The sequence below is a fragment of the Aptenodytes patagonicus genome, chromosome 8 (genome assembly GCF_965638725.1).
Source record: "Aptenodytes patagonicus chromosome 8, bAptPat1.pri.cur, whole genome shotgun sequence".
Classification (NCBI taxonomy): Eukaryota; Metazoa; Chordata; class Aves; order Sphenisciformes; family Spheniscidae; genus Aptenodytes; species Aptenodytes patagonicus.
Genome location: NC_134956.1, coordinates 19,382,509 through 19,670,866, shown reverse-complemented (window position 1 = coordinate 19,670,866; position 288,358 = coordinate 19,382,509). Strand labels below are relative to the sequence as shown.

General features: G+C 43.1%; 4 protein-coding genes across 9 annotated transcripts; 2 read left to right on the top strand and 2 right to left on the bottom strand.

Moving 5' to 3' along the window:
* Positions 1–16,269: 16,269 nt before the first annotated feature.
* MDFIC2 (MyoD family inhibitor domain containing 2) lies at positions 16,270–68,438 on the top strand. The gene is made up of 6 exons (XM_076345877.1): positions 16,270–16,351; positions 17,041–17,128; positions 46,471–46,500; positions 55,252–55,320; positions 63,403–63,624; positions 68,179–68,438. The coding sequence occupies exons 2-6, from the start codon at positions 17,041–17,043 to the stop codon at positions 68,436–68,438; spliced, it is 669 nt and encodes a 222-aa protein (XP_076201992.1). The 5' UTR covers positions 16,270–16,351.
* A 50,602-nt stretch (positions 68,439–119,040) lies between these two features.
* On the bottom strand, positions 119,041–152,384 carry LOC143164334 (uncharacterized). The gene is made up of 11 exons (XM_076346798.1): positions 152,240–152,384; positions 148,965–149,124; positions 147,195–147,328; positions 145,994–146,226; positions 138,601–138,837; positions 137,109–137,186; positions 135,638–135,854; positions 130,806–131,014; positions 130,212–130,284; positions 125,510–125,627; positions 119,041–119,308 (listed from the first exon to the last, which is right to left on the bottom strand). The coding sequence occupies exons 1-11, from the start codon at positions 152,382–152,384 to the stop codon at positions 119,113–119,115; spliced, it is 1,800 nt and encodes a 599-aa protein (XP_076202913.1). The 3' UTR covers positions 119,041–119,112.
* Positions 152,385–158,248: 5,864 nt separating this feature from the next.
* On the top strand, positions 158,249–164,815 carry LOC143164333 (2-epi-5-epi-valiolone synthase-like). The gene is made up of 5 exons (XM_076346797.1): positions 158,249–158,433; positions 160,702–161,335; positions 162,812–163,045; positions 163,750–164,002; positions 164,715–164,815. The coding sequence occupies exons 1-5, from the start codon at positions 158,264–158,266 to the stop codon at positions 164,813–164,815; spliced, it is 1,392 nt and encodes a 463-aa protein (XP_076202912.1). The 5' UTR covers positions 158,249–158,263.
* A 6,599-nt stretch (positions 164,816–171,414) lies between these two features.
* MITF (melanocyte inducing transcription factor) lies at positions 171,415–283,235 on the bottom strand. 6 transcript variants are annotated; one of them, XM_076346634.1, is made up of 10 exons: positions 283,077–283,235; positions 222,342–222,588; positions 193,069–193,296; positions 191,854–191,937; positions 190,393–190,488; positions 184,493–184,610; positions 181,215–181,289; positions 180,102–180,177; positions 178,223–178,370; positions 171,415–175,490 (listed from the first exon to the last, which is right to left on the bottom strand). In XM_076346634.1, the coding sequence occupies exons 1-10, from the start codon at positions 283,178–283,180 to the stop codon at positions 175,089–175,091; spliced, it is 1,578 nt and encodes a 525-aa protein (XP_076202749.1). In that variant the 5' UTR covers positions 283,181–283,235; the 3' UTR covers positions 171,415–175,088. The 6 variants fall into 6 exon arrangements, with proteins under 6 accessions (XP_076202749.1, XP_076202750.1, XP_076202754.1 ...); XM_076346635.1 differs by having other exon boundaries at positions 181,215–181,271; XM_076346639.1 differs by lacking the exon at positions 283,077–283,235 and adding an exon at positions 229,192–229,248.
* Positions 283,236–288,358: the final 5,123 nt, after the last annotated feature.

The following is a 288,358-nucleotide window of genomic DNA, read 5'->3' as shown; positions in this document are numbered from 1 at the left end:
CTTCCCTGACATAGTTATGTAAATAACAGAAGTGTCTGCAAAACCTCTCAGGCTCCGAGTCACCTGCCATTATTCTTGCTGACTTGGAAGAGATTTTGAATCCTTCCTGAACGATATTTTCAGAAAGATGTTGGCCCTTCTATAGACACCTGTGATCACCACGTGTTCAGGAGGGCTCAGCATCTGGAAAGGTAGGCTTTTTGGGAGCCTGGCTATAACTGCCACCCCTGGAGGTGCTGGCCTTGACTCTCATGCTAATCCCTATCCCAGCTTTAGACATGGAAAAGAAAATGGATAAATCTGCAGCAGGTTCAGATTGAAAAGGCAGCTCACAGCTCATGTAGGACTCTTCTCAGGTGCCTCTAAGCTCCCTGGTACATAGATCTTACACAAGGTACTTCTGAGTTTAAAGATACTCCTTTTAGCATGGCAAACGGCATGCACACTCCATTTTCATAGCACCTCTCTGTGGTGGTATTAGTCGCATTCTCACACTGGGCAGAAACATTGCTTCAGATTTCAGCAGGATTTTGGGGAAACACACTGCAACAAGGGGCTGGATTCCTTATCGTTTCCCGTATCCTTTCTGATACAATTCTTGCAAGCAGATGAAGGTGGGAAATCCTTGCACCTACAACCAGTCCAGTAACGAGAGCTGAGATCTATGCAGATGTGGTTGAAATTGTTGGGTAAAGCTTTGGTAAAGCATCTAGAGAGCAGCCAGAACTGCCTTCTGTCCACTCATATTGTGTGTCCTTAATGACTGCCTTGAGTAGAAGATTTTCCTAAAGGGATGGACTGAAAATGCATACGAGTGGCTGTGCAGCAAATAGCTTTATCAGTGATTTCATTTGCAGTCCAGAAACACCAAAGGGCTTCGCAATTCAGAATGTCAACACACCATCTTAGGCCCAGGGAACTTACCACTTAGAACTGCAAGTATATGGAAAACAAAAGGAATGAATAAGATGCTTAGGGTGAAGATATATAGAAGAAATTAAAATTAATCTATCATATTGTAGGACACCGAGCTCTAGCTATGGTTCATCTCTTTCCCAGTTATTGATCAAGTTGTAACTTACCAGTTCTTTATGAAGGAGACAAGACCATTATATTACTACGTATGTTTGAGAAATCAAAATATCACCAGCATAGGCAGTAGTTGGATTTCCAGTTATGAAACATGCATTTGACTCTTAAGAATGCTGGAGGCTGAATAAAGGTTAAAAACTCAGAAATAATATTGTTCCTGCAACTTTTGCAAAAATCTTTGAGAGATGAATTTAGCAATATGTGGCTTTTAATGGTGTTACATTAAACAGCAGGATTTCCATATGGCGTGAATCTGCTGAATTGTATCAAAGATGGGGATTTTGTTCCAAATTTCTATGGCATTCTGTGATTGTGTCATTAGATACCCGCAAGCCTTTGCTACAATGAAGAGTACAGAATGTGCCAAGTAAAACAATCTTGAGTGTGCCTTCCAAGGGAAAATACTGAGACTAACGTTTAAAATTTCCTAGCCCCATTTTCTTTGAAATGCAGTGAGTTCTTTTTGTTAGAAAAGGGTTAAATGGAAATGTGTCATTTTCATAATAATAATGTGTTTTATATTGAAATTTGTTCTTCGTGTCTTTTCTTTTCAGTATAAGTGTTGGTGTGTATGAGTGATACGAGGATAAGTTTGTGAGGGCAATTACCCATTATTGTTGAGTAGCTGAGTAGTCCCCTGAGCAAACTCATGCATAATTTGTTTGTTCATAAGATACTGTAGAGCTGAGGCTGCAGTATCTTCTATGCCCCAGCTTATGGGAAAATGGAAGCTTCTTCCCACTACTCTGCAATTCTTACCCTATTGTTTGAACTCTGATCATCCTTCTTGCCCCTCTATTATGGGCACCTTCGCTGAATAGGAATCGCATATCAAGTGGGTTAAGGTCAGAAATACATCCTATAAAAGGGGAAACAGTGAATTCCTTTTACAAGATTCATTATGATAATCATGTCCAAATACGTTATTAGAAGCATTAAAGAAATCCTTTTCCAATTTATTTTTGTGCCTCTTACTATCTGCATATCCCTGTTATCTAAGAAAAACAGTGTGGTCTGCAAAGTTGAGGTTACAAACGTGCAGTGGTCTTGGGATAGACCGGACTGGCTTGAGATACAACTTCAGTGTTAAATAATTTTCCACTTTTTAAAAAACTCTAATCTTTCCTTACATGGTTTTCTCCCCTTACAGCTCTCTCTTCCCTTATCTGTAAGAGGACTTGCCCTTTTCCTCAGGTAGCAGCATCCCTATTACCTCTTTCCCTTACACACACTAGAGCAGTGATTTCTTGCTTTACTGATCAGCTCTTCTGTAGCTTCACCCTGGAGAAGCCCCACAATTTAAATGTTGCTGTCTGCAGCCCTTCTCCTCTACAGAGCTGCACACATTTAACATCATGCTGTATGGGCAATGTATTTTGTTATTAAAATTACTGTAATAGGAACGTGAGCATTTCAGAATGATTCATGTGCACTAAGACAACTGTATGCCTTGATTTGTAAGGGTTTTACTCCCACCTTTTTTTGTTTCTAAGCCAAGGCAGTTCTACGCTATACCACAAGGAGGGAGGCAGGCCGATAAACAAGATATCTGTACCAGGAGATACAGGTATCTGTACCAAGAAATCACCTTCTTACGTGAGTTAATATTTACTGTTACCCAGAAAACACTTATGTTTGTACAGGGGTTCACACATTTTTTCATCAGTAGTAGCTCAGAAGTTGGAGGCAGCACCAGGAGCAGTAACAGGGACATATCAAACCGTGTGCCTATTTGGTATGGCTGGCATGCCATATTTTGGAAACTTTTATTTTACGATACAGACATTTAAAGAGTTTCTACCAATACTGCTAAGAGATTACATATAAGAAACATACCTATAATTCTTTGAGTACATGGCAATATTTCTTTAACTGATTTTGGGTAAGATTTTCACAAGCTTCACATTAGCTTTACAAAACCTGCAGAAAAGCTAACCCTAGTTTTATCCTTCCACAGGAGCAGTACTAGGCCAACACAGAACATTAGGCAATCCCAGAGTTACGTTTTCATATTTGGACAAAGGATTATTGTCTAGAATGAATTATATTTGTGTTCCACCTGTACCGGCACATTTTTTGTCATGGCAAAATGCTTTTCTGAAAGTCATGGTACAAATAGGAGAATGGAGCATTAATTGATACCCAGATGTCAAAATTATATATTTTTATTTTTTTTAATAAGACAACTGTTTGAGGAAGATCCTTATTTCTTCTTTAGATACTTTCCATGTATTCTCTCCTGTTGGTAAAGTAGGTGAGAATTTAGTTGAAGCATGATCGTAGGATAGCTTTAACGTAATTTACATCAAGTCCTAATGCTTCAGTTTGGAAGAAATGCTAGACCAACACGTGCATCCGTCCCTATGCAGCTCTCCTTGGGAAACTCCAGCACAAGACATTTGTCAAAGCAGCCCCCAAACTCACTCGTACCTGAACAGAGTGAGCTGAACATTCAACAACATAACTCCATACAAGAAAGAAAGAAAGAAAAAAACGTTTTTTTCAGGCTGTGCTTGAAAAAAGTTATCAGCCTCTGCTTGTAACTTGCAGAGATACACTAAATATCTTCATTCTAGCTCCACAGAAATTAAATACTCTAAGAAGTTCCAACGTAGGACTCTCAAACTAGCTTTTTCCTGATGAAGTTTCAGAATAAATACATTAGGGTTCCAGGCTGATTTAAATGACAAAGCCAGTTATTAATTTTGGTACAAACTTTGGATGAGCCCTCCAAGACTTTATGACACCTTCCTTCACACGTGGAACTCTGCCACCACTGCTTTTATCTCCTCTTCTGCTCTGCCTGATGTTATTAGTATCAGAAATGTTGTTTGGATGGAAAGAGGAAATGGAGATATAGCTAATTTCTTAAAAGGTGGAGCCATTAATCTTGTCAGAGGAATATTTGGATCCCAAGGAAGTAGATACTCTCAAGCTGGTAGCTGTCAGTTATAGATGAGCCTGAACACAGGGTCTCCCAAAGCCAGTGCTGTCACTGCAAAGCCCTCAGGTGGAAGGTGAAGGCACAGTCTTTGTGGAAAGGATGAAAAAAATATCCTGGGAATACATGGCACACCCAGTACTGGTGTAAGAGCAGCCTATGCTAGAGCAGACTCTTTCACCACCATAAATGGGGAGGGAACTGGTTAAGAAAATAGCAGTTTTTAGAACCTGATATATTTGAAGAAAGGTGTCAGTGGAAGTATGGTTTCCTGGGGTCAGGATAGCCTGTCTGCGGCCCGAGAGGAGCTGGGCTGCTTGTGAAGAACTGCCTCTCTTCGAGGTCTGCTTCACCAGCTGACGATGAGCTGCCAGTATCAAATGTTAACATAGCTATGGGTGGGCAAATATTTATAAAAATGCATTGGTTACTTATAACAAGGCAACTTGTGCCAAAACCAAAGAGATTTATTGAGATCATGAGCAAGGAAGAGGGAAGTGGTAGGACAAACAGGCCTTTAATGGAGAATTAAATACGGAGAAAATAGGCATTTTTGCCCAGCATCCTCTAGTGACCCTAAAAATGATTCTGGGAAGGGACTGACGTGTATTTCAAAAGGGAGTGAGTCTGAAAGAGCTGTGCTGCACTTCATGTTTCCTGTGTCCATGGCTCTCTAGGACTTTGTATTACTTGCAACAGCCAAGATTTAGTGGCAGTAAGAACAAACCCTGAGGTGCATGAGACCTTCCCTGCTCCCGTTCACTGTCCTGTCATCTTTTGTTTTCACTTTCACACAGCTTTAATTTAAACAAATAAAATGCCCAACAGCCTGAAAACAGATATGGTACTAATTATAATAGTCCTAGGGTCTCTATAGATTTTTTTCCTAGCTACACAACATATGATCACTGTCTTTTTTACAGATGGGGAAAATACAATGATTTACCCAGATCACTCACTGTGCAAATGGCAGAACAAGGAAATGACCCTGTATTTTCAAAGTCCTTAGCTGGCAGTTGGTACTTGCAATACCACGTCTTAGCTCTAAATCATTATTAGTTACTTGAATTTTTAGTGTATTTTACTATATTAGTGTATCTTTATCACCGTGAATCCCGAAGAGTGAAAGGAACATGCTCTAAAAGACGTACCAGGAAGACTTGTTACTGGAGAAAAGAAAAATATGTAGATCACATCACATATCTAAAGACTAGAAATTTCTGTGCTATGGCTATGTGGGCTAAACAGCAACGGGAACACTCTGACATCTAAGATACTATATCTGAAAACTTGAAAGTAGTTCTTGATGTCCAAGACAGTACTGTTCCTTAGCAAGAACTCATAAGAGCTGAGAGGACACTGGGGAATCACTTGGAAAATATGACTTGCAGTTAAGCCCTTGATCAATCAGTGTAGTGAAAGGAATGGTATCACTCTCTGGAAGTTAATTAGACACTCACAGTAATACTCTAGAAAGCTTTGAGAGCAGATTGTGTAAAGACAGCTCCCCATATAAATCATTACTATACCTCAACTCTGAATTTCCATTAATTATTAAAGCTTTCTAGGCAAGCTAAGCAGATATTCTAAGATGCATATTTCAGAAATTTCCACATGTTAAAAATTAAGTACTGTTGAACAAGCTGGGCCAGGCAATGAGAGCCTTTGGAGGCCCCCATCACAATGTACTCATGTCACTCATCATCATCTCCAAGGGCTGCATCAGGCTCCCTGCTGATGCACGGCGCAGCCCCAGACCCGGCCAGCTCCCTCCGTACATGCCATTGCTCCATCCAACTGATGAGTTTGGGTTTCTTTTCCATGCATTTTGGGACAGACCTGGTGATACAGGTGTATCTGAGGATGTTCAGAAGTGCTCCTGGGTTCTTCAGTGTAGTTTGTGTCACCAGGGTTTTAGATCATGACACAAACTAAAGAAAATGGGAGCGTGAAATAACGGATTGGGCACAGGGAGGCTATGGAGAGCAGCCTGTGTGAAGAACCAAGGCCTGGCTGGATGGTAGGAATGAGGCTTTTCCCCTCATTCTTCAAGTTTGCCTATGATGTTTTCCTTGGTTTTGTGATCAGACATGGAAAGAAGCAGATCTCGACCAAAGATGTAATTTGAACAAACTCTCCTGGCATTCTCAGATGTCAAGAGAAGTCAGACTTTGCTGACCCTTGGCTCTTTTTGGAGTTTAATCAGAAACAGAAGTCCACTAAAGTGCTCTTGTTTGGGATGACTGCATTAAGCTCCCTCTCTAAGTCCAACTTCCCAATAAAGTACTGGGAGCAGGGGTCTTGTTGCTGTTTTTAATTAGATTAATTATTTTCAGTATTTCCAGCTAAGAGAAGTGAAGCTTAAAATATTCTGAAATAGATCTTCAAAGGTATATATGTCTCATATTCCTGCAGTAAAACAAAAGAAGAAAATCAAGGGATCTTATTTAGTCATTACAAAAATGTGGGAAGGTAACTCCCCATTCTATTCTGTGGGTCATTTTTTTACATTAAATACAAGGGTAGTTAACTTTACTTGTAAATAACATGTAGGCTTGTCTTTTTGTTGGAACAGAAAACAGAAAAAGATCAGCAATGAAAATGTTCAAAGGAATTAGAGGGAATGGCAGACTTTAGATTTGCATGCAAAGCTTTCGATGTGATGAAATGTACCCAAATAAAGTGTCTCAATTTTCGATTATTCAAATCGAGATACTGCAATATTTTTGGACACTCAAGACTTTGAGCTGTTTATTTATTCATTTTCTTTCCTTACTGCCTTTGTCCCCTGAGAAACCTAACAACTGAAATAAGCAACAGTGCAGAATATTTAATCAGAGAAAACAAGCACTTAACAGGATTGCAAAATTCCAGGTTCTCAAGAAGAAAAAGCAATAGACTTTAAAACAAAAGCTGCTGATACTGTACTACTTTCTAGTGTTACAGATAAGAGACATCTTTTGCTTTCAAAAAGAAAATGAAGCATAGTTGAATAAGAATGTTAGACTGCTTTTCATCCAAACTGCACAGCAGGAGACCTTGGCAAAAACACACAAATCCTATGTTCTACCACCTAGGCAATATTTGAAAATACAGAAGCTATTGGATTAGCTAAGAACTAACGACTACTTAGGTAGAAAACCAGTTGAGAAAATAGAACAGCCACGGTGAGTAGTTTGAAACATTTTGGGCAATGACATCAACAGTATTTTCAATTGCAATTTTGGCAAGGATAGATGGTGCTTTACAACTAAACCAAGATAAAGAGCTGACCACTCCCCAGACGTCAGTGGATACCTGTCTGGTCAGAGAGATGCTGCCCAATGTGAGAACCAGAGCTAAAGAAGCAGGTATGTGGGGCCATGGGTTTAGAGGCTGGGCTGCCTGGGTAATCCTTGGGAGGGTGAGACAGCAGAGGGTGAAGTGTTGTCCTAAGAGGGCAGAGGGTGTCCATGCTGGAACCTCACAGATGAACAGTTCTCCTCAAACAAGATTTCACTCACATTTGACAGATTTTTCAGAATGGCCACATACCTCCTACTCTTTGCATTTTCAGCAAAGCATGTGCAGTGTTTGAAAAGCCGTCTGAAACTCTGTCCCCAGGCTTTCCATGGTAGGTCAAGCTGTCTTGCACAAATCCTTGTCTAAACCAAAGATATGGCCTGAACTAAAAATTAGTAGCTTCAATTATATGATCACCTCGTATGTTAATGAATGAGGGAATAGAAATAAGGTTGCCTGAGCAACCTCAGTTCTGGCATTGCTTAATATCAGAGTACTTGGCTAAGCAACCAGAATAATTTTCTTTTACTACCAAGTGGGTTTTTCTTGGACAGATCTAGAGAGCACTTTGCCTTCATACGCTACTAGGAGCAAGGATACTCTCACTTCCACTGCCTCAGCAGACTTGGAAAGGATCATCCCAGCTTAGGGACTGCGGTTGCCCACAGTGCAAAGCAGCACATCCAAAGTGCTGCCCGAGCTTGCACCAGGGCAAGTTGTTCCCCAGAATAGCTCCAAAGAGCATTTCCACTCTGCTCTTGCCCTTCCCTGGTTCGTCTCACCATGAGCCAGCCGAACCTCATAGAGCATCAGAGCAGGCTTGGCCTGCAAGAGATGAGTTGAAACTCCAGGGCAAATTTTAGTCTCCTTTGTATCACTTGCATTCTGTTAGGACTGATGACAATTTGTTATCTATGTTCAGGCCTAGGGTTGATTGCAGATATAATTTTGCTCTATTCTCATCTTCATGCTTTCTATATATAGCATTACTATTTTTTTTCTTCCCTTCCAGCAACTTTGACAAATTCTTTTCAAGCTCAGGATGGAAAGAAATGCTGTCTTCAAAACAAAACAGGAAAAAAGAGCCTGTTTCAAATAAAAATATGAATTTGATACTCTTTCACTGGTGACACACCTTCCCCACCCTCCTCCAGCCTGTTACATATTTGAAAGAATTTGATACTTAAAAATACAATGAATACATACAAATAACTTTAAACCCTATGATTGTTTTTGAAGTATCATGCTACATTGAATCAGACAATTCTCCTCTTTCATCTACACTCCAGAGAACTGCACTTTTTTCCTGAAATTCTATAGCATTTGAAAAGAAATGGTCCCAGTTTACAGTCATAGCGCTCCAAAGAGTTCTTATGTTTTCCATTAATTTTCGGTTGTATTGGTATTCTGTTCCAATTAGTCTCTGTTAGTGCTTCAAAGCTCTATCTTATCTGCAGATAACATCAAAGATGAGAGCTTCCAGTTTTAAATTTGGTTTGTAGTTATTTTAAAGATACAAAGGCATCATTTGTGAATAGCTGATCAAATAGGATAAATACTTTTTTTTTTTTTGGCTCCAAAAACGCAAGAAAACTACTTTTCTTTTTGAAGTTCGATTTCATTTAGACATCAGGCCTTATTTTCAGGGTGCTGAACTCCCAGAGCTCACATTGACTTCAGTTGCAGTTGTACGTGCTCAGGCAGGAAACATATTTCCTCTTCCATAAAACTTTGAGACTTCACAATTTTTCTCATCTCACTAGTCCAAATCACAGAGCTTTACAAAGCATCTCATAGAAGCATTAGCAAGAAAGATCGCAAGTAACTCCCATAACCACCAACCTACTGGTTCCTTTAGGATGAATTCTTAATATCTCCTATTAGACCTGTTTCACTCCAGCTAGCAGCTAATATAATCATTCAGAAGGAGCTTGACCTGAGGTTTCTTGTACCCCAGGGAGACCCTACCTAAGAGTTCACAGAGTTGCTGTTTTCTCTCTACTGCTGCCTTCTCTCTGGCCTGATAAGGATTTAAACAAAGGCAAACAAACATAGCAGAAGAACAAGAAACTCCTTTCAGTAGTGGTTAGCTGAGAAATAGTAATGCTGAGTTCAAGGCAGCTACAAGTTACCTTGACTTCTTCCTGAAGTAAGGTAGAGGTGTCATTTTGTCTTTTTCTCATAAAAGTAATTTAGACAAAACCCCTCCTGAGGCCTCACCTCGAATACTGTGTTCAGTTTTGGGCCCCTCACTACAAGAAGGATGTTGACGTGCTGGAGCGTGTCCAGAGAAGGGCAATGAGGCTGGTGAGGGGTCTGGAGAACAAGTCTTATGAGGAGTGGCTGAGGGAACTGGGGTTGTTTAGCCTGGAGAAGAGGAGGCTGAGGGGAGACCTCATCGCTCTCTACAACTACCTGAAAGGAGGTTGTAGCGAGGTGGGGGTCGGTCTCTTCTCCCAAGTAACAAGCGATAGGACGAGAGGAAATGGCCTCAAGTTGTGCCAGGGGAGGTTTAGATTGGATGTAAGGAAAAATTTCTTTACTGAAAGAGTGGTTAAACATTGGAACAGGCTGCCCAGGGAAGTGGTGGAGTCCCCATCCCTGGAAGTATTTAGAAGACGTGTAGATGAGGCGCTTAGGGACATGGTTTAGTGGGCATGGTGGTGTTGGGTCGACGGTTGGACTCGATGATCTTAGAGGTCTTTTCCAACCTTAATGATTCTATGATTCTATGATTCTCAGCTGTACTCAGCACCTCCGAGAGGCAACCACATTTCAACCACTGTTGAGGAGCAGCTTACTTAAAAGCATGAAGGGAAAACACTTAAGTCAGTTTTCTCTCTGTTTAAAAAGTGCAGTGCTTTCACTGACATCTTATCTGGAATGGTGCTGTTTAGGGAGGTGCTGTCAAGCTTTGCCGGTCAGCAAAGGAGTCCATAAGTGTTCAGATTCCTCTTCATTAAAAAATACTTGCCACTGGCTCTTTACATATGATGGAAGACATAGCAAATCACTGTTGTGCCTACCTGGCTTGCAAATAATGTTAAAGACAATGTGATCTGGCTGTCAGCAATCCCGGTATGCACTCTGCACTTGCTGAAAACATGAGGGATTTTCCTCTATGGCCCCACATATGTACTTATGCACACAGATGTATCGTACCGGCACTCAAACTGCCTCTGTAATTCATCAAACCATGAAAAGTCAGAGATTAAAGGTATTAATGGATTCTTGCAAGGGAACAAACTGGGGGAACACGTGTCATCCATGAACCTGTAGTCTGGGAAATGTAAAGCTTCATTTCTGACCTGCTCCAAATGCCTATATAGCAGAGGCAAGTGATTTCCACAGGAGCTCTGGAAGCATCCACCAGCACAACCACAATAGGTCAGAGCGAATCAGCACTTTAGAGGACAGGATGAGAGTTCAAAACGATCTTCACAAGCCACAGAAATAGCATGGAGAAGATTAGGAGGAAGTTCAGGAAGCACAGCTGCACAGTCCTATGCTTAGGTAGGAATAATCAGTTGCATAAAAAAAAGAAAACAACTGGGTACGCTGCTACGCTGCAGAACAGAATCTGGGGAACAGGGCGGATTATAAACCAAACGTGAGTCAACAATTTCGTGCTGTCATGAAAAAGACAAACATCACTCTGGGATGTATAGACAGGAAGAAAACTTATAAAACATGCCAGTAACCTCACTGCTCTATCCCATGTGGGCAAAGTCTTAGGAAGAACGTGACCACTTTTGGGCACCACATTACCAGAAAGGCGAAGCTCAAAGGTCATAAGATTGATCATAGGCTAATGAATATGATCTACATGTAAGTATTGAAAAAAGCTGAGGGAAGATGTGATAATGTTCCTTTATCTGCTGAAAGGATTGTCGCAAAGGGATAGGAAACTTAGCTTTGCACAAGCAGAATGAGAAGGACAAGAGGTAATGGGTTGAATCTACAGTGAAGGACAAGTTAGGTTAGACATCAAGAAAAGGTTTTGTATTTGTTATCAGGATGGAAAAGCGCTGGAGTAGACTGCCTGGAAAGGGCACGTACCTGAATGTCTTTGTGGGACTTCAAGAACAGGTTGTCTGAGTATTGGCAAGGAGACACAAGTTGATCCTGTATTGAGCTAAACAAGGAGTAAATGGTCTCCTGAGATTCTTTAAAATTCCTGTAAAAATATCTCACTAGGGGTCTTGCAATAATCTAAGATAGCCAGTTTCCAGACAGTAGTAATGAACTGTTGCAACGAAGATACAACCCTCCTTTTTCGCACCTGTTACACAAACTCCTGTACACTCTCATAAAAGTCTTGTACCTACTGTTGGTTACTGTGGGATACATCCCCTCCATGAGATTATCATGTTCCTGTCTCCCTTATACCAGTATACACTGTGATATAGCAGCAATTACACCATTCAGCTTATTTTCCACCTCATCTTATCAAGTCTTTCCCAATTTTTGCTCTAATGACCAAGAGGCTTTCAAATATTTGTCTGGAAAGGTCTCCTGCAGCAAGTGTTCCTTGGCCTGGAAGGGTCCGCCCAAGGGACCCGTTTCACCCACCTTTCCAAATGCACCAAACTGAGCCTTCAAAAGGGCAAATTGTCCCATAACACACTACATACCCATTTTTTGAAAAGCTCTTGGGTTTAAGGTACTTTCCACCCAAATGCACCCACCCAAATGCCAGGGCAATGCAGAAGCATCTGTAAAGACAGCACACACAGAGGTAATGGAGAATTTGGCCCGTGATGGACAAAACATGAAACAGCATGGGAGGATTTTCTGCTTGAAGCCAGGATGTAGAAAGGCACACCTAGCTTGTATGTTACTATAAAACCATTATAAAGCCTGGGCATTAATTTTGACTGGGGCCTCTAAGAGTTTGCTGCTGGTAGGAGGGAAAATGGCCAAAGCATACAGCTGCATTCAGAGGCTGTTCCCCAGCTTGGATGGGGCTTTCGTGGCTCCAGGGTTAGATGCTGGGTCTTTCTGCCTTCCCCAACCCAGCACATTATCATCCTCCCAACTTTATTTCACACTTGCCCGTCATCCTCTTCTCTCCTAACATTGTCCCCATCATCACTTTTTAGCACTGACACCAAGTAACCTCCCTCCTGCCCTCTTGGATGAGGAAAGACATGCAGTCTCTCTCTTTTCTTTATTGTTCAGTGGAAATATGGAGCATTCTTAATCTTACTGGTCTGTGCTTCCTCTACGTTATTAACGACCTCTATGCTAACCTGCCTTTGCAACGCTTTTCAAGCATTTATTCCATCCTCCAGTCTAAACATACTCCCAGACATTCACCGACCTACAGTGGCACTGAGTGGAAAAGTGAAATAAAGCCCCATGTCTCCCCTTGCAGGACACTGAGTTATTGAAAAATTATCTAGAGTGTCTACGAGGCAGAGTGATGGGGAGTAAAATCCTACTGTCTTTGTACTGCTCAGAGCCTCTGCAGCATACAGATCATTTGTCAGTGCCGGTTTGAGGTAGTCTCTATAAACAGGCTGGTTTGCATTTGAAGCACTCGCAGGACATGATGGTTTGGCTAAAAACCCATGCATTTTACATGTAATCACCAGGATAATTTGGCTGTATATCGTGTTCCCACAACTTAATATTCTACCTACAGATGTATGATCAAGAAGAGATTCCTTAACTTTGACAGGGCACATCACATTATACTCACTTTATTATTGGAAATGATCACCCCAGGGTGCAAAAGGGAGCAAAGGCATAGTTTCATCATACATTTTTAAAAAAAAAAAACCACATTTACTGCAGTGTGGGGTATTCCAAGGCTACAGAGCGCCACTTGCCAGTGGACAGGTGGCTACATTTTACCTGGATTGCGCAAGAAAGAAATAACTGCTTAATCTAATGCTGTGCTGCGGAAAATTCATGCTGGAAAATTCAACTTCTACACACACAGTTCATATCCTCAAGTAAAAAGTCACTTTAGGTAGTGAAATATAATGTTGTAAAAGCTGTACCCATGGATGTAACCAAAAAATCTCCCGGCTACACCCTCCCTTAGGACTCAGGACAGGATCTGATTCTGGACTCCTGACCTAACATTAAGCACACAAGGAAACCTTGACAGTCTCAATGCTTGCTAGGACCAACAATGAATTTTTTTCCTCTGCTTTGATGGTTATTACAACCTATTAAAGTTTCCTATTCTCCAATTCTGCAAAGACTTGAATGCACTCCCAGTTGAGCAGACCAGAAAAATATACTCTCAAATCTCAACAAGCACTTGATACAGTACATTTATCTGGCAGCTGACTGATATCACATCTATTTTGGCATTATGATTTTTTTTTTTTTTTTTTTTTAATCCTCCATATAAATGCCCTATATCACAATCTGGAAGGAAAAGGAACAAGTGATGGCCCATAGCTATTTAATAGCTATAAAATAAAACCTATAAAATAAAAGTGAAATGAATTATCAAACCATAAACTAAAGTTCGGTGTTTAAAATGGGCCATGGCTTTAAAAATTCAATTACAGCTTTAATAGAAACAAGTTTACTCAATATTTTAATGACCTTCTCTCATAATGTTTTTTTCCTTCTTTGCAAAGCCTGGCATTACCAAGGATGCATGGAAAGCCTGCCTTTCCTCTAACTACTTTAAGATTGATTAGGAAACAGAAATATTGATGCATTTATCCAAAATAACTTAATTAAATGAGGCAAAAAATAACACACAAACATGTCTCAGTAGAAAACTGGAGTTGATCGAGATTAAGAAAGGTTACATTTAAAGTTCCTGGACTAAAAACATTAGGACCATTAACTGGATGTCAGCAATGGAGAATACTCCGAATAGGAAACTCATTTAATGTTTTCTTAACTCGCTGGTGGGCTATTTCCTGAGGTTCAGGTTAGGTAACTTCTGCAGATTTGCGTGTTACTAACACACAGAGGGGTCCTACAGGGCATCTCAGCTGAGAACAGCAGGTGAAGAGATCCTCTCAGAACAGCAATCTGCATTACCTTTGTTGAAGCACAGATATAAAGTCAGGTTTGTGTTTGCTTGGTTTTGTCAAATTGGTATTGTCATGGTTTGGGGGATACATTTCTTGCACTCCTGGAGGCGGAGTCTAGACTCAGTCCTAGCTCCTGCTGGTTTCAAGGAAAGCTTAAGTGAGAAAAACCCTTAAAGGACAAAAGACTTCAGGGGCTGTTATTTCAAGCAACAGCAGCTCTCAGGGCTGTGGTTTTGGAGGGGTTTTTCTTGCCTGTTTTACTTTCTTTGGAAGACATTAAGATTTTGACAAAATCTCTAGAAGAACAGGGAGGGGGTGCTGAATGAACTAGAGAGAAAATTCTTTCTTTCTAGTTTGTTTTGGAAACAACCTATATCTTCCTTTTAAACAGTGCTTCTGAAATGCACAGTAGCATGAGGTCCAAGATGCAATCAGATAGGTCTAGGCTGATCTGTGTGGAGCCCAGCTGATTTTATTAGGACCCACCAGGAGCTCTATAGCTTGCCCTGACAAACCCAGCTGAAGAATCAGCACTACTGATAAATGTAAAGCATTACAGGTGCAACAACATGGAAAAAAAAAATAGGTAAGTGTTTCTGGGAGAAAGAGGGGAACTGCAATTGAAAATACATGACTCTCAAAGCTGCATCCAAGGGGAATGGAACAAAGATCTTAAAATATTACCCCTAGAAGTTTCCCCCCTGTGGTTGCAATTATTCCCAAAGTACCCTGCTTAAAATAGGTTTTCAAACCATGCAAGACTAATCATTGCAATTTGGAGATGTAAGTAGGCACTTACCATGCAATTCACAATTAGCTAAAGATGGTAGAAGAATCTCAGTCATGTTGGCACAGGAGATTTAAAAAAAGGAAGAAAACATTTTTTTCTTGTAAGAATGACATGTGATGGGAGAGTAGAGGAAGATAATTGTCATAACAAAGGGAATATGTTATTATTTATTGGCCACACTTAAGCACTGGGATCTTGGATTATAGTATCTGGTGACAAACGCTGCTTGAAGTTTTGTAAATATCGCTTAAAAGGTAGTAATTCCGAATGTGCTCTGCAACCACTTTCAAAATTCAGTTCTGGGAAGCAGAGTGACATTTTCTTTTTGTCCTATAGAAAAAGTAAGATGCAACATCTGAGCACCCTAAAATCTTGTTCTCTTTGGGCTTGACCATACTCCTACTAACATTAGAGCAATATTGCTGGTAACTATGGCAACAGAATTTTTAAAGCCAGCTAATAACCTTAAGTTTTCAGTGCCTTCAAGGTACAGGGTAGTCCGGACTGTCCCCCTGTCCTCCGTGCTGCTGACTGTCAAGCCCACCCAGCACAAGGGCTGTCCCCGCTTGAGACCGCTTAGCCTTGTTGCAATGGAGGTAATGACTGTTCACCTCTGCAGACCTGCCCTCCTGGGCGGTGACGGATTTCACCCTCCTGAGCTCGGGAGGGTCACAGCACTCAGGTCCCCACAGGATTAGACCACTTCTTTGCCAAAGTGGCAGCTGTAAATAGACTTGTAGGGTCTAATTTCTACATCCTTTAGTATTTTAACTTACACTTAGCCAAAACATTGACACATTTATCTGATTTGTCGCTATTAATTTCCTGGTTCCCTTTTTATTTTCTTCCTCCTCTTGCAGATTCACTGGGTTGTGAACTGCAGTAATAACCCTTCCAAACCAATTTTTCTTTTTGCAAAGCTTTTGATTTTTTTTATCATTCAACTAGTGCTGGGATGCTGATTACCCCCCTCCTTCCCTACCCTACCCAGCTCTAGAAGTGCATGCAAACAAAAAAGGGGGGAAAAAAAACCCCCTCAGCAATAAGTTGGCTGATTCTGGCAGCAAGACAAATCTAGCACCACACAGCAGGCAGGCAGAGAGTGCACTGCTCATCCTTTCGGTTTTGTCAGTGTATGGGAATGCTGGACATCAACACACAGCGAGGGATTCGGCCGAAAGCACTCCTCCTCGGCGTCTGAACACTGCTGCTTTCACCCCCACTTGGAAGATACAGGTAAAAATAGAGAAATGCTTTAGCTAACTGGATTCAGTGGAAATATAAAGCAGTTAGAAGAAGCCCAGACAGCCTAATCTTATTCCTAGCAGGCAATGGAAGTAAACCACAGTGTACGGGCTGATAGCTACTGTATATATAATACCCTCAGGTACTGTAACTTGCATGTGATTCTTCGCATTACAGCAAATAAATTGTCGCAAGTGGCAGTAAAGATTTTTTTTTTTAAATACACTTTGTTCAAGTTGCTTTTATAAATATTTATCATTATTTACATAATTATACCTCTCTCTGACAGCAGGCTTTACAGCAACTTTGAACCACAATAAACAGGCAGACTGGATGCCTCCTTTTTAGCCCGACCGTATCTATTCTGTGTGTTATATGTACATCTATTACCAGCATACTATGAGCATATCACTCATTCATTTCATAATGTAATTTATAGTTACATTGCAAAAGAATCCATCTACAAACAGCAACTATGTAATATTGATAAAGCATTTAGGAACAGAACATAAATTTAATGACTGAGATATTACATAGTATCAATAATCTGCAGGAAAAAAATGTGTCTGTGTAAGTAAGGACAATTTATTATAGCAGGAACCTAAACAGAGAACATATTTCTTTGTCAGAAACTTTTAAAAAAAGAACTTGACATCCCAAAATTCTTTTCTTCCCCACAGATGTCAGAAGCTGAGTCAGACAAGGTAAAAATCAAACCAGCAGAAAGTTTTGAACATGACAAGCAAAATATTTCTTGGCTGAAAAAAGGTAAGTTACATTGCCGAGTTATTAGTTACCGGTTTGTGTTCAGAGATATTTCTCATTTATTAAAAATTCTTCTTTGAAGAAAAAGGCATGAGAATAACTTACAGGCTTAAATACAGACGGGAATTTCTACCACATGCATTCCATAGCTTGACTTCTACAAAACATGCATGTACATTTGCTTACGGTGCAGAAAGGCCTAAATTGCCAAATTTTAAAGTAACCCGAAAGCTGATTTTTCTAATATCCTTGCATTCCTGGGGAAGTTTTATTAGACCTGAACTATAAGTCACTAAGAAATATGGCTCATCATCTTAATTATGATGAAAAGTTTTTATTAACTCAAACTATTACTGAATTGGATTAATATTTGTTTGGTTTTCTCAAACACTGAATCTTTGGATTTGGCAGTGTGTTATCTTAGAATAAAGTAGCATCAGCTGCCAGCGGTTTATGAAATAGACACTCAGGAATAGAGAAGTTATAAAAAAGTATAGGAGACCTTTCCAGTTTTAAAGGCTGAAAAATGACAGGTATTAAGTAATTTTTGTCAAAGACTGGTATTTCAAATACTACATTCTATTAGTTAAACTATCTAGAAGACAGACGTACAATTGTAAAGGTTTTCTTATCGCATATGCCTGTACGCGTAAAGAAGGAAGGGTTTTAGGATATATTTCTTGCTGGAAAAACTGATTTGCCAAGTTAGTACATAGCTTATTATGTCTTTATGTATGTTTGTTGGTCATAGCAGAGTTACTTTATTGTGTGTCATACACACACAAGAAGAACACGGATTAAATAGAGTCTCAAAGCAGAGACTTTCAAAATGCACATGATACAAACTAAATATTCATGCTTAGGTGCAAATTATGGTTTTTTTAATGAGAACAGTTATATTCTAATCCTAACAAAAGTATTTTGGGAAGACTCAACAAGTGACCTCATATTTTGAAAACATTAACTAGGAGGGTATTGAGGAAAAGGCTCATTTATAGCCACTATTATGTCATCTGTAAAATGTGCATCACTATTTTAAGCTCATGTAGTTAATTGTACGTTAGATCATTTAGCTGCAAGAGGGGCTGCAATAACCTAGGCCTAAATTAACGTCTCTGCCTTGCAGTCTTCATTGTTTATGCAGCACTTCCGCAGAATGAAAATCGCACGCTCGAGCAGAGCTGACTGGCCAACACACAGGCTTTGTTTGGCTGGACACCCAAAATCCTCTGCTTGCAAGGTGTCAGCTAACTTCAGCAAAAACTCTGCAAGCAGACGATTTGCAGTGTGAGCATCGCAGAGAGCGATACTGCTGAGTGAGATCTGGGTCTGATCCTACAAGATAGCATTGCACTTTAGCTTGTAAAGAGCAAACATGTAACCGAATTGAATATTTATTCCATCAGAATAGAGTAGAGCATAAGAGATTCACAGCTTTACAAAAGGGGTATAAAGGTACAGGGGACTTTAACTGGTCCACGCCTCTGAGCAGGATAAGACTGATGGCATGGGCCCTCAGGGTCCCATACGGTTATTTATCCTCTGGTCCAGACCTACTCCAGTAGCCAGGTGGCATCTCTCACACCTGTATGTTCCTGAGTTCATTTCATTTCAGTGATGCTAATCTCCACTTCCTAAGGAGAGACACCATCCAGAGTTTCTCGATCATTAGTAACGTTTTGATCGTTTTGTACTCGGAGAAGCTAATCTCTTTCAGAAAGAGCCAAACGCTGTCTATTGGCACCTCTTCTCTCTAAAGTGCCACAGAGCAAAATTGGGCCTTGAAGGTCTTGTATAGCAGCTGAGTCAATAAATAGCTGAAATGTGTCTCATAAGGAAAGGAAATCTTCCTTGAGATAAGAATGTGGACATTATCTTATATTGAAATTTGCTTTTTAAAAATTTTCTTATTGTTTCTTTGCTTTAAGCACTTCTGTGGTACACGGTGGGTTTTTAGAATATGGTGAACCAAATTGTCTGGAGCAGAAGCTTAACTTCTATGTTTAAATGTTTTAAAAATATCTCACGTATAGATTTCAGGCATTCCAATAAACAATGAATTGTGGAGAACAGACTTGTACTGTTTCCGTCAGGCACAGTAAGAAGACTGTATGTTCTTTTAGCATCCAGTTTTAAAGAAAAGTTATTTTTATTCATGGTTTTGTATTGATTATTTGTTCCTTCTAAAAGAAACAATCATGAACCACATCGTATCAGAAATAAACAAAAAATATAGACTGGGCTGTGGTTTTAGTATCTTTCCTAGACTTCAGTTTTTTCCTAATGCTTTGCAAAGTAATAGCTCATGGACTGGTAGTGCAGTGGGTCAACATCAAAATAAGATACCTATTACTTTTTTGTTGGCTTTCAAGAAGCTGTTTAATCAGGGAAGGGGGATTTTAATCTGGCTGCCAGTTATTTATCTTCTACTTTTTTTGGAAGACGAAATTTTGCTTCTCTCTTTAAGACTCCAAAACCAGAAATCAAACCCTCATTCTGAGGGAAAACTTCTTCCACAAAGCGAAACAAACCAGCCTTGTGAAAAGTATTATAGAAAAACATTAGGCTGTGCATATAGGATCGTATCTCATTGTATCAGGAGGAAGAGCATAAATGGTCCTACTCATGCCTCTACCTCTCAGTAAGCCACTTGCACCCACTGCTGTGCTCCTGTACCCCTGCCACAAGCGCACCAGAAGACAGATGGGAGTCAAAGATGAAATGGGAAAAAAAAATGCTGCACAAGCCATCACGGTCTTGGAGAGAAACATCTACGTCATCGTGGTCCTAGACTGTATTTTTTAAAATGGACATTGGCACATTTGCCCTCTCCTTTTATTTCTCGCTTATCCTACAAACCTTTTTTTGGTGGAGAGCCTGAGGTCCTCCGCAGCACATAGACTGTAGAACTATAATGAAATAATAATAAAAATGTAAACAGGGAAGCAGACTGGTAAATGCGTGCTCTAGGTTTGCTAGACTAAGTCTTAAAACATCTCTGTACCTCCTAAGGCACTTAGCACTTAAGTCTGGATGTGGACAACAAAGACTCCCTGGGTTGAGAGTGCAAATGAAGATGGTAAAATGATCACAGTCCTATCCCCAAGATGTCTCAGGGTGAAGAATTTATACCAGCAATCTTTTCTGACAGTATGGCATGTTCCTCAGGGCTATTATTTCTAAAGATCACACAACAGATGAGAAAACCTGTGTTTGGAGGGAATGCATCAGACCATCACGTGCAAATCAGCAGAATCTGTATGAATGAGCACTGAGAAAAGGCAGGTTTTGGCCTCTTTTTCTGCTTGTCTGACCTTAGCACTGGTGAGAACCAACTCAAGGAAAGCCTGGGACATAGGAGTGAAGCCAGACAATGACTCCTGTTTTGTGTAGGAGCGGAGGCAGTTATCTCTGCTTGCTTCTTCCCATGGAGAAGAGCTCATCGTGGAGATGGGAAGCAGTTTTGAATGGAGATAGAGAATTCTCCATGCCAATACCTACAAAACACCAGGGCAGTGTGAAACATGGGCTCATTTACAAAGAAACATTTGCAGAGTTATCTGCATTTCTGCCCGTAAAACTAAAGCGGGAATCCTCAGCATATGCATTATCCCCACTTATATGCATTTTGTCCTGGCATGCACAAAATGACATAAATGACAGTATATAAAATATGAATATGCATGTATAAGTAAAGAATGACCAATGTAACTTGAAGGTAATATTAAAGAAATGTCCTCTGCATGGGCCTGTGTCCCCACCTGTTTCATGCACCCACAAGATGTGCAACAAGCAGACCAACACACCCCAAGCAAGAAACATCTCTGTGGGCTCCTAATCAAGCACAGTTATTAGAGGGTCCTGTGAAATCTAGAAGCTACACAGGAGATGCCTTTAGAAACGCAGTACCCAAGGATGAGGAACACTCCCAGGGGCTGACTCAAGGGTGCTCCCACCTTGCACAGCACAGCCACGACCACAGAACCGCCTCTTCCACATGGACCGGGGCTCTTTCCGCCATGGTGGTGATTTAGTGCCAGATTAGCAGCCATCTGGTGGGAAGGGAGGTCAAAGCAGAGCTAAATTCACACCAGCCTCAGCATGTGGCTTTTGGAGTTCCTTACAAATATTTAATCTCTTGGTATCACTTGATGATTACAGCCATATGGATACATGGGAGCAGGCAGGAGCTTATCTGACTGACATAAAGCTGTAAAAGGTGACACTGATTTTGCACAGGGACCAGCAGTGGTCTGTTCGCTATTTCTGCATCCGTTGCAAATGCGAGGGAAAATGTGTGAGGGCCTAATACTGCCCTCCGACAGTTTAACCCAAAACCGGCCAGGGCAGACCAGGAACACAGATCCAAGTTGCACAGAAATGAAATTTCATTTCAGGATATTTTCACGCAAAGCCCTCATGTTTTATGCTGCCCAGCTGTATACACAAATGCCCCCCATATATAACTTCCAGTGAAAAGTTAATGAAATGGCTTCCTTGCTCTCCTGCCAAAAATATAACTGAAATGCTAATCTCAAGACTTTCTCCAAAATAGCCCCTTTCTGCACTAAAATTCTCATAAATCAGAAACATTTTTGTCTAGAATAAGCCTGTTTTCATTGTCTTGCAAACAGTAAAAAGTCTAGCCCCAATTTCTTTAATCGGCTGCTCTAGCCAGCAGATTTTCGCTGTAGGGTGAAATTCAGCCCTGTACTGAGGTTCAGTACAAGGTCAGCACTTAAACCATAAAATAGGGCTTAAGTGGTAAATAGAGCCTCTGTTCAGGATTATATTTCACCCCTCCAAGGACTATAGTTCATATGAAAAGGGAGATTTACTCATATCAAAGACCTGGCTGTAGTGACATTCACATTATTCAAATAATACCTTATTCCAGAAGTAATCCCATTGGGTGAGATTATGCCACATTTTTTAGTGGTACATCCCAGAAATCCAATAGAGGAGCAGGCTATTCCTAACTGCACCTCACCGAAACATCCCACAGCCTGGTCCCGGGTTATATTCCTGGGGGTAACAGCAAAACCTTCCTATATTGCAGCACTCAAATGCCTTTTCCCCAGCACACCCCCCCACTGGTTACCCAGGGGCTTTAAGAGACTTTTACAAGAAGTAATAAAGCGGGAAGTAAACCAGCCACGAGACTGGTTTTGCAGAAGGAGAGTTGTCCTGGAGACACTCAGGGAATTTCCCAGTTCTTTCACAACCTTCCAGCTTTTTACCTGGTTTGCAGGTGCTGGAGTAACCGTTACGAGGCTTGTATTTGGGTTTCAGGGAGATTATTCTCAGCAAAGTTTTCTGATCCGACATGCATCCCTGCGTTTAGGGAGCTAAATGACTTTTTTAGAATTTCTTTCTAAAAACTCACAAGTCAGTGAATGCAATTTTACATACACGGTTGGACACTTGTTTCCTGAATTTTGCTGACTTGGGTCCAGAAGCTTTTTTCACTCTCTTCTTCCAGCCTGAATTAAGTCATTGGATTGAAAAGCTTTATAGAAGACTGATAGCAAAGAAATACCTCTCAATTTCATGTAACAGAAAATGCCAAATGCTTATAAGATGAATGCTGTAATCCAAGCAGACTGTTTCCAGATAAGAACGCCACACACAAAAAAAGCACATTTAAAAACTGATGACAAGGATCCCAGGGGGCTCAAATTCCTGGAAGATGCCTTGTCAGCTTCAGGACTATGACCAAATGAATTAATCAAGACAACCCCTCCTTTAAGTTGTAAAACAGCAGATTTAAAGACTCTCTTCCAGTTGAGAGGGAGTATATGAAATCTGCAATAGTCCCAGCTCACCGCTCCTAATTATAGTTTTATAAACTGAGTGGTCCTTGATCTTTGAACTGGAGGGTCCTTGGAGATGTAAGACTTTGAATACTGCCACAGAAGTGGAATGAATATACAGTAAAGACAGTGCTACTTCTCTGAGTGATAGGGTTAAGTTTAAAGTCACACTCCTATGCTGCATATTGACTGTAAAAATATAAGTGAAGGTTTATTTAGGTTTGATTGCCTTAAGTAAATTTGTTCCACAAAGGAAGAGAAAAGTCTGTTTCATTCAAGTGCCAATGCTGGGGAAGACCTGAAGGTGTTGTTTCATTCACCTCTGGAAGTTTTCCAGACCAATTCTGTTCTTTGCTGTACTTGGGCAAAATATTCAGAATTTTGCCCTCAGTTGTGTCAGTAGAGCAAAACATGGAATAACAATATAGGCACTCATTGGTTGTTCATTTTCTCAGCAACATACATGTTAGAGCAGGATCCACATATCCAAGGGACTCCATAGCACTTCCTACTTAAGATGGCAAACTGTGGTGCACGGAAAATCTTAGCCTAAGGGTCAGTGTCAAAGCAATGAGTAATTCCATTAAAGCAACGGAGCTGCATTGGCTTACAAAAGATTTCATTTGTCCCGGTATGTTTAAGACAGATACCTGTAATCATCTTAGGGCATCAATGAGGCAGGAGGAATGAAGCAACATGTCTCATTTTTACCACTTCAATTCATAAATGGAAGGGTCAAATGCCAAACTGGTCTCCTAGATCTAAGGCAATACAAGCCAGAAAGATGCCTGTACTAAACAGAATTAAGTAACCTGGATGATAAAGAAAATTCAGTACTAATAAAAGCGATAAGTATTTCAGAAGCTTCATAATTTTTAGTGTTTGATTGGGTAACTGCTCCCTATTAGGGATGTTGTTGGCCTTAGATTCCAATACACGTATCACTTTCACAGAGTGGTTTGCTTCTCTTCAAGGTGGAAGTGGAGCCCAATGTCGGTTTCTTTAGTCATCTTTACCCTACATTTCTGAAAGCTCAAAAAAATTAATTATTATTTGTATTCCTTCTAATCTGGAGTAGTAATGCAAATGTCCTCAGGGTTATCATCAGTTTCTTCTGGAGGGAGACAGTAAGACCTTTGAATCTAATTGGGTATTAGATATTTAAAAGCTATGAAAAACAGACATTTCAAACCTATTAATGAGCATTTAGTTCATTTATAGAACTTAATCCCTTGATAGAAATCCCATCAAAACAACCACTATGCAGGCCTGATTTACCCTAAGCTTGAAGGCAGGATACTCATGGATGCAAGCAGTTCAGTGCCAGTTTTCAGAAGGTATTTTACAGGCCTGCAAGATTATATGCTGATACGTAGAGCCAGACTGACAGTCACATAGAGGTATAGCAAAATCCTTAGTATTGGAGGGGTTCAATGAAATATTTAGATTAAAGATAATTAGATTATGAAAAAAATGGGCCTCCCCTCATCTCATTAAAGATTTGCAATTGTTCTCCAGAATACAACTGCTTCTAAGTACTCAAAACAAAATGCAGTGGATGGGCTAAATCCTGGGCATGCTGGTTGTCTATTGCTTGTGAAAGATATTACAGGAAAAGTTGAGAGAAAGACCAAAAGTGGAATTAGTTTAAATATTCATTGTTAGCTGAGGTTCAAAGGAATTATTTTTCAAATAAGTATTTAGAACTAAATCCAAATTGAAAGATAGTTAGACATTAAGAGTAATAAATAATAAAATACTGGACATAAACCCCTTATCAGAACAGCTTAGTGATTAGCGAGTAGTTCTGTGACTTCAGATCTGGGCTGAGAGCACATGACTGTATGAGAGGACTCAAATTCACACTTTCCAGAAGAAAACTCTCATCCCCAGTTATTAGATACTCTGTGTAATAGCGTGGTTTGGAGATTCCCAACCGTCTGTGTCTGGATGGACTATTTAAAGCTCATTGCTCCTGAGAGAGAGGAAAGGACGCTACAGCCCAGCAGGTAGGACACCTGCATGAAGGGCAGGAGATTGGCTCCAGTCCCTGCTAGAGAGAGTATTCAGCTATCCCGTAAAAAGTGGAAAACCTGTTGAGACAGGTGGTCTCAACACACTGCTGAGAGCAGGCAGAGAGGGATTTGAGCCTGGTCCATGCCCAATCCACCAGCTGCTCTCACCAACAGGGAACTCACTCACATAGGTGGGAAGGGACTAGAGCATCTCCTCCTGCTCTGCCTCAGAAGCGGTGGCTGGCGGAGGTGCCCAACGCAAGTGGAGCAGCCATAAGTACATTGGGGTGGTCCTTCTCCCCATTCCTTCCAGTAGTTCTCCCACTTTAATTCCTCTTGTTTCCTCACCTCTCCCTCTCTGAGCTTATTGCTCACAGTTACCCGATCCTCTGCATGTGCTGTACAGAAGGTTGAATCTGGGACTCTGGTGCCTGCTGGGCAGAAGGGCATATGCAAAAATTAGGTGCTGAAGCCCTCAGTGTCAGCCAAGTTTCTTAATAGCTTTTACTACAACTGAGATTCATCTCTTTGAAGAGAATTGCACAAGGCCTCTTTACCAGCTAAACGGTATTTAAGTGTTACAGAGATCTTTGCTATCCCCCTAAACTAATTTTATTTTATAGGAGTCACACAGTCTTTTAGGGTCTCCTGATTATATAGTCTCATTCTAATTTCAGTCTTTAATCTGAATAAACACGTTAGAAAAACAGACACAATTAACTTAATCATACATTCAGATGAATTGTTTATTATCTGTCTACTTAATGTGCTTATGATTGCAGCAGTTAAACATGATAATGTTTTCTTCTCTCACACATAAATTAATATACACAGTACAGAAATATGTGCAAGAAGAAAAACTTCTGCCTGAATACGTCAGTAGGCTCCAGAGATAGCGAGGTAGATGCACTGCTCACTGTTGTGCTCTACGGAAAAACACAGACGTTGCCATGATAGTGTTGAGACATCCGAGAACTGATTACTGACAAATTACGTTCTTGCTGAAATATGCCTACATGCAGTTTCAAAAGAAAAATGCTATTGCAGCAAAGATGCAGATAGGAACGCTATTTGGCTATACCACCGCGCCTGTCATTTAAAAGCAGAGGTGTAGATTTTTGGTAAATAAGATCACTTGAGTTCTTCAGAGTAAAATACAGGTCAAATCAATATCTTCCTACTGAAGCAAACTCATCAGACATCAGATTTACAAAGGAGAGTTTTCTGCTGTGTTATCTTCATAAAGATAGTTGTCTCAAAAAGGGGTTAAACCCTTTGAACACCAAGTTATCTGTTTTGTTACACGCCCATGGCAACTATCACATATCCACAAATACTTGGATGCCAAAATTAAAGTTGGAATATGATTCTTCCTGTTCCCACAGCATATTGAAAGTAAATAATTATTTCAAGCATGCGTTCAGTTAGATTAGTGATTATTACTCAGACTTTTCTCTGTCATTAGACTAATTTTTTAATGTCCACATAGTATACCACGATGAAGTTATATTTGGCTTTGGAATATTCAAGTTTTAGCTAAATTTACAAACACACTACACTTTTCCCCCCAAACAAGAATCATTTATCTTTTGTTGCCCCACACCCTGTTCTCGGATAAAGCAGCCCCAACCACTTGTTCTTATTGCACATCACTAAAGCTAAATGCAGACTGGTATTTCTGATCTCCAGCCTTCCTAGGGTTTCTGACTTCTGTGTTGACAGTCAGAAAAAAGGTCTTCGAGGTTAACTAACTTCACTCTGTTAACCCGTGCTTCATGCTGGCTCTCTGCATGACACCCACTCTTACTAAATAGACTTTAGAAAAAAGTTGAGAGGAGTCTTAGAAAAACAGAGCGCATCCTCAGGTAATTACAATTTTGTAGGGTTGCTTCGTGTAATGCTATCAGATGCTGTTCTTTCAGCTTTCCACCTTGCTGCACTCTGCACACTCATCGAATACCAAAATAGTCAATACTAAACTAAATCACAACTTCTCTCTTGTTGGTTAACGGAAGCCTAATACGCTGGGCAATCCACGCTGTTACATGTATAACAATTTTGAATTTAACTCAGACCAAGCTGAAGTTTAACGCCTTTTAAGATTGTCATATAGACATATCACCCATGTTGACCGCTGGTCCTAAATTTACATCATGGCTGATAAATCAGTCTGTATTCGTGACTGAAAAGAGTCCACTATAATAGTACATGGGCAAAGGGGAAGAAAGGGGAAGATAACAGAATGGAAACTCAAAAGTTAATTTAAGTCTCTTCACTTTCACTTTGCTTCTTCTCAACAATTTCCCTCGTATTATAAATACTACAAAACCAAATAAAATTCTATGATAAACTTTTTTTTTCCCCTGATTAAGAGAAAAAGAAGTTGTATGTTACTGGAATTTTAAGTCTCTGAAATCCACACTTATATTCCAGGCGTGGGCAAAACAATAGAAGAGAAGGTAAGAAGCAGGAGAAGAAAGTCAAAAGAATCATAGGAAAAAGCAATTATGGCAATTATGGCACCTGGTAGTCATTCTGGTTAGATGAAGTTATGACAAAATGTATTGTCTTCAGATATTTTAAAATGTTTAGTATTTAAAAAAAAATACTCTTGCTATTATAAAATGACATATAAAAAAATCTAGCTTAAAGTATTTGAAATGTATCCATTTCAGCTTCCAGCTAAGCAATGATTTTTTTCTAGTTTAATGATTTAAGTATATAATGATTTAAGTATATATAATGATTTAATAATAGTTTTATGATTTAAATAAATAAATAGCCTATGAGCTTCAGGTAGATATTCATTTGACTCACATTCTTGGTCCCTAACTTTGTGATCAGCCCTGTTCCATCAGAGATGATAATCACTAAGCAAAGAAAGTCCAAACAGCAGTGGAAGCTTCCCCAGCTCTTGCTTGGAGGGAATCACCAACAGTTGTAGAAGGATAGTACAGTCTCCATGCCTTAAAATTTTTTCATGAAAAATAAAATAAAAAACTAAGCAGCGGTTTTTACAGTATGACACAGCAGTATTACTTGCATTAGGCCAATTTACCACTTATGATAGCAGTAATAGCACTAAAAGCCAATAAAAGCGGTCTGTTCGTTCAGAGATTGGCTTTTATGGCTTATTCTAAATATTATCAAGTGAATCAAAAGCTGTCATTATAGTGTCTAAAAAGCCTTCGTACCTTGTAAGCAAACAGTGTGACTTTGACAAATAATCATTAATATGCCTGTGTGAGACCAGGGCTAAAAGAGAAAGAAAAAGGAAAACCCAATATTTCACTTTACATAAATCATTAAGATCATTTCAGTTAAATTCCACACAAAATAAAACAGTTTTATATGTAAAATGCCATAGTTTTCCCAAGGTTTTTTTTTTTTTAATCTGTGAACATACCTTTTCATAAAACAAAAACTTGCCAGATAACTGAGCAATAAATGCTCAGTTACGAGCAACTGAACTATAATGATATATTCTCATCAGCTTTGGGAAAACAAATGATGCACGTGCCTAGGTAGTGCCTTTTGGGCCAGCATCTGGCTCCCACCCTGCCTGCCAGAAGTCCCGATGAGCACAGCACCGCTCCCCCTCTTCTTGCTTCATAAGAGAAAGTATGTTCCTATAGAGCTAGAAAGGTATTATTTAATTTATCTTCTGTCTCACATCTGGCCAGTTACTCTTGCAAGCAGCTCAGGGGAGAAGAGCCAGGGCTCTGGCAGTTCTCAGCTGTGCTCCACCCACCTCCTGCCCACTGGCATGTGAACAGGAGTGTCCAGAGAGAGAACTGTGCTCTCTATTGTGTGCAGGGCAGACGTTGGATATATAGGGTTTCCTCTTCCCAGCACTCCTTGCCGCTGCCCAGCCATACTAGGGCAAGTCCTTTTCAAGGCTGCACATCCCAAGTCACTACCATTTGCCATTTCTAGTCTTTGAACCTCTTGAATGGCACTGCCAGCGTACAGTCACCAGCAATGGTTCAGGATAAAGATTTGGGCTTACCACTGGCTGCCTAGGACAACTATTACTGGCAACATTGCAGTGATTCACACGTAACTTCCTGAAGTGTTCCAGTTTGAGGAAGGATGGAGGCAAAGAGACAGACAGGAGAAAACACCCTTATTACTGCCCTTGTACTGTCCCATCAGTGTCCAACATTGCTTCTTCATGCTCTTCTGCTGCGTAACCTGATAGACCTTACAGATGAGTTACTCAAGGTCACGCACCCCCAACTGGGTAGCCCTGCTGGCTCTATAGAATTGCCCTCACTTGTTTCAGGTCGCTCTGGGTAGGCATTACCTGGGCTACCTGGAGGCAGGGTAGGATGGACAAGGTGGAAACACAGCAGGAGCTTCAGGACGTCATGTGAGATGGGACATCATGTGGTGCTGGGATGACTCCATGGGTAAGGCAAGCACAACACCACATAAAGAGGGTAGGTACTGGGAAGGTTAGGTGTGGATTGTACAACAGTTCTGACCATATAATCAAGGCTTTTCTCAATTAAAGCATTTGGACTGTTAAAACATTAACTGGACTACCAGTAACATCTTAGCTGCACACACACTGTGTGCGCCTTCTGCCCATAGAAAGATTTTTTCAGTGCAATGTCAGCAAGAGGATTTGGGAGCCACAGTGCTTCCTCAGCCCCCCAAGCAAGCCACAGCAACTTCTTAGCCATGCTGGCAGACATCCAGGCTCTGGACTCAAGACCAGGGTATGCAACCATGGCAAGAGCCTGGGACAAACTAAGTGCCTTGGGCCAGGCACGACCACCTGTCAAGTCTCATGCATTGAATACAAGCCTTGGGCAGTTGGCTCAAGCATTCATGCTCCCACAGCGAGTGCGGTGTCTCAGGGAGTTTTCTCACTTATTGCTATTTACAGTATTTGGGGCCCCACTGGAATGGCAAACTAGCATGCTTGCAGTTGACGGCGTTATGTGATACGTTGTGCAGCTGCACGGAGTGCATGGGCTAGCAGAAACATGTGGTGCTGCACTGCCAGGGGAATTATTCCCCCAGCACAGCCCTTTAAGGGCCACGTGTGTTTTGCGGGCAATTTATGTGAGCAGAAAACCAACAGACCTCTCATTCCAAGCTTCTAATTTCTTTGGCTATTTTTTTTTTCCCCCATAGATTAAAGAACTTTCCAGAAACACTACATTAACAGTGAGGTATAAAGATCCCAGGTAGAAACTGATACACCAGGTTTTGCCTAAGGTACTCCAAAGCATGGTAGGAAGCCTGTTAGGATCCTCTACATGCTTGTATTTATCCAAACAATGATGTATACAATTCTATAAATCTATACCAAATAGAGCTGCTTCCTTAAAAAATCTCCCACTGAATTATGGGTTTAATTATTTCAACCCAAGGAATGAAAGAGTAGGTAAGAGCTGTTTATCTACTCACAAGAATAAAAGGACTTTGGTCCATTTGAATCTCCTCTTTCAGGCAGAGTGTCTAGCAACTACCAAGCTCCCTTCCAGACCCAGTACACAAAATGAACATCTGCTTTTCTGTACCCAGGCAGAAGCTGGTTCAACAGAGGGTCAACAATCGAGACCTAGAGAACATAAGCTGCTCATTGAAATTAACGATGCCAGTGTTCCTCTTCCAATTTCCAGTATTTTGCAGTACTGATTTCTTTCTCAAGCATTCCTATAAAATGGTAAGAAAAGATTTATCGCGCAAAGGTTCGAGTGGTTTGGCCTGTTTGCTTTTCATGTCATGGGTCTGCAATGCATGTATTCATCACATACAGTTTTCCTGTATTAGTTTTCCCAAGGGTTCAATCCCCCCATACTCTAACCCCACCTCCATCTCTTTGTCACACACAAGTTCTTTATTATTGCTGAAGAAAATCAGAGCACAGGACTCTCAAGATTGCTGTGCAGCCTGAAACAACCTATGCAATGCTGACAAAAAGCAAACATCAGATATGATTCTTTTGACCAAGATTAAAAGCAAAGTCACTAGAATTACTCATATGCTTGAAGTTAGGCTCGTGCTTAGGCATGTTGCTGAATCTGCTTCTGATAGAAGAGGAAGATGAAGAATGCCTTGGCCTAGATTAGAGGCTACATCTTGTGTATAGTGTTGCCCTGTTTCTAATTGCTAGTGTGGCCAAGAAACTGTATCCTTCTCTCCACTTGAGACCAGCTGGAGAAATACATTTTTCCCCTCAAACTTCGTACAAGAGCCCAAAACCTGGCTTTAATATGATACATATTTTCCATTTTTTTGCCCTCTAATGAGATGCATTGATATTTTTACCTGCATGTACTGTGTTTTGTTAATGGGAACGTTTCAAACACTGTGCAGTAATGGACTGTGGGATATGGGATTATATATTTATTATACTCAAGAGCACTGTGTAGAGGGTACCAGTAAGTTACAAGCAGACTGGCAGAACAGGGTTTGAATTTTTGGCAGGAGATCTTTTCCAAGCTTGCCCGTTAGGCTGGATTTTGGTTCTGCTTTAAAATTTTATACTGAGCTATATTTGCTTTGGTCAACTGTGCTACAAACAGGCTGCACTGAGCACTCTGCTCTGGGTCAGTCGTGTCAAAACTAGGGTGACCTGGTAGCCAAGGAGATGAACTTTGGGCAGCTGACCACTATGGTTTGTTGCAGGGGAGACAAGGAGGGGGTGTCACCCTCTATGTCAATGACCAGCTGGAGTGCACAGAGCTCTGCCTGGGGATGCATGAGGAGCCGACCAAGAGCTTATGGGTCAGGATTAAAGGGAGGGCAGGGACAGGTGACATTACAGTGGGGGTCTGCTACAGTGGGGGTCAGGTGGCACCTGACCAGGAAGACCGAGGGGATGAGGCCCTCTAGAGACAGATAGGAGCAGCCTCATGTTCACAAGCCCTGGTCCTCATGGGGGACTTCAACCACCCCGACATCTGTTGGAGGGACAACGCAGCAATCCAGGAGGTTCCTGGAATGCACCGAAATAACTTCCTTCTCCAAGTGGTAGAGGTGCTATGCTGGACCTTGTTCTCCCCTGCACAAGGAGGGGCTGGTGGGGAATGTTACTCAAGGGCAATGTTGGCTGCAGCGACCATGAAATGGTGGAGTTCAAGATCCTTAGGGAAGCGAGGAGGGTGCACAGCAAGCTCACTACCCTGGACTTCAGGAGAGCAGACCTTGGCCTCTTCAGGGATCTGCTTGGTCAAGTGCCATGGGACAAAGCCCTGGAGGGAAGAGGAGCCCAAGAAAGATGGTTCCTCCTCCAAGCTCAGGAGCAATGCATCCCAACAAAGAGGAAGTCAGGCAAAACCACCAGGAGGTTGGGCTCCTAGAACCCCCCAGAACCACCCTAGAACCACCTAGAACCCACCCTAGAACCCCAGAACCCTAGAACCCACCCTAGAACCCCCAGAACCCACCCAGAACCGCCCAAGAATAATTAAGGAACAAGGAGCTCCTGGACAAACTCCAACACAGAAGGGAAGCCTACAGAGGGTGGAAGCAAGGACAGGTAGCCTGGGAGGAATACAGAGAATCCGAGAATATAGAGAATATTCAGAGAATACAGGAATCCGAGCAGCCAGGGATCAGGTTAGGAAAGCTAAAGCCCTGATAGCATTGAATCTGGCCAGGCACATCAAGGGCAACACGAAAAGCTTCTATAGGTATGTTGGTGATAAAAGGAAGACTAGGGAAAATGTGGGCCCTCTCTGGAATGAAATGGGAGACCTGGTTACCTGGGATATGGAGAAGGCGGAGGAACTCAACAACTTTTTTGCCTCAGTCTTCAGGGGTAAGTGCTCAAAGCTAGGCCGCCCAAGCCGCAGAAGGCAAACACAGGCGTGGACTGGGAGAATGAAGAGCCGCCCACTGTGGGAGATCATCAGGTTCGAGACCATCTAAGGCACCTGAAGGTGCACAAGTCCGTGGGACCCGATGAGATCCCTCTGCGGGTCCTGAAGGAACAGGCGGATGAAGTTGCTAAGCCACTATCCATCATATTTGAGAAGTCGTGGCAGTCCGGTGAAGTTCCGACTGACTGGAAAAGGGGAAACATAACCCCCATTTTTAAAAAGGGAAAAGAGGAAGACCCGGGGAACTACAGGCCAGTCAGTCTCACCCCTGTGCCTGGCAAGATCATGGAGCAGATCCTCCTGGAAACTATGCTAAGGCACATGGAAAATAAGGAGGTGACTGGTGACAGCCAAAATGGCAAATCATGCCTGACAAATTTGGTGGCCTTCTATGACAGGATTACAGCGTTGGTGGGTAGGAAGCAATTTTTTGGACGGGGCTCTGAGCAACCTGATCTAGTTGAAGATGTCCCTGCCCACAGCAGGGGGGTCGGACTAGGTGGCCTTTAGAGGTCCCTTCCAACCCAAACCAAGGGTTCTAGGGTGTGTTCCAGGGTGGGTTCTAGGTGGTTTCAGGTAAGTTCTGGGGTTCCGGGTGGGTTCTAGGTCGGTCTTGGGGGTTCTAGGGTTCTAGAGCGGTTCCAGAGCGGTTCTAGGGTTCTGGGCGGTTCCAGAGCGGTTCCAGAGCGGTTCTAGGGTTCCGGAGTGGTTCCAGAGCGGTTCTAGGGTTCTGGGCGGTTCCAGAGCGGTTCCAGAGCGGTTCTAGGGTTCTGGGTCGTTCTAGGGTGGTTCTGGATGGTTCTAGGGTTCTGGGTGGGTCTAGGGTGGTTCCAGAGCGGTTCTAGGGTTCTGGGCGGTTCTAGAGTTGTTCCAGAGCGGTTCCAGAGCGGTTCTAGGGTTCTGGGTGGTTCTGGATGGTTCTAGGGTTCTGGGCGGTTCCAGAGTTGTTCCAGAGCGGTTCCAGAGCGGTTCTAGGGTTCTGGGTGGTTCTGGATGGTTCTAGGTTTTGGGTGGTTCTAGAGTGGTTCCAGAGCGGTTCTAGGTTTCTGGGTGGTTCTAGAGTGGTTCCAGAGCGGTTCTAGGTTTCTGGGTGGTTCTAGGGTGGTTCCAGAGTGGTTCTAGGGTTCTGGGTGGTTCTAGGGTGGTTCCAGAGTGGTTCTAGGGTTCTGGGTGGTTCTAGAGTGGTTCCAGAGCGGTTCTAGGGTTCTGGGTGGTTCTAGGGCAGTTCTAGGTTTCTGGGTGGTTCTAGAGTGGTTCCAGAGCGGTTCTAGGTCGTTCTAGAGCGGTTCTGGATGGTTCTAGGGTTCTGTGCGGTTCCAGAGTGGTTCTAGGGTTCTGGGCGGTTCTAGAGGGTTCTAGGGTGGGTTCTAGGGTTCTGGGTGGTTCTAGGGCAGTTCTAGGGTTCTGGGGGGTTCTAGGGGCTTCTGGGGTTCAGAAAACAATGCTATATCCAGAGATAACACCAAGAAACGTTTGTCATGGTGTGCTTCCATTGACAGAAAAAAGCCTTCGCTGCCCATAGAGATTTCATGTACACACTGTGATCTCTAAATCTATCTGTATGTGAGTTTACACAGTCAAATAGACCCTCACCTTCTCTCCTGCCACAATAGGTCAGCCTAGATTTTTCAATGTGGTGGCTTTTACAGAAATGAAAGGCATTTTTTGCACAACTGAAAGACTGCCATTTTAAGATGAAAGCGCCTGCTTTCCCCCTCCCCCGAGGGAAAGTTGAAGAAAGTTTCAGGGATTTGTCCTTTGTAATGTTCTGGCTTGTCTGCAGCAAGAGGAAGAAATAAAAACTAACGGAAAGAGACATTTCTTCTCTGATCAAAACTGAATACTTCCAAGAATGCATTCTCAGACTGTACTCATAAATACTTAGAAGAAACAATTGCTAAGTCAAATAATTCATAATGTCCAGCTCCACTCAGGCACTTTTGTTACCTGATTAGGAAAAATAAATACAAATTATGATAAATTTTTACTTTTCATTTGAGAGGAGTGGAGGTGAAGTGATTACTTAGAAGTGTGAAATTAATTCTTTCCTAGATTTGGACATCAGGACAGGAACATACTCCACAGCGAACCAAGTGAAAGCTCAGCCCAGAGCCTTTTTAAACTTCAGAACAGTTCAGATCCCAACTTGTTTCATCTTCCCCTATACCACAACTTGTCTTGAGGAACTGAGGCATCCTACAGATTGAGACAGTAACAAAGTAAACTTTTATACCGAATGCTAAATTAGATATACATTACATATACATAATACATACATATTCTAAATATCCAGCTTTCTGGGTAGCGAGACCCTTGACTGTGGTTGCCAGTGCCCAGCACTTCTTAATGAAGGTGAGCTCTGCATGTTTTCAAGAAATAAACAGAAATAACTGTAACACGCAAAATTAGTAGCTGTAGATGAGGTAAAGATCACAAAGGACTGCCATTGATTTTATGTCAGAAAGTACTGACATAAAAATGCCAGTACTGAATTATTAGAATCTCGCTTTCCCTGACTCTCAGTCTCATTTTCTAGTATTTGTTTTATTACTCTTCCAACTCTCTTCCAAAAAAAAAAAAAGTGGCAGCACCTTCTTTTTTGGCCTGTGATAACCTAATTTGTGCAATGCCAGCCTGTTCAAAATCTTCCGTTTAATTTTATGAGCTCTGGACTTGTGGCCCTAGAATTGGTTTTAAAACTGAACTTTCCCTCCAGAAAATACAACACTTTTGAGACAGTAGATGCTAACAGCCTTGTACATAAGTTTTTAGATGTCTCTTTCCAGGGCTGACCACACTGACCTCGTTCTCCCACCGGAGAACCCACTGGAATGTGGGTTGTGCGTAAAATTAGAACCAGATCCTGTAAGTACCTCGGAATCCTCAATTCCCTTTGACTGCCAGGAAAGTGACAATAGTCATCATCAGCCAGGTACAACACTGGAGCTGACATGGCACTTGCCTTGGAGTGTATGTAAATTTACCCTAAAGTTATTTAGACAGCTGTTTTTCAACTACTTTCTTCATCTACATTGTCCATAATGTACATCATAAAACTGTTATTTCCCCTATGGTGAAGACTACCTAAACTATGGCTGGATAAGAAGTCTGCTTGCTTTGTCTAAATAGTGCGAGCTCTCCATATCCAATGACTATTGGAATTATTGTGTGATATTTTCAGCTTCTAATACATATTAATATGTAATATACAAAACCATTCAAATAAATAATTGTGCAGACTGAATAAAAAAGCAATTTAAACTTTTTCCCCCCCTAACTGGAGACACTTTTTACAAATAGTTCTTTTAAGTAGTCTTAATAGTATCTCTTTAATATTGCCATTAAAATTCACCAGAGTTCAAGAGCAGAGCAAATTTACATCTGTTAAAATAATGGAATTGACACTGATATTACATCATTGCTATTTTAAATAATCATTCTTCATAATTCTAACCTACTTGCTTTAAGTTGCAAATAAAGGGCTTGTTCCTACTTTCATCAAAGTCAATGGCAAAACTCCCTTTGGCTTTCAGGGAGCAGCACCTAGCTTTAAAGACGGGGGCCTCTGGTGATACGCAGTGGGGTTTGACTGCATTCGCTAATGCAGCGAAGAATAAATCCCTCTGAAGGAAAAACTACTGAGGACAGTTCTATGAGCTCTAGTCAGACGGGATAATCGTACTGGACTAGCCTGTTCCCAAAAATCACAGAAGTCTGTAGACTACCCTGAATTTCAAGGGCGTTACAGTTCTTCTGCTTAGTTTCACAAGAAAGCAGTGTTTTATACAGGTGTGTTTTGCCATTTTAGTGCAGTTTTGTGGTTTTCCTTCCTTAATATTTTGGGAGAGATTGTTTTAAGAGAAGCATAATGGATAACTCTCACAAATTCACCTTCTCTTGGGAGAACATCAGAAGATTCACTGAAATTACATAAGTGTTCTTCTATGAACAGTTCAAACTGAACCTGAAGGAATTAAAAAGATACACTATACACAGCTGGAAAGCCACCTAGAAAGTGAATCAATGCAGTCCTCTCCCTGATTACAGAAGAAAATGAAGCAAGGATTTTTAAGAAATATAGAGGTTGAAAGCTATAACTAAGACTATTTAAAACTGGAGAAAAATATGCTTTTTACTATCCATTTAACACTCAAAAGAACAAAGTTTGGTACCTGGCTATTCCTAGACTGTCTTTGTGTTCTTCCGGGAAAAAAAGAAAAGAAAAAAAAAATCAGTGTCCACACCACAGCTTATCATCTGTAAAATCATCATGATTCAGTTACCTACGCAGATCAAGTTTTTAGGGACAGGAGTGTTTCAACTGTATCTGCACTGAGCATCTAGTTTGACAGATTTTTGGTCATGGCAGAAATCACCAGTCACTACAGTTAACTTTCTACTAAGGCACTACTAAAATATGTTGAACATTTACTGGACAATAACCACCAGCTGCCATAATTTTGCACTGCAGTATAGCGCCTGTTAGATGTTATCTGGGAGCCAGAGAACTTTATTAGCACTATCGTAAAAACTAAAGCAGAATCAATCACTTGTTTTATCATCACTGACACTGCCTGTTAGAAATAAAATGTCTCTCAAACCTTAGCAAATTTAGGTCCTAACTGAAACGGCAATTGCCTTGGCATCTTTAAGAATAATTCAGTTTGAAAAGAAAACCACATGTGAGAGAACAAAACATAACCCCTTACTGTGAAGAAAAGCATAAATAAGCAGCACCACCAAGACCAGGGAGGAAACATCAAATTATTCCAGAAAAATCAAGTTTTGAAGAACCTGCAGTACTGACTGCTTTACTCCACTTGGAATTACTTACCCCATTTACATGTCTTTCCACTTCCACAGCAGGACACCTGCCCTCATGCTTATTTGGCAAGAGAAAAAAAAAATGTAGCTGGGGTGATAGGAAAATACCTTCCAAGCAAGGACAATTAGGCAATGCTCTGCCTCAGGCACTGTCACCTGATGGCGTCTAAGGCGGCATGAGAGGGAAAACACCTAATTGATTAGCCTACAGAGGTTTTCATGTCTTGCAGGCTGGCACTAGCTGAACTAGGAGGTCCTTTCCAGACGTATCATCTCAGATTCTTTTTGGCACCACTCCTTGGCTTTAAAATATACCAACTTCCCCCATGCCAGTGGCACTAACACAATATGATGTCTAGTGCAACTCAGCCTTCGGGATAGTCTTGAATCACACAGCAAAACAGTGCTGTGCAATTAAATATGTTACAAACACAGCTTTTGTAAGCAATTTACTTTTTTGTGGCTTTCCAACCATGCTAATAGGAGGAAGTGGCATACACCTGACACGGAGGACCAGTTGTTGGCAGAACCCTCATCACTGGGGGGAGGAGGAATATTCAAATGTCTGACTATCCCTATCTAATCAAACAAATATATTAGAGACTATTTTTATAATATAAATATATATTAGATTCTTCATTCCAACATTATTCTTTTCTCTTCTAACACTAAAACCTACTTATCTTGTTCACATAGCTGCAGAAATCTTCATGGGAAGAAATGTGTTCTCATGTCATCTATTTTTGGCTTTCCATGCCGTGACAACGGAGGCTGGCCTGGTGTTTCTATATATGAACACTTCTCAGGTAGCACAACAGCTACCGCAGATTGCCTGGCACCTGCCCGAGGATGAGGTGAACAGAAAGTAAAGCGAAAGCATTTTTGTTTCATTGAGAACATCTTGGCCAAACTATTGTAGCAGATAAAAACCGAGGAAAGCGTAAACCAACGGGGAATGGAATCTTTTAATATTTTGGGAGCATGAAATGGTGAAATCGGCGTTCTGAACTTGAATAGGTTTAAGATGGAGTAGAACAAAAGTGGCAGGTGCTGGGGAGAAATATCGTTCTCGGGATAAGAGTTTTCAAAACCTGGTAGTTACATTTTGTTAGTTCTAATCTTCTTTTAATGAAATAACTTCAGCAAAGGGAATATAAAAATATGGAGCCTGAATGCCAATAGAAACATGGTGACGTATCATACTTACAATAACAAGTCTACCGCTGCTGGGTTAGGAAAAAAACCTAATGCACTTAAAAGCGTCTTCTTTTGCTATCTAATATATTTTTTGAAAGATCTGACTTTTTTTTTTAATAGAGCAGCTACTAGAAGAAACTAATTATGATTTGATTTTTTAAGGGCCTGGATTTTCTCTTACATGTATCATTCTAACTCAGGAGTAAGCCCATTCAATCAAGTGAGATGAGGTTGGTGTGAATGAATTTAAACGTGATCAGAAGCAGGCCCCAAGATATTTATGGATGGAATGAGTCATTCTTGTTCTGGTTGGATGATTACATCAGTGGAGAACTAGTCTATCATCATGCCGGGCCTGAGCCTCCTTTCCCTTACATCACCATACATCAGGAAACATTGCGTGGAGTTCACCGGTATTCCACTAGCCTAAAACCAACAAGATGGAAGAACTGAGCCCGCAGCCCCAGTCCCCTGTACTAGTTGTGCATTGTCTACAAAGAAGCTGCCCCCGTTTAAATCAACAGATCATCTGGTCTTTCTTCCTTAGTCTGTTTACCTACTAAAACTTTCATATAAGTTATTTTAAGACCTGTTTCTCGTTTAAAATGTTAAGTAACTGTGGTCATAAAAGAGCACATATTTTTCTGGAATCGCATTCAAGAAGTAACTTTTGTTCCATCAGTCTCCAGTGACACATCTACGGAGAGGGTAAGGAGAAATTGAATAGATAACATAAATTTGACTACTGCTCAAACTCCCTCTACACCAAATGCAGTTTGTGACAAATCTTTAGCAGTCCAAGTCTGAGCATTTTGCAACAATTTCTGTGTCAAAGTAAAACAACTATGCCAGGCCCAACAGTATTATTCCCTTTTTAGGCACACACCAGGTTTGGTGGTGTTAGAACAACATGTGATCCATCCATCTTATCTCTAAGAATAGGTAGTACCAGCTATTCAAGAAGCCAGCTCAGGAAGTGTTGTGGTGGGCTGCTGTGAGTATCTAGAATAGATTATGAGAGGAGAAAAAAAAAATGGCTGGAAAGTCTCCAGCAACCGTTGGAGTCCCTGAGAAGTTTTTTCCCTCATGGCAATGACTTTAAGGCTAATTAGAGGCAGAAAACCAAAATGGCAGCCTACAAATTCCCCAGACACCAGGTGTTTACCAGAAAAAATCTGTTCCCCAGCCACACGCTGTCCCTGTTCTCAATGGTTTCCATGGTCCTCTCCCCCACCAGACACTAGGCGGTCTGCCTTCCCAGTACATCTGCGCACTTCTCATGTCTGAGAAATGGGGAGGATTAAAACCACCTTTGAAGTGGAGAAAACCAAGTGTGGTTGACTTCTTGGATGCAGTTCAGCAACTGCAGAAACTGAGAACCATGATGATGTTTTACACCAGCTTCTTCACGCTATAGGCAGCTACAGAGCATGGTGTTCTGCCGCTATCCTGTCCCTGGCCAGCCAGTGGTCCACCAAGGACACTGAGCTGGAGAACACTGGATTTAAATCATTTCCAGTGCGGTTTTACTTCCTACCATTACACCTTTTTTCTCAAGATATTTAAGCACCAAGCATTGCAGGTATCATGGTTTCATATTCATGTTATACTTTGCTAATACCATGTAGAGTTTCTCTGCATTAAGTGGTATATTTTATCTTTTCCCACAAATAAGAGACATCTGCACCATAACATATCCTATAGGCAGCTCTTTTCATATCTAAAACCCAAGGATTTTTTTTTGGAAAAAAAGAAGATTATATATTTATTCAGAAATTAAATGAGATTAATAATTTTGAAAGTAATTTACAAATAGCAATCAGCCTTTGCAATGAAGGTCAAAAGAAAAAGGACATACTAGCAATGGAATATCTTCCCTCCCTTTAAAGTTTTAATGCCGCATACCTGTTAATAATGGGAAATATCCTTCTTCAAGAGTAGCATTTTCAAGAATTGGTAGGATCCTTTTGCTAATTCTAATCTTCTTTTAATAAAATAATTTGTTAAAAAGGATTATAAAAAAGCATAAAAATGGAATGCCAATAGAAATGTACTGCCTATACAATAAATAGTTAATGTATTTTTTAAATGAATGATTTAAAATAGCTATTAAAGTAAAGAGAATGAGCTTATGTTTCTAGTAATGACTTCTCTGCCTCAGAATGAAATCTGTAAATCCCTGATTGCAATTTCACATCCCAAAAGAATAAGCAGTCCTGGGACCCATGCTTATTGCCTTTATCATTAATACTAGCATACCACATATGTGGTTTTTATACCACTGGTTTGAATATTTAGATTTATACTTGTGTATGCTTTATATTTTAAATCTCATGCAGCTATTCTGTCACAAAAATAAAGCTCTCCTTCAACAAGGCTTTTTTGTATGTACATGCATACATGTATACACAGACTTCCAGTATAACTACAATTTTATTCATAAGAGTGCATAATGATTCAGGCTGTGATTGTTAATAAAAATGCATTTCTAACCATCAAATTTGAGTCTATTATTCTAAGTTAATTGCATTTGCCCTAAAGAGACTTGCGACTGGCTGTCAGCCTATTTGTGTCAGTTCCATTTTATTCATCAGTCAATCTTGTCTCCTCTTTTTTCACATCCCATACATTGATCAAATAGATTTGTTAGCATGCCTCTGCAGCTTTAAAAAAGTTTTTGTTATTTGTCAGGTTTATTTGATTACTATATTAGTTTGCATGTTATCTTAATTGTTATTTCAATAGAAAATAAATGCCCTTTGATAGTCCCACAAGATTCCCATTTAATATAATCCATATAATAAGTTAGTGGATGGAGTGAGTGTGGTAAGAAAATAAACACATTAAACCTATTTTAAAAGGTGGTATTAATCTGCAGCTGTATTGCACTTGATCCAAAAGACAGGAATAGAAATAAGTACAGTGTGAAACAATTTTGATAAACATCAGTGCCGTATCATTGCTTATTATGCTATGTATAAAATACTTTAAGAAAAAGATGTGCAATATAAAATAAACTGAGGTCATATCTGGAAGAGTGGGTTTTGTGGTTAAGTGTGAAATGGAACAATATTATATATGGCTTTAGACACTAAAAATTAGGCTAGAGAGGCTGCAAGCAAAGGCAGGTGGAAATGCTGCGTTACATGGGGCAAATTTTTGATAGGGAGAGAAAAAACTGCTTTTAGGAAGGTATTTATTGGAGCAAAAGATAAGCATCTAAGCAGGTAGCTTCTTCCTCTGTAAAGATATGATGCACTATTCAGTGAAATAAGAGTTTAGCTAGATTAAAAAAATGAAACAGCACCTCGTGCACATTAGTCACTCAGTTTTGGTAATGGCTTCACGAAAACACAATTTTTACCTCAATTGTCTCAAAAGGGGAAGGTGATGCAACCCGTTTTTCCATGTGAATGTCTCAGAAACCTGCCTCTGATACCTTCATTATCAGCAAGACTACATAACCCCGGCTCCTTGATTAACATTGAATCTGGGATCTCCCCAGCTGGTACCTGAGCTTACAGAGTGTCAGAGATAAGCACTAATCAGCAATATTGTGTTTATCTCATTTAAAAAAAAAAAAGATACGAGAAGTCCACATGTCTTAAGACAGCCACTCAAGACATAGAAGCATTGATTTAATAAAAATTTTAGGAAACAAAATCTTGTGTTTTACCTGTACTTAAGTACATTGACCAACCCCATAGCTCTCTGAAATGGAAATGTGAAATTACAAAAGTCTTCCAAATTTCTTGTGATAAGCTAAGTTCTTTCACTTCTTTGGCCAGGATTAGTCTTTGTGTTATCTAACTTTTGTCACCTAGAAGTTTAGTTTCTGGTCTGGGTAATTATCTATATTTTGTCTGTAGCCAGCTGCAGGGGGGGTGAGGTGAGAAAAGGGACAAAACAAGTCTTCCAAAGAGCAATTTTTTCCTGGCTTAAACTCTTCTGTCAAGATGGGATGACTTGCCAGCAGGACAGACTTGTCTCTTCCATTGATTATTGTAGGAGTTTAGGCCAGGCTGAACACCTACCATACCAGCTACAGCTGGTATGATGAACACCACACTAAAGGGGACCTACCTCATTATAGCAGGAGCATTTTCAAATGCCTGTACTGTGGCCACTTGAAACGTCCAACTCCTAGATTATTGTTTTTCATCTGGAACCTCTTTAACAGTATTTCATACCAAACAGCCATGCTAAAGCTTCAGATGTCCTAAAATAAAGCTCAAATTTGCAATTGTCCTAGAGCAGTTAGCAACACTCCTGCGATTCAGAAGCACGCGGTGTGATGATAGTTTCAAGCTAAACTGTTATGGCCAGCTAGTATGGAATATAAACAGGAACAGATGAGAAGAATACAGCCTCAACATTTGAGACAACAAAGAAAGAGTGAAATGATTGCTACATAAAAGACATTTCAAAGACCTCCCAGAAAAGCAAGCATAAAAATCCCCAATAAAAAGGGCTCAGCAAGAAAACTGTCACACCCCCTAATCTTCAGCAGACTTTAACAAGATGTTCACATGAGCCAGAGATTGTCTCCTTCCCCAGAAGACAAAAGGCACAGAAAACAATACTGTCTAGCATAGGATTAGGAGGCAAGAGATGGATAAAAAGGATTCCTTAACCTTACAATTAGAAACCCCAACTCTCCAGCCAAAAGGATAATCAGAAACAGACTGCAAACCTGTGCCACAATAATTGCTGCATCTTTCTTTACTCTTTGAAAACTGATATATTTTCTGAAGATTTTTAATTTATTGCCACCCCAAGAAAGGTTTTGATGGTCACTTAACTACAAGACAACTGCTGCTACCAAACCACACCACAATTCAGCACACATGGCAATAGCCTTTTATTTCCCATTCTTTATATTTCCACCACCAACCAAGCAAAAATTAGATTACCGATGCTCGTACCAACCTCCCCGTAAATTGTACGGCTAAAAGCAAAGTTATATGTTAGAAGGCTAGTTCATTACATAACAAATGTGCCCTACATTACATAACTAACTGTGCCCTAAACCAGACACATACACAGATTCTTCATACCAAGCCTGGCATAAGCATGTGCTCTGATTAAAAAAGAAAAAAAAAAAACTTAGTTGTTATAACAAGCATCTTCAGCTTTATTTGGTATTACTAATGCCTTTAAACAGAAGGCAGGGTACTGGCAAGAGTAGAAAACAGACTTGAAGGAGGAGGAAGCCTACAGGCTGGAAAGAAACTAGTTTCCAAAGTTTGACCCTCCTGCTGTAGCTAACTAGTGACCATAAGCTGTAATAGCTGTAGAAGTTTGTCGCATCAGAGTTTAAGACTCTTTCTGAAGCTGAACAAGGCAACCACAAGACATTGACAACTGCATTTACAAAGCGTATATTAACTTGCAGACATGACTTCAGCACCCAAACAATCATATATGATTAGGAACTATACATGTCCCCACTTCGTAGGGTATTATAACGCACACAAGAATTAAACGGTTAGTGCAAACACTCACTGAGGGACAGCCAGGATTTAAGCAGTCACCACCTCCAATGGGCGGTTGATGTTGCTAGCTTTTCACAGTCTTTCTGGTACCATCAGGAAAGGAAGAGTCAAGCAATTTCTTTTTTGTTCAGGTGCAGCACACTTGCAAACTATCGCTCTATGCTCTTGTGATCCTACTGTCTACTGGACCTTAAATTTCCTGCCTTAAGATAATGTTCAGTGGTCTTGTTCTGTGCAAGCTAGACGCTACCTCGGAGCTGCCCCATATGCTGTGGCAGATGAAATAATCCCTCTTTAAGTAAACTACCTGAAACCACTTAGAAAGAGGTTGGCAGAGATGCAACCTTAACCATTGTCATTTGTTACGGAAAGATGTAAACAAATCACACTTCCCAGAAGAATCATGGCTTGAAATAAATGCACAGAAAAAGGCATGTGTTTCTGTTCTTTTAGTAAAGCTCAAAGAGCACATAAAGCTTGGCTTACAGATACTTATAGAAGAAAAGGGAGAAAAGATATCTACAGATTTCTAAGTAAACTTTCTGGACCTTGGTCCAGATGAGAGCAAGTAATTCATTATGCACATCCCCAAAGCACGTAGCTAGCAGCGTACCAGGCAAAGCAATACAGGATGTGGATCACTGAAGGGTAGGAGGGTAGTGTGGTTTGCATGGTGGCATAAGCAAATTAATCTCTTGTCAGTCACACAATGCCCCAGGGACTCCAGGTCTTGCTTGTGGCGTAGTGTCAGAGACTCACAAGCCTTCGCCTACAAGCACACTTGTCCCCATGCCATGAGGAGCTTCGATGCTGTCCTGCTGAAAGGCCAGCTATGCTTGAATCAAGAGCCTGGAAATAGGACCATGGCACCCTGTCTGTCATCTGAAAACTATTTCCAGGTCTTATTTTCCTCATTTTATAAGCAAGTAAGCTTCTGGTTGCCACTATTACAAGCACAACTTGAGATTTACGAGGTAGGCTAGTGTTTTTCACAATTCGCATTCAGATCCAGATTTACCAAAAAAACCTGCAGAACATTATTTCTTTGAGTGACCCCTGTGTGGCACAAAATCCCATATCCAGTGGGATCACAATGTCACCCAAGTATTCAGTCATTTAGATAAGACCTATGTCTTCCCCTCCAAGGAGGGGAGAAATGCATAGCGCTACAAACACCATGAGGTTTTCTACTTTGCCATCATTATTGATTTTGAGATACTCGGATACCACAGTGGAGAAAGGCAGTGCAAAACCCTAATATACCTAAAAGCGTAGGAAACATTGCCATGCTGAAACAGAAAAATAAAGATGGGTGAGCTAAGCTTGAACCTCCACCATATCCTAAAACCATGGTTCAGGAAACTAGACTGCATGTATTACAGTGGTTTTGTTTAATAACTTATTCTGCTAGCTTCAAAAACTGAAAGTTCAGCATCTTCATGTATACCATTGGTAGGAACAGGGATGTGATGAAGCACACACAGAGTGATGAGGTCTGTATTGAGGTTCGTTACCAGCGTTTTCCTCGGTTGCGATTATTTTAATGAAGATTTTCCCTAATTAAAATTTTCACGATTTGGCGCAGGGAGCAGATACAACACCTGATATAGTATGCCTTGAAGCCAAACGTTTCCATCAGCTTTAATGGGCATTAGAATGGTCCTTTATGGATCAAGGCAGAACCATTTCACTGATCAGGTGCGTGAAAACAACTCAGACATGAGCCACCAAAAAGACATAGTAAAAAAACCTAAACTTTACTCACTTAGGAACTCCAGGATGAGCGCTGCATTAGTGAGTCAGGATCCTTGGGGAGTCTCTGCTCCTCTGGGTAAGACAAGTTGTGTTGACCGTATGAAAACTGGCTCTATCCACTGGGGGAAAAAAAAAATCATCTCAGTGAGAGGCCAGAGGACACTGGATCCTTAAAGGGAAGAAATATCTCCCAGCTTCTATTAAGAGCTGTTTTTTCCATACTTGTGAAGTCAATTAGGGGACTAAGTCTCCAGCCCCAGTAGCTTATCTTTTTCCTCTGATAACAACACAGTTTTGAGGTGTTTACAAAGTGCTGGTGCCTATGTGGGATAACAAAGCCACATCACCAGCTGAGGAGCTTTTCCTGCTTAGTGAAGCCTTCCTCACCCATTCTTTTTTTCCCAGAACTGAACAGCCCCATCCTTGGAGGCCCAGGTAAGTCCCCCCACAGAACATAGGGCATGGCACCACATCTTTGCAACTACTGAAGCGGCCCCTTTCATGCAAGAAAACAGGCTCAGTTATTCTAATCCCACGGGGAACATGAGCAACATTTTTTGCTTTAATACTGACTCATCATCTGTTTCAGATTTCAGCCCATCTTTAAAATGAGACTATTATTTATACTAATGACTTAAACATTTTAAGGTTTACTCAAAACAGCAGAACAAGCATAGAAATGCTGTGCAGTGGGCTAAGCCTACAAGCTTTTGAGTATGAGGATAATGAGCTCTTAACCTCACAACCATTTTCTTATGAAAATTGAGTAAGAACCCCAAAAGGGTCAGCCTATGAGCCACACAAAACCTGCTTATTCCAATTTGCAGGACCTCAGTGGATTACTTTGGGATCAGGCAACCCCCAAACTGACACCTAGTCACCTTACAAGGGCTGCTGATTCTGCACCTTACCTGGAGAACATCCATAACATTGCTCTTTTCCTCTTACCTTTATTTATCTGCTGAAGAAGGCCTATGGCCCCCTCCCTTCCCAGCTTAGGATGTTTTCCTGAGTGAGGATTCTCGAACCAATTGGTACCAGCTGAAAGCCTTTAGAAGGAGGAGATATGCCAATTTATCTGCATCCTACTCAGCCACAGACAAAGTGGGTAATGTTTATCTGCTCCCTTTACTTCTGATGATGATCTTTAATTGGAGAGCCCCAGGTGGAGCCAACCTGAGAGACCTCTCAGATTTTGGCAGTGGCCCTCTCCAATCCTCACCATGACCATTAATTGGGGTGTTGCTGATTAGAGGGTGAGCACACCGGGCTGTGCAGCACCCACAGGCTGGGCTCTTCCAGTAACAATGAGCTGGCGGCGTTAGAGACCACGTCATCTAAAAAAGTTTAGAAAGCACCATGCCCCTTTAGGACCTTTCTTAATGGGGCACCCAAGACCCTGTTGTTGCAGGCAAAAAGCCTGCACCCAACGGCTCTGCATTTATTTGTATTGCAAACACACGTGATGCAAACTTTCTCTGCTAGTTAGAGGACGCTGCTGGGGGTTTGGTAGGCAAGGTCAAGACAACGTTAGTCTGCTCTGATAAAGCATGAGGAGGTAAATCATTCTGTGCAACTCAGAAGTCATTCAGATGGTACTTTTGGCATTCCCCCCCCCCCCCCGCTTTTGTTCTGTCAGTCTGAAGAGAACAGTTCGTGTGATGTAATTTAGAATGGAGCTTTTTTAAAGCTTTCACTCAGGAAAAGCTTCGGGAGCTCTGGGGGTATAGCTTAGCTCCGAGAAATAGAAAGAAAGCAAGTTTGCATTGACAGCTTGATCCCAGAGAGAGGTGGCTGCCTGCTTGTCTAACAGGTCCTCTGGGTCTGGATGAGGCAGAGACAGAGGAGCAGTCATATTAAGTGAACGTGCGCTGCCAATGTTAAAGGAACAATTACCATTATTCTGCATAGTTCACTGTTTGCTACTGCTATTTCCTTCAATAAAACCTCTTTTCACTTGCCAATTGGAGCTTGTCATGTAACAATATTTCTTATGCACAATACACATACTAAAATGCCCCTGTGTTTTTAATACATTTATAGTTGTTAACAGTAGTGGTATAGTGACAGAAAAAATGTACTTGCTTTGAATACAGAATAGATTGAAAAAAGAACAAACCAGAGGCCCTGCTCCGAAGGATTAATGGGGGTTAGATTTTGCCTAATCTCAGCGTTAAAACAGTGACACCTCTTCCATTTTTTTGACACCCACTTTTTCCTCTCAGGGCCTGGGCTGTGACCTCCTTGCTTGGAAGCAGTTGTACACCTGAGCCTTGAGCAAAAGCTTCAGTGAAAGTTTTGATGTGAGGAAGTGTTGAGGAGAGGGTTGAGCTCTCACCCGCCCCCACGCCCAGGCAGCCCCGAGGGGGACGGACGAGGGGTGCCTCTCCTGGGGCTTTGGCGAGCTCAGTGCGCTGAAGGTCGCCCAACCAACCCTTTGATCCTTGTGCGTGGTCCACAGACAGGTGGGAGCGTGCTGACCTACCCTCTAACAACACCTGAAACCTCTGGTGTTCACTGCTCACATCGGACACTAGCAAAACTCCTTGGGAGTGTGGCTCCTTGCAAAGCAGGACAAACAGCCGGCGTTGGGGAGAGGCTGGCATTTCACTGAGACTGCAGGAACTCTGCAGCTCTCCTCTGAAAGCTCGTACAATGAAGATATTGTGCTAGTTCTTGCCAACATTAAAAAGCCAGGCAGAAATGATGACAGTGAAGGTGCCATGACGAGAAGAAATTACGTGTTTGTGCTTATGAGCAGGCTGAACCTAGTATTTCATGCACCCAAATGAACAAGCAGCTGTTTGGAAACCTTTTAAGCACAGTCATGAAGGAAACTTTCTTCTGCCATAAGATTCATGTTTTCTAAGAACACTATTTTGTTCTGAACAAGTTAATATACACGGGAAAAGACATCTTGAGTGTTCCTGGACTCTCCTACACTACCCAGGAATAGTGAGAGACTGTGAGTTTAAACACATCCTTCCACTGCACAGTGAGAGAAGTGTATTTAATACTGTGAGCAGAACAGTTACTATGTTTGCCTTTGCCAGAGCAGGCAAGAGTACACTGTCCTAAAAGTGCTTATTACATAATTAAGAAACAGTGGATGTCATCTGTGTGCCCCAGAATAGATGTTCTGCATCTTCGGTGTCCCCCAGGAAAAAAATGTTTTGTGAAAAGTTGTATAGCATGATACATCTTCTGCTTCAGATATTGCTAACTGCTTTGTCTACCACAACCCTTTCTGAGGAAAAGAGCAAAGAAACCCAGAGAAGGATACCATATTGGAGGTCGTTTTGGAGCCTGATCTGTTGAGCTCCCTGGAATTCTTTCCATTGACATCTGCTGATACTGGATCAGACCTTTGCAGAGCTAAATAAATGGTTTTCCAGCACGGTCCGGCAAAGGCTGCTCGGCAGCACCCAGCGAGGTGCTGAAATGGTAATAAGATTAAAAATGTTTGCTATGGTGTACAAGTCCAGCTCCCAGTTGTGTTCCAGTATGGCACACAGATGAGAGAGAAAAAAATGGAAGTGTTTGCTAGGAAACACTCTAGAAGACATAAGACTCTCACAGATTGCCATTCATCATTGGATTTGAATCAAAGAAAAGATTTTATAACTTATTAGAAGACGTGGGGGTTTTGTAGCTATATATTATCACATGCCAATTTACCATGAGTAGAGCTTTAAGGACCGTCTATGAGAAATGCTGCATCTTCTGTGATTTGCAGCTCTATTTGATGGCGTTTAAACTGTTTGGATATATTTTAAGAATATATGTGGTTTTGACGGTGTTTTGCCCCACCAAATCAAAAGGCTGACAGCCTCAGAGCTCCTCTGGCATTAATGCTGTGCAAGGATATCTTTGTGACCATAACCGTGTGTAATACCTGCTTTGGGAATAAACTCTTGGCACATAACTTCAGTGTCATTCAGAAAGTGGCACAGTTGACAAAGACCTTGGGACATGAAAGGAAGACACTGTGCTGTCTTTTCATTGGAAGGTTCACAAATTCTGCCTAGAGATCCCTCTAATATTTTCACTTTTCAATAGATAGTGCTTACCAAAAATAAAACTGAGAATTTTAAGTGCTTTCCAAATTTAATGATGCAGAGTTTTAGGTCGAAAAAAATTCCTTTGTAATAAACTTGGTATTTTCTGTTTTACATTATCTATAAATTTCCCAAACTAAACAGAGTGAGCAATTGCACAAGTGTGTCCATGGGTGAGACCTACCTTTAGTTACTATGCCAGCATATTAAATAAAGCCCTGTCCGCTTCTGGCTACTCAGTTCTGGTTAGGATTTTGTTCCTGAAACTTGATCATATTGGCAGACAGTCTTAACCTCATTGATGGGGTGAGTAATTAACCGTGAGGGGAAGGAAGGAAGGAAGACTAAATTAATGCAGCAGTGTTGTTGAGGCAAGGACTGTAATAATAATAATAAGGTTTGGTTTTTCTACAGTTTGAAAACACCACAATCAATTCAGATAAGATAATGCATCAAAATCTCCAGCTTCACACTCTGCAGTGAGGAATAAAGAGAATTTGAGAGTTTTGAGTTATCCTTGCAATACAACAAGCAGCTGCCCATGAGCGCTGGGATGGACCTGCCCCAGCACCTGGATGCATGCCCATCAGCCGGGTGGCCTCAGGGGCTCTGCATGGGGCTGTACCTCCCAAGTCCCTGCAGCCCGAGGCGGGGACAGGGACTGGCACGGCACTATGGTGGCTGGGATGACCTGCTGACATTAATAAAAACAAATAGATGCTTAGCCCTCCACTTGAAGGGGGAAGGACGGGGCTGTGTGGTTTCAGTTCAGGTTCAGTTTGAGACTTACTTGCTCTGAGTTGGATTAATTATCCCTTTTAGCAAAACGTCAGGAGAGTGCAGCCTTGAAACAGAAAGAGAGAAACAAAAGAATATGGAAAGAAGACTTTATTTTTCTTTACAAAATCTTTTTAGGGCTGTTTCATGTGATAGAGCCGCCACACCACCTACAAGATCCAAAAATCCAATCTGGGGCTTAAATTCAACTTCAGAAATAGCCACTTGTTCTTGGAGACTCCCAGAGAGGAGGATCTCTCTCAAGAGCTGCTGGAGTAACAACAGGGTGCCAGGATGCTCTGGTCACAAACTGGAGGAAACTAACTCAAAACAGGCAAAAGAAAAAAAAATTACCTATCAGCAAGCAGTACGTGAAATGCCAAGAGGTCCTGCTGCTCTCTGGGCTAACCCCGATTACTACGATGGATTTATTTCATGGAGGCCATTTCATACAGTCACAACAGCCAAGACGTAAATAAAGACCTAAAGAAAAACTTGGTAGGAAAGAAAACAGTGGCTGAAGCAGAATTTGGAAGATCCAATGTAGAAACAAACCTTGGGGGCTCCGGCACAGCTCTCCCGGAGGATGCATGGCCGTATCCCGCACCCTGGCCCATGGGTTTCAGTGATTGCATTGCCTGTTGACCAGCTGAGGTTATGTTTCTGCAGCAGTTAACACTTGATACCAAAGCTGTGAAGTTCCTGTGAAAATACGGTGATTTAACTTGGCGCTTATCAGCCAAGGGCTCCTGAGGACCTGGCGCCAAGCTCTGACACCGAGCGATGGAGAGTGCAGGTCTCTGGGCAGGCACCTGCAAACCATCCAGTGAACATGCTGCAAAAGCAGTTGTGAATTTTGCTATTGTGTTCGTCGAGAGCGTGAATTGTGTCCGGTGTCTAATGCAAATGATGATGTCTGATGCAATAGGGACTTTTGAATTAGCACATAAAAACATTTTCATAAAGTGTTTGGTCCCCCTTCTTGCAAAGTCCGTTACAACTCTAAAGTATAAGCGAACAACATAAAATTCACACTGATCACTTCAATTCTTTTTTCAGCATCCTTAAATCCAGCTTTTTTTTTTCCTGCTGTACATCTTACTTTTTATAGTTAAAAGTAATTTTAAAGCAAAAAAGAACATAAACAATATACACTGACTCTTGACACTCCATTGCTTTTTTAAACTAGAATAATAAAAATTTGCAAATGAACAAAAGAGTGGGAGGAAGATATCTGATTTACAATGTTTTTGAGATAAAGAACACTATAAAAAAAGATCAATGTGAATAATAAAGCATTGTTAACTGAGTCATGACATTTCTATTCTCAGTGAAGATTTGAACAGTAGAGCTCTGCAAATGAGCACCTTGTGCCATTTTCAAAGTGGGAGGAAGACATATAATTATAATTTTTAAAGTGAAGAGAATTTTTTAAAATCTCTGTGAAAAAGTTTATTGAAAAACATATCGACATATCAATATGACATAAATTACTTTAATTTTATTAAACTAGGAGGGGGGAAAACCTCTTTTTGAAGACTGGCTGCAGAAAGCATTCCTTGAAAAGAATTTTCTTTATTAAAAACTCTTTTGCTAAGATGAAACAGCACTGAATGTCAGCACTACCGTGTATTTATTCTGTAACTCTTCCAACAGCTGAGATCTATAAAAGAAACATATTTTCAAAACAGTTTTAACCTCCATTGTCTTGATCATTCCTATTAACTTTTTTCATGTCACCTATTGAAATCCCTTAAAGGAACCTTTTATTCAGTCAAAATTAATGAAGCCATTTTCTTAAACAGCCTCCAAAAAGTGAAAAGGACGTAATGTCGTACATTTTATTTGACATATGTTTTCTGCCATTTCACTTATTTGTGTGATGAGAGCAAAACTTCATATTTATGCTATCAAATCTGCAGAGAAAAGTGATTTTGAGAGAGAAGAAAACTAACTCTGCTCTTGCTGTGTGTGCAGTTTAAATCCACAGTGAAAATACAGCATTGATCAGATTACTCCAATTGAGTCATTTAGTGCTTTGGCATTCCTGAAGTTAGGGCCCAGCTGTGAAATCATAGTTGGGGCCAAACTTTGCTGTTAGGTGAGTGCACATGGCTCCCATTTTCTTCAAAGGGAATGACACACATGGCCAATATTTAACTTTCACCTCTTCCATTCTTCAGCTAGCAAAGCCAGAACCAATGGACTATATGCAGGCAATTTAATAGAATTAAGAATATAATCAAGATTTTCCAGGACTTACTAGTGATTTGGGCTATATAATTCAATACACCTCAAAGCGCAGATGCTCAGCATATTCTGAAAATCAGGCCATCTCGAATATCTTACTTTAAGTAGGTAAAATCATAAATCACTTTGAATATTTTGGCCATTGGATCCTAACAACAAACAGGGCACGGGATACCTCTTCAAAATCATAAGCTCAATTCTCTGGGTTGGCTGGGATGCCTGGGAGACTTACCACATCCCAACCCATTTTGGGTACTGCGTTTGCCCACATTTCTCCCCTGCCATTACCATTACGGGACTTGAACACAGTGCAGACGTCCTTCTGCAGCAGCCGTCCCCTCGAGAAAATCTAGGTTCTGGTTCTGCAGATCTCCTGGGATGGACTGGAACGCTGGGATGGCCCACAAGACTTTGAGGCACAAGTGTCACAGAGAGAAAAAAGGATGCACCCCAAAATCTAGCTGCCCCATGGTGTATGCAGATCTTCATTTCAACTCAAGGTCAAGTGGAAAACTTTCCTACCATCCCTGCTGACTCTCCTCTTTGCTTTCCCCCGACTCCATCTGTTCCTCACCCATCTCCTTCGTTCCGCGCTCGCCTCCCTCTTCTTCCTGTGTCCATCTGTTCCCTCCTTCCTCAACGCAAGTTGGGAAAGGGAAGTAAATTCAGTCATTCACTGAACAGATTTCAAGACGAACCCCCTCCCTCTCCAGTTCTAACTTCATTCATCATGGTAAAAATTATAATGAATAGAAATGTTGAAGGTGAAAATTTATTAGGGATTGTGTTGTTTTCTTATATCAAAAGCAGTTAAAGCTGCATATAAACATTGGCTTCATTCATTTTTTTTAATATATGGTATAATTAGTGAGAAATATTAGTGGAAGTGCTTGCTATGCAGTCCATCAACACATGCCTGTCAGAGTTTAGGATCTGGGCCAAAATTTCTTGCCAGTCTTGTGATAGATTTATAATAAGCCTATAGAAGGCTTTACAGTCAGCTGGGTCACTAATTCATGAAGTTAAAACGTATACAATGAGGTCAAAAATTCACTGTTGATAAAATACCCCCTCCAGGGATTGCACCATTAGCTTTGTTACTGCAACAGCAAAAAAAAGTAAACCCAAAGCTCTTGTGAATTACCAGTCCATCATCATAAATCAGAAGGGAAGCACTTGCACGGGTTCATGATGTCATATGAAACCCGAAATATATTTATAGCCTTGCGTACTATTTCCTGTTTCCCTACGACAAAAATAAACAGTCTCTAAATCCCCTGTATCCTTTTTGCCTGAGCTCAGCAAAATGTAATGGGCACGAAACTATGAAAGCCCCCATGATATATTAGTCTAGAGCAGGTTGCTTTGGGTCGGCTGTGACGCCCGCTCTCTCTCTGGCCTCTCCTACATGGATGAGAGCAGTTCCCATGGAGTTTGCTTCATCTGTTGCACTCACTGTAGGGACAGTCCCACACCCCCACCTCCTACTTTTCCTCCCTGACCCTGGGAGAGAGAAGGAAGGGAGATTTAAGGCCTGTGCAGGGAGTGGATGGCCTGGCAAGCTTAGCAGAGGTGGAGGAGCTCAGCACCCACATTGGGACCTGGGCTTGCCACCACAAGGACCTTGGGCATCTTGTCCAAGGGTTGGAGGTTGGAGCTTGGGGGTGCAATTTCCTCTCCTCCTTTGCTGATGATCTGGGAGTCTCATCTGAGGTTTCTGGGGTGTTTGGGCATGGGTGATGCCCCACATTTCATCGCAGACCTTCCAGCTTTCAAATTTTCTGTACCTACCTGAAACAGGAACCTCTGTGTTTGCCAGTGATCCTCTTCCCCTCTTCTCAGATGAAACTTTTTCTCTTAGCAATTTGTTTTTCTTGTGGCTTCCTTTCCAGAAATGAGACAGGGAGTAACAGAAACAGTGCACCATCCCACGTAACCTCCCCCTGCAAGGAAGCACACCTGCTTCTATTTGCCCCCGAAAGCAACAACTCCTGAAGTCAATGGCTGTCACTAAGTGGCTGTATCACAGGGGGTGATACCTGTGCCAAAACACATTTATTTACAGTGTCCAACTGCAATGTTGTTTTGTTTTTCCACCAAGACAGCTGCACCAGCTCCCTCCCCCTCCCGGTGCTCCCCGGGGTGACGCTGAGCAGCGAGGACCATCCAGGTAAGCTGCTGGATTGTGCATGTGTCACACCGTGCAGAGATACCCCTGGCATCCCCTCCCATTCCTGCTGGCAGACAGATTATGTCCTTTAGACTGACAAGAAAAAGTATTTTGTTTTCCTTTTTACTTTTTCTTTTTTGAAACATGGCCATCAAAACCTGGGGTTTGGGTTTCATTTTACTATGAGTCTTTTCAAACCAAGTGAGTTCAGCTCAAGCCTTTATACTCACAAGTTCTCATCCATCAGGTCTGATATAGCTCTGCCTGCTTCATCTCAGGACTGAATGGACATGGCACACAGCTCTTTCAGTGATGAGCATGTGATACATTAAATAGACAGGTAGCGACAGCAGTGCATGGGATAACAAATGGCAGGGAGATCAGCCAGGCGTTCCTTTGGTTCTTTCGCTGCGCTGATATACGAAGATGCCTCACGGTGAAATTAAAAAGTTATACGTGCTAAACTGCTAGAGTTTTCCACACAGTTCACCATTAACCCTTGGGACTCCTTGTCACAGGGGTGTGAGGCCAAGGACCACTGCCAGGATGGATTGGGAACAAATGCCACCGGCGAGTAGAGCCACAGGCTCCCTTGTCCTTTGCTTGTAAGATGTGTACGAGCTCTACATAGGGTGATAGATCAGTTCTCTTCCTTCTCTTTCAGAGGCAGCTCCCCCTAGCCAGTTACTCGGGACAGCTCTGTGGCACTACCCATATTGCTGCAGTCCCTGTCCAGCAGAACAGAGCACGTCTTATCCTCCCTGTCCCTTGCCAAAAACAGGGGCAGGGCCCTTACATGCCACAGTATAAAAGCTAATTACAAAAGCGTGCTAGGAAACTCCAGCCTCCTAGGGCTTTAAACTAGAGATGCCAGGGGAGGGGAGCCTCAGTCCATCCCACTCCTACCAGGTTGATGCTAGGGCCAGCAATAGATGCCCAGAGCCTGGAGAAAGATCACAGGTCAGCAGGAGAGCACCCGAGGAGCAGCACAAAGGAATTCCAGCCACTCCAGACAGTAAGTCAGCTTCATCAGGGGCCCAACTTAAATGCCTCTATGCAAACACACGTAGCATGGGGAATAAACAAGAGGAGTTGGAGACGAGCACACACTTGCAGGGCTATGATCTTACTGGCATCATGGAGAGATGCAGTGGGATGGCTCCAATGACTGGAGTGTTGGGATGGAGGAATACAGGCTCTTTAGGAAGGACAGGCAGGGGAGATGAGGAGAGGGTGTTGCCCTCTATGTCAATGACCAGCTGGAGTGCACGGAGCTCTGCCTGGGGATGGATGAGGAGCCGACCAAGAGCTTATGGGTCAGGACTAAAGGGAGGGCAGGGACATTACAGTGGGGGTCTGCTACAGGCCACCCAACCAGGAAGACCGAGCGGATGAGGCCCTCTAGAGACAGATAGGAGCAGCCTCACGCTCACAAGCCCTGGTCCTCATGGGGGACTTCAACCACGCCGACATCTGTTGGAGGGACAACGCAGCAGGGCATAAGCAATCCAGGAGGTTCCTGGAATGCACCGACAGTAACTTCCTTCTCCAAGTGGTAGAGGAGCCAACGAGGAGAGGTGCTGTGCTGGACCTTGTTCTCATCAACAAGGAGGGGCTCATGGGGAATGTGAAGCTCAAGGGCAATGTTGGCTGCAGCGACCATGAAATGGTGGAGTTCAAGATCCTTAGGGAAGCGAGGAGGGTGCACAGCAAGCTCACTACCCTGGACTTCAGGAGAGCAGACCTTGGCCTCTTCAGGGATCTGCTTGGTCGAGTGCCATGGGACAAAGCCCTGGAGGGAAGAGGAGCCCAAGAAAGCTGGTTCATATTCAAGGATCACCTCCTCCAAGCTCAGAAGCGATGCATCCCAACAAAGAGGAAGTCAGGCAAAACCACCAGGAGGCCTGCATGGAGGAACAAGGAGCTCCTGGACAAACTCCAACACAGAAGGGAAGCCTACAGAGGGTGGAAGCAAGGACAGGTAGCCTGGGAGGAATACAGAGAAATTGTCCAAGCAGCCAGGGATCAGGTTAGGAAAGCTAAAGCCCTGATAGCATTGAATCTGGCCAGGCACATCAAGGGCAACACGAAAAGCTTCTATAGGTATGTTGGTGATAAAAGGAAGACTAGGGAAAATGTGGGCCCTCTCTGGAATGAAATGGGAGACCTGGTTACCTGGGATATGGAGAAGGCGGAGGAACTCAACAACTTTTTTGCCTCAGTCTTCAGGGGTAAGTGCTCAAAGCTAGGCCGCCCAAGCCGCAGAAGGCAAACACAGGCGTGGACTGGGAGAATGAAGAGCCGCCCACTGTGGGAGATCATCAGGTTCGAGACCATCTAAGGCACCTGAAGGTGCACAAGTCCGTGGGACCCGATGAGATCCCTCTGCGGGTCCTGAAGGAACAGGCGGATGAAGTTGCTAAGCCACTATCCATCATATTTGAGAAGTCGTGGCAGTCCGGTGAAGTTCCGACTGACTGGAAAAGGGGAAACATAACCCCCATTTTTAAAAAGGGAAAAGAGGAAGACCCGGGGAACTACAGGCCAGTCAGTCTCACCCCTGTGCCTGGCAAGATCATGGAGCAGATCCTCCTGGAAACTATGCTAAGGCACATGGAAAATAAGGAGGTGACTGGTGACAGCCAACATGGCTTCACTAAGGCAAATCATGCCTGACAAATTTGGTGGCCTTCTATGACAGGATTACAGCGTTGGTGGATAAGGGAAGAGCAACTGATGTCATCTACCTGGACTTGTGCAAAGCATTTGACACCATCCCACATGACATCCTTGTCTCTAAATTGGAGAGGCATGGATTTGATGGATGGACCACTCGGTGGATAAGGAATTGGCTGGATGGTCGCACTCAAAGAGTTGCGGTCAACAGTTCGATGTCCAAGCGGAGACCAGTGACAAGTGGCATTCCTCAGGGGTCAGTACTGGGACCAGTGCTGTTCAACATCTTTGTCAGCGACATGGACATTGGGATCGAGTGCACCCTCAGCAAGTTTGCTGACAACACCAAGCTGTGTGCTGCTGTCGACACGCAGGAGGGAAGGGATGCCATCCAGGGGGACCCTGACAGTCCTGAGAGGTGGGCCCGTGTGAACCTCATGAAGTTCAACAGGCCAAGTGCAAGGTCCTGCACATGGGTCGGAGCAATCCCAAGCACAAATACAGGCTGGGCGGAGAATGGATTGAGAGCAGCCCTGAGGAGGACTTGGGGGTGCTGGTTGATGAAAAGCTCAGCATGACCCAGCAATGTGCACTTGCAGCCCAGAAAGCCAACCGTATCCTGGGCTGCATCAAAAGCAACGAGGCCAGCAGGTCGAGGGGGGTGATTCTCCCCCTCTACTCTGGTCTCCTGAGACCCCACCTGGAGCACTGCGTTCAGCTCTGGGGCCCCCAACATAAGAAGGACATGGACCTGTTGGAGCGAGTCCAGAGGAGGGCCACAAAGATGATCAGAGGGCTGGAGCACCTCTCCTGTGAAGACAGGCTGAGAGAGTTGGGGTTGTTCAGCCTGGAGAAGAGAAGGCTCTGGGGAGACCCTATAGCAGCCTTCCAGTACCTGAAGGGGGCCTACAAGAAAGCTGGAGAAGGGCTTTTTACAAGGGCATGTAGTGAGAGGACAAGGGGTAATGGCTTTAAACTGGAAGCGGATAGATTTAGATTAGATATAAGGAAGAAATTCTTCCCTATGAGGGTGGTGAGGCACTGGCACAGGTTGCCCAGAGAAGTTGTGGATGTCCCATCCCTGGAAGTGTTCAAGGCCAGGTTGGATGGGGCTTTGAGCAACCTGGTCTAGTGGAAGGTGTCCCTGCCCATGGCAGGGGGGTTGGAACTAGATGATCTTTAAGGTCCCTTCCAACCCAAACCATTCTATGATTCAGTTCTCCAGGGCTGCAAGACCCTGGTTTGTGCCTGAGCCAATGAAGAGAAATAGGGGTCAGGGGACCTACTGTAAATGCCAGTGTTGGTATTACTGCTCCTCGCTATTAACCAGAGGTATCTGGGGCTGGCATCAGTGGAAAGTAAGTGATTTACTTTGTACTTTCATGAATTTAGACACTGTAGTCAGCTGCCTGAATCACCCAAATTAAAAAAAAAATAGAAATTTCATTTGAGTATTTAGACTATCTCTGTCTCTAATACAAACATGGGTGAACGATCCCAGTCTTCTACTGCAACAGTCAAGGCAAGCCCCAGCTTCCCCAGTTAAGGAAGAAAGATACTATTAAGAATGGCACTTTGTGGGGGCTTATCTCTAGCTGCCTCTGCCTAACACTGAATAGCCTGAGCTTTCTTCATTATATTATGCTTATTTTTCCCTTTTAATTCACTTCAGTGGATGTTTTCTACACGTTAAAAACACAGTCATTTGTGGATATCTGAAACTGAACACAGGATCTTAATAGACAGTAACAAATTTTGACCCTCTGCCCATCTCGAATTGTAATTTAATTTTTTTTTTTACATTCTCATTTAACAGTAATAATAAATAATATCAGTTGTACATAATATATTTTTAAAGCCTATTTGGCTGCACTTATTTGTTCCAATCTCTCAACCTACTACTGTTCCATGCAGCAACAAACTATAAAAGAAAAAAAAAAAAAAGTGCTAACCACTTTTTTTATGCTGATCTAGCATAATCGTTATTTCTTTAGACACCTTGTGCAAACATTAAATTGATAAAAGACATAATGTAGATGGACCCACAGCTGAACTGAAGGTAATTGCATAAAAATGAAATGGAGACCTATAATTGTACACTGCTTTAGCCTCTATCGCACTGTTTTCTGGAAGCAAGGATCTTGCTTGTCATAGCAAGTTGCTCGTTACAGTGACTGCATGAAGACTTGATCTGGCTGTGCAAGACAAGTATAACATTACTTAAAGGGAGCTTTTCAAACTAAGAGTCTGACACTAAAATGTACTGTATTTTCAAAGATGTAGTATGCTTTAACAAACAGAAGAGTCCTTGAATGACAGCTTTTGTTACCCTTTTGTTTGATGGTGCTGTATTGAAAAATTCAGGTTATGTCTATGCCTTTCTATTTCTGATTTTGATTTCTCTTCAACAGCACTTCACGAACAAAAATTGACTCGAAGCATGAATAGTAGAAGTCGGTGGATACAGTAAATGTTAGTCTAGCATTTACTGATTATTTCCATCTGATTTTTTTTCAGTATCATTTCTTTAATGCTTAAATTGCCACAATGTGGGCCATTGTATTGTTGCAGAAACAGGGAACTCAACAGATATATTACGATTTAAAATATATCCGGTTTAGACTTTTGGGCCACTTTTGAAAGTAGAAAATGATAGAAATCGTCATTCTTGCCTAGGCCTTTCAATCTGATCCGTGTGTATTCAACTGCTCAGCCCGTGTGTAGCTCTCAGCCTGGACAAACAAGATCCATCTGTAAGATTGGCACCTGAATAACAGGTGGGGCATGTGTCTTTTGGACTCACAAATCAATTATTATCCAATAAATCCAATGCATAAGTGGGCCATTGCTTCCTCCAGAGCTCTGCTACTTCAATTAGCACAACTTTTCCTGGAGACGGTATGTTATTGAATGAAAGTGCAGGAAAAATTGTGGTATGTCATTGATTTATAAACACTGGAAAACAGCGGTTACTAGACATGTAAGTACATCCAAAATGCATGAATTTTCACATTTTGGACTCAAGAGGCTGGCCAAGAAGTCAGAGGGGGAAAAAAAAGCTGTATTTACTTATTCTGGGGGGAAAACCATGAACAAATTATCACAGACGGGCAAAATCAGACGTGCTTTGCCCAGGATGCTGGCTTCCTACGACCAAGTGTAGAACCTGCAGGCGAGCACCGCTGTGCTTTGCACTGCTGGTGCACACCCGGAGGAGCCACTGCCTCTCCTGCCCTTCCCAAGTCTCACCTGTGGCTTTCCTTTGTCATAACACTTACAAAACCTGACAGTTATAGGTTTCTGAGACTCCTTTCTGTGCCACTGCTGTCTTACTGTCTCCTTCCCTCCACTTCTCTCTATCCCACCAGTTGCTCCCTGTCTAAGGCCAACCTGTAAACTCTCTGGGACAGGGAAAATCCACATTTCCTTCATAGTAGACTTTGTCATTATTACAAGCTCAAAATCAAACCAAACCATCTGCCAACACACATTTTTAAAACAGTGATTTAAAGTTAAAATGAAAATAGTAGCTTAGTATTTCTTCTTATCCTCTCCCAGGCTCTTACTCTGCTAACCTCTACCCACCTTTTCTGCTTCTACATATTTCCCCACATGAAGATAATCTAAAATGGCATGAATTGTGACTATGAGTAAATACTTAAATTAATTGCTTACTCATTCTGTAAGTAAATAGAATCATAGAAATCATAGAAAAATTAAGCTTGGAAGGGACTTCTAGAAGTCACCTCATCTGACCTCCGCCTCAGATCAGGGCTAACTCTGCAGTAAGAGCAGGCTACTGGGGTCCATGCCCAGCTGAGCTCTCCACACTTCCCCAGCCTCACCGGCAGCTGCCCCAGTGCTTTACAGCTCCCATGATGAAGGATTTGTCCCATACTCAATCCCAATTACCCTTGCTGCAGCCTGTGACAGTCACCTCTTGTTCTTTCACCTCTGTGCACTACTGGGAGGAGTTGGGGTCTGGCTTTTCCATTACCCTGGTTATGAAGTGGAAAACAGCATCTAGCACCGTTCTTTGCCTTCTCTTCTCCAGGCCAACAAAGCCTAGCTCCCTCAGCCTCTCCTCATACATCAAGAGCTCCAGACCCCTCACCACCTTGGTGGTCTTCACTGGACTTGCTCCAGATACCATTTGGACCTCAAATCCTTGCTTCCCCCCACTTCGAGCCCAATGGTCCCAGTGGTTTTTCACTTACCTTGCAGTCCACCCATTCCATCCACATTTCCTCCTTTTGGCTGCAAGGGTGCTACGGGACACAACTGCAGTCTCATTAAGGTTTCACTCTCTATCAATCTTTTCTTGGCTTTTCTTTAATATATGTCAGGTGTCAAAGGTACCTGAAAAATAAGAGAGATGCAGGGTTTCTCTGCTGGCTCCTTGCAGCAGAGCACAGACTAGCTGCTTTAGAGCACTTACTGTTCCTCTCAGAAAGTAATGTTTGCATAACTGAGGTGTTTGTAAAGATTGATTATCTGTATATAGCTCAAGAGCAAGCATATCACAAGATTTAAGTAAGATAAAAAGTGAGGCTGTGCTTGATGTGAGGTGTAGGAGCTAATCAGCTGTAGATAAGAATTGATGAGATTTTATCATCCCAGCCATAGAGAGAATGACTGTGTTTCTTGGCCTCTTGATCACTTCGGAGAGTAAGTGAAACTATATATCAACCCATGTTTATCTGTGCCTGAAAACTTCTTCAAGAATAAATTGAGCTCAGAACTCTTCTTAACTTTTCCCCTAGTTGGGGCTTAAAATTAAGCTCTCCCTCTGGTTTTTGAGCTGCCTCTGTGGCACGCTGACAGCATGTGAAGTATCCCATCCTCTAGTTGACTTCCAGGCCAACAACACAAGTGTGGATGAACTTATGAAATAACGAATCTGGATGTTAAACAGAGACCATCTGGCTTTCTTTGCTACAAGATTATGAGCCATGGTAAGCTGGCACATCTGCATCTAGGTACCACCTACACACACATTGTTGGCTGTAAATTTAAGGAAACAGAGCTGCTGTTGAAAAATAACAGGATAATTGTTTTGCCTTCTTTTATATGACAGATTGAAATTAGGACATCACACTCGAAATAGATGTCAACTGAGGCAATAGTTCTGTTCTCTCTCTTAACCTGATCCCACCCAGTGAAGGTGAATTATTACTTAGCCTCTAAGTCCACTGGGTTTAAGAGAAAACCTTAGAATGCGAGCTCACAAATACTTATACTATGAATAAACTTTACTTGCGTAAAGAGACTGAAATTATTAGATAAGTAGGGTTAGGCCTTGGAAGTAAACAACTGTAGGCTTGGAAATTCTGCATATGTTATTCTTTCAGATCTTTGTCTTAGTATCGCAAACAAGTCTTTTTATTTTTTTCCTAATCCCACCAGATAACCAGCTTACAAATGAAAAACATACAGATGAAAAGCCTATGAAAGGTATTGTTATGGGTTCTGTCACAGACTTCAGCATCACAGACGCTTCATCAAAGGGTACCAAAAATGGGAAGAAATTGTCAGATGCGAGCACATCATCCATTGCTTCCCTGGAGAAATGCAGAAAATTCACTTACATCAAAGATGACGCATCAGTACATCAGAGAGACAGTGACGGTATGTTTTACAAAACAGATCACATTTAAGCTGATTTCTAAATAATGCCCATTGCAAGAGCACTATGTGTATCTAACTTGAAATAAATGCTTACACGCTAAACAGGAGGTTCAAGAACATAGCCAAAAGCAGCATTAAGTTGCCCTGCAGACATTTTTGTGATAGATGAGAATCTGTAGAAGATGATCTTAAATTGTCAGTGATATTAAAGTCATAGAAGAGGAGCTTAGAGCCTATTGTGCAACAGAGCATTTGTACTTTTGTAATGAGTGTTTGCACAGAAGTACTAGTGTCGGTATCGGAGAAACAGAGTATCTCACACGGAGCCACTTCTCCCCAGTAGCAGAGGTTGGTGCTTTTGCCATCGGTACTGCAGCAGCTGCTGTGGTTGCTGAACAGCTGCTGTGTTTGGTGGACTGCACATTACTTCTATGGTCTTGTATGTGCAGTTCTCGTATGGACCATTACATCCAACCCTGCCATTCTGCTGACCCACCACCAAACCCTCCCTCTACTGCCTACGCTGCAAAACTCACGTGGGTCAGGATGAGGAGCTCTCTTCATACTCTGCCCTGCTCCTGCAGAAAACTGTCTCTGAAGACTGGGCCGAGTGGATACACGTGGACAGGATTTTGGTTAGTTCAGCATGCTCTGCATCTTGAAAAAGCATATTTGAAAACAAAGCACTATGAAAGGTACTTACAAACCAAAATTGCAGCAGAAGCCAAATAGTTCAGTGCATTCTTGCAAATGAACATTGCTAAAACATAACTTGCTCTGGGACTATTAATCAGAGGTGTCTTACCTTTTCAGAAAAGGAGCTGATCCTTTTTATTGTGTAAAAGCACAAGTTAAAGAGCTGAATATTTGCATTATTTTTTGTAAGAGTTTCCAAGGCAATAGTATAACCAAGAGTTAATGAATAGATGGGTTGTGAACACTCATTACAGACCAAGGGGCATGATTCCTGCTCATCTAAATAATGTAACACCCCTGATTTTAGTGAAATTATGCTGAGAAGCAGTTATTCCTGGTTATTCTGATGGATATGAAAAAAGTGCTTCTGTGAAGCATTTTTGAAGTTTCTTAAGCGTGCCTTTTGCAATAATGGATTAGTGTGTTATATCCAACGGAGCTGGGATCTATCACATATATCATATTAACAGTCCCTGAGTTAAGAACTTCTAAATACAGATCAACAAAATAAACCACAATGTTCTCCAGGAGCCATTACCATCTCCATTGTATCACTGATCCTGTAATAAAAGGGATGTCCCTGATACATCTATTAGAATACATTTAATTTCAATGAAGGATCTGAAATATTTATTTCATTGAGGGGACTCATCCTCTAGTCCAGACACTATTTTCTGAGTTTGCTGACTATCCGATCAGGCCCCTCAACCATTACTGGCACACAGGTGTGTACCACGTGATGCAAATAACAGATTTCATGCTCCTTAAAAAAGCTAAAAGTGAAGGAAATTAACAAAAAAACCAATCTGTGCCCAATTAATAATGTTAAGGGCTGGATGGAAGCCAAGAAAACCAAAGGAAGCCAGATTTGTGGTTGTCACTGCATACTCTGCTCACTCTACTCTGACAAGTTACTGCTTATTCCACACACGAGGCCAAATCCTGTTCGCTGGTGCATGGAGAACCTCTGAAGGCAGAGCGATAGCTGAGGAAATTGGTGATTATTTTGTTCCCTGTGCTCAGAGAGGAGCAGATCCAAAGCTCATGGGTCTCACCAGGGGTGACCATCGTAGCCTCAGTGAGCTTTGGACAACCTTCGTTCAGAGCATCATCTGCGTGAGCAGAGGGTGAGCTGACAGCCACCAAACAAGAGCAGGAAAATTTAGAGATGAGGCAGGCTAGCAAAATTATTAGAAGTTCTTCTTTTGTGGTAATTAATCTACTAATGTAGAGAATGGGAGCTGAGGTCGTTGTTCTCACTGAGATAAATGCAATAATGCCGTTTCGCAAACAGCAGGGAAAACAGAGGGGAAAACAGGAGATTGCATCTTCTTTTATGCAGTTTGTGGCTAATTTATTTTCAAATATATAAATGAATGCATAGGAATGGATGTTTAATTGCTAATATCTATTATTTATATACATTACCCCACTTAAAACAGGACAAAAAAGCCTCACACATGCAGATTTTTCGAAATGTGTTACATCCATTATCACAGTTCATGGTGTGTGCTCTGATGGGAATTTAAAAGCATCTTTACTGCACATCACAGACTCTGTGCTGAAACATTACTTTATTATTAAAATCTTGTGCTTTTTGTGTGCTCCCTTTCCTGGATGAAGCCCTAAGAATCATATCTATTCTCTCAAGATTACATAAGCACCATTATGGTTAACACATTCAGGAAAAAAACTGTTATTAGAAAACAGATCTTTGGAGAAAAAAAAAAATTGAAAGATCCTTAACTGATATATAATTTTGAATTTCATCTCTCATATCTATGTATAGGAAGGAAATTTCATAAACATAAGATATCTAAAAAGAATAGTCTTAATTACACCATGGACTACTGGATAAAATGATTACATTTTCTACACTGTAAATTTCATACAATTAAATGCAGCAGTGTCACCTTATAAAATGTTTCAATTTTATAATTATTTCAGTTCATTTAGTTAGAAAAAAATATAAGCATGAATTTACTAAGTATCACCAAAATCTAGTCATTCTTATTCTACAGAACTGACTTAGAAGTTAGTTGTGCTTGTCTGAACTTAAATAGATCTTGACATATTTAAATAAGTATTAAATTGATAACATTGGTGATGATATGCTACTTAGAAAGAAGCTCAGTCACATGCTATTTATTCTTGCTACCTGCTTTAACTGTTGGGGGTTTTTTTGTAAAGAAGCTGGAATGATTTTTTAATTTTGTTTTTCATCAAGAAAGCTTTCTTAAAAAGAAAAAAAAAAAAAGAGCATAATTCTGGAAACTTCCTGGCAGTGAACTTTATGTTACATGAGAGAGAAAATGCCACAACAGAACCAATGCAGTTGAATGAGTTCACAGTTAGTCATCCTAGGGCAAGAAATGTGGTTATAACCATATGCTTTTCTGAAAGAACCAATGAAAAGGCATTCATATTGTTGAAGGCATTTTTCCTTTCCAAAAACAAGGAGGGAAAAAAAAAAATTGAAAGGTCTGGGTCTTTGCGCTCCAACTGGATTCACACAGTCAGAATCTCACACCTGCTCCGAGCCCTGCTGCACCCGGAGGCAGCCTCCCCAGAAGCTGTAGTTGGAACGGTGGGTAGTTAATTAGTTGATTTTTGAGGGGAACAAATATAACACAAAGTTTTTGTCACGGTGACCAAGTTTTCAGGAATAATTCACTGGCTCCAGACACGCATCCTAGCTGATACAATTTTCTGAACTTTTGTCTCCTTTCAAAAATGAAGAAGTCTGTGAATGAAAAGGTGAGAAACCCATTTCAGTGGGGAAGTGGAAGGACCCTGGGCTGAGAAGCGATCTGCACGCTGCCCCCTGTAAATGCTGTTCTCCAGACGTGCTTTTCCTCCCTGTCTCTGGTTAGGCAATCCAGCTGTCATTAAACATTTTTACTGAAACAGACTACTTACAGGAATCAAACTACAAGCAGATGACGAATCTGTACTCTTTTTTTTCCCCCCGTGTGTGTGGATTTGGTCTTGTTCATAAGATCATCTCAGTCCTTATCCAGATGCCATACCGAATTCATGAGCCAGGGACGCACTGTCCCATGCATCCAGACTGACCACATCATAGAAAAGCAAGAACTAGACCTGATCCACTGTCCACAAAAGCTTTGGGTGTTTGCGCACTGACTTCCAGCAAGGATTGATTCAGACCGTAACAGACTTACGGCCCAGAAAGGAATCATTTAAATAAGAAGGATTCGGTTCTGAACTCTTCGTATGCAGGCAAAAATACCCCTGAAAGTTTTTTTGGGTTTTTTTGTTGATTTTTTTTTTTTTTTTGCCTTCCTAGCAATAGGAGGAGCAGCCTGATGATTTTTATCTTTAATTGCAAACTCTTGTGAAAAAGAAAATAAACTCCAGTGTCACGTGCGTTGATCAGGTAGCGCATGTGGCAGCACAAAGCAACAGCACTTCCAAACTCCTGCAAGGCTGCAAATCCCCCAGCAGAGCATCCCTGCTGCGTGAGGTCCACTCCTGTGCTGAAATTTATAGCCCAAACTTTAAAAGTATAGAATCGTAGAATCATTTAGGTGGGAAAAAACCTTTGAGATTGTCGAGTCCAACCGTAAAGATGGTTCAGAGTACTTGTTCCTCAGATCTTCACTGCCACAGAATATTTTCATTCAAATCATTTTCATGCCGCTGTTGTTTTTCCAGAACAAACAACATACAGAAAATAAATCCTTTCATTTGACGTTATGGAAGCAGTTATCATCAATGTATTTTTAGCCTACCCTGCGTGCTGTCTTGCGTCTCATTTCTGTGTAGTCACACTAGCCTGAACCTGGGTAATAAAGCACACCCTTTTTCTTACGTCTCGCTGCTTTTCCTTTTTCTTAGATGAATGCGCAACACTTATCCTGGCCTGCTTGTTCTGCCAATTTTGGGACTTTCTTATAATGCTGCCTGATACCTGTGAACATTGGCTGACAGATACCTGTTGTCCATCCAATAGATACTACCAGCCCTCCAACGAAGACCACGCCAACAACGACTGCAACTGTGACTGTGACATTGATTGCAGCCTTTTTGAGTCCTGCCACGAGACTGGTGAATGCCTGGAACTTGCCATGGAGATTTCCGAAGTCTGCTATCGCTAATAGGAAAATAAGTGACAAAATTCCTCAAAACAGCCTGAAAGTCAACTGACAGAGTACAAAGGAGATTTTTTTTTTTTTTTTTTTTTAAAGATAACAGTAGTAACCAGAGTGTTTGCCAACCAGGACTACGTGCATCATGCTGCTCCCACCCTGGAGGTCTGAATATTTGTACCATTCTGGTTGTATGATTTCACAAACTGCTGAAACCAATAAAGGGCAAAAAAGGGTCTTCTCCTTTGCCATAGACAACAACAGAATTCCTAAGTGCCAAGTGTGCTCGATGCTTTACCCACTGTCAATCCAAGGCTTTTATAAACCTCTAATTGCTTTAAACACGGATTTCCCCATTCATAAACACAGGACAAATTAGGACATTATTTTAGGACTGATATATATTAGTTCATCTTCCTAATGGATTCATACCTAAACATGTATTACACATTGTTGGTTATTACTAATAATGTATGATATAGCATCATTTTATAATTAAAAATTTATTTATTCAATCTCTTAAAACACACTTATATTCTCGGTTTAGGTAGAAAAGAAAATTAAATTAATTAGAAACCATGCTAGTCGTAATTACAGCAAATGTCTCTAAAAATCTCCAGTGAATTTTGTAGAGGAAGCATTTTAACAGGGTAGTGCAATTTGACAGTGTATTAATGTGCGTGCCTATGGTTATATAATAACAGGTTATGTCTATTGTTCATTAGTTATAGGAAAGGGCTCCTTAAGTGTAATTAGCCTAAATGGGAATTGACTGCACACTTCCAGAGGAGAATTGCCCCGTGGATAGCCAGTAACTCCTTTGCCTGATTTCCTTTTGTAAGATTTCTGCAAGCAGCAGAATATTGCCACCTATTCCAGTGGAAACAGGCACCTCCACCTGTGCACAAAAGATTACAAAATGACAGTATCTATCCTGGTTGTGCTTTCAAACTCCCTCTATCTTTTCTGGTGGCAGGTCTGACTAATAAAAAGGAAATACATAGAGCACATTACACATATGACAACAAAAGCATGTAAATTCAGCTGCCTGAGGGTGCAGAACGCACGTATTAAGCACAGAGGAAAATACAGACTTTGCTTGCTCACATTAGATATTTATAAACTAACACCAAAGACAGCGTTTGCTTTGTATAGGCACTAAAACTTCTCCCAAAACCCCCACTGATCTCAGTGCAGAAGTGCCTGGGGAATCCCAAATAAGAACCCTGGAAAGATGCTGGGATACTCAGCATTGCTGAAACCATTGAAGCCACTTGTTTAATAATCTTTGTTTCAAATCTGTAGTCCTGACACATGAATATTTAATGGAAACAAAAACCCGTGTGAATTTCCCTTTTTTTCCCCCACTTCTGGAAAATTCATGTTTTCAAAAAATCGGAAGGTAAGAAGTAGGTAGAACTGCTAACGATCTTTGTACAGCTATCTTACAAAGCTTAGTGACCTAAGGACAACAAACCTTAGAAATGCAGCGAGCAGCCCAGCATACCTTGTTTCTGTGCTCCTTCCAGGACGCCAGCGGGGAGTGAGAGAGGTTTGCTTATTTTAAGTGCAATGTCACATTGTGAGTTGTAGCCACCTAAAGGAACAAAGTCATTAGTCCTCAATTGCCACACCTACGCTAGCCTGCCGGATGGGTCTGGACCCAAACCCCAAAAGCACTAACCACTGCCCTCCAGGAGGCACTGGTTTTGCACACCCTGGGCTGGGCAATGCTGAGTTTTAATGCTCCGGTTTGCACTCTCCCGTAGATTTTTGATCTTAAATGTCCCAATACTGGGCCTCACAGCTAAACTCTCAGTGCAACGTATCGGGCCGCAGAGGCTTGGATCATTCCGCTTTCTACCATAGGTTGTCCTCGACAAAGTGGCAAGTGGGCATGTATGAATAAAGACACTGACCCAAAGCATTTAAGAGTCAGAAAAGGAGAAAACTTGCCCCACACACCATTTCTCAGAGAAGTACCAATGGAGGTGCACGTTGGCAGTCCTTGCTCTTGATGCTGCCATCCAAAAGGGGAGATTTCATGTGCAATGGCTGGAAGGAGCCCAAGAGAGGAAACCAGAGGGTGCCATACCCCAAAATGCTGCCACTGAGGGACCCAGAGATGGGGAACTTGTCTTGCAAGCCAAGATGTCTTGTTCCAGCTCTGAGCCTGCAAGGTGATACACATTGACCATACTGGGATCACCCATGGCAAGTGAGGTCTCTATGCATCAACTGTGGAGCTGAATTAAGGACTACTGGCCAAAATACTTTTTTTTCAACTCTTTTCCTAGGAATCATTATTCAAAAGAGCTTTTTTTCATGTTGTAATCCATAGGTTGGCAAACTGAGGTCATGTCTGCTATAGGGCATGGGTAAGGTCAAAGACAGAATTACAATGGTCACGGCCATAGCCATGGCTAGACAGGATGTCCCAACAATATGAATTTAATCGCACTGAGGGATATATTGAGAGCTGCTGTTGCAGTGAATGGTGGTGTTTTAAATAACGCAGCAATATCTCCTCACCTAAAGCGTACAATGACACATTGCTCGGTTTCCTGTTTTAGGAAGTAGATGTTTAGAGGCCTTCTGTATGAGCAATGAAACCTTGAAAAACATGTTATTTTGTACAACCTAGTAGAAGCAGCAGCTTATGATGACTTTGTTTTCTGTCATAAAATTGTTAATTGCAACACTGTGTTTTCATGACACACAGGAACCCTTTAATACGCTGACACCAGAGAAAGTCAGTCAGACTTTTCCATTAACTCTTCCAGAAACTGGGTTTCCTCTTTGGAGAGCCATCCTATTCCCATACTACACTGACTTCCTAGGCCAGAGGAATACCCATTTATCAGATTTGAACATGGGTAGACATTCCCGTGAAACAGAAATATTTGGAACAATTCAAGGCTGTCTCTGTACTTTTTATTTACTGGGAAGGAAGGTCTGAGCGCTTGAGTAGGAGGCGTTTGGGTGGATGGCTGTTCTGAACATGTTGGACTCAGCTGTGCTCCCGGAGAGATGTCAGCTCCGCAGCGTGTGAAACCAGCTCCTCAGAACAACAAATAGAAGTTACCATTTTGCAAACGGGAACATCGCTCCGACACGACGCCTCTCCTCAGCACCATAAATGCGCTGACAGATTGGTTGGGGGAAGAGAGAGACAGAGATAATAACAAAGAGCTATATCGATACCTTCTACAGGAAGGGACCATGGGATGCTCTCTAAGGATCTCCTCTTGGAAATGACCCAGCAGTCTCATCCTTGAGAGGAAAATGTCTTTTCACCTCCTTTCACTGTGTTCTCAGGACGCAATACAGATTAGGACGTAAACCCTTTGCAGCAGAAATTGTCATTTGCTAAATATTGTACTGCACACAGAGGACTGAACGTGAAAGGCCTCAGGGTGCTTCTGAAAGGTTAAAGACCAGTTATCTCAAAGGAAATGAAATTCTCTGACTGAACATGAGCCCTTCCATAATGTCGTTCTGGTGCCTTACTCTCCATGCGCACACTGAGTCCCTTTAGATATGGGCCTAACAAAAATTAGCCCATGTACACCCCCAAATACAGGGAGGGAGCATATTATATTATCTCCTTTGACTTTCCTCTGCTTCCTAGAGCATTTCGACAGTTCTTACTCTTTTAAGCAATCACAACCAGAATGACCAACATCTTCCAAATGTCAAGACAATACACAACTCTGCCTTAACTCCAGTGCTGATTAGGGATTCAGGCTGAGTGCTACAGCTGAGCTCTAGAAGACTTTGGTTCTCAGGAAGAAAGCAAAATACGGGAACAATTAAGACGTTTGCAATTGTATTTCTCCTGTTGTTATGCTTGTACAATATCAAAAAATGTTCAATAGTGTTGGACTAAGAATGTATGCCTCTATTAAATTTTTCTTTTTTTTACATGAAATGGGTGGTTCCATTGCTTTAATCTTCATCTGTGTCAAACTATATTTCAGGCCTCTTAAATGCAAGGTAAGTTTCCTATTATGCAAGAAAATAAGTTTACCAAACAGACTGGGATTTCCAGGCACTGCTCCACTATAATTCACAGTAACTGAGTATTAGTCATGATTAATAATATATCATTCCTGTGGTTTAAAAAAAAAAAAGGGAGGGAATTATTGAGAAACTGCACTTTCTCTTAGCATACTTCATATAGTTGCACAACGGAACAATTCTATGGAATTCATTATTCTGCTGGTAATGATCTAGACTTCTTTGACATTGCACACGAACAGGAATCATTGCCATCGGATGCACGTTCCATGGCCTGCATGAAATGAGTTGGTGGGTGCAAGCCAATTCATAATGGATGTGTGCCCACATCACAAAAAACACCATGGTACCCTTAGGAAAAATGCCAAGGTCTGAGTGTAAACAGAGCACTTTCTGTCCCAAGAGCTAGCTCTTCCGTGGTCAGAGTTGAAGCACAATAGAAAGAGCAATGCTGAACTACATCTGCTGCCTCTGTAAAGGGCTTCACTCTCCTGAGGTAGCAGCTGGCATCTCAGATCCCCTTTAAAATAAGGAGAAAATTCACTCTTAAGGGACACACTCATTGTGCCTCTTCCCCCCGCACCCATTAAAGTCATGGAGGTTGCACAAGTATAAAATGAAACAGAGCCAGTCGTTGTTACAGTGTATGATTTGTCCTCTTTCTAGGTGTATCCAGAAAAAAAATCTATTGTCACTGCATAAAAAGTGTCTATTCATCAATCCCCATTTGAAATCTAAGAAATCTACAAATCAGGAAACGCCGAAAGTCACTGACTTATCATCTCCTAGTGCTTTCCAGTGGTGAGCTACCATTCTCCTTGTATTGAAGAGGGACCGTGGACTTCCAACATGCCAGTTCACAGGCCACTAGAGTATCTTGCTTATAAAATAAAAAGCAAAAAAAGAAGTCGTCTCACGGACATTCTGTTGATGGCCTGCCTGAGCAGAGCAGTTTAAGTGACAAAGTAATATCGGGAAAGTCTGCTTCCTTATTAGAGAATCTTGCAACTGAAACAGTCATTCACATGCTCATGCCACAGTATATTAAAATGACCATGGTACAAAGAGAGAAAAAAAAAATACCCACCTTATACAAGTGCACAAGAAAATCACCATCAATATCATTAAAATGCAGACTCAATTTGTATTGCCAGTTTTGCCATGATTTCTACAAAGTAAAAAATAATGCCAGAGAGCAGTGAAGAAAATATTATTAGATCAACTGTATAAAAAGCATGAGTGATTCCATTAGCAACCACAGCTGAGAAAAGACAGGATTTAAATCAAATCTAAATATGATAATATTATACAGCCAAAGTGACATGTCCATTTGAGAAAACATACAGGGCAGGGACAGAAGAAGCAAAACAAAAGAAGAATTTTGGGTTTATGCTGTAAAACATGTTCCATCTTACACAGCATTTAGAAACCTGATGGAAGCATCCTGTTAGCTCCTCAATTTTATACTGTACTTGTTCTAGGTAAATAACAAGCGTGCAGTTAATTTACAGGGACACTCTTTGTTCATCTTTATTGCACTATATTTACATCATTCATCCCCTCAGAGAGTCAATGTGCCTTATCACTTGACACAGTCATCACACACACAAACTCTTCTACTCAGGAAACAGCAAAGCTGCCCACAGAACCACAGTTTCAGCTCCTAAAAACTTTCGGGGTGTTGTAATGTGTCTTTGCTCCACATGGAGGGTGAAGCAAAATGTGCCGAAGGTTGGTGTTCAATGGGACGGTCAATTGTTTAAAATAAAAGGATCAGGTTTTCTAGTCTGTTCTCTTTTGGAACAGGAGAGCTCACCCTGCACTTCATGAGCCTTTTCGTCAAAAATGTAGCCAGAAAAATCTCTCTCCAAGAAGCGTTTTTTGGGTAGTACAGTGTCCAACAAAGTCTACTGTATATATATATATAGAGGGAGACAGGTAAATGATTAAGAAGCAGAAAGAGATGGGGTAGCTTTGGGTAATGTAACTGATAGCAGTTTTTACTAGCTTGTGATCTCCGATTGCTCCCTGGAACAGTTTTCTCCTGTCAGGGTAATCTCTGTGATTTCTGCTGCACCAGAGGCAAATGAGCCATGGTATGAAAGCAGGACAAGCATCAGCGGGCCTCTGCCCCAGCTCCTGGAGATTTCTGCTTCCTCACACGCTGCCCACTCCTGTCCTCATTTACATCCAGATGGTCTCTCTGAAATAAGTTTCATTTGTAAAGGATTTCAACAGAGTTCAAAATCAGGAGTGCAGAAGGACATGCATCAATATTCATCTTCTCAAAGATATAATCAAATATTAATCCATTTTAAAACCCTTGATTTTACTATGCATTTCAATTTTTCCTATAATCTATAACCCATACACACCATAAAGTCATCACTGAGAGGGGAAGCTGGAAAAATCCAGCTACCTTTCCAAATGGAAATCAGAAGATATATTTTTAGCTACATTAAGCCAACTGCATGCAGCTCTGCACACTTATGTAATTCCAACATAAAAATAATCCATAATATTCCAGAGGAACAAATCCAATTCTTAGTCATATAAATTTTCATATAAGTCCATCAAAACCCATTCCAAAAATGTCTCAGTTTCTCTGAGAGCTGGAGTTGGAACAAAAGAGCGAGTCCTTTAAAATGCCTTTGGAGCTTCCCGGGATGTTAAATCTAATTGCCCTTAGCATAGCACCAATCCACAAAGGTTTAAGTCACGGAAAATGTATTTTACCTTCATACAAGATATACTATGCAAAGTTTATCATGGCACAGTAAAGTCAGATCTAACTTACTTTGTGCAAATTTCAGACAGAAAGAAATTAACCTTTGATGCTTCACTTTGACTAACCAGGACAGAAAAATGTGTCTTCTCATTGCAGACATGCAATATTATATTAAGTTATACGACACAGTATGGTATGATATGATAAAATATCAATTTGTGCACTTGAGTGTATATGTGTACGTAGAAATCCATATTTATCCTCACAGCTATTTATAGCAATGCCTCTATGTTCCAAGAAGCAAGAAAAGATGGAGAGTGGGCAAAGATTAATTGTGATAGAAACCTTCTTAAGACAAAGCCAGAACCAATGTTATTTGTTAATACCTTTAGAAGCTGTATAATTATCAGAGCTAAGGTTGAGCAGAAATTTTCCAGTAAAAGAGTTGTTCATGACAGTGATCATTTGCTAAAGCAGACCTTGCAGCATCACGGGCAAGGTAGCATTGGGAACTGCTCATTTCTCTGGAGGGATCCATGGGGTTTTGGCAGCCCACAGAAAGAAGAACGACCCAGGCACTTTCCTGGGAGCCTGGGAAGTCCTTGAGATTCAGGTTAACCACCTGTTCCATTTCATTAAAATATAAAATAAGAACTAGAACAGAAACCTTCCTTTTTTCCCAGAATGAGTTTTCTTTGACGATCCTTCTGCATGAGTTCTTTCATTTTCTAGCATCTACCTGAACCGGTATTTTTCCCCAAACTCCAGAATCCCTGGTGGAATAAACCCCCCTATCTTTGCCTGTAATGGCTCTGCCATGACCAGTGTTTTATAGGCATGGGAGGAGACTATGTCTGACCCAGAGAGCTCCTAATTTTAAAGACGAAAGAGGGAGAAGTATAAGACTGCACAGTCTGCAAACAGGAAAGCAGAACAAAGGGACCAAGGGTGGATTTTTTCCTCCGAGAACTTTATTTCTCAGCTAGAAATCTGATCTGCAGCGAGGGGGGCCAAGGGACAAGCCGTGTTTATAACACAGCCAAGGACGCTGTTCCCTCGGTCCAGTCCCCCAGTGCACTCAACACTCCTAAGCTGCGTCTACTCTATAAAGGCCCAAGAAAACTTAAGCTGCCTTAAAAAAAAAAAAAAAAAAAAAAGAATTTGCAATGGCACGTCTTCTTAACCAGCATCATGGAAATGTCACGCTGCTCTGCATATAGCCTTCAGGATTGTGTCTGTAACACTTGAAATCCTGCCCAAGTCTGGCTTCGCTCTCACTAACAGGTACTCTGTGTGCTTCTGCATCTTTTCCTACAAGCAAATGTTGCAACTTTCCTATTGCGACAGCTGTAATAGGCATTCACTTTACTCTGTTTTTCCTTAACACTCCTGATTCCTTTTATATCTAGTTGGGAATACACTCAAGCGCTAATGGCACTTGTTCAGCCATCCAGAGAAGGCGCAGTGTCGCCTTTCCAGCTATTTGTATTTCTTCATTTTGGAAATCTGAACTTTGCCGAGATCTAAATGCCTGATATTTAACTTAGATTCATTCCTCTTAAGGTCAGAAGGCACCATTAAATTATCTGGCAACACAAGATTGGCATCTACTTGGAGGAGGGAGGTTTTAAATCAGTCATTCCTTCCTCTTACTTCTGTTTGGACAGTAAGAGGATTCCAGGTGCCAGATAATTAAGTCACCACTGACAGATGAGACAGGTGATAGACCTGCATCCATATGCTATCATTTCTAGTTTGGTAACCTCAAGGGATGTGGCTCACGCTGCATGATAGTGATCTACAGCTGCTGGTGTTTGCTCATCGGTCAGCACAGGCTCCTTCTGCCACCGCCTGATGGAAAAGTCCTAAGGGGCTGAGCAGAAATGTAGCTTTTAAGGCTCCAAAGACATCATTTCGTGGAAAAGGACCCGCTCTGGGGTTTCAGGCCATAAGCACTTTCTGCTGTCCTCCCTATGGGGTGGTTCAAAGAGTTGGGAACAGCATCGGTGCAGTCCTGCACAATGGCAAATAGTCTGAAGTGCCTTGCAAGCCACTTCCAAATCTTTCAATCTACGTGTGAAAAATGGCTTGAATGGTATAGGAAGAAATGGCACTAATAAGCCCTATGAAACCCGTTGGTAAGGCAAAGCAAGGAGAGCTGCAGGGGAGCTAAGGGAGTGTGGCAACAGCCAAAAAATTCAGAAACTCCTTCAGCAAACAGGGAGAGAGACATACCACCACCCAGGCAGGTCTGACATAAGGGTTTTGAACAGGAGCCTTCAAAGTTTTATTACTAGGCTCCTTTTTGTAAGGCAGGGCACAGCAAATACTCCATTTAAGGCTTCTGTGGAGTAGAACCAGAAATATCCAGCCTTGCAAATATCCTCACCAGCCAAGCGCGGAGCCGAGACATGCAAAATGAGCGCCCGTCAGCTTGGTGCCAGCACAACAGAAGGCAGAAGTGCTTCAAGGAACTTGTGACAGGTTCTCTGGATGCACTAATTCGAGACGGGCCAATCCCTGCTCGAAATGTGCAAACTCTCACACTCCTTGGCATGACCGCGCAGCCAAAATGCACATTTTTTAAAGGATTCAGAGAAAACGCGACCAAAGGGACAGGAACGCAGAAGAACTTGGCAATGGGAAGCAGATGCTTCCTAGGGAGGAGACAGGACTTAGTTCGAAAAAGGTTTGAGGGAAACTTTATATATAGCAATGAAGTTGCTGAAGTCTATTTTATTGCAGAATATCTAACTTACAGGGAGGACTGTACTCTAAACAGTCACACCTAGGAAAGCAACTCTGTGGAGGTTCACTCGGGAGAGTGAGGCAACTTAAGTGGTACAAATATCAGTGCTCTGGTTTACCTACAGCAGCCGCTGCCGGCAGAGGCTGCGGCCATCCATCACAATCCAGGTTATCCAGGTTTTGTCATTCGCTGCTCTCTAACAACCCCTCTGAAACCCCGGAGGTGGCGTACAGGGATGCCTACAGCGGGAGGGTGAGCTGGTGTGCAGGGCTGGAGCGGGAAAGAGAAAGAGAGGGGATCAAAATGCATGTAAGGCACAAAACAAAAGTACAGGGACTCAAGATGAACTCCAAAGTTGCTGGCAAGAAAGAGAAACATGACCATCAGTTTTGAGGAGGGAGGTGGTACCGTCCAGGCTTGGTCCTGGCTAGTGGGATACAGTTTTTTGTTGAACTTTGCCTGAGAACTGTAATGGTGCTAAGCACCAAAACGGAAAGAAAATGAAGGACAGGCTGACTTGTGAGGGATGGAGTTACCTACCTAAAAGAGAGAGAAATGGCAGGTTTGAGGGGAAAGGACCCAGGACAGGGTAGAAAGTCCTACAAAAGAAGGAAGAGAAAGAACATCCCTATTCTCCTTTATTGCACTAAAAAAAGGGCTTGCCTCCAACCGAAGGGATCTTACTTTACTTTCTTCTCATAGGCAAGTATGAAATATATTATTCCAAATGAACCTCAGTTCCATCTTGAGCTGAGCCTTTGCACCCTTCAGTTAGAAAAAATAAGACACTTGCGGTTCTCTGGGCTTCAGTCCTTTTCATACTGGTGTTAATTTTATTTTTCAGGCTGAACAAGATCACTCCTCATTCACATCTTAGGGCCTCCTCATAAAATTAGCCTGGGAAAGCAAGACAATTGGACTGAAAGTTTTTGGAATTGCCTTGGCTTTGGAACACTCCTAAAAACCTCAGGTTTCCTTGGAAATATTCCCCCTTTGACCAAACCAAACCTGCTCTATTTCCACTAAGTGTCACAAGATCATACCTCCCTCCAGCGGGACCAGAGAGTTTCCTTCCTATAAAGCCGGGGTTTAAAGGCCAGCTGCACTCCCGAGGCTTCAGCAACAGCCTGCAGTCGCCAGCACACCACATGCCAGAAACCAGCATCTATACGGGCTCACAAAGGCTGTAAAACATCTTGTGCAGAGTGGAGGAAAAAAAAAAAAAAAAAAAAAAAGCCAGGGAGCTTTGCCAAACACTTTCTGCTTATCTGCACCTATGCCAAATGCTTTGCAGTCTTTTGCAGGGGGCATCAGAAAGTTACCCAACAGCAGCCCCGGGAAGCAGGGACGTCCCTTCTGCCAGTGCCCTCGGAGAACGGCTGGGGCAGAGCTCGTGCTCCCGAGGAACTGCAGTAATTTTGAGATGTCTGCATAGAGATTAGGCTCTCTGATGCCCCTGGGGAGAAAACTTTCATCTGAGGCACAATTTAATTCCAGTCCTGCCACAGAATCCATTTGCAGCCCTGCTGACACACGCACAAGACTCCTGCCTCAGTTTCCCCAACCATAAAAAATGTTAGTATGTCCTTCACAGTTGTCTTGGGCACTGAAGGGACATCCACTTCTGAATCATGTAGTTTGGAAACAGAGAAGCAGAGAAACGGGAGAATACAGGACACGAGCTAAGCTCCTTTTGAAGAGGATTTGGGCTTCTGCAGCGGTTTGGCATTGCTGCCCACACTGTCCTGTAGGGACCTACGAGACAAGCTCTTCCCCAGACCTAACATGAACCTTTGGCTTCACGAGAAGCAGCTTCTCCCAATTTGGGATGTAGGAGGAGGGTCTTACAGGTAAGAACTTCTTTCTTGCCCAGAAGGAACAAAGCTTGGAGAGAAAGTGAACCAAGGGGAGAGCTGACTTAAGCTGTGCCCTTCGCTGCTTTGAAAGGAGCTGAGAGGAGCTGCATTCGCCTGTTGCAGAGAGAGAAGAGACAGTTTGAAGTGCAGCAATGTTTAAGCAGTAGAGAAAAGCCACTGTCCTGGCTGGGGTGGGTGATCAGGAGCATCCAGCCAGGCACTGGTCAAGGGAAGAGCAATGAAGATAAGCACTTTGCAGATGAATATACTTTACCCCAATTAACTTTCCCCTTCTGTATTTTGTTTCCTTTGCCAGTGGTCATTCCCCGACGGCTGGTCCTGGCAACCCAGGGTGAAGCACTGGGTGCTTTTGCCTCAGCAGCCTTTCCCCTAGCAGCAGGGCAGCCCCAGCTCCTGGTGCTGCTGGAAGCTGCAGTGAAGCCTTTCATCATGAAAGAGTAATTTCTTCCACTGGGGGAGTATTCAAAAGCCACGAGGGGCCACAGAATATGGCCTATGGATATGCCTATCCAAGAAGGCATAAGCCTGTTTGAGGAGCTTACAACATAGGAAGGCAATAACAACACAGGAGAAACAACGGGAGAAGGCACAGACAGAGGGATACAGGATGATCTGGGGTTCGGGCAGCCAGTCAGTAAGTCCTCACTTCAGTGTGGTTTTATTATTTCTCTATATAACCATTTGCTTAACCAGCCTCAAGTCTCCAACTGTTAGCTCCCCTTCCAACACAACAGAAATACTCAGTTTTGAAGGGGAAACACAAAGCACGTATCTCTGAGCGACCTTAGTCCCCCCTCAGAAAGCACAGGCAAAGGCAGCTCCCAAACTGCTGCCCTCGCAGGTCAGCCTGAATCTGTCCTTTGCAAAGGATGGCTGATTTTGACTTAAACACAGCTGAGCCTTATCCTCGGCTCCTGCAAGCTGGCATCCACACGCTGAAGTGAGGGTCCCTACTAACGGCTGCCAGGGGAAGGACCCGGTCCTCCCTGTCCACAGGTGTTGCAGAGGACGCACGAGCATCCTGACGGCACTGGACGGATGCTCCTGGCCACCCTGTGACCGAAGGAAGATCCCTCCCCACATGCCTGCCCTCGTCCCTCACATCACCTCCTTCTCGCTGTGCAGGCACCAGTGCAGGATCTGCCCCGATAATGAGATCCAGGACTGTCACTTCTGACATGGAGCTGACTTTTGTCAAAACCTATCATTAGGACTCTGTTTCCCCACTGTTTTGAACCTTCTTACGTACAACATTGAAGCCTCAGATTTGTCAAAACACGCAAAGGTGCTGCCAGAGGCTGAGCAACTCATTTTAGTCCCTTTACAAAGCCATTTTACGGAAAGAAACAACATGTCAGGGCGATGCCAACAACTGACTGTACCAACAAGGAGAGATTTGACGTACTTTTCTATGCTGCAGTGACTGTTATAATAAAAGACAGCAGCGCATTAGTGAAAGATTTATGCTAGTATTTCAACAATGGAAAACATGAGCTTTGCTGTATTCTCATTCACACCGAGACAGGCAGCGAGGGCATGTCATGTAACACTATTTCCAGGAATGATGTTACAATTGAAGAAATGCTGATTTGCTGGTACAGTAAGACAATTCCTGGAAGCAGGAGAGACCCTCGTATTATTATCATTGCAGAGGGAGCATTTGACTGTACAGCCTCTTATCCCGGGCTGTTTGGGAGGGACGGCTCTCCTGCTCCTGAAGGGTAGGAAGAAAAGGTGAGCCAGAAAGCCTGGGAGAGCTGCCGTTCCGCCGTGGCCCCCTCTGCGTGGCAGCAGCCTCCCTGGCACCGTCGTCAGAGCCCTCCATGCCAGCAAGCGCAAGTGCCAGCTAATTGAATTTGCTAATGATACATTCTCTCAAAACCCTTCGCGCCGTACCCACCATTTTGTGCTTGCAATTGAATTACAAGGGGAAAAAAAAAATGCCATGTGGTGTCATTTGACATTTAGATGTCAAAGTAACTGATTGACAGGGAAAAAATCAACAGCGAAAGGCCCGTTCCTGCCAAAGCCAGCGGGGAGGTTGCCAGAGGCGTTGGGAAGAGCAGGATCGGGGCCCTCACGGGCCAACGGGATGAGGCAAGGTGGTGGGAGAGCGGACAAGCAAGCCCCATGCCAGGTTATTCTGGCCCTGAGAGATGCAGGAGGAGGGAATCAGCCACCTCCAGGAGCATCCTTCTCCACCCCCCATCCTCCAGCACGGGGCTTTGGGACCCACGGAGGGAGGGAGGGAGGGAGGAGACCCCGACACCTTCAAGGGAGGGTTGTTCTGTGCAGAGCCTGGGAAGATGGAGTTCTCCCACCTTGTCAGAGGTTTAGACATCTTGGTGCTTTTTTCTGCTCCTGTTCAGGATAAAGAAAGGAGGGATTTAAAAAAAAAAAAATTCTGAGCTGACCATTGGGAAAAAAGCAAATCACTCATTTTGATAATTTTGAAATATTTTCTTCAATTTTTTGCTTTACAGAATTTTTATTGGTTTTAGCCTAAAGCAGAAAGTAACGAAAGGTTCAAAGCAAAAAGGAAAATTGGACAGTTTTCATAATTTAAAAAAACCCTTTTCACCCAAAACCTTTTCAAACTGAAGAGATTCACCCCAACAGGCCCCATCCTGCAAAAAGCCTCAGCAACAGTAAATATGACTTTTTTCCAATGGAATTAAAGGTTCGCGCCCAGATTCCTGGTGAGCCCAAGGAGGGAGACCTGCCTCGGGTCAGTGAGGTGGGAAGGGGACTGCGGAGCTGGGGTCCCAGACCGGCTATGCAACACACATGCACGTCAGCACGCTCACACGCGCAGCCTCCATCAGCATCCGCGCGTGGTCCGGGAGTGCAAAGCGCAGCTACAGCCATGGGCCTCTGGTTTGAGAAAGGGAAAAGAGAGAAGGGAAAAAAAAAAAAAAAGGGGAATTGCAGTTGCACCTTTTCTCTTTCCCAGACCTCACGTGGAGGTTGGGTAAATAAGTGAGGTTTTGGGTCACCCGCTGCAGGCAGCCCCGGATCCACCTGCACAGTGCTCAGCTGCTGGAGGGGGGCGAAGGCACAGATTCCTATAAGAGAAGAAGAATATTAATAATACGAAATTAAAAGCTCTCTCTCCCTCAAGCTCACTTACGCACTGGCTATAGCAAACAAGGCACATCAGTGAGCTTCCTCGCCTGCCTCCGTCCCTGCCTGCAGCAGCAGATCCCACGGACCACTGGTGCTGCGGGTTTCGGTGGGCTTCGGCTCAGCCCCCCGCAGACCAGCGCTGGGCAGGCAGTGGGCGCTGGGACTCGCACGTGTTTTAATGGAATGGACAAGGTATGTACGTGGAGTTAAAAATAAAGCTTTGGGGCTTTTTTCCTTCTCTTAGATGCAGGTGGGGCTATAAAACCCTGTTAGCATGAGTCAGAGAGCCAGACTTGGCAAAGATTGGCTTGCCACTTTAAAAACAGAGCACTAATTAAATCAAGTAACAACAAGGAAAAAAAATACCTCTTTTTTTCCAATAACTAATCCAGCCTGAAATGAATTAAAAATATTTTACCTGGACTCTATTCATGTACAGAATAAAGCAAAAAAACATGCCTGAAAAAAAAATTGCTTGGCAAAAACCTAATGCAAATTGCTCTAGCATGAAAGTGCAGACTTTTTTTTAAGCAGTTTAGATAGATTTAATCACGAAGCTGAAAGCCTCCTTCTTTGAGGAGAGGCCAAGTGAATAGCCCTCACTTGGGTGTTCTTTTTAGGGGAGAGAGGATGGGACCGTCAGAGTCATTCTGAATATCCCATTACAAACTGCTACTAACAGGCAAAGGTGTATCCTTTATCTTCCAGTGTATATTTTACATCCATGTTGCAACTGTAAGAGAGGCTGTGAGTGGGTTCATTAAGGTGATGTTATGGCAGAAGTTTAGGCTTTGGGTTGGTCCTGTATCCCCTGCGCAGAGATGTGCCATCGCTTGTAAGCCCTTGCTGGGTGATGCTGCACAGCCCCGCCGGGCACCGCGGGTGCCTCTGCCCCAGCATCATCCCTGACATGGAGATGCTGAGCTGGTCCTCACGGCAAATCTTATGGGTACAACCAACCTGAATGATTTTAATAGCCATTACAGCAATTTCATTCCCTTATGTTCCTGCTTCATGCAAACACTTCAGGAAAATGCAATCAATTTTGAACTCGCATCAATGCATAAAAATGTTCATTCTTCCAGTACTCCACAGTTCCTTGGCACTATCCTTACAGATTTTCTTCCAGGTTTTTTTTTTTTTTTTAATCGTATGTTGTTTATAAAAAAAAAAATCTTCAGAAATGTTAGTGTCAGTGAGACACAGAAAATTAGCGTGAAAAACATTCAGTAAAAATACTGGAATGTGACAGGAAATAATCTATTTTTAAAAAGCAGCTAATTCCTCCTGAGCACGCCACACTTGCAGAATTAGTTAGCAACAGTCAGGCTTCACACAGGACTCATGGGACAAAGTTATATGGCTTGTGTTGTGCAGGACATCCGATCAACTCGTCACAGGATTCACTTGCCTATAAAATTACTTGGGGCAGAACGATGCACAAATCCAGCTCACTGTACATGACAGTCACGCCATTAACTCCAATAGAAATCTGCTCGCCTGAATAAAACAAGAAAGACTTGCCGCGGAATTTCTATCAGCACAGTGAGCAGTAATAGATACAAAGGGTACAGCCTGCAGTTATTCATTCTGGAGATTTATTTTTATTGGGAGCTATTTACAGAAGTATCTGCAGCTGCACATTCGCGGACGCTCAGGCCAGCCTGGACCACAGAGCGTTTCCCCAGGCGTGATCCCGGGCGCAGCAGAGGCACGCTGGCTCCTCTCCCCGTCTTTATCTGCTGCAGCCAGTGCTCTGCGTGCTATGTGCAGGCTTATACCTGCACCCAAATCTGCCATTAACTTCAGGGACAAACTTGGCTGCCAAATAAAAGCGATGTCTGGTCCGGTCGGCTGGATGGGTGGAGTACACACCGTGTGCCACAGCAGGGTCTGCATTACCCTTGAAGCCTACGCATAAATCCCATTAACGGTCATTAAAATTCCCGGCTGGTGTTGGAAGGAAAATAGACATTGATTGGTATGCAGGGGAGTTCAGGGGAAGGGAGGAGGCACCAGGGAATTGTGCAGCTCCTGCTTAGGCTCCCAGTCTGCTGGAGGGGGGTGTCTATGGGTCAAATCTGATTTGGGTACAGCTCACCGAAGCACGGGACCCACAGCCACAGCAGCTCCGGTGGGCGCGATGCCGAGCCCCATCACAACTTGTCCTTGCACTGTCCCAAGCATCTCGTGTGAACGTGGCTCCGTGGTATTTCTGCAAGGCACAGAAAACTCAAGGACCATGCCTGAAATTACATGGGAAAAGCAGTGCCGCCTGAGACTTTCCAAGTCCCATTCCTTGCATCTTTTCACTGAAAGCATCTTTGGTTTTTTTCAGAGTGCTCATTTAAATTACATTTAATAAGATAGGCATGTCAGGTTTTGTTTACAGAAGTTTACTGTTCAAGTCAGTAGGGAAAATAAAAATCTATCGACTGTGACTTTTAAACAATAAGAATGCAGATTTTTTTTTATTAGCACTTTATTTCAGTGCAGACAGAAACATCACTGACTATCACTGTTGTTTACTGTTAAAGGCACAGCTCCTACCGCCTTTCCACACATAGAATATTCCCATGGCAATCAATGGAAGTTTAGCATAAAGAGCAAAATACACTCCATCACGTTGTCTCTCTATATAGTAAATGCTAATTTCTTGCCAACTATAAACTTGAAAATTTCTTGCAGTACATTGCAACACAAACCTATTCGCAGTGTGTAATTTAGATTTTTCAAGACGTGTATGTTCCCAGCGGAGAGTCATTTGTGTGTGTGTGTGTGTGAGTATATGTATAGAAGAAATGAGATGTTAATGACTTCTCCATCTACGTTTCTATACTTGTTAGCTTTTCCTAGTAGTTTTCTTCTGCCCTTCAGAGTGCTAATTGTGCCTGTAAAAGTCCAGGAAATTTGTGTCATAAATAGTTTCTGCCTATTATAGCCAATGAAACACATATTGAGACAAATATATGGGACTGAATCACAAGTTATTTCACTGAAGTCAATGGGGTTACTCTGCGTTTTGATTTCGATTTGGCAAAGCATGTGGTCTAAAGTTGGTCTTGGAGACGGGAATAAAATTAAGCACATGCATACGTACTTGTCTGGGGCTTTTTTTTTTTTTAATTGATTCCATACAGGGAGCAGAATTTAGCTAAATGTATTTAATACGATTTCCTTCTGATTTTCGCCACTATAGATAATAGCTTGTATTAGGAAAAGTGTACCATAAATATCATGCATTTGCCAGAGACTAGGCAAATAGGAAATACTGATGCTGCACTTGAATCAGTAGTAGTGCTGATTTTGATGGCCAGGTTATTGCCGTCTGGCCATTAATTTTGCTCATAGGTTGGAAAATAATATGCTTTTCTGTGTTAACTAATTTTGTATTCAGGAGCAATAAAGAATCCTTTGGTTTCTCAGGTGTTCAGAAGTACTACCATTTCTTTGCCATTGTCTGTTCCCAGGTATTTTGGGTGTGTCACCCTCTTTGGTGGGTATATTCGACCCCTAAAACTCAGTTGCTCTTTTTTTTCCCATGTGGTACAGAATTGTGAGTATGTGTGTCTTTAAACAAGGGCACCTGCATAAAAAAAAGTCTATCCTCATTAGATCCATTTTCTCAATTAAATTCAAGTTTCTATGTCCAAAAAGCATAAATCTGGGTATCGATTTAGTCATAAAATAATGAAACTCCCAGCAGTCTTCTAAACCCATTTTACTTGGATGAGCGTATAAGCTTTTAAAATATCAAGTTATTCCAGTATTTAATACACATAACTGCTTCCAGAGGTCTGAAGGCAATAAGGCATATCTTCCCCACTCCATTTGAAGCGCTACAGTTAGAGCTAGCCAGTCCCTCACTACTGGTTTTAGGGCTTTTGACAATTTTATTCAGTGTGAGTTTGATACTTTCTCAACAGGGGCTATATCCCCCGAAGCCAAAATCAATAACCTATCAAATCAAAGCTCTATAAAATACCAATGGGCTCCTGGTGGTTTGCTCCCATAAATACAATTCAGCTTAACTCTACAGTTCCAAAACAGGCTGATTCTACATTTACTGGCCTGTTCCACCAAGTTAACTGTATCATCAACATGTACTTCCAAAAATCTCTTCTTCGGCAACAAATAATGATCTATTCCTTGTAAAGCAAAGAATCAAAACCAATTCTACTTACTTGTATTCAGGGGACAACTCTGAATCTTTTTTTTTTTCCAAACGGGACAGCATTTTGCTGCACCAGGGCATCCTTTACCTTGTTCAAAGGACATGCCCAGCTGAGCAAGTACAACCTCTGCGTGGAGGTAGCTGGAGTCTGGGTAAAGCATTTAAGTTTCTTGTAGTCCTGTTTCAGGTTAAATTGGATTTCATAGTGCATAGATCAATGTTGGTAAACAAGCTTTAAGGTACATTGGCCTCTTACTCAGCCCTGTCTACACTCAAGGCAGTTTGAAAATATAGAAAGAATAGTAAATTGAAGGAAATTTAAAAAAATGCCAGTGTGTTCTATTTGCATCTTTTCCGCTCCTCACACACATGCTGAAGTTGCTGCTTGATAAAACAAAATCTCACAGAGATGAGTATTCTATGAGCTAAGAAACCTTCTCTTCTACCGCAAAGTTAAGTGTAACAGGGCAAGGAGTAACTTACCTTGCTAAATCAAAACAAATTCCGCATACAGTGTTTCTCCCCAGCTGGCAGAGTTTAGCAAACAAACCTGCCCTGCACAATATAACAATCATTCTTCTGATAACTAGGAGCAACATTTCAAATTCAGTGGGTTTGCGAGGTGTTTGATCTGCCGATGCAAGCTGCGGTTCCTTTCCTTTCCTTGCTTGCCTTTAGCACCAGAAAGCTCAGTTGACTACCATGTTATTCCAGGATTTACACTGCTACGCAACTGGAGCAAAGGACCCTCACCGCTGGCTGTTTTCAAATTATTTCAAAAGAATTGAACTGTCAGGTTTCACTGAAATTGCACACACAAAACCTGAAGTAACGTGGTGATGAATTATCCTCCAAATACAAGTATTTTGGTTATTAATGAATATGAAATACAATTACTCCTAGCAGTTTCTTACATACAATCCTGACTCCTGTTCAGCAGCAAGACTAGTTTCTAAATATAGTCTTGAGGTCAGCAAGCAAAAAATGTAAAGTGTGGCCACATTTCAAATGCGGTTTTATATCATAAATCAAAATTAACGCCAAAAACTTTCATTCAAATGAGCGTCTTTTGGTTCTGCCACTCTTCTCTCTGATTAATTCTTCTCCAATAAATATAGCGAGGCAGTTGCTAATCTTTTTCTCTGGATTACATTAACATAGTTCCCCTACAGCAAACATCACAGGAACTTATTTATGTATTGATCTCTCCAGTGTCCTCCAAAAAACCAGTTCTTTAATACTACATTATTCCAGATGGGTCCTTATATTCTTGACTCTGTTCTACAAAATTAGTAAGCACATTTTCTTTTATGTTAATTAAAAAAAAAAAGTTAGAGTGATTGTTCAGACCCAGCCTGGACATATCATCTGGAATAATCTCCTTCCACTATTAATTTCATCCCTGTAGCTAGCAAGGACGATGTCTAGGCTTGGAGGGCTGAACAGCTGCCAAGCAGGACCACAACCTTTGTTTCGTGACATCTCTTGTTTTGACCCCTGCTTTCTGGTCACCGGAGAGATGATTGACTAAGTGCGCAGGGAAGTCCATTTTTAGCACGGTGGACTGGAGCACGGCATGACAAACTGTGATGTCTGAGTTTTGCGTTACACCATCTGGCCTGCCATTTCCAGAGCCTCACATCAGAGTCCTGATGATGTATGTTTAAGCTTGGCGCTATCATTTATCTCGTATCTTGTGTTTAAACAGATGCAAGCTGAATATAACAGAAAAGGAGACCTTGATGCAGGAGTCGCTGCAGAAAGCGATGCTCTTGAGCTGTCTACAGACTCCAAGATTAAGTGTAAAATCTGACAGGGAGGATATGTATTAAAAAATATGTGTTGACAGAATGATTTAACTAATATTTTAAAGGCAAAACATCAACTGAATTTCCATATCATTTATAATGTTAGTGAACAAGGTACTACAAAGCAGGCTATCCCCTTCTGTCACCATCATCTTATTCGCAACTTTATTTTACAGATCAAGAATATTTTAATAAAAGGAAGCTCTGGGGCCTGATTTTCAGCTGCTATAAATCAAGCCAGCTACACTGATAGCACCAGGGTAGCCACATTAATGAAGCGACGCTGATTTACATCAGCTGAGGATCTGGTTCCTAATTCTGATACAAGTTCTTGTACGTAGACATAACTTGCTGCATCGCCAGGAATACAAGACCTCGATGATTACAATGAGCCCTTGAAATGCCGTGGGTGGGAACGCATGACTGAACGGTCTGAACCAGATGTGTTCATCAGCCCAGGAAAAGGAAAGGAAAGGAAAGGAGAGGGGTCTGTCCTGTGCCACGAGGCCGTGCGGTGGTGCTGGGTGCAGGGTCCCCACTGTCCCAATTGTGCTCAGCTCTTTTGTCCTTCATCTCGCCTTAAAATACGTGTCTCCACCTGGATCTAGCTCACATAAATCAGCAAATCCAATGGAGGAGTGACATTTCACACCAGCTTTGGATTCAGCCCCTGAAGCCTAGATTAAGTTCACCAAACTGTAGAAATTCAACTAATTGCAATGCTTAAATCAGCAGTCCAGGTCTGCACTCCTAACCCGCAGAAAGAGGTAGGCACAACCAGAAGGGGCTGCAGCCCTTTTAAGATATGAAGCATATCTTAAACGAGGGGTGCGAACCTCATTTCACTGACAGCAAAGGGAGTGCTGAGCAACTGCATTGATCTTGGACACCTGGGTCCTGACATCCGAAAGAGAAAATATCCCAGGGCAAACAAGCTAATTGATGCAGGCAAATGGGAACTTCTGGGGGAGAAACTGGAGGTTGGAAGCGGAAGAAAACATGATGAACTGAATAAAAGCAGTAGGTAATTGAGATGTGAACAGTTTGGGAAGACTGAACTGTACAAAACCTAGATACGTCACCCTCTTATTCCCTCAACATTGCTGTAAGTGACAACAGCGCTTCCACGATGCCCATGGGACATCCTGGTGCTGAAACTGGACTAGAGGCAGCCACGGGGGGACGAGGCAGCAGCCCCTCAGTGACATACACCCCGCAGCAGCTCCTGAGCAGACAATTTTCAACCCTTATTAAAATGTTAGCACTTTATTTTGTGAATGGAGCGATACTTTTACTGCATGCACAATTAGCCTTTTGTATGAGCAACTTCCTAGCAACTCTGTTTCTTAAAATAGGGACTCACAGTGCAAGCTTTTATCTTATATAATCCCTAAGAAAAAGATAGCTCAGACACCTTTTGGGGGTTTTAAACATCAAACCTTCAGCTTGAGACCTGTCTTTATCAAAGGAACTAGCAGCTCTATCTAGGGTTTATGTTCTTTAGAGGAATTCCAAATTGCCTGTTTTTTATAGACTACCTACATAACAACCTCCTACAGTATTTAAATTTTTGTAATTTTCTACTCCTAATGTGATCTTCACATTTAAATGCACACAGAGTATTTTACATTTATCTATTTAATATCATAGTTATGTCTTTCTTTAAATGCCTGTTATTCAACAACTTATTAATAGTGAACTGTTCTTTTTGAACAGAAGCCATTTAAATCTAGTTAGTTTATGGTGATTTCTTGTATCTTTTCAGCCAGGAGAAAAGCCTTAATAGCCTAGATGACTGTATTTATAAAACATGTTTGTCTATTTAACCTCAGATGTATCATCATTATGAGGAGACTAAAGCATATTTCCTGATTTTTCTTTTCACAGATATTTCATTGCTATGCATTAATAAATGTGACTCCTCTGAAACAGACGTGCTGTTTATCACCAATCCTTAAAAATTGTTTTGGCATTAAAAACCAAATAACTTCTCCCCCACGGAGTGTTTAAAGTCCTCTCAGGAAGCTGTCCCAAAGACAAAGGTCACGGCAGAGCTGTGCTTACCTTGGCTGTCACACTGCTGTGGGGTCCCAACGCAACAGTCTCTCAGCCATCAGGTGCCAGACGTGACCCCATCCACGGCGGTACAGAGCCTGGGCTATGCACGTGGGGTGAGCGGCCTGAATGAGGCTCAAAGAAACATCACCTTGTTCATGAAGACTATCTACCATCTCCTGGGCAGGAAAATATAAGGGAGGAGAAACCAAGCGTAGTGTCATTTAGCATCACATTCACCCCTGCAACTTTCTTACTCCTGTGGACTTGCATTTTGGTGCACAGGTGGGCCATAATCCAGAGGAAAGCCTTTGCACGTGCTGCATTTGAAGAGCAGAAATGCTCACAGGGTTTCAAGGACGTCCTTGGCCACTGCTCTGCATGGGGCCTCCGGAGGCACGCGGCAGTGAAATGTGTGTTTTCCTGACAGGCTCTGGCACGGATGGAGAGGAAGAGATGAGGGCTGAGAGAGAAATGGGATCAGCTGAAGTATCGCTCGTAATGACCCGCGCAGGATCATCAATGGTAGCTCCAGTCAACGGTGTCATTGACTTCACCCACATTGTTCACTCCAGAGCATCTCCCAGGCAGAAGGGAGGTGACCCACTAGCTTCTGATGGGTGCCTGAACATCATTACTCTGAAAAAGGCTGAGCAGGAGGAAATGGAGGGTTCCCCAAGGATGGGGACAACCCAGCTCCCTGCATTACCGCTGGGCCCACAACATCAAGTGATGTCTGAGAAAGGTTTGGCTGTAGAGGTAACCCTGAGCGCAGGGAGGGCCTCGAACCCAGAGCATCTCACCCACCTCTTTGGGTCGTCCTCCTCCCTGCAGAACCCGAGCCGTTCACAGGTCGTGCAGCTCCTGGCCTTCTCCCTTGCTATGGGTACCTAACAGCGAAACTTCAAGGAGTCCTTTTCCTCCTTTTTATTTATCCACCAAGCGTGCTTTGCAAGGGCTAATTTATATTTGGGCAGCAGTGTGTATGAAGGTCTACTCAAGGCAGCTCAGCCACCAGAAAAGTTAATATGTGCTTTGCATTTGCTGTCTCTAATTACAGGAGGGAAGGAGTGGAGGTACAGCTATGCCTGCCTCTGCATGAGCCACTTTGACTATTCCAAAGCTAATTAAATATGTCTCCTGTATATAAAATATATCATCTCCAGATAACAGCATACTGTTAAATTCTTCATCTTATTAAAAGCTTGCATTAATGCTTTTCCAACATAAATTTTAACTGTGGACAGGTACTATTTGAAGAGCCTGACAATAGGACTGACCTAGATTAGGCTGACAGTGCCAAAAGATATATCACCTCTAGCTGTCTGGGGGAGAAGAATGATGAGGAATACGTTCTCCATTATTGCCTAATGCTGATGTGCTGGCTTTATCTCCAGAAACACGGTGTTGCTTCGCCTTCTGCTTGCTTGGTACAGTAGGTGGCTATACCATGCCGAGGAACGATATTCTCTGCTTGCCGTCTCTTATTTCCCATCTTATAACTCAGATGCAGGGAGATTTAATGGGGCATTGGATAATGATTTTAAGGCCCTTGGTAAGTCCCCCAATAGTTTACAAAATTATGGGAGAAGTCAGATAATTCCAGGTGGCTGAGTTTATGCAGTAAGTTCTCACAGGTGTTTAGGTCAGGGCTGTCATCTGTACAGGAGCAGAAAGAAGTCTGCCTGTACCAACACTCAAGCCTTTGCAAATTAAATCTTCTCGAAGGTTGCTTGGACTCTTCTGCTAGGCCTTAGCAAGCAAGGGGCAGTGATGACATGTTTAGAAACCACAGGGAGTTTCACCACATAGGGAACATTTTGTTCTTTTAGTATATGTGCACAGAGCTGATCAGAGATCTTTTCAAGGCATCCTTGTACAAAAAGGAGACAGCAAGTGGGTTCATAAAAAAACCTTTACTGTCACACAACTTCTAATGCAGAAAACAAGAAGACTGCCGAAGAGCAGCAATATTTCTCACATGCATTACTGAATATTCAAAAGATATGAAAATAGCTTTAAGAGTCTAAGAAAATAGAAATTCCGAACATTAATAGGAACTCTGCCATTGATTTTAGCACAGAGCTTGCATTGACACTGTGAGATTGCTCAGTCTTAGACACTTGATTGACACAGTGATGGCTCATTCAAAGTGTATGCAAAGTCAGTGCAACTGTATTAGGCTTTTCTCTTGACTTCAAGTTTTTTAACTTTTTCCATTGACATCCCAAGGGCCACTTTATTGACAGAATAATACTTCTGTTGCAATGCTGGTGTATGGGAGACTTTCCTTTCTGGGAAGGGGGAAGGGAGGACTCTTCCACTGCTGTCCTCCTGGATGAAGAGCTCAAGATACAGTGAATGAGGTGCAGCCACAGAGCCTCCAGCCCATTAAATTCTTTTTGGACTAATTGGTGGGTTGCACACTCCAAAATTAAGTGAAAACCCCTGGGAGCTCCCTTTACAAACCAGCGCCTCTGAAAATGAGACTTAATACGTATTCTGCTATTGGGACGATAAGGCCAAGGATCAATTTTTGAGCCACACCTCTTTAAGAGTCGACTGTGGTGTTTCCCAGAGCTGGCTCAAACCTCCTCAGCAGAAGAAAACCAACATTGCCATCACCCAAAAGAGGACAAAACTGCTTCCCAGGACAAGGGTGCCATTTGGCATGTTTCCTCCCCACATACCCAGCGAGTCATCTGCTGTAGCACAGACCCGTCCCTTCCCCAGGCAGTGAGCTCATGGCCCCTGGCAGGGGCTCATTGACTGATACCAATGCAGGGAAAAGTGGCCTATTCCAGAGGGGAAAACAAATACTCCATTGCCACCTGCTTTTGCTATATAACTGGGTGAAAGACAAAGAAAAGGAAGAAAAACTGATGGAGGAAAGGTCTCTCTAGGGGAAAAGTTATCCCTTGAGCAGTAGGACAATAAAATAAAACTTATTGTATCTAGAGATTCTGTCTGATAAAAAGAAAATTCAGTGCCAAAACAAAACTGAGGATTGGAAACACAATGAGCAAGAACTGGAAGGGTCTCAGGATCTCTTCCTCGGCAAGCGTAAATGGCTATAACTGCACTGGATTTAATACCAGACAAGAATATGTCAGGGATCTTTCAAAAATGTCCTACAGAAACAGATGTTTCCACTTCCTCAGAGATATGGACAAGAGTCTTAGTTACCCTAAATCCTTCTCTTGCTCTTCTAAATATATACCCATCACATGCCCTTTAAAGTGTGAGAATGATGAAAGACAGACTTCACGTGTATGAAAATCTTATCCTGGATTTTTACAGGGAAAAGCATAATTTATCATTAAACTTTTTCCCAGCAGTTCCACTGGCTGTGGAAATTCATCTCCTCATTTTGGAAGGTATGTACAGAAATCTATCTAACTCAAGGAAGAAAAATGAAAACTGACAATAAACCATCATAATCTGCTTGATCAGCTGGAGCACAGAAATAAAAAATGCTACCTCTTAAAAAAGCGATCTGAATTATCTTGATTTGTACACAGAAATAAGTGACAACAACTTCTAGATAGCACCACTTCCTATCCGCATATTTAAACTTAAAAGTCAAGGTTGAGTGAAAAAATATTGCTGCCTTGAAAGATAAATATATTACTTATATTAGCTATAACAGGAATATGTGCTACTGCATAAATATTTAAATTCAGATTTGGAAACTATATATTTTGAAGAAACCAAGGCCAATAAATATTGGATTACAAATTCATATTTACAATTTCCTTTAAAAAAAAACAAACTCATGATTTCTGTTTCACTGAACTGGGATGGTAATAATTTGTCTATGTTGTACAAATGCTCGCTTTGCACTCTGTTCGCCAAGCTAACATTTCCCATTTCCTTTTAACTACCAGAAAAGTGAAAACACTGCCCTAAAATATTTCCATTCAAATTTCCTAGATTAAATCATATGCTTTTAAACCTCACTCAATGACCAAGACACTTTTCCTGCAGCACTCCAACCCAGCTAGTTGAGGGGAATGAAAAGCAACCGAGTTGCGCTAATAGAGCAACGCTAGTTTGGAATAGATAAAACAGAAATGCTGCACAGTAGGCAGCTGACAAAGCCCATTGCCAAAAGACATCCCTGAAAGAAGGATCTGAGCAAATTTAAAAAAAAAAAGGGGGTAGAGGAAGAGACCGTTGTACGTAATTAGAGCAGAAAGGGCTTGAAACGCCTTATATTTTAAGACACGTGCCAGCCTGTAAAGAACATGAGCAAGGAGGAAGCATTTCGTTTGGCCTGCTCTTTCATTTTGACCTACTGTAAAGATTACTGCATTTAGCTCCAGGGCAGCCCTTACGAGTCATTTTTACCTACAAAATTAGGCATCCATAGCCTGGAGTCTCATGATCTGATGGTTCCTACATTAATTACTGAAGACCAGGTTCTTTTCTTGCTCGGGTAAGTTGCTGTTGGTCTCTGATGGTGCAGACTTTGAATCAGAGGATTTGTAGCTGTGTCAGCACAGGAGTTGAGAAATGATAAGCCAGGAGTAACAGAGAAAAGCCTGAAAATTAACTTGGCAAGTGCCATGGTACTAAAAGTTTAAAGTATGCAAAGGATGTTTTTATAAATTTTAGGAAGAATATAGACTCCAGTCACATAAATTACATGGAACAAAATGTTTATGAGGGGCTAATAGTAAGTCAAGGAAGGAAATAATCTGGTCTTCCTATCCTGGAAACCTGCATCTGCAGTTGTTCAGACTGGGTAAGATCCCAGAGGGGTAAAAAATCATGTCACTGGACTTGCAGAGTCCTGTCCCGTCGTGCTGGACCCTTGTGTTAGTTCATGTGGGGAGCCAGCACCTCCACATAGGCATTAGAGGAATGCTAAAATCCACCCTAGCACAGCTGATGGTACGAACTGCGCATCGCTCTGAATTTCAGAAAATGATTGCTGGTTTTAGTTGCTCTTTTTGGGTGGCTGCCCAAGAGAATCAAGTGCCAGAGAGCAAAGGCTTGGGCTCACTGTGAATCAGGAGCTAATAAAACGTCCCAAGGGACAGGGGAAGGTATGCCAACTGTTTTTGAAAATGTAGGCTTTTAAACAAAACATGACTACCAAAAAAGAAAAGAAAAGAAAAAAAGAAAAAAAAAAGAAAATAAGAAACAAGTCTTGTTCATAACCAGCACAATAAAAATATCAGATTTCAGGGGAAAAAAAGAAAAGATGGATTTTTTGCAAAACCCCACTAGAAAATTATCTCATTTTTGAGCACCTGTGATGCTGAGTCAAATATAGAATCATAGACTCATAGAATCATTAAGGTTGGAAAAGACCTCTAAGATCATCGAGTCCAACCGTCGACCCAACACCACCATGTCCACTAAACCATGTCCCTAAGCGCCTCATCTACTCGTCTTCTAAATACCTCCAGGGATGGGGACTCCACCACTTCCCTGGGCAGCCTGTTCCAATGTTTAACCACTCTTTCAGTAAAGAAATTTTTCCTCACGTCCAATCTAAACCTCCCCTGGCACAACTTGAGGCCATTTCCTCTCGTCCTATCGCTTGTTACTGGGGAGAAGAGACCGACCCCCACCTCGCTACAACCTCCTTTCAGGTGGTTGTAGAGAGCGATGAGGTCTCCCCTCAGCCTCCTTTTCTCCAGGCTAAAACAACCCCAGTTCCCTCAGCCGCCCCTCAGAAGACTTGTTCTCCAGACCCTTCACCAACTTTGTTGCCCTTCTCTGGATATCAGACTTTCCTTTTTTTTTTCACGGGGAAAACCTAGTTATCTTTTACATTCCTGTCCTTTTCATTCTACCATTGACTGTTGTGACAATGTAGTATAACTCTCGCCCATTACTGGACCATCAATGACTGTACCAAAAGAAAATACCACATACGGTTAGTGCCTTGATACAAAGGGAGGCATAAATGACAAAGAAGTTCTAAGAAGCCTTGGGATAAATTCAGTTTTCACTAATTTAAGCTCCTTTTTACTCTTTCCAGCAAGATTACCTCAGCACTGACAACCCACTGCATTCACATGAAGCGTTGACATCATGTCCATAACTGTAAAATGAACTTTGACAACACATCTGGCTCTCTGGGATGCAGCAGGCTGACCACTGGGTTTCCAAATCTTCCCCTTCTCAGGAAGTTTTTACACTTGTTTATGAATACTTAGCTTAAAGGGCAATTTGCTGCCCACTACTGTGTGGACAGCATTTTTAATAAATAATGCATACTGTGTAATGAGGACAATAAGGCCAAGGTAAAAAATGTAAACACATTTGCATTTTAATGGGATGAAAGCTTCCCATCACCTTCTCTAAATACTTTACTATCTTCTAGCTTGGGGAGATTATTTTTTTTTCTTAGAAACAAGTTCATAATGTACTAATAATACGCTGCTAATTGTTGAAGTAGCAAAGTTCAAATGTGTTATTCCAGCTGTTCTCACTGAGTAAATGCGCTTACGCCCCACACCAAAAGCTTCAGTAGGGTGTAAGTGATACATGCACAGGGTCTTCTTCAGGCCTGCTCTGCCAGGGAGAACTTCAGCCTCTCAGCACAAGGTTGGATTCCAGTTTTCAGGGGTGGAATATGGAATAATGAAGTGAAATAATAGCATTAACCAATACCTAATTAACACACAATCTATTTAATTTCTAGCTCCACCATTAGGTTACTATTACAGTATATTTAGTTGGCCTGTGTAAAACCGCATTATGGCAGCTTTTCAGAGTCAGGCTATTCACAGGCCATTTGCAATTTTCCTTTCTCTTCTCTCTTTAATGTCATAGGCTTAACTTCATGAAGGTCTAGAGCAGGTTAGCGCAGAAGATTGACGATTACAGCCTAATAGGTTTTTTTTCTTGGCCCCTCCACAGTGTGTATTAGAAGCCTGTACAGATTCAGAGCAGCAACGTGTCTGTCTCCTCCTGGCCACCAGGATAAGGGGGAGCTTCATTTTAGGTGAGAGGAACTGGGATTTCAAGCAGAGCTATGTGTTTCTCTGCTAGGCACCAGAGTGTTTAATATATTTGGATACTCAGGCAGGTAAACAGGGCCAGTGCTTTAAACCTAGTGCCCATGGAAATACCAGAGTCCCATCCACTGTGGGAGGACCTCACATCCAGTGCAAGGCACAATGTGTTACATCTCTCTTGTATTCCTACCTCAGCTCCTGTTGGGGTCGTGGCCAAGGGCATGCTTGCCCATGATGTGTACAACACCAGTTCTGCATCCCACGTGGTCAAAACACTGTGCTTCCTCCTGACCAAGAAACCAGCTGCATGCAAGCTCCTGCTCATGCCTGGGGACCAGCACGGTTCATCTGCCACCGGGTATTTCCTCCGTGCACCGAGCAGCAGGGATGGAGCAGCACGAGCAGGTCCACCGCTGCAGTGAGCACTGAGGGTAAGAGTCTATGCATGCAGCCCTGGATTTCGGACCAGGTGGGTGCTGGGGCAAGGGTTCAAGCCATGTACATTATGGATCAGTCCATCAGCATGTATTCCCTCTCAGTAAGGTCTGGGTCACGTGCATTCACAGTCAAACTCTTCCATCTGCACCAAGCCTGACTGTAGTCACAGATATTACGGTCAGCAGCTGAGACCTTGGGGAGTCACAGTCCCCCTGTTCTTCCCTGCCAGGAGACTCAGCAGCAACTGTCCATACACTTAGTTGCTAATTTTAGTAAATCATTCAAAATACTACCTAGCCCATAATAATATAAAGGACAGCTGTGATTTAGTAAGGCGCTCAGGCTGGGCAGAACAGAGCTGTCTGTGTTACCTCAAGCTAGAAAAGGATGAGTTTTCACCAGACCTCCTCAGGATATTTTAATTTGTGTAAGTGCATTCAAAGCATGAAAGCAGACGGACAATATGTGAATTATGAACTAATTGGGGGAAGATGGAAATGAGAAGGTAAATTTCATTTACATTATCTCCCTTTTTACGCTTGCTAAGGTCTAAGGTAGAGGCTTGGTCTCTTTCTGGTCCATAAAATATGGATTGCTATTTTCAAACTACATCAACACTGCTAATAGCCATTCCCATTAGTCAGCTGTATAATAGCATTATGATGCTATGAAATATTGACATGATAAAACAATGTAAGCCAGAGGTTACTGACGGTGCACACTCTGATATTGACAAATAAATGCAGATTTTTTAATGCACTTCTTTTGCCACCTTTCTACCTGGCTGACAGTATATAAAAAACATTTTTCCAGATCATTCACTCACTATTGCTAATGCCAGCTGATGGCAGAGGACCACTGAAATTAATGGGACTATTCCCGCTGATGCTTTCCAGTGCGGAAAAAGAATTCAGAAATTTGGCTAAAATGGGGCCAGCGCTGAAGATTTTGTATCATCTCAGCCAGTTCAGGGTGAGGGAGGCGAGACGGGGATGGAGGTGCAAGAAACCAACCAAGGAGATGCAAACCTGCTGGGCAATGCCCAGCTTTTTGGAAATGTGAGCACACCAAAGCGATCAGGGGAGGACAAAGTGATAGACCTGGTTGCTCCAGCACCTCTTTCTTGTACCCACACACATTCTCTGGAAGGGAGCTGCCCTGTACTGTATCTCCTTCACCAGCTAGCTGCAAAGTCATCTTTCTGCAAAATAAATATACATAAACATATATCCAGCTACCCCGAGGGAGTATCCTATTGGGCATTTTTAAATATTAAAATCATTTATAACATCTGTTCAGAGCCTAATTTTCCACCCTAAATCATACTTGCAGTACTTTTTATTTTGTTGGGTTTAGGCAAATTTCATGTAACATTTGGTGATACAGTAGAGATGAGAGGGCAAAGCCTATTTCTCCAGAAATAATGAATACTGATCCCCTACTAGAATGTATTCCAGAAACATTAAGTTAGAAATTATCCCTTTAATGGAAAACATATCCTCTGTACCAGAGGTTCCCATTTATTAGTGCTTTCTTTACCTCTTGTCTTTAATTATACTCATTTTCACCCTTCCTCTCTAACCAAAACATGTCCACACAAAATTTCAGACGTGGCTGTCTCTATTTTCCATTGACTCCAGTGATGCCTCCTCATTTACAGTTCTATGTCCCATCAGAAACTGGGATAAAGACTCTTGCCAGGTGATGGTGCTTCGTTCACTGGTGTTTGCAGAGCAATTGGACGTTCTCAGATGCTAAGGTCCAGAGGCCCTGTCCTGCACGTGTGTACCCAAGAGGATCCTAGCACAGTTTTGTGTTTCTCCTGGAGAATGCGTCTGCTGGACTCACTCGCCACCTCCCAGGAGTCCACCCTAGGACTGAGCTCTCCTCCTCATTCCTCCAACCCATCTGTTTTAATGATGACTAATTTCCACCTCACATAAATCACCAGCTCCCCCTCGTTTTCTTGGAAGAATCCTTATTCTGTGGTACATACCTCCTTATCTGTTCCTGTAACCAGCTGTCCTTCCTTTGATGGTTTCTACCAGGATTGCTACACAAAATCCCCAGACTGTATAAATCCCGTTCTGTGGAAATGTGGTAATTTTGCCACCAGGGTATCCAGCCCACTCCTGAGATGACAGGACCTGAGGAAGGGTCTGTAACAAGCACTGGCTTTGATGTTGTCTTCCCACACACTCTGTCGCCTCATGTCTGAGGCTGTACGTACCGCAGGAGGGTACAACAAGGGCAGCCTGAGGAGAGCTTGTCTGGTGGGGCTCGTTCCAGGAAGACGCGTGTTTCTGGTCTCCATTATCTGCAGGAGTCAAACAGAGGACGTGTCAGTGCGAGCTGATGGGTAGTGCTGAGCTAAGGAGAACACAGCTGCGCCTGAACAAACAGCTCCTGTGTGCCTTTAACAACTTACACTTCACAGGCAAGGTCTGGATAACACAGGAAATTTCACCACCAGATGCTGTAGCCCCTACCCACAGACACAGACCACACAAGGGAGAGGAGCAGCAGCGGGTGAAGAACGGAGGGAGGGATGGGTGGGGTCACTGCTCACCTCCTGCGTCCTGGCACTGCTGGGACAATGAGATCTCCTCTTGCTTCCCACCAACGTGTGACACATCCTCTTGCTTAGGATACAAAGCATAGCTTTTGGTTACGGAGGTGCTTGGATGCTCTGACCTGCTGTGCAATTAAAACAAGAATGACACAGAGAAATAGGAGCAATGAAGGGAACAATAAAAAGAGAAAGGAGAAGCTCAAGCTGAGGCAGGTAGGGGATATGCCTGCTCCCCAGCTACAATGATGAAGCCGTGAAGTGGGTGCCTTGGTTGTGCCCACATTACGGGGTGTCACTGCCATCCCCACCTGCCAGACAGGACTCTGCCTCCAAACTGGAGAGGCAGAGACCTAAGAGTGCAGTGAGCCCATCAGCGGGGCTTGAAGTGGGGCATCTTGATGGGGGAATGATTCCCCCTGTCCTGGTTTCAGCTGGGATAGGTTAATTTTCTTCCTAGTAGCTGGTACAGTGCTGTGTTTTGGATTTAGGGTGAGAACAATGTTGATAACATACCGATGTTTTAGTTGTTGCTGAGCAGTGCTTACACTAGGCAAGGACTTTTCGGCTCCCCATGCTCTACTGACTGAGCAGGCTGGAGGTGCACAAGAAGCTGGGAGGGGGCACAGCCAGGACAGCTGACCCCAACTGGCCAAAGGGACATTCCATACCATGGGACGTCATGCTCAGTACATAAACTGGGGGGAGTTGGCCGGGGGGGGCCGTTGCTCGGGGACTGGCTGGGCATCAGTCGGCGGGTGGTGAGCAATTGCATCGTGCATCACTTGCTTTGTATATTCTTTTATTATTATAGTTATTATTATTACTATTTTATTTTATTTCAATTATTAAACTGTTCTTATCTCAACCCACAAATTTTTCTCACTTTTACTCTTCCAATTCTCTCCCCCATCCCACTGGGGGGGGCGGGGAGAGTGAGTGAGCAGCTGTGTGGTGCTCTGTTGCCAGCTGAGGTTAAGCCACGACACCCCCCCACAGGCACAAGTGCTTGCTAGAAATATCGTGCTGCCTCCACTGATGCCCTAGGGTCACAGCCCCACATCCAAACAGGCTCTCTGGTCAGCCAAGGCTACCTGAGGGTACAAGCAACAGTTTGCAACCGTGACCGTTGTAGTGCCGTAAGGCTGATAGAAATCCTGGAGAAAGCTTGCATCACTGCTAATTGCAACCATTTTCCCTGGTCTTATTCAGGAGACAGCTCATGAGGACAGGCACTCAAAACCAGACCTTCCCGTAAGACTTAGCATTACTGGATTTTAGCACAGGTTTAAAACCTTGCTCAGACTAGGATACTATGCTTGGAATATGCTCTTCTGAGTTAGCACTTTACTCTGCTGATCTGGCTCCTTACCTGAGCAATGCTTAATAGCCATAAAGTAGCAGAAAGCATTCCAAGTTGTGTGCTACATTGCTGAGCTGGTGGGTGAAGCATGGGCAATTAAAAATGTAGTCAGAAATAAGTTTTCAGCCACAATAGATAAGAGAAGTGATATGCAAAGCAGTTGCTTGTCCTTACTATTTACCTTGGTTTAGGAGCTCATCGCAACCCTCCAGAGAAATGAGTTTAAACTGAACACTGAACTCAGTTTAATTAGTTTTAAGGTATTGACACCATAGCAAGAACCATCAGACAAAACTTCAGTGCTCGATCAAACATATGGCTTTATCTGTGTCCGATGTGAGGCTTTTGCTGCCTAAACCTGAAAACTTCTTATCGCTTAATGGCTTGGCTCGAAAGAAAGCTAATTTGGGATGGTAAGTGGATTGACTGACCAATTTGTGTTTTAAGACTAATCCACATGGGCTGTACTTCACAGTGCTCCTTGGTGAACCCCTCACCTTGTTCTGAAGGTTTCTGTATAAGCTATCTTCTGTGACAAGTGCAGGGAGATGCAATGAAGAGTTAAAAGTGAATCTCCTGCCTCTTTGAACTGTTTTCTCAGTACTGCGTGTACACAGATACACTTTTGATGTGTTAACTAGAAAATCTGACTGAAAAAGAACAAAGCAGCTGTCACTGAAAGGAAGACACTGACGAAGAACCACACAGCCTTTTATTGAAGAACTGTCAAGATTGATCCTACAGCACTCAGTTTGTCTGTAGTATTTATCAAAGACCTAGATCAGATGAAGGAAATTAAAAAAAAATAATAAAATTCTATCCACTGGACATTTATAAATGGTATCTGAAAATGCATTACATTTAAAACACCTATGAGAACGGGTTTTTTAACAGTTCAGGGACTGGAATATAAGCCCATTGGCATTTTTCACTAGTCTTGGAAAATAATAATTTGTCATTGTTGAGCAAACCCACTTAATTGCTTGCAAAGTTTTAAGTAGCAAACTTGATTAAAAACCATTCTGTGCTAATAAATAAATGAACGCATAGAAAGTTCAAAATCTCTTGCCTTTCAAAGAGAAGCAAAGCATGCAATGCATCCTCGTTAAGTACTGACATTCATGTTACAGTTGCACCACGAGAGCTCAAAACAAGATCAGGGCACAAGTGTGCCAGAACCTCCCCAAACATCTGGGTGGGATGCAGGTGGCCACATGAGCAGAGGGATTAAGGCATTTGCCCAAGGTCACACAAGGAGGCCTTTGGATAGTCAAATCTGCAGCCCTGAGGGTTTCAATCCAATACTCTACTGCAAGGCCAGCTGCTAATCGAACATCCTTGCTGGCCTAGGGATGAAGCACGGGATGTGATGATGGGAACTTGAGTGATACCTATCTCACAGGACTGGCAATGACTGTCATCGAAAAGATATTAAATGCCAAAAGCCTCTCTGGATTAATGTCGCAGGTCTTGATCCTGCATTGAGCTCCTCAGGGGAACCAGCACTCCTTGGTGCGTAGCACAGCAAAACCTGTGGTTACTGTGTGGTATCTCTTGGCAAATGCTGACAGTTTAATGATGAAGACTCTGGAGATATCTCCAACACAGAGCTAACGAGACAAGTTCCTCTCTGTCAACCTCTCTTTAAAAGTAACAAAAATACTGTTCTTTCTTCCAAAGAGGCAATTGCTGCACAAAGAGCTCTGAAGTACTATGCAAGTGTTGATTAACATTCAAATTCTACTCATCTACACACACACACTTACTTTGGGAGGGCAGGACAGATTAGACTTTCTGTCAGCGATGGAAATGGAAGTTGCACTAAGGAGATGTGGAAGCCCACATGAAAAAAAATGCTTTGTGGCGTTTCCCTTTGTGGAAACGTATCAGTAAACTCTGGAAATGCTGGTGTGCTATTCTGCACCTTGGGCCATTTCAGGCACTGCTGCTCATGGGCTACAAAAGTGGTTGCTGGCCTTTCTTTAGCCAAGGCTCACCTGAAGAAACCAGGAAGAAATTGGCACCACATTGGGTCCAGCTCCTTACACCACACTCATATTTTTCACTTATGATGGTTAACACCTCCTAGCTACCGAGGCTGCCAACATTTCCACCTCTCCTTCCAGTAGGGTAAAACCACGTCCCTGAACAGGATAGGGCATATGGCCAAGAAAGGCATATATATGGTACATCAAAGAACCGTCCATAGGGGGCTCGTGCACACTCTCTCTGCACTGGCAAGCAAGATGCTTGCTAATAAGGTAGTCAGGCCTTCATAATTAATTCACGCGCCTACCACACAGTGCACGGCACTGGCCTGCCTCTCCCATGAGAAATGGCCCTGGGAGACGTGGCAGTGGGTTAGGCAAAGCAGGGGTTAAGGAGTTGGATTGGGAATAGACGTGTGTCTCAGTTTGACAGTCATACGCTAGCTGGGGATGGCTGAACAGATGCTCTCAGAATGCTAATGTCACTCATGGTGTTCTACTTTGGGCAGACTTTCTCCACCAGCACAAGTCATCTGGGAAACGGCTGAGCTTGGAGGAGCTGGTGGCCGTTCTCCTGGGGCAATGGGGCTCTGCCCAGCTGGAGCTCGCCCCGGTGCACATGGCCAGGCTAAAACCCTTTGCTGAAACGTTATTTAAGTGCCTTAAACCAGCATTGCCCCTTTTTGCCAGCCCTTGGCAAAGGGTGGATTTCTATAAATCACCTGGGCATGGGGCCTTAGCCGTTCAGATGCTCTTGGAGGAATTAAAAAAGTACATTGGACTTGCCATGTACACTGTAAAAGGCATTTAGCAAGTCCTTAGCCAGCATATCTTCATCGATTTAGACACCAGTTCCGTATTCAGGCCGGCTCCTGCTCAGACTCCTACTTCTGAAGCACCTTTTGAAGCTGAAGGGTCTGTGGTATCAAAGCCAGTGCATGGTCAAGACCTCAAATAACAGGCTGCTTAGATCGAGGATGTACGCAGTGCCACAGGGACCTGTGACATTGTATAGCGGTCGTTAACAAGACTTACTTAAATTGCACTTGGAGAAAATATATATTTATATAAACTTTGAGCAGAAGACCCTGAAATTTTAAAATCACATCGGAGCTGTCCATTATAAACAAAACAGCAGAGCTCTTCCTTAGCTCCACCCATGTCAACTTTCCCTGAAATTAATCAGTAATTTGCCCGGGTGATTACAGAGATATGGGACTCTGGGTGTACAGGCAGAAGCTTGCTCACATAGGATGCTCTCAGTGGAGTAACACTGATTTACACCACCGAGAATCTGTCCCAGAGATTTTACTTTTTCTGAAAAACACTTCCCGCTGTGGCAGACATAACGCCATATCAAAGGCATGTGCTGTAATACACAATAAAGATATAGCTTTCATAATTTTCGATTACACTTCCTCTGCAATGATGTTAGTGAATCTCACCCAAAAGTAAATTATTCAGTGCAGATGATATAGAAATCGTTTGATGAGTGTCACTTTTCCATTTAAAGTTTTACCAAGATCTTCCTGGATAAGGGGCTCTTTTTTCACATGACATATTTTATATTTTGTTTCTGTCCCTCACCTTCATTCAGCAGGCTGTTTCAACTTTTTAATATACTTTTCTAACAAAATATTGAGTAGCCATTCAGATAGGTCTATTCAGGGGAAGTGCTCATTCATTCAGCCAGAAATACTGATATATATGTTTTATTTAGTTTTAAGAATACTTTTTTTTTTTAATTTTGAGAACATTGAAAGCTAGAGCCAAATATGAAACGGCAACCTTCTTTCAAGGCAGGCTTGGAGGGAGAAGTATCGTGGGCTGCACTGGGAATCCTTTTCTTTCATGTAAATAAATAGTTCATTTACAAGAGCTTTTTAAATGGAAAAACATATCCAATACACCAATACATTTAAACTCAATCATATGGTAAAATATAGCAAACTGAAAAGCTGAATTCCAGAATGTTTTTATCTTTCTTTTCATGAAGTTGCAGATACATTGAAATCTAATTCCAAAAGAAATTAAATGTCCCTTTAACTTCACAGTTATTTTCTACTTGCTGTATTTTATATATGTACAACAATTAATAATTTCATTTTGCCACCTACTCTTTCTCTTCTATCAAGCTATTCAGAGTCCTGCCCATGTGACATGGCCACTAACAATGTCCTAGGTTTATTTTTATATGGTGCCAACTCCTACTTTTATGTCTGGATCACTACTGCATTCCTTATTACCTCAGCCATACTGGTCAAGAAGCACCAGCTATCAGCACTGTAAGTGGTGTGTCAGTTATTCCTGTTTGGAAATGGGTGGGTAACACCTAACTCCAGCCATAACTATTTTTGCAAGCATGGAACCAAGGGAAGGATCTGAAGGAATAAAATGAGGCTTGCACATTGTTACAGAGTGTTCGACCAACATACAAGGAAGCCTCTATACCATTATACTAAGTCGGCAAAAAAAGGCCCATCTCTATCTACTGGGGAGAGGATGGTGAAATTTCACTGATGAACACATATATCAAGATAGACCAAGAGCCTTGAATGGGAAAATCAGCAGCTTGTGTCTGAGACTAAAAGATGTAGCAGCAAAGGAGATAAAAGATGATGGAAGTCTGGATGAGAGAGATTTAGCGTGTGTTGATGTACAGGAAAGGTTGCATCAGCCGTGATGGGAGGAAAGATGACATTCTTCACTGTTTTCCTCCTTCTGCCTTAGACTACTGCACCTGCCTGCATTCCCCTAATTCTTTAAAAAAGGCCTGGATCTATCTGCAGCTCCTGACAGGTGACACATACCCATACAAAACCCCAAGCTTCGGCATCTGTCACCAAACACATCAAAAGCACAGCGAAGTATACCTGTTTGTCCTGGCATTTATCCTGCACTTGCCTTGTTTTTGGCACTGCTTAGGCAGTGCAGTGCGCATCTGGTTCCAGCTTGTTCTAAATAGCCCACAAGCAAAGGTCAAAGGCAGTCTTCATCCCTTGTGTCTTACATATTAACGGTATTTTTCTTGACACTCTAGAAAACCTTCCTGAAGATTAAGACTTCCCACTAGTGCACAGACACACACAAATTTTTGTCCTCTGCTAGCAATAGTCTAGCAACAGACACATATGACACTATCTGAAAAAACAAGGAGTTTTCCAATGGGAAAATACACAGGTGCATTACACCGCTGGAGTCCATAAGTCCAACTGAAGTTCTGCCTCTGCAAAAGGCTTTGGGAGAAGAAACCACAAAACTTGGTGAAATATAGTTCCAGTGTATGGACCAGAACCACTCTGTTACAGGCTAGCACACCAGTATTACCCAGAAGAAGTTCATAGGTGAGTGACAAACTAATCAAAGCTGTAGAAAAATCCTTACGTGAAGAGCTAGAAATAACTGGGATTGTTTACCTTAAAGAGAAGAGCATACAAGAGAAGTGCGTAACAGAGATCGATTAGGACCTTCTGGTCTCCCTGCTCAAAAGACAAGGGGAACATTGCAAAATGGGAAATTAAAAACTGATAGTTACTCTTATTTTCCCAATTTGCTTAAGTGCAACCGAAAGTCCTTGAAGCCTACAACCTTGCAAGATTCTAGAAGGGACTAGTCATTTGTACTAATTTCACTATCCAGAGAAGTTCTAGCTCTGTTTAACAGCCATCTGGTAAACACAACACATCATGATGTTAGCCAGGCTTAGATTTTGAAATGGCAGAGCACTGTGGAAAGCAAAAAGCTTATGTCTCCCTATTGTTGCATTTTACATTACAAATGTTGGTGTTCCCAGACTTTTGGGGCTCATGGACCACCATAAATCCACTGATGTTCCTACTGATTCCCACCCTAGCAATGGAGAACTGATAGACTTACTAGTGTTGCCATCTAACACAGATCCATACATCAGCTACAGATCATATACCGTTGCCATATATCCAGATTGACAGCCCATGCTGGGAAAGCTGGTACAAACTTTGACTACTGTTGGCGTGCTCCTTGTACAGACTTCGATTCAAATGTGCACAGTACTCAAAGAAACAAGACCATGGCTCAAAAGACAACAGGACACCCCTTTTTGCAAGCCGGCTTATCTCTCTAAGCCAGCGATCTATCAGGCACGCAATTCCTCCCTACCACAACCACTCATCTCTGAAAGAAAATTTGTAATTCCCGTTCTTGATTTCCTTTCAACCTGTTTCTCTAAAACAATCTTCCCCTCAGGCAACGTGAGTCTCCAGCCTTTGTTTGGCTGAAGATGTAAATATTTGGGCACTCACAGATTTGATATATATATACATATTTGTTGGAACATTTACCACCTGCTATTCAAAGTTAAATCCATAGATTACAGAAAACAAGTTCTTTATCGCTTTTTGTCTAATGTAAAATTAAAGACAGCTGAAAGTCTACAAGCTTTCTCTTGCTGGTGAGTCAGTTGTAGCATAATTACCTCTCTAAGGCTTGAACAGCAGCGAAGAGCCAGATCTTTGCAAAGGCCCATCATCCCAGCAAGAGTTCCAGGAGTTTCTGTGCTCCTGAGGACATTAAATCAGAGGTGATTAAAGCAGAGGCCACAGACTAATGACAACTCCTCGGCTGTACTCTTCATGAGCTCTCATCTGCCAGTGATAAAGGCTCACTTGGCTCCTGAAGCAGGGAGACCCAGGGTCTCCACAGAGCATCATGTGCCTCCTTCTGAGACCAGTGCAGATAACACTGTAGTGATGCATTGCACAGGGTTTTCCCAGCCCCATTCCCAAAGTTAAAAGTGGTTTTTAGAGGTCTGTGAGATCTTTACACAGCCAAACCCTTCCTATATGTGAGGTCAGGTCTAGCAAACCTGCATTGCTTTCCCAGAGTGGCTTTTCTTCCACAAGGCGCTGAAGCAGTACTAGGAACAAGGTCCACCACTTGGCTATGGGCAGGTTTCTTCTCTCTCCAGGCATCTCAGAATCTTCTTCAGACTCAAAACCAGATGAAGCATCTGGGTGCCTGGTTACAGTCATTGAAGTGAGGTTCTGCCAACACTTGGGGGAAAAAAAAAAACAAACAACCCAACCAAAAAACCAAGGACATGTTTGCCAGGAGAATTGTGCTGCTTTCTCATGCTTATTGTTTTCATTAGGTTTTCAGGTGGGACCTGGGGTGGTATGAGCAGAGGAGAGCAGACTGCATCAGAGCAGGACATTTGTGTGGAGTGTGTACAGTGGTACAGCAAAAGTGGTACAAATAGTTATGCAAATTGCAACAATGCCATGACCTCCAGTATCAAACTGGGCTTGATTCTCAGTACTAGGTACAGGCCTCTTTAGGTTTATTTCACTCTGTGAGCTTTCAAAATATGCCTGAATAAAAAATTACATCCTAAAAGAGACCAGGCTTACTGTAGACATTTCAGAATTTCCCAGTCCCTTGTGACTACTCTCAGTAAACGGGTACCAGCGCGGTTTCAACGCCCACATCCACTGCTGGCATCCAGGCTCCAAGCACAAAACCAAACTGTTCACCTGGTAACTGCTTTTTGCACTTCGTTGTATATGTGCAAATATTTTTGAATACCCAGCTATGTAATTGGGACTTACATGACGTACACCTAATGGCACACAACAGTATAAGCAATATCCTCCAACCAAGAAGGTTTGGAAATCTGAGAAGCAGAAGCACTGATGGCTGGTCATTAAACTGACTGTTTGGATCTGGCTGTTATAGGAGAGGAAAGGTATGTCTCTGCTCCCTAATGAAAAGGATAGACAGATATTGAAGAAGAGTAAGTTGGACTTTAATTACTGGTTTTGATGTCTGATCTATAACTCCCTAAAAGTTTTGTACGGGAGTAATATGGAAGCATCAGAAAATTCTACTGGGATATAGATGAGGTCCAGTTTGCAAAAATATCCCCTTCATAAAGAAGCTCAATGCCCTCTTTTGCTTGGCAAACCATCATGAATTTATGATGCATTGCATTTGGAAGGCAACACGGTGCACAGCTGAGGCAAGTTACTGAAACGCAGGGAGAGTAAAAGCAAAATGTTCTGTGAGTGAGGGTGCATATGGGGATGTATTTGAAAAAAAATTACATATATATAAATATACACACACATTTGCTAGAGAAAATGTATATGTATTTATAAAAAAAATCTAAACTTCTCACCAGTCAAAAGTTAGAAATGATGCAAAACGCATCTGCTTTGATAAGCCTGTTATAAATCTCACAGCTTGAAGCTTTTAACTGACCCTTTCCAGTTCATGAATATTTTAAGCAAACCCAGTTTAATTTAAAACAACCCTGGATCAATACATGCATTTATTCTGGCACTGTCCAAATTTCAGGTCCTTGTATTATCAAAAATTGTATCATACATCTCCGGTTTGACTCCAAATCTAGGGTTCATTCAAGGCTGGAGCTCAAATTGGGGGTTAACCTACATGGATTGAAACCTAAAAACCTCTGTGTGGAACCGAGCCAAGCAAGACAATTTGGCTAACTATATTCAGAGCAATCCCGTGACATAAAGTCTCTCCTATTGCCCGAAGCTGACGCTCAGAGAAGCACACAAATGCGCTGGGGAATAGGTGTTTGCCAATATCACTTCGTGATGGTGTTCAGCATGGGATATCAGCAAGGAGACATTTCTGCATGCCAGGGAAGTCTATGCGACCTAGCTTCAGAAAACCCACCCGCTTGTTCCCCAGAGCACTGAAGGGGAGAAGAGATGCCCACCCCACCAAGAACTGACACCTCCAACCTAGAGGGGGGCACCTTCCACGCAAAAATAGTTTCAACAACCCAAAACTGCTACTGTCCTGAACACCTTTTGGAAGAAGTCCTCTTGCGTGTATGACACTCTTCTTCATCCAGGTGTGCAGAGAGAGTCATAGGCTGAGAACTGCGAGGCTGACAAATTATTCTTTGAAGATTTTTAGGATCTTGGGGCACTTGTATGACTTTGCAAGACTTGCAAAAAGCAGCTATTTATAAGAATAACTCCAAACCTACTGTCCAGTTTAAATATTAACGGAATTAACAACTGTTCACTGTCCCACAGATCAGTGTTCTCCGCCTCTCATCTTCATGTCGGAGAGGCATTTCTTAATAACTACAGTGAAAATTAAATCCTGCCTTCCTCTAAAAGTCAATGAGTTTTCCTCTGAGTCATAATTTATTATGTACTTATGTTTTTCCTTCCTAGTACTGTTTATTTTTTTAAAAAAAGTTCTCTTGAAAGACACTAGCATATATTCTACTGCACTAAATATGTTTTTCATTTTAAAACCTCTCTTTCCATATATCTCCATCCACTGCAAAATTCATTTGGTGCCACTAACATAACACAGATCCTGTATTAATCCAAGCGGCATACTTCCATCGCCGTTGAATTTCATAGCAGTGACAGCCGCCTGGCCGTCATCCTCTCACCTGGTGTTGGGGGCAGCAGCCAGCTCCCTGGCTGCGGTCCCTTGGGTGCGCTGGGACACCCTTGCGAGCACAGCACCCTTCAGAGACTTCCCGAAAGCATGGACACAGATTTACAGGTGTCCATGGGAAGGGCTGTGGAGTTTCTCACTTCTCAGGCATAATTTTAATGCCTGAAAAACATCCATTTCCGTAGGAAGGACAGCCTAAATCAGCTTCCAGATGCTTTGGTAAAGAGAAAAGCTATTGGTCATTTTAAATGCAATGAATAACAGATATTAAGCTAAGACTGCATCACAACGCCAACCTTTCTACCTAATCACACATGCTAGCGGGGATAAAAAGGCAAAAACATGGATCGGTTTTATACTTGAGGTGTGTTTGGGGGGGCTTATTCAGTGCATAGATTGTCTGTATAACCAACCTCTAAGGAAATACCTACAGAAACATCCAGCCTCTGACTTCATTGAGATGCTCACTGACTCTATGGGAAGTCCATAATAATCTCTATAGAAAGAATGCGATCAATATGTTATCGAGAAGATAAGTCAGTGTCAACGCTAATGTTTAAATATTCATCTACTTGTACCAACATCTTGCCTGTTACTGAAACAACAGGAATATTCAAAGATTAACTCTACATAAAAGACTTGGTAATTTTTTTCTCTGATTCCTTGTTTTTCTCTCGTCAGTTCTACGAACAGTTGTTAAGTAGAACAGGTTGGCATTTTTTCATCAAAACGTTACTTATTTGAAAAATGGGTCTTGGAACAAACCAAGACTTTTGCAGAAAATTTTCATTTGGGGAAATTTTTCAGCTTGTTGTCAAGAAAAGTGAAAACTGAAAAGAACTCATTTTCCAGGATACACAATAGTTCTGAATATATAATCAAAAGAGCTAAAAGAACCAGACGGTATTTGTTTTAATCCAAAGAATTTGAAGGGAGAGAATATAAAAGGACTCATATTAACTGCAAGCACATTTATGAGGAGTTTCAGAAGAGAGAAGATTTGCTGCTTCATTCAGGACCACTAGACTAACTCCAGAAAGTACTAGAGGAGAGAAGGAGGGAGGATGGCTTCCTAGCATTTGCGACCCACTCAAGCCATTTCTATCACTCAGAAGAGACTTCCCAACATTTCTGCAGTGAAAGATCTGTTTAAAATTAGAAATAAAGAAAAAAACATATGCAGAAGATTAAGGAGCATGTGAAATGCTTGGCCAGAAAGATGCTGAAGTTCATTGAAGCTTGCGTTCTGCATGGTGCTGCTTGGAGGCTCTAAATACAACCACCATTTCTGCCACCAGAGGCAACAGTCCCCTGCAAAAGGGGAGAAAACTGATCTCCCAGACGATCGCACTGCCTGAGAAATCCTGCTGAAGAGCATTAACATGGTTTCATGCAAGATGGTGAGTACATCTACCTGAGATCTGGAAAAAGTAATACATGGTAGTGAACCTAGTCCCACAACTAACTCATCTGTTACAGCATAGGCACTGTGCAGCATATCAAAAGTAAATCAACACTTCCAACACCTTATTCACAGGTAAGCATTGAAGTGAAGCCTGTTACCATTTCTGAGGTGGGATTTGAACGTCAGAATGGGATGAGTGATACAACAATAAGAGAAGCAACAGGGACAAACCTCACTGTCATCAAGAGAGGTTTGTAATGGAATAGCATAGTATTTGCCATTTTGCTATTTACCAAAAGCCTTGTTTTAATCAGGGCTGTAATTAAAGCCCTTAATCATTCTGAACAGTTTCAAATGAACGGCTTCTCTCATGCGTTAACATATCATTTATGCAACAACTGTACATGTAAGGTAGTGTCAGTAGTCTGACCAGACATAGGAAGTAGCCTATGGAAACACAAATCTATTTGTCAGTATTTTAATACAAATCTGAAAATGCTAGTTTACACATTTAAGAAGCTGTTACAAACTGCCAAGCAAAAAAATATGTATCTTGTGAATTAATGAGGCTTCCTAAAGACACAAACTGCGTCTGTACACAGCATGCTACGCTGGTGAAATGGGAGCAGATAGAGCATGGCAGAAAGCGCTTGCAGCTGCAGTGTGGGGTTGTGTCCCGAAGGACATCTTCCAGGGGAGGGCGTATTGTCCCCAGGCCCAAGCCAGCAAGGGCTGAATTAGTCCTCATCGAGCCCCAGTTTGGGAAAGGACTTTAACAAAAGTGGGAATGGGATCTACAGCCTTCCCTTATGCCTGGAAACATTTTCAGGCCCCCCTGGATTCAAGAACATATTCATGTATTCAGATGGGAAGGGATTGAGGGGGAAGTTACTTGTACTCAACCATGAACAAGAGTCTTCCTGCGTTTGCTACCGACAATAAAGTCCTGGTACCAGAAGCTTCATGGATTGCAATGGAGTCATTTGGGGTGCAAGTAAATAAAGGCTAAATCCAGGCCTTGGTATCGAGAGGTATTTCTGGGTAACCCGTGTGTACTGTCAACGTACTCTGCTTGGCCCCTCTCCACTCTCCTCCGTTTGCCTTGGCGCGACGGGGTGGCAGCAGCTGCACTGGCAGCAGAGCAAGGGAAAGCGGTTAGATAGGATGGGGGGGAAGGGACAGTTCTGGAGAAAGAGGTACCGAATGGAGAAAAGACACCGGGTAGGTGAAAATCTATCAGCAAACACTCACTGTGATTTGAGAGTTTTGAAGAATTTTAACCTGTTCTGGTGAGAAGGCATATGCTGTAAGACTGCATTGGGGTTCTCCAAGGAAGAGTGTGTGTTTTCCTTCCCTGCTTTAAAGAATTAAAACAGTGTGGAAATTAATATGTAATCAGATTTATAATCACAGTGTAAAATACATATGGTATTAGGCAAGGCTGGGAAAGGTATCCAGTTTTCAATCCTCAGCTCCTCGCGTTTTCCCTCCCAACAACTGTTCAACTCTCTCTCTTGAAGATCATAAACCTCTTGTTCCCAGGTGCTACCGCTCCCTTCTGTTCCTCTGTCGGCTGGCCAGAAAGGCAACAAGAGCCTCCCAGAGCTTCTTGCTCCCTAAAGGAGTGGGAAAGGCAATCCCTTTCTACCTTGCTACCCAAAGGTGCAGGAATTTGCCACAAAACCTTTTGCCCTAAGGGAACTGCTGATTTCTTTCAGAAAATGTTCCAAAATTGGTTTTGCTGAACTTCCAGCAAAACAGTGGCGTGTTTCTGAGGGAGAACTGGCGGACTCACAGTGCTGTGGTGGACTCCACAGGGAAGCCCTAGCAGAGGGATGGAAGTCCTCAGCAGGGCACGTCAGAGCCTGGGCCTCCCAAAAAGCAGAAAACCACAAGGACTTGTGTCCTCGCGGCACCTGGTAGGTCCAGTTTCCTCCACGTGCAGCAGAGAGCCCCGAGAGCCACATCTCATGGCGTACAGTTTCCTCTCCTGCTCTGCACCAGAAATTTGAATGGCCCGTACCACATTTCCTCCAGTTACGTGCAGAAACAGATAAATAAAATGCACCTGTATGAAACACTTTACTGACCCGGTGCCCTTGGCTTTGCATACCCACATACTTGAGACACCCGTCTCCCAGATGTCCTCCAGCATAAGAAATGTTATGTGTGTGCTTCAGGGCTGCAGCATTGGGTACAATCAGCAGGTATTCCAGGTCACTGGTCTTGGGTCACTAGATGTCACCCGCAGCACCTATGCCTTCGGAGGTGTCACCTTAACACATTTCTTTCAGGGCAACCAATGATGGATGGATGAGCTAAAGGTATAAAATCCCCTTTTTTCCTCTCAGAGGCCGCAATAACATTCAGTCCCACTTCCAAGTCAAGCTTAAGTCTGCATTTTAATATATAGATCGAGGAGACTGTGTTAAAAAAAAAAAATCTAATATTATGCTTTTGAATAGAGAATTTACCTAAGTAAATAATTATTTTTAAACCCAAGATTTAGGCAGCTTGAGTATTCCACATTATGCTAATGTTTGACGATTACTAAGTGTGGGTATCAGCCAGCATTTTTTTTTTAAGTTTAATTTAAAGCAATTTGACATGGAAAGGTTATTACTTTAGTTGCCAATAAAAGCTGTACTTTTAACATAAGTGTACACCAAGCCCTAGGGTATGTGACTATTATCTTTTCCGCAATTATGTGGTGTTCTACATAAATGTTTAAAAAAAAAAAAAAAACTTAGAAATATCAAAAGTACTAACTTAGCTACGATATAAAAGTTGAATAGCAGAGCCGGGAAGCCCGGCTCCCGCAGGCACAACACAGGTTGAGGTTTCCTCCTAGAGGTACCGCCGGGAACGGCGCCTCTGCCCGCGGCCGCCCGCCCCTGCCCGCCGCACCGCTCCGCTCCGCTCCGCACCGCACCGCACCCCACCGCTCCGCACCCCACCGCCAGCGCCGGGGCTGAGCTGCCCTGAACAACCGCACCACGTACTGATGCTGCCATTTAGGCGGCTTCGCCCGCATCCCCCAGGAATGCGCTTTTTTTTTCAAAATGTTCCCTTTTTATTTTTTTTCCCCCAGGTCTTCTGTGCTAAGAGGGGAAAAAGGCTTTTCTTCCATCCCTCTTGAGCTTTGCTTTTCCCTTATAAGGGGAAATCACCCCTTCCACTTGCTTCAGGGCTGTGTTGCCAGAAGAGACCCCACGACTGTAGCAACGAACCTCCCCCTCTGCACAAGGCAGGGTACGATCCTGCACCCGGCAGGGAGCCCCATGCCCGGGGAGCAGCTGCCACGCAGCAAGGCACAGATCTCAACCCAAATGCCAAGTCTGGTCCTATCAGACAGAAACACCACTGCGTGGTCAGCCCTGCCTTTGAATGGAAATCAGCCTTTTCCCCCATGAAATTACAGGTGAGACCATGAAGAGCAGCGATGCTGGTGCTGGAGCCCTGGGTGCAGGTGTGTGGAGGAGAGACGTGAAAGCCTGTCCTTAGGAGGACACAGGCCAGCTCACACGTGTGTGGGGAGAGGCATTTCCCTCCTGACACCTGCTCTCCTCCAGGATTTGTTTCTTTGGCCAAAGCGAGGATGCCACGCAAACCGAAAGTGCCACAAGGGTGTTTGCCCATCACCCCGGGGACTTGGCACCGAGTGCCGTACTCCATTGGGCTGCTTAGTCTTGAGCCCCTCCTGTATCACAGAGTGAGCACCGATGAGAACAGCCTCTTCCACCAACCTCTCTGGGCCAAAAAAAGGGCAGAGCCAGGGTCCGCGCAGGCACACGGCAGTGTCTCCAAACAGCGTCCAAGCCCCACATCAGCCTGTGTGCAGGTAAACTCACTCCTCTCTGCTCTGCCCGCTCAGCCCTTCAAAGGCAGAGCCCGGGGGCAAACAGATCGGGGCGAGACAAGCTCTAGTCCAAACACTGAAGGCTGCTTAGTTAAGAGATGATTTTCTTTTTATTTTTTTTTTTAAAGTCTGGGGTTTTTTTTTCTGTCTGGGTTTTGGTTTTAAAGTTAATTTGAAGCTTGCAAAAGTCACAGCACAACCCTTGCTGGCTGAAAATCTTCCCAAAAACACCCAGCACCAGGGCAATGGACTTCAGCTTCCTGCAATGCCCTGCCAGCGCCTTTTGGTGCTAACCTGCCACTGTCTCCAGACAGGGAAAGGGAGTTCAGCCTCAGCAGCCGGTTCAGCCCTTTGCCTTTCTGCTGAGAAAGTGAGAACTTTGGTTACAGTTCCAGTGCCAACTGCAGTTCATGTTTCAAATTAGCTAAAGTTTGTTATTTTACACTTTAGGTAGGAGCTGCAACAACCAGCAGTCCAAGCGATAGTATACAAGCCCCTCTAGGATCCCTTGGAAGAGCTCCTGATGAGTTCACCAATGTTTGCACATTAACCTCTGGGTGAAAAGCCAGCCAGAGGGATGTGAGAACTCCACCGAGCCCTCCAGAGCATGACACAAAATGATGCAAGTGTGGGAGCTAAAAGAGAAAAGGTTTTGTGAGCCTAGAAAAATAATAAAATGTTTAAATCCTTAATTGTTTTTCTTGAAGATTTATCCAAAATTGAGCTCTCCTTAAGCCTGTGAGTTTGCAGAGCATTGTCAATAAATTAGATCATGCACACAAGGCAGGGATTTCAAGCCAAAAAGCTCCAGCCCTGAGTCGCTTAACAGCAACACTCCCCAGAAAAACGACTCGAGATGAAACATGAGATATGTATTAATTATCAATGGTCTAATAGAAAATTTAATGAAGACAAGTATCTTCTTGCACTTTATCCACGATAACGATGATAGTACGTCAGCGAGATGCATACCTTACAATGCGGCGGTGAATGTCAAGTCTGAAGCCATTATAGCAATTCACCACAATAATGGCTAGCCAATGTATGGACTTGTAGCACTTAATCAAAGTAATGACATTCATCCACAATTATTTATGTTATGGTAACAAAGAGCTGCCAAATGCAAAACAAATGACATGAGGATTTGCAAGTGAATTCCTTCCCGTAAATTCTCCTTAGGTTATGCTTAAAGGCCCTCAGGATGGAAGTCTATATAAATTCAGAGCGTTACCAAAACGGTGGTGTTACTGTGCCACGTTTTACTGCCTATAAGCGATGAACCCAGCACTATTGCCGAAATGAGCTCTTCAGCCAAGAGAACTGTATTGATATCATTTGAGCTGGCCCTGATTTACACCCTTGTCTTCAGAATTTTAAGGGGGGGGGGAGGGAAATTTTGGAAGACGACCTTTGCTTACATCTGCATATCAAGGAAACCAAAGAACCAGTTGTATCAACACTTATACATGCATTTAACTTAAAGTGTATGAGCAGTTCCCACTTACCTCAATGGGCTTTGGATTAGAGCCATTATGATTACCAGCCATGATTCTCTATTAAGTGCAGTACTTTTCTTTCAGGGGCATTTATGTGGGTGTTTGTATAAAAACACTGTCAAAAACTAAGAACACCAGTAAATATAAAATGGCAACATTCAGGTTCAAATGCAGTGAACTAATTTATTTTTTTTAACACTACATCCAACTGTTTTTTACCACTCACAGATGTCACTGGAACAACTTGAATACAAAAAATCGCCTAAGAACAATATACTACACAGACCAGCTAATATTGATTGCTTTAAAAATGCCCCCTGTTAAACTAAATAATAGCCAAATCTCACTGCAGTAAATGTGCCTTTATATCATTAAATACTTTTAACAGAAATCTGAATGCATAGTGAAAAACATGAAAATGTTGAAAATGAAGGATTACTTTTGTCTCCCCCCCCCCCACTGTATGAGTCTCCAAAGCAACACTCGAAAGAAGGAAACAATCATTTCAGATCAGCTGGCCACTTAGCCGCACAGGCCAAAACTGGGACTAGACTAAGCTAAACTCTAATACACGCTTTCCAAAGTGAACCATGCCCCTGAGAGGGGAGGCTGGAGGACGCCCCTCACCACAGGCTCTGGCCACCCTCAATGACCAGGTTATGGCCCGTCATGTAGTCTGAGGCTTCGGAGGCCAAATAGACGACGGCAGCCTGCAGGTCGGTCGCCTGAGCCAGCCTCCCGGCGGGGATGTCCGCCAGCCAGCGCCGCACCAGCGGCTGCAGGTCCTTGGAGCGGATGAGCGGCGTGTCGACGATGCCCCTGCAACGAGCACACGCACCAAGAGTTTAGGACTGGGTTTTCCCCAGAAGGAAAGGCAGGACTTACAGGTTTTCGAGATGTTAATTCGGAAGGAAAACCATGGAATAGCACAAAGGAGATGCGCAAGTCAGACCTGCTCTGCCTCTGCTGAAAGTCGTGATGCAAACTTTGGTAGCGCTTCTTTCCTATTGCCTTTCGCTGCCGATGGGCAGGCTGAGAGGCTTTCTTCAAAGCGAGTACACACATACTATCTTAGCTAATAGCAGTACCCCCTTACTTTTAGGTTACTAGTTGTAATCACCAGTTTAATTTTTTTTATAGAAAACAAGCATGGCATTGGAACTGACAGTGCCTTGAACCGGCTGTAGCGGCTCTTGGGAACTGTCATCCTTCTACCGATTTCTCTTCTCATCGCTTCGCAGCATAATGTCACACAGCGCGTTTGTGTACGGCCCAGAAACTGAAAACAGCCCGACTCCCCGTATGTCAAAAAAGGGGGGAAACAAAAGCCAGCACCCTTCCCAGCACCAGACCCTTTCCACACAAAAAAAGGAGAGGCAAAGATAAGCACAGCATGCCCAGTGCGATTCCCCTTAAACCAATACCCCGACAAATCACACCGCGTTCACCTGTCTTGCCTCTTTTACATTAATGAGTGACTACACCATTTATTAAAACTCTGCTAAGTTCATTTTCTTCAGGTGCCCTAAAAATGAGTGATGCTCCAGAAAGCACAATGCAGGGCGAACATCTGGCTGGCATTTATGACTTTAACTGCGACTGATTTGTCATACTCCTCCTTAACAACATATTTGTATTTTGCAAAATGTATAATTTTTTCAGCCCCTGAACAAATATATTTACATAACTGTGTCTAACGAGAAATTACATTTAACTTCTCAGAAATTACAATAACTAAAACCTGAACTGCCAATTCCACTTCATTAGTGTGGTGGAAATGCATTCCAAATGTTAATAAAAATTCCAACATGCTGATAAATTAGCGCTTCTAAGGAGCATGTGACACCTTGGTTAACATATTCAACCTCAATTATATTTCTCTTCAGCACCCTGTTATCTGGAACCTTTGCTGGCAATCAGAGGTGCTGTTTTTCAGCGGCCAATTTTCTAGATAATGTAGCTTATCAACACTGTGGGTAAACTTGCCAATGAAATCAGGCTGCACTGAACCACACACACGCTAATTGCATCTCTTTTTTATGCATATTTACAGACTGTCACTTCAAAGAAATCAGTGGCCCATTGAGGCAGCCAGTTAGCTGGAAGAATTGCCTCTTGCAAATGAAAATTAGCAAACAAGCTAGTGATAAATATGAAATGAACAAAGTATAAAAATACCCGTTTTGTTCTGAAACTTCATCGGCATCCCAATTTATACTTCCAAGGAAATAATTTTTTGAGACACACTGGATTCTGGGTACGAGATTTACCTTTTGTTTTAAATGAAGGCTGAAATCTGCTATTTAGTCTGTTACGAAGTGGAACTAATTCAGACTTTCCCCCAAACATTTCTGTTTTCACTAATCGGGCAGGATTTAAATATCGGCTTTATTTTTTATTGTAATTGTCAATAAACACCAGAGCAGTTCAGAAACACTGAGCGATGCAGCTCACTTAAGCTCTGGCAACGTAATAAAATCAAACACATTCCAGTACAGGACTGCAGACGGTTTACTTATTTCCCCCAAGCACAGCCCCCTGCTCTCCCCCCTCGCTCTCCCAAACTCCTCGGGAACTGGTTTTCTTCAGAGAGAAACGTGCTTTGAGCAGCAGATGTGAAATATGTTGGACTCCTTTCCCTTACGTGCCTCTCACCGTGCTTACAAAACCATCAACGTAATCATTCTGGCTTTACACTATCAGAGACCAGAATAAGATCCATATGATTTTGAATTTTTTTTTAATTTACATATATGTTTTAACCCCAAGGGAATGCAGATTAGGGAATACGACACATAGTCCTCCAGCACAACAGATTTTGCTAAAAAGAGGACATTTTTCAATCTGTTCGGAAAAACGATCTTTGGTCTGATCACTGCAACCTGTGATCACAGCGCTGTGCCTCTCGCTGGACCTTTCTTTAGGTTCACTTCAAGGAGCAAAAATTTAGATGTGTAACAAAACTTCATTACAAATTTTTGTTATAGAAATGAGAAAAAAATATAGCGCAAAACTTAAAAGTTGCAAACACACATACTGATGGCACTATAAATATTAGGCATGTCATTGATACTACACATCTTCTGGGAAAGCTTTGGTGCCAAGTTGGGCAATTTAATGTTGTCGAACCCTTTTAGGCAGATTTTAGTTGGCTTCTAACCAGTTCCAGCAAAGACAACTGCCAATGCATTAATTCCCTACCTCATCTCGTATGCAGTGCTGAGCCTATCAGTACTTTCTGTTGCATGTCAATGTAATATCAAACTGCTGGTTCCTTAACGTTAGACGTGAGCATCAATATTTCATTATTGATACACAGGACAATTTGAGACATTAGGAAAAAAAAAAAAACAATTGCCTAAAACATTTCCACTTCGAGAGACACATTAGGAAAAATATCACTTACCAGATACTTAACTGGAATTGTTACGTGCGCTCAATCCCCAAATGAGAGCAAAAAAAGATTCCATCTGTGTGTGTAACTTGATTTCTTTCAGATGAGTTATTAATTTGAATGAGTTAAGTACACTCCACTTAATCAGGAAGTGTTTAATCAAGAGATCCACTTAATTGGGACATCTCCCAAGGAATTAGATTTAAGTCCAAAGATACTTACCAGCAACGACTGCTGCTTAATGGGGATAGTAATGCTGCTTAATTGGGACGCCTTCAGGTGATGCTGGGGCGCTCCTTCTCCTGCCAGCTCTGCCTCTCCTTCCCCTGTGATGGGGTACACCCAAAACCTGCGGTGATCCCGCCCTACCTGCTTTCTGACTCCTCGTACCCACCAGGCTAACGGCACCGTACGGCTGCCTCCGTGCAGTCCCAGGGGAGCCAGGCAGGCACGCTGGGGATGAAGCCTCTTTGCCCATCGCAGCCCAAACTCAAATCCCTGCAGCCCACCAGTGGGGAACGTGGTTCATCCCCCAGGGCTGCTGAGTTTCACGGGGTCCCCGACAAGCTGGCCTGGCTGAAGCTGTGGGTTGAGCTGAAGATCAACTTCCAGCTGCCCATCCCAAAGGTCATCACATTATGGCATTTTATGCCTTGCAAATCAAGCAGGGAGATGCAATTACCCCAAAAAATGGACATTGATTCATTGTAATGCCTGCAAAAATGAAGGGTTCCAATGCTGCATGTGCCAAAAACCAGAGACCCTCAAAAGTCCCCTGCTCCATCACACCCAACACACTTCGCATGTGCGGGGACCAGGAAAGGGACTAAAACGCACTGTGGGCAGCCAGGCACCAGCCACCAGTCAGTGCTCTGTAAAGGTCCCTATTCACACCCAGGTCCCCTCTGCAGCCTGACCCCCACATCCCTTTTGGGAAGACTCCAGCACCTTGTTAATTTTGCACGGCATCCGCTGTGCAGCAGGCTACGTGGCAATTGCGCTAGATGGTGGCGTAAGGGCTGAGCACAGTTTCCACGATGCACGGAGACGCTTGCTGCTGCGTGGAGCAACAGGCAAAGTCAGCCCAAGCATCCAGGGAGACTCGGCCACCTTCTCCCCATGGGCATGAGGCTTGCCTGGCCAGCACGAGAAACCTGAATCTTCAATTTTATAAAAGCAATAAATTATCCTAAGGACTCTGCCATAACATTTTATGCATTGCTAACTTTTATGCATTGCTCTGCATAAGTTTTATGCACTCATTAAGAAATCAAGTTGATAAAAAGTGACCAGATAGGAAGTAGGGAAAAAAGGTCAAAAGGTTTGCATGGTGAAATAATGTTTAAGGCCAGACTGGAGTGTTTGGAGCTTCAGACAGAGGTACGCTGAGAGTGCCTTAAAGCATTAATGCAACTGTGAGTGGGGAGGGCAAAGGACTTAAGGACACACTTAAATATTTTACTTATCCAGAGGTTATCCTGGGTACCATCTTGCCACATATCTGTGTGCTCCTCACACTCCTCAAAATACCCTCCTGTTATAAGACGGCTACATGCTAGGTTGGACATCCATGCTCAGAAAGACTTGTGCATTTGGGACATTTTCCAACCCTGCAAAGTACTCTTACGGCATCGACAGATGCGCTGTTGCACTGAGGCTACTGCCAGGTGTCGGGTACTAAGTTCAAGTGGGTTGAAGATGCCCCTGTGCCTCAGTGAGTCACATCAAGAGACACAACGACGAGACCGGTGGGGTCCACAGTTCTGGGGATGGGTCCAAATCTGCACTGAAATGCAGGTTCACATCTCATACAGGCAGAAGGGTAAACGTGAACATTTATTCACTCTCAAGCGTGTGTGGCTTTTGCTTCTGGTGAGGAGGGATCTGAACTATACGAACCGCTGTAGGGTCCTTCCTCTGAACGCTACCCAGAGCTCCCTGGGCGGCCCCGGTACGAGGGGCTCAGCCAAAGCTTTGAACCAACGGGAGGAAAACTCTGCCTGGCTCCCGGAGCGGTTCAGTCCGGGTCCCCGGCTGTGCTGGGGGAACCGCTCTGTCCAGATCAGGGGACCTTAAAGACAGCAAAACATTTGTCCTCTGTGCGCCTTTTCTGGCTATTCCTCCACAAAGAAACCCCCCGTCCCTTCCTGTTGTAGGATTTTGAGCTCAGAGCTGGAGTTTAAGACAGGTAGGGATGATCAAAATGCAACCCCGTTTTGGCTTGAAAAGTAGAAAAAGAGAAGCATGACTATTTTTTCTCCATGCTCTGGCAACTGCCTCTAGAAATATAACTTCTTCAAATATGAGTGTATGCTTCCAACTTATACAAAACAATGAGTTTTGATCATTCGGTGGATATTTTTTAAATTTATGTAAGCCCTCCAGAAACGGGTAATTCCTCATCTAAGAGCCTCCGTGATTGCTGTGAATGTGGCACTACTATCCCACCTCTATTGGTAAAGATTACTCATGTGTTTTCAGACACAGTTTCTGCCAGGTCCTACCGAGCTTCCCTAATGCCCTTCATCTCCCCTGGCTCCCGAAAGCCAGTGTAAATTCACCAGCACTAGTTGTGGGAACGCTATTGCAGTGCTGCTAGCATTGGCCTGGGGAAAATCCCATTACAAAGTAAGATGCTGGTTAAAGAATCTGTGGATCATATAGAGCGACGGCTGGAGTCACTGGTATAATTAGTAATAAATAATCATAAGCAAGACAGCTAGCACAAGGAAGCAGAGAGCAGACCGACAGTAAAAACAGAGGCACTTGCCATTGAGCTCTGTGATATTTTTTTTTACTCCACTTTGTGGATTAAAATACGTAATTTGTTTTTCCTAATTTGATGTACATTATATCTTCATTATTACAATTTAACTCCTGGGTTAAAATCCTGCCCTTCTTACTTACTCTGATTGACTTCAATGGTCTGCGGAATTTGACCGCTTCCAATTAGCGCTATCCACTTGGGTTTCTGCTTAGCATTATCATGCACTGTTAATTGTTTAATAAAATGACTGTGTTGGGCATGTGTGTGAGAAACAGGGAGAGAAAAAGTGTATGTGGCAAGGAAACTTTTCTTCGCGAATAAATACCATAAAATAAAACATACAGCTTTAAGCCTCTAAAAAGAAGGAAAATGTAATTTGTAATAAATATATATATATATTTACAAAATTACACCTGGCCTCCTGTGACTGTCAGAGCTGAACAGTATCTCAATTACAGCAGTACAATGTGGCTTTTAAAGTGCCTATATATTTGTCTCAAGTAAAAAGGGGAAAGCAGTATTGTCTATTAAGTGTCAAAAGCCTTTTCTTTAACTGCAGAAGGCTTGGACAGACTAAGGAAATATTTCATCTGGAAGAGAAATGCTAAAAACTACCCTTCACGTTACTGGAAAACCTATTATCAAATGCTAAAACCTCTTCTTTAATCCCCGAGTATACACAGCAACAGAGCAGGCTTGGTTCTAAGTATTTAAACCTTTGTTAAGGAAAAGACAACATAAAAAGGGATGCAATCCACCTGCTAATTAGAAACTTTATTTGCTGAGATACTGTTCAGCTGAGCTTTTTAGAACATTTCATTCTCTTTGTACTTTCAAAATGAGACTGCATTTTACTTACGGGGAAATGCAGTTGACTTTTACTCCTCTGTCAATCCACTCGGTTCCTAATGTCTGTGTTAATTTTACGACCCCGGCTTTTGAGGCGTTGTACGCCAACTGCTTCTGCGGGTGCGGGACTAGAAGGGATTCAGAAATAGAAAATTATTTATTCTCCACAAATTAAGATAGCTTAGGCGCTACATGGACAATTCCCTGCATTGAGATGAACTATTTGCCATTTTCCCTGATACTAGGCAGGGAGCAGCAAGAATTTAGCCACCCACAACACAAAGCTCTAAATCTGTATTTTGCCGTCCAACATTTTTGCCTCAGCAGCTGCGCTGCTGGGCAAAAATGGAGGGGGAAAAAAAAGAAAGAAAGAAATTTTAAAGGTTCCGTATCTGGGCAAAGCCAAAACCAATGTATCAAACATACATACTCAATATTTGACTACTCCCAAAAAAGATAAATAATCATATACACACATGCACATACACATGTGTTTATATAAAAAATACTTGTACACTGTAATACTAATAAACTATAGTATAGTATAATAATATGGTATGATATAATATGAAACAATATGACATAGTATAATATAACATAATATAATGTAATATGATATAAGTGCATAATAGATTTTATATAACATATCTTTTATATAGCTTCTTGGAACAAATTATTCTCCTTAATTTTTACATTATCTGTAGTCTGAAGCAAACACATCATATTATCTAATCAGTGTTTGTGTGGATGTGAGCACAGGTGCGTCCCAAAAATTCAGAACACCCACCACTTTCAAAATCTGAAGCTTTTGAAAATGTTTCAAAGATGTCACATGTCAGTCAGAGAGGGAAAATGATCGGCTTGCTAATTACAATGTTCAGGCTTGTTAGTGCTGTGTGCTCGGGTGGCTCTGCCCCTCCACCAGCTCTCACGCTTGCAGTATTCCCAGGAAAGCTACTTAAGGACAAATCCCCAGTGGGTGTAAAGTGCTTTAAACCCACGGGAGTCAAACCAAGTCGGTCCAGCTGGTGGGATTTACACCCACGAAGTGTCTCTCCTTGGACTTTTCTGGCTGCCATCATGACTTCATTAAACAAATCCAGTGCAAAGCACTGATCCATAATTAGCACCGTATCGGTACCGAGCGTCACTGAGATGCTGACCCTTTCACGGAGGGAGAGTGGGGAAAATCAGTGCTAAATATCAGTAATCGCAAAGGCAAGCAACTGTAGCCTGCAGGGTGAGGTAACGCTGAACCCTGGAAGCAGGTGTATTGCTGCGTTCGTGTAAGGTACAGCAGGCAAACCCCACAGCATTTTGGTAAAAGCACATAAGTGGCACTGGTAGGCGGCATTAAATTGGTCTTAATTTATTAAGTTAAGCCGGTGCATCAGTTCTAGATCACTACTATCCATGGTATCCCAACACATCCACTGTTGCTTTTATTGACTAAAACTATTGGTTTTGAGTATGTCAATTTAAAGGGTGAAAAGATGATGATAACGAACTGAGTTACCCAAACTCTGAAAGAGCCAAAAGTCCTGCAGCCAAAAGAGCTGCAAATTACCGAGGACGTGAATAAGGACCTTTGCCTTGAACATAGATGTTTGTGAATAGATTTAAGGCACACACGTGATGGGAGCAACAATTAGTGTTTCTTTTTTTCTGCATGTGCTGAAGGTTTGCTCAGAATTCGGAGGCCTTCTGCTTGCTACAAAGAGCATTTCACACCACGGCCCCCCTCTGCCAGCATTTATTCTGCGCTCGTTTTTTGTTCAATATGAAATGATTCGCATTTCGACCAGCAGAACCGCTCTGCCCTCTGCGTGTGCCTGTCGCCCCTCAGACACAGTGCGCCGTGTGGGCTCTCGAAAAGATGTGGAATGTAATTTCTTGATTAATTGCCATGCATCAGCTCCAAGTTACATACAACTTCGGTAGTTAACCTTCTGACCTCCCAAAAGCAGTTCTTTGCTAAACTTTCCAAACATGTCTGTCTGTGATAAATCATTCGGCGTTTGCTAAGAGGAGAAGAGTTTTGGCACCAGCTCTGCGCCTCTAGTGCACGTGTGTAGGAACAGCAAGTTGCTGCAAGCTATCAGAATCAGCTTTCTGATTTGGGGTGGGTGCTCAGACAGGAATTTCAAGAGTCCTTCCTTGTAAATGCTTTTGTCTTCATAAGAATATCTAAGGAAGGTAATTCAGAAGACGAAACTTCCCCCTCCTGAGACACTTGGCCTCTCTCAATGGGGAGACCTCAAGATGAAGCCAACAAGCATTGTGAAGCTCCAGCGCTGGCTGGGCTCTCTGCAGCTGAGCACTCCGCACCGCCTCCTCTTCCCTTACCTAAGGCGGTCTCTTATAGACAGAAGAGCAAATCTGCAACCCTCCAAACTCGAACGGGGCTAGAGCTTGTGAATAAAGCTACGCCTCCAGCAGTGTCACGAAAACAATCTGAATTTGTAAGGCTTCTGGGAAGCAAGGGCACTCACTCCTGTTTCAGATGGAGAAGATGGGAGGAAAGCAGATAAAAATGCTGCCAACACCAGCTGCGTTACATTTTAAACACCTGACACTATGCTTTTGCAACCTTGTTCAGTGCATAAGGCTTCTAGCCTGACCTTGAAGCAGCCATGTAACGTTAATGAGAGGTGCACACAGATAGAGAAGACCAGGCCACTTACCACTAAAGATATTCACTGTAAAAATTACAGATCTGAGTTACACCTGTGCAAATCGCAGAGCTGCAGCAGCCTCGTCTCCGCTGCTGAAGCATACGTCTGGAATAATTCCAGCGAAATACCAGAATCAAAATACACATATGCAAAATGTATGCAGCTTATCTTCAATTAATTAAAACTGATTCTGAGCAGTGTATCTGGAAAAATCACAAACAAAAACCTCCCTATCCTGCTAAGCGTCTCCTAATTTTCCTATATCTCTGAGGAAGGACTCAACCTACAACAACAAAAAAAAATATCCCCTAACTATTTCTAGAAACATTTCATACTATGCCAGTTGGCCAACATACTTAAATAACCAACCAACCAACATATTTATTTAACATTCAGCAGATGGACATGATATGAACATCGTGGTTTTCAGTCGTAGTTTTATAACTACTAGATTTTTTCAATGCCAAGATTCAAACAGGTTCAGAAGGTAAACACATCTCTTCGTCTCTTAACTTCTGGCCTACCATGCATTAACTTTCAATGACATTTAAATGCGTCTTGCAATGACCCTTCCAGGCTGCTCTCAGGGTTGCTTTCCAGTGTTCTGCTGGAACAGTCCTGCTCCGGGACCGATACCGCCCTTGAACCTGATCCCCATGTGGGTCTCGGTGGACTTGGCATGCCAGCCAAGGAGGTGCAGCCCCCAGCTGGGGCTGGGATGGACGCCGTGGTGGAATGGCATTACCTCCCGGCTCAGCAGAACTGTGCCAGGGCCTGATGGAGAAGCTGGGAAATGCCTCTCCTTAAGCAGTGAAGAGCGCTTCTGGGCTGCAAGAGCAAGGCCGGGAGCAGAGTGCCAAACCAGCAGACCCCCAGCTGGTGCCAATTTCCAGAGCTCCATAACTTTCTCTAGGGTGGAATACTTCCCAGTAAATTTTGCGTTGCAACAATGATGTGGATGGTGACAGCCCCAGACCAGAGCACCACTGTGCAGAGCAGAACACAAAAGTCTGTGGCATTTGAAATTCAAAGCTTTACATTCTTTTCAAAACTATTTTTCTTCGGGAGATTTTGTAACTCTACAAAGCTGGGGCAGAGGGATGGTGCCTGTGTTTAACCATAAGTAAAACAGCTGGTAAAGACACTTGAAAAAAAGATTAACAACAACATTATAAATGCATTTTTGAAGAAACATTTAAAGTTACTGCGCAATAAACTGAGCAGAATGTCACAGAATGTCAAACTGGGCACAGTAAAAATAAATGTTATTCCCAAGGAAAATAAAAAGACTGCATATTTATGTAACATTCAGCAGATGGACATGATATTAATACAGGGGTTTTCAGTTGTACTTTTATAGCTACTAGATTTTCTTGCCTAACTTGGCAACCCAAGGCACCATTTGATTTTTGGATTTGGACAATACTGCAACAGATGTCCAGACCAATAAAATAAATTCCTAAAGGGCTATGCTTAATTTGTGTAATTGATCAAGTTTTGTTACATGGGCCTCAGTTCACCAGCATGTAACTGCCTTCCAGATTAGCTCAGCAGTAGGGATTTCATTCCATATGTTACAATGGTTTATTGGCGCTTTTGACAACACTGCTGATTCAGCAGCGTTGGTGGAGACACCTGTTGGCAACAATAATGAAATAAAACCCACGGGTACCGGGGCGAAGACCGGCACAAAAGCTTTCGGGTGGCTTGTAAACATCAGAGGGACACGGCTTCCCGCACTCAAACGCGTTTTCCTGAAATTACTGGGGAGTGCACCAGCACCCCTCCCATGCCATCAGTGCATCGGAGTCAGAGAAGGTGGCTCCTCCTCTTCTATAAAAAGTAATAAGTGCTCTAAAACATAGAGGACAGATAAATGTTGAAAAATGATATCAATAAAAATTTTGTAGTACATTTCCTCTAATACAAAATGTCAGTGATTTACTCCTTCCCAATACAGGTTTAATTGATTCAAATAGCATTGGTAGTAATTAAAATATGGATTCTGAAGCACAACTGTTAGCTCTCATCACTCACCTATTAAACTTGCCATAGATGCTGTGTTAATTATCTTCCCATATCCTTGATTCAGCATAACGCGGCCTGCAGCCTGTGACAGAAATTAAAGGAAAGACCAGTGACCCTTTTTGTGATTGTGCTAATAATGACATGATAATAAATTAGTCTTCACTTTTCAGAAGAGTTTATGTGCTAACACATTTTTTTTAAGCACTTGATATAAAAACTTGGTATAAAAATGGCTGATGCAGGAAAAATCCCATTGCCATTTCAGACCCTCTTCATTGTTGGCAATTTTTTTCAAAATACTCACTAATGTTGGGAATGGCCCCCCAGAGCTTTCTGGGTTTCAGGAAGTGTCAACCACCCTCCAAAAAACCTGGCCATTCTTAAATGCCTGGGCTTGGGCAGCCAGTAGGTACCAACTGCTTTTGAAAATGTTGATCAAAATCTGTAATGGATATAAAGCAAATCTCTCCTTAACTCCACCAAAACTAGGACCAATTTTATTGTGATGATTAGTAATAAAGTGTTATTCTATCTTGGTAAAGTAAATGCTTAGGAAGTTATTACCCATTTGCAAAACAAACCAGTGCAGCGTTTCACACTTACTTGGCAGCACAAAAATAATCCTCGTAAATTAACATTGAAAGTTTTGTCCCATTCTTCTAGGGAAGTATCTTCGCTTGCAGAGTTCATGTTGATTCCCGCATTGTTGCATGCAATGTGAACCGTGCCCCAGCGAGCTACAATTGAATCCACAATCCTTTGCACGTCCTCGGGTTTGCTTACATCTGCTGCGAGGGCAATGCTTTTAATCCCTGCATTAAAATAAGAGCGATGAAGTCCGTACAGGAATTCACAGAGAAAGAAGAAAAAAAATCTATTTTACGATTACTTATTAATTCATATATGTACGTATTTTATATATATGCCACCTTAATTCATCGCTCCACAAATTGTAGCAAAATGTGTGTTTGTTATTGTAATACTGCTGTTAAAGTTGCTGACTGGTGCGAGGTTTGCTTGTCGGAGGCAAACATAAAACCGAGGTGTGACAGTGGAGTTTGCCACTCCACCAGGACGAAGCTTTGAACACTGCACCATCTTCTGTCCAAACCCTCAACTGCAGCTTCCCCATCCGTGAGCGGTTCCACAGGGAGCATCACTCGTGGGTGGAGGGTAACAGCCCAGGAACAAGACAAAGCAAAGGACTCTTTCACTTGCTCGAATGTAGATGCTTTGTTATGCCAGTTCCCCCCAAGATGCTGCAGAAATCAAAGCAATTTGTCCAAAGAAGTGCTTTCTGGATGAACTACAGCATCCAGGCAGCTGGCAGCCTCAGGCAAAACCAAACCAGTTTTAGGTGGGAGCCAAGCGGGAATACCTGCAGGTTCCCAGGTATGGTAGTCATGGTGCCTGGCCTTATTTATTGCAAATCACACCACCAGAATAACACAAACATTCAGAAGTTAAGAGATTTACTGGATTTGAAACATGCAAAAGTTGTACTTTTTTTCCTAGAAAAATCCAGGCATTGACTTTTGCACCAGTGCCGATTGATGAATAGCTCCATTTAATTTACTGTCAAAATCAGCTTTAAATACCCTTATTATCAAACAAAATAAGCAGCCTACTGAGGCACCTGATGCCAATGGGATTACACCCATCCTGAAAGTCAAAGGCGGCTACCCAGTAAGGGCTGTGGTGAAATGGGTCTTAACTCACAAGGAGGGGGGCAGCTGCTGGGGTTGGATCAGCAGTAGATCAGCAGTCCGCAAGCAAACAGTGCACAGGTGGGAAGTTACAGCTGTTAAGATCTGTAAAGCAAGATTTTTAACTTCTATTTAAATGGAAAAATTATTCCCCATTGGTCCCTCTTTTAGATCATTCTAATAAAAAATGTAAAAGAAGCCTTAAACCTATCCTAGGAGAACAGGAGAAGACTCTCCCACAACGAAGCTTTGAGATGGAGACTTCCATAAAAGCAAGGCAAAACGATAACTGCCCAGTGAAGTTTGAAGAAAATGACAGGCAAGCAGCTTTTGGATGGAAAAGCTCCTCTTGATCTCCAGTGCCTCCAGGAGCCTGCCAGAGCGCACGCCCCGAGGTGATGCTGGTCTGGGGTGCTCCCCGTGTTGGGCCATGGGAGCTAAAGTCCCCTCTGGCCTTCAGCTATGCCACGGTCCCCTTGCTTTCCACGGCAGAATAAAGGGCAGACCCATAATACAGCCACCTACAAATACGAATGCCCCTTCTGCCACAAAACAAGACCTCTTATTTTATTGCAGGTTTTATGCTAAATATGCTGAAAGAATAAGAACAGCCAGACAGCCCCCGTTGCTCCTCTTAATTGTTACCAAGACATGTAATGTACAGGAAGCTGCTGCAATCTTTCTTATTCAATTTACGGACGAAATGGGTGCAAGTGTGTTACTAATGGTAACAGAATGAGGCTCTTCACCTGCCCTCCAACTCTCACCCCATTTATGGCTTCATCTTATACAATAGTTCACAAAAACAAGACAAAAGGTGCCACACGTGAGTGTCTAGCGAAGCAGTGAAGGCATGCTCACTTCAAACCAGACTCCCACACTTGACCTTAATCAATTCAGCTGATATCCCTCCACTCTGAGAGAGGGGAAAAAAACACTTTCTGTCTCTCCACTGTCCCCCCAAACCGTCTGTTAAAAATAATAAATAAAATAAACTATGGAAAAATAGCTTAAAATCTGTAGTCCCAACCAGAGATAAGAAACCCAACACACGATGCATGATGGTAGCAGTGCATCTCTACAGTCCTCAGTTTAGTTTTGTGATGCTCGGGGAGGCAGTTTTATGATGAGAGGGGCAGGAGAGGAGCCCAGTGGCTCCGTGCTGGAGAGGCATCAATGTGGCGGAATCTGCTCGAGGTGCCCTTCTGCAGGGGACATGTACACAGCCCCCCTGCCACGGGGCTTCATCTCTGGTGTCTCAGTATAAATGGAAGTAATGCATTGCAGATAGACAAGAAGATCAGAAGTGACATTGTGGGGAAGGCATTTGCATAGTTTACAGTGAAAATGCACATTTTAAAAATCCCATCAGACTAATTCTTCCCTTAAGGTACAGGCAGTGATTCCCTGTGAAGACAGAAGGGTATGTAGTGGAAGGTAACCCTTAGGATTTTTTGGTTATGTTTCATCATTTTTGGTTCTTCTGTCATGATCCATTAGTAACTGTTGAAAAAGGTATTCACACAGGATCTAAAAACAAAGACGCCTGTAGCCAAGGGAGATACACCCGAGCTGTCTAACAAAGCTAAAAGTGAGATAGATCACAGAGGTTCTGATGTTTAAAACTCATCATGAAATGATGGCACCATCCCAAAAGACAGTAAAGGCTCCTTGGTGTAAGAAGTAAAGTGGGTTTAAGAAAGCTAAGCAAAATGTTTTGAAAAAGCATCGGTATGGGAATGACTTGGGGCACCGTGTTTCCAACTTTGAGTTAGAGATCCACAACCAAAGAGGAAAAAAAAAAAAAAAAATCACAGCTCCTTTGTGCTTATTATAGCCGGAAAAAATATGTATTAATACTACAATTGCTTCAAATTACTCATGTGAATATTTTGAGAGTAAAGCTAGCTGAACCTTTTTGTCAAAATTTATTTCCAACAGAGTATGTTACTACTTTGAAGCCAAAATGTTTCATGGAAACATATTGATTTCAACAAAAGTTTTCAAGGAAAAACTTCTGAGGTCCAGGCTAGACTGTCTAGTTACCTCTGGAGAGAAAGAGATTGAAAACCTGACCTTTTCAGATCCTTTCCAAAAACGGGCATTTGGATATAATTCCCTTTCACAAAAGCATTACAAAGTTTGGGTTTTGTTCCAACAAGGAATGACAATAAATTTGAAACCTCAAAAACCGTCATGAGATGGAATAGACGTGCCCTGACCAGCTGCACTGGTCAAGTTGACAGAGAGTATGTGACCTCAAAGGATAAAGATGTGTAAAGACTGAGAAGCGAGATTTTCTTTACTTTAGACTGCAATAATATTTGCTATGCCTCATGACCTCTCCGACTGCATTTTGTAACACCCCCTCACCTCCTCTGGGCTTGCAGCCCACCGGTGAAGGAGCAGAGATGTAGGGCAGCCATTGAAGGATGGATGATCAAACTCCTACTGAAAATGCCCTGGAGAAAAGTTAAGTTAGTTTTCAAATAGGCTGTTGGCATCCAACGTCTCATGGCTCTATCAAGTAACCCATTTCTATCTGAATAGCTCTACTTGATATGCAGGATCTCACTGTGAAAAAATGTCCAAAAGGCAAGTTAACTTGTAGGGCACAGCTACTTTGCGCCAAGACCATATGGCTTCAGTGCATAAGAAAATGAAAAGCTTCAGGGAAGGAGGGACCAGATGACTCAAGAATTTGTAATAGGAGCTGGACACTTTCTATTCCAGGTTGTCGGGATCAGACCGGCAATCAAAGCTTTAACCAGTACACTGATACTCAGTGTAAAGTGTCCCCTGCTTACTAGAGCTGGGATCGTACAGATGGGGACTTTTTAAGATGTTCTCTGTGGAGGCTCAGGTGGTATCAAAACCAGAACTGAACCATTCCTCACCATTCCTCACATTGATTGAGACTGGGTGATAGAAATACATCTGCAGGGGCTGGTTTTGCTGGAGAATATGGTTTCCAATGGCCCAATCCCTTTCTGAAGTCAGAGTGGAAACAAATACTGGTGACTTAATCCAAACAGGGATGTGAAAATTTCCTGGGTAAAACTCCGTCTTTAGAGGCAATGAAGTACTGAACTTCGAAAAAGGCTCAGTTGTAATCTCACAAAAGGAATTATAAAATGAGTAACACTTCCTTTCTTTTCTCATTAAAAATATATTTCCAGTTTTCTTTTTCCCCCTTTACAATTGCAGTTTAGCATGACTCCAGGGGGAAATTCAATTTTATGTTACATTTTCTGGTTTTACTGCTAAAATAGAAGTGGCTTGTAGAGGATTTTACCTCTTGTTTGGGATTTTAGTTATTATGTCTATTAGTATTTTGTTCCTATATCTGATCTTGCATGTTTGAAAGAACTATAGATGGGGGTTTCAAAAATGACTTTGCTTCAGTTTGAGGGCACAATGAGAGATTTAGGTTGACAATATCTCTACCCAGTTTTGGTGTTTTGGCTCATGGTCCAGACATTAGGTATAGAAGAGGTGCCAGGGAGGGGATACGTGCTAACGAGTTTGTAGACCATGTCTGTCATCCACCCTTAGTAAAGCCTGAGGTGCCTTGGCTGCTGCACGATCTACTATGAGGAACATCAGGGCTGGATGAAAAAGAATTGCACCGCAGAGACAGGGTCAGGTTTGAAACAAGGAAAGCAGCCCATTACAGCACCCGTCACCGGGTTGTGTATAGCAGGACCGGCAGGTCAGTCTCGTGCTTACCTTTGAGGCTGAGCTCACACACCACCGCTTCTGCCTTTGCAAGGACCAGATCCACAACGGCTACTTTAGCACCGGCTTCCCCCAGTGCGTGAGCAAAGGCTCTTCCAATTCCCTGCCCTCCGCCTGTGACATAGGCCACCTTGCCATCCAAACGCAGCCGGTCAAGGATGCGGCGCCTGTTATAACCCCAGAAGACATCATCCCTCACCACTTCTTTCTAAAACAAAAACATACATACATTGCACAGTAAGGTACAAAGCTCAGTAAGCGATAGCTATGAAGGACTCTGCCTGTGAGAATGAGGTGGGAGCACGAACAGGGATCCACGTCTTCTTGGCCCATTATTTAATACAAAAGGTATGACTAATTCAAGCCAAAAAGCATCCTTATCCCCACAGATGCGAGCCTCAATAGGAGCACTAAGGTGCAAGACAATGGAGCAGAAGGGCTGTGGTTTGGGGAGATACACCGACCACTCCACTTACATGAGAGTAGGGTATGGTATTTTCCGACCCGGCTTCCCATGAGAGATGGGTCAGGTACAATGTCTTAGAAGATGACTGATTAGGTTGTCCAGTTATTTCACCCCCAGGGCCCAATCCTGCCCTCAGGCTCAGCTGGCGCCAGGAAGGCACGGAGGCTAAGAACAAGTTTCCAAAGGCAGGATTTGGCTCAAGTGGAGTGCAATCAAAACATCTTCACAAGGCTAGTGCGCAAATAAAGATACCAGCCAGTAACTTACACCAAGCTGTCATCTGATCAGCTGCCATACATCATTTCCCCCTGACTGGAATCAAAATGGAAAATACAAGATGTTTAAAATACTGGGTTTGAAATGCCAGGAAATGCCGGTGGGTGTAGCTTTGGGAGCACTCAGGAACTGCAAAACAATCAAGATGTTTGGGTCTGGATTTACCGAGTTAGGCCATTATGATTCCAGATGGGAATTTCATTACAGCTGGATGATGCCCGCTACATAAAATGGAGAAAGATAAAAGCACCATCTTTTCCACAGGACAAGCAAAATCTAAGGCCATGAAAATATTAAGCTCAGAGACCATAGGAGGGCATCGCATGCTGCCTTTGGGCAAAACAAGACTGCTGCAGAAATATTGCATTGGTTCATTACAGCTGGGCCCCAGCTCCATCTGCCCACACTCCCCTGCATGGGATGGACCAAAGAGCACCGGGCACAGACACCCGGCGAGCAGCACGCCAGCTGCGCCAGGGATTTATCACAGCACCAGCGTGGCTGATCCAAAAGACTTTGCAAGGAATCAGCATTTAATAGCTTTAGTGTAACCCTGGACTAGTGAGGCTAATACGTGCCAAGCCCTAAGCTGGTAAGTCCATGCTGCACAGCACCACGGCACGACAGAATGGGAGTTTGGGCTCTTGCCACCAAACCCCTGGAAATTATTTTGTCACTGTCCTCAGCAGAGTCAAAATTTTCCCAGAAAGAAATACACACCTTGGATTCAATCACTGCATCTGGAGGTGCCAGGCTCCTTCGAATGATGCTCAGTCCGCTCCGCACAGGTAAAATTATCTGCAAATATGACGTATACACACACAGTTCTCAACTGCTTTGTACCTGGCTTTCTATTACCCGAATTCAACTAATATGAAGGATAGTCCTTCCTTCCTTAGGCCACAGTACCTTTTCTCATACTGCTATTCTTTAGCCGAAATTCCTTCCAACACAAATATGTCAGGCATTTGTACTTGCTCACGTTCCTCTTCCAAACTCACGGCTTCCACAAATGCCAGGAAAAAAAATGCAATTTTGTCTCTCCGTTTTCTAAATCAGTGCCAGCTGCTGAGGCTTCTGGATTTCCACTGCCTGGCTAACGCTGTCATGAGGATATACCAGTCTTATTCTTGGAGCTCAGCAAACCATAACAGCAACACTTTGGTGTTCTTCAGCATTTGCTAGAACATCTGTCCTGCACCCATAGATGAATGTCAGTAGGTTTTGCCACCTACCTTCTCTGATACCATTATCACATTTCAGTGAAAGCTGCACTCAGTGTTGGAGATTCAACACCAATATCAATCTTTTAGAACATTAGATATGGAAACAACAAGCTATTTGTATCCATTGAATGGCTCACAGTAAGATTCAGGGCATGGAAAATTGTCATTAATTTTTCCTCTTCTACAAAGAAAAGCTGTTGCTACTGGTATGTTGATGATGCAATAAATACAGAATCACAGGAGGCACCTCTAGAGGCTGTCTGACCTGCAGATAGACAAAGACCTTAAGCCTACGAGGCACGTACCAAAACCTCCTGGGCAGGAGGTATGGCAGGCGGGAGCATGGGAGGGAGGTGGCAGACCTCGCCTGTCCCACCACGGGACCAGCCTTACAGTGCAGAAGGGCAGGCAGGGATCCGGCCATCCTCGATGGCTCCCCTCAGCCACAGCAGCCCCTCTGCCACCCCAGTACGGCCGTGGCACAGAAGTAAGCTTTGCAGGCTGGCGGCTACTGCCCTGGGGTAGCATCATTCGTGCCTGCTTTCAAAGCCCTGAAGGATATTTGTTTAATTTTGCCTCTAAAACCATAGCATATTTTTTATGCACCCTGTTACTTCTTTTTTTTTTTTCCTCCTGCTGGAGTAGGACTTTGTTGACTTCTATTGTGCTGGTGATGCCCTACAGCCTCCAGAGCCTTTAAAGCGGAGCCGGTTCCTTGGTTGTACTGTAGAGCTGATTATTCACTCTTAAGTGCTCCACTTTTATCTTGCCTTTAACACTGTGTATGATGTAGACAGAGAGTAGGGACCATTTCTGAATATAGAAGCTCATACACAGAGCTCAAGTGAGGTGAATTATAATAAAATTTGAGTTCATTTTAGGTCCCCTGGATAATGACACCAACAAAAGAAACATTTTTAAAGAGTACTTTGCAAAATCCATAGATACAGTACCACGGGCACCTTAACCAATTGCATTGCACTAACCTGCTCAACACGAGGATCTGAATTAATCACTGTATTTAATTTTCTGACAGCTAGTACATTTTCATCAGATATGTTCTCCAGGTAGACTTGTCCTTTTATGAGTGCATTCTCTACACAGATCACTCCATCCATTCTCAGCAAGTGGTTATCCATGACAAAGCTGTAGTAGTTAACAGCGTTCCTTTGATCAGCATCAATAAAGACTATATCAAAGTGCTCGTCCTCAGCATGTAATGCCTGGAAAAAAATTATGTTGGAGAAAACACTAATTATTTACCTGAAAATTTAAAGTCTTGCCATTAAAATGTCCTTTATATAAAACCCAAAACAGAAGGAACCCTGTTCTTTTAAAGTAACATTGCTAGAAGTACTTCTGGAGATCTTGGGAGTTTTCTATGCTTTGCAAACAATTCTTCAGCAACGCTGCTGCCCAAAACTCTGAACCTCTCAAAGAAAATCAGGATATAAAAGAGGATGGCTCATCCCAGCTTGTGAAGTTGAGAGTCACAGCAGGAACATCTGCATATCTAGAGTCAAAGGGAATTGTTCCATCAGGGTATGGGAGAGGACTGGCATCAAACCCTGCAGCTGAGGTGCTGCAATAAGTTATCTCTTCTCAAAAGAGTAACTATCAACAAATTGAAGAGTGGTGATTATGTCAGTCTTTGGGAAAAAGAGGCATAAGGCTGATCCTGGGAATTGCAAACTACTGAGTCCCCACTTCAGTAGCAGGAAAATGGTTGAAATCCCAATTAATAACAGAATTGTAAAGCACATAAAAGAACAGGTCATGATAGAGATAAAGCAGCACAGCTCCTGTGAAGGAAAATGATGTTTCTTTAATCAAAAAAAATGCTTTGGATGGCTCCGCAACAGAGAGGATAAAAGAGAACTGGCTGCTATCATCTAATTGGATTTTCAGAAATGTGGCACACCTTCCCTCCAAGCAGGCTGCTGATGATAATGTATAAAAGTGTTGATGGATGACCAGATGGGAGCCTTTACAGCCTTCTCCTGTGGCAGTTAATGCACTCGCTGCCCAAGAGGCTGCTATGGAATATTTCAGATTCCATCTGGGACTATTTAACTGCATCTGTGTGCGTTGCAATGAAACAACAGCTCATCCACCTATCTCCGCAAGCAGAAAAGCTTTCAAGTCTTGGCATTTCGAGTGAAAAGAGAAACAATTATGTTTTCCAGAACTCACTGTTTCTACCACAACTTTTAACAGCACTTCTTGCATCCAGATTTCCCTTTTGTGTTTGGAGACACTGTGCACAATGAGTGATGAGCGATCCCCTGAGATGTACGAGAGAAAGCATCAATAACAAATGGCAACAGAACGTGAAAAACTAATTTGTTTTCAGGAGTGAGGTTGATGGCTCCCAAACAGAGATTTCAGGAGCCTTTCTGAAGCAGGGAGCGCGTCATTTAGACAAGGAAATAGCGGGAAGTGGATCATTCAAGCTCTGAATTACTCTATTGTGCAAACTGGTGTCATTGTGGGCTTGTTAGTGGTTAAGAAATTAAGCCTGCCTGAGAGCCTGGATAGTCACACTTAACTGCAGATGCTTGATAGCACAGAAGCTCTGCCAAAAGCATTCATGAGTCTGCATTTAGGACACCTTTTGATACTACACTATAATGAAAGAAGACATTAAGGCCAAATATATGCTGGTTTATAATAAATGTAGCAGAAACTGGGACATCTGGTTTCCTGGGATTCATCTTTTCATTTCATGACCAGTACGAAAATTTTGCCCTGGTTACCTCTTGAGCTGTATTGGGTGAAAGCAGCAGGAACATTTTTGCTACTGTGGAAGAGCATCTTATATCAGGTTGCAACTTAGCCAGTCTGGTCAATGTAGATACTTCATGAAAGGTCAGAAGATGAAAGCTGGGAGGAGGAGTCCATCGGGAAGAGAGATTAGAGGTCTCGTTCCCCAGGGAGAAGAGCCAAAGCCAAATTCAAGTAATTATTGTGACTTATCACTACTTTCTGTCTTGTAATCTTCCCGGGCAGAGGAGGTGGGGGGCAGACATTCAGAAGCAGATGTGGCCATCTCTGAACATATGTTACTACTGCTCCGTGGTATGGCTCCCTAATGAAAAAGAATCTCACTTTTATGCATTGACTTCATTAGGTCCATATGGAGTTGTGTAGCTCTTTGGATATTAGCTGGACTCCTCATTTCAGCCCTCTTTCTGTACTGTCTACCTGCTGACAGCTTATCTCCTTCTTATCTATCTTCTGATACAGATAAACCACCTTTTAACTTTACAGCTTTCATCCTAGGAGGGTGCCTGTGTTGTATGCGTATCCAGCACATGGCTGTTTTGTCCTTGCACTGCCTGGCTGTGCAAGGCGACCGTTTGGAAGGCATTTCTCTTCTGCCTGTTCATCAAGTCCTGAATGGCCAGCCATGAAAGTCAGTTGGGCACCCTTCATTTTTCTAGATACCGAGTACTAGACACCTATATGGAAATGCCTGAATCACTGCCTTGGAGTTCGTGCTGCGACCCAGTCATCATTTGAGCTTCTTGGTTCCACAGCTTCAAGACTGCTGTTGGGTTTTCCATGTTTAGTTGGAAACAGCTCCAGGCCTAGAAGGGGAATCCATGAAATTCCTTGAACCAGCTTTGCCTCTGGAGCAGCCTCTACACAAAAGGATAACAGCCACAGGAACGGGAAAGTGCTCCATTTCCCGGAGCTCCTTGGCTAGCAGAGCACGGGTCACCTGGACAGGCAGTCACCGTGGCCAGGGTACCACACTGGAGAGGGTTTCCTCACTGCCAGCACCCACTGCTGAACCAAGGAGCCAAAAAAAAAAAGCTGCCCTACTGGTAGCTCTGATTGCGGACCTAAGCACTGGAAATATCAGTGCAACGATGGAGACGAGAGGAGAGCTTACTGCTGTCTTGAAATGGATGAGGGGTTTAAGAGGAGGGATTGACTACCCTTCTCCTCCCAGAGCAGACTGGGCCAGGCCCTGCCTGGGACCTCACAGCACATTGGAGATGCCTTTGTCCTTTGCTAGGAGAGAGGCAGAGCCCAAACGTCTCCAACTGTGAGGAAAGCTGAGATCCAGAAGGAAATAATCTGCCTGCAAAATATCCTGCTGAAACTAATTTCCTGAATGTTTACAGTGCAATCTCTGCTCCTTGCTACAGAGGCATCATAGACGGTAACAGATGGCAACAAGAAGTGTCTTAATTCAGAGCAAACTTGGCTAAAATTAATGCTTTTGCTTACAGTGAGTCATTGACTTCCTTTGGGATTAAAAGAGAAAAAAAACTTGTAGCGCTGCATTGCACAGAGGAGATGCACCAAAAGCAAGCACGAGAAAGGGCACAGCAGCACTGTTGACGAATACAGCAAAAGATCAGGGAGAGGACAGCCCAAATAAAAACATGAATGAATCTTCTGCCAAAGCTGAGAGAAAACCTGATTGGAGTCCTGATCAGAGACAACACTCTTTCATAAGGCACATACAAACTCAATCAGAAAAAATGACTGTCCAGTTCCTTTGATATGGATCATACAGTCAGCACATTTGTAATAAAGATGTACTCAAAACTTATTACCTTCCCTATGCCTTGTTCTTGACCTAAATGTAATAGCAATCCATCCTTAGGGTACATAGAATACATGAAAAAGTACAGCTTCCTTTTAAAACACCATTAGAATATTTTACTGTATGTGGACATACACTCTTGTTACTCCTAAATGCTATTCTATTGAGTACAGTTTATATTCACCGGCAAAGCTAAATCTCTAGGGAAGCTAGAGAGGGAATGCAATTTCTAGTAATAACAGCTCACAACAGTGAATACTATCCACTTATCCCCACAATTTCCAGCTATTTTGGACTCCTTTCTGAATTAACCTTTCATATCAAAAGGAGCAATTCTGCACACTAGAGACTCCGACACAATTTCATGCATAATTTATTCACTCAGTTCAACATTAAACGCAGAGTCCTTGACTTTGTCAAGGTGGATTCTGTTGGCAGACTTCACAAGCAGCAAAACAGGAGAAATGAGATCTGCAGCTCAACCTCTTCACCTATTCTGTCTGATAAACGGAGGGAAAAAAGAAAAAAGAAAACCCCAACATGCTTATACAATGCCCTGCAATCAGCAGAATCTGCTGCAAACACGGTGTTATTTTTTGTGTTGCGTTTTCGATTTTAAAATGGAAGTATCAAAATCATGGATGGGAATAATTTCTTGGTAGTTTGCATTCCCTCCGGACTCAATCCTGCATCCATTGTTCAACCAAAAGTCCACTGGGAATTAAAGGAAGCTCTTTGTGCAGGATCAGGCCTCTTGTTCACAGCTGATGCATGGCAAAGCATGTTATTCAGGCACAGCATGACAGAGTTTAGGCTTAAAGAGCTTGTTGGGAAAGGTTTTTAAACGCTGGCCCAGCACACATTGAAAAGGTAGCTAATTCCCACTGGAAGTACCTGTATCAAAGACTGAACCCAAGGAAAGGCTTCCCCTCAGTCCACATTTCAAAATATTATGCAAAAATCACTGTGGTCACTGGGCACAGAGGCTTGTGCCATGGTGTATGTGAACTACGTGCTTTGGTGGGGACCTAACCTAGCTTGGCAGCCCGTCCCTCACGCGTGGGAAAGGTGGATTTTTTTTCCATCATGCCCTCAGGTACCAAACGAACCCCACTGTGCACCTGAGCTCTGCAGCTCCTGTCTGGTATTTAGCATCCTTTGACAGCTCAAAATCCCAGATGTTTTGCAGCTGGCTCTGGTCTGGGACAAGAGACAGGGAACCTGGCCATCCCCACCAACGCTATGTGGTAATGCAAAGGAGCAGAAAGAGGCTTCGGAAACCCTGGTCAAGGTGCCGCTATGGACTGATGTGCTGCCTTTGCACTGCTCTCCGCTCGCTCACAGCCCTGATGAGCCGCGGTTGTAGGTGGAAGAGCCAGAGCCACGTGGGTCCCACAAAGGCCCCGCTGTCTGAGGTGCGCAGGCACAGATGTGTCACATCCTTGTGGCAACTGCTGCAACATCTGGCAGCTTTCCCTGTAAAGGGCATGGATGGATGCAGCACTGGACACATCCTGCAGCGCTTGGATGGTACCCTCTACCCGAGGCTAGTATGTAACTCTTGGGTGGACTAGGGTTACACCAGAAGTGAGAGTACATTGTATACCTTCTGGCAGTTTGGACTTTCTGAATCATAGCTTCATGCAGCAGAAAAGGACTTCCCTGACAGGTAGTGTTATTTATAGCTCATATGACATTTTTGTGCTTTGAAAGAGCCAGCGCAGCGAGGCAAGTCTTCTGCTCCCAGGAGCTTGCACTGCTGCAAAAATCTGAGGAGCAGCAGACAAGCAGAAATCCTGCCCTATCGCACTCGGCTTGGAAGCAGAATTCAACCATAGTCACCACAGCAAGAAAGCTGCAGCAGGCACTTCCAACGAGCAAGTGGTGAGTGACCATCTCTGCCCTCTAATTTCTCTAGAGGGACAAGAATGAAACCAAGGGCTGCAGACACCATAGACAACAAAGACAATCGTTGCCAGAGCCAAGCTCCAGCTCTCCTGAATCTCACCACGCTTTTCAACAAGTGTTAGCAAGCTCTGCGCTAGACCAGCCTCCCTGCAGACAATGGCGGGCAGAAACACTGTTGTTCTCCACCTCTTCCATGAAGCTGAGCTGTGATAGCTTGGCTGTGCCATCCCCAGCCCATCTCCCGCCTGTGACTGCCTCGTCTCCCTGCCTTTCAGGATGCCCACGTGGCAGCAGAGGAAGCCTGCTTGGTCTCCAACCTAAACTGGTCGTCTTTAGGAGGAAAAAGGCAGCATGCTGTTCACAGCCTGAGCCTCTTCCGTGCATCCAGGTGTGTTCCCACATGGCTGCCCCACTCCAGCCGGGCAAACCTCAATGATCCCAAAATGCAAAGGCACCAGAGAGACCACAAACTGCATTGCTTCATCATTTACAGCCATCGTGGATTAAGACCTGTAGGACAATCCTGATTGTCCTGACGCCAATGACAAAATATCTGTCAGGTTGAGCAACAAAAGTTCAGAGCCCAGTGCAGAAATCCTGCACAGAGAGGTTTCCCCAGCGCTGGGATCTCTCCTGCCAAACACGAGCATCTCCGCTCTCATCAGCTCCAAGAGCTATTTGAAGCTCTGAGTACCTGCAGAACTGGGGTCAGGATGTGCCTTCGCATTGCAGTCGGAGGATATAAAATCAATTGCAACATTCTGTTTTAAGGATTTAATTTTCATGTCTTTGCTCCCTTCTTTAATCTCTACACAGCATGTACTCTGCCTGCCTCTAGGTATTTTAATTCAGTCACAGTAAGTCAGTTGCACAGAATGGGCACTAGAGAGCAACAGCAATTCAATTAATTTCACACTCACTGTGGGGAGCTGGGATTTTAAATGCTGCACATTGCAGGTGATCTGTAACGTTTCGTTTATTCATATACTTGGCAAAGCTCTTTGTTTCTTTCTTATCAAACTTGGAGGTCATGAAAGCCAGAGGTCAGAAAGCTCCTGGCCATTTCATTTTAGAAACAAATATGGTACCTGTTAATGCAAATAAATTTGCAATCAAGCTCACACTGATACATCCAGATTGAAAATGGAATCAGATCAAATTGGTTTGCATTAATAATAGAAAGGCTGTATATTTAATGAACCTGGCATGGGCATCACCTGTTAGCGTGCTGGACCTGCAGCAACGTCCTGGAGATCCATAAACTGGAATTAGACGTGAGACTCCTCTAGATGCTGGCAATCATAAGCTTTTCTCTTTCTTGGGACAAAGTCACTAGTCAGAATGAAACAAATATAGCTAACGCATTTGCCCGTCGGAAGGTTATCACATTGCTCTGGAAGTGAGAAACTTGGGGGCTAATTGCCCGCAGTGTTTTCAGTGGGGGGAAAGAGTGAGAGGTTGTGGTTGAATTACAAACTTCTTCAGGACTTTCCCAATTCTTGTGAATACCGGGAGCAAGCTGTCCTTCTCGAGAGCTGGCTCAGCAGGGCACAGATACGCTCTTCCAGCTTGTTATATTTGGAATTAGAGACCCTGAAACAAAGCCCACCCACATCAAGTAAAACTCTGCCATTGAAGCCTACCGAGCTACATTTCGAGCTTGTGATTCTTCTGATCAAAGAGCTGCAGTATTTTAGTTAAAAAGGAAAAAAACCTATCTTGTATGACAGAGCTGTCCCATATACATTGTAATGAATAAGAAATAACTCCAGTGCAAGAGTGTGTTCACATATTTGCAAGCAAACTAGGGTCACCACCCAGCATTTTGCGGGCAGGTAATAGGACCTGCCCGAAACTCTTTAATCTGCTCTGCACAAGAGCTCTCAAACTCCCCTTCCAGTAGACTTTACCTCCAAAGTGTCTGCCGTTGGTCCCACTCGCATGCTTATCTTTTTACCATCTGAAGAATAATCAAATGCTTCTTGGCTGTTCACTCCAAGATACGGCACTTCTGCACATGCAAGGATTTTGCCATCATCTGGCAATTCTTCTGCGATAGCAAGGATACTGTAACCTTTAAGCTTGCCAATTAATAAAATCTTCCTGGCTTTGATCATATGAACAAACATCCTAAAAATTTGGCCTGTTGAAAGACAAGAATGAAAAATTTAAAAATAAAACCATAGGAAAGACTGTACCCTGTTCACAATGAAAATTAAATGTACCTTTTAAGTGATCATTAAAAAAAAAAAATCTAATCTTAAAACACTTTCAAATAAGGGTTTAACAACAGAATCTGACAAAATTTCATCTAAAATGCAGCTAAAAGACAACAGAATAAAGGGACTGGTTTTAAATGTAGAACCTTTATCATCAATGCTGCTATTGTTCAAGTGCTTGTTAAATAGTGCTTGAAATATTGCATATTTTAACATTCCCCCCATATGAAAATGGCTTTAAGATGTCTCCATATTCTTTCTGGAACCCGGTTAAAAAAAAAATCACTACATTACCTTGCATTTGCTCTTAGAGTCATTATCCCTAGACAGCACCATCATTTAAGAAATTTATCATCAGTGGTGTCCTTCGAACAATGTATTAGTGTAATACATTATAAGAGTACTTCACTGTGATGATATATTACTCAAAAGATGGGAACATCTGGGAAGAATGAATCTGGGAATAGATTTAGTGTAATAGGCTTTATATGGGGATACAAGCCTGGGTATTGCTACTTGAAAAGGTACAGTGCTTGGCCACAGGCCACCTCCACGGCAAAAGCACGAAAACCCCTGTCAGATACCACTAAAGCCAAACCAGCATGATTTTTCCCTTCCTTCCCCTTCCAGTGAGGACGATGATCTCTTTGCTGCTCACTAAGGGATGGGGCTGGCACTGTGAATTAAAGCACTCACGACCGCGTGCACGGGCACAAGGGCACGGGAGGCAGGGGACAGGGAAAATTCATGCAAAAGGAAGATCAAAGCCTACAGAAAGTTCTTATCTTTCTTTTTAAGTAATTTTCCACATTTTCTGAGCATTTCCATGGCATTCATCCTTTCCCCACTCAAGACAGAGTAGAGGATGATGAACTTCAGTGATGACCTTTACACCAATCTGGTGCAATTTTTCCCTCTTGGTTGACCAACTTGCCGTTCAGAGAATCAGGGGCACGTTCTTCCTGCAGCCTAACTCTGGTTTCAGTTCCTCCAGCGTCCCCTGGGCCGTGGTCAGGTGAAGTTTTTCTGGAAAAAGAAAGAAATTTCAACATTATGGTAACAACCAAAATCTGAGTATCTTGCATAAAAAACAGCAACCAAGAGGCAACTCCTGGAAAAGGTCCATCTGTGCATGAGCATGAAAAATTAGCCCAGAAGCATTACAAATATCCCTAAATTACAGTCCTAAGAGGACCTAGCTTGGCAATAGGCCCGTCTCGGTGCTGGCAGCCACTCCAGCCACAGGGGCTTGGGAAGAAGGGGTTGTGGGACCGAAGGACAGCGTTCCCCACTGCTCAACCCCAAATCTTTCCCATTTCCAGTTGGTCCCAGACAGGTGTCTCTCTATCTGCTGGTTTGGAGTAAATGGCTCCAGCTACCCTGGCCAGGTTTTGTTCAGCTCCAGGGGATATTTTTTTCAGCCAAAGAAAGGTTTCATTGCAGAATAGGGAAAAAAACGTAAAATCTAAAATTTTTTGCAAGACAGGAAAAAAATGGCTTTCCTCACAAACTGCTGAGAAAAGCAGGGTATCTCCAGATGCTATTTCACAGAAGCCAGGCCTGTGACAACGTCTCTGGATGAAGTGAGATGCTACCTATTACAAAGAGAAGGGAATATACGACTGGAAGAAGTCCATAGCCTGCAGACAGGTTAGATTACCCTATCTGAAGAAAGTAACCACCAGAAATGGCTGGTGATACTTCTGCAAGTCAGAATGCAGAGCCATTTCAGCTTCCCCCCCCCCCCAGCATCCCCCACCACTCCTCAGTAAAATGAGAAAGAATTCATAACCCGTGTCAGCCACACTCAGATAATCCAAGACTTAAAGAGTAGAACATTTCATATAACCTCTTTTCTGCCCCTCACAAATGCTTTAACAACTTTAATAAGATAATGTATAGCTATTATCGTACAGCAAGCGTAAGTCAAACAACTATCAGCTATTATTTCAGCAACAGAACGAACGCTCAGCGTTCCCATAATCCACAGCCTGGAACAGTTTACACATTGTCAATTTTAGACAGAACTGGCTTTTTCCACATAGCAAAATGTACACTGATAAATGGGAATTGTTTAGCAGACCCCACACGGCTGGGTAATATACTGTAGCTCAAAAAAGAATAATGAGGGTATCAGTTGGACTTCTGAATTAATGATACCTTAAATTAGTTTAATTAATTAGCTTAGTTACTAGAGTAATTTAGTTAGCAGATTAATTAATGTTGAGCGCTTGGAGATAAAAGCTGCATATGAAGGCTGTTATTACAGGGTGGATCCAGAGGTGCAGGTTTTCTTCATACTTTATTTATCCCAGCACCAATTTGATCCAGGGGCTCGTTCTCTGAGCCTTTCAGCAGGCACTGCGTGGAGGCTGGCTTGCTGATTTTTCACAGGATATGGTCCAACACAGGGTCAATAGTCAACATCTTCCAAAACTTAGAGTTAGGACTTTTTGTCCTCACCTCCTCTCCTCGAGGCCAAAGGTACACACAGACACGCACAGGTCCGCGCACACTTTGCTATATATTTGGGTGCAGTTAACTCTCATTCTTCTTCCTTCCACTGTCCCCCACGTTTATGGCACATTCTGAACAGAAAATCTGAGAACATATTCATACAATCACAGTCAAAAAGCACAAGGTTACAAAGGAGTATCCGTACCTCTTTGAAGTTGCCATTGCATCCAGGTAAGGGTCTAGTCCAAGAGCAACATCAAGAGCTTTTTCTAAGTAATTCTTGAGCTGTTCAGGAACACGAGAGTCATTGAGGGCTATTTCTTTGGCTTTGAGAAGGTTCTCAGCAATGAGTCCAGCTGGGGTTTCTGAAATGGAAAATAAAAGGAAGAACAATTTTGTAACTGCTCAAATCAGCAGAAGAAGAATTTAGCCTGAAAAAAACAAATGCTTTTTTTTCCATACAAAATACAGGTTTTTGAAGGAATATGAAAACAATCATGGAAATCTTTTCAAACTAAAAAAATATTATACTTCTAATTCATTTTTGTCTCCTGCATTCTCCCTTTTTCCCTCCCCACTGCTGATCCTTTTCTGAGAGGAAAAGAATAGGAATATTTCAGAAACATGAATTTTCACTTTTGAAGCTCTGAGATGAACATCAAACACTGAACAACTGCATATGAAACCTACTCCTCTAGGTAACTTTTTCCTTGGAGAAAACAGAGCGCTTCTCAAACAGCTCTTGCAAAACCAGGCAGATCCTCTCAGGCCAGGACATGCAGGCACCGGGTCTAGCTTTGTAAAAAGGAGGATCTCCACTACCTCCTTGCCAATGGGGTGCATGAGTCCCCCCCAACACGTGTCTGTGCCATGGAGGTTGCTGTGCATAGAGTCTGCAGAGCAACCCACGATGCTCATGTCTGAAATACAATTACACCTGTCCTAATGCAGCCGAACTGACAAATACTCAAATAACAAATTATTGTGCCAAATCCACGATGGCATAATATCAAAAATACTCTTCAACTCATGATTTTTAAGCAGGTGATGTAGCAATCAACCTGGCAGGAACACAACCTCCTAACCCTTCTTCTGCCTTCAACCTGCCACAACAGCTCATGGTGGTGACACACCATCCTGAACCCTCTGTTTCTCAGGTCACAAAAACTATCTGTGCTTGAACCCTTCAGCACTACATGGTAAGTCTCCCAGCATCTTATCACAAGCCAGACCCTGCCAAAAGCTGATTATTCAGGTGGAGAGAGAAATAGTTATGCACAACACAACAACACGTCAGCATTTGAAAGGCTGCGAAAACATCTCTAGGATCAAGATAGCCTATCCTGGGGGCAAAAGCAGTGTTGCCCATGGCACCGTACTTGCCCTGAGACCCCGTATCACCACATGGCAGCAATGCAACGATGGGCCCTGGTGAGCTATGGCCCCACAGACTGAGACGTGGTTCAGAGAAACTCCCCCACTCCTCAAGTGTAAGAGCACATGCTGGGTTACGAAAGCACCGGCGAGACCAGATTTCGGAGACACAGGGCAAGCAGGCTGTGAGTGTAACTAGGGTGGAGCAGATTGCCCCTGGCAGGATTTTATTCCCTATGATAGAAAAGCTGCAGACAACCAAGTGAAGCGGGTGAAAAGAAGACATGTTTCCTCTGGAGGACTTGCCTGGACCAGCCCAGCAGCCATGGGGCAAAGCCTTGTCCATGTGGAACTGTTGTTGCTGCAGGCACCACGTACCCATCCCAGAATGGGTTTCTGGTGGGGTCTTGGACACCACAGAGGGCATCCAGCCACCCCATGGCCTGCCGGCAGAGCTTTGGTATGAAGCCACTGAGAACATCAGAGCATCACCTCATGTAGCCCACTGTGGAGAAAGACTGTACGAAGACAAATGCAACAGCATATTTTAGGAATAGCTTTTTATCAGAAGATCATTAAAGGATCAGACTGCAACGTGGAGATACATGTGTGTCTCTGACTTCTCTGTTCTCCAGTTCTTTCCTATCTACTTAAAATACCACCTTGGATATATTCCCCAGGCACTGGGTCTTATGGGTGTCCTAACCCAGCTTTGGTGGTGGTCTGGTCTCAGCTTCTAGCCAAGTGGTAGCATGAGAGGAGGGTGTTTGTTTTTTTAATGTTTCCTCTGTCTGAGCATTTGAAGAGATACATCTGAGATGGATACACTGAGCCACTACATATCCTCAACGCAGGATGTGAGAATAGTCAAGTCTCCTCATTATGGGTGTGACCACTTCGAGTGCCTCTTTCTACAACTCCCCCGCACACCAAGCTGAAGGGAGATAAAGCAGATGACCCCATCACCAACAGAGCACCAGGGCCTCCAGTTGCTGGGGACCGCTCCTGCCCCTGGTACCAAGGGGCACCATATGAATAAACTCATGTCTTTGGGAATGGGGAAAGGTCTAAACCTCCCCAAAGGTCTGCTTCTCAAAGCAGCATTTCTCAGCTTTCTGTAGCTACTAAGATGACAACTCTGTTGTTTTTTGAGACAACCTCACTGATTTTCATTATCCAAATTACAAAAAAAATACGAAAGCAGATGTGCTGGTTTTGGCTGGGATAGAGTTAATTTTCTTCACAGTAGCTAGTGTGGGGCGATGTTTTGGGTTTGTGACCAAAACAGTGTTGATAACACAGGGATGTTTTCGTTGTTGCTGAGCAGTGCTGACACAGAGTCAAGGCCTTTTCTGCTCCTCACCCCACCCCACCAGTGAGCAGGCTGGGGGGGCACAAGAGGTTGGGAGGGGACGCAGCCAGGACAGCTGACCCCAACTGACCCAAGGGATATTCCACACCATATGACGTCATGCTCAGCATATAAAGCTGGGGGAAGAAGAAGGAAGGGGGGGACATTCAGAGTGATGACGTTTGTCTTCCCAAGTCACCGTTACGCGTGATGGAGCCCTGCTTTCCTGGGGATGGCTGAACACCTGCCTGCCCATGGGAAACAGTGAATTAATTCCTTGTTTTGCTTTGCTTGCGTGCACGGCTTTTGCTTTGCCTATTGAACTGGCTGTATCTCAACCCACGAGTTTTCTCACTTTTACCCTTCCGATTCTCTCCCCCGTCCCACCATGGGGGAGTGAGCGAGTGGCTGTGTGGGGCTTAGTTGCCAGCTGGGGTTAAACCACGACAGCAGACAAAGAACATAAAATATATGTGCATTTTACATGGGAATTGCCAGCCTGGACCAGACTTAGAGGTCATCTAAAGAGCATCATGCTCGTAGCAGTAGCCCAACCTGATGTACGAGGAAGGCAGATTTAGGCTAGCTATAGCAGCCCCTGATTTACATCTCATGCCGATCTCTCGCCATCAGGGGCAGCTTATATCTCTTTCAGCAGTTTTATAATTAATTGCAAGTGCAGGAGTAACCACCCCCTTCCCAGACCATGTTAGTTTGTTGACCTCAGCCCAGCTACGCATTGTGTGAAGACACACTGTCTTTTCGCAGCGTTTTCACCACCACGTGAGCGAGCATCTCCGGGCTCCTGCCGTACAGCTGCAGGATGCTAGAGGTCGGAATCTGCTCGTCCTCCCTACCAAGCACTCTGAGGCTTTTTGTTAATTTAGGGGAAAAAAACATGTTTCTAATCCATGTCGGATTTTAGTAATCATTATGTTACATTTCTGGATGAGTAACAGACAAGGATCCCCTGTCACTCAAGGGGGAGGAAAACAAGATTTACCTCCAGCTGTTTTGTAACCTGTGTTATAACACCAACCTCAAGCGCCAAGAAGTGCTACCAGGGAGAGAGAGCATGCAGGGCATGCCAAGATCAACTCTATATCTAAGATTATACAATCTTTCCGGGAAGTGCTGCATTTTTTGCAGCCTGATGATGCTTTGGGCCAACAGCAGAGGTCAGAATTGCCTTCGGTTATGCAAGCACCCGACAAGTCAGAGCAGAGCTCAGGGCTGGCTGCCAGGCCCGGCCAGGCTGTGCTCAAGGCTCTGAGCGCTAAGGTGAGTGAAAATTTATGTAACTTTTTTTTTTTTTTTAATGTTACTCCAGGAAAAGTGCTTCATTTTTAGTGCATAGTTTTGCACAACCCCAGCAAAGCTGCTGGACCGTATTAAGCACCAACCTAAATTGCCTGGTTGCCTCCCCATGGCTCTATCTATGCACAGACACCGCTCTCCCTTTCCCATTTAATTGTGCATCATCTTCATGCATACAAGGAAAAAAAAGAAAAAAAGGGGGCTCACTCAGAGGAGGAAAATGCTGCCAGGTGCAAAGGAGGAGTTCAAGCCCTACCATGAAAGAGCAGGAAAGGGCTGCTTTAAGCCTCCAGCAGCTTCATAAAAAAGATAAGGTGGCAGTTCTTAAAACGGACCACAGTTGCCAGCAGGATGGTTCCCAGCATCTTCCTCGGTAGACACTGAGAGCGCAGTCAGCCTGTTTTACAACGAAGCTGAATAATAGACTGCAGCTTCTACTTCTTCCAGAATCAGGCACTTTTGGTTCAAGTCAGGAAGAGTCAGGATTGCAGGAGGGGCTGTACGTGGGGGATATTAGCGTCCCCTGAGCAGGCAGGCAGTGCAGTGCCATGGGGGGACACGCTGCTCCAGAAGTGAAGTTAAACTCTGCAGCTTGGGCTTAGATGGCACTTTTTGGGTGGGGGAGCTCAGCCAGGAAAGGGGAGGATGCTGTACTGTTTTTGCAAAAAGCATGGAGACAAGCACACAAGGCAGTCTGGATTTGGCAAAAACAAAGCGAAGATGCCACATCTAAAGATGCAGGACCAGACCTTTGGTTCTCGTTTTTGGGCTATCCTCATTTCACCTTCCAGCCTCTAGATCAATTTTGCAGCCCCAGCAATGACTTCCAGAAGAGCTCTCCTTCCCAGCCAGGGCAAAGCACTGAACCTGATCCACACGAACACCGTGCTGCCAGACAGCTTAGTGCTCAGGTGCCGAGTGCTTCGGCAGGAGCTGCTCGGCACTAAACACTTGGAAATCCAGTCTGATAAAATCTTCCCAAACAGTTCCAGCCATCATATTCACCAAGGCACCTCGGGCACCGACAACAGCTTATCACAACACTCACCACTTCATCTTAGTGTGTAAATACACCTCAGCTGTTGCATTTTACCAGGCAACCCTGTTTATGGAAACGACAACGCAATGCTCAAGCTGTTTCCTTACCCCACCAGCACCCTGCATACAAAACTGCAGCCTCTTAGGAGACCCCTATGCTACTGCTTGACCCAAATACATTAAACCCAGCTGTGATGCATGCCCATCGTATGGACAGAGCTGTAGCAGAAGGAAGCAGGAGCGTGGTTGTGGGACACCTGGGGCTGCTCGGTGGCTCCAAACCCACCACCCATGAGCCCGGGCCGGGCCATGCACCGGGGCATAGGCATGCCGTAGCCCAGATGGGGCTGAGAGAGGGCTGGCAGCATGGGCCAAACCCGCCTGCCTGGCCATGAAACATTTCAAGGGGTCCTGAGCAGAGCCAGGCGGGTTCAGCTTAATTTATCAGCTTGGCCTCAGCATCGGTAGTGCCAGAGCCTGCAGCGAAGTCAGCAGCGACAGCAAGGGGAGAGGTAGCAGCTTTGGGGTGGAGCGGGAGCACGAGGAGGAAGAGGAGGAGGGGGAGGAAGCAGCCAGGGTGAGGAAGCTGCTGCCCATGGCAGGAACCAGGGTGCTAAACTCTGCCTGAACTTCAGGGGAGGGTGAGGAAAACATCCGCCGGTCGACACATTTTCTACAGGCTGTACTGCTGGAAAAGAAGTAGAAAAGCTGGATGCTCCCCAGTGCTCCTCTGCTTACATTAGGGAAGCTCCGGAGTCACTGGCAGAGAGTAGGCAAAGCATACATTTATTTTCATACATAATAAAGGATGCTGTGTGCGGCAGGAATAAACGGTAACCACTGACAGTTGGATCCAAAGCCCAAGGCAGTTGAGGGGAGTCTTTCGATAGCTTCAATGGGCTTTAGATCAGGCTGTGAGAGAACAAAGTCTCTCCGTTCAGAGAAGCCTGGATTCCCACACACAGCTGTTGATTTTAAAAAAGGCAGCAAACATCTCGCTGTGTGCCACACCAGGCACACGTGGCTATCACAGAAAGCACCAAGGCAAGGTTAAAGCTGCAGAAAAAATATTTATAAAACAAGCATCCCAATCCATCAGAAACTAGTCACAGCCAAAGCTCTCTTGGCACTGTGACTGTCCACCTTCCCACCCACCCCTTTCTCCTGGGAGCATCCTCCTCCGTCCACTTCAGGTTCCTGCAGACGCACCTCCCCTGCTCAGCCTCGAACTCCTCTTCCCAGTAAACCCTTCCTCTGCTCCTTTCTGCCAAGCCACAGAGCCTGCAGATCACATCTCTGCGGGGCAGTGGGGGACCCAGAACTGGGATATCACACGGTGTCCCTTCTTGTCACACCATCTCTCCTGAAGCTCCCCACCCCACATAGGGAGTTTACCTGCAGGATTATGCATGTTGCTTCTTGTCCCCCAGCCTCAAAGGATGCTGCTGTGGGTTTGCTGCCTCCGCAGAGCAGCGCATCGGTGCTCAGGTGTCCGTCGAGGGGATGGGCTTCTCCGCCTGCGATCACCTGGGCAGAGCCCCAACCCCGGGGAGAGGCTGCACAGGGAGGATGGCCCCGGGCTGGGGCTGCACCCGCTGCACCTGCACTTGTGTGCCCCCACCCAGAGCACAGGCAGCGGGTGAGATCCAACAGCATCCGACATGAAAAAAGAAAAAAGAAAAAAAAAAAAAAAGCTGACTTTCAATGCCTTCACTTTACGTAAGAGTAATGTTCACATCCTGACCTCAGGAAGTTGCTGGCTCTCAAGGAGGTAATCGGCAGTTTCATAACCTTCTGGTTACATAGCACATACATGTGTCCCAGCTAAACCATCAGGTATGAGGCCGAAAAAGTCCCAGGACTTTGAACCCTAGATTATCTACAAGTGGTCCATAGCTATGAGGTCACCGCTGCCCCACACAGCCAAACATTGGAGCACCCCCTGCTCTCGGGTTCAGCTCGGAGGCCAGGTCTCTGCATGGGTTGGGGGAGGTTGTGTCACATGGGTACCAGTGGTCCTGCACCCCCAGAAGGAGTCCCAGGAATGCACTAGCTGGAGGAGGCATCAGGAGGAACCAGTGGGAACATCCAAGGTATCCAAAAGCCTAAGCTGGCCTGCAGCAGAGTTGGAGCAGGAAAGGCTGGTGAGGAATTAAAGCAAAGTAATTAAAGAGCATGTGATGGAGCTGAGGTCGGCTGGCAGTCTCCTCTTGACGCAGATGAAACGCAAACTGAAGCTAATGAGGAAACGTGGACGACCCCATAACCAGAAAAGCATCTTTCACCTCTGGGATGTATCACCCTGGGCTTGTTCAGTCAAGAACCAACTCAACATACCTGCAAAGCGTGCTGAGAGAGCCCGGGGCTGGGCAGAGGAGGTGAAGAGGCTGTGGGGAGCAGGTCTTCGCTGCAAGGCTCGTGGCAGCCCCTCTGCAGGACGGATGGTACAAGGACATGGCAGTCATTGGCTATGGCAAGCAGACAGACATTGGAAAGTCAATTTTTCAACTTCTAAAATGAAACAGAAGACGTTTCAATGCCCCCAGAATAGAACAGGGAAGTATAAATGGAAAATAAGTAAATGCACAAGACAAAAGAGTAAAAGAAAAGCAAATAAAATAAGTCCCAATGCTCAGTGGATTGCTATTAATCAAAACAAATAAACAAGATGAAGAGGACAGACCTCCTTGCATACCTAAGATTATACCATCTTATGATTTAATAAATAACAAACTGCATTAGACCTGCAGTTCCTGTGGAAAGCAATCCAAATTGTGTTTGGATTGGGAGTTAAAATTTCAGACGAGTATTTGGTAAACAGGCTAAGAGCTTTAGTATGCCATCTAATCCACCCTCCACTAGCTTTGGAGGTGACTTTGGGCAAGTTGCTTCTCTTCTGGTGACTCTATTTTCCTCTTCTGTAAAATGGGGATAACAGCCTGTCCTCTTTGCAAAGGGCTTTGCCATCTGGAGGTGAAGCCAGCAGTGAGAACTAGAAGTTAGGAGTTATTACCCTTCCTGGAGCAGGGCTGCATGGCTTTAGAGTTTATTCTTGTAGCTTTTTCCCAAAATTGATTTTGAGATAAAAGTAGGTTCCTAAGTGAGTTTGGCTGCAATTAAGCCTTCAATGCAATGAAGTGGTCTTGTCCAATGGGATCTTGAGGAACCATTTTTTCCAGCCTCTGCTTTTATGCCTGTTTTCGGTTTTCTTGATCTTTGTTTCTGAACAAGGACAGCTTTCAGAAACATGGCCAAGAAGGCGGCAAAGATGGGTTTGTACCTTCAGGCACTGCTAGTGAAATCAAAGGAAGATCTTCCCCTGTGCTCAGCACACAGAGCTGTATGCCAAGGGAACGTTTGGTGTGGCAAACTGAGCCCAGGGCCCTCCTAAAGCCCGAGCTGGAAGATCATATGGAAAGGTAAATTTTGCATCCCTCGGTCAGGTGGGGAGCAGGGTGCTGGCCGCCGCCGCCAGCACAGGCCCTCCGCTGGCCCCCACCACGCCATCGCTTCCGAGAGAAGGGGAATTCATCCCTCTGGCTGAGCCTACCCCACAGGATCAATGTGCCTTTGGGTCAGGCAGATGGGGTCTCCCCAGGTACGCAGGGGAGATCTGGCGTAGTCTTAATAAGACAAATAGGTGACAATTGCAGGAAAGCACGGACCCTTTTGGGTCATCAGGCTCAGATACCATTGCCTGGACCACACTGCTGATCCTGAAATGACTCCACCGCAGGGAAACCTCAGCATCTCAGAGTCCCGCAGGCAGCTGGCAAATGAACCAAAACTCAGCTCATCCCCCAAACAGTCTTTCAGGAGATAAACTCTCTCTGATTTATATTATATTATATCATATCATATGATATTATATTATAATTATGTTTTTTTAAACCCACCATAAAAGCTAAAAACAACAAAAAAATCATTCTGTTCCTTAAGACAAGAGAATCCCAGGAATGTGAGCTCAAAAGAGGTTTAACCAGCTGGTATCAATCCCGTCCCCATGCTCCTGCTCCTGTCTCACCCCATAAGAGCGGGTTAGAGCCGCAGCCAGATCAGAGGCTCCGCACAGCAAAGGAGGTTCCTGAGTGTCATGGAGAATCACACAAATTGCCTTTCATAACTTTAAATTTGCTGTAGGGCATCATGTTGGAAGTTCATGTATGCATTCCTATTGTACTTCTTAAGCATTATAAAACTAGCTGATTATACAACCCCATCCTGGTACTTGCACGTGTCTTCAAATGCTCCTACCACCCCTAAAGTGCATCCCAGATTAGATAATCTTAGTTTTGTAATTGGTCTCCCCTGTGGAGACAAGACCTCCCCTTCCAACGGCTGGTCACCTGGAGCCTTTAAAAAGCACCTCAAAGGCAGCCAGTTACGGGAGATCTCTTAATAGGGAGATTTTACCTTCTGGAAGCATGCCGGTGTCAGAGGAGGCCTTTGCTCCAGCAGCCCTGGCCACCGTGCCTCAGAAGGCCCAGCAGACAGACTTCCAGCTGGTGCGAGTCAAGAGCACGTGGTGCCGGATCAAGAAAGGAGAACCCCTTTCCAACTGCGAGGACAAGATAACTCTCTCCGAAGCAAAAATGTAAGTATAGGAGCCCACGTTGCTCATTGGCGACTGTGCTGGACGGCTCTGGCTAGCCAAACTGTGCGGTCTCCCTGGTGGGATGCATCTCAGATGGAAGAACCATCTCGTGTGCCGCTGCGGCTTAAACCCATCATTACGTGTACAACCCTGTGAAAGTGGGCTTCAAAACACGCGCAATAGGGCAGCACAGGTATTTGATGTTCTCCTTGGCATGAGTTGGCTAAGTTACAGAGGGAATTTTATCAACAGCCTCAATTTTTGTAGATGGGAAGTTTCTTTAAACTTCTGAAAAGCTTATGCAGGGACTTCTGAATGCTGCACTTGGGCTTTTTTTTCCTCTGTATGTACATGAAATCTTTGTGTGCAGAAGCTCATGCACAGGCGTGGGAGAAGGATGCATTTATAGAGATGGTTGCAGACAAATGAAATGCCTAGATGGGGAAAATAAACACAGTAGATCACTGACAGGAGCAAAACCCATAACACATCTCTCAAACTGTAGAAGTCACTTAATGCTGCTTCAGACAGAGGACAAATTTCCCCCAGGGATACATACAGCTCTTTGCTGATATTACATCTCTCCAGTTAATTATCCTTTAATTACAGGATATTCCTTTTCACGAGCACACGGAACCCCGTTTGTGATGCAGGTCTTCCTTAAAACAGCTATGTTTTGCATGTCAGAAGTTTTCTAGCATTTGTCGTACCCAGGTTTTAACGTCACAAGTCTAACCTTTTTCTCAGTCAGGTCAGAGGGACCTTCACCAGAGCTGGCAGTGGGCAGCGACTGCGTGCGAGCATTGCTCAGGCAGAGCTGCAGTAGATAGAACAGGACGTTAGCAGACCCAAAGGCAGTCTGCTGGACCTCAGTCTATAGCAGGATGAACCGAGGGCCCAGAGCACACCCAGAAAAATCCGCAGCTGACATATGCTTCAACAAGGGTATGTTCAGCCTCAAATTCACTACTATTTTCGTACAGCAGAAGGGTTGCAATGGGTGCTAGTTGTGCCATCCGGCACCCAAAGCTGATTCCACCAACTAACATTCAAAACCATCCTGTCTCTTAGAGGGGTCACATGCCAGAGACGGATGCACATGCAGTTAAAGTACAGCTATAAGGTATATATTTGGTGCATTAAAATGTACACGATGATGCTTTTTGTAATACTGTATTTTAAAAGCCCAGAAGAAATTTTCTGGAAGGTATAAATCCTCACTGTTTTTCTTTAACATTTAAAAAGGTTAAGGACAGACTTAGAGGCAATTTGGTAAAGAAAGCAGAGAAGCACCTATTTAGACCTATGAGAGAAAGTTCAGGCACGTGGAAAGAAATCGGGCATGTAGGGAAATCTGATTATGCGATGAGTTATCTGCTCATTCAAAAAACAAAACAAAGGTTCGTGGAAACTTTCAATTTTTACCCAACTGCAGCTCAGGAAGAGGTCTTCTTATATAAAATACATTTTGCAGTTTCCTTCTGTCTTTTCCCCCCCCCCCCCCCCCCCTTTCTTGATTCCCAACAAACTAAAAAAGCCACTTGTTTTTCCCCTGTCTCCCCCTGCCCCACCGAATAACTGGGTTGCAGGGCTGTGTTCTTCACTGTTTTAGATAGATACTACATGCCTGCTTTGTAGGCTTTTATTTATCCTTTAGAACTCCAGTATGGAAATCTTTCCCAACTCTCAAACAATTTTCTTTGACTACCTGGGAGCAGTTCCTATTTCTATCATACGTATTTCGAGGTAAAGAGATCCGCTGGTTCAACTGGAGCATTGTAGAGACACCATTTTGTATGGAGGTGTGTGGTTGTGTGTAGATAAACAGAAATAAATCAACTCTTATCACCCAGACATAGCAGGCAGAGGATGTTTCCTCCATAAATACTTTGGGAAATTTTGGGAATCTCTTTCCCGCTCCCTTTTGGGAAGCTGAAACGATTGGTCTGGGGTTTTCTGCTGGGGTTTTCAACTACCAGCATGAATAACATGCTCCAGCCCTTCTTGCTCTCTATCTTATCACTAGCGTGTAGAAGTTCAGCCATTTGGCTGTTCACTAAGACATGGGGGGGTTTCTCCAGTACTGAAGCAGCTGAGCCCTGACACCCAGGAGAGCCGTCCCACCCTCGCAGCCCCACACTTTTGCAGTGCGTGGGCAGGAGACTCCACATTCCCCACCCCCCGGCTACATCCTTAAACTAGTTCAGACATGCAAAGTACAAAAGAGGAATACAGTGATTTCAAACCATGTTTTCTGATCCTTGCCAGAGGTGAATGCATCTCCGAAGGTGGGATTTCCTGGACAATTGAAGCTCCCATCTATTTTTGCTACAAAGTGGTAGAAACATACAATGTTCTGGATCCCTCTAACACTACTCTGCTCTGGGGTCACATTACTGACCCCCTGCAACTAGAGCTAGCCACTAGCAGCAAAAGGAAGCTGAGGCGCTTTATTGTCATAGATGAAGTCGTTGATGAACTTTATGGCTCCAAAGTCAGAGAATACTTTGAAGAGAATAACGTTCAGCACAAAATCCTCGCCCTGCCTACCACCGAAGAAACGAAATCCATGGACCTGGTCTTGAACATCTTGCAAGAAGTCCAGAACTTCAGCATTGACAGGCGAACTGAGCCCATCATCGCCATCGGAGGTGGTGTCTGCCTGGACATTGTAGGACTAGCCGCGTCGCTCTATCGAAGACGTACCCCTTACATTCGGGTCCCAACAACCCTCCTCTCTTACGTTGATGCCAGCGTGGGGGCCAAGAATGGGGTGAATTTTCTACAGTGTAAGAACAAGCTTGGGGGCTACACCCCGCCGGTAGCTAGTTTCCTGGATAGATCCTTCATTCAGAGCATTCCTCGGCGACACATCTCCAATGGCCTTGGTGAAATTTTAAAGGTATGAACTTTTGCAACTGCAGTTTTCAAAACTGAGATCATAGAATCATAGAATGGTTTGGGTTGGAAGGGACCTCTAAAGGTCATCTAGTCCAACCCCCCTGCCGTGGGCAGGGACATCTTCAACTAGATCAGGTTGCTCAGAGCCCCGTCCAACCTGACCTTGAATATTCCAGGGATGGGGCATCCACCACCTCTCTGGGCAACCTGTGCCAGTGTTTCACCACCCTCAGTGTAAAAAATTTCTTCCTTATATCTCGTCTGAATCTACCCTCTTCTAGTTTAAACCATCACCCCTTGTCCTATCTCAACAGGCCCTGCTAAAAAGTCTGTCCTCATCTTTCTTATAAGCCCCCTTTAAGTATTGAAAGGCCGCAATGCTGGTAAAATGTCCATCAGCATCCATGGCGTTGTATAAACAGCCTTATAGAAACAAGGGTGGGCCATCAAGGCTGCATGGGGACTTTTAACTCTCATTGAGCCTATATATATTTTTACAGCTGCTAAACTTGTTAGAATACCCCTTCCATGCAGTGCCTAGTGCTAACCCTGCGGAGTACACTCCAAAACTCAAGGCCAGACATAGACACGGTAAAACCGGGGAAGAAAGCATCTTCCCATTGAGGCTGATCCATAGCACTCTAAAATGAACTGCTGGCAGAGAATTTGAAGCTCATTATACTGGGGATTAATAATCTGCAAGATCATTTGCACCTACCTCACGGGGTATGTTGAGTGTGGTCAATCCATCTCCCGCGAGACAATTTCTACTTCTAAAATTACCCGGGAAGTGCACAGTAAATGGTTTTATGTCTAAAGAGCTTTGAAAACTTTTGATAAATCACAGTTCAAGCTATTAAAGTTTATTAGAGATGAGTTCATCAGTAGCATTTCTCAGTGCTTGCACAGTGGGAACTCCCCAGGATATCTGGAGGTTTCTGGCAGGCACCGGGAAACGCGGAGGTCACCGTTCCCCACTGCAGAAGTGGGCTAATGCCCCCATCAGAGGGTGAAAAAAAATGTACTTGTAACAATGAAACCGCTTCTGAACCCTCATATTCCCCATATTACAGTGCTTTCCCACCTTTCCTTGCCCAAAGAGCAATCCTAAGGATTAGATGAGAGTTATCCTGGGTATGTCCACCATCCAGTCCCTGTCCTGGGGACGGTTACTATTCAGCTGAGACAGTCTTGGCTTTCCTGCCAGGCACACAAACAGCCAAAGCTCGTTACAAACTGTCTGCTGGGCTATTGGAGCATGTAGCAAACTCACAGCACGGTCAGAGCTGCCCAGTAGCAAGGAAACTTGCCCACCAGTGCTCCCGTCATCTCTGCCATTTTACCAAGTGCGCAGGTATTTCTTTGCTAGCGTATAACATGATATTATAGTCCGGTCTATTGAAACACTCAAACTTTCAACAGCACATACAAGGATCACATAATTATCTTTAATTACCTCTTCTGTTCTTTGGCCTAGATGGCACTCATGAAACACAAAGGGCTGTTTGACCTGCTCAAGAGCCATGGGAAATACCTGCTGGACACCAAGTTCCAGTCCTACAGTGGCTCTACTGACCACGGGGACGCTGCACTGCAGACTACCAGGATTGCTATTGAAACCATGTTGGAAGAGCTGGCTCCCAACCTCTGGGAGGATGACCTGGATAGACTGGTTGATTTCGGTCACCTTATAAGCCCAGAGCTGGAAATGGTGAGTGACAGACTTTATATTGCAACATCCATTCAAAACGAAACAAACCAAAACAAAACAAAAAAAGAAAAAAGTTTTTAATCAGCAGCATGAAAACTTTGTGCAAAAGGAGCTGAGCTAAACTGCAGATTTGCACGTTACCTCAGATCACCCAACGCACCCAGCCTGGTCCTGTCGGATAAAGAGACCCCTTTCCCAGCCCCATTTCCCCCACACCTGCACCCGTGTTTCCTATTCAGACTGCAGGCCAGTTAGTGCCAGGCGTTTACCAAAGCACAAAGATGACCAGATTTCAGTGAAGCCACTAGAAATCACCAACATGAGCTATAACAGTGCAAAGGCATGCAGAGCATAGCCTGTGTTACTGGGGAGAAATTGCCACTGAAGAATGAGGGGGGAGGACTAGACCTTACGCAAGATTCAGAGCTCTTCCCTCTGATGCCCATGGTGCTCTTCATCAGTGATTTGAACGGGAGGAGAATTAGATCCTGGATCCCTATGGGAGATTTTACATGCAATTAATCACGTGTAAAACAGACCATCCTCTGCAACCCATAAATCAGAAGATGCTAACATCCAGCAAATCTGTATTTCTACTGCTGCGAGTCGAATGTCAATTTTCAGGAGTACTTTTAGAAAAAACCTACTTATTTACTATTTGTCAACCCAAACCTTTTCCCCCACCCGCCTTTGCTCCGTTTCAGAGGGTTTTGCCATCGCTGATGCATGGAGAAGCTGTGAACGTCGACATGGCATTCATGACGTACGTCGCCCACGTGCGGGGGCTCATCACTGCCGAAGAGAAGGAACAGATCATCCAGTGCATGAGGGGCCTGGAGCTGCCGGTCTGGCACGGCGGCTGCAGCTGGCCCCTCATCAAGAAAGCCCTGATGGAGCGCCTGAAACACAGCGGGGGACAGCCCCGGATGCCTCTCCCCACCGGCCTGGGTGTAGCAGGTACTGCGGCGAGGGACACCAGGGAGCCCCCGGGAGCGGGCGCTTGGCAGGCAGCGGGCATCCCGGCACACTGACATGCTGGAAATCGTGCCCTGCAGTTCTGCAGTTGTACGTTTCTGGTTTTACTTTCCTTTTCTTAACATCTGAATAAACCCATCAAAAAACAGGATCCCTCTCTTGTGTGTAACCACCAGAACTCAGTTAAGGACTGAGGTCTAATTAACTGCATTATGTTTGACCAATTCGCTTTGCAAACGTGACTGCAAACCGGCAGTCTAAAAGCAGTGCTCTGGCAGACAAACCAACAATGTCATAAGGGAAAAACGATTCCTTTGTTATACTTGAAAATATTTGTTAAATAATCCTTAGGAAAAGGAATTTAATGTATTACTGTGCCTAGAACTAATACTTGAAAACTAAATAGTATCTGTTCAGTATCTGGGATGAAACTCTCTTACTTATAAGATTAAAAAAAAAAAAACCCAAACAAAAAGCAACCCCTAACATAGAAGCAATGCACGGGACCAGGTTGTGATCTCTTGCATCAGTATCCATCCGGACTATTTCCATGAAGCTCAGTCTCTACACACTCACAAGAAAACAGACTCTCATAAACTGTTTGGAGGAGCGACTCTCCCCCCTAGTGAGATATTGTATGCAAGCAGGAAAAGCTTCTCTGGATGTCTAATTAACTACAAGTCTTATTTTACAGAGATATTCAATGATACTAGCGAAGAGACCCTGGAAAGAGCGTACAAGCTGTGGGTCAGGGACTGCAAGACGGTGCTGGAAGAAGAGCCGGCTGCTCTCTGAGAGCTGCGAGCCCGGGCCGACGGTCCTGCCCCATGCGTGGAGCTGTTTGACATCGTAAGTTAGTGGGCAGGACTGAATTTTAAACAAGATGAATACAGCAGCACCTGTGAAACCACATACACCCCAGAGCTGCGTGGAACAAGAATAATATTGGCATCTGACCTGATTTACCTCTTTCAATTGCTCTGTTTGAAAGGGAATTCATTAGACCCGTATAGTGCTCGTGAAGAAGTGAAACCACCAAGTGCCCATAGCGTAGTTCATAGCGAGCTGCCTCCTTTGGGGGAAGGCGAGTGGCATTTACTCATTCATTTGGTTAATCCAACCTGGGTGCTGCCATGGCCTTGCACAGCACTGTCCCACCGTTGCTTGTTGCTGGACCCCTGAAGTCAGTAGGTGTATCTGGCTCATAGACCATGTAAAAGAAGCGGGGCATCTTGACGGCACCACGCAAAACCTCCATGCTATATAAAACATTTGACATGGGTTATCTCCTTCACTGGTTTGGGCATTCTGAGTTGTTCTTGTTTTCTCAGCTCATTCAGACTAGCCAAAAAAGAAACTCAGCTGCCAGCCTTTGCTCCCAGTGTAAGGGAATGACACACTCTGATTACAGGCAGCGTCACGTAGCCGCAGATCAGCAGATATCACTGCTGTGAAGCACGACGGGAGCTATGTCTTGACAGCATGGCAGTCCTATGTCTTGGGTCTCTTAGATACTGAGGACATGCTGGCAAGACTCATCTTGCTGCCAAAATGTGTAACAGTGGTTTTACTGTGTAACCCCTACAAGCCACCGGAGTGACAAATACAGTATGATTTGCACCAGCGTTGCCTATGAACAAAGTTGAGCTCCAGCCTATACTGTAGAACCCCCCAGGCGTCCCCACGGAACATCTGCCACGGGCCTCCTCGTACCTGACGGGCCGGGGCTCCTTTCCCATCGCGGTGCTTTCCAGGTAGATAAGGTCAGCTGGGGAAAACCAAGAGAAATCGGGGGACACCACGTGAGTTCATCGTCTTCAAGCAGCCTCAGTGTCAGGTCTCAGGATCCTGGCAGGCACAGAGCAGGTTATATATCAGATGCTGACTGTGAAAAATGTAAAGGCAATGTATGTCATCCTTCTCCCTGGAGGTTGAATCAAAGGAATCACAATCAACAAACAGCCTTTGAATTATTTATGATTTTTTTTTTTCTTTTTCTTATGTCATACCAGTTTGTGCTGATGTGCTGGCTTCTGTTTTGCTGAAGTAATAAAAGCTATTAAAACTGGAAAACTTTTAAAATAAGGATTCTATTGCTGCACGCAGTGCATGCCTGTGTACATTTGCATGTGCTTGAAAGACAGAAAGACACTGGAGGAGTGAGGAATATAGCTGACATCATAAATCCCTTTGCCTCTTGAACCTGGAGAAGATGTGCCTAAAAGTACACAGAAAGGCTTCCCTGGCCCTTCTCCAGAGCCATGCATTTCTCTAGCTTCAGGGCGGGGTTTCGCACAGATGGTACCACCTTACCAAGCAGACCTCCCGTAGGGCTCCTGCGGCAAAGAGCACATCCTCAGAGCCACACCTTCCTGTAGAAATAATCCCCTAACGCCCTGAGTTAAATATGCCTGTGGCTGAGGATATCAATGAAATTTTGTCCTTTTTCCAGACCGTCAAACATAAATTCATTCAGCCGGTTCCTGGCAGCAGCTACCGAGCGGGGAAAGCATCGCTCTTGCTCGCAGGGAAGCCATCTGCACTGTCAGCCTTTCGCTAGAGCAGAAAGGGACAGTGCAACACAAGACTAGATGAGGATCTGAACTTTTTAGGAGCGTGAGAGAGCCCCAAGGACAGCAGTGCCAAGGGAAAATGTGCTGAGAGCCTCCGGAAGGGAAGGTGCGTGTTGTCTCTGCCCCATCTGGTGCTGGCCACCTCTCAGAGATTATCTAGGACTGGAGCCCTGTAGCTCTGGTGCTCCTCTCCCAGAGTTTAGGGTGATCACCTGGGTACACTTGCGACCAGTCTTCCTCCTCTCCAGGGGCTGGATGGGCCATTTTTCACATCAGATAATCTAGAAGTGAACGAAGCACAGAATTATCGACTGCCCAACAGTCAGTGTCCTTCAGTGCAGGCGCCCTACTCCTTCCAACCTACGTGGAAAAGGTACAAGACAAACATCAACTTGAGTTGCTTATTTTAAATGTCCAGGGAGAGACCTTCACGGGCCCAAAGGCATTTAGCACTCCAGTCCCATGGAAAGCCAAGCAGCAACTTAGCAGGGTCCAGCCAAACCGACCCCAGAAGAGTCACGAAACCACATACCCGTTAAAAGCCCAACACCTAAGGCTGATGTGCTATCGGTGGCAGTGCCGTGGCTGCGGGTCACCTGCCAGCCGTTCCCACATGTTGGTTTTGCCTCCATCTTCAGGAGCCGGTGTGTGTGTGTGTGTAACAACATATCAAAGGAGCTGGAGCACAATTAAGACTGAAAAGTGAACACATGATTATTATTTTTTACTCTCCCTTCTGCCGTGGGTGACAGAATACAATCAACCCCTGACATGCTTGGTTGCTTAGTAGCAGACAGCCACATTTTTAATTATATACTAAAATATGCTAAAGAACATAAAACGGCTGTGTGACTAATATGTGTATATCAAGAAAGGCATATGACAGCAGCTAAATTGCTTCAGTGTCTGATAGAGTGCCTCTGCCAGGCTTGTCATCGAAAGATCAAGGGAAGGAGGTGGAAAGTATTATTAATAAAACAGCGACTTTTTAAAATACACCTCATTGTTTGCAGTGCATTTTTTTTTTCATGTCTAGCATGAATTTAATTCTTTTCCATTTATTCAGCTTTGATTTAATTCCTGCTTTTTCAAATGGAACTATTATCATTAGACCTAAAATCTCTACTTATTTTCTTATTACCTTCAATGATATATTACTCCAAAGAGAAAAGTGGAAAGCTGTATGGGACCCAGCTGGGTTCTCTGCAGCGCAAGTTCTTCATGGGTTGGTTTGAACAAAATTACTTTAGTGGTCAGAGAACAAGAAGTTATTTTATTATTTGCATGTTCTGAAGTCATTTCTTTTGCAACAACCTGCTCTAGAAACTGCTTTTCAGTAGGGAAAAAAAGAGAAAGATTATGAGTGCTGATATTTTTAATAAAGGAGTAACTACGCGGTTATTACTCATGTCCAGTCAATAGCAGCGTTAAATGTACCCAATGTAAAATGAAAATCAGGCCAGAGGTCTTGATGACATTTTGACTAAATGTATTTAAAGTGGCTGAACAAACAGCGCTTGAACATAAGAGCAGCTGCCCTATTCCTCGTACAACGCAACATGTGCTCAACGGTGCTGCGCTTGTCTGTCTGGAGCTGTTACCGCCGGTACAAATTACACGCTGCATTCAGAGAAAACGACTTGCAAATGACAGTATTAAATCATAACTCTCCTTAGAGCAAGCCAAGTTTGCTGGCCTGCGCCGGGCTGGAGCCAACACGGCGCCGCGGGGGGATGCCGCCTCCGCCCCGCCTGAGCCGGGATGCAGCCAAAATCATCACCGCAGCAGGGTCTAAGCCCACCGAGGGAAGTCTGCTGTCTTTAAAGCTTCGCAGCCGGGGAGAAAGGATGCAGCCCCAGAAGAGTGTGCTGTTCCCCGCTTTTTTAATTAATGTTTAACTCTTGCTGCCATCAAAGGCAAGGAGGAAAGCCAGCAGGAGCGGGGAGCTCTGGAGAGGCGCTGCTGAACGGCGAGAGAGCAGGCAAAGTATTTGAGCGAGGCCAGAGCCCCCAGAGCGCTGTGCCCCATCTACCGAGCCCTGCTCAGAGCCCAGAGCGCATCCCGGGGGACCAGCACACCCCTGCCAGCACCCGGCCCTGCCCTGCTCCCGTGGGACGAGCACCACGCTCAGACGCCGGGTCTTGTGCTGGAGGCAGGCGCTTACCCTCCCTCCCAAATAATTGTGGCTGCCCTACCGATGGCTACAGCAAGGCGACTGCTGACGGGCTGTGCCCAGCTCCCAAAGCCTCTGATGGTATCCTACAGCCACCCCAGACGCCCAGTGCAGCTCCCCTGGCAGCAGATGCATCAGGACATTTAACGATTTCTCCCATAGCTCCTTTGAGACAGTATCCACAATATGCAACCATGCACATCAACCCCATGGTGATTTTTATAAATACATTAAAAGAACAATCAATACTTAGATGCTTTGCATGCCCTGACTCGTCCTACTGGCCGTAGCAGCCTTCTCATTGCCTCGCACAGCTCCTGAACAGCATTTAACACAGAGGTCTGTCGCAGGAGCCATCGTTTTCCTCTATGACCATAGAGCATATATGATATGGTCGTATACCATCAGAGCCCCGGTGACCCCAGCCCCGGCAAGCGCAAGGATGGGGTAAAAGAGTGGCAGCATGAGGGGCTGGGAGCTGCCTTCTCTCCAGGGAATCGCAAATGAGAGCATCCATCCATGTTCAGCATTGTCAGAATTCAACAGAAGTCGTCTCACTCCTTTACGATCCAGGTAAGAAAGCTGTAAAAAGGAAGATTTGCACTGAAACTGCAGCTTCTGGCCTCAGTGGAGACGGAGGCCTTGACACACGCCCGTTAACAGAGTTGCTCTCAAAAACTTAGTTAAAAATGGAGCCATTTTAAGTAAGGGTGCACTTTGGATCATAGGCAAAGACGATGGCGATGGTCAGGGCACGTGCATTTAACCCGCAAGCCAGAATCCTATTAAACCTTATTGGTTTTAATAAAGTCAGGCACACTTTTTCAAGCCATTCCCCTGCAATTTTAAGCAAGCGCGTTTCAAAGGAGCTGGAGAAACAGAGAATATGACCACCATCCAGTGCCGGGACTACCCCCAGATGCGATAGCAAAAGGAGCAGCGGCTGCCGAACCTGCTGAGGCAGCACAATCACCATCTCCTTCCCGGCATCCGGAGCTGCCGAGCTCCCAAGTGTGTCTCCTCGGAAGGAAAGCGCGATGCGGTGACATAGTAACAGGGTCCTGCTGTGCCGCCGCACCGTGCAGCAGAGCCCCACGGCATCCCGCAGCCCAGCCACGGGGCTCTCCAGCAAACCAGACCCCACCAGGCATTGGCAGCCTTATTTTTTAACATCCACTTTCTTACCCTGCACAGAATTTTTCAGGCTTGTCCAAAGGCACTAAAAGGCTTCTGAGCAGACCTGCTACCACCTCTTTGCTGACACACATCGGGCAACTGCTTACAGCCATTACCCCCACGACGGGTTTTCTTCCTGCTCCTCCTGGGTTCCGCAACCCAGCCGAAACCCCGAGCTGCTCCCACCGACAAGAAATTCACTTCCAAAACACAGCGCTGGCACAAGTGACCACCAAAAGGAAAGCCAAAATACATTTTAAAAGTCAAACTTAAATTAGAAATTATATCCTAGGTTCCTGATAAATAAATTTCCTATTTGCCACTACAATGCCACATTCTAATACTGTGCTGAATTTCTGAAGAAATAGCATTACAAAGCCTGCTGGAAACACAAGTTTCAACTCTGACTTCTACAAAGAGGGCGCAGAGCTTTTCTACTCTATTCCTAGCAGAGTTAGGTAGCTTCGCCCAGCATTTTTTGTTTGGTTGGTTTTTAAATTGAGTGATGCAGGACAGCTAGTAATTTTTAATTGCAACTGAATTAAGTATTTTCTACTCCTAATATGTATCAGATTTTCAAGACAGGCCAAATTAAAAACTTCTGTTTGTATTCAGGGCTTAAAACCCATGAGATAATACGCATTAATCACCACTGCTGCTGCAGCAACGTCCACAGAGATGGCGAGGACTCCACGCTGTGAGCACAGTAAGCGACAGCCTGTCGAAGAACAAGACCAGAAGGGATGAAAGCAACAGAGACAGGGAAAAATAATGAAGATGGGAAGACAAAACAAGACCACAGCTGGTTCCTAACCAGCACTAGCTGCAGCTCCCAGCACAATCCAGGAGCAGCCCTTTGCACATTAGGCGAGCGGAGGTTTCAGAGAAGTGACCCAGGGGGTGAGCAGAGCGAGGACTAGGATCTCTCCGTGCACAGGTCAGCCAGAGAAGGCGGGGAGGTGCTTCTGCGTAGGACTGCTGGGGGTAGGTGACCCCGCAGGAGTGACAGCATGGCGAAGAGGTGTAGGTACACCGAGGCCTCACCGAGCCCACGCCTGACACAGGGCAGCTGGTGGGAGGCGAAGGGCAACGCAGCCGGGGGTGGTTTTGGCAGACGCTCCTTTGAGAAGGGAGGGAGGCGAAAGGCAAGAGCCCACGGGAGGGGAGAGAGGCATTTTTCCATGTCCGCCTGTTTTGTTCCTTATGCGGAACCGTAAGCTTTGGGTCTATCTGCTTTGGTGTGCATTTGCAAAGCCCAAGTGGGGCCTGATCCATGGGCTCCATCCCACCCGTGCTACGGCAATACAAACACAACCGGACAGCTCTGGTGCAACCAGGGTCGCTGACTGACAGCAGGTCAGGAACACGGACACATCCACCGCCAAGTCACAAACACAGGAGCACTGCTGGCTCTTCAAGTGCACAGAAAAACAAGATTCACTTACACGGAGAACGAGTGACTTACACAGACGTATGTGAAAAACCAAATGCTTTAATCCATCTATCAAGAACAACAGTTCAAATTATTTCATTGGATACATTAATATTGATCCATAATTTACAGTGCTATGGACCATACACAAATTATTGCTGCAGTCAACAGCAGATGAATATCAACATTACAGTACCAAGCATCATAGCAAGAGGCAGTAATTAATGTCACTTTTTTCAAGAAATATAGGTATTTATACTATTATCAACATCAGCTTCCCCCCCAGTGCATTTTATGTCAAACAACATAAATGTAAGTGCATTATTTTGTGCTTTGTGCTCTCCTTATGTACCTTCTCTTTGCTTTTACAGGTTGTAAGAGTTAAATATTGCTTTATAGGCCAAAAGCAGTAAGGAAGAACTTCATGGTACTCTGCATGTTCCTGCTTGTTGCATGGCTTTGGCAAAGTGAGAATTGGTAGGTATCCCGTCCACCCGCTCAGGGAAGCCACCGCCGGCCCAGTGTCACACAAGACACCGTCATCAGACTGGGCAACAACTTATGTCCATCTCACTCCACCTAGTTCATGCCAAACCCTGCCCTTAACGGCCGTCTCCGTCCTCTGCCATTGATCCCCTGTAAAACGTCACAGCCACACGTTCCACCATGCGCAAACAGGCAAAGACATCCCCAGTTAGCACCTGCCTGGAGGTCCGTGTCTCCTAGAGATGTCCCCACTGCAGCGTCAACGTGCTTCCACTCAAAGGGTGAGCAAACTCAGAGGAGGGCTGTAGCCTAAGGAAACACGGGGTGAAGAGTGAGCAGGGCACAACTGAGTCATATGTTACCCCAGAGCAACACAACATACAGGGAACACACAACACAGCTGCTGGGCCCACAGCGACTTTTATCAAGAAATCCAGCTCTTGATATAACTGTTTTCCTTGAATCCTAACTCATATCCACACAGCGTGTAGCCAAAAAATCAGAAGTCATGGCTGTCAGCGAGTACCAGTGTTTCATGTAAGCTTGAAAAATATTTATATACCACAGTCTAGACTTAAATTTCTGAATGCCCAGCATGGACATCAAACCAAAAGCCTTATTCAATATATCCAGTGGTTTTCAGTTACTACACTCAAGCGTGCACACCCTGATTTTGTACAATGCTGCAGAGCTGTCCCATTTTAATGGGGAAGGGTAACACAACCCTGTATTACAGCTACAAGCATTTTACAGCCCTGATTTTCTTTACCTGTCACCATTACCAAACGGCAGCACCAGAAGCCTGTACCCGCATACTCGACTCGGAGCTAACTACGGCGCAGCTGCTTTGCAGGGAATTTCCCTGCCTGAGGACTACGATGGCTGCAGTGCATCATGCAGACTCCCGGGTCCTGCCCTGGGCCAGAGCTTCACTACCCTAGGAAAGACACATTCCCAAAAGCTGTCTGGGGTCGGGGGGAGAGGCATCATTATAATCTAAACTCCAGCTCCTCCTTCAAAAAATAAAAGAGAGAAAAAAAAAAAAAAAAAGAAGCCACAACCTGGTGGTTGCATCGATACTAACACATAGCTCGCTGCTCAAGCAGAAACGGCGACGGCCGGATGCAGCCAGCAACAGCCACAGAAAGAGCGATGCGAACATAGACCCCAGAGTACCGTAACAGCAAGCTGCATCCCCGCCGAGCCCCGCGCCCCTCGCCATCAGCGCCGGGAGGAGCAGTGCCAGGCAGGGGACACTTCAAGAACCCTTCCACGGGGAAACGTTTGGGTGAAAGCTCAGCGAGCCACGCCACAGGCTACGGGAACTCCTGACGTTGTTCCCAGCTGTCCCATCGCTACCCAATTCACATTTGATTTCTGAACACTAACTGCTGCGACCAAGGTTTCCTTATAAAGCTTGCCAAACTGGCACTCAAGTCACTAACCGTTTCACTTATCCTATGTAATTTCCAGTGTAGCACAAAGGAGAACGGGAAGCTCTTGTTTTCTATACGTAGGCACCATGCTACACTTCAACGTCCTATAAAACATCACCCTAAAGCTCTCTCCTATGCCACACTTCAGTCAGTGCTAGTCGAGGAAGACTACAACTAGAGTTTAAGGCACTTCATTCTGAACGAGATACACTTGCCTGCCGCTTGCGAGTCAGCTGTAGGCCGCTATTGAGAAATCCAATCCATCCGTCTAGCTCATAACACCACATGTCACCTCTGTAAAACACCTAGGCTTGATATAATACAAGTATAACTACCGTTATTGCATAGGACTACACTTGAGTAGATAATGCACCGAACTACTTTTACAACATTGTTGCATGTTAAAAATTAATAACATTGTTATCAAGTAACAGTTATTTGCAGATACAGTAATTTACTCTTTTTTTGTTTGTTTTTTTTTCTTATGTCAGCCCCTGTGCTGAAATAAAACACAAATTACTATAACGGGTATATTAACTACATAGTTATGTTTCCAAGCATATTACTACTTTTTTTCTGTATCACTAAAAATAAATATGTAAGTTCAGTTTCTCTACAGAGTTGTTTTATTACCTAATCTAAATTTGTACTCTACCTTAAATGTGTTTAAAAACATTTTCAAAGTGAGACTGTAATATACAAAATATTCTCAAAATCTCTCTTAAAACACAGAACCCTGCATAAAAGCTTCCTTTCAAGTGTTTACAAAGAACGCAGAAAACTTCCAATGAGTTTTAAAAATGTCAAAAAATTGTTGCAATATTAAGAGGCAAAAATCTTACAAATGAAATACAAATATATTTAAAACAAAAAGTTGAGGATAACTAAGGAATCCATGCAAATCAAAATAAACTGTACAATGCAATTTAAAAAAAATAAAGCCAATTAGATATGTACAACATAATGTGCCCAGCTGATAAAATGTATCAATTTTTTTGTGTGTCCAAAGAGTGTATACCAACTTACAGTGCTCCTGTTTGGTTTACTGTTGGCAAGCCATCAATGCATGTTACAAAACAAAATAAAAATTTAAGAGAAAAAACTCGAACCACGATCAAAAGGAAAACCCAAATCAGCTCAGAGTAAAATGAAATGGCACTCTGAGAAAGAGACTCGCATCTCCCTGCAATTTTCAGCAACAGCATTTTATATCACAATCAACACAATCAGGATGTCTTAACACTTTTTTTTGTTTGTTTGTATTCTGAGTGGAGTAGGGTGGGTATTTTTCCCTAAACACTTATCATGTAAAGACCAACGTTTGAGGGACACTGTATCTTTAAGGCAGCACTATTCAATTAATACAATTACAAATTGGACTTTTTTTTTGTTTCTTTACATTCTTTAACTTTACATTGTGTTTCCAAGTAAATAGGTTGCATTTACAATTCTACGATTCCCCCCTCCCCCCCAGTAGAAACAGACTCTTCATTTGTAATTCTATTGCTTTGAGTAGATTTGACCAGTTCAAAGTTCTTGGCGAATCCAGTTCACAGATACTGTACATATGCTGTACAATATTTTGGAGGCATTGGTAGTTTTAAAATAGAATATACAAGTTTCTTCACAAAAATTCTAAAAAAAATCCTATATATATAATATATACACACACGGGCACACACTGGGCTACTGATGAAGCACAAAAAAAAATCAAAAAATTCTACAAAAGGTAAATTATTTAATCTACTGATCAAGAACCAAAGCAGTTTATGAAAGGTGTGCCAAGTATATGCTAACAAGCATGATCGGTGTCCTCCATGCTCACGCTGCTCCGCCTGCTACTTGTCTTCGATGCTCCAGGAGACACAGAGGAAAGTAGTGGGTCAGTTACTCCGACAGGGGAGAGGGTATCGTCCATCAAGATATCTTCCAGTTTGGATCCCATTTTTGCAGGAACACTGTAAGTGCCAGTTGGTTCAGTCACATTTCCGAGGTTGTCACTGAAGGTGATGGTACCATCAGTGAGATCGAGGGTGGTAGTGCAAGACAGGTCTGTGTGGTGCGGCATGATGTCTTGGTTGCAGTTGTCTAGCACAGGCTCTTGTTTGATGACCCTGTTGACCATATCAGGGGAGCAAAGGCCTGTAGATGGAACAAGGGACAGTCCATGTGCCCGAGCTTGCATCTCAAGTTCCTGTGAAGGAGGATAAGGGACAAATTAAAAAAAAAAATCTGAAAGCAAAATCTGTCATCTCACGCCCCTGTGTACTGCGACTTACAGTTTCCTTCTGTTGCACACAAACCCTTTCCTCCCTTTCCAGTAGCGACAAGTGCTTGCACCTTGTACGCTTCTGCCCTGCAGATTTTCACCTGAACATTACTCTCTTGTAGAGGTGGGTGAACACCAACCCCACACAGGTCCTTCACACTTCCCCTCAGAATCTACACCAGAGCCAAAACCCAGCGCCCTGTAGAACAGACACGTTTCCCCTCGGGTCTCTTCTCAGACCAGTGCCATAGTAGGCAAGTTTGGCATCAGGTCAGGTGAGGAAAGCATTTAAAAGTTGGGGGGGAGGGAAGAAATAGCAGAAGCACATGCTTAGTACTTCTTAAAAAGTCGTATGTGAAGGCATAGTATGTCTATATGATGCTTGTCATTTCCTGCTCAGACACGGGAAGGGACATTTCTCATTCTACAAGTCTGGTGGAGCTGCAAGTAAAGAGGTCAGCCAAAACTGAGCAACACTCTTCCTGCACTGAAAAATTATAAGCAAGTCATAGGAAGGCTTTAGACTTCACACACAGCCAGGATTCTTCAAATCTTCATGAAAAGTTTAAACCCCACCTTCACATTTAATCATATAGATGCACTTGACGGAAGACAGAAAATAGAAGTATTCGCTTAAATGCCCTTTTTTAAATGCAGCAGTAAGACAGATATTTTGCTTCTACTTATGCATTATATTAGGCAATCACAATCACTGTTGTGATTGTACTGTTTCTGGATGTTCCTATCACTGAGGTTGATTAATAGCCTTTTTTCCATTTTCACCTAAGACAACAAGCTTGTAATGGCACACTGCAAGATCAATGGAGAAGGTGGAGGAAGGAAGCACTTCTTCCATCAGCTAACGTGCCAAAATCAGGAGCTCCTTATTCTGTGCTTAATCAGAATCAACGCAAAAAGGGAAAATACAGACTTTAGGTTATTTGCTGACAGATGTATTGCCCATTATTCAAGGGTCTGGTTTTTATGTTACTTTGATTGAAGGAGCCAGAGCAGATGGATAATGCCAAGGAAGATGAAAGATGCTTAAAAAGTGATTTGACTTAGCTTTGAAATACCACTGCTTGATGTTGCTCTGCAGAAGGGTTGTGCATCTTTATCATCTCACTCTAGCAATCAGATTGCTCAAAGTACAAAAACTGCGCTGGAGTTCAACCCAGCCTGTTCTATTTTAAAGCTGTTTACTTCCACACTTGACTCTCAGGTATTTCTAGCTTCATTATCTACTTTGTGGATCAGCCGCGCTGCGGTTCAGGGGTGTCTTCACACAGCAGCCAGCCTGGCACACTGCAGCCTGCATGCAGAATTCAGCTGTTCACACTGCAGGTGAGTAGCAACGTGAGAACATCTGGGACACCACTGTGTCTGTGTTATGTGTTCTTACACCCAATTCCAAATATACTTCTTTAATTACCCTTTTATGGAGAGGGGTGGATATCCAGCTATCTTTGCCCACCTGGAGAAGCGAGTTGACAACAAAAGCTGTGCAGGCTGCAAGGCTAAGGTTTCCCATCCAGCTTGAGGTGAAGGCAAAGGAATTAATTAGAGAAATGGAGTTCTCACCCCTAAATCTCTGTGTAATACAGGCTATTGGGAACCTGGGTGAATCTAACAAGGCAACAACCCACGGAGAAAACATATTCATGCCACCTACTGCTTTTCAGTGTTGAGGAGAACCATTTTATAGTCCTACAGACTTCAAGGAACAAGGAAGACAACCAACTGTAGCTCCTCGGACAAAAAAAAGCAGCTCAACATCCATAGGTCTTGGCTGTCTTGCTGCAAAAACTCTTGAAGCACTTGCATTAGGTGTGCTTCTCTGCAACTGCGCTCAGACAAGCCAGGGCAGCCTCAACATTAAATACAGCTGCCAGTCCCCAAGGTACCTATGGGGAACTCAAGATACGGTGCTGCAGTGTCTGTCACCAACACTGCCCTCCCTGCTCATTTTGTCCTGCAAGCAGTGTTTAACCTCCACCAGAAAGCAGATGACAGATTCCTGCAGAGCATCAGGGAGAGGCTAATTGAGAGAAGAAATAAGCGATCAGATGTAGAAGACTGCCATCTGCAGAGCTTCTCTGACAGAGAGGGCCTAGATTGGTCCCCACACAATTCAGAAAACCCACAAGCAAAACAAAAAGATTTCATTTATTGCCATTTGTCTGAAACTGCTTCAGAAGAAAAGAAAACAAGCACTAAAGCTAGAGGTCAAAAAAACTCCACAAACAAGACAACTAAAGTGAACGTACTCCCAAACAATTGAACTGAATTTGATCACTATCAGCAAATCATATATGAAGTCCCAATTTGTTAGGTCTGGCACCCCCCAAAAAAAATTACCATCTAAATCTCTCTTATAGTATGGTTTGCAACTTACGTTGGCCATAGTAGAACAAAAATACACCTGCCCTAAGTCTTTACTAAAGCGTTAGAATTTTCTTTGTTTGTTTGTTTTTTAAACTAACATATCCTGGTTTTTTTCTGGAAAAATCTCTGCAGACATCTCAGCATTGGTCACCATTTATCAAAATGGTGGTTCCTTCTAACCCACGTTCCTACAAACAAGCTTCAGTTACCATTATTTGCAGTCACACACTGCAACATCATCAAGAGCATTTGCAGCTCATTTATCAGCAAACCTGTATTCTGAGCAGCAGGTGCCTGTTGGCGTGTTCCAACTTCTTCTGCCTGTTCTCAAGCTCCTTTGTGCGTTGCTGTTCTCTCTGCAGCTTACGGATGTAGTCCACTGATGCTTTTAGAATAGTCCCCTTATTCCAGCGCATATCCCTTTGAAATTAATAAAAAAGGAAGAGTTAAGGCTGTCGGGGAGGCTTTATTTTATAGTCATTACCTTCACATCAGTAGCTATGATTACACCTCATATATACACAACACCTGGCTAATATTTATTCCCAGTTTATGAATACAGAAGGTATCTGAAATGCACTAGAGGGGGCCAGAGTGCAGCTATTGCACGGCAGACTGCAGCCAGCCCCGGCCTGGCCGAAGGGCACAGAGCCCAGGGGCTACCCTCTGGCCATCCAGGCTCCCCGCAGCCCCCCCGAGGCCAACCCCCTGCCTTCTGCACAGTTTGGGACCAGCACTGTGCAGAGCGACTGAAGACCAGGGGCTCCTTTCATTGCCTTATGGCAAGGCTGCAAGACAACAACAACAACAAAAAAAACCCCACAAGACTCTTCTCAACCGTCGTAGGGCTTGCTGTCTGGGTGATGCCTGATTTCAGCTGGGGAATGAAAAGGACCATATATGACCCGGCTCTTCTGGGGGTGAAAGACCTGAGGCCCTTTAGCTCCCAAGAAGCAGCAAGCAGTGGTCCTCCTGGTGGCACTGTATCACAGCTGTGTTACGGTACGAAGACAGCAGCCCGATACAGCAATATTCAGGTGCTTTAAACTTAAACTCTGGCTAAAATGCAAATGCCATATTGCAGCCTAGGGGTGACGGTTCTTCAGTCAGGGGGTACGCGGCTCCCATACTGCTTCTCCCACATTATCCCTTCCCCACCCGCTTTAGAGACAGAGGCTGCCTGCATCGTCTTCTCCCCCATATCACCTTATTTTGTTGAAATAAAAAAAGAAGTTTAGTATAGACCAGACCAAAGATCCACCTGTCCCGTAGGTTGATAATGTGCAAAACTGCCTTGCCTGCCTTAGAGGAAGCTAAAGAGCCTCTCTGAAGAGTAGCTATGAGTTGCTCTGTGAGCAACTGCCTTAAGATAATGGAAACTTTCCCCAAAAGCATCATGGGGCATTGATTCAGATTTAAGTGAGACTTTCAAGCTCCAGAGCAAAGGGGGTTCCTTGCTATTGAATCAGTGTTGGGTAAAGTTAAGAAAAGTTAGTAATAGTAAAATTACCTAAAAGAACTACTGGGAAGCTACCACAAACACTGGCAAATTATCATTGAACAGATACACAGCTATGCTCTTTATTTTTCTTTTTTCTTGGAGGGAAGGGGAATATGATGGCTTCCCAGAGGAACTGCCCTCCATTTTCCCAGAAAGAGGGATTGGTTCTGTCTTGCTGAACTATGACATCTAATAAATTCAAAGAATCATTTAGCAAGACAAGCAGCCAGGCAGCCAGCTAAGCAGCAAGACTAGACCAAGGTTTCACATCCTGACAACTCTGCCTCTGGTAAGGCAGCCATTCCTAGCATCAACCCCAGCCCTGCCAAAGCACAGGGTCCTGCAAGATGCTGAGCTGCTGCACAACAGTACTGTGACTACTTTGTGACAAAAATCATCAAATTAATATAAACTTAAGCAAGTTCCAAAAAGGAAAAAATAAACCCCGAAACAATCTTCAAAAAAATATAATGGAATCTTCAAGCATTTCTACAGCCAAGTAGAAGTGCCAAGATCATAAAAGAAAACTCAGGATTTTTTGCTTTTTTGGTCCTAGGGCAGTTTTTTTTGGTAAATTCTTTTTCTCCCCTAAGATTTTTTTTTCTTTTAACACTTCCCTCCCACAGTCTCCTTGGGCACATTATACTTACGGGTCATTTGACTTGGGTATCAAAGTGCCTAGTTCTTTTATACGATCATTAATATTAAATCTTCTTCTTCGTTCAACTTCAGGAAAAACAGCACAAATGTTACAAGTAATATTCACACTTAATTACAACATATAAAGTGTTTCATCAAAGATTTCTTTAAGCGCCTTAGAAATGTTCATCTGAAGCTTAAAATCCAGTGACACGAGTATTTTGCTCTCCTACACGTGGACACACTAAGACAGAAGTTCTGTCTATACTGTAAAAACATGGGACTTGAAGTGGCAGAGTTAAACTGAGACTCTAAGAAAAAGGATGGCTGTGTTAGCATAGGACTCAACTGCTCAACCAAGAAGCAAATGTTTTCCTAGGGAAAAGCATCACAGACAAATTCAGAGGCAAAAACTTAGATGCTCAAGGAAATCCCAAAGCAGGAAAAGGGGCAAAATGTATAGTCTCTTTTTTAAAGTACTCTTCCAGATGCAACATTTTCAGGATCCAAAAGTCAAACTTAAATAGCAATTTTTCTGCATTAGCTTTTCATGCTATGGAAAAGGCTTTTGAATAGCTCAAGGCACGTAACAGTTCCTTTTCTCTAGTAATATAAAGTATAAAGGATCCTTAAGTTGTCCTTTTAAGTCATAAGATGCTCGTTATTTTAATTTTTTTTTTCCAACTTGGAAATATGCGTTCCCTTCAAAAATGGAATTTATAAAAAATTGCCACACTGAGGACACACACTGATTTTTAAAGTCACAAATTGACCACACATCTAAGATTTTAGATTAATTAAAAAAAAAAAAAGGGGCAAAATTGTGCAAGGTGGATTTGTTAAAAGCAACTGGATCAAATGTTGTTCCCAGTAATTTCATTGATAACAACCACCCGTTCAATTGGCTTATTGAGAAAAAAAACCCAAGAGTTTAAAATTCAATAGTAGATTTAAGCACACATTTCACAAGAATTCGAGATACTTGATCTATGGGCATAACATAATGAACTGGTGCTATATACTACATGCAATGTCTCATTCAGATTTAAAACACCAGCATTTGAACACTTAACGCCTAAAATCATTACTCGAATTGGTGCAAAATGCGAAGAACCAAAACTTACTCAAGTTGTGATTGTCTTTCTTTTGCCTCTCCTTAGCCAACGCTCTCGCTTCTGACTCTGTAGGAAAAATACATGCTGTGCATGTGAATGAAGTAATTAGAATTAAAGTAATTCAAACACAACGTTTCAGTCTGTGAAACATTTGCGCAGGAAGCCTGATCGATATTTGTCAAACCAATTATTACACCCATTCCAACGAGTGAGAAGGGCCTGTACAGTAAGCTGTGATTGCCAAAACACAACGCTGGTGTTGAACTTCACCCCTGCACCCGCGGAGCATCTCTTCCCACACTTCCCATACTGACTTCCATGACGAGAACCTTTCCCACGGAGGCCCTGATTCAGCAAGGTATTTGAAGACAACAAACTGCTGAAATCCAACATACCTTCTCCTCTGTTTACATACAGCCGGCACGCTCACGTACCACACAGATGCTGAACCAGAGGAACAGCATGCTTATTGCATTGCTACCTGTGCAGGATGTGAAGCAGTCAGGAGTCACAGGCCCTACTCACCGGAACTAAGGCTACGTCCTTTTGTGGCACGTGCATGCACATCACCGTAAGACTCAAGGTGTAACTTAAGCAACCTATTAAAAATACTGTATTTTCCAGCTACCCTAACTGTTCTCATTATATGAAAAAGCGAGGAAAAATTCAACACCTTTATTAGCAATATTGTTAGAAAACAATGGTCCTTGCTTCAGGAAAAGCAAAAAGAAAAATAATGACAACCATGCTGGACATCAGTTGTCTTCTCAACTCAGAACTTTTCTTAACCTTGCTCCATACATTTATTATCAGACTTTGGCATACAATAGTTCAGGCAAAAGCATAACTAAATTTGTTATTTTCAGTTCTCAATTGATCTTACATTTCTCAAGCAATTTTAATTATTTTTTTGTTTGCTCTATCCCTTTTAGTTTTTAAAAAGCATGAGGTTATTAATCCTTGCCCTGTTGCATTTAGATCTCAAAACCAGCAAGCATTATTTAGTTTTGCAGTCAGTCAGTGAGGACAAGTGATCTATTATCACACAGTCCATTACGGAAACAAACCCCTCATTCCAACAAGTTTCTTTCCTGTATTCTTTTGTTTTTATGGAATACGGATTATGTCCCACCCAATTCAAAATAAGAGGTGATAAGGGTTTCCCTTGGAGTACTGGAAGTTGACTACTTCACTACTTAGAATACAGAGCTACCCCAATATTACATGCAGTATAACAAGACATCATCTTCTACGCTAGGCTCCCAAAGAATAAAAAAAAAAAAAAAGCTTGAAAGACTACTGCAAGTCTCAATGAAATTTGGGCTTAATCTGACATTGCCTTATGAAACAGATATGAGGTTTGTAAGGCCAAAACTGATGGAAACTGCACTCCTGGGTGAGCAGGATTCCCACTAAATGCTTCAGTAACCACAGCTGAGAACTCACAACCGCCATCAACATCAGACACTGGGATAATAGATTTGACCTTTCTTTGTTCTTCGTAATTTTGATATTTATACAGTAGGATGGAGAAAGATTTCTGACAAATGCTAGATTTAAATATTGCAAGCTCTCTCCAGCCTAATTCCAACAGCAAAATCAGGAAATGGAGAACGAAAAGACTCCTGCCTGCAATAACATGCTGATTTTAAAATCACTGGCTGTCAGAAAGCATCATCAAATAGCGCTTTCTGCACAAAGGCTTGGCCAGATCAATGTCAAAGTGACTGCTGTTAAATTTGAGTTTAATTCCTAAACCTCTCCTAAATTAAATGCAATCTACTAGCATATATTTTGAACAGAAAAAGCACTCATCTAAATTGTTTCTGTGTACAGGTGAATGTAGCATATCGACATTTAACTTAGTTCAGGTCTATTTTGATGTACTGAGGACTTCCATAAGACCACTTCACTCACTGATTTCCCCTCTCTTTCTGCCTTCTTTGCCTGAAGTCTTACATCTGCAGTGAATCCACCAGCCCGGACATCTGACAAGTTGGATGTTTAGTTTGCAGTCTACAGACGCCTTTAACTTTCTATAACTGGGGCAATGAAACTGTCTGTTTCATGCAGGACTTTGAGTAGTTCTCATCCCCTCCCACCCTCCTCTTAACATAGTTCCATCGCTGTACAAGCTTTTCTTTTTCTAGCAACCACAAATCATTGTGCAGTTTGTGTGTCTTCATTTGGTGCTGAACTCAAATTTTGCATGGTCATGTAAATGCAAATATCTGCCAGCTCAGAGATGTGGCATTTCCTCCTGAGAAGCTGACTCCTGGGCTATTAAAACTGCTCTACTTAAACTAATTCCTGCCCAGAACCTGCTTTGCAACTGAGTCAGCCTGCGAGTTTTCACAACAGTAACCCAGAAAGACGACAGACAAGAAAGAAATTATGCCTCTACCATACTGCATACAGTATAACTCCCTGTTGGGCTTAAGAACAGCCATTTCTGGGTATTAAGATGATTTTGTCATCGGTTCTAGAATGGATCTCCATTTGTTCCTCCTGCAGGCAAGTTTGCCTTGTATACTGTACCCTACATGTGGTTATATCCTTTCAAGTGAAGCAGAACAGCAAAAATAAAACATGCTTGAGAACACGAAACTTCTTATTTCTTCCTTCAAACTATTTAGCTTCTGTACACATGTGCTTGAGAGAAAGAGGCTTTTAATGTCCCCCCTCTCTCCCCCTGCCTCCCACGACTTATTCAGAGCACTGCTGGAAGAACCGACATGGCAAGAAACTTATAGGATACTTAATTTTCATCTTAATTTAAGAGATGCATATTCTCTCTCGAGTGCTTAATTTTACATTTTATAGGATCTAGGTGTCCAGATTTCATATTACAACAGGCTATTCGTTCATTACTGTCCTCCCCTACTAGAGTAAAGCCTCAACATGTAGCATTCCTCAACATGAATCCCACAGAGACTCCAGATGTCAAGTTGTTAAAGTTTGGTGCTGATAGAGCAAACAATAAGCCCAAACTAGAAAACAGCTCTACAAGAGATGCATGGAAGCTTCCTGTGACACAATGTGTTCAATGTGCAGATTTCACTATAACAGCTAGGGACTTTATCTTAATTTGTCACAGTGAACACACACATGCCCACACATGAATGCAACTGCATTGCAGGCTAATACGTCTGCTAAAAAATGGTCCACAAAGCAAAAAGTAACTATTCATCCATATATTCTTTCTCATAACAGAAATTATGTCCAATATCACCTGAATTCAAAACAATTATACTATTGCTCCAAGGTGGTATTATAGACATATTTACCTGTGAGCTCCCTTTTTATATTAGGAAGATTAGCTGGACATGAGTTGCTGATGTTTAGTCCTGGAGGAGGCATGCTTTGGTTGCCATAAAGGTCAATCAAATTGCCAGACACAGGCAACTGGAAAAGATAAACAAGGAAAAGGATCATTTGTTTTGCCCTTATGAAAGGCTTTGTACAGAAGAACAGAGTTAGGATCTGCTAAGAAATCTGTGCTCTCTTCCATGTGCAAACAGAGCGTGCAATAAGGTCAGCAAAAGTCGCAGATATGCACGGGCACGAGGAATAACACACCTACATTGGGAAAATTCTGTCTTCTCAAGAATATGCAGACAGAGAATATGCAGAAGAGGTAACATGCTGACAATATTGCTGTATTGTTGCTCCTTATTTTTTCAGTGAAACTATTACGTCTGTACCCCCATCACTTCTCTTACTCAAAAAATCTGAAAGAGCCTACAGAACGCTCCTGGAGGAAGCCCCCATTTTTCCAGGAATATGTGAGTGAAAGTACTTAGCACGTTGTCACATGCTTGAGGGAGAACACTGTATTAATCAATCACATTTTCCAGTGATTTGAAAGCTACCTACACAGAAAACATTTAAGTTTACTTTAACTTACGTAACAAGAACACGCATCAGTAGGAGGAAGATTATTTTGACATTAAGTTTCCTCGGTTACTTGTTCATTCTGCTATTCTTATTTAGGTATGTTTAAGTAAGGAGATTTATACAGAAATAGGACAGTATTCCAACAAGACTTATCAAAGCTATCCCTTTAAATTGAAACGTATTTAAAGAAGTTTATCCTGAGTGAATTATTTTACCCATCTCTTTTTTGTTTTCAAACTAGGTTTTGAAAAGATAGCTAGAAAACACTGATATGTTATCTGAGTAGCAACACTTATCATCGTTGCTGAGAAGAAAACCAACCCCTCCAAGACACTGATCCCTGCAGAGATTAGAGTATTAACTTTACACCCATGTAAATACTGCTGTTGAATACAATGGAGTGAGTCGCAGCCTGGACTATAAAACTCCTACTGACTGTCCTTGCCAGACTGAGACCTAAGAAAATTTCTCTGCCATCTGGAGCTACCATAAGAAGCAAAGTTGATGTGCATCCATTAAAGTACCACCAGCTAGAAGCCATGCTGATACTTGTCTTGAACAGACAGTGGCCAACGACAAAGGTTAAATCCCCTGACTCAATCTTTAAGTGAAAGAGGAAAAATGTAAGTGAATTATCACCAAGATCCAGCCTTACAATTCCTCGCCCTCCCCTTAAGCTCTTGAATGCAATATTTAAGAAAAAGGGGGAAAAAAAAAAAAAAGGAACATCTATAATAAATCTAAGGTCACAGCTGTCCATCACAGACTACAGTCCAAGTTGTGACGTATCCGCATTAATGTCAGGGTGACCACTCTCTCTCACTGCTCTACAAGGCTGACCCTTGTATCTTTTGGCCCCTCAAATGCATCCATGACACAGGCACAGCAATAGCGTCATACACCCTTCTGACTTGGACGCACTTTTGCTAGTCATGCTCCTAAGCATGAAGAGAACACAAAGAACTTGTTTGTAGCCCAGGGACTTGAAGTTCAGAACCAGACATGTGAAATCGAATTAGGAATTTCAGGGAATTTATTAAAAAAAAAAAAAAAAAAGAGAGAGAGAGACCCACCCCACCCAAAATCTAGAAATCAGCATCTCGAAGCCTGGGTAAAGCAAAGCAGCTGGGTTGTAATTAAACATGGAGAATAGTCAAGGTCACCAAGCTGCTTTACTTACTGCAAGATGGACCCTGCTTGTTAAAACAGGTTTATGATTCCCCCCCCACCCCCCCCCCCGAAGGTGTCAACACTGTGCTGGATTTCCGTGCAAATAAACAGGACCTGTGCAAGCAATCACCACAAAAGGGGAATGTAACGCAGGCAGCAGCTGCTGAATGTGCATGCTGAAGTCCTGCAGAAATTGCAAGCACCAGAGGAACCATACCAAGAGCTGTGCAACAACCAAAGCACAAGCACTGCTGATGCAGCATTAGCTAAATAAAAGATGATGAAGGGAGAAATTTGCACAGCTGATAAACATTGCAGGTTTGCATGTACACATGAATGCTTATCAAGGAAATTTACATTAGAGGCAGATGCCAACGCTCTCAGTTTAAATCAGTGATCCATAAGTAAAGAGACTGATCGGCTTCTTTCTTTGACTACTGTTCTCAGCAAGCTGAACTCCACAGGTCAAAGCTTCAGGTCTAACTTTTTACTACAAGTGTGACTACGTGTATGGTCCACACTCAGTATGAGCCTCTCAGAGGCCTCTTCTCCATGATGGCTGCAAGTCACATCTTTGGGACTAAAACTTTATACAACCCCTTCCACCTGAAAAATATAAAGTGCATACAACACTTTCAGCTCATCTCACATGGCTAAAATACCTGCAGTTAAAGATAAGTTAAAATTGAGGCACAACCTCTGTTCCCAATTCTATTCCAGGTCCCAGAGGAATTAAAATTAGTTGACTTGTAAGGTAAGGCCAACAGTTATTTGTGCAGAGTTCAGGGTACTGGAAAGGGGAGAGGACCCCTATGCTGAGGGCATTGGTTTGAGATGGACAAGTTGGCAGTGCTGTGAGCACGCAAGCAGTCACTAGGCTGAAATGGAGGGGACACACCAAACACCAAGCCAGAAGAGGCTTATAATGGACACAATGCAGCAACACCTGGCATTTATTTCAAATGCCTCCTATTGGAAGAAACTGGAAAAAAATTAAACAGTTTGCAAACATTTCAGCTCTAATCTATTAAGACAGTCGAGCCTTTCATCCCTTTGCCCAAGTACAAAGCAATGGGAAAATGTTCGAAACTCCCATAGCCATTTCACTGGGAAGATGCAAGTCTCAAAACAGAGACACATGGAATTTGATGCCCTTTTTCCGGTGCTAAGGAGGGTCCTTCCCTGCCTTCATCAAACTCTAGCATCTTTCCAACTTAAATATGCTTCCCTTAAGGCTTTGTTAGCCACTTCTGGCTAAGAAGAAATTTAAATACAGCATCATTCAGATCATCCACGTTTACTCTCCCAAAAAGTAAATGAAGGAAGAGTGGCTTATGCCAGGCTTAGCTTGTTATCTTCATCGAAATGACATGGTCTAAAAAGCCTTCATTCATGAGATTTCATATTTCTAGGCCTTGGCTTCACAAGGTGCGCAAACAAATGACTGCTTTTATATAACAGAAATTTCAAATACGGTAATTATTACTTCAGACTCATCATAGTGTACATTCAGGGGAGTCTGAGGCTTGCCTTTCTCCTCTACTACTCCAGCAAAACAAGCACCCACATTCAGGTCATTCAGGCTCTGTATAAATCATTGAGACATCAGCTGTGTGATCAGCAAGGCTGTTTCTAAGGTATCAGTACACACCGGGAGGGATTCTGTTCCCCAGCTTGTGCAGCCTACAATGTATTGTGTTGTTCCCTTACCTACAAGCACGCACTCAGTGACAGTCCCTGAAATAAGACTCCTCTACTTCTGGAATTTAACTTCCACAGTAAAGTCACATTTAGAAGTGGAGCTGCACATACTCACACAGCTTTCCATGTCAGACTCCTGCTAGAATTGATTAGTTGAAGGAATTAGTCGTCATCTCAACTTGGCATACAAGAGTACTTTACACAGTACCTAGCAATTCAATCACTAGGTCACATCTACGCAGAAAACCCTCTCGGCAAACTAGTGGCCATTTTGTGATACCTTTCACCACAGAAGCAAAGCCAGTTAACTTGTGACCCAATAAAGTTTGCAAACACTTCCACAAGCAGTTGATTGCAATGAGCCCGTTTCAATTAAGAGGTACTTTGAAACTTCCCTTAGCTCGCTCTATACAGAAATCCCTGATTTTGCTTATCAATTAAGTACTGTTACCAATGTAACAAACTGGTCCTTTTGGTCTTTGTTGGTTACGGAACAACAGCAGCCTTTGTCGTAGTCTCTGCACAGTTATTTATAGATTGTGTCTCTTTAGAGACCATTTCCTCTCTTGATTTCTTCCACCTCGTCTTAGCTCAGTCTACAGACATTAATTCCTTAGTAGTTAAATGTTGTGTGTTTTAAGAGCTAAATCCTATTCCAAAAGAAAAGTGTCTGTTACATCAGGTTCATCTTTTTTCCAAACCAATTGTTGGGAAAGATGGTTCAATTTCCATCTCTTCAGGATTAGTACCAGGTTAATTCAGAGACTGAATATGCTTTTTGCCTCCAGCAATTTAAATATATCAGTAAAGAAGTCTTAATTCTGCTATTTTGTATCTTTATTTTACAGACTTCACCACATACAGTGTGCAATTTCTGAAATTTCACAGCAAACGTGGATCAGGCAGTCTTTACAAGGCCTGTTGTCACACAGCAAGCAGGAGGGATGCAGACTACCCTAAATATCGACTACATGGACTCCTTGCACCAAGAGAACACAGAGTATCATTATGTCCTTGCCTGGAAGCAGAGAGCCACTGCTGGGGCCCCTGTGAAATGAGAGAGGAAGAAAAGCACAAAGAAATCCAAGTCCCCTCTAATTTAACGGGTCCCAATCCAATGGAACTTCAGAGAAAGGACTCCAGAAGAACCTGAACCCTCAATAAAAAACAGAGTAACTATCTTGAAAACTATCTTTTCATGGGTTTTTAAGTTTTCCTCTCAAACTCCAGGACAGATGCACTTTTCAAGCTATCTTAGATTAAAGGAAAATCCATTCTTTCCGGTAGGACTCTGCAGTTATTTCTCTGACTACTCAAAGGGCACTATTTAGTGAGGGACGCTGGTGAGCCATATCCTGCAGCACGCACATCATCTCCGAGAGGGCTGCGGGAATCTGTGGGAGCGTAGGACTAGGTTAACATGACATCAGACGACTACTATTAGCAAATGTAAACCTATGCTACAAAAATCGATGCTACGTGGTAATCTGTAAATTTTGGCACTAGATAAAAAAGAAACAGAAGCCAGCACTGGCAGACATCTACTCAGCCAGATCTAACAGCACTTAAGCCTAAGGCAAAAAATTCACTGGAGCTACCCTCCACAAAAGATCAAAATAAGATTATGCCAGAAGTACGATTATATTAATACTCGCAACAATGTGAACCAGCAAACAGAAACAGCAACTCGGAGGTAACATGCACCTTCCCTTGCTCACCAATTTTCACACCTCCGTGTTCTTGTCTTCTGTCACAGGTTTTGTATGTCCCCTTCCCCCGTTCAGTTTTTAAGCTTCTTTATTCCTTCCCCTTTTGTTTGTTTTGAAGATTGTTTTTTTAATTTTTTTTTTCTCCCCTTAAATTTTGTAACATCTTTGCTGTCATCTAGCTAGGGACTTCTCTCCTTTTGAAATGAGATTAAGCTAAAGCTATGATGTTAGAGCTAACAGTTCAACCAGAGCGTCTCTGAACAGGGATGCTAACACATGCTTAAGCATGGCATACAATTTCTTACTCAAACATGACAAGATACAGGAACCTGGGGTGCCAGAGGTTCCTTCTAGGCTTTCTGAAGCCAAGTATAATGTCCATGGAGATCTTTAATATCGGTGGGTATGAGCTGACTTCTGTTAGTTCAGTTCACTCCTCTGTTACAGTCCTCTCACTGGCTAACTTAACTTTGAAATAAGAAAAGCAAAATTGTCCTTTGTATTCCCTCAACCTGACTCCAGCTTGTGTTTTTAAATTCATGTTTTTCATTGCAACTGTATACCTTAAACTCTTCAAAGAAAACCTAATTATCCTCTATGGGACAATACTACTTAACTTCTCAGAGAAAAAGTCATGCTACAGTTTTGCGTTCTCTCGGGTAAAGACAATTAGATTTAACAGGGAAACCAAATGGAAAGGACCATTGTACCGTATTTGCCATTTGCAGGGCTGGGTCCATCAAGCCAAGAATTTCTTCATTGTAACTTGACTCCAGACTAATTATGTCATCGATCACATCATCCATCTGCAGCAGAAAAGGTGGACAAAGAAAAACAAACCAGTTATCAAAACCACTAGGATACAGAGGCCTGACAAAGCACTTCAGCCACACACCGGCTCCCTGCAGCATGGGCCCAAGCAGAGGTGCTTGTGTAGTTTTGCCACACTCCAAATCCAGTCAGCCACGACTCCCGCTATTCAGCCAAGACAGTCAGGTCATGACAAAGCTGAGGCTTCATGATCTAACCCACTCCTCCCACCAGCAGTTACCCTGCACTACCTTTCCACAGACACACCGTTCCTCCCAGGAACGGCGGAGGAGATAGCTCCCCATAGAACAAACTACACTAACAACGTGAATCCCTCTCCCCTGTGCAGCGCTGCCTGCCTACCCTCCACCTCTTTCTCCTCTAGCTGTGGGGTCAAAACCTGCGTACAGACAGTAATGCCCGAGCCCCTGACACCTGCAGGGGAAGGAGAGGGAACAAAGGCTTGCTGCTGGGTGACAGGCTGCCCGCCCTCGACAACAGAATCCATTGGATTCATGTCCCTCACGCACCCTCCCAGGAAGCGCCACCCAAGAGCAGCTCGGAGATGATTTTAGGGGGTGCAAGCCATCTTTCTGGGGCTGGGCTGGAAGGTGCCTCTGTAAGCTCCTGCACGGTCAGGAGAAACAGAGCCCTCCAAAGCACCCACGCAGGTGCTCCGAACTGTCCTGCAGGATTGACTATTTCCTTTTTGATCACTATAAAAAAGGAGCTTAGATGACAGTGATCTACAAAGTCAATGCATAACATTATTGATAGAAATAGTAGTATATAGGATTTTTATATCAGCTTCAGAAAGTGCGATCAGAATGAATTACACTGACTGGAAGTAAGGGCAAGAAAGGAACTAACAGTTACAGCCCATATCCGAAAGTCTTCTTAAAACCCCTTAGTTTTAAAAAAGAAATAAAAAAAATTAAAAAACCCCAGGATGACTACAAGGACGAATTACCATGGATAGATTAAAGCCTTCTCATATCATTTTTTCAAATGCAAGTGTGATCTGCATAGAAATGTGGTCTTAGAAACTATCAGGATGAGAACACATACATGCAGTCTTGGGAAAACTGCATTAGAAAAGACTTCCTGAAGTGAGACCTTAAAGCATGGTTGGTATCATCTTCTCCTACAGTGTTACAGTGCTAGAGAAGCACTAGCCCTCCGGATGTCTTAATGCACTTGACATCAATGCTAATAAACAACATTGTTATTTTGTTCCTTAAATACATCTTATATTCAACTTCTTAAGACACTATGGGGCAAGTTTATTCTTCAACATAACTTCAAAGAAACATGCTCATTAGAAAGGGGACCTGTGCTCCAACTCCTGTGTCATCCAGTACCTGCATGCATGATGCTCGTGAGTGTGTATTCAGAGCCGGGCACTCACTCTCAACCCTGCTTTGCTCTTCAAATTTATAAAACCCCTGCAGAAATAAAAAGGAAAAAAAGAAGAAAAAAGAAAAAGCAAAGCATGGATCTGAGTTCATGGCACAGTCTCAGTCCCAAAAAGAGCACGATTGAAACAGTGTCATGCACACATGTGCCTGATGACACAGCAAAGTGAAGCTGTAAATATCTGGAGGAAAAAAAAGTTTGTTTTGTTTTGTTTTTTTACAGCCGGGATGATAGGATGGCACTATTTGATTTTCATTTCTTTTGAAGCTCTGGAGCACAAGTAATTTCTCTTGCATGTGCAAAACATGTTCTGTAATAACTGATTCTCAAAGTTGCATAATGTTTTCCTCACAGAGTGCATCTGTATTAAAAATCTGGCACAAAGGCTTGAGGGGGGGGAGGATGGGGGGACACAAGGAGCTCTACAATTGTCTCCCATTTGTCATGTTACAAAAATATTGACATGATTCTTACACTTGTTAACAACTTTCAAATCATCTTCCTTCGGCACCTGAGCATACACGTAACATCCAACTAAGTTTTTGCCAGCAAAGATTAAGACAAGGTTGCGAAGGACTTCTAGGCATAGGCTAGTGAAGTCTAGGCACTGAGCTCATCATGAAACAGCAATCAGTAACATTTTAGGGTATATTAGTTGGGATAATCTGGCCTTCCAGCCAAGCAAGAGACTTGCTCAAATTTTACTGTAAAAATACCTAAAATATCTCAAAAAGCTTTGTGTTTTTCAGTTATTTTTGCTATGCTCTTTGTTCTTTCTACACGAATGAGCCATAAATAACATTATTCCAGAAAGCTACAGCTTACAAAACTGCTTTGTATTCTCCAAAGGTCAGTTATTCACCGCATGCATCAAGCCGGGGGAGGGAGGCGGGGGAAGAGTAGTTTTAATAAGCATAAACTAGCTAAAATAACTCAAAAAAGAGGAAGTTAGAGGGACACCAGTTTTTTTGCCAAAATGTTTTATGCAAATATATATTAATCAGGCAGACACAGAGGTAGTAGTTGCATTTTCAAAGTGAACAGTTCAGAAAAGAAGATAAACGTAACATCTTAACAATGAGCAAATATGGTTTAAAACAGAAAGCAAGCAGACTGCAATTCCATTTTACTGAAGGATATGCACAGCGAGAGCATATTACCTCTTTCTCACAGTTGGAGTTAAGGGTAAGCATAGCCATTGGACTGTTGGGTGCGCTGCTTCCAGTTCCAGGCGGCATGACATGATCACCGGGCTGGTTTGGACATGGCAAGCTCAGGGCTTGGTTGGCATGTTTATTTGCTAGAGTGGTAGAGAGGTACTGCTTTACCTGCTGCCGCTGGGCTTGCTGAATATGGTACTTGGTTGGATTCTCAAGGTGAGTCTGCACCTGTATGACACAATTTAGAAAGTGCCTTATTGTTTTACAGAATCATTATATATGCTATCGATTTGAGCTATACATTTGTGACATATATACCAGCTAAACATTTGACTTAAAGGACAAACCTGTGCAGCTCCAAGGAACTCAGCAGCGCTTCACTAAATCAACAGCGCGTCATTAATTCACATTCGGTGGCAAAAAATCAGTTATGAGCTAGTGTTTCAATAACTGACTTATTAACGGTAAACCAAGAAGTTCCACTTATTTTTCTACAACATAAGATTTCTCACTTAAGACCAATGCTTAGATTTTCCAGTTTACACAGATACTCCAGAACAGACCGTTCTCCGTTCAAACCTTCAGCTACGCGACATTTAGTTTTCACTAAAGTATGGAGAAACAAGTTGCACTGCAGGACTCATTTTACTTGTTAGTAGCTACCAATTAAAACCAAACAGTATGGATTGCTATCCTTTATCAGATGTCAAGTAACAGAGAGATCAAAAGGTTTGTTGTTGGTTTTTTAGGTTTTGGGTTTTGTTTTTTTTTTTAAAGTAACACATTGGTTAAAAAAGGAATACACCATTTTTTTGCCTACAATTTATAACTCAGATATATGGCCTAAATCATTTACAAATAAGACAGCCCGTTTATAAACACATTATGCAAATAAGATGCAAGAAAAGAAGTGTTTCAGTTCAGATCAATCACTGTCCTCAGCAACAGCTATTTTTGTATTTAAGATAAGCTTTTCAGTACTTAGAATTTTTTTTTTATACACAAAATATGAAAAACCTCATACCGAACTATTCTCACGCACCCTAAATAAGCAAGAGAAGAAAGGCAAATTTTTCCATGCAAAATTTTCACCGTATCCTGGAAGCTCTTTGTCACCTTTCTCCGATCATTAATGTTTTTATCAGAAGGTAGAAAACAAACCAAAACATAATAATACTCTGAGAAGGTTTTTTTGTTTTAAAACAGTTCCATTAAAGTGACTTTTGCTGTTACAAGTGACCATGTATGTCCCCCACTTATTTTTGTGGAAGAAATTAAATAAAGCTTACTAGATACCAGCGGAAAAGGATTTCCTGTATACTGTAAGCCTTCTTAGCAACAGGTTTTAAAATAAGTCTGCAATAACAACTCACCTGGTAATGATTATACTCAAGCATTTCCAGCATACTACTTATAGGTTGTGAGAGAAGCGACTGCAATATCCTTTGCTCTATGCTACTCCAGTTTGAGGGATTCACGTATGGAAGCACCATAAACAAGCTACCCCAAAACAGCAGAAGAAACTTGAATGCTACTGCTCAGACTTATAATAACCTACGCTAATTAGCCATGCATGTAGAGAAACAAACAGTTCACACAGGGGCTCTTCTTCGAAGCTATGCAAGTTTAGCCCTAAGTATCGGTATTATTTTTTTTCCCTGGCTTTGACGTCATGCTTTTTCATAAACATAAAAGGACCTTTTAAGTGATGGGCTATCAAAGTCAGATTGACAGTTCGCTCAAGGCTAATTCGCTATTCATCTTTCGTTCCAGTCGTACTAATAGACAATGGTATTTTTCTTTAGCAGTAAGGTTAAAAGTTTTTAAGTACAGAGTAAGAAATAACTGAACAAATGCCCTACGAGCCTAACGCATATCCTCTGGCAGTGGGGTGCTCTGGATAAACCCATGCGGCTACACAGTCCTATCTTCAGCTTCCAGGGGCAGCAGTCCACTGCCCTGCCCACGCAGCCACCAATCCACCCCAGGACCTGCAGCTGAACACGAAGGATTTGAAAAAGCTCTACCATGTCCTCAGCCTCCCTGGTGCTTCAGAGCCCGTTAATTCTGTCCCAACCTACAGCGGGAAGGGGCTTTCCAGTTCAGGAATGGTTGACATTGCGCTAAAGCATGTCCCAAAAGTACTTATCTGCATTTGTGCAGAGTCACGGTACTGTGCACAGTCCCTACACCTTCCAGAACTTACTTTTTCTTTCTACCCAACCCCTTGACAAAAGCTTGTACTCAAGCACAGGCATCAAAAGCTGCTCAGCTTGCACTATTTTCCGAAGTCTCTGCTGCCCAGGGAAGCACACTTAAGATAACGTTTCTAGAGAGTTTAATCTGATTTGTTGCACTAAATCGCAAGACAACACAATACAGATGTCTGCTGGGACAAGTACAGCACTTGCTTTGTCAGTCCCAAACTGCGTTATAAATTTTCTTATCACCAGTGGTAAGAGTTACGCTACCCAGATAAGTCTATTTTTCACTTAAATTTTCATCTTCCAAGTAGATAAAGTTACCAGTAAACAACTAATTTTCATAACACTTATCTTTGAATACGTTCCTTTAAAAACAAACCCTACTTGTCTGACAGAATTTGCACATTTCTTTTCCTCCACAGGCATTAGATACCACGGCTGTTCTCCCTCAGCCCTGCCAGGGCGATGGGAATGAACAAAGCCTCTCCTCTCTGCACCCATCTCCTACCCACCCTCCACGCTCCCAGGAGAGGGACCAGCAAGATTCTAAGATCCACATCTCAACTGTGCATCAAATATTATATTATTTATAAGATATACTAATACACTGAACTGACTCCACTACATGTCAAATTTTGAAACACACACTGCCTAATTGACATAGGATTTTTGTCGGCAAAACACATACTTATTTCACAAGAACATACTTTCCCCAAGATTTTGTTGTATTACATGAGATTAGTTTGTGCTATTTTTGCTACTCCATAATTGTTCCCCCCCCGACCCCCCCCTTTTTTTTTTTTAAAATGGGCTGTGCTGCCCTCTGTATGCCAGGGAAGGCAAGAGAAAAAAAAAAAGTTGTGAAACTTAAATACAGGAGCTGCATTCTTTCTCAAACTTTTAAGTTGCAGATTTCTACTTAAGTGTAACTATTCTCTGAGAATTTTAATCTTGCTGAGAAGTGCGTCCTCTTCGCTACAGGGCAACAGATTTCAGCTGTAGTTCAGAAGCTACTGTCTGCTTTTTGGTCCGTCTGTCGTCGTCCCCTTTTTTTTTTTTGGCTGGGGGGAGAATCTTTTTTCCTCTGCCCACCCTTACAGTGAATGTAACAGCTAGATAAACATTACTGCATATTTGTGTGCAGCGTAACTGCAAAGGCAAATTATATTCTAGTCAGTTTAATTCCTGACACACCACACAGTCACTTTGGCTCACAGAAAAAGGTGTATCCTTCTGGAAGTATTCTGAACAGAGCTATCCAGTAGACCACATTTTCATGTAGAGTCAACTCTTGCTACACATGGGCAACAAGCGACTGAGGAAATTAATTTACTGTCAGGTGTCTGGGCTTCAAATCAGCAGCAGCGAAGAAGATGCTCTATTGCCTTTACAGAAAAAAACGACCAGAAAAACTGTAGTCATTATACACTAGGTATGCACAGTTCTCCAAGGACGTGTCACCTTCTCACACAAGTCCAGTAGTGAACCAGAGAGAACTGCCTTTTCTGTCATTAAATTGCTCTGAAATGATGCAAAGGAGAGATTCGGGGACTGAACATTTCCTTTTAATCCAGAGCTGGTCAAACATACTTTCACATTTGAATACAAGAATATACAATTATTCTCCAAATGGAGGAGAATGTGACCTAACTATTCCCACCCTGCATGTCAGTGCAACAAGGACAGGAGAACCCACAGGATGGAAACAGCTTCACACACGTTCCGTGTTGGACAGACGTACCAGTTTCAACTACCCTTGCTCTGGCCAAGTGTGAGGCCTGACAGGCTACACAGAAGGCATCTGAGAAACTTCAGTTTGGTTCTTTGCTGTGTCACTTACTGCCATCTCGAGCTGCCTTATGAGCTCCATCACTGAAATCTGGGGGGGACTACTTTTACGAACTCAGTGCTTTCTGTTGAGACTAACTCTGTCTTTGGCCTAGAGCATCCTTTTCTGCAGTCTCTACATCAAAGACAGCCCAAATGTGCCTACTTGGGCAAATGTCCCAAGATGTACCAGTCATGGTCAGCCTGTAGATAAGCCATAAAGCAGTCTTACTTTTTGACAAAATATCTCACAAGCAAAGAGCTGTAAAACAAACCCTAAAATGAAATTCCACTACCCTGGATTTGAAACCATGAATAAAAGCTTTGACTGAATTAAGATCTAATTTTGGTCCTCAGCCCCTTCTTGCCCTTGGGGTGAAGAATAGTTCTTGTTGTTCTTCCAAATTCATGAGACAAAGTGCAAGATGACAATTTATTGGTTTGGATACACTCCTTAAGAAAAGCATCTGAATGGGGACGTGCGAGAAAAACGGAACAACTTGAAAGTGAATCCTCTGCATCTCCAGGAATCTCAACCCAACCTTTGCTGTAACATTACTAAACTGACTAGAACATTGTTTTTTGGGCATTTTGGTACTGGTAAGCAAGAAGTAATGGAAGTATCATCTGCAGAACTTTGGAAATTATTTAAGACGATGGCAAAACCAGCTAAATTTATCACACCATGGTAACAGAAGAATTTGGCTGCAAGGAACTACAGATCAAGGATGGCCAAGTGGCAGCCTACAGCCTTGATTCAGCAAAGAAACACCTGGAAGAAGGCTGTACTTTCAATTTGTATTCAGGTGCATTTTCAATTTGCTTGGTTATCAAGGTTCTGCTTACATGGGTAATACAGAATAGCACTGCCTCAGAAGTAGCGGCCCAGAACTGGTTTCATGCTCGAACAGCCTCCAATGCCAGCTCAGCAGCATCTCCACTAATCTCCACGGGCTGGCTCCATGCACAGTTAGAACTGTTACTGCATCAGGTACTCCTGCACTATGAGTCTCATGGGACAGCGATTTAAGCTCCATCCATTCATGCCATGCTGACACTGAGCTAGTAAGCTGCTTCTTGAGCTGAAGCACTGAGAAAAGCAGTATAAAGAAAACAGTTTGAGTGTACCCATATGTAACCCAGCTTAGGCCCTACAAGGCTGAGCTGGGCTGGAAAAATTGTGGATGGAGACACGCTGATTACTCAGCACGCATCCCTTGCTCTTTGGAGTATCCTGGAGAAGCAGGGGAAAGGCTTTCTCATACCTTCACTAATCTCGACATCTGACTGCTAATTCCAGTGCATACATCCAGTTCAAGTATCTGATTAGGGGAAAAACAGTTCCTGCCTATTTTCTTCCACGTCACAGCAGCAACAGTAATAACCCATATACATAGAGTAGATTTTTCCCCAGCCCTTGGGTCTGGAATCAATCAAGCAAACAATCAATGGCTTTCACTAGCTTTAAGCATACACACCGTATCAGTGAGAATTTTAGGTGTACTTCAGACTACATTCCTCAAAATCCTTGTATGATACTACACATCAGTCACAGGACTCCTGAGTAGACCCACACACTTCCTTCAATTTTAAAAACTAAAAATGTTTCCCGTTAAGGTGATCGGGGGCTCAGGAATTTAAACACAAAGCACAGCTGCGTGCTTAAGCACAAAGCATATGGCTCAAATAGTTCCTCTGTATGACGCCAACACAAGCGACTGAAACAATACTTCTGATCCTTGCTCCTCCTGTCAAGTCTTGCTGGGAATCACTCAGACTTAATTTACTAATAACTTGCTAATGATGGCAAGAACTTGGAACAGTGCTGTGTGGCAACAGAGCAATGCACCCCCACTCCCAGTGGGTATGCATGGACCAAATCCCTTTTTAGAGGCATACAGGAGAGTTCACTCTTGGGCAGGCACAGGGCAGGGAAGCCTATTGGCTTGGCCAATGTGTTTTGTGCAGTGCAATCCAGAAACTAAATGGCTAATGATTAAAATAACGGGGAACTTATACCAGAATAAAAATCAGTAATTAGCTGTGGCTTTACTACCAATCATCCTCTAGGAAAATTTCAAGTTCATAGAATCATTTAGGTTGGAAAAGACCTTTAAGATTGAGTCTAACCATAGTCGGAAGTTGATTAATTGCTGTAGGATCAAGCTTTGACCCACCAGTACTCCTGGATGACGGTAACTAGACTAACTTAGTTGTCCTGTGTTATTTATATACATATGAATTTGTCCATGCATGGGTTTGATTTGTCTGAAATAGGTAACTCCAGGAAGCAAGCACAAATGCAGCACATCTTGTGTTAAGAGTATTTCTTCAAGGTGGAACACTGCTTATTGTTTTTGCCATCTCAATTACTACTTAAAAATCGCAATGTGTTACTTGTCACATCTCCAAGTACCACTGCTTTCAAACTTCTCTTACCATCCAGGGAGAAATAAGAAAAAAAAAATATCTATTTCAGTGTGATCACAGAATAGTTTTGTATGAACAGCCTTAGATGCTGCATTATAAAAGCAAAAAATACCAAAACACACCCCACAAAAAAACAAAAAACAAAAACACCCCACCCCACCCCCCAAAACAAAACCAAACCCTCCACAAAATACCAAAGTTATAAAATTCTGAAGCACTTAATAGTTGCTTTACTCACTTGTGGTCTTTCCTGTAACTATTGAACAATTTAACATGCAATTTCATCACCAAAACTTTTGCAGATATCCAGACTACTACTGGTTTACTCATGTTCCCACAACGTTTGCATGAAGTGAAGGAAAGGCAACCAGGCCAAGTAGAAAAGCCATCAGGAACAAAACCTTAAATGAATTTGATGAGAACAAAGCCAGCTCTGAACTAGCCACACTTGAAACCCAGATGTCGGGGCAGGACTTGTCCACCCCGAGGACAGCGATCATGTCCCACCTCAGGGAGCCCTGCCTGCACAGGTCTCCTCACCCCCCAGGCCTTCCTTCGCTGCCTCTTGGTCTTCCCCACTTTTCATCTCCACCTTTTTTTATGGCAGATATCGCACCCCCATCTCTCTCACCCCCTCTGGCAAAGGTCACCACCGCTCCAGAGCCCCTGGCCATCCCCGCACGGGGGATTCACCATGGGTCCTGCCCAGAGCCAGCGCCGTGCTCACCTTCTGCCATGCTCAGGCCTAGCTGCTCAGATGGGAGCCATTTCTGCAGCCAAAACAGCTTCCCCTGCTTTCCTCCTCCCATTTGAGCTTACAGGACACAACACCCGTTTCCTAGCAAAAAGCAAATGGCTGAGAACCAGGACATGGAGTTAAGCGGTGGAGACCTCATGTCTGTGCATGCAAAGCTGAAGATGCCCCAAATCCTCCATTGGTGCAACACAAGTGACAAAAGGCCATCACGATGCCAGCAGCTCTGGGCTGCCCCGCTCCTCTGGCCCCCCGGAGCTGGGAAGGAGCATATTCCCTTTCCCAAAACCACACAGAAGGAGATTCTTCTCACCAAATACACCACTGAAACTTTCTGTGAAAGTAAAGCCAAACCACTTAATGCTTCATTTAAGCAGAGATAGGCTTGGGCACAGGGACATGCTAGAGGTTTACAGAGGACAGCTAACCAAGCGGGAGGAAGACTTTTCCCCCCACCCCCACTTTTTTTTTTTTTTTGTTGTTAATTTAAAAAGAACATTTGTTTCAAGTAAATTGCCTTAGGACTTACAGTTTATAATTACAAATAAAATACTTTTTGGTCAGTTTTCTTGGTTCAATAGAACTTTTTGTTGCTTAGACAGCTAAATGTCATGGGATTTTTAAGAAAGGTTAAAATTCTGTGTCATTTAACAATTAATGGTACCCAAAGAAAAACTACACAAAACCACATCCACTGAAGTGTTTTGCAAGGGCTACAGGCTTCAGTTGGGTCCACTGCAGCAGAAAGCCCGTTCAACACGCTAGTCCAGGGCTTCAAAGCTGCTTTTTAAAGCTGCTTCAACCCATCACTTTCAAGGATAAAAAAAACCAACAGCAGCAGCAACAAATTGTTTTCTAGGACTTTGAATACAACCAGAAAGCTGCATAAATAGGTGTCTATCCTTTCAGGCATCCTGTCATCTGAGGAGAATGACAATCAATTTGTGCCTCTTGCATTAAGAGTGGTTTATTCTCCTGAAGTTTTCTAATCCAGGTTCAAGATTCTGCAAGTCATATTCACCACAGCTTGATCCACTAAGCCTGAAAATCCTAAAGACCATAAAAAAACCTTCAATTATTTCATTAAAATATTGATCATGGGTTTCACTGCAATGCCAGGAAGAGCCCTCCTACCACCCAACTCAGAGCAATCCAAATAACCGGCCGGACAATGGCTTAACTCATTCTCAAAGACATTTTCCCACATGCAGCATTCAAACGTTAAGCAACGGCATCACATTTTTGCCCCCTAAGGATGTCAGGGGCCTGAAGTAGCTTCGCATGAGAAGTTCAGTCCTCCTGCTTTCTGAAGCCTCTCTAGTCCTCCAAGATGGAACAGCTACCTCATTTGAAATATAATCAAAATTAAGTTGATTGGGTTGTGATATATCATTCCCCATAGAGCCACTGTGAATTTAGTAATAGATAAATCTATTCAGTAACTTCTCCAGCCACCATCCTCCCCTTCCCTCCATCTGTTCTAGATCATATTTGCTCCTCTTTCTTTTAGTCCATAACCCAAGAAGGCTGGCCAGAAGAACACTGACCAGAAAGCCCAAAGGCAGAAAAAAGGTGAAGAGTTACTTGTATTGACCAGGGAATGACAGGCAGGATGAGTTGATTCCAGCATTTTACCTTAGGACATAGCCAACGCAAGGAAACGACATCAGTTAGCACAATAAAACTCCCTGGTTACTTAACTCATCCAAAAAACCCTCTGAACTTGAAAACCAAGGCAGGTACGAGAAAGTTATTTAAGATCTGGCATCATGACTGCAGTGTAAGTGGATCCAACAGTCATCTTCAAGCACAAATAGTTATGAAAAAGAAAAGGCACATTGTACAGAATGAACATCATTTATACAACTAGGGGTTGTTTTGCCCATCACCAAAAATTCCTCTGCGTAACGTGACTTTTTATTCAAGGGAAAGACATGAAGCAGACAAAAAGAACAAAGTTTTTGTGGATTAGTATTTAAAAACTGTGCCTTAGCTATAGAAGCACATGACAACTGTATCTAAGGAAATTAAAGAGAGGTTAGCCAAATTCGCTTAAGGCGACAGGAATTGATGTAATTTGCAGGTTAGTGGCATACTAGCTGCCATTCCACAAGTGTAGCTTTCAGACAGGATTCAGTCCTTTGAACTCCTGCTTTTTTTTGTTAGGAAACCAGCATTTCAGCTGTTTACTTCTAACACACATGCCATAAATTTTTATTTTATACAGTTACTGAGAGAATACCAAAAAGCATTGCAACATTTTAGGACAGACAAGTAATTGACTCCATAAAATGTCAGACACAAATCTTTTGCTATGATTTCACCTATCCCAGGTGCTTCAGAGCGTAAATATTTTATGACTAACAGGCAACAATATCAGCCACACAACTGCATCTGACAGGCAAGTTTGAGTTATGGTACTGCCACGGTGAAAAGCTTAATTCAAGCACCTCATATTTATGTCCACTTCTGCCATCCTCCCCTCTCATAAGGAAGCTGGGCAGCACTTTCATCGGCACTAGAGGGTTTGAGATTGCTCACAGTAGGACACGAATGGCTCCTCCTCACAGGAACTGTCGAAGATAGACACAAAGTTGCTTCCAAAAGCTCTCTTGCAAGACCTGGTGTAGAGACGTGAACTCAAGAGAGAGCAGAGTCATAGGACTACAGACATTTCAGCTGCCCAAGAACCCAAAGGCAGTACAGACGGTCTGAAGCCATCTCTGCTCCCAGCTTCCCCTTGCAAAGCCTTTCACAGCCCCAGCACAATCGTCCACCCTTCCTACAGCCCAAGCAACAACAACGCAAGATTTACCAGACCACTCTAACACAGTTCACTATCGACTTGAAAAAGTCACTTTAGAGAGGTAAAAGTATTTGTCCAACCTTATCTTCCTCCTAAGGTTGCCAAGCATGGTGTTAGCCAGTGCCAGCTTCAACTTGCAGTCACATATTTAGAGCCTAAGCAAGACTATCAGTTACATTTCACAGGGGTTACTAATCCAGCCACCGTTCCAGCCCTCAGTAACCCCTGCTAGACCTGCACGACAGAGCATTTCACTTCTAGGTCTCCGGTTCACCGCAAGCCTGCTGGAAAAACTGGTGTCTTGAATGACTTCATTCTACTGCATTTCCCACGGCAGGGAAGAGGTGCAGAATACCGACCCTTCTCCCCAGCAGGGCCTTGACAGGCCAGACTATTACTTAAAGCACATCAACTTTCACCTGTGCAAATGACTTAGAGATACTGGATATATTTGTAGAGCCCACACCTGAGACAGTACGCACTTTGCTGTAGAACAGGAGCAACATGAGTTTCCTCAAGTCCTGCAATGCCCTGAGGAGGCAGTTTCCACATGTTAGAAGAAGGGTCCTTCTCCACGCCTGGTTTTGCTTGTGTTGCTCATTTATCAAATGTGAAGAACGCAAATAGGATTGGGTAAAAATAGTGGCATATTTCATAGAAAATTAACAAAGGAGGAAACAGAAATCAGTTTTATACAAGGTGTTGAGTAAAAAGTAACCAGAACTAAGCTTAAAACAGAAGGAGAGACAGTACAGGCTGACTTTAAAATAAAAATCCTTATTACCAACTCGCTAGAGACATGGATTTACCCACACACAGAATGGGACAGGTCGTTTGCTTGTCCAGACTTCAGTAAATAAAATTCAAGAAGCTTCGAGTCCCCATGCCAAAAGCAGATTTCAGTGCAGTAAATCTACTTCACCCCTGCATGGACTTGTCTTAATGTGTGTCATGCAACACTGACTTTTCATGGGTGAAATTTAAGCTAAAATAGGCTATTTTGCCCAAACTGTAAATAAAATGTACAGAAAGGGAAAAAAACCCAACCCTTTACTTTCATAAATTTTAAAAACCCATACCCTCAACACTGGTCTCATTTGTCACCATGAGGTTTGTGAAAGGTTGCTCAATTTTATAGCATATGAGATGCAGTTTTGAGCCAAGATAGCTTCAAATGCTAAGGAACGTAATCTTTACCCCTTTGGGGCTAAGCAAGAAGTGAGTTTGATTTAAAAGTCTTTCAAATCCACAACACTAGCTTGTGAGAAAGAATTGGTGTTCAGCATATTGCCTGTAGGCTACTGAAGTACTTATTTACAAAATTTCAGCATTCAGCACTGAAACACAAGATAGGGAGAGAATCATAGAACCATTAAGGTTGGAAAAGACCTCTAAGATCATCGAGTCCAACTGTCGACCCAATACCACCATGTCCACTAAACCATGTCCCTAAGCGCCTCATCTACACGTCTTCTAAATACTTCCAGGGATGGGGACTCAACCACTTCCTTGGGCAGCCTGTTCCAATGTTTAACCACTGAGATGATGAGAGAGATGTAAAGACGGCACTAGATCAAAATATATCAAACACCCAAAAGCCACAAACAGAAACAGTTGTATCCTTCTCTTTTTTTAAATAAAAACTATTTGTAAACTTAATCCAAGAGTTGCATTTATTATATTCAAGGAGGGGGGAAAAAACCACAACAAACCTACTTTGGAGGCACACTGCACATCAGAAGGGCATCTACACTTGTTGCATACTTAGTCTAAAAATGATCTAGGTGAAAGACTGCTACGCTCATTGTTCACATAATTACATGGGGACTGCGAGGTTGGCAGAGTGCTCTCAAGGTCACTTACAAAGCACATATCAAGAACATGCCACTAATCACGACCCAAATGTGACAACAGAAAACAAATACACGAAACGCAACCAGTGTCACGCAGTGCAGGCTGGAACAGCTTAGCCTGTGCGTCTACTGAAAAGCCTTCCTACCAAAACTTTTAAAGAAGCATCCAAAAATAAGAGTGAAAATAATTTCAAAAGGACCATTTATTTTAACAAACCACTTGGCAACACACTGGTTACAGCACAAAGGACACTCGTTCTGGAACACGCCTGTTCTGAAGCTATCCGCTTTACGACTAATACACAGCGCCATGAGAAAAAGTTAGCAAGAGAATGAAGATTTTGTTAATTCAAAACAGTTTTACGCTGTTAACATGTCCTGAGCTTCTACATGTCACAGTTAATAAAGAATTAGAAAGACTTTGCCGGGCTCTACACCACTTTGCCTACAGCCAATGTCATCTCATGTCAGCCCCAATATGGAAGGTTTGAATAAGCAGAAGAATAAAGCAGTCTAGATACATCCATTTTATTCACACTACTAATATGATCATTAGACACAGCCTAAAATAATAATAAATCGCTGACTTCATTTAAGTGAAGGAAATGCAAGCTAGCTTACCACCGAACTGCTTGATTTTTATCCTTCTGCTCAACGAGCTGTGATGTTATTTATGACTGTATTAAAACCTACTGAGTTGTAATAAAACAGTTTCAGTACCTCAGAGTGCTTGATCATCATGTTCTCTAATGTAAGATAATCCAAGTCACCTTCATGCAAACTCAACTGGCTACGATCTGAAGCATTCTGCTAAATACCAGAATTGGGATTTTCTGGGGGGGGGGGTTTGCAAGCCACAAAGGTGGGTATACTCCTTGTACAGGGTGGCAAGCCACCACTCTGGAGGAGAATTAACCCAGGGGGCCAAACTGATGCCACAGAGCATCAAAACTGAAAGACAACGGTGTCAGGGTTACTTTTGAATGGTGGTGGCTCTTCCTAGGGAGTAGAGTGCTAATGTCTGACTCTTCCATTAAGCAACATTACATCTTTTATTTCCTGACATCTTACTCACAAAGTAGGTGCTACAGCAGACATCACAGTAGCCACAAAAGATTAAAGGTAACAACAGTAAGAAATTAAGTATGTTTATTCCACTCTAATTTTAAACCCAGAAACCATAATGAAACTTAGTGTTTTAGTTATTTCTTAGCTAAATGAATGCTCCCATAATAGTTTGCCAACACAGACGTATTTAAGGCAAATAGCCATTAGGTTGCGTGACCTCACCTCTACACCCCATGATCTTATTCCCACAACAGTCAGACAGTAGCTATCGTCTGGCTCTCAGAAAAAACAAGACTAGCATCGGCTCATTTATTAAAGAAGGATGCCAACATTTCAGCCCTTTTAAGATCTCGGGTCTTACATACATAGAGACATAGCATCACGATCTATTTTATACTTACAAAAACAACATCCAGCCGCTCAGCCATTTTTGTAACCTTCTCCACACCTGCCCCTCCATGTCTTCCAGAGATGAGCTGTTGAAAACCCTTCTCCTCACGTTATTTCACATATGGTAAGCAAATAATTAGTTACACTGTGAAACGAGAAGCTCCTTGGCCACATAAGTGACCCTTGATAAGGCCTGAGGATGGGGCACTTGCAGGACCATCACCTGAACCAGTGAAATCTTTTGACAAAACATGAGTTAGCTGTCAGTAGCCCTGTTTATATTGCAGTCGTAACAAAAAACTGCAGTCAGGATCATTACTTCAACAGATATTGCACAAGCATGTTCCTTATCGTGAAAACTTAAAGACTGTGAAAAACAGGTTATATGAAAAGATAGTCTAAACTTCTGCCGTGGTGCTCTTCCAGCATATACACGTACCCTGGCACAGCAGCATTTTCGGCACACAAGCACATACAAGACCTCCAGCCTGCAAGGGACTACAAGCTCTTGATTCTTTACTGCGTAGGGTCCTACCAAGGTTGGGGTTAGGGCTCTTTCTGCAGGACTGGAATCACATTTTATTACATGACACCAAACAAACTCCACCTTCCCAAACAGCTTACAGAAAACTCTTTTCAACGGTTTCATCTGAACTTCAAAAAAGCACCAGTCAACAACTCACCAGGAGAGGCACATTCACAAAACACAAAGAAGAGTGTGTGTTATCATTCCAGTTCTCCAAAGGTTAGTTGCAAATGCAATTCGCCAAGAAATTCAGAAGTAATAGTTTTGTCAGAAGATCAAAACGTCTTTTGAGAAGGAAATTCAAGGCCTCCAGGCTTGGTCTCAGAAGAATCCTATTTTAAACCGCACTTGACCCACACTAATGTAACCCTTCAAACGCTATTACAAGAACAGAACTATGTTCACAAGGGGAAATAGGCATAGTATCTTCCACTAAAGCCGTATTTATTTACGTAAAAAAATCACGCATCTCCTTTTAACACTGAAAAAATACAAACAACATGACGTATTTTACAACATCCTTCTCATCACTGACTGATATACACAAAGTTTTAGCTACCCAAGAAATAGTATGGGAACATAACACAATTCAAGGCAACCAGATGCTAGAGTTAGAAGGATGCAATTAGAGATTTGATGTGGATTAACTAGATCTTAACTCAGTCTTCCCCACCTTCCTCACCCTTTTTTAAACCTCAAGTATAAACCCATTTTAGCATGTCACTACTTTACAGGATGGAATAAGTATGTTTAGAGGTCTTAATACTTCAAAAATGCAAATAAGCTCACACTGAAGAGAGTTTATTTTAAATCAAAGTTTGAACAGAGGAAAAAAGTAAAAGTTTGGGGTTTTTTAACATTTGCTAGGAGCCAGAGGAGATGCCAGTACATCCACGATAGCAAAACCCAACTGTTGTTGGGTTTGACAATGGCAGATGTAGTTGCAGCTGGTCCCAAGGACACCACAGCTAGCTGTGCATCCTCAAGCAGCGTGGTGCAAGATGTGGGACCCCGTAGGGGAACGGTTCAGAACACTATATGCATTTCAAGCCATTGATGTCAGACCAGCTCTAGTCTGCTCTCACAGACTGAACTCCCAGTAGTGGCTGGATAACACGAGGTCTTCTCATGTAATTTCCTCTGACAAGAATCTAATTAGTACTCATCAACAGCACTGGGCAAAAATAAGCTAACATATAATAAGTGGGGGCAACTGGGAATTTATTTCAAAATCGCATTGCTGCTCCACACTAAAGGCAGAGCTGGCCTGAGAAGGTGTCGATGCTGATGTCTGGCTGCTCGTTATGCCCTACCACGTCAGCTCGCTGCTCTTACCCCTCAGTTATGCAGCTACAGCTGTTCTGCAGGGCTACATTGACCCAAGCAACCAAACCCACTAAGCTGATTAAAAAAAAGTCACCTGTCCAAAAACAGGCTTTTTTTTTTTAAATCTCAAACTGCCTCAGTAGTCCCACATACTTTTTAGTGTGACCCCACAAATGCATGTATTGGTGCAACCATGGGGGCAGTAACTACCAGGGCTGCAAGGGACATCATCATCACCTTCGCTGCCACAGTCAACGTATCACAGAACCATACCCAAAAAATAAAAAGTGGGCACAAATAAGTAATTGATTGAGTAACAGCCGAAGCTGCTTCTGCCTTACCCCATCTGGTGGCCTGTTGCTTATATACAGCTGGTAGCAATAGCTATTTAGGCATGTTTTCTGGAATTGCAGCTACTAGAGAAGAAAATGCAAAGTTGGATTAACTGTGTTCCTCTAATAGTTATCTGTCATTATTCCCTGGGTACCGTAGCAGTCAGCACATTCCTCACTCCACATCCAAAGCGGAGTGTCTAGACACTGTGTGCTCAGATCACACAGAGCCATCAAGACCTGACTCAGTCCTCGCAGCCTACCGCCTTTAACCAAAGCAGATAAATGGAATTAATAGATTTTCTTGGGGAAGGTGCAACTTCAGAAAGAAGGGTTTTCTAAGGATAAGTCCTGGGAACAGGCAGAAGCCATTTGGTATAGAGCCACCACTTATTCAATAAGCGGCACTCTAGAGCAGAAGGCACCACTTTTCTTCCCTCAAAAAGCCAATGTACATTAGGCACAGGATAAACTCTTTTGAAGAGCCACAGTAGCATGATTAAATACTATTTTTCCTTTTACATAGCAAACCATACAGGGCTGAACCCTTAAGGAATATATGAACTTTCATGTGAATGGAGCCCATTAACTACCGCGCAATGAATGGTGCCCGTGGTCCAGAATTAATTTCCTTTTAGACAGCAAAGAGGATAGAAAGCTTACGATTGCTACACACAAGTGCTGACTCATTCAAGGTCATTTTACTCCTTCCCTGAACAAATTGTTTCTTTGAGACCCAGGCTACAGTGGTATTTCAGAAGAGTATAGTTTTGGTGGGAGTCAGGAAGTAGAATTTTAAAATAGTCAAGTAAATAGCATAGTAAAATAGTATTAGACTGCTGAAAGGAAGACTTTTCCATTCATGAGTTATGATAATACAGATTGCCATATTTTTTTAAACCTAAGTCTCACTTCTCAGAATTTTCTGTTTAACAAGACAAGAATTAACTTTAAAGCACTGTTTAACAAGGCAGGAATTAACTTTAAAGCAGTTCCTGAAATGCTAGCAGAGCACCATATTGCTTCAACAGAACAGCCCTACTTCGCATGAGGCTGTAGCAGCACTAAGAGCAGCTCTGCCCCCCCAGCAAAACCAAGCTGTCTCACCAAAAGCAGTTTTATCAGTCAGCTGCTGTCAGGACAGTGATGCTGGCTAAGGGCAACGGCTCTCTGGATCGCTGATACCGGTAAACTGGAATAAGTCTTTCCTGAGAATATCATCCCCTCTAGCCAGGGCTCCCCAAACCCAGAAGAAACAAAAAACCCACATGCCTGAATTAAAACAAAACAAAACAAACAAACCACAAGCAGAGAGAAGTCACAGCCTTAGGTAGCTAGAAGTAGTCGTCTTAAAGACCGGTTTAGTGTGCTGCCTATAGGTCCTTGACAGGACCTTTATAAGACCTGGGATAGGCAGATAGGCTGTTTTCTACACCTCAGTTTCGAAATGTGTTCCTTTCAAGGAAAGAGAGTTTCCATTAGTTGCTTGTTTATATTCTCCTCTGAAAAGAACAGAAAGTTTTAATTGATAGCCAACCATTAAGTCCACAAACTGAATTTTGATGGTTCCAACCAGGAATTTCCTGGTGATATTTAGGAAGGAAGCCCGAAATACAAGCTTTGATTCACCTCCCTTGACATACAAACTTCCTCTCAAATTCATAAATTAATTTTGATTCCAGGTCAGAATAACTTCTGGTTCAATACCACTACCGGCATATTTTAATATAGCAGTTTACTGCAAGGCCTTTTCAGTGTAACTAGGGAAGAAAAAGAAACGTCAGCGTTAGGGAGGAAAAATACTCTGAAACTCACGCTTCGGATTTTCTGGAGCTTGCAATGAACCCTGAGACCTTTTAAAGATGCTTAGGTGCCTGACGGCTGCTGAGACTCCAAGCTCAGCTCCAGCGATGGCTCCCAACACCGCCGTACATCCAGCATCTGTAGCACTCATGGCCTGTGGTGCTTTTTGGCAAGCAGATCTGCCACTCTCTGTGTTCAAAAGGAGAGGATAGATAGATACAGGGAGTACATTGCTCCAAGACGGAAAAACAGCTCTTTGAAACACTGGTTTCTTTAAATGCACAAGACATGTTCCTGCTGATGTCAATGCATTCATTTGGAGATACAACACAGATTCCAGCCAAGTCGGTAACAAAAATGCTGTTGTCAGAAGCCAGGGCTTCAAGTAGGTGGGTTGCCTGAAAACACCTAATGGCTTCTGGGTTATGCAAGCCACATTAATTTAGAAATACAGTAATATTTACTACTTTTTTCCGGAAGGCCATCACATACTTCTTCAAATGATTATTCTTTCACTAGCTCACACTGTCTACAAAAATCAGGATTTGTAGCGCAAAGCAGGAAGGGGGATATAATTTAACACAATACAGTTGTGTCTTACATAGCTTTGAGGATAGGGAATGTTCAATGGAAAACATGCTCCAGTTTTATCACTTAAGTTTTTTTAGCACTCCAGTCTTACTTGCTGAACAGGTTTATTACTTCTACTGGACGCCAGTAACAGGTTTATTTAAAAGAGGCAGCCTGCCTTTCACAGACTTTCTAGCAGTAATTGTTTTTTCTTATGTAATAACTATTACATACAGCATTTAACTGGTTAATGGCTTTAAGATACCTCTGGGACATTAGCTGGTGAAAATAAAATACAATAACACAAGCAAACACCACGATTAAAATAATGTGTCAGAACAGTTTTTAACACCTGAGTATTAGCCTTCATCAGAGAAAGGCGACTTCCCCGGCAGCTGAGAGCTTTCCCGAGAAATACACACACTCTTGGAAGCCGTCATGCCATCTGCTGAGAGATTATGAAAGTGCAGCGCAATGAATGACATACCTGAATGAGTTCTCAGTGCTTCTGAGCATAGTTTAATTACTGCAATATTGATGTTGAAATGCGTGCTGCTCATGATCAAGTTGAAAAGGAAAAAAAATCCTCTTGAATTGTGTAAGTTACCCAAGAATTTTCAAAGAACTATCTGGAACTTCAGCTACTGATATTCAGCAAGTCGAAGACACTAAGTCACAGAGGTCCGTAACAAAATATTGGTCCAGTATGTTGAAGAGATAAGAATATGATGTGGGAAACCCAAACTATTAACTTGGCATGGACATTCTAACTTTGCAAAAACACTGGAATTAAATAGTTGTGTTTGGTTCCCCCCCTCCCCCCCTCCTTTTTTTTTTTTTTAAAAAGATACTCAATTTTCTGCTCCACATCATTACAAGCTGGAAAAAACATATCTAGTTCTAAGCCAAGTTAAACTGTAAAAGCTTATTAACAAGACTCAAAATAATAAACAAGCGGGTAAGTGGCATCCAGTGGAAGTGCTTCTAGTGACAGCCTGCAGGGTTGAGCTGTTACCCCAAAACCCCAGCACGCTCTCTGCAAGTGTTCGGAGGCAGCAAGGTATTTTTGTAGTTGGTAACAGAAGAATTGCTGAGAACTAAAGATTGGCAGAGTAATATTTCCACAAAGGCTATCACGTTTGTTTGTTTGGTTTTTTTAAATTTACCAATCTGCCAAGCATATAAAAGCAGACACAGAGTTGTGCTGGGTCACAGCGGCAAGTAACAAACACAAGCTCCCCCAGAATAAGCACCATCCCAGGGGATGCAAAGGGGATGTATGGAAGATGAGCGAGGAGGATGTTTTTTCTTATTTGCACTGAAACACTATATCAACTCTGCCCCAGACGATACTGATGAGTTAGATGATGTTCAGAAAAAGTCTTCTAAGGGATTCAAGATCTGGCAAGCCTACCATAAGCGGAAGGCTAGCACAGCCTGCTTTTTCCTCTAGCCCACAACAGTTCAGAAGTGTTGCAATCTGAGTCTGACATTAATTATTAAAGGAAGATTTAAAGAGTTAAGCTACTATTACTGTAAGTCAGACAGACAGACCTAACCAGATCCGCTGGCCAGCAACTGTTGATGTAACAAATTCAAACTGGATGCTGCCATACAGAGATATTCTCCCAGAAGAGTGCAAAGGCAGCAGTGTATTGATCCAGATCTAGCCTGATCCTCTCATTTAACTTCTGAGTAACGCTATTCCTATCTATAAAGAAAAAGAAAGAACGCTGCATGAATATTTTCCTAAGCAAATACAAACCAGATGCGTTCTGTCCTCAATTCAGGGACAATTTCCACTACAAGCACTGAAGAGATGCGTTATTAAAATGGATCATTTTGCTCAAAGAACAAGACATGAAGCTGGCTCTCATTTCCGAGAGATAAAGGGTTAAAGCAGTTACCTATTTCCTCAACTAGACAACTACTACTATTGTAAAGTCTGTATTCAGCTGAATTCCATCAGGCCATGCTTTCTTAACACAATCTGACATGTACCTCTTCAAGAACTTGGATTTTTTTTCCTCCTCTCTACCTCTCAGTAGTAGACACTAGAAATAAATAATCCAAATAAGCCAAGCAATAATCCAAACGCAAAGTAATATTTAATTATCAAGTTGGGGAGACAGATGACAGGACTGAATAATTTCTTTTTTTAAAAAAAAACAAAACAAAACACACTCACCAGGTCCTTTACAGACAACACAATACTGTTTTTTGTTTCAAGTTCATAACTTGGCTCTTAAAGTAGTTGATAATGAACCAGCAGGCATTATTTTAAATCAACCAGTTTTATTAAATGAGCCAGAAAGGAAAGAGGCAGGGCTAATTACCAACATTCCTTGATGAATTACCTAGCGGTGTGTGGTAAATCTCCGGGCGTCTTTGTCTTTATCCCCAAATTTATCCCTTACTTATTTCTCAAGAGGTTAAAGGACATGGGGCTAATTAAGGAACCAATCCAATGACAGACAGAATCATTCAAGGTAAGGCTGGTTTTTACTCTTTCAAGCTTTTGCATCTCTGCCTGGTACTTCTTAATCTAATTTAAAAAAAAAAAAATTACTGCTGGGGAGGGGGAGGAAAAGTGCTAATCTTGTCACGGTCAGGCAGGTTGAAATTGCCATGCAGTGCTGGGCAAAATGCTACATATTTGTAACTTAGCCAATAAGAAATTCCTTAAGCCTCTCTTGAATGGCAGGAATGTCTCCAGCTTGTCACTTTGAATTCATTCACTACACAGGTTCAGCGTCTCGGAGAATAATGCTGCCAAACTAGCTGAAGAACTGAAATATTTGCGAGTACACATAATACCGAAAGATTACTTTAAGCAGATCTACATTTTCACATTTAAAATTTAACATCTATCAAAGGTGTCAGCAGAGGCCTCCCTAGACCTCTACCCAACCCCCCCCACTCTCCAGCACCGCGTGTGGCTCCGGGCACTATTTTCTGCCGAATTAAGCTGTGGAAGCAACAAGCACAACTGCAACGATGCACTGACCCTCTTCATACGTCCTTGGCTCAACCAGGAAAGTGGAATAAGGTGGTTTTTAAATTAACGTTGACTGGAAAAGGGCTCAATACAAGCTGTTAAAATCTGCTAGCTGGTGGGCTGCAGAGCCTCAGCAATGCTTTTAATACCCACAACTATGGGCACCTACAAATCATTGGGAAGATTAACTCATCTTCTGCAGCTCTGAAACAGCCACTGACACGTGGTGAACCACCATTTTCCCAAGGTCTGGTAACTCAGCCATCAGATAAGACGGCTAGACTATGGGGGCTGGGGGGGGGGGGGGGGGGCGGAAAGTGCTCTGAAGCTGTTAACAGAACAAACTTAGCAAGCTCTCCTAAACTTTGGATGTTACCATGCCAGCAGGAAGACAGTAAATCCTCAAGACCACCAACTAGGGTATACAGCACCAAGAACCTTCTAAAAGGAGATCAGAGCTCAGACCTCCAGATGCCTGTATCGTTTTGTGCGAATATATCCTTATTTCCTCCGTGTCAAACATGTTATTTCGAACTACCAGGAAACTACTGTGAACTTGCAGGACAACAGCTCTACGATAAGGAGCAGTTTCTCAGCTACCTTCCCGCTCTCCCAGTTACCTGTGCACCCTGCTCACAGTATCATTTGCCCAGGAAATACCCTGGCCCCCTCCAGCAGCATAATTCAGTAGCAGCACAGTTTGTCCCTCCACTTTGGGAGCTGTATTTTATGTCACAGTGACCACAGCTGAAGAGCCAAGATGGAAAGATCAGACATCTTCATCAGCAACAGCATTTCTCTCAAGAGCTGGGCAACACATGTATTTGCATCCATAGGAAAAGGACATCTGGGATGAAGGGTGAAAGCAGTGCTTTGCACTAGCAGTCAAGCAGTCAGATACTTGTACACAGAAGCATGTTGCCCCCTTGAATTCCATGCATTTTTAATGTCTAATAACCTAGGTGTTAAGCAAGAGTTTACATTTTACCGCTATTACTAACTACAGACACCTAGCACCAGTGCTTGTTTTGGAACAGCTTTCAACCCACTAAGCAAGCAAAAGATTTAAGGCCTGAGAGATACTTTTACTTATGTGAAGGCTTAGGAGACAAGGCAGTTCTGTAGTTAAATGCAAGTTTTTCTTTATGAAGAATTTGCTGTAGGTTTAAGTTATGTATACCAGAGTCACTGAGCGTAAGTAACCTTAGTTTAAATGTTCTATCTGTAGTTCACCAAGACTCGGTCTGGCAAATCACTTTCTAAGTTCTCAATTGCAAATACACGCCATGCTTACATACATACTGGCACACACTACTATCTACCATTGTCAGGTTAGATTAAATTAGCTTTTAATCAGATAAGCGTGTCCACAAACACACATTTGCTGTAGCAGATGCTACCACGCATTTATCTTGACATCCCATTGTTCCTGTTCTTCAGAACCGTGAGTTAAGTCCTCTATACAATGAAGTTTTATGGTAATTATTACACCAAGAATACTCTTGCTAACTGCACAGCCTTCCCTGCTAGGCAGGACTGCATTACCACCACAGGTCACTCTTTGTAATAAGCACACTGGGAAAGGACTAGGAGGAGGTATTTTTTTGATATATGTCCATAGTCATTAACATCACTCAGGAGGCATGCTTGGCATTTCAAAAACGAAGAAATACAGGGTATCTGATGCAAAGAGCTTATCGTGGTGGCGCATTTAAAATCTGAATGAACAATGACACGAGGGTGAAGGCAAGAGGCCAGCCTGGTCGCCTACACCCTTCCAAGCAGCGCGGCTGCAGCGCTGCACTCTGTCAACTCGGAAAAAGTTGCTGTAAGGGGAAAGATGAGCATGAACTACAGCAATGGGACAGCATTAAGGAAGAGACAAATGGACCCGCTCTAGTATCAGCAGTGATCAGCCCACGGTACTGTCATGAGATGGGCAAAAGCTCTTGGAATAATAAAGCAAGAACGGAAATCCAATAAACAGTATCTGGTTCTAGGCTTTGAAAATAAGAGGTTTCAGCTTGTTTAGGACCCCAGGTGAAAGAACAAAGGCCACAATGACAAGACGTGGCAGTAAAGAGCTGTATTTCTAGCACCAAAAGAGCAGTTAACATCTACCATGAAGACACCAACCTAGGCAGTGCGGCAGAGGGAATCTTAAGTGGGGTCCTTAGTGGCAGAGAAATTTTTAAGTGTCCAGCATATTATAAAAATTATTGTATGCAAACACACTATTAACAATCTGTTAATAACAAATATAAAAAATGTTTTTGTAGCCTATATTTCCATACATATGTTTTTATATACAGGTCACATTTTGGGGTGAACTGCCCCGTTACCAAGAGCAGATGCTATGCAGGAGCACAGAGAGGAGAGATCTCACTCTGCAGATCAACACAGCAGGACCCGCCTTGTCCAGATCCCCTGGAGCAAGGCAACTGTTTGCTCGCTCTCCAGAAACAAGGATAAAGGGGACGTTAGCATCCTGAAAGGGACCTGGTATATCATCCGCTGGTCAGGAGACCTGTTTATATCTCATTACCCACAAAGCATTTGTGCAGCATCCAAAAAGACATCTGCACCACTGCAGGAACACGCCAGTCCATGCAGCAGACACCCACTGCGGGTTCCCACCCCAGCCCTCGAGGCTGTACTTTGCAGCAGCATCCGATGTGGCTCTCCTATCTCAGCACCTGTGCCAAATGGGAGTTACATTCTTAAATCCCCAATGGCAAGCAAAGAGGGAGGAAGAGAGGCATCAGAAGCCCAGCAGATTTCTTACTGTGCTATTCACTTGGTGTGACAACACTCAGGAGGAAGGGGAGGTAAACCAACCGCATCCTCGGGAGCGTTAGCATGCAGCAGCAAGGACAGACTGGGAGAGGGACCACACCATTTCACCACAACACATCCAGTTTAGGCTTCCATCAACCCTTGTGCTGTGGCCCGGTGCCATCACATTAAAAACACGACAGCACAAGTGTCGCATCCATGCACCAACTGAGGAACACCAACAAATAACACGGAGGGGCAGAGGGAAGAAGTGTTCACCCTCAGTTTTCCACCTTCCATCTGCTTAGTGAGACACGCAGAGGGCTGGATGTCAGCTGCCCACCGGTAACGTTTTCAGTTCTGCAAGAATTGGTAATGTTTTCAAAGGAACTGATTGGCAATTCTGTGGGCCAAAGCTGGCCCTGAGCCTCCTTTCCTGACTCCTGAGGATGCTCCAGTGCATGTTCTCCCATGGAGGATATAAGCCTGCTCACGCCAGTCGCAGGTTCTGCAATGCCACATTGCGTTTTGGGCAGGCAGGTCCAAAGTACTTAGCGGATTGTGTTATGCTTGTTCTGAACAGTAAACTTTATCCAGAAATCAGGCAAAACAATACAAGCTGCACAGCATAGCTACAATTCAATTTTTGTAATGTCTCTCAATGAGCAAACTGTTGAGTCGCCACTCCTCTACCAGCCCACTTCTCTGAATTGCTGCAGTAAGTTTACTTTCTGGACCAGTCCAGAAGACTTCTGTCCATAAGACTACTTTAAGACAAGTGCGGGGGGGGGGGGGGGAGGGGGGGGGAGAGCGCGCGCGCACACGCAATCCTGAAAGGCAAGCCTCAATCAACATCTCAGGTCTGCCTAATTCTATCAGCAGAACTTCTCAAAGACTAACCCAAAAAAACAAGTAGAGGATCTTGCAAGCTTTGCTTGTGAGAATAAAGCACAATGGCTGGTAATTTCAGCCTTTAGAGTGATTCCTTAGGTTTTTTTACCCTGGATCTTTTAGATGTTTTAGATGAAGGAAAACCCTTTTCCTTCTGTGTCTCTTAAAAGCATGTAAAGGGTAGTGAGCCCCATACCCGTACTGCTACAGTGCAGCTTCGGTGAAGGAGCCAGAGGAACATTACATAAAACTCTGGTCATACAAGTCAGCGTTTCTGCCTGCTGAACAACAACAAAAAATCCTAAAATCAGCTGCCTGGACTGACACAGAAGATTGAAAAGTATCCTACAGATGAGGCTAGGGTATCACTGCCTGTCAGAAAGGCAGGGAGTTGTCCTGCTGCTGCCCGCAGCTTGGCAGGCGGGAGATCACTCTACAAGAATCCTGCAAGTTGCTTTGTAGGAAAGGGGGCTGGGAGCAGGCGAGGGGGGGCACAAGACACGAAAAGCAGAAGCCAGCAACTGTATCACATCAGCAGGAGATGCTCCCTAAATAAGTGTCAACAGACAGCTGCTAGGACTACAGAAGAAAAGCTAATTCCGTCATACCAAGCAGGAAGAGAGTAACAAATGAAGTCCAAGACAGCTACGGGGAAGCTGAGTAACAGACCAGCTTCACTACAAACCAAGAGCGTATTCTCTCAATTTCTAATAGCCAAGGATTTCACCACCTGTAACAAATTTAACTCCACAAGATATGGGATTAATAGCAGTAATATTTTGCGAATGGATGACTGAGGAGCAAAAGGACTAACCTATCATCAGGTCTCAGTGACTACAGGCAGGGACCTGATGCACGACCTCCTCAAGTCCTGGGCTAACCCTGCTTACAGAAATGCAGCAACCAGTTCCCAGAGATCAGCTCTGGAGTACTAAAGTTGAGATCTGCAGCAGTGCTTCTGTTCCAACAGATAAGGACTCCTACCAGACAAGAGAGTAACTGCAATCAACGACGACAACAAAAAGAACAGCTTCTTAATACCAATTAAGTATACAGAACTAAAATACACTGGTATGGAAGAAGCTACTCCATAATACAACCCACTGAAGACGTCTTACGATGAATTCTTTGAAAGAAGTTAACTCTTAAATAAAAATACAAACTTACTTTGTACCTCAGGAACGGATCCTGATCCAACATTGACAGGGCTTAGAACCACTCCAACGATCAACATTTTAAGTTATATGCTCCTATTTCCAAGGCAGAGCAAGAAGTTGAACTGCAGCAGAAGCAACCAACCTCTTGTGACATCTCTCTGTAGCATTTGTCCTCAACTACCAACAGGAGATGGATGAGAAGGTGCTTAAAGATAAACCAGATTGTATGTCTGTGAAGCTAACATCAGCTCCGCAGAAGGATAACTGAAAAAACAAATCTTCCTTTTGCTGTTAGATTCAAAGAGATACTGTTTCAAATGCATTAGAGCTACTCCTAGGCCATCTCTTAATTAGGCTGCACAAAGCAACACAAAAATTAATTCCAACAAGTCATTTCCTACCTTGCCAAGCTACATTACTTGGCAGAGAAGTGATGCAATAAGAAGTCATTACTCAAGAAAATTAAATTCTATTTATTCATATGGCCTTGAACATAGCACATTCAGTAATTTGGAGATTCCTATGCAATGTGACATAGATTTGTATGTATTTCTCTTTCTTTTTGTATTGTTTCTAAATGAACATCCTAAACATCTTGAAAACAAATATAAAATGCAAGCTCAGTAACGCCTTTGGCTTCTTTTTAAACTAGTCATTCCAAACTACCATCCTCAGACATGCAAGTATTATTCTCCTCCTCGCAGTGTGAGATATGGGAGAAAGGGCAAGTCACGCAATATAAATAAAAACACAAAACATTGACAAATTCAATAGGTTTGGAGTGGGGTTTTCTGATGCTAAGTTCCAAAACAAACAAAAACCCCAACAAAACCAGCTACTACATTTGGTTTTATTTGCTCGTGAAGTAATATTCTAAGAGATCTCTCAAAGAAAGTTGCCTTGCAAATTGACATTTCTGAAAGTGTAAAAATCCCCTTTTTGTCTATCTCATTCTTTAAGGTCACTAAATCCAGACCATTTGGATAATAAAGTTACCAACTTAGTTCCCTATTTATCTAATTAAAACTTCTGTACAGCTCATATGGAAAATTTGTCTACAGCTAAAGAACAACTGAAGTATAAAAAGCAGCTGCAGGGAAATGATGTCACTCGTACAGCGTTACTGCAGGCAGAGCTGGCTGTCAGCATATTGGCACCAGGAAGATCCTCATTTATTGTTAATCTCATCTTTTGAGCCAAATAACCTATTTAAAAAACCAAAACAAAATTATATGGATCTTTCAGTGAAATCCTACTCTCACTGAAGCATCAGTGGTAAATTTGCAGCAAGATCATGACTTCAAGCCTGGTATTTTGTACAGAACTGGTCCACTTTTATCAGCAAGGATATAAGGATGATTCTTTAGCTGCTTTCACCCACCAAAAACACAGGCTGCACAACTATGCAAAGCAGTTTCTGTTCTCTCATGCACAAAGAGAGATTAAGAGGACCTCATTTTGCTAATTTTGACTGTTACTTATGTAAATGCGAGTGATGAGAAGACAGGCATCGTTTTGTTCCAGTAGGTAGCTCACATATACACAGCCATCACCTTCAATGCACAATTCTGTCACCAAAAGGCACTTGTGGCCAGGTACTACTTTCAATTCACAAGCCAGTTAAGCATACATTCTCAATTTTTTGCTCTACAGGGTCATGCACGCTGCCGTTTGGGCCAAAGGTGACTGCAGAGGAGATGCCCTCCCTCTTTCCAGGAGACTCTCCTCCATCAGGAGGGAGCGGGGAACAGATACTTCTTTTGCAGTCCCGGAGGACAAGGATTCAGGTTCAAGTCCTTCACCTGAAGTTCCCTAGCAATGCTCCAGCAGGTACAGATCTGCATGCAAATCCTATGACAAGCCAGTTCCTAGCAGCCCTATTTGTAATAAGCGAGCATCACCTCTTGGCTGCAGTGTCTTCTGTAGTTTGTCCTTCAGAAATAAAGGGCTGCCTCCCCTCCTCTCTCATATAAAGAGGCAATTGTAAAACGAACAATATAGGCAACTGCTAATGCTTCAAGACGTTGCACTCCTTTGCTAACGGTAAAATATGATCAGAAAATAAACACTTTCCTACAGCTTTTCAGAGCGGTTTAAAAAAAACCCTAGAATTCACATCATAACATATTAGGATGAAAGGATGTAAAAATCTAACATATGCTTATTTAACTAAGTGCATTACAAAAAAAACCCCACCCTATTTCATAGCACCTACACATCTGCTGGATCTGCATTATAACTATGGTGTCATAACCTGGAAACAAGTTTAACAAATTTTTATACACAAACATTGTGCGTAATGCACAAACGTTAGACAAAATAGTTCTTCCCAGTCAATTTCAGACTCCTTACTATATGCACATACGCTCAAAAGTTTATCATATTTAATTTTTAATGGAAATGTATAAGTAAAAAAAATTTTTTCCCCCTCAAAATTCAACTGTCACCTTTTTGCTCCTAGATCGTAGACCATACTTGAGTATGACTCTAGCGCCCCAATAAAGTATTAGCTTTGGCACTGTCAACACAATACCATAATGCAGATTCAATAAGTAAGAGCACCCTACCTTTCCTCCATAAACCCGTCACACGGAGTGCCTCGAAATCCTGAGCCTACAAGTCTATTTTAAAACTAAATCTTTGAATACGTTTCATTGACATATAACAGCGATGAGCAAACTACAAGCATATTGTAACCAAGCTCAAATAACTTATCTGGTAAGAACACACTTGCTGATTGAAAGCGGTTACTAAACATCAGACATAAAAAGATTTAGCAATAATGCAGAGCAAATAGAGAGGCTCTTCAAAACTAATCAAAATTTTATTTTCATGAAATAATGTCAGCAAATTTCTCCAAACGTTTCGCATTCTTTTACTCACACATTTCACATTGCTTTACTCTACTTGGACTTACCCTGTGCATGAAATTATCTCTTTTCTCATAGCTGCTCACGTTTTTCCCTCAAGTAATTAGCAAGCTACATCCCCTTTGACAGAGGGATACTAACAAGCTCCTACAGTTTCCAGTAGGACAAGGAATCCAAAGCTACTAATAGCAAACAAGTCATTTAAGCAAAAAAAGGATTACGAAGGCTCGTTGCAAGAGGCTGGAAACTCACCCGTATTTCAGATTAAGGCTTTCTGAAGAGCTCTTTTGTAATGAATTTTGACTCCATTTTACAAAAATTTCATTGTTTTCTTTTAAAAAACAAAATATTGATTTGAAAATCTATTAATCATTTCTTCTTTTTGAAAATAACTAAGTACTAGAAAGACGGAGAAGTGTTTTCCAAAGGGAAAATGACGGAAACATTAGTTTTGTAACAAAACCTCCCTCCCGAGATCTCAAAGTTTAAAGAAAACAAAAGTCACACAAACTTTTCAAGAAAGGTTTCCCATTCTTCGCTACCAGGACACCAAAATAAGCTGCAAATCAAGCCAGAGCACAGCTTATTTGCAAAATTTCATTGCCAAAAAACCCTATAACCATGTCCCTGTTAAACAAAGGGCGTTTAGATGAGCGAGAGCTCCTAAACAGAAAAGCAGAGACACTGGCGTACCTTGAGGACCTCCATGGGTACCTGGGTGGCAGGGGGCAGGCTGGTGGGGACGCTGACGTTGATGGCAGGTGTCTGGCTGACGGGTACTCGCTGCTGCATGAACTGGGCTGCTTGCTGCTTCTGCTGCTGCTCCCGACGCTCCTGCTCCTGCATCTGCTCACGCATGAGCTGCTGTCGTAGCAGGATTCGTGAGGTCATGCTGGAGGAGCTTAAGGGAGGCTTGGAAGCGCCAGGATGCTCGGAATTGCTGTGGGAAGACCAGAGAGAGACGGCTCAGCTTCCACAAGTGGGATCACGGCTCCAGCGGTCAGAGCTTGCAGAATGACACCGGAACGTGGGGTGGGATGGGTGAGGATACGCTGCACCACGCGAGGAGGAATTCGCAGCCGACCTACTTCAGGTACTCAGCAGCCACATTAGGCTGCCTTAACTTGACTACAGCTAACCATTTCCAAACGCCAATATCCAGCTGTAAAGAGCTATTTGCTGTTTCAATTATTACAGCAAGCATCCACGAGAAAAACAAATGCTTTTATAGATAGCAGCAGGCACTCATATTCCTTTTTTAAAAAAGTAATAAAGGGCTGTATCAAGTCTAATGATAGGTATAGATAATAATCCAGGTCTAATGATCTAGCTCAAAAATAAACAGATAAAATAAATCTACCTCTCCCATGAAAGCACAACATAACAAAGTTCAGTTATTTTCTGCAAAATACTACCTCGGGGTTGGACTTGCTGGTGGTGACACTCTTCATAGCTAGAAACCAGACCCCAAAAAAACCAAACCCAACTCCCACTTCAGACCTAACAGCATCTTCCGAGCGCAGTGAGATGCAAGAACAGGCAGAATAAACAACAACGGCTTTATTCAGTCCCACTTTATAAAGCCTATCAGGCTGGCCCTGAGCTAGCACACTGCACTGCTTCACCACCTAAGAACTATTTCTAAGCCCTTGGCAAGCAGAGCTTCCTACCAGACAGCATGGGACAAACCATGGGACTTTACTACGGACTGCAGGGATACAAAATGATGGGTTGCTTCAGAAGGTTAGCCCTCAGAACTAAAATCCATTTATAAGACATTTCTGTAGCATAAGGCAGAACAATTAGGGTACGTAAACACCAAGCTGCACATCCTTCAAGGGAAGGATGTTGGAAGTGGGTAAGAATACATGACTCCATATAAGAAAGAGCTACAGTGCATATAATTCAGGATATTTGGTTTCTGATTCTGACTGCTGCAGCTGATTGCCGTCAGCCCATGGAAGGAAAGGGCTCATTAGTCTATCATGATGCAGGGCCGTGCCTGGGGAAGCCAGCAGTAACCCTCCCACCCTAGGAGACTGCTCCTGCAAACCCCACCTCTGGCTCCAGTGTTTAGGTGCTACCTGCAGGATGCTGACGGGACAGCTTGCAAAGGGGTCCAGGAGCCAGCATTCCTTCCAGGTCTCCCCTGGAGGCTGCGGGCACCAAAAGCTTGTGCTTGGCCAACCGGAGGCAGCGCTGCTAGAAGTTTTCTGGCTTTGTTTAGGACTGATGTTGAAAACAGTTCAGAGTAGAAACGAAAAAGGAGAACCCACACTTACTCCCCCGAGAGATCAAACTCTGCTTTTCCAGAGCACACATTTTGGGGGCAGGGAGGGAGGGGACCATCTTGCTATTTAAGACCTGTCAGGTTGAAACATTCACAGAGACACTGATCCTTTTGATAAAACAAGAGAAAACCTTTGTGGTGAAACTAATGCAGCTGTGGAATAATCGCACTAATTAGCTGCTCAAGACAAGTCATTGACTGTGATACTTGTAAAAAACACCACCCTTTCAATTAAGGGTGAAGCAATTCTCACATCTAAACCCAGCAGTGTGTTTCCTGGCTGCACATCTGAACCACTCGCACCATTTCCAAACCAAGGACATGCTTTATTTCCATCACCAAGGTAGTTATAGAGACAGTGGTCTCCCAATTTTTTTTGATCACGCACTGCTACCAGGAAAAAAAATGTTTGAGCATGCACCCCAATATATGTATGTTTTTATTATTAATTAATTACATGTATTACTGAAGCGCTAATATTTTCTTCCTGCCCACCAATAATACTGCACACCCCACTTTGGAGACCACTGTAATAGATGAGAAAAAAGAGGCACTCAAATGCTGCTTTTAAGGAAGGATTCATTCTCCTCATGTTGAGGAAAAGCTTATTTTGTATCGCACTAAGAAGGATTCTCCTTCGTGTGCTACAGGCATTTTTTATAGATACCTAATGCTGCAAAATTGCTAACCTAGCAGTTCCTCCCACCTTCTTTCATTTTGAACTGTTTCTCCGCCTACCAAAGCCAAGTGTGCTGAAAACCATCTCAGAACCACCTTCCCATATACTAAAGTTTGGGGGAATGCGAAGGAGAAGGAAGGAGAAATTATTTCCACGGCACTTCAAAGAGCCCCTGCCAGGGAACCTCATCTTGCTCACGCAGTTACTGTACCTGCTCACACCAGCAACTCAACAACTGTCCTTACAGCTTCCTGCAGGCGATTCAGGGGTCTACTGTTGATAAAAAGTGGTCAACAAAAGCTTCAAATATTGTGTCTTTAAAAGAAACAATAATCCCAGAAAATGGTGTTCCGTCAAATTCTTCCCCAAAGGACAGAAACTCTTCTAGGTTTTATTTCTTTTGTAATTCTGCTCAATATTCTAGTTATTCACTGGAAAAAATGGCTTAGATGTAATTAGGTAGGTACTGCAAGGTTGGGCAATGTACTTTTTAAACAAGTATCAAAAGAAGAGCAGACACCAGCAAGGGGAAGAAGAGTCTGATCTTATCCACACCCAGAACATCAGATTTTGGTGGCCAGATTAGGGGGAAGAAAGAGCTTGAGGGGAGATTACTGACTGTCTTGTTCATCCTCATTTCAAAGGAGAAGCCAGAAACCAGCATAGCTACAACAGAGCCGCGAGCTCAGCAGACACATCGTTCTCTGATTTGTGCACGTTATAATTTTACGCAGTATAGAGGCGCACAAGCCCTGGACGCAGGCAGCGCCGGCAGCAACGTGCTGCCAGACCGCAGCTACTGCTGTCAACGCATTTGAGTTCAAATAATGCTTTTATCTGGGATAAAAGCTGCTGCACAACACCTGCCTGCCTGACCAGATGCTCCTGTCACAAGCACTGCGAAGGAAAACTGGACAAACACAGGACCTGCCATGCAGATTTCCCGTTCTTCATCCCCTGGGGGCTGTAAAGCTGCTCCCGCGGGCAGGGCAGTCTCACCACACCAGCACTCTCTCCACTCACCAGGAGTGGCACTGATCAAATGTGGAAAACTGTTTGAAACTTTGGTATCTCATCCTCTAAGCCTGTCCTATGCACAACACGGACCGTCCTCCCGCCTAGCTTCCCCTCCCCACTGCGTCTGCTCCTCTTCTCAACTGCAGGACGCTCTGCGCAAAGCTCCGAGGTGGAATGGAAGATGGTTTGGGTTTCATCACCATATACCCTCCGGAGAGCAAACAGGAAAAGGTTTGTCAGAAACTCAGTTTTCCAATCAAAAAAGCAATTAAAAACTTGTTATGTCAAAGGCTTCATCAAGAGTGTTTTGCAAATTCATATTTTTAAAGCTTCTTGACCTTTACGTGCTGCTGCACAGGCAGATCTTCTCCCATGATCGAGCACGGTGCCATGTGCTGCAGTACGACCCAGAACCTGGACACGTGGATTCAAAACTCTCATACATGAACTGATTCACCCCTGGATTATGTAGAGTTGCTAACAGAGCCCACACACTCACACAACTGATACACGATGCGATTTAGATACTTCCTGCAAACACGGTTTATGGATACCATTTAATTGCAATAAATGAAACCGACTCATCCTTTTAATTGACATATGATTAAACCAGTTATCCATTAGCAGTCTAGTAAATATAGTGTAATACAGACTGAGAGTTATTAGTTATGAGTGTCATGTGCCAATCCAATTAATCATGAAGTGATAACATTTTATTAAATAAGTTTAAATTACATATCTTTTGCACAGATGCCTGGGAAATGTTAGTTACTGCATACATAAGTTATAATGCAGATGGCCGTTGCATAATAAAAGGCAACTGACCAGATTAAAATCAAGTTTGATTTTGTTGCCATCAACTCAAGAGATTACAGAGCCCATACCTTTCAGAGCCTAATCTACCTTCCCAGATGTGTACTGATTATTTTATCTCTGCCTCCTTGGGCAAAAAGACAAACTGGTCTTTTGTTGGTCGGTTTTGTTTTCAGATTCTTATAAATTGATCAAACAAGTTCTCTGGTTCACACGCATTATTTATATGAGTTGTCTGGTTTACAAACATTATTTTGCATTAGCTATGTATTCGCTAAGAAACTTCTCCGGAGATTTTGAACTGGAAAAAATTATTTATTGAACTCAGCTTTGCTTTTTAATTACTGTTTTAGAATTTATTAATTTTTTTTAAAGGAAAAAGAAAAGCCTCCAATGTAAGGTTTCTCAGACAAATTACAAAAGTTAAAAAACAGACCAACTCCTCAAACGCAAAGCTTCCTCAAACAGAGATGAACAAGAATCAAATCAAATGCATTAAAAAAAAAAAAAAAAAAGAGCTTTCAAAACCACTTGCTCTGGGCAGGATCATCTACCCTGCTCTAAGCAGAGAAATGGCACACAAGAGGGAGGCTGTTGCTCTCCTCCGTGCATGCCAACTGTTTGTTAATGGGTTAGTCCACAGAGAAATCAGCCAAGAAAAGCAGATTTAGCACCTCAAGAAATCCACTGAGCTGCACCAGATCTCAGAGGTTAGAGGTGAGAAATAACATGGGATTTAAATGCTTTGTGTTTCATGTCTTACCCTTATCCCATTCATAATTATTTATAGAGAAAAGAAAGGCATCCACATTTGAAGTATCTGACATTAGCATAAAACTATCTTGATCTTTAAAGCAAGCAGATGAGAGGTTGCCAATGTTACAACTCAAATACTTGGCCTGACCTCCAGAAGACATTACCAGAAGACACCACCGCACAGCTCCCCTTCCAACACCCCTCCTGTTCAATGACCACTAGTTTTTCCTCAAAACTGAAGTTTATTTGTCCAGATTCTGTTTTCAGTCTCTCTACCAAGCAGTAAAACCTCAAGAAACTTTTTGTTGCCAGTACTATATATGTGGCTGAAGCAACAACACTTCTAGCAGCATCTAACCTGCCAGCCAGCATCGCTGCTTGCACAGAGAGGGGTGACAGAAAATGGAAGGATACCAAAAGAAAAAAAAAAATAAATGCAAGAGGGAGACAAGATTACCCCCCAAAAACCCAAACCCCAAAACAAAAAAAACCCACAAATAACAAAAAAGCCCCCTATACAATCTCTTCTCCCCTATCTTCAGCTAAAGCAAGGGATTCTAAGTACAAGAAAACTACTAGGGCATTTTCCCTGGAGCACTTTGTACTTCATTCCTAAAATTTAATAATTGATTGTGGGTTACAGCGATGCTCAACTCACCACGCCAACTGGCTGGCGCTGCTTGAAGTATCAATGTTAAAAAAACCCAACAGTTGGCACCCTTGTACGTCCTTTCTTGCCAAGGACAGAGCAATTACATAAACGGTGTGGAGACCTTTATCAGCCTGTATAATAAAGCAAGGACTATGTTTCAGGCCTCCATATGAAAGGTCTCCATGTTTGAAGGTTACATGTTTAAAGAGAGACGCTGCCTGCTGTTACATTTGCTCTATCAAGGTAAACATTTTTCTGTCCTTCAGAGCTTTCTTATCCTGACCTGCACCAGCTTAGAGCTGCTCTCCTGCAGCAGTGCCACTTACCCTACCCCGCGGGCTGCACCCGTAGAACAACCCGCAACCCAACGGGCGTCCATCCATCTACCCGAATGCATTGTGTGTACCTGGTCGGCAGGGGGAAGGAGGAAAAAAAAAAAAAGACAAAAAACCCTCAAACATCCACCATGCAGATCTACTACCCAGGAGTTAAGGGTTGAATTACAAATCGAATTAATTCAGTGGCTACACTTGTCTTAAAAAAAAAAAAACAACACAAACAACCCAACCACTAACAAAAAACCACACAAACAAAACACTTAAAAAAATTCTTAGCTGAGGATTAAATTAAGTAGTGTGCACCATTTAGTAGTTTTCCATTTTTCTTCCTGTCTTTAAAACACACCTTCACAAGCTGCTGAACATAATGCTTTCTGAACTTAATGAAAACCTCTCTCATGACCCAGGAGCACTCAGTAAATAATTATTAAGCTCTGGAGGTGGCTTTTGCATGAGTGTTGACTTAATAAAATGCGGTAAGTTGATCTGCTTGAATGCCCATTTACTTGGGGACACAGCTTGCAGTATAGCTTGGAAAGCTTGATCACCACCAGATTAAGGAACAAGGTAAAACTAAAGAGGTTCAATCTAGAAGCTGCAAAGGTCACGTTTTACAATCCTTTACTACCTTTCCTGTTAAAAGGAAGATTAATAATTGCAAGCTGAGCATATCCTCAAAGACTTCTATATAATAATCGCTATAACGCACCTTTACGCCTAAACTGAACCTCCATTAGCCCAAATGTGTGTCTGACATGACGTTTCAGAAGGAGATATATATATGTATATATATTTATAATTTTTTTTAAACATGGAGTATTTCGTAAGTCTTCCCCTTCCGAAAGTCACCATCATTATCTCAGCTCCTGTAGCTCTGCAGAAGACAGTGGCCAGCTCCCAAACATGGTATTTTTAACTCCCAGAACACAACCTCCATCACAACAAATCAATCACACAATCTGCTCACGGTGCTGTCGCTCCGGGAAAGTGCCACTTACAGACAGAAGCTGGGAGCAGGGCATGAGCGTCTGAACTCTAACAGCTTCCATCTTCCCCCCCCCCGCCTTGTGTCCAAGGGCTTTTGCTGAGCACCCTCGGGTGAAAGTCAAGCGGTGTCCCGGCTGGCTGTGTCTCTAGGGGTGGCTCCAGATAAGGACCTGGCAACTCCAATCCCCACGGAGCAGCAACACAGGCAGCGGTGCCCGGCGCCTGCCGGCACTGCAGACCTGTGCAATCCAGCACCTACCGAGGAGAAAAGAAGGGGGGGGGGGTTGAGGCAGCCACACACAAGGTCTTCAGATATCACGAAAGGACTCCTAAAACAGCCCAGAAGTTCAGAGTCAGCATCTCGCTACATCTTGCCTCACCTGCATGAGCGTATTGCACAAACTCCTGATGGACACAGCCCGGAGCAAAGCGTGGGTCTGCAGCAAGCACAGATAAATGCCCGGCACTACCACAGGGCTGAGCGTGATCCTCAGACCCGCGCCCAGGCAGCTGTACCACCCTCGCCGTCCCGCGGACAGACAACCCGCTGCAGGTCTGGGAGAAACAGAAGACACGGGCTGGCATTGAAAGCACTTCTCCCATTCATTAATTAAAAGGGGTGTGATCAGGCCATTAATGCCATCAGAGGAGTGGATAAGGGCTGTCTGTAACGGCACAGTTTTCTCACGATCTTTATCGCCAGAAAGACGAAGGGAAAGGGTGGGTGCAAGACAAATTTGTTTCCTGGGACATAACTCCTTCACATTCAAGGTTAACCTAGGTGAATCTCCACCTAGGAGCCACTGGAGGTGCATCTCACAAGAGCTAGACGTGCATCTGTAACGGTACGAAGACTCGATGTGATGGTGTACACACTGTTTCCCTAGTTTCACCTCCGCTCAAAACAGGCTGAATCCCTCAGGCAGAAAAGGAGCAGGCAGGTGAAGACACCTACACACACAAATACCTCAAGCTCCCAAAAATGTTCTATGAAGAGTTAAAGGAATTTAAAATGTAGCTGACTGCATTACTCAATAGTGGTTTGGTGCTCTTCCTCAAACTTTCAAAGCCATCACAAACTTAGAGAAGATACTACAAAAAAAAGAAAGAAAAAAAAAAGGCATGAGGTGGATTTGTCTTTCACTTGAAAGCCTGACCAGTCACCTTGTCAAAGGCTTTTTGAACCATTTTTCAGACACCACATCTATGGGTACTTCCCTCTCTAAAGAGCTCTACACATATCTGCAAAACAAAAAGCCAGATAGCTAAAACAACCAAGAGGTGATAAAAGAAAAATCGAGGAGATAACACTCCATTAACAACCTCTGTAGTTCTTGATTTTGTAATATAGAATTTACCTTCTTTTATCTGGGTAAATAGAGAAGATAACACTGTCGCTGAGAGGGAAGATGACGTATGATCACCGCACTTTTTGATACTTTGCAACAACGTAGTGCCCAGATCTGACTCCACATCACCTTTCCATCATATCTTGGTTTGGAAATTATCTATCACTTACAGTCAGATGGCAAGTTTATTCACAGAGGCAGCCCTGCAGCAAACAAGACTGGACCGTGTTGTGCTCACAACTGGTACCCGTCATCCACACGCTCAGAGCCCCTCCCAGCCAAAAAGCCACTGCGCTCCTCCAGGCTTACAGTGACCCAGCAATTCCCAGCCTAAACCCTTCCGCTCATCCGAGGTTTTCTGCTTACTGAACTCCACTGTTACAGCACTATTCAAAGCTTTCCAAAGACGACGAGGCAGCTCAAAGCCTCATCTGGCGCAGATGACATCCTCGCTCTGGTATGCTGAGCAAACAGGATCTTAAGGAGCAGAAGGGAAAGTGTTTATGGAAGATTTGCTTTAAACGACTAAGAATCCTAAACAGTCATCATGAAAACCACAAAGTGAATTCGGTGCTCGGTATGTGATGGGTCTGTGTTATCAGCATGTAGGACTTGCTCATTACAGTGAATACTATGTGCAAGGGCAACAGACAACCCTTAACACCTTACTGCAACAACTCTAACATTAAAATAATCTTGGATGGATATTATGCAAACCTTCACTTCAATCTCTAGCCACAGCTCTAGCTGTTCATTACAGGACCTGATCAGATCAGGGAGTGTCTTTCAGCAACTTCACAGTCTGGAGAGTTGCTTTGTTAGAAAGAAGAAACCAATTCCTCAGCATCCACACCGTTTAAACAAACTTCAGTTTTGGAGTCCTCAAGCATTGCTCATATTTCTTCTACATTTTTGGCTATTTGTGGAAGAGTTATTGGGGCAAAGAAGATTGTTTTACTGTGCAGGCTGAACAACTTGGGGGGAAAAAAAGCCTTTACTCAGCAACAAGTTACTTTACCTACCATTTGCGTATTTACACTGCAATTGCGATCTGCAATTGCAGGACAGACGTACCAGTCTTGCTGCCTTGTGTATTCACAGCACAGACAGGAAGGTGGGATAAGCTCCAGATGTCCACCTAAGAAAGCATTAGTGATGTTTACAAACTTGCTAATTGAGGCCAAGAGAAATGACAGTCATTCACTGGAGGAATTGCCCAACTGCAGACAACTACAGAAGAGATGGCCTTCAGTTCCTTGCTTAGGCCATTCAATGCGACCTACAACATTCCTGGCATGGGGTAATCCCAAACCAAGGCTCCTGGAGAAAGCAAACGCCAGCAGTCCATCAGGTAGCGCTACTACACTACCACGGGATCCAGCAGCATCCTCAGTACAGCCACATCCAGCAATAAGGTCCCTCTGTCCCCAGGTACCTCTCCGAAATCCCAACCGCTCCCAGTTCAGGGATTTCCCAAGACGGGTGTGGTTTCTGTGTGCTTACAACCTTCGGGTGTACGCTGTGGGTCATGTCAGAAGACCTCAGGGTCTGCTCTGCAGCTGGCACAGGATGGCTGGGGTAGGTCAGTGCAAGTTTGATTAGAGGATCTCTTCACCCGTCATCCAACAGCTGTAAACTCTATTTTAAGTTCATGACATCTATATGAACTGCAGTCTTTCAAAGAAATATTTAGTATTGATTTAAAGGCTGGAGTACTGGGTAATTGGCATCTCCAGGGACTGTTCTGGCAATTCCCCCTCCACCCCCGTAAAAAAAAAATCTGCACCTTGTTTCTAGCCAGAAACTGTTTATGAACACCAGGGAAAGGGAAAGAGGAAAATAATTACTTAAACTTAGGGTCACATGTAAATAAAAGAAATAACAAATCAAAAACATGATACAGAATGAAGTCTCATTCAAAATAAGAACATGCAAGCAACATTTATACTTTCTGATTTCAAAGCGTCAAAATATATACAAAAAGATCCTCCTCAATCTATTCATAAGTCCTAACAACTCAAATACAGCCCTGCTTAAATTCATTTTGCCATCACCCTTCTGTCCCACATCTGTCTGATGTTGCTTCTAAAAAGCATAAGCTCTTCTCAAAAGAAGAGACGTCAGGAAAAATCCTCAGAAACAACTTTATGTAACCAAATAAATTCTTAAAAATTAATACAGCCGCTGCAGTTCTAGAAAAAGCCTATTTTGAAGTAAAACTATTCAGCATGCACCATGTTTTGCACTGTTTCATGACAACTGAGACATGCTGTCTACGTAACTTGCTGCACGAATACCACTTCATACTTTTCAAAATACATTACAGCTATTGGTTTATTGGGGGGGGGGGGGGGGGGGGAGGGGGAGAATGGACACAACCAAAAAGCAGCCAACTCAAAAATATTTACAAGCCTTTTTGTTAGACCCTCTTAATCTCTTCTGCACTGCCAGAAGCATAGCACTTGAATAGCTATTTCTGTTCAAAGCTATATTTGTTGTGGAACTACTGCAAACTCCTGAATCATGTAAATAGAGGCAAGAGCCAAAAAAATGTTTCACTGGACTTGAAGTTCACATCTGCCTTAGTTACTAGGGGGGGGAAGAAAAAAAAAATATATAAAAGCAGGCGCTTAGTTTATAACCAGTAAATCCTGCAAAGACTACAGTTAATCATGAATTCTCGCAACAGGGTTTTGTTTAAGCTGGTTTATTTAGCATGCGTGACCTTGGCAAAGTACCTGCGGGAGCACCCACCATTACTGTGGAGCAGCAATTCACACCTTCTGTTATTTTAGGCTACAGCAGACGACTAGACAGTGCTACATTACTCAACCAGGTTTATAAACTTGCAGCAAAGTCACCTGGAAATGATGTACAGTTCCAGACTTGCTGGAGCCCAGCAGCCAACAGTATTGCTGTCCCTAAAAAGCCGTATTATAACAACTCTCAGCCTGGATTTGGTAGCAGCTGCACGTTTCTGCAAAACAAATGCTTGGCAAACGTGCTGCTGGGAACAAAATGACCCTCCCGTTTCTTTAGCTTCTCGGTTGAGAAGGGTTAGCACTAGAAACCATCTCCTCACCTCGACCTACCACTTTGGATGCAAACTTCACCTTCTCTTCACTCACCTTCTGCTATTCCTCCTGATCCTCCTCCAGCAGGAAGAATCCCCAACATTCCCAGTATGCTGGAAACTATGAAAAGCCCCAAAACACCAACAAAAACCCATTGCAGGTGCTTGATCCCAACTTCCCACAGATTTCAAAGAGCTACTACTGCAGGCAGGGACAAATTCTACCAAGTGGTCTTGGGCACTGAACTGTAGAAGAGGTATTACAGGTACGAGGACAAGCAGCATATTTTTGGATGAGAATGGGACATCGTAGGTGGATTAAGGAAAAACAAAGAATGTTTCCCTCATTATCCACAAAAAAAATCTGGATTAAATCGTAGTGGCCTGTTTTTGCCATACAACCATTGGCTGAATTCAGAAATTTAGTAGCTGCCTGATATTGAGTGGCCAATGTGTCTAATACACTGAAAATATTTTTCCCATCCCTTTCGAGAAGCTGCTGCATCTGCAATGGGTTTTCCAAGTATTCAGGAGGAAAAAAAAATAGAAAAAATTATCTATTTTTAGCAGCCTCCAGAACAAACAAGATGATGTTATTCTTGTTTTGTTTTTAAAAGCAGGTAATAAAATGTCTTGTCCATTTATATGTGCATTATCTACCACTTACTGTAGTTTAAGATTGCACAAATCAGTCAGAGAGAATCAAAAGATACTTTATCTTAAAAGTGTTAACCTTATATATCGTTAAACTTCTGTGTCCCTTCTCTTCGCAGAGCTATAACCTGGCTATACAATTCCTAATCTTAATAGAAGGACATATATTTGGTTTTGCCTAGAATTGACATCATAGACTACTTAAAGTTGTATTAAAGCCAGTATTAACCTCTACATGCTCCCGGGTACAGAAAATGAGCATTACTTGTCAGAATGCCAATATTATTCAATTAACACAGTCAAAGTGTTTGCAATCCTATTCACAAGTTATCAAAAAAAAAAAAAAAAAAAAACCGAACAAAAAACCACCGCAACACAAAAAACACAAACCCCATGCCTGGACTAGGGAAAGCCATCTTCTGCAGGATTTCTTCTTATTTTGCTAGCTCCTAGACATCTCCCTTTATACACTAGATGGAGCTTTGTCCCCTGCTTCCCCAGCCTGCTGGCTGGCACTGCACCGCGTTAGGGATCAAAAAGGGTAAAGAGGCGAAGGGTGAAACGCCGACCTCACCCCGGATAAACAGGGTGCACACAACTGCTTCAGGAATGGCACGGTACCAAGCGAGTATCTGGGCTCCCACCGTACCCTCCCTGGTCCTGCTCGCCTCCCGCCCCCAATTAATCTCTCATTCGAGCACTGTTTTGTCATTTTCAAAGAATCAAAGATTTCAACAACTCCAAATCCCAAATCATGTTGCAACTTCTGCCAGCCCTTACTATGGCCATGAGGCACTGCCTTGAGTTCACACCACACTAAAATTACCTTGATTTTTCTCCCCTTAAAGAGGGACAGCACTTAAGCTTATTACCAGATCACACACCTGAATTGCTCGCTGGCTTTCCTGGATACCCTCTTTATATTCCCACTTATTTTCTTTCACCATAAGCTCTTCAATCTCCTCTCTAGTAACTTGAAACATCTGTACCTAATGCCTCTGCTAAGGCTCCAGACTTGGATCCGTTGACACTTCTGCGAAACAACTCACTGATCAGAGGAAAATTCCCCTTGACTTGTAGCTGCTGGATTTGGTCTGTATTGTTTCAGAACACAGTTCAGGAGAAACAGCTCATCCTTCTGGTGAGCTGCCACAACTCCATTAGGATCTTTCAAAGCACAACAGGATATGGTCCATCATCAGTATTTTTATGACAAAATTAAACTCAATGGGACAGAGAGGAGCCCAGGGGAATGAGTCACTCCTAATGTCACAAGTGGCCAGCACTGCAACACAAGTGTAAAAAGCGGCAGCCTCAGGCTGTATCAGGTAAGGTAATACCAGAGAGGATAGAGAAGCACTAGCGTCAGTAGTACAAGAGATCTGTGTAAGACCTTGTGGGCAAGGGCTCCTGCCTGGGCACCTCTGCTCAAGAACACGGAGCTGAAATTGGAGTGACAAGAGAAACAAGAGCCCACTTTACAGTGGGAAGCTAAAGAAAAGTTTGGCATTTTAATCTCTCAAAATGGAGGTTGACAGGGATGAGTGTTGCTGTCTATAAATACAGCAGATAAACAAACACCCAGGAGAGAACAACGCTGGCATTTCACCAAGTGATATAAACCAGCTATGAACAAGATTAGTTTGGTACCAACAGTCTCATTCTGAGAAATCCAGTCCCAAAACAGTTTCCAACTGGAGGACTGGCGAAGGAACAACTCGCTTCTATTCAGATAAAGACTCGTTGCCTAATCAAAGTAGGTCACTGTGGAAAGAAGCAGCCAGTAACGAATTACAGGCGAAGATGCCCTCCAGCCAAAGGCTCCAACGGGACAGATGCAGGACAAAGCAAACTCTTCGGCAGAGCATATAGATCTGAAGTAGCACTGGAACATAGTAGTGCACAAAACAGGAGCCGTTGCCTTCACATACATCAGCATGGCCAAATGCAATCCTTCTGGAAGGTGAGCACACTAGCTTGAACAGGCTTCTCAGCAGGTCCCACCAAAACAAAGACGCTTCTCTAAAGCTACCAGCCCGTCCGGACCCTAATGAAACATTCCTCATATCATCTGGCACGCTGGGTCAGCTGGAAAGCGAGTGTCAGAAGTCATTGTGCTGCAGTTTCTTGGAAGTCCTCTCTCCCCCACCTTGGAGGACACCATTGCCCGTGTCCTCTCCTTTGTTAGCCCAGCTGAGTGAGCCAGAGTTCAGAAGTGTTGAACTGAAGCAGTAAATAACACCTAAAAAACGCGACCTCTCCTTTCTAACTGATTTAGAAATACCTCGAGTGCCCATGTCACCACTTTGCAAGTAAGTGACTACAGTTTAACTGACTCCACCTTGTGTGTCTGGCTGCTACACTATTCCCCACATTCCTGCACTGAACCATGCAGAGAGCAGAGGGGTCCAGTGCTTCCTTAATTTGGGGCAGCCACACGTTCAAATGGAATAAATCAATGGGTAAGACTAATTTCAAGTACTAACATTAGGAAAAGGTCTGAAAATAGGCTCCAAATAAAGATCATTTTTGTAATGCAAAAGTTCCTCCAAGTCAGTATTTCTTAAATAGGCAAAAACTCCCATCAAGCGGTACAAGTAACTGACATAATAGCGCAAAAAGAAAGCTAGAGTTAGAAAACTGTGGGAGCAGGTGATGAAAAGGAGAAGCTGTTATTCATTCACACCAGAACGATCAGCCTCGGTCCCTATTTTCTTTCCATTGACCACACCACGTTATTCAGTTTAACTGGCCCACAGAGTCAGCATCAAGAAGTTTTGCCTAAATCAAATGTTCCAAGTTTTGAGCAAAAATATTTGCTTCTTTATTCAGTTGAGGAACAAAATAAAAATAGGAAAATAAATAAAAGGCACACCTACCATACTTTCTTCTCCTAGAAGGCCTCCCCTGGTTTCCAGGCAATGCCTTCCTGACCAGCCCCAGGGTACCTCTAGCAGTCCACACTGGACAGCCAAAACCGGTCAGTCAATTTAATTATTTTTTCAGGTCAACATGTTTATAACATGAATATAACTTACAGCAGACTTTGATAGAGGAAGAAAACTCACAGTCCCTTCCAGGCAGTTTGCTTTGCAAGGAGAACTAAGCCAATTTACCTTCAAAAGTCTTAACACCACACGTTCATTTGCCCACCACTTTCTGCCATCCTGGAAAGCTGGAGCTCTCATGCTTTAAACTACCAGGCCATAGGGGCTAACCTATACAAGTTCACCTGCCCTCCCTCTCCCAATCAAAAACTGATAACCCACAGATTAGCGGTCCCCCCCAACACAAACATGAAAACAAGAAATACCTACTACAAAAAGAGACAACTTAAAGTAGACAGAAGGCACACAGAGAAAGAGATTTAATCCAGAGCAGATTTAAGAGGGACACCATTCAAAGACAAGACAGCAGCTGAAGGGTCCAACAGCCACACATCATCTGACAAAGATGCCATCACCCGTCATGACTTTCAACACAAGGATTTTGAGCAGAGCCTCTTAGGGGACTTACGTGGGGACACACAGCCTGGGCAGTAAAGACAGGACTTCAAACCACATCTCTAAGTCCCAATATCATCCATCCTCTGCAGCCAACAGCCATGTGTCTTTCATTAGCCTACCTAGCATTGACAAGCAACACAAGACATAACTGAAGGTGAACCTGCCAGGCTCTTGCAACACCTACTCACAAGTTTAGCAGAGAACCACCCTTTCAGTCCCTTACACCACCGTAAAAAACCCAAACCCTTTGCATCCCGTTACTGTTCAACATCGTGGACTTGCCATCCAAAATTTCCACTGAAGTTCAAAAGTGGAGCAGAGTGAAAACACCTTCACTGGCCATGTTATTTCCAGCCTGGGAAAAAGAGAACTTCGGCCTCTGGTGCCCTTTTAATGCAGTCTAATTTATTCTGAAAAAAGTAATAATTAAGTACACAAAACCAAAGCATGCAACCTGAAAAACATCCTCCTGTCTGGCAGAGCAAGCACTTTCTAAAGACACTTACATTAGCTCATGCTGCTAAAATTGTTTTTTAAAAATAATTGGGGGAAAGCAGAGACGATCTACAAAATACACAACAATGTTAAGCTGAAAATGTTACATAGAAAAATAAAGCAGATCAAATGCATTAATATGTTCTAATTATTAAGTCCATATACAAGTTGTTTGAAACTTAAGTCTTTAATATTTCAATGCTTACATACAAGTTTTTAAAAATCCAACAAGTGTTTAGTACTACTAAAAAGCCAGCAATTAAATCTTTCCAGAATGGGATTCAAAAATTCCCTGAAACAAGAGCAAAAAAAGCCCTAGGCAAAAAAAAAAAAAAAAAAAAAAAAAAAAAAAAATCAAATTTCACCACCCATCCCACGACACGCCTCTGCAGAACCAGCACCAGGTAAATTGGGGATTGCAAAATGAGCCAGAATAATGCAGTTCCCAGGCCAAAGAGGCTTGGTTTTCAAACGGGTCCAAGACCTTGGTACCAGTGGCCTGGAAAAGGATTGCAGATGAAACGTTAGCAAGTGCCAGCAAGGGAGGCACCTTGATACCAGTGGTCTTACAAGCAATAAAACCGTGTTACTGTTACTACTTCAGGTAAGTTGTATCCTTCCTTGTTTAAGGAAAACCTCAATATACTGCCATAAAAAAGGTTATTAAAAGGCTACTGCGACTCCAGCGAATGCAGAAGATCGTAGTTTGAGAGGGTGAAAAGCCCTCTCCGTGCCCACGTGGAAGTAACAGACTGAAGTTGGTAGGAACGGTCCGATTCACCTCTAGACGACCATGGCACTTCCAACACAGCCTAAGGAAAATAAGCTGAGAGTAGTGTCCTCAAAACGAAACCAAGCCACAAAAATCCCCAAACCACTCACTAAACCATGGCAACTCCTAATGTATTACTGTAAGGACATATTACTACAGGGATAACTCATGGATAAGACCCATTTTCCAACAGCGTTCTCCTGTGCTGATGCGCTCCCCCCTGAAGAAAAAGGTACACCCCAAACCTTGGGGTAACCGGTACGTAGGGACCATGCTCCAGAAAACCTGAAGAAGTCAGTTTTGTTTGAAATTGGCCAGTTATGTTCTAGATTTAGCTGCAGCAGCTTAAAAACCTGGTTTCTAACTGATTTATCGTTTTCTCACTGCATTATTCAACAGCGGCATCATTTTATCAACTGTCCAAGTACTACCCTCCGAGAAGCAATATCCAAGAGCTTTTCTGTAATAAAGTTTTCCATCATAACTAGAGCAGTAAAACAAAAATTGATATTGGCAGAAAACTGCTAAAGTTTTCTATACCAAAGTCCATCTTTATAATTTTTCATTTGAGATTAAATGCCATGTAATTCTTTGGAATGAATAAATCAAATATGCAAATACAAGGTGGGACCCACCCTGCATGCATTTTTGTGTTGGTTAACATTTCACAGGCGTAAAAATTTAAACAGTGAACTTCAAGCCAGAATTGCCAAATCATATACTACCCTCACTCCAATTAAAAAGGTGAATATAACTATTTCCAGTGTGGTTGGGAACCTACAGAAGCATGGAAAGAAGACAAGGAAATTAAAAAAAAACCAAAGTACCTACAGAAAATAGATTTAAAACTGCATTTCTGCATAGCAATAAAACAACATGCTGCTTGGAAACATCCTTCCATTCCTATGTAACATAATGGTGGTATGAATTACTGCCAAAGTAAACTGCAAAAATTTGTTTGCCACGGAGGAAAACCAAGCAAACTGAAGCTCTATGCGCAGAATCCCGTTTCAAGAACGTGAAGGTTTCTTTGTTCCCTTTAGTGCCAGGTCATTTCAAATTTTTATGTCTACATATTTTATTGTGCTTGCAAAACCTTTATTAAAAAAAAAAAAAGGAAGATTACAAATTAAAAACACCCACTCCTACAAATCAAAAGAGCCCTGCTAAACGTCCTGTGTAAATATATCACCAAGTGAAACATTTTTCCTATTCTATCAGTCTACTCCCAAAAGCTTGGCATTTGAAAGCAAAATATTATTTCAAGTAGCAAAGAGAGAAGGTATGCTTTTTGAAAAAATGTTTGTATAAAATCCAGGAAAAAGATATATTTACAATTTTAATAAAAGTGAAACACAAATTACTTAATCTGTACTCTTAAATGGGAGTTTCTGACCATTAACAATTGCAAATACAGATAAGACCTTTTATTCAATTATCACGCTAAATTTCAAGTTTCTGTAAGCAGCCCGATAAAGCAGCCCAATTATTCCTCCCTTGCCTATCTGTTATCTAAAAACCAGAGACAGTATCATTTCAGACACTAGAAGAACACTTGGAACTTTCTACACGGTGGCTCAGCCGCCCCAACAGATCTTTATGCAGAAACACGAGTTCTCCTTCTCCATCCTTGCTTTCCATTTAGGTCTTCTGCGTTTCCATGGTTTTAAGTCCCTATCTTCAGTCCACAGACATCTAAGCAAACAGCAATTTCTGAAAGTTACTTCAGAAAGTTTGTTACTTACTCAAGATATTTCTCACAGTACTTGTCCTAGTAGCCTCAGGATTTAAACTCAAATTGCAAGGTCAGACTCTTAACTACTACAGGACTGGGGAGAAAAAGAGGCTAGTTTTAATGAGATTATTAGACAGCAAACTTTCACTAAGCATTTAATTACAACATTAAATTCAAGCATACATTCAGCGCATCATAGCCAAATTTAGCTGGGACATGGTCCCAAACCCAAGGAAATCAATAGGAGTATTTCATCCTTACTTCCCACGGACTAATGGTCTGTTGGCACAGACAGCATTTGACTACAGCATTTTCAGCTGGAAACTCGTCTGCTCTTACTGCATCTGAGGAAGCTGCACCGGAACAGTAATCGCAAGGCAGCGTCGACCCCACCGCATACAGCATCAGTTCTGCAGTCCACAGTGTTTGCAACAGAGCGAACCATGAACCAGCTGGCTGAACATTAAAGCACACACAAAGGTCTTGTGCATGCTTGTTAGACTGTTTCATAGAAGAAAAAGAAACGAGCAAGGAAACATTTACCACCCTGCGTGGGTTTGGGTTTTTTGTTGTTGGAAGTCAGATAATGTCTTAATTTAATTCCTACCTGGGCCAGGAGGGGAAGGGGCACAAAAAAAAAAAAATAATCCTGCAACACTGCTTGTTCTCCAACTCCTGCAAGCCAGCTGCAGGAGCTGACGTGCAAACGCAACCCTGTGCTGGCACCAGAAGTGACAATTGCTCTGTACAACTCTGCTGCAGCTTAGAGGAAAAAAAAAAAGGACCGAGAACTTACCCAGGGGATTCATTCTTTCTCTTTTCGATCCAGCAAGGCAAGAGCTCACCGGGAACTGTGCTCCTGATGGCCACAAAACCAAGACTAGACAGAAAGGTCTTAGTAAGCACCGGCTTCCAGAAACTGCACTTCCACTCCTACCATCCACCTCCTAACCCCGCCGCTGCATTTGTGGCTGCCTTTGTTAGAATACTTCTGCAAATGAAAACAGATGAGTAACTATTGCTGCTTTAGCAAACTCCCAAGCCCATGGTCACTAATAATAGCTTTGTTCCTTTTATTACTAAACAAAACAAAACAAAAAAGTTTAAATGCTTGTATAAAATGCACATTGCTGAATGTTTTCTTTCATTGATCCAGTGCCGTTTCCCATACGAGCTTAGGCCCAGGTCTCTCGAACAATTTATGTGGATCAACACAATGCGGAGCAATCTCAGGGTTGCTGAAGGGGTATCCCTCGCAAAAAAAATAAAAATAATCAGGTTTTGTGCTCCTTCACTTTAGCTATTAAGAGTTCAATTTAAAAAGAAAAAAAAAAAATATCTGAACAGAGACATTCCCACTTTTTGCACAAACTTAAACCCAAATGCAGATCTGAGCTCTCTGGTATGCGACATCCCGGACCTTATGAATTCAGAAAGGCAAAGGTGCTTTGGCAGGCTGAGCTCCCAGCTCCCCACCAGCACACCGGCACGCCGCCACCAGCTCCGACTCCGCTCCAGGAGCAAACAGGCGGGACGGGAGGGAAAGGGCAGAGTGCGGGGAAGAGAAAGTGGAGAAGGGCAACACGAGAGGAAGAAAATGGAGAGGGTATGAAGCCATTGCTGTGAAATGACAGCGGGAGAATGATGACAAGAAAGCCTTCCCTTGCACAACCGCCAAACTGGTTCACCTCTGGTAAGGGGGGGGAAAAACAAACAAACAAACCAACCACCCCAACCACAAAAAATACTTTTGTTAAAAAAAATTCTGATTTTTCTCCTTAGAATCAAATCAATTACAGGAACTCCTAAAAGCAACAAAAATAACTGCCTTGCAAATCACCCCTTTTTATCAGAAAGTTTGCCATGCTTCTACCTGACGGAGCCTTACGCTACACACCCCCTTGGCACAGGATCTGCTATAACCTCCTACTCCTCCCACCGCCCAGGCTCGCACCCGTGGCCGAGCAGAGGCCGTGCCTCTCAGCTTCCCTGGCCTGGCGTGCAGGTTTTCACGCCGATCTTGGATGGAACTGTAGCACCGCCAAGCCCAGGGCCTCCGTTAGCCTGCACGATGTTCCTAGGAAACAAGTCAGAGCCGCTGGGCTTTGGCCACCCATGCTGGAAGGTGAGTAGACATCAAGGGGGGGGGGGGGGGGGGGGGGGGAAGAGATATTGAATGTTTAAAAGTCAGGCCACAGCGTTTTCATACTGTTAACAACCTGAAGCTTCCAGTGCTTTTTAACTTATTAATTTATATTATTAGGTTGATTGTTGCTGAATAATCCCAAGCACCGCATGGCGAGTGTTTTTTTTCCACAGGAAGTAACCAAGCCAGAAGCAGCGCAAGCATCCTCTTGTTCTTGTGCGAGCCTTTTTTTCTTTTTTTTTTCAAGCTTATTTGAACAATGGCACCATGAAACAGCTTACAATAATGACTGTTACAAAATAGGAAGCTGAATTATTAGGCAAGCTTTGTCTGCGTAACTCAATCAGCCTAGGGAGGATATGACAGGCACGACAAAGACAAAGGACTGGACTCGGTGACCCCAGGCATCTCTTTCAGGACTCGGTTTCTGCAGCTGAGTTACTTAAGAGCTGAAGTTTGCTTTTGCTCATTTATGAGATGCACCATTCCGATAACTGTGACAGCAAAGCACACGTGCTTCCCAAAAAAGCGGATCACCAAGCATGCATGCAGAAAGCAAACATTTTGGAGAGGTTGTAATGAGAACTTTACCTGAAAATAAGTTTCAAAATGGAAAAGCAAAGTTTTATATTTAATCTTTTTCGTGTACAAGAGGTACACGCAGCAGGACAGGTAAATCGTGAGTTAGTCTTTAAGCAAATAGCCAAGCACAGCTTTTGCAAACCAACAAAAAATAACTGTTAAAAGCGGTCTTTAAGTAGCACCGACACTATTTTGGTTGCAAGGTTCAAAGGCACAGAATTTCTACAAGCCTGCTGAGAGCATCACTGGGACCAGCTCTGGGGTGATACACTTTGGACTAGATGACCAGTAACCAAAGGCAGACACCCGCCACCCAGTCATCACAATAACCCTACTGAAACTATGAAAATCAGGTCTAAGTGCTCGTCTGAGCAATACTTCTGTAGATAACAGCAACACAAGTGACCCAGCAACAGCAATACAGGAACCTGTAAGTGAATCATTAACAAGCAATGATTTCTCCATTACTCACTGTGGATATAGAGTTACTGCAGGTAAGATTTGTTTCTAAAAAAGGGAACAGCCAACAACATGAGTACTAACACATTCATCAAAGCTCAACACAACGTAGAAAGGAGAGAGGAAAGCACGGCTATCGGTCAGTCTTTGTGCAAGAGAGACGTTCATTGAGGAAGGCTCCATGGAGCAGGGCAGCAGCGCTGGGAACAGCATCGCACACCATCTCCTTCCACAGGGGTCGTGTTCAGGGGCTCAGGTCAACTGCTTGTTGATTTTTGCATTGCACCAAGAAATTATTAACTCATTCTACAAAAGCTTATAGATCTGTCACACTAGCGATACAGATCAATAGCCAACAACCTAAATGTCAACAGTTTGACCTCTACGCAAGGGTTCCCATACCCTTACACCCACGTTCTACAGTAAATACTCCTAGTACATTTTCTCCAAGCATTTGCTGTCTATGCTACTGAAAATAAGCAATACGAGAACCGAGCTGACATTCTCAGCCAATCTTTAGGCAAGATTAGCAAGCAATTGAAGCTGTTGTATGAGGAATTTTAAGTGCTCTACAACTTCATGCCAAACAAGAGCTAGTCAAGCACTGGAATTTATTTTTTACAATTCTGTTCTATGTAGAAACAGAAGACAAATTTAAAGAAAAGATTTTTGAAGCAAGGATTCAACTGATTACCAAAACATCTATTATAGCTTAAATACTAAATATATGCTGAAAGAAATTCTGCATCCAAAAAGGACATGCAAAGTATTCCGATTGCTTCCTACCAAAAATGTCAATGTTGATGTATTCCTACAAAACATTTCCATTTCACCAAACTGGGGGGGGTTAATCATTTTTTATTGTTTTGTTGGTGAAACATAATTAACAGTTATGTTAATTGCACCCCAGCTGATTCAGGTGCAGCACAGCCAGGGAACACTTTTAAAGCCCAGAACCAAATCTCAGCCCCAAAAAGCAAACAAGTCCTTTGCCACCGATCACTTACAACCAGATCCACCAGGACAGGCAGAAGACAACATGGCTTTTGTCCCAAGAGTTGATCATTTAGTCCCAGCTACACCTCTTCATTAAGCTGCCAGGAAAACTAGACAAAATAACAGAGGAAGCCACGCATTTCATGAGGCTAAGAGTTACAAGAGAAGCTTGTTTTTAAGTACAACAGGAAATAAAGTAGACTTTGTAAACTGTCAGCTACAGCAACAATTGCACAGCTTGCACGGGTTTGATAATATGGGTTGAAATTAATTATTTTCATAAACACATCAACTGGAGCAGAAAAAAACATCACAATGAACAAAGCAAGTAAAAGAAGTTAAATAAGGCAACTGAGGCCTGAGCTACAGTTTCAGACTGATCTGCTGTTCGTATGAAGAACGCTCTAGTTGAAGATTAGGGGTGAGAAATAAGAACTCATTAGCTCTTCTTCAGGGTTCATGATTCAAATCTGACAAAACACACACTTCAGTGTTTCCAAGCTTAAAGAAAATTCCAGCAGGGTCACAGAAGATGCTATTTATAGCTGGCTTAATCTCCGTGCACTCCAACACAGCTTTTGTACATACACATATTTTGTTAGCACTTAAGAAAAAAAAAAAAATCTCTGTTACTGAAAACTTAATCATCCACAAGTTCTGACAATGCAAATGAGTTTTTCCTCTTAATATTAGCTGCTCCAGACTGAACTGCACCAAAAACCAGCCTATAGTTTTTCCAGCCAAAACAGTTACTGGAAAAAATGGGTCCTGGAAAATATTCAGTGACAAAACTGAGAATGAAGAATGTGGAAAGTTACCAGCAATTAATTTCTTCAATAGGAAACACACTCTTCCCACCCTCAATGTACCTATCAGTACAGCTGATACCGTTCTGAAACCTGGAACATCCAGGTAGTGAAATGCATTGGGAAGTGCCCAGCACTGGCAGCTAGAAGGAAAGCCAACAGCCCCACAGCCCTGGTCTTTAAAGGTCATTCTGCAAACATAAGCATTGCTAAGCCCTCTGACAAAAAGAAAATACATTAGAAATCAACGGTCCTCTGCTCTGCCTTGGTTCTTGACTAGGCTGCTCACTGCAAAGAGCATTTAGGTCTGGGGCTGCTAGTAAGAAGGCAAAGCAAATGGGTCAGACACCTGTGCAACCTACACCGGGATTGGGCAGAGGCAATGGGACAGCTCCCGTGCCAGGCAAACGGTACCTCACCAAACTGACTGCCTTCTACGGTGAGATGGCTGGCTCAGCAGACAGAACCAGAGAGCAGTGATCGCTGTTTACATGCCTGAAAGATGCGAGGAAATCTGGACAGACCGCCTGGCTCTACAGGCAGTGGTCAGCAGGTCAACCCACACTGGATGGGTTGGTTAACAGTAGGCATCCTTGGGGGGAGTCAACACTGGGATCAACACTGTTTGACATTTTCATTAGTGATCCTTGGGAGGTAAGCAAAGCTTGACTAGACAAGGCTGCTTAGAGCCTTGCCCAACTTTGAACTTGGACATTGAGCCAAGGGGCTGGACCAGATGACCTTCGGGCATCCCTTCCAACCCAAATTATTTTTGGTCCAGAAACACTGAAGTTTAGTCTTTGTCTCTTAAATTACTTATCATATACTTAAAAATATTTTATCCATCCAGGTTAGAAAGGTTTCAGCCATGGCAGATGGGATCAAGAACGATGTGGCCCAGGCACTGTATCATCCCTTGGAAAGATATACAAGAACGTTTATAGCTGCAACAAGACTCTTGCTACTCTTCAATAACTGCTCTGTGCATGTATTGCTACACAGGCTCCACACAAGTCATTTACTCACAGGGCCCTTGTTGTTACATTCTTTATTAATCTTATAAGTAAGTTTGTCTGTTGACCTACTGTAATTTTAAGAAATTCAGAGGTTGAATGTTCCTACTAGCCAAACTCTTAACAGAATTAAATAGATATCATGTAAGCTTTTAATAACGTTGACAACTACTAAAATTCAGTTAGCTGAGCCAACAAGAAATCACTGAACCCTTACATACATTCTCCTCTCCCCATCGAGCATGCCCAGCACAGAACGCCATGTGGAGATGGCAAATTTCCCTAATTGCCTTCTTAAAATACTAACGGATCAAATCTGATTGTAAGGGAACAGTGAGGAGCTGAACCCCCCTCCTTCCCCCGAAACAACATTCTGGTGAGTCAGCCCTCAGCATTTTTCCTGCTTAAATCCAACACATGCACACACACAGAGAGGTTGTTTAGCATACTGCTATTCTGCAACAGTGCCAGTGCCCAAGATCACTTTTTATTACCTTTAAGCAAGTTTAGGAAAAGATTATAGGTTGGAGGACCATGGCAGAGCATCTTCTTTACCAAACACTACTGTCAGTGACAACTCCATGTTACTGACACACTGCATTTAAGGCTTTAAGTTAATAGCTATTCAGCACTGAAAACAGAAGTACTTTACCAATGTACATGCATTGGAAAAAATTAAGCAGAATCAGTCATAATCTCTCCTCGTTAGTTTTCTGTAAGGGATAGAAATCTTCTAGCAGTCGTAATTCACAACCAGCCGTCATTTCTCTTAAGGTACTCCTCAAGGAAACTTGATGTACATCCAAACTTCTGCAAGCTTGCTGCTTTTTGTTGGATGCATCTTTCATTTTCCCTAAGAGTGCAAATCATGTTCTGGAAAGGCTACAGCATGCCAGGGATACTTAAAATAGAAAGGCCTGTAGCTGATGATACTGCAAATATAAATACAGCCATTGGTATAGCGGTGGGAGTAATAGCAGTGACATGGACCCAGAGCAGCCCCATAGTCAAACTCCACGGGCAAGCTGCTGACGGCTCCCTAAAACCCAAGCAGAAGAAAGGGAACGGCCATTTAACAGTCTGAATGGGTGTAACGCAGATGCAATGGGTTGTGGCAAATTCACAGCACAATTCTAATCCTTGGGCTTCAATGTTACTAAATTTAGGAGTTTCAGTGCAGGAAGGGAGGTAAGAGATTTGCAAAAGTGCTTTAGTAAGGTAACAGTTAGAGAGCAAGCTGATTGCAAATCTGTGTAATTTTGACCTTGCTGCACAAAAAAAAAAAACCCAAAAAATAAAACACACCCAACATTGGCAGTTGGCAGCTGGGCATGGTGTCTAACTGCCACTTTTGTATGACCAGGGAAAAACACGACCATGGCTTTCTGTAATAGCAGACTTTAGAGGAGGATACAAACACCAAACCAAGAACCTCAAAGAAAAAAGCTGGACTGAGAAAGGCTTAGCCACCAAACTAGCAAAGCCTATGAACCTTAAAGTCTGCTTAAAAATATTAGATGTCAAAGTTATCAAAGCACAGCACCAGGTAGAACTGTGTCCAAGTCTAATATAATAATGTCATGTTTATTTTTGTCCTTGACTCCAGACTAGGTGCTCCAGCTATATTTGTTTCTTGTAGCATTTTAAAGGAAACACACAGTGACTGACTAGAATAGTAGAGGGTGTATTAGATTATCTATTTCAGAGAGCAGCCTTGGTGCATCACCAAGTTAATAAGCAATTTCAGGTCAACAGAGAGACCAAAGCATACATTGAGAAATAGTTTCCCAAACATTTTTAAGTAACTGTCTCTATTGGACTAAGAACAAACAATATTTCATCTCTTTTAGAATAATTCAGTGAGCCTTGTTTGGTAAACTAAAAGAAAAAAATGATTTCAAAAACTTCATCTCTAAAGGTGACTAAGCCTTTAGACATGTGATGACCCAGCCAGTGGTCAGAGCCACTTGAGCATACAGTCCATCTGGCAGTGTCATTCAAGCCATCGGGCACTGCAGCGCATACATCTTGACACTAAGTCTTCCCAAAACTTCTGAAGAAAACGTTCGTGATCTCTCTGGTTATTGCTGAGCACATTGCACAGAGCGACGCTGGGGAGAGGGGAGACACCAGTGTCCCAGCACTTGCCTCTGACTTCAGTTGCATTGCTGTTGACTAGAATGCAAGTATTAAATACTATGTAAAAAAGAGACAAGACAGAAAGGCTTAGGACAGAGATAATAAATAATGCCTGAATGCTGGAAAATAAAGAATGGATGACTTCAGTTTAGCTGCTTGATCTCTACTTAGGGTGCACTGTCACACGAAATATTTGACTTCCAGCATCCTTCTTGCAACCAACACACACTTCAAAACAAAAGGTCGTTCACCGTGTTATTACCGAGGTTTCAAATTTCAGGTAGAAGCAAAAGTTGAACTTCTTGCTGAAGACAAAAAAGATTGCTCCCCAAAGATGGCTATTCCCGTGACAAACAGCACCTTCCAGTAGCAGCAGCCTAGCTTTAGGGACAATTTAAGTATGGTTCTTGCACTCAGAGAGGGGCTCATCCATTTTAGGGTAACGTTACCTCAGGCAGGCAAAGTCAGACCTGGAGTAAATCTGCTCATTATTTTATAACAAATAAAAGCACCATGTTACTGAAGCCCGTTTAAAGTAATTTCAAATAGACCAAAAACTGGTAAAGAAATAAATCCTGTGCAAATTTGTTTTATTTCTTAGTCTTTCCAGGAAAAAATAAGCCCAAATTCAAAGTATTCTGAGAAGAAGCCTAGCTAACGGTTTGGGACATTTCACACTCAAAAAAAAATCCCAACAAAACAACAACCAAAAAACACACCCCCACAAAAAAAAAAAAACCAAACAGCTTCACATTTGGTGAAATAACATTATACCTGGGAGATCTGAGAGAAGAGGTCTGCTCCTGGCAGGAGCCACCAGAAATTGCTGCAGGAGAGGTCCTGCTGCACTTGTTTTCAAAGATGCCAGAGATGCAGAAATGGTCCCTTTCTAGTTTCTGTGTCCACCCTGTCCTCAAATATAAGGCTGAGCATTCAGCTTTTCGTGAGACGCCCCATGCAGGAGGTAGGGCCACGATTCAGCCGTTCCAGGTCCTGTACTCCCTCCGGTGCTCAACCTAGATTCCACAAACACTTTGTGCTTTTAGAGGCCTTCAGGAAAAGCCACCACCAACACACAAAGACAGCAGGCTGGCTACATCTACAGGTTTAGCAAACAGATCTTAGTCACCATCTTCCTCCATTTTGGAAAGGTCAGTGTGACCGGTCTCCAAAAATCGGACAGAAGCCCCCACTTCTCTCACCTCCTCCCTAAGTCAGGCTAAAAGTTTTGAGACAGAACGTTGCCTGCCCTTCTCTTCCCTTCCCTTTTCTTCTTCCAGTTTGGTCTTTTCTACCCCTCACCCCAAGCTTAGGATGACAGGCTGCAGATAACATGAGCTGGACTCAGGAGTCCACATAGAAAAGCCATTGTTTAAAGGTCTTGGGCCAGAACTCAGAGACTCAAAGTAGATGGCCCAGACCACCCTTGGTCAATCTTAACAGTATTCAGTACAGCTCCTTTGCCTTCCCGAAGTGTAAAAGAAACCAGGACAGATGACTGCGGGATGCATCCGCAAAGTACTTTCTAAGAGCAGCTGATGAACAAATCCATTCGCCTGAAACATCAGAAGTTATATTCTTGTAATAGGAAGTTATGTTCTTGCAGCCGTGATGATCACAGGATATGAGCAATTCAAGAGTTTATAAGGAGACTACTTCATTAGATCAACAGAAACACTTGGAGGGGGGGAAACATAAGCTTTTAGAAGACAAATTCTTCATTAGGCTTCCAGGTGCTCACACCCAGCACTGCTCAGACCACCACCAAGCTCTGAAATACACCTTTTTTTGTTTTGGTATTTCTCACGCAAGACAGAAGCAGGGCAAGAAGACAGAAAGGACACTGGACAAAGCCATTTCTCTCCTGTGAGGTCAGCACAGTTATATTCCAGGTCTACCAATTCCGGCATCTACTTTCTCACATGATTAAAGAAAACTACCAAACTGTAAGAAAACGCTTGCTTAATGGTTGACCAAATCTAAAATAGCATTAAGTGCACTGCTGTTCCAACAGCATGTCAACAGATGGATCAGCATTAACAACGCAGATTTTTTTCACATGCCACTGGTTGCATAAACCAAGAAAAATGCTGCTATGGTAGAACAACTGAGATTTCTTATGAACTAATAATTTAACCATTAAAACATTAATTGATTCCTCTTCACTACATTTTGCAGAAGCCCAGTTCTTAGATGCAAAGCCAACTCTGCTCAAATTTGATTAGTTTTGGAAAGGAGGGGGACGGGGAGACAGGAAATAATTAATCATTTATGAACAGAAAAGAAAAACCCTAATGCAATCAAGCCACACTTCCAATTCAGTTGGCAACTTTTCCTTTATTGTATGATGGGAACATGCTAAATCAAGTCACCGCATCTGAATTCCTTCCCTTCCATGACAGGGGCATAGTGAGGCTTTATCATCATCAACATGATGCAGTACAGCCTTCATACTAAATTCTAGTTATCCCATTACTAGCCACAGAAGCAAACAATTCTGAGTAAACAGGCAAAAATAAATCACAGTGAGATGTAAGCTAACAAAGTGGACATTATGGCTGGTTTGGAGCATGGACATAAGGATTAATGGATAGTCAAACAGAGGATAAAAAGCAAAAAAAGAGGCAGAGAGGTCAGAACCACTCCTCACCCTCTCCTGAACCCAAAGCAAACTCATGTCCCGCCACAAGTGCATGTTCTGCCATTCTAGACTGGTCTCAGGAATGGTCAGTTTGCAAAATCCTTACAGGACAAAAGAAGTCCTCGATACAGAAAGTGGGCTCTCCTTTTCCTGCAACCTGTACCTGTAACTAATACCACTATTCATTGTTTCTGTATTACTTACTTTCCTACACTTTCTTACCCTTTCCTACCCTACCCAAGTTAAGTAAGTTCACAAAACAAGAGTTCTGGGGATCATCCTTGGATTTGTACTGTACAAAACACTATGAAGTACAGAGGTATAGCTGGGATTTCTCTGTACTGTGAAAATACAAAGAATCAAGATCCGGCTATTAGGCAGGAAGCTACAGAAATTTCATTTCACCTTCAGTGGTACAGGGAGAGGACAGAGGGGAGAATAAAGTGGAAGACTTCACATCAAAAGAAAGGACATAGTACAAGAGGTCGTCTCCTTTAGGAGAAGAGGGCACAAGAAAATGCAAGAAAAACAGAGATGCAGAGAAGAAGCTGCCAGGACAACAGTCAGCATGCAAGGAACAATCCTGAGGGATATGGCACAGGTGGAGACCGCAGCATGAGAAAGGTAGGAGCCAGGTATCAAGGCAGGTGAGGTAAGTGACAAGGAAAGACAGGGCCAGAAAACAGTGTGGAGAGTGTGACTGAGTGTCATCGTAGTAAGGACGGAAGAATACTTGTCTGGGGTGTATGTGGAGAAAGGCAGATGGGGCAAGAGATGCATATTTATGGGTCCAAGAAGAACAGCATCAGCTCTTAAAAAAAAAAAGAGAAGTAAAAAAGACTATTGAAGAATTGAGACAATAAGAACAAGAAACCCCAAAAGTTTTTGATTTTGTTCTGTTTAAGGAAAGGTCAAAGCTACAAGCGTTGTGTAACAAAAACTAAATGACAGCTTCAAGACGTGGGCTGGTCAGAGTTCACTCCCAGTGCATGGGACCACGCAGGAGAGCACTTTCCACACCCAGCCACGAGCAGACAGTACAAGAACTTCTTTTTCCAGTAACCTGAGGGATAAGTAGCCTGTTGTATGTGTTATTGTCTGCCACATCTCTCCAACCCTACAGCTCCAGCACTGATTATTGAGCTATTCCTACCTGTCAAAGAGTATCATTGCCAGTAGCTTAAGGCCATGACTATCAGTAATTGCAACTAAGCTAGCTCTGTCTGCACAGAAGGGAGGGTTGTTTATGTTCTGCAATATTTTGTAATAAACTCTTATTTTCAGAAGCTCAGAGGAGAGTTTTGCTTGGTGACACTAACGTCAGATGAAATAACTATAGGACTTGGCAAGGACAAGGGCTCTGTTCCTGACTGCTGCTCATCTACATCACCTGAAGGTAAGTCGCTCCCTTTTCTGTTTCTATTTCTCCATTTGCAAAGCAGGAATGATGATGAAGGCCTCTTCCATAAGGCATTTTTTGAATTAGAAAACACAGTCACTGTTGTCCAGGCACAAACAATGGTCCCTGTTCTAAGGAAAACAGAGAGAGGCCAAATACTTTTATGTATAACCCAAGCAGAGCTGCACTGAGGGTATGCAGTCTGGTAGAAGGTACACGGCAGGTTTAGAGATGCCCAGCAGCACGGGCATTGAGGTGGTGGGGGGAAGCACACACACCCCCGGGCAACTTCTTTCTCCCTCCCAGCACCGCCCAGAACAACACTCTATATAGGTAACATTTCACTGCACAAGCAGCTAAGCATTGGCTGTGCTTAAGCTCCAGACAACAAGGAAAAATAATTACGAAAAGTATCTGGGATGCTGGAAGATTTGCTTTCTTATTCACAGTGTGTTGTATTTGCCTCTGCAGTTTTTCCTTAGGTCTCTGCCCAGATGAGAACCGAAACTAGTTAAGTAACAGTACAGTTCACCCTTGATGATGCAGAGTTTCTAATGAGGGACTTCCCAAGAAAATAATACTCAGACTGAGTAACAATTATTCATACATGTTATAAATAAACACAGCTCCTAATACTTTTAATTAGACAGTTTCCACCGAGAAGTTACGTTCCCCTTAAATATTTACTTTGTAAAAAGAAACCATACAACATTTCTCCCAGTGATGGAGGAGTTGAAGAGTGGCCTAAGTCAAACGGACTTACTGGAGACCTCTCTCATTACAGCTTTCTTCCTTCAGACTAGGTAAAGAAATTGATGAAGATCAAAAGCATTCATTTACTCTACTATACACATTTGAAATAAATTAAGTGGGTAAAGGTTTTGCCCATCTGCATTAAAAGTTACAATTACATTTGAAAATATTAAACAAACCAGCTGTTGAATGACTTCCTTCTGCAATTCCGACAGACAGTAACCCATACCCAGAGGCTTCTACTTCGCTACATTCCCTTGAGCAGTATATTGGGTATTTTACCAACTGTGGGTGGGATTGCTCTGTCCCCCTACCTGAAAACAGCTTATTTATCAAAGTCACAAAACTTAAGCTTTTTATACATCTCCCCCCCCCCATATATTAGCATATTGCAGGTTTTGTGCACATTCACTCATACAATACACCAAGTCTCTACCTGCCACATATAAGCTACTTAATTATTTGTTTTCACTGCCACAGCACACAGGAGCAGTGAACTTCAATCACCATCTTGTACAAAAAGCACTACACAAATAGCAAACGTGACCACTCATGTCCCAAAGAACTTATTATAGAAGACAGACAATGTAACTAACATGGGGGGAGACAAAAGTGTGCCAGGAGACAGTAGCAGTCCCTACAATAGATGCCAGCCAAAGGGTTTTGTTTGTCTTTTTTTAATAATGATAATAAAAAAACCAAGCCAATCCTTACCATGGATCTCTTCTTCCCTTTGAAGGAAGGAGAAATACTCAGGAAGGAGGAATACTTTTTTCATACTAAAGTTAATGGTTAACTCATTCTGACACGACAAGGCTGACAGACAGAAGCTTTTCCTTGAAACAGCATTGTAGCTGGTAGTCTTCCCTTTCCCTCCTCCCCAGGCACTGCTCTGCTGAACCTTCCCCTTCATTTTCTATGAGCGAAGTTGATTTTATGTAATGCTGCCATAAGAAGTGTTGCAACAGAAAGCATCTCAAGGTCATCTTTACCTGCCAATTTACCCCCTGCGCTGGCAAGCTGAAGCCAAGGGAAAGAATGGAAGACAGATGGACAAAAAAAACGAGCTAACAACTGTTTCCATTAAGAGCATCTTGTCAAAGAACAACCCAAAGAAACTGAAGAGATGGGGCAGAAAGACCACAAGAGAAAATAAAGCAAGGTAAGCAGATTCAGTGAGACACCTGCTGTAAAAGCTTTGTGAGATGACTCACCCAGTTCTCTGTTCCCCCTCTCCAGCTGGATCAGAGGGAAGTGCTACACATCAGGAAAAAAGGGTGGAGTTGACAGAACATTTCCTGGGCAATCACAGGAGCAATAAGCAGCCTGTTTGTCCACGCAGCGCAAATTACAGGCACATCAACACTGCTCAAACACACACAGCACGCAAAAGCGCCCTGAAAGCCGCTCCATCAGCCCTACGCTGCCAGGGTACAAGAGGCTGGCTATAATCTGTCCCTGTGACACCAAGCACCAGAGTCGGTGGCATCCACTGGGAACACTGCAGAAGTTCCTGTGTGCCACTGAGACAGCCCTAAAAACATGACACCAGCTCCCTGCCAGTCTCTCAACTTACAGCACAGTTCATTAATAAGATGATTTTAAAAGGCTCACGAGGATAGTGATCATGAAACAGCGCTCTGTTGGACAAGGTGGATGAGCACACAGCAAAAGCTTTGGGAAGGAGAAGCAGGTGTGCTGTAACACAAGACAAATCTGGAACAGTGACTTCCAAGGTGGGAAGGAGAGAAGGTGAAGGACATGTATGAAATTATGGCAGCCAGTTAACTTTACCAACAGACAGAAATCCCTCCAGGATGGAAGAGCAAGTATGGGAAGAAAGGGATGGGGAGCCTGGTGGAACTGCTGAGTTCTGGGGGATGGAAGATGGATGTGAAAGGATAAGGCAAGTTCTCACAGCTAAGGATATATTTGACATACTTAATTTCAAGCAAGAAAGAACGGGCAAGAGACAGAGCCTGAGGGCTCCGAGTTCCCCTTTGTGCTACCTAAAAGACTGAAGGGTCTTCTAGAGATGTAGTCCCGTTTACTCTACAAGAAGGGCCAAAGGCACGTGTACAACAAAGAGAGGGACTGCAGACAGAACAAGGAGATTAAGCAGAAACTCACCTTGATATCAGCTCCCAGCCAGCTGCTGACGCCTGCCCTAGAAACCCTCCGGACAAAGCTCCCGCCAGGCCGGACTGTCTCACGCTTCCCTGCTGCCTCGTTCCCCTTGGAACAAGACTCCCAATACCCCATCGCCTTCCCTCACGTATCCAGCCAATACCTTCATATCCTGTGCTATTCATCTTTCTCATCTTTTCATCCTCATAGCTGAGCTATTACCTATGACACTCCTAATCACAGTTAATTGGTGTACCCTATATGGAAGAGATCCATAATCTTCAAAGCATCTTCTAAACAAACTACAGCAGAAGAGATTTCCCCCTCTGCTCAAGGCATTTGGCAAGAGCATAGCAGCAGACATTACACCAAGTGGCCTTTTTGTTTCCACTCCCTGAGTCACAACCCTATGCATCAAAGATTGATTTCACACCTATCTGGGATGAATGAGCTTTCCTAAACATTTATGACATGCTAAAGAAAAAAAAAAAAGCAGCAAGGGGAAGGTATGACTCACCAAGTATTTGCTAATCTATAGCTGATCTTCAGCAGTTATTACATTTGTATCGTGTTTCAGAAATGAACATGCAGATTTCCAACACTTATCTCAGACCTACAGCACACAGCGCTCTATCGTTACGGGCTACCGCAGCTGCTGGAAGGACAAAACCACGCACAGTCGCCTTCTCCGGGAGACAGAAAATATCAAGTTACCCCGACCAGTCAGAAATAAAAGAAAAGGCATCCTTAAACAATAACATACTCATTGATTAAAGGCCTTTTTGCCTGATTATAATCCCTACTTTCTTCTACTACTTGTAAATAGCAGCACAGGCTCAGCAGACTCAAAACCTACAAGAAGTTTATTTTATTTCTTTTTAACCACCAAAATTCTTCTCAGGTTTCCAGAAGGACCATGTTGTCTCTTCCCATCCTCAGAGGTATTTGGCACAGGAAGAGGCAACGCCTATACCATAGCTGAACACATAAACCGTCTCCCTTGGCTGTCTGAATCACCGTTTTAAATTAAGCACAAGAATATGGAAAATCCCAAGCTTTCCTTTGCCTCTCCGTATTCCTACTCCCTGTTTCAAGGGGGAGTCCTACAGATCTTCAGGGATCGGTTTTGCTCCCAGGTACGGACAAGCAGAGTACACGACAGCGGGCTCCAGGCTCCTTGGCCCAGCTACGTTTTCTTCTCCCAATACCAGTTTGTAAAATGACTTTAGGAGACAAATCCAGCCTAGAGAGGTGGATTTGCAGGTTGGCAGTCGTTAGATGAAGAAAGAGGCTGTAACACTTAGAGCTGGACTTGGGAGTGGTAGCTCCAAGTTTAGGGAATCTTGAAAATACTCCAGCACAGATTCCACACACACACACCCCCCCCCTTAAAGAAATGCTGTTTGCACCACAAATGTTGTTGCAGCCTGTAAAAGCTGAGTAAGAGAAACGCCACCTTTGGAAGAAGTTTTAAACTGCTGAAAAACCCAGATCTCAGTGAAACCACTGGGGTGGGGAGAGGATGACACCCAGGGAGGTTGCACCTACCACAGCTGGTGATGCCAACAAACCGAACCACAGATTAGGAAGATAAGAACTGCCACTACAGACCACACCATCCATGCCACCATCCTTCACAACAGCTATTATCAAGTACATCAAAAGGAATTACAAGAGCCAGTTAGTAGGGAAGCTTATTCCCTGCTATTCCCAAAGCATGGAGAGCTGCATTCACTCTAGCAGATGCTCTCCTGCCTCAGAGTTATCCAAGAGCATCCAACTCTGCCAATCCCATAGCATCAGTGCAACAGCAGTGATGTTTACAAAATTATGCCACACGCAAAGCATTCTTTCTCCTGAGCAAAACAATAGACATTATTCCATATACTTGTACAGAAACTCACTTTTTTTAAATCATCCGAAGATTTAGGACTGCGTTGTCCCATGCGCAAGAAACAATGCAATCTGACAATATAACCTAAAACACGCACAAAAGACACAAAACCACAACATGAATATTTTAAATTATATCCATGGATAAGTCACTAGACATCAACCAAGTAATTCTGCAGCGTTCACGCCTGATGCAGAACCTCCACGTTCCACTGCCACCTGCCAGATGTGATGGGACTCAGAAAGGACATCAGGGCAAATCCAGTTAGCTCCCCTAACCTCTGCCGAAATCCATTATTTTTTTTTTCTTCTTCCCCCCATTTTTTCCCCTTTCTGGCTTTACTTTAGCAGACCCAAAGTCTTTTTGCTAGTTTTCACTCCTTCTTTTCTCCAGGCCATATTTTTATTGGATGTGGGCACTTAACTTCTGTTTGATAACAAAAGGAATTAAGCACTCAATTACCTTAAAAACTATGTTCCTTTTCAGTACGTTGTTCCTATTGTATTTCTTTTATGTTCACCTTCAATAACTACTAATACGCCAAGCCCAGGTCTTTGTTTTTTTTAAATGAAGCAAATCTCCTGACATCATCGGCAACAGAAGCACTGCTTGAACAGAGAGTAACCAACAGTTACTCTTACCAGCGTATGGTAATGAATGAGACAATCCCCATTAACTATGGTTAATAACCACAGTTTCACACCCTATAAAAGTTCTGCTGCTTAGCAAATGAAGAACAGGCAACCTTCAATTAACTCTTTCTTTCTTGTTTAAATACAATTTTGTGTGCTAACCGGGGACCAAATTCTGTTTGCCTAACTCATGAGAGCACTTTGTTTCTTTTAGTGGGAAAACTCTGATAATTCAACTTTCATTCAAACAAATGAACTCTTGATTTGACTTCAGGTGCTCTTATGGCCTTAATGTCATTAGGAAGGAGTCTGCATCTCGTGCCAAGACATTATGTATTTCTCCCCACCAGGTAAATTCTCCACTGGGTAACAGCTGGAAGAAGAGCCGGACGACTAACAAACATGAATCCAACAATTGAAAATAAGATTGATCTGTTATTCCCATTCTTGCCAGCAAGTGTTGCTGTTTACCAAGGGAACGCAAGAACAAAAAAAAAAAAAAAAAAAAAAAGGTATTGCTAAATGTCCTTATTCTGTTTGTATCCAAATCCTTCCGTGCAGAATTCCAATTCATCAGTTGAAACTCCGTGTGGCTTCAGAAGAGCATGCTTTTGATAGCTTCAGAAAGCAGAAAGCTTGCAGACTATTTTCTGCAAAAAACCTGAACACGCATATGATCTTCTGCAATGTTGATAAGCGCATTGCAAATGCCCAAGGAGAAAATTTGTGTGGGGAGATAACTGCAAAAACTATTCTTAGTAACAGAGTTCTGCATCTGTTAAACTAACTCTGCTGGCACTGCGCTGAAAATTTATATTCACGAACACGTGCTCCAAATTTTGTGAAAAAGGTACTATTTTAAATTTTGTTTTATGTAACCTGAGACATCTCTGAGAGCTCATGGAGGCATTTTCATTGTGTACCAAGAAGAAGCAGAGCCTGGAGCGGTGGTCCCCAGCGCAAGGCTCAAACAACAGCCAGTGGCGTGTGGGCATCAGAAGCCTGCAAGTTAAAGCACAGCAAAAGGCAGAGCAAAGGGCAATCTCCCACAGAAACAGGTTACACAGAGTCACAGGCCTAAACGTGGCTGAAAACCATGGCTTTAAAATTGGGTTTTTGCCGGCTAAACCACTGTCACTCAGCATGGGGAACTGATCTTTAGTGAAAGATTTAAGCAAATCCTTAACGTTCAGTGTACCACGGCGTTCCATTTTCTGATCCCCTCATGCAGGCAACGCAAAACTCACAGACAAGCAGTAAAACCCTTAAGAGACCTGCAGATGAAAATAAGATGGCGCAAGCCTCGTGTGTGGCAGTGAATGAGATGGGAAATTTGGTCTGAAGACAGAATGAAGCACCAGAGCCCCAGTTTCCCATTTTAATAGACAATTTTACTGATCAAACTTCAATACTTCTTTTAACTGTCTTATTTCAATCGCAAAACTAACTTTTGTTAGGGGAAAAGTTCATTACGAACTTTTTTTTTCTTTCTAGCATCAGCCTTTTTTTTTTTTTGCCTTTTTTTTTTTTTTTTTTTTTAAAAGTCCTCCCATAGCATTTTATTTTTGGACACTACGAGAAGCTGGGCAGAAGCTCGCTCTCTCCCTGATGTATCTTCAGCGCCTCTTAAGCTAGACCAAGCAGAAATCATGGCAAAATACACTCTTTCTAATGTAACTTCTTTATTGTTATGCCTCTATGTAGCAAACAGAACTGGACCCCTGGATGCACCTATAAATAATTGCTACAAATAAAGTGCTGTCAAATGGAATAAGACCCTTCACCTCTAAATCTGTAGCTGAAATCTCATTAACTGGCTGAGAGTAGTCTCTGCGTTTGACATCACTTGAAGACTACTATGACACCTTCCTGCAACACTTAAGTTTATAAGCGACCACACGAAAAAAAAGTCATTATCCCACCTGGGAATAACCAGAACTTATACTTGTAGAGCAGCTGTAGAGATGTCAAAGCCTGAAAGGATTTTGGAGAAAGGGGCGGGGGGGAAGCCTGCAAGTTGCAGTGACTCCAGCAAAACAGTTTTCTAGTTGATTAAACAGCCAAAAGCAGTATTAGTCTCTACCACTCACACCAGACTTACTCATAACCCCTTCCTCCTGGCTCCCAGGGGCCATATTCTGGTGCTCGTTTTGAAAGACAGCCCCCCCTCTTTAATCACCTTTTATTAAAAAGCTCTTTTTAAAAGCTGATGGAACAGACAGGGCCCTGCAGTAGTCGCAAAGAAAGTATTTTTTCCTGCTAACCCATCCTCATGGCAACAGCCAGAAATACCCTTCAGTAACCCGTACGTGTCAATAAGCTCCATTACAGCCTAGGAAGTTTGGTATAGCAGTTATTTCACAAGCCTCTGATGGGACTGTAAATTCTGGGCAGCGCCAGATACATTTCCTTTTATTACAAAACCCATTTTGAAGCCATCAGAAAGATTTCTCATTTGTAAACTAGCACTTCTATATTTAGAATATTACTTGGATTACAGATTTATTTTTTCTTCCTGACACCGCAGAAATGGAGAAAAAGAAAAGGCAGGAGCGCTAGCACAGGCAAGCAGGCAACTTTTCAAATACTGGAAAAGGTTTTAAATTCTTGGAGAAGGGGACTGTTCCTCTGGATTTGAGGGAAAGGCCTGATTCACGGCTTCCAGCTAAAACTCTCCCTGATTTCACCCCTCCGTAAAATGGAAACTCTTCCTCTGGCCAGGCTCACCTGCAACGTGACTTGTGGTCTGCTTCAGAAAGCAAAGGGTCAAGGTGCTGCAGGGATGTGGGGTGAAAAACCAAAAGGTCCATCAAGTACCCTGTCAGGAGAGGACCACTCACCTCCATAACTCCCCGTTTCTTCTCTGCTGAAAGTACGAATACTACCTACTAACCCCTCAGCCGAACTGAGGGGAGCAGATCACCCTCACAGACCTCTGCTCCCCCAAAGACAGGCAGCCTTTTAGAAGCACTGGACTAAGTTGTTTTAACATGTACACTGAAGTACATCATGGCATGGACTTTGTGAGTCAAATAAAAAATGACAAATAGTTGACGGAAGTACAGATTTCAGTTAATCTAACTGAACTAATGCATTAGGAGAATAAACAAGCCTCCTGTACGTGCAAAGATGAACACAGCTTGGCATGAGACACCTCTAAATTAATCTAATAAACATGACTGGCAGGATAATGACTAATACCCCATTTAAAGCAAAGCACCATATAGCTCTTGCTTATGGACTCTGAGATTTTGATTTCTTTGAGTTCTCCCAACTCAGATGAGCTTTTTTCATCAATTCTGGATTAACTGGATCATTTATCTATTCAGCGTAAATGATATCCAAGCTTTTGATTTCTTGACTAGCTCTGCAGCTAGAACTAGTATCAAGGCCTACGCAAACAGCTTGGTACAAATAAACTGGGGGAGGGTTGTATACATTAGTTCCCAGATCTTTGGATATACTTTGGGGGGGGGGGGGGAGTGCACTGTTCCAATAGTTTCTTAGAATTATGGCAGCAGAACAGAGTGCGAAGCTCAGTGGCATGTAGTTGCCAACACATCAAGCATTTGCAAGGATTCATTAGTCCAGGCTTTGACGAGTTGTTCCTGGTTTTGAAATAACTAGAGAAAGAAGGAACTAGACATCCAACCTGCCAGAGCTCAGCTGACTGGTACCCAAATTCCAGGTGCAAACCTACAGTATTGCATTGCGCGTATTTACTTTTATTTTAACACAGGTAGCTGTCTTCTCAAATGGTGGAAAGGTGGTCTGCATCTTGACATTGTATACTTTGACTGGTAGGGGACAGAATAAACCAAGAGAACAGCCATTTGCTAGGTACCACTTTAATGTTTCAGCATTTGCATTCAATCATAATCAAACTACTCTGTGTGTTTTTCTCTGAATGAAAACATTACCATAATTTCACATTTTTTTAAACCCTGATCTTTGTCTGTTTTTCCTATTAAACCTTTTTCCAGGCCTCCATCCTCCCTTTCCCCAGAGAAAGGGTCCTTGAAAAGTTTTTATCAGATACAATGTATAATTTAGCCTGCTGTAACTATTTCCAGATGGCCTCCAACCAGACAAATTTATTTGCTTGCCATGAATTTTCCAATAGGGAAGAAATATATGGAAGCGGGATGGGATTCCTAAAGCAAGAACCTTGCTAGTACCTCAGGGATTATGATACTTCATTTCTTCTAATAAAATCACACAGAATTGGATCCAATTCACAGAGATACCAAACACTCCCAATGACTTCACCCTTGTCTCTAACCCAAACAGCTTTTTCATGGAAAGAGGGCCACAGCACAAGCAGGTATTCAGACTGTTGGCACACCTTACTGGAATCTCTTGCCTGAAAATGCAGCCATTAACATATGGAGGAATTGGAGCAAGCACTTCTATTTTTATTATACACCATCTTTTCCAAGTTATCGTTTTCCCTGCATTACAAGGTATTTGGCAAAACAGAAAATCATGAATTAGGAGCAAGAATTACAGAACAGACCTTAGCCTTCCCATCAGTGTGATGGTACTTTTTTCTCTACAGAATCCTCGTTCAAGTTGTGTTTTGCACAGTAGAAATAATTCATGCAATTACATTCGAGCCTTTTCTCTTCTTTGGAAAAAGGAGCTCCTGTATAGCACTATCAGGCAGCTCTTGTATGAGGACGGTCTGGAAGGTCAGGAGACAGACCTCCAGGTTCCTTTCTAAGACCAGGAGTATCAGTAAAGCCAGTATTTTTCTTTTTTTGGTTGCATCAGGTTCCAACCCTTCTCCACAGACGCTACTTCCTTGGCACGTCACATCTTAAGTGAGACGCTACACCTGTCCAAGGTTCTGCTGCCACAAATCTCTGGGCCATAGGAAACTGCCACCGACTACCCACAGAGACAGGGCTGGGATCCAGAACCACAGGTACCTGATGCTTGAGAAGAAAAGCTACAGGCTGGTCACCAACAGTGCCACATTTCTCCAACAAGGTCTGTTCAGCGCTTTCTCCCATTTACAAAGGGAGGTCCTCAGAGGTACCTCCAAGTGTACCTGCCCTGCCATCCTCCATCGAGTCTGTCTCAAGAGCTCTTGCCTGGGCAGGACGCCGACCAGGGTTTTGACAACAGCGAGGCAGTGGGTGCGCTAGGACTCCTTCCCATCACACTGACAGCTCTGCCTCATTGTTTCCCCCTGTAGCCATCTGCTTCTCGTGTCTTATTCTCAGATTGCAGATCTGCTGTGAAGCATCCCACCGCCTTCCTTCATGCTCACATAGCACCTACCAGCAGCACGGGATGCTGGGTCCTGAGTAGGGATCCTAAGTGTTATAGCAGAATAAGCCATAATATGCAGAACAAAAGCTGTTTACAGAGGACTTTGTTGTTGGAGCTCCCCAAATATACTGCTGGAAAAATAACGTCACATTTCATAATAATTTCCCTGACATGTGCCAGCTACAGAGGAACCCTCTTGAACCAGTACAGCGCCAGAGTACCCTGTATCAAAGTCCTAGGTCTGTATACAAAGCTGCTGAGGAGAAACAAGGTTTATATTCTGATTATTTTCATCCTGAACAATTATGGGCTTTGACATAATGCAATAGCTATTTTGGCACAACTTTTGAGGAGCATGAGTAAGCAGCCTCTCCTAATTGATGTGCAGATCCTGGAGTGGGTAGTAACTGCATAATAGCTTCATGTTGTCTTCTGAAAGTTAACACAGATGTGAACCCTGACAAACTAGTCCACAGTCACCAGCAGTGGCTACACACTGGAAGAATTTCATCCTGTTTCATCCATTATCTACATTTTCTGTCTCCCATGGAAAATGGATTAACACAGGATGACTTGGACATCACAGCTGCGGTTGACGCAAGTGATTCCAGGTCTCATGGTGGCAGGAGGACTCAAGCAGCCGATCAAAATACCTTGGCTTAACAAGTTACCATTCAGCAGCTGAGCAGCAAGAGCAGCCACGTGTGCTGTTAGTACACGTTGGCTATGGTCTAAGACAGCTTAGCTTAGTCTACGGTCAAAGAGGTTAGCGTTAACCTGCATTACATCATATTTGCTATGAACCAGGACTTTGCACACAGATAACTACTGCAGTATAGCTGACATCAGTAAATTATTACACAGAATTAACTAAACTATGCTTGAGCTGTAAGATGATTAGCCCAGTGAGCCAGTATATTTGGGACATGGTTCCTATGGAGTAAGCATAAAGCTCGAGAAGAGAGTCCTGGCAGGTTTCACATTAATTAGTTGTACTAGCAAAATATGACTTGAATGAGGATTCTGTAGAGAAAAAAGTACCGTCACACTGACAGGAAGGCTAAGGTCTGTTCTGCCAGACCCCTGGCATTACTGCTCATTCATTTAAGAGATTCAGTACGTTAAGAATCAGTCATATAAAGTCATTAAACTGGACTCATTGTAAAGATGTCACTGAATGTAAGCATGGTAACTTGTCACACTTTCTACTGGAATGCTGTTTTTAAGACCACAAAAAACCCAGCCACATACAGAAAACCAACCACGCGCCAACCATACAACTCACACATCACTTTTACCATGTTTTTATAAGGTCAGCAGTAAGATTTTATGTTCCATCTAACCCAACGTAACTGCAAGCTGCTACGGAAGGAGTCCTGCCTTCCCACAGTCCTGGTTCCCAACCCTCCCCTGGGTTGGGTCTTGTAACTGTGTGGCCGTAGCACAAGTCAGTTCTGTAAGCAGATGGAAAACTTTTTTTTTTTTTTGAGCACGTGTGGTCCTTTCCCACTGAATCAGGAGGATAAACCAACTGTCCCTGCAGCCATTTAGCAGCCAGCTCCTTCGGCACAGATGGGCATGGCCATACCTTCCAGCAGCAGCCTGCAGGCAGAGGAGATCAGGTGTAGCACAAAACCACACCCCACGTAGTGCATAGTCCTTCTGCCGGCATTTATAAAGTGAACTTTTACCCCACATTACTGCCTTAGAAATAAAGTAGTTAAGTGATAAGCTGCTATTTTTTCCCTTAAATCACTCAAATGATAGAAAAGACAAAGCCTCTGATTCCACGTATCTAAGCTATAGAGGAGATGGCTGGGCGAATACCGAGCCTCCTGCATCTTCACCTCCGAAATCTACTGGAGTAGACAATACCAAAGAACTGGTAGAAGTGCATTTCAACGTGAGAATGCACGTCACAGGGCAAAAGCATGATAGACAGTATTGCTCTGCACATGCCTTCATGTTCATGTTCTGAATTGGCGCTCTTACATAGTCCCCGATACCCAGACCAAAAAAGATGTGTAAACCACATTTTGTACATGCGATGTTCAGTAGAAAAGGAGAAAGCTGCCCCTTATCCCTGCAGTCTCCCAAAACCCCTCAGCAGCAGAAACTGGTGCAGTTTTCCAGGCTGTCTGAAGGCCTGTACCTTCTATCCAGAGGCAAGTCAGCCCATATAAATTAGTGTGATGCCAGCAGTCCAGTCCTGAAAAGCATGGGACTTACCAGCTGGCACACACTCCACACATACGTGCAATAAGCCTGACACTTTCTGGGGAAAGTTAAACCTCTTTCCCCTTGCATAGCAGCTCTGCTCTTGCAGAGGGAAGCAGCAGTACGCAGCCCTATTCCAATGCTGGGAGTAGTTAAACAGTCCTCTTGCCAGAAAATCTGGGGACCACTTTTCTTTGTAACAGTAACGGCGGTGGTAGGATGTAAAATATGGGCACAGCAGTATGAAGAATGCTACCAAATGAATCACAAAGGCCAGGCCAATTTTTGTGAAGCAACGCTGCTGCCTGCAGGTGCAATTCTCCTTCCATGTACCATCCTTCTGTGCCTCTCTCCAACAATAAACACAGCAGAATATGCTGGAGTTTGCGTTCAGTCTTCAGTTACAACAGAGAAGGAGATCTCAACTACTAGTCCGTATCACCCAGTTGAACCGGGGGTCCCTCCATCTTTACACACTTTTCTCCCAGCCTCTGTGAATGCCTCGCATCTTCTGGTAGTTGTACTGTAACAGCCATCCAATGTCCAGATTTCAGAAAAAGCTGTACAATAAACCAAAGTGCAATAAAAAGTCAGTGTGCAACAACAGAAATCCCAACTTCATTACTAATTCCCAATTTAATTGAGAACATTCCCTAACCATGCAAATGCAGAGGTAAGGCAGTGCCTTCAAAATGCTTTTCATTAAGAACTCAGCATCTAGCACAGCTCCCTGTAAACTGCATATAATCCAATTTCTGCACTACCCTGTTTCAGTTTCTCATTACTGAATATCTTTCATGTTTTAATTCACATGACATTAGATTTGCTGCACTAAACGAGCACCTTCTGAACTCCCGAATAAAATGGAGGTTAATTACTAAACCAGATTTTTAAGTGAGAGTGAAACTCTATTAATGCCTAAAGCAATGCTAAACTTGACAACTTAATTGAAGTTAAGCATTGCAGAGTTAAACTGCCCCAACAGCTTTATTCAAGCAGCAGCTCACACAGTGAGACCTCCCAGGATCCCACGTTTTACTCAGACGACAGAGGACAGGACTCCTCCTGCTCCCGAATCTTGCATTTGCAGTGAGATACTCAAGTGGCATTTCAAGATGGCCGTGTAAGCAGATGTCCAGACCTCTCCCCCCACCTGCTTCTCCTCATCTCCTTTGTACACACCACCAAGCCTTAGAATAAACAAGGGGAGACAAACAGCAGCGATGGGGTAAAAAGAGCTCTCACCGCAGGTACAGGTAGAGGCAAAAACTACAGTCAAAATCTGCCAAGATCCAACGTTCACACGGTATTAATTTTGTCACCAAGGCACCTAAGAGCTAAGCCTTACAGCATCCTGGGAGTGCAGATATTGCTGCACGCTGTTTACCATCTGAAGTCACTCATTTGCAAGAGAAAAGCCCCAAAGGACTGCATAAATGCAGACACCATCCTCATCTATAAACTTACAGTAAGAAGGACCACTGACACTATTGGTTCTCAAGTTTGCTTGGAGCTTCTAGATGGCAATAAGTAATCAAGTCTCTTCCCCAAAACTTGCTATTCTGGGAAAGCACCCTTAACTTTCTGCTCATTTCTCAATAATTATTGGAAATGCAAAAGGAACAAAGTCTGGAGCAGTAAACATGGTTTATTTTTTATACTTCATGTTTTGCTATTGCCAATCAACTTCAGTTACCCAAACATGTCAGAGCTTGACAGTACAGAGAAATTAATGCAGCCTCAGAAAATACAAACTGGAGACTGTATAGTCAGCACATGTTCATTTCTATGTCTGATACCAAGTGAATCAAGTAAGACTGCTATGGCATCGCATAGCACTGGACTCTTGCTATTGACAGTGTCGTTAAAGATTTGTATTTAACTGCTACACCTTATTTTACCCTGGAAGTCACCTCCGAAGTAAACTTTTCCAGTAATTCCAGTAAACCTTTTTTATGCTAAAGAACGTATTCTGTAAGATCTCCAGTCTGTCGGTCCTTGAAGCTGCCAAAAGCCATCTGCAGAAAACTGAATCGTAGTCCTAGCTAACTGCACGACACAGGACAGCCAAGGCAAGATCAGTCCTGGCTGAAGCTTAGATACTCTATTTCATGAGCTATTTGTTTAATATAGCTCGGCAGAAGTGTATTGTACACTGTCCCGACGAACACAGAGACAGTTGCAGGTTACAAAAAGGCACTTTGTGCACAGCACACTGAGGAACAGATTCTAGAATCACCCCAGAGCATGAAATGGGCAAAGTTCATGTTTACTATTTTAGAAGTAATTTCGACTTTAGCGTATGAATTCATAGTAGACAAGTTAGTGCTGGCGCATCAAAGAACTAGAATATTTTAGTCAACAGCCTCATGGAATTATTATACATGTTAAACAGTCCAGATAACATCGCAAGCGATGAGCATCTGTCAAATGCTCTGCACAAACAACACCAAGGTACAGTTTTGCAGCACTGGACACAACCTCTGCACTGACGCTGAAGTGCTTATTAAATGTAACGTTACGTTGTAGGGTGCTTTGCATCCATCCGCAATGGGGAACGACAGAGCAAAAAAACCTAGCTTGCGTCAAACAAGAGTGAATCAAGACGAGGAAGAAAACGTAGCAGCCTCTGAGCCAAAACTGAAAAGGACGCAGAAGTTTTGCCCAGTAGGTCTTTAACTATGCCTGTACAACCACCTGCTTTTAGGACAAATGGCAACAGTTTAGATAAGCAGTAACTCCCCTCACCTTACTTAGAAGAGCAAAGCTGAAGTGCAACTTGGGGGGGAGGTGCGCAGCCTCCTGCACACTTCACCCTGCGCATACTGTGATATGTAAGTCAAAAAACAGTGTGTATGAGTTATACATAACTAAAAAACCCCCAGAAAAACCCCAAACAAAAACCCACACTTTTTTACTGTGAGGGTCATCAATACTGGAACAGGTCACCCAGAGAAGCTGCAGAGTCTGTCTTTGGAGACAGTCAAAACCCAACGAGACGTGGCTCTGAGCAACCTACTCATCACGATGAGCAGCGGAGCTGGACAAGATGATCCCCAGGGGTGTCACCTCAATGACTCTGTGATTCTACAACAGCCACTAGGAAAAACATAAGACTGTTGAAAATAACCCTATTCCAAATTTTCAGAACCTGTCCACGTGACAACAACGCTGTGGTTGGCTTTGAGAACAACCTAGTTTGGATTCACAAAGCTGCAGTTATATACAGCTCCTTTTTCAGGGGAGCCACACAAGCACTTGCTATCACAGTAGGCCTACACACACACACGAGTGCTCGAGGACTGTTCTTCATGATTTAAGCACATGCAAATCTAAATACTCATCTCTCAAATGCCTAAAACTTTCCAATGCTGAGAACTTTATCACTTGCCTTCACCTCACTTAAAAAAAAAAAACCAAAAAAAAAACCCCCCAAAAAACAAAAAAACCCACACACCAACACCAAAACAAAACACACCACAAAAAAAAAAACCCCGAACCCATAAGGCAACGCTATCATCAGGACATCAGAAACTAAATGGGCAGTTAAGTCTTTTGGGGGTGGGCAGGGAGAGAGAAAGAAAAATCTGACTGATAGTGCTCTTCCTCTGTTAAACAGACTATACTGAAATTCAGTTAATTCTGCATCTCATGTTGAAAAGATTATGCATTTATCTTTTTCCAGTGGGATTTTTCACTTTTCTAAGTATTTCAACGAAAATGGAATATATTAAAATCACAGTGTCGGGCTCAAAAGCACATCAGATTTAACAGCCTGCCATATGCCGAACACTCTTCTCCCAATCCAGCAACGAATTCAAACCATGAGCTGAAACTTAAGCACAGATAGTCTTGAGCAGCAGAGTTCACGTGCTTCTGGTTTGCTGGATCGGGGTAGAGCACTCCCCTGTTTGTTACAGCCCTAGGGCTGCAACAAGTTTAAACCTATGAGCACAAAACCAATTGAATTATTTAGGATTCTGAACTAAAGAATACGTGGAAGTGTTTTGCTGAACGGAGGTTTGATCCAGGGAAGTCTTTAAACATATGCTTAACTTTAGCTGGCGTTTAAGTCTGATCTCTTTCAAAGAAGCCTCGGCATGAACACTGGATGCTTTCTTTAGCTTGCAGCTCCCGCTATGCCAAGGATTCAAAGTACGGTGCGGGGGGGGGGGAGCCTATGGCAGGCATTTGCTCAGGGAGAATGCTTTTGGGAGAGACTGTATATCATTTTAATATTTCGATTAATTTTACAGCTTCAAACAAGCCCAAGTTGTTTCTAAAATTCCAGGTCATAAACTAGTACATAGTTACCTCCCTGAATTTTAACTCAAATTCTCATCTTCATCTAACGAGATGCCAGGAAACAGAAAAGAGCCTGTTACCAAAAACTTCAATAAAATTCAGTTAAATTATCCAGATGGTTTTCATTCCACAGAAAATACTAAACCAGCGGTTTGCAGACCATAGCATTTTCTAAATACACAAAATAAAGAGAAAACAATACACAAGTGGAAAGTGCAAATGCTGAGCCCATTATATTTTTGTTCCAGCAGAAATGCAACACAATCAATACAATCTTGCAGTTCTAGAGCACCCACCTTTCTGCTGCCAAGGGTGCTCTGCAACTCTAAGTGCCACCAAATAAAGTGCACACAGCTCCTAGTCTGACCATTTATTTTTTCCCATGCTACATGCAGAAAGGAGCAACTGCATTTCCATCGCATAGCCCCCAAAGCCAGGCATTCTCTATAGCACTACCAGAAGCCAAACAGCACCTACTGAACAACCTATGTACTTTGGATGACTCTGCAAGCAGTCAAATTTAGCATTTCTCCGAAGCATAGCCTGATTCTGTAGCTCTTAAATACAGGGAAACTGTCTTAGATTAAATAATGATTACAGAATTGGAATTTCAAGAGCTGTGAAAGCCCTTGCCACAAAAAATAAACCCACTGAAAAGAGACAACAAGGACAGATACTGCAATTTTCTGCACTTTGTTATTTAATAAACCTCAAAGCAAAGGTATTAAATTATAGATGGGAAACACGCATCAGAGAGTTGTATGACAACACCAGAAATCATTCAAATCCACCAACAGCAGAATCAGAAAACTCATCAGAAAGATCAGCAAGAGATGAGCCATGGAAAATATCTCTGCAGTTACAGATGGATATTCATCCCTTTTGCACGGCATCTCACTAAAACGTTTCATAGCAACGGGGCAGGTTATCAGATAGCAGGGGATGAGACTGGTAACCATACAAACCAGTACCATCCTCCAGCTCATTTCTCATCTCGTTTTTGAGATGTGCTAACAGGCTAGCGAGCAAACCCAACACTTAAACAAGGAGGAGCTGTAAGAAAACACTGAAGCATTTCTTCTCTAGATCATTAATATGTTTCTTCCTGCAGTACCAGTGGTTTTCCACATCAGCCAGCCAGGATGGCACAGACAAGAGCATCACCGCAATCTGCTGAACACTGCACCGTATCAATAGCGCGCTGATGCTCTCGCAATCCTTTGGGAGAGCGGGACCCGACATCTTTCATGTGCCTCTGTCTCCGTGCCTACCTAAAATAGCTGCAATGCCCAGGCTGCCCAGGAGAAGCTCTGGGTATGAAAGTGGCGGAACTACCAGCTGAGACCGCAACCACCATCAGGGGTGCTCCAGGTTGCAGCTCACTGCGAGAGCCACCTTTTCTCACCAGCCTCCTTTCATTGAGCTGGTACACAGCGTGACACTCGGCAGAGCAGAATGGCATTTGGGAACACGAGATCGTTGGACCTGTTCCTCTGCAGGTCTATTTATAGTCTCAAGTGGTGCTGCCAGGCCAAAGGCCAAGTGGTCAACAGTTTCAAAGAGCAAGTCCCTAAAGATCCCACCTGAGACCCAAGAACAGACACACACCCCAGATCGGTGCAAGAGATCACTGCACACACTGCAGACCCAGAGGAGGGAAATTGTCCTATGGAGACCGTGGTACTCCAGCACAACTCTTACAAGCACCTTCATTATAAAGGCTAAGTGAGAGATAATTAATAGTCTCTTCCACAAACGAGGACTCCTTTGGAAAGACAGCAATTACTGCCTACTCAGGGATTTCTCCCAGAAAGCAGGAGGCTGCTGTGAAGGCAGGGTGGCTGATTCCTTTGGGAAATACCAAAAAGGCTGCAAGAAAGACCCTCTCCAGCTCTGCAAATGTGCAGCAGCACCACCACCAGGCCCCTTCCAGCCAGCCCCGTTTTCTTGCAGGGGCAGCTCCAGCACCTTTGAGATCCTCGTAACAGGCAGATCCATTTCACGTTTTTCTACCTTGCTCGACACACTTGAAAAACAGAAAGTCCTGGCTGGCTCACAGCATCTTCAGGGCGAGCTGCTGCACAGCTTTGTACAGTAAATATCAAAAGCTGTATTAGCTGGGAACCAAATTATCACTTGCAGATTAGTTTTGCAATTAGATTGAAACTGTAAATTGTGCAACAAGCTAAATCAAAAAAAAACAAGTTTGTGATAGAGACGTAATCTTATTTCATCTCCTGCCTTACTCACTTCATTCCTTTGTAACTCACTTCTACACAGATTCAAGCTTAATTTCTCATTCCTAAAAAATTAAGCGCTCTTAAGAAATTATGTATACTTGTCTTCACTCTTAACATCCACCTTTGCCTGACAGCTTCCTCACCAATATATACCACTCGGAGTGGCCTTTTGGCCACCAGTACCATCAGAGAGTCCATCTCACAGTTTGACTTCCTTGCCTTCCTGCAACAATTCAGACATCTCTGGTTCCCATAACCCTAAAGATGTTTTCCCTTCATCCAACTACCTGTGCCCCAAATATCACCACTCATATTTCAAGCAGGTCCCCATACTTCATGCTTGGACCCCAACTACAGAGATTTGGACAACTGCCTTTTAGAAACCAATGGAGCTGAAAACGATCTAATTTCGGAGCACGTCTTTCTTGCTTCCTGGTAAAGCTGTTCCACTTTGTACAAATAACTATTTTCTGGAACAGGGTGAGAACCACCACAGGCGAATGCTCACTCCCCTGCGTTACTAAGCCATTCCTGCCCCTACCAGTTCAATGAATACTATACAAGGCAAAACAGACTAGCTTCTGCAAAAGAGACACCTCAAAGAGTCCATGGTTTGTTGGTTTGGGCACTCCGAAGGGTGGTGGACATGTTCCATCCTATGTTTTGAGTCACAGACAGGACTGGAACTCAAAACTTCTGTGTCCCGAGTGGGTAAAGCTGGGGTAGGGGGATGTCGTACTACCTGCTCTTCCTCATCTCTGTAAGAGCAGACCTGTCTTTGGCATGTCGCTCCGAGAAAGGTTTAGCAACAGCTCAGCTAGACCAGACAACCAAATCTTGAAGGGGCAGCATTCAACACCAACACCAGCCTCTTACACCCTTCACTGGCTGACTCAGGCAATACCCCGCTCCACACGCTGGTTTTCAGAAGCCTTCTCTGAAGCCACCTTTCCCCCATCCGTTCTGTAAGGAACCTAGACACCTACCTCATGGATTTTTTTAATTCCACTAGGCAGCAGAACACATAAAAATGAGATGATGCAACGCTAAACCAAAGTTCCCCTTATGAATATAGCCCTAGGTGCCCAACAGGATGTGACAGGTGGACAGGCAGGCGAGCCGAGCAGGAGGATGAGGTCACGAAATGACTAGTTGCACAGCATACTACTAATCTTAAATTCCAAACTCATTATGCACAAGCCTAACAAACAAAGGAGCAGCTTAACAGATTTACAATGTGCCTTCTCCAAGGGTGGAATAATTATTTATCAGATAGCAACCTTCATGTTACAACAGCAATAAATAAATAAATGATCCCAGCAACTCTTCTGAACTGTGCCACTAGATAGACTGACATCTGGGATGTGCCTTTAGCATGGCTGAGCTTGGGTAGAATTGTAAATATTCGGTACAAATAAAATAAAGCTTGCTAGACTGAGCAGAAACCCAAACACAGTAGTCAATAGCACCCCAGGGGACCCATTACAAGAGCCCCATGCCCCCCTGAACTCCTTCCAGCTTCCAATGAACAGCTCAAAAGAGTTTTTTCCCCTTTGCTTTTCTGTGAGATCATCCCCTCCTGCATGTGTACACATCTCAATATCATTCTGATTTCATTCTCTCAGGTTGTAACTGTTATTTATTCAGACTGAAGTCCACAAACATTATAAAAAGGGGTTGGTTTGTTCCCTCTACCTCTGTATTCCTAGTTTGGCTTTACAGCCATGCAGGGACACATCCAGAAAAAGCATTTCCAAAGTCAGTCATATTTTATATAAGTTCTCTCCTTCTTTATTTAGATAAAACCCAAAGAATCCTGAAAGGAAATAGTAAATGTGCACAAGACATGCTCAGCCAGGCTCTCCCACTCATATATCTCAGTGACCCTTTTCCATCTCTACAGTACTATTCCAACTCCCCAGTTTGAAGCTCCAGGACCACATCTCTTGTACATGCCCATCTCCTGCCATCCGACAGCTTCCATCTTCTCACCCTGAAACAGCTCCCAGCTGATTTAGCTCCATCCCAAGTTTTCTAGCTGGCTGCTTCTCCTCCAGAAAGAATCACAGTAATTCCTATTTTCTGTATGTGTTTACATGTTACAACAGGATGGCTGGGAATAAGATTAGTAACGACCATTCATCATTCCTGTCTCCATTCTCTGAAGCATCCTTCGTTCGGGACATTCCAGTTGTTCCCACTTCTTCTCGTTACTTTTCTCCAGTTTCCAGATCCCAACACCCCTGCCCTAGTAAGGTTCCTACCATTCATACAGCAGTTTGTGTTGTCACATACAGTGAAGACAAGAAACGGTGTCTCAGCATCCTAGGGTTACAGGCAAGCTTTGACAATACAGTATCTGTTATTAATGTGTTTAAAGCATCACGCCAAACTCGGTAAGTTTCCAGCGCCTAAATATCTCAAAGCTGAGCAACATCTTTCCAGGTACCCAAAATACTAATTTTTACCACATAAAGTCCTTTTCTCGCAGAACTCATCATAAATAAATTCTTTAATGTAACAGTAGGCCAAACCAGGCACGTAATCCTTGCACACAGACAAATGAAGCTTGCCTTTGTAGGTTTGAACAGATACAAATCTCCTTCCTACTCCCTGCAACTTCAGTGGTCTCTTCACAAGCAGTCTCACAAGATGGTCTGAGAAGACCAGACACTCCCCCCAGCACACTCCACCCAGCCACTCCAGCCTAAGCAGCAGGTTCAGGTGGGTTTATGCCCATTTTGGGTCAAAAGAGCAGCACAAACGGAGGCACAACGTACCTGCGAAACTAGATCACCTTTTTTTAGGGAGCATTTAAGAAGGATGAATCCAGTTCTTCCAAGAGATGGGAACTGCCACATTATCTCAAATGCGACTGTTTCCCTCAGCCGAAATGTCCCTATGAAATACCGACTGCAGGCCTGATCTCCAGCCGCCTGACACCCTACCTGTGGTATTCTAGAGTAAGAGAAAGAGGGTCCGAAAAAGAAGTATTTGTTTGTTCTTGATGCTCGTTTCTCCAAGTAATACAGAATTCATAAACACCACATCGGCAAATGTATGTCTGCCTACATCGTAAAGGAATAACCTTCATGGGAACTGATTTAAAAAAACTTGTTTACTGTTAGAGGCTGTTAATTACAACATTAAAATACTAGCCCGAACCCCACATTAAACTTGCATTCTGTTTTACATAGCAGTATATGTAACAATCATCACAGCAAGCAGCCCTGTTGGCTCATGCTGGAAGAAGTAATTATATATCACAGCAACACATTTTTGCCCTTCAACCTGCCAGTCCAGTCCATGCAGCAGCTGTGAGCAGCAGGTCAGGGCGGGGGGAGCCTACAGAGGGTTTCTACATAATCACTTACCACCAAAGAAAAAGCTATAAACCACCAGACCCTGGCTTGCATGCTTGGCAGAAAGCTGCTAACACAAACATTACGGCAGCCCTTGCAGCAGAGATGTTACCAGAAAAAATGAGCTCGATCCAAAGGCACTATTAAAGTATTAGCTAGCAGTTGTATTGCAAGCCTTCCTTATCAATTTTCACAATTTTTGTACTTGTACCAGTGATACCCACACCATCCTCTTTCACTTGGACACTCCCACACCCTCTTTGAAACACTTATTTTCAGGTGAAGCCCACAGACATCAATGACTAGGGCTTATGCAAGACGCAAGCTGAAATTCTGGCCAAAGGTACTGGGACAGAGCCCTTTCAAAAGGCACCCCAAAATTGCTAGTGCCCATCCACAGCAAGCAGACCCCTTGACACGCCTAACACAGGAAACCACACGTAACTTCTACCTCGGAGATGGGCCGGAGGACAGGCTGATCCGTTTCAGACCGTATTACCGTCTTCGGTTCCAGTGAACCTAAATATTTCAATCTTGACACTCAAAGCAGCATCAGCTTTTTTACAGCTGTTGCAGATAAAGCAGTAACAATATTATATTAGGAATATGCAACAATATTCCTTTTTATGTGCTGTTTTTCCCCAATATGAAGTGAAGTGTAAAACTACATGCAAGCCAATAATTGTCCTGTTACCGTTTAGCTGCTGGGATTATTAAAAAAGATAAAATAATCACAGTTCTAGTATAATATGATAGTGATGCAACAGTTAACTGTCCAGCAAAATCTGCCATGCCATACTGCTTAATCATGTTGTCTTTGTTCCAGAAAAAAAATATATTAAAAGACAGTGAATTTTACCAGATAAAAACATTACAACCCATGTATTTCAAAAACTTTTTGAATCCAAAATAGAACGAGACAGACAATAATGGCCAAGAGCCTGACCAGCTTAATGGAAGTTGGACTCTCATTTTGTTCTCAACACTGAAACAGCAGACAGTTCTCGGAAGACAATTAACAGCCAACACGCAATTTCAATCTTTAGCAGAAAAGTAAACAGAAAATTACTCCTTCCATTTCATTTTCAAAGTCTTAAAGTGTGTTGCTTTGGAAAGCAAACCTAGAAATAGGAGGACAGCATAGTAAGTGTCAGAACAGGTTTCTCCTGTACCTTCATTTTTAAGCAGCTGTACAGATTTCTTCCCGTTAAACTTTTAATCATAGAATGTGGCGAGAGGCTAAATTTGTTTGTAAAATAATGCATCTGCAAATCTCTTCTGCTCTTGTTTCCCAATCTTCTTCTAGATCCTGACCAAACTGTACAGCAGGAATTACTCACGCTGCCTACCACCGTGCTGGAACGGACCTCCGATACATCACCCTCAGCACCAAATAAAAACACACACAGAGCAGAATAAGCTCCACAATGACAACTGGTAGGTTCAGAGCAGCCCCAAAAATTCTCGTCCAGAGGCTTGTGAAATTCCCTCCACTACTCGCAGGGAAACAAGCAGTACCAGGGGCACCCCAGCTATCCATCAGCAGGGCTGCATCCATTTATTTTCAGCCATTTTTTAAAAGGCAGAAGAATATATTGATTCAAATTATCACCTGGATCCTGTTAATCGATAGCAGCCTGCTAGGGAAGCTTCCTGCTCACCAGAAAGGTATGGATTTATTTCACGCAGAGTGCATATGTACTTGCGCGCAACTAATACAGCCAGCAGTCCGATAAATAAAAAGAAAATACATCTGCGTGCTAAAAGGTGCACAGTCAGTGCAGTCAGCTCAGCCTCAAAATATCTGTGCACTCTCTCATCAGCTTGGCAGCTAAACAAAATCCTCCCGAGGAAAGCAGGCTAGGGAAGCAAAAAGGTGACGTTCAATAGTTTCTATCAAAGCAAACGCTGAACTGAATTTCATGGGCTATTTCTGTTTCCTTGCTAAATAGCAAAGGCCTACTGCAAATAACAGAGCGAGAGTTTCGCTGAAGAGAAAAGGTCAACCAGGATCTCTCACCATGGAAAACGCTCTGCTACAGACAGGGAGCAGCACCGGCTCCCACTATAAAGAAATACAAAGAAATACCACTTATTGTCTCCACATGTTTATACAATAGACACTCCAATTGCCGCGTTTCCTTTTAAGACTGTTTTCAAAAATAAAAGAGTACAAAAAGATGTGGCGAGGGTTTCCTTCCCAGTGAAGCAAATTTGAGGTGCAGAATAAACATGGGATTATTGACTCACTCACAAAAATGTTACCAGAGAGATTTCAAAGAGACATACTTTTGGCTTAGCTCTACTCCCACTGATGTCGGTTAAGACTTTTACCATTGACTTCAGTCAGTGCTAGCCTACGTATCACTTTAAACTCAGCTATTATTACCTTTTAGTTTAAAATACGTAATGTTCCTCTGTAACAGACGGAAAAATATTTCAGGAACTTTTAAAATCTGTTCCTCCAAGATACATTTTTATTTTTTTTAAAACACACTGAGACGCGGTTCCTGGATGCAAGCACATGTGACCTGTTCTAAATAAAGGATATTTTCCACTTCTTGCACAACTGGAACAGATATAAGCAGTAGCTTGAACCAACTGCATTGCAGAACCCAACCAGAATATAAAACACTTGAATAAGATCCATAAATAGCAGTAATATGAAAAGACTACCTCCAATAAGGCACAAACGCGATGTTGAGAAGCCTAATGTAATCAAGTTCAAATTTAATCATGCTGCAAAGTTCATTTACAAAATTAAATTCGATCATCTGCAGTCTAAGGCACTTTAGAAAAGTCCTCTTTGGCTCCAGAGTAAGTACACAGTTTAAAAATGTGTGCCTCTTTGGTGAAATTAATATTTCCTCAACAAACACTGTGTTAAAAGGGAAGTTTTTACTAAGTCAAGACTTCAATGTTTAGCACAGCACCAGGAAAAAAAAAAAAGGGAGTATTTCACAGAGGATCCTAACTGGATAGAGATGAGGTACTAGATGTAAGTAAAAATACTGAAGGTTTACATTAAAAAAAAAAAAAAAGCAGTTGGACACCAGGAATGATGAGAATTTTGTAAAAACTTCACCACTTTAATAATGACAAACTCTACATCTCAATGCTATTGCTCATAAAGCAAGAACAAGCTTCCTAAAAAAGCTATCATGCAACTTAAAAGCATTTCCTAATAATTTTTTCCACTAAAAATACTTCAATAACTGCATCATTCAGGTGCTTTTTAAGCAGTCTAAAAAAAAAAAAAAAGCTAGAAAAGGGCAACAGAAAATAGCACAAATAGCAGTAATTTACCTGCAGGTACGTGGTTTTATTAAGAGCAAGGCAGTAAATTACAACTGACAATAATTTGCTGGCGCTTGCTAGGTCACACATACCATCCAAACGGACACACATTACAGAGCACCAAAAAACAGAGAAAAGCAATTGAATATAGAATTTTTTTGCTGCATTTGACACATCTGGTTTACTTCAGATTGCCCTGCGCAAAGGCAGACTGTGAAGTCTTTACTTCCAGATACCAGTTTGATATCCAAAACATCGCTTTAATAAGTCAAATGACTTACAGAATCCACATTAGTAGTATGACAGATGTAGCTTAAGCCTACAGCGTCCTGATGACTGCGCGCAGACACGTCACAATCTGTGTTTACTTTTGGTAATAACTGATTATTTTCTTCAACTGATTGCTCGAAAATAAAACTCCATCGATTTCATTGTGCACAGCTTGTACCAGAAAAGAAATCTTATTTATTTGTTCATTACACAAACACAGACATATTTAAGTGTATGTACTCATAAATTAAAACTATTATCCTTGAGGAATATGGCAGGAGAGGAATAAAGTATGAAGGGGGGGGGGGGGGGGGGGGGGGGGGGCGGGGAATCTCATTGTCTTACTGGCTAGTCATGCAGTCCAGTTTCCTCCCACAGTGAAAAGTGGCTCTGGAGAAACCAAAGTGACTGAAACATCTTCCCAGTTTTCAAAAAGACATTCAACCACAGCAAATTCCAGAGAACCCTTAAACGTATCTAGCACTTAGCACAAGAAGCTAACTTCTCATGAGTCTGAGGGGTTTAGGAAATATGGTTGGAACTGATATATCTCAGGCCTACGTATTCTCTCCATCCCTTGTGATTAAAGCTTTTTGCTGGGCTTACATTTTTCCTTGGCCTCTAGCATTCAATCGTGGCTTGGCCTAAGTTAGCACAGTATTTACTGCAAAAAGCTTTTATTATTGGACCCCTTGCGGCTTCGGATTGCAGACTTGAATTATGAAATATGGATGGAGTAACTGTGAGGGCACACTGAAGAGGAGAGATCTTTAACTGCATGTCATATATTGGAAAACAAGCAATCTGGAAGCAATCAGGAGAGTTTCACTGAGTGAAGGACAGCAATATCGGCAGGGCTGCGTTAAACTGGGCAACAAAAAAAATTTCTTCTTGGTTCAGAGCACTGGCGTTCTCACATATTTCTGAGCAGGATGGCTTTTTCTATGTACTCACAATTTCAGCTGCTATGAGTAAGCCAAGGATGCTTCTCACCTCTTATGGTTAAAAAAGATCAGACAAAGCCCTGAATGTTGCTAGGAAATCAACAGTTCTCACCAGGAAAAAGAGTAGATTGCTATTTAGACTCATCTCCTAACATCAGCTATGGCCTCTGGTTTGCCTGCTCCCCAGGCACCCTTCCAGAGCAAGGCTGCGGAGAAGACGGTAAGAAAGCACTTCCCGTGGCCACAGTCCCATCGCTGACCTGGTGCTATTCCACTGACTACTGTGCAATTACTCCTGATTTACATCCACAAGAGAAAGCAGCAGGGTGATGTCGGACACCCTTGATAATCATCAGTCAGACTGGTTTCAGGCCTGAGCAAAGCTGAAGGACTACAGAAGTCCTCTTAGATTACAATCGGCACATCATGAAGCAAACAGGTTTGTGAGCAACTTTTGCCTCCTGCTATCATCAAGTTTTATCAGCCTGGCTCCAGGGACAGGTTTATATGGACCTGGCAGGGGCCCCTGGCTCCTTTGCTTCTTCATCTCCCACAAGGCCAGGAAGACAACTGAGACTCTACCTGGAGGTAAGAGCTGTATGTGAGCTGGGCAGACTCCAGCTGAGGTTAACGTGTCAGTTCACTATCTGCCAGAAAAACTATGGGTTGTTATTCTACCCTCGGGACTCCCTCTTCTTGTATGCACGGGTACGTGTGGAGGGACAGGGAGGCAGACTGCAGCAAGCTGGTCACTTCTCCTACCCAACAAGCCCTCCTGGAAACATCAGAACAGATGCTGGCCTGAGGCACCACCAAGATGTCTGGATGACTCACACGGGGGACCCTTTAAACCCCAAGGGTGGGCAGTGCTGGCTCTGCAGGAGTACCAGGTGAGAACGTGCTGGGGCAATTCACTCTAGGGAAGTTTGAAGTGTCAACATTTAGAAGATGGTTAAATACTCCAGTGCTTCATTACAGAGTATCTTTATTATCTCTTCCCCCGAGAGAAGTAAACAATGCAGGGATGCATTCGGGTCCCAAAGCATCAAGTCACAGGAATTAAAAGCAGTTGGAACATCTGTGCCAGGTCAAATGCAGACCTGGTGTCTAAGCTCCATGCCTACACCATCTGAAGGCATAGACAAACCGCTAACTACAAAGCAGATGGCCATAGACAGACAACTCCTGCACACCAGTTAGAACCCATGGCTGGTGCAAACAGAACTATTTGACAACAGCGTGAGGCATCAGTGCTCCACCATCCACCCTGCGACTGCTGCACTCCACTGGCAACACGGACACTGAAGCCGAAGCCCTGTGGGTCTCCCATCACAGCTGGAACCCACCACTGCTGGTGAACGCATCTTCTCCGCGCTGTCCTCTCTCCACATACTAGCCTGGCTCCCAGCTAATTACCCAGATAATGGCAACTTCCCCACACAACCTTGGAGGGCGTAAGAGTTCTGGCAGCTTTGGTTAGGTTGGCTGGCCCATCAGGCTGTGAAAGGCTGCACATCACCACCACTACGTGCACCATTTCTCAGCAATACCACAGGTTCAGGGTGAGGTAGGGCTGCCATGAAGACAGGCCACGGGAGGTGGCCCCAGATTTGCCAGCCCCTGCGACAGCGACAGAATTTTTAACATCTTTTACTACAAGACCTTCACTGCTTCTGAAACATTCAGAGCGTGATCAAAAATTCATTTATTTACTTTGAAGTGTGTCTGACAGGCGGTACAATCTAAGCTCATTCTAGCACAATTTTTTTTTTTTAAATATTTACCTTCCCATTCATCTTTCAGCTGCACACACAGGCATACGAAGGGCACTGTTCAAAACTAAAAACCATGAATATAAAGACAGGCTAACAACAGACTCGATTACAAACACGATACGCTCGCAGCAATGACCTTATATTCAGGCAAGTACTGCTTAGGAGAGCGTTGTGATGAAATGGAGGGTTCGTTACCGCCAGACTGCTTTGAATGAAAAACCAGAGGAGGGAGAAACATGCCACTGCTGACAAGGCTGATGCTCAAGGCGTGGGAGAGCATTTGCTTTCTTTTTCCGGCACTAGGACGGAAAGCCGGTACCTAACACCCCGCAAGGGAGAGAAACACACGCCGCCTTATTTCCCTCTAAAGACCCTATCTACGCGACGCAGCCGCTCCAGATAAGAATAACGCATGTATCTCGGGGAAAAAATACTTTGACGTACCTAGGCAAAAGTTTCCAGTCCCCAAGCGATTGCAAGTAACAAACCTGCTCTCAAAGTCAAAAAAAAAAAACAAAACCAAAACCCCAAACAAGCCCCGAACAACCTCGCCTGCCACAAGACCTTGCAACAACTTTGCAGCTTCGCGCTGACCCCACCCGACCGCCGCCGCACCTGCCCCGGAGGGGGGGGGGGGGGACACGGGCAGGAGAAGCGGCGGCGCTCACCGGGGGGTAGGTGCCGCCGATACCTCGCCCCCCTCCCCGGCGGAGCCCGCGGGCGGCGGGGGCTCCCCCGGCGTGACAGCGAGGCCCCGCACGGCCAACAATGCCCTTTACATAACGCCGGCCCGGCCCGCCCTCCCGCCCAACAACGCCGCTATTATGGCAGGGAGCACTAAATGGCCGCCCCGCTGCGCAGGATGCCTCCCCTCACCGCGGGGGTGGTTGGGGGGGGTGGGGTGGGGTGGGTGGTATTTCAGCGTTTACAAACGGCCTGACTCAGCGCGGGGACCCGCCACCCCGGCCCGGCCCCGCAGCGCGGGGGCAGCGCGTCCTCCGCCCGGCGGTGCGGGTCGCCGGCCGCCGCCTGTCCCACCTGCTCTTGAGGGGCTGGCTCTTCAGCTCGTAGTAAGTCTTGGGCTCCTCGTGGAACTCCTCGCCCACCTCGAAGTCCGGCACGATCCCCGACTCCGCCTGCATCGTCGCCGCCGCCGCTGCGAGAGGGAGAGACGGGAGGTTACCGCCGAGCCGCGCCGCGCCGCGCCGCCCGCTCCCGCACACACACAGCGCCGCCGCCCGCCCCGCCTGGGACTTGTAGTCCGCCCCGGGGCCGGCCCGGCCGCCTCCGCCCGCTGCGCACTACAACTCCCGCCGGGCCGCGCCGCGCCGCGCCGGGCAGGGAAGGGCCGGGGCCCGCCGCCGTCAGCCGGCAGCGCGGGGGCGGGGGCGCCGAGCCGCGTCCGCCACCTGCCGCCCCCTCCCTTCCCTCGGCCCCCGCCCCGCCCCGCCCCTCAGGGTTGACGTCACACGGCTCTGACGACAGGCGGTCAGCAGAGGTGCCGCGCGTGACGTCACGCCTGCCCTCCGCTACACAGGAGCGGAGGCTGCGATTGCTCCGTCCGCTGCTGGCGCTCAGCGAAGAAATGAGGATTTCCCCCCGGGGGCGGGGGGGGGGGGGGCTCTGCCAGCCCCCGCCCGCGGCCGGTCCCGCCGTGCGGGCAGCGGCAGCAAGGGGAGATACAAACGCAAAGGGCTTTTTGTCACACCCTTGCAAATGTCTGGCAAAGGGTCTCGTCAAATTTACCGGTGGACAGGGGGTGTCCGGCAGCGCAACGACATTCCTGTGCTGCTTCAGGCTCGGGCATTGGCCTTGTTGGGAGTTCAGTTAGAGGTGGAGGTGGGGGTTATGTGACGGCTTTGAATGCAAACAACAGAGAAGATCTACAGGCGATAGAGGGTGGGACATTTATGGTAACTTATTTTGCCAGGTACAAAAGCGATGGGCATTCGCCTCCCAGGACCGTTTGCGCTTTTTAGAATAAGTTCTCAGCACGAGAATTTGTAGCTCGAAGAGGCTTCCTTCAAATTTCATGTGCCTTTATAAATAGGCAAAAGCTCATAAACTTTGCGAAGAAAGGTGCAATAAAATTAAACATTTGAGAGCCAGCTGGGTTTCAATTATTTGCAGCAGAAATTTAATGCCGCCTCGTCTTCTAGATGGGCTCCTGGCAGGATTAGGAAACCAAGAGCAGGTATCTGTGAACACAGAGTTACGTCTCTGCCATACTCCATCGTACCCGCAACAGGTGCCGGGTCCCAGAGACAACAGAAGCAGGAGGGCTGGATGGGAAGGGTGGGCGAGGAGGTCTCGGCACCGGGGGATTTGGGTGGTGGCAGGGATCAGAGACGTCCCGTGCCTGCCCAGCCCCTGCGAGTGACGGGGTTGGTCCCTCTTCGGTTTCGAAGACCCTGGGGGTGGGGGGTCCCATTCTGGACTTGTTAAATGATCCTGTTTGGCCTTGCTTGTTTTCTTCAGATTGGGGTTTCGGTGCCACAGGGAGCTGGATTTTGGGAGCGGGGCTCTGTTCCCATGCTCACAAGGGGCTGTGTATCAGCGCGGACCATCAGGATGTGCCCCTTTACAATCCAGAGGGCGAGAAACCTGTCCTGTCTCCTTACCCGCTGTGATGTTAGGGTGACAGGGACCTTCCAGTTCAGAAATGCCATAGGAAGTTTCATTCGTGGCATTTCCCCAGAGCTTTGGCTTCACTAAATGAAGTCCCAGCATAACTCAAAGGCCCGGGACATTTGAGGATCCTGTTGATAACCGATGCCAAATAATTCTGGTGCCATCATATCACTTGAAGCTAAAATCACACCACTCCTGTTGTATCAGTGCAGCACCACTAACTCCAGCAAACCGGACAGGTCAGAAGAGAGGCTTTTCCACACCTCCTTTTCCTTGGTCACAGCCGCAGAAGCTGCCTGGGAGCGGTGGCCCTGGCTGTGGGGCAATTCCCCCTGGCCGGGGCTGTGGGGTTTGGTGCTGCACCGGGGACTGCTTGCACCTGGACAGCCAGGACCCCCGTGCGTTTCAGGCAATGCGAGATTTGATAAAATAAAACCAAGCAAGAATTTTAGCTTGGTTTAGAAATTTAGGTCCCAGATTATTATGCAGCTGCCAAACTCCAAGCAATGACTTAATAGCAAGAGTAATTACTTTAATGAATCAGATACAACAAATTGGATAAGGCCCTGAAGAATGTTCTTTTGAGCCCACATTGGCAGATGGCTAGGATAGCTTGACAGAGGAGTAGGCTTGCTAACAGTGCTTTGGGCAAAAAAAAAAGCAACCAACAAACAAACAATTAAAAACAACTTAGAAAAGACCCACCGCTAAGGTACATTTACAGCCTGAGCCTCTGTGGGATAGGGGGTGTTTCTGATGACTGTTCTCATGAGTGAAGAAATGCTACATGATTTGATGCAAGGGAGTAAGCAGCAGGACTCATCTCTTTGTAATGACTTTGCTTCTATTTTTCCAGGTGTAAAATGAGATACTCTCTTCTGCTGTTCGAAATGTATAGCTTATGAGCTTTCAGCTCTGTTTTAATTATAGCGCTAGTTCTAAAGAGCTGAGATCTAGTATGCAAATATATGTCCTAGGCAATGCTGCTTCACTTGAGATAGCGCAGCTTCAGTAGGGCTGGCGTGTACAGCTCACAAGGAGAGAGGAAGCTGGTTTTCTTTTCATCAGACCATGAAGCTTTTATTTATGTCTTTCATCCCTCCTCTGTGCAATGCAAAGTTCGTATATGGTGTTCGGATGGGGGCAATTTCTCATTGCACCTGGGCTAATTGGGACCTTCACACTGTTTTGCCGAGTCATACAAAGCTTTCTTCTATTGATAATAAATGTCATTTGTGTTTATAATATTTTTTTTAGAGTTTATCTTTCAGGGTGAAGGAACAATACTTTCACTGTGCTTAAGCAGGATACTAACACGTAAGCATGCCCCATAACAAACATGATGCTTAAAGGTGAATCCTATTATGCCAATATTGCAGTTTGATTGCCATAAAGATAATTAAATTAAACCCAAAATACATATTAGGTGAAGTTAGAGATGAAGTGACTATCGTGTTGATGTAGGGTTTTGATTTCTGTATAGTTATTCTATACAGCTAGATTTCTGTATAGCTCTGCTGAGCGTTTTCCAGTCATGGATGTCAAACTGCTTTAGGGAAGAGAGCAAGAACGATTATCCCATTTAGCAAAGTGAAAAACAAAGCACAGAAAGGTCATTTGTCAAACATCAAATCAGTGGCAGAACGTGAACTTTAATCCAGTGTTTGCATTATGGGCATAATCCTACTAAGACTCTTACCAGGTAGGATTTCTCTAGCATTGTCACTCCGCTGAGGGCAATGACCTATGAGCAAGTCCCAAACACTCTCTGGGAGGTAAAGTCAGGTTTCATTGGGCGTACAGCCACATAATCAGATTTAGCCATCGCTAGTAATTCACAGCTTGGTTTTCTATTGCGTGAAACTGGCTTTGCCTTCAGGAATCATTTAATACAAACTGTAGCCAGAATAAAACATACAACTGCATCTATATTGACAAATACACGTTAGTTTGTTCTCTTGAAGGTAATATTGCATTTGCCCACATTTGTTTGTTTATTGTTCTCCCTTTTTTCAAATGGAATGAAATTTTCATGCCTTCTTAACTCCTTCCTAGAGTCGCAGATTAACATCTAGCGATACAGGCAGTCTCAATGCCTGCATGACACTTCTCTTGTTCTTCACCCAAACTAACCTAATCCCCTCCAAAAGCCATGAGCCACTTTGGGCTCCCCAGCTCTGCTCAGCTCCCCAGTGCCGTGCAGACATCCTCTCTGGTCAGCATTGTCCAGTTATTTTTCAACTGATGGGTCTGATATTGCTAAAGCTGTTAAAATATGCATCCAGCTTATTAGACAAATTCTCCTTTTCAGACCGGATTCTCATCAAGTCTGAGAAAGAAGCACAGAGGTTCAGGAGGCTGAAGGACTTTGGTTGGCCGTGGAGCTCCAAAGGAGAAGGGTTTATCAGGAGACACAGCTCTTCCTCATTCTGAACCAACATTTCCTGTGATTTCAGCAATGATTTTCAAGATACTGTGGGGTACACAATTTAACATGCAGCAAGCACGTTGGGCAGAGCTGCTATTTCCCACACCCCCCCCCCCGCCCCGTGATTACTCTTGGCAATTCCTTCATTTGTGGTATCTTCACTTATAATTCTCATAATTTGTATTTTCCTTCTTCTGGCCTACAAGTACCATTTAAAATGGTTCTCCCACCAGTAATGTTACTCAAACCACAGTCCGGGGATCTCTAGTTGGCAGCAGGAAGCAGCAACATAGACCGATTATCTTTATAAGCAGGCAAAAAATTGACACCCGACTCAGCTGAGTTCCCAGTTTGAAAGAATTCTCCCACACCAACTATTTGTGCATTCATCTGAAGGGGAAAGGAAGCAGTCAATGCTGCTATTCAAAAAAATAAACAGACATGTGACTTAATTTTGAAGAAAGTTCCCAGACCTTCGCATTCATACTCAGTGTCTTACACTGTGAAATTCAGGAAGAGAATGCAATTTACCCCTGCAGAGTAAAAGACAGAAGTTGTTTTTGCTCTTTACCTCCCTACAAGGCAGAAGACTTGTTTAAAAGCTTTCAGCAGTGAATATGGAAAGAAAGGTGGCATTTAAGTGAGAGCTTCCAGTACCCATGGAGAGATGATGTACAGTCTCATAGGAACATCCCTGTCCTCTTTCTTTGCCCTGCCAGCTGCATATATTGCCAGTTAAAATCTCCCATTCCCAATATCTCACGTAAATTCTTTCACCCTTCCAGGTCAGCTCTAGCAGAGAGCCCCTCTCTGCCCACGCTCTTTGTCATCCTGCCTCATTTCTTGTCCCAGTTTCTTCTTTCCAGCCACATCTGTTTCTTTGCAGACCCCCAGTCTGTCACCCATTCTCCTTCCCTCCCCAGCCGCCATCCCATTTCTTTGCCCACCCAAGGCGCATTCCCCCTGTTTCAGACCTCAGTTCCCTCCACCTCCCAGTGACACCCTCACACATTTATTCAGGATTTAATCACAGTTTCTGCCTACTCTGAATAGTAGGCAGAACTTGAGCTTTGTCTCCCATAAGGTGCAGTTTTCATCCTTTCTGCTTTCAAATCAAGGGGTTTCCCTCTCCCCGTTCCCTGAAACAGGAAAATAAACCAAACAAGCATCTCTCAGCATAAGCTCCCTACATACAGCGGCTCAGGAGCGTAACGGCAGGGAAGTCCTGCTCCCATTTAGGATGGAAAATGTCCAAGAGGGA

Coding starts and splice junctions, on each gene's coding strand:
- MDFIC2 (XM_076345877.1), top strand. CDS start 17,041: ATGTCAGAAGCTGAGTCAGACAAGGTAAAAATCAAACCAGCAGAAAGT. Junction 46,501..55,251: donor CCCCATCCTTGGAGGCCCAG/GTAAGTCCCCCC, acceptor TTTTCCACCAAG/ACAGCTGCACCAGCTCCCTC. Junction 55,321..63,402: donor GAGCAGCGAGGACCATCCAG/GTAAGCTGCTGG, acceptor TAATCCCACCAG/ATAACCAGCTTACAAATGAA.
- LOC143164334 (XM_076346798.1), bottom strand. CDS start 152,384: ATGTTTTTTTCCCCTAAATTAACAAAAAGCCTCAGAGTGCTTGGTAGG. Junction 149,125..152,239: donor GAAAACGCTGCGAAAAGACA/GTGTGTCTTCAC, acceptor TTTCCATTTCAG/AAACCCCAGCTGGACTCATT. Junction 125,628..130,211: donor ATCTATGGCAAGTTTAATAG/GTGAGTGATGAG, acceptor AATCCCTTCTAG/TCCCGCACCCGCAGAAGCAG.
- LOC143164333 (XM_076346797.1), top strand. CDS start 158,264: ATGCCGGTGTCAGAGGAGGCCTTTGCTCCAGCAGCCCTGGCCACCGTG. Junction 163,046..163,749: donor TAAGCCCAGAGCTGGAAATG/GTGAGTGACAGA, acceptor GCTCCGTTTCAG/AGGGTTTTGCCATCGCTGAT. Junction 164,003..164,714: donor CACCGGCCTGGGTGTAGCAG/GTACTGCGGCGA, acceptor CTTATTTTACAG/AGATATTCAATGATACTAGC.
- MITF (XM_076346634.1), bottom strand. CDS start 283,180: ATGCAGGCGGAGTCGGGGATCGTGCCGGACTTCGAGGTGGGCGAGGAG. Junction 184,611..190,392: donor CCCTGCAAATGGCAAATACG/GTACAATGGTCC, acceptor TATCTTTTCCAG/TTGCCTGTGTCTGGCAATTT. Junction 178,371..180,101: donor ATACCCAAGTCAAATGACCC/GTAAGTATAATG, acceptor TTAATTTCAAAG/GGATATGCGCTGGAATAAGG.